At 39.1% G+C, this 236,335-nt stretch overlaps 2 protein-coding genes and 3 long non-coding RNA genes across 17 annotated transcripts; 2 read left to right on the top strand and 3 right to left on the bottom strand.

Annotated features, from left to right (window-relative positions):
• Positions 1 to 9,777: 9,777 nt before the first annotated feature.
• Positions 9,778 to 118,606, bottom strand: ACSL6 (acyl-CoA synthetase long chain family member 6). 8 transcript variants are annotated; one of them, XM_034404429.3, is made up of 21 exons: positions 115,556 to 118,606; positions 49,601 to 49,821; positions 42,841 to 42,955; positions 41,637 to 41,701; positions 40,655 to 40,756; positions 40,467 to 40,566; positions 38,587 to 38,765; positions 38,003 to 38,035; positions 35,891 to 35,942; positions 33,894 to 33,967; positions 31,085 to 31,162; positions 29,580 to 29,714; positions 24,770 to 24,904; positions 22,369 to 22,464; positions 21,391 to 21,463; positions 20,775 to 20,863; positions 18,743 to 18,859; positions 17,879 to 18,022; positions 17,266 to 17,367; positions 11,144 to 11,215; positions 9,778 to 10,536 (listed from the first exon to the last, which is right to left on the bottom strand). In XM_034404429.3, exons 2-21 carry the CDS (start codon positions 49,793 to 49,795, stop codon positions 10,396 to 10,398), a joined length of 2,097 nt encoding a protein of 698 aa, XP_034260320.1. In that variant the 5' UTR covers positions 49,796 to 49,821; positions 115,556 to 118,606; the 3' UTR covers positions 9,778 to 10,395. The 8 variants fall into 8 exon arrangements, with proteins under 8 accessions (XP_034260320.1, XP_087739781.1, XP_034260289.1 ...); XM_087883655.1 differs by lacking the exon at positions 31,085 to 31,162 and adding an exon at positions 30,946 to 31,023; XM_034404398.3 differs by lacking the exon at positions 115,556 to 118,606 and adding an exon at positions 115,184 to 115,400.
• Positions 115,607 to 119,088, top strand: LOC148115467 (uncharacterized). The gene is made up of 2 exons (XR_015731661.1): positions 115,607 to 115,820; positions 118,726 to 119,088. It is a non-coding gene; the product is annotated as an uncharacterized LOC148115467 (long non-coding RNA).
• Positions 119,089 to 122,324: 3,236 nt separating this feature from the next.
• On the top strand, positions 122,325 to 156,115 carry LOC148115466 (uncharacterized). The gene is made up of 4 exons (XR_015731659.1): positions 122,325 to 122,350; positions 153,154 to 153,186; positions 154,160 to 154,189; positions 155,961 to 156,115. It is a non-coding gene; the product is annotated as an uncharacterized LOC148115466 (long non-coding RNA).
• On the bottom strand, positions 122,471 to 126,060 carry LOC117660581 (uncharacterized). The gene is made up of 2 exons (XR_004589712.3): positions 125,699 to 126,060; positions 122,471 to 122,724 (listed from the first exon to the last, which is right to left on the bottom strand). It is a non-coding gene; the product is annotated as an uncharacterized LOC117660581 (long non-coding RNA).
• A 26,309-nt stretch (positions 156,116 to 182,424) lies between the features above and the next one.
• Positions 182,425 to 236,025, bottom strand: P4HA2 (prolyl 4-hydroxylase subunit alpha 2). Of its 6 annotated transcripts, none has more exons than XM_087883650.1 (17): positions 235,918 to 236,025; positions 235,281 to 235,327; positions 220,003 to 220,029; positions 217,844 to 217,934; positions 211,170 to 211,266; positions 209,676 to 209,827; positions 205,240 to 205,377; positions 203,140 to 203,379; positions 200,373 to 200,575; positions 198,603 to 198,779; positions 194,895 to 194,965; positions 194,327 to 194,426; positions 192,685 to 192,738; positions 188,501 to 188,560; positions 185,544 to 185,612; positions 184,061 to 184,157; positions 182,425 to 182,824 (listed from the first exon to the last, which is right to left on the bottom strand). In XM_087883650.1, exons 4-17 carry the CDS (start codon positions 217,914 to 217,916, stop codon positions 182,754 to 182,756), a joined length of 1,602 nt encoding a protein of 533 aa, XP_087739776.1. In that variant the 5' UTR covers positions 217,917 to 217,934; positions 220,003 to 220,029; positions 235,281 to 235,327; positions 235,918 to 236,025; the 3' UTR covers positions 182,425 to 182,753. The 6 variants fall into 6 exon arrangements, with proteins under 6 accessions (XP_087739776.1, XP_034260369.1, XP_034260390.1 ...); XM_034404478.3 differs by lacking the exon at positions 188,501 to 188,560 and adding an exon at positions 188,369 to 188,434; XM_034404499.3 differs by lacking the exon at positions 220,003 to 220,029.
• Between the last annotated feature and the right edge of the window lie 310 nt (positions 236,026 to 236,335).

Here is a 236,335-nt window from a genome sequence, read left to right as displayed (position 1 = left end):
GGCTTTTATCCAATCACCGCTCAGGAACGAATCCAATGATCCTATCGGAGTCCTCAACGCACTCCCTTCTTTCCCCTCATTTGTTCTGCTCGTGAACCGCCGTGGCTGGACATCTAAATGAGAAGAATCTGCAGAATGGTTTCGATCGAATCAGAAGCCCGGCTGCCGATATTTGATTGGCTTTACACGTGCCTGCTTTTCTCGTGCTTCTCGCTTCTTAATGTGGTACTTTCCAGATGCGTTCGGTGGCAGATACCATTATCCTTCCAAAGGGGGATTGATTTCTGCGAATTAAGAGGAGTGTTAAAGAGAGTTTGAAGAGTGTATTTCCGCCAACTCCTGCCGTATAATATGGCTTGTTGCATTATTATCATCTCTTTACTTGTGTGTGCACAACCTAACGTAGAATTTTCGGGCTTTTTAAATACAGAAGACTCTGTATATCTTTGTACTCCCACTGTCACTCAAGGAGATGCCTTTGTCGGATTGACAAGACACATTGTGTTTTAATTGTATGTATGCAGCAGACAAAAGCCAGAATCTTGTTAAAAAGATTTGGTTTATATATATGATATAAGATTGAGATATGGTATGTAATATATGTGATATTATATGATAATATGATATGACATTATTATAGGTTTCCCCTGCCCAGTTGTGTCCAACTCTAGGGGGCAGTGGTCATCTCCATTTCTGAGCCGAGAGCCAAGCATTATCCAAAGTCATTTCCATGATCAGGTGGCTGGCATGACTATATGCCAAGGTGCACGAAATGCTGTTAGCTTCCCACCAAAATAATACCAATTTATCTATTTGCATTTTGTTTCAAACTACTAGGTCAGCAGAAGCTGGGGCAGGAACTGGAACTCACCTGGTCATGCAGTATCCTAGATCTCAAACTGCCAACCTTCCGGTCAACAATCCCAGTGTCTTAATTAGGCCGCTGGACCGTATTATACTATATTATGTGTTATGTTATATATCATATATCATGTCATAGCACATCGTATGTTATAATGACTTTTGGGGATAAAAAGAGGGGATTCTGGGCTACACCAGTTCTTGAGTCAGTCTGTGTCAGGAATGGCAATTTTCATTCCTTAAGCTAATGCCTGGCCAGTTTTGCAATTAGGATTTGAGGTAGTGAAGGTCTGAGGGGCAACACATGAATATGGGAGCTGTTGAAAAATGCACCATGTAGAACAGGGTTGTCAAACTCCCAGCCCGCAGGCCAGATGCGTCATGTGCTGGCCACGCCCACACCAGGTTTAGCAAAGGAGAAAAAAGTTCTGATATGTCATGTGACGCCACTGTGACGACGTGAGTTTGACATACCTGATGTAGGGGATAAGCCAATTAGGAAAAGATTTTAAAACTAGAATCTGTTCTGTAAAGCATTTATTGATACAAAATATAAAAACAAATGAAATACTTTAGAATTTATTGAAAAAAATGTACAAAAAAATCCAAGGCTTATTTTATCAATGGGTGGCACATTTTTGTGGTTAAAAATTTGAGGGTTGGCTTTTTCATGGATGGGCTTATTTGCAAATATATACGGTTATGTCAATAAAGGCTTTAAACTCAGAGAGTTCCCATAGAACCCAAGTTCATACTATAAGAACAGAAATAAATTAAAAATGCAGGTGTGGGTTTTTTGTTGTTTTTTTTTTTGCTATTAAAACTTGAAGATCTGAGGTCTGACAGATCATATGGCTCCATAGCCTTTGCATTATTATTCCTTACAGTATTTCTCCTTACGTGCAATCAGAAGGTAACATTCTCTGTCATCTGAATACAGTATTGTCAGACACTAAGGGAAAACATAAGCAGAACAGTTCTTTCAACTTGTTATTTTAAAGACATCTGAAAAAAAGCTATACATTTTTATAATACCGTCTTTTTGGTTGGTAATACTGTCAAACTATTGGAGGAGCTCAAAAATTGTCTTCATTTTCAATATTGGAATATGAGTTCACCGAATTCATTTCCAACGTGTATTTGTGGATATTTTTTTTCAAAAGGAAAGTCCACACATTTTAAAATAGGCATTCATTTCTGTACAATTCATTATTGAGTCCATAGACAGATTATTGGAATAAAACAGAATTTTAAAAAATATTTTATTTATCAGTCAAGAGGAATATTAACAAATTTGATAAACTTGACATTTTTTTTACAAAATAAAAGTCTGCATCTTCCCCTTTGCATTTTAAGTGTATAGTACATGCGGATATCCCAAAATTGAAACAAAAAATGATTAATTACAGATATTTTAATTGATCATTGATATTTTTAATCTTCACTTTTTGTTGAAAATAGAATAAATAATATATAAGTAAATGGTTGATTTACTTGCAGTTTATTTCAATGCAGATATGTTGTTCTGTTGCATGATAGAAAAGTATGGTCAGGTGCTGTTATCTCACAGAAAAAAAAAATAACTGGAAAACAACCTATGAATTATTTTTCTTCCTGGTTTTCTTGCTTACAACCAGGGTGTATAACTCAGTGCAGAAGAGCGCAGGACGTTGTACTGGTTAGTGTTTCTTAGGAAGAGGTCATTTTGGTAGATTCGGATCCTCATGCAAGATTAAAAGTTGCACATGCTGAAATATCTCTTTTCTAAACATGTTTAGGCAGCATTAATTTTGTTCTCTTAAAACTGGACATGCTAAAGCTGCTATTTGTTTAATGTCTTATTTTCGCATTTTAATGATGTAACAGCTGTATCTATTCAGAAGTAAATTATAATGCGTTCAGTAGGACATACGCCCTGGTAAAACAGGATAGAATTTCTACTTGAGTATAATGCAACAAAAACACATTAATATTTTTATGATGCCCTGAATAATAGTTGCATTATTTGGTTTCAGGATGTTGAGACTAATCCCAAATCCAGAAAATGGAATCCAACTGAGCTTCCTTTGGACAGATTGGAAGAGCTGCTGCACCACCCATAATACAAAGATGCTATCATGGAAGGACAGAAGATTAGCCCTGAAAACCCTAATGGTGGAAATGTTCAAGAACATGACATGTTTACAGGTAGCAATTTTGCTAGTAGAGACCATAATGGAGAATTCTGGAAGTAATGTTGAAGCCACTAGATCCCAAATCCCTTCGATTGGTTTCCTAACTGATTTATTCAGGGATAGAATTTTTCTTTAATTATTAATTGCTTCTACAAAATCAGAACTACTTTTGCAACTGTTTTGAAGTTGCTATTAACTATTTTTAAATTGCATTTTATGTTTGCCTTCAAAAGAACAGCAAAATGTAGCAATTTATTTAGGGGGAAAATACTTAAGCAAAATTCTTCAATAGTAACAGCAGGAATGAATACCTTGGTTTAGGTTAGAAGGGTGAATGGAATTTTTTTCATCATCCTTGATGTGGAAATGAGCATAAATCAAGATACATGCTCATGCAGTATTAAGTATATTAAGTATTAAGTAAGTATGCTTACTTAAGGAATGAAGTCTCCTTTCCTCTTGATAGAAACTACTTTTAATCTATTCAGCTTTACTATTTTGCTTAACCTGTCTAGCAAATTAGGAAAAATAGAATGAATATGCTCAACCCTCTCACTCTTGTAGAAATAATCATTATGAAGGAATTCCTTTCCTTCAGTATTGACTTGAGTATTATTCATTGATATATATTTTTATTTTGGATATTTGGGGCATTTGCTTACTTGTTTGTTTTTAATAGGAATTGTTATAATCATCTAGAAGCTATACTTTACAACTTTTTCTAGTGTGGATTGATATAACTCTAAATGCAGCCTCATCTCCTTTAGATATGTTAGGAATTCAACACCTAGAATTCTCCAGCTAACATACAGCTGGAGATTTCTGGGAACCATAGTGCCACCACATCTGCAGAAGATTAAGTTTGGGGAATGACAGTGTTGTTTCATCTGATTTCCTGTGGCACATGAAGTACTTAGCAGGGCGGAGTGAAAATTAGATTGATTTAACTTTTTAAAACTAGGCTTTACAGCATGTTTGCTTGCTCGAGTACTGAACACAACCAAAATGACAAAAAGTTTGCTTCCTTATACCTTTATTACCAGTAACTTTGAAGGTAATTTTTTTTTTAAAAGTAGTGTTGCTTTCTACTGAGGAACATTCCCAATGAATGAAAGGATATTTTGGTTTATAAAAGGGCATCAAGCAAAGTATGATGTTTCTACTAGTTAGCTGTTCCAGATCCACATTGTGGAAAGTTCAAATTAAAGGATGACACATGGAATGAAGTTAGAACATGCAGCACACTGGCATACTGTCATTTAGAGACATGTAGACTTAAGGCAAATTCTACCAAGCAACAACAGTTCTACCTTTAGTGCAAGTTCAATTAAAACTGTGAGAGGAATGTAAAGAAAGCAAACTAATGTGCAACTACAGTATGAGCCATCTGTATATTTTCCATGAGACATCAGCACATCTGTTAAATTCCTCGATTTCATGCAAAAATAGTATATTCTTCTAAAATTTACATTCATTTCATATAAGTTTATTTACATATAGATCGCTAGTTTGTGCTTTCCACACATAGAAAACCAAAGATTATTTTTTCAAGTTGATTTGATTCATTCCAAGAAAACTGAAGCTATTTCCTGATATATGCACTAATAATTTAATTTTTTTTTAAAGGGATTTTGTTATCCTTACCGGCAATATGCCATAAAAACCTTTGTAAAGGATTTTCTGCTTCTCTTTCATATAAAATAAATTCATGTTTCAGTTCAAATTTTTTTATTTTCCCCAAAATATTATATGGCCCGAGTGAAGCTTTAAATTTTAATGGTATAATCTCATTGATATTTTGGAGAAAGGCTGTTTTAGCAGTATACTGTATATTTATAATGAAAAATTATGCAACATTTTTTTAACTGGAATGGCCCATTTTTCTTACAAGAGATCAGTCTCATCTCTTATTCATTCCTGCATGTTCTTCACTCAACAGGATTGCAAATTGATGACATCACAAAGCAAATACACTAATACAAAGTTTCTAGTACATGGGTGTCAAACTCGCGGTGTCACGTTCCCATCACATGTTTTGCAATGTTTTTTTTCCTTTTGTGGAGCTGGGGTGGGTGTGCCCTGTGCATCCAGCCCGACACCTCTGTTCTAGTATGTCACTCAAACATCCACTAGACATAATTTACTTATGCAACTGCAAGTTATTAAGCAATGAACATCCACTAAGATTCATTGAAGGGAAAATGGCTGCTTTTATGATGACCAGGATTTCATAATCACTATGAACCCAATTTTACTTTACTGGTATGTAAATTTAGACTGATGAACCAGTCCCTTTGTCCTTAGTATTGCTTCTAGTGATATATTGTACAGCATATTGATAGCATTTTAGGCTCAAATTATTAATGTTGGCGCCAGCATTCTAATCTGGAATAATTAGAACTTTTCTAAGAGATTCAACAGGAGTTGTAATGTTACACTAGTCGTACATGCTTAATAAAACTGGTTGATAACAAATAGTGCAATTCAAATAAATCTGGTATTTAACAGAATGCAAATGTATTCCTTTGAATACCAATGGCTCAAGCTACATATGGCTATTTAATTAGATATTTTTATTAGGGCCCTTAGATATTTTTTCTATATTTTCATTTTTTAAAATTGAGCCAGGTGAGCAGACAAAATCACTTAGGAATCTCCAATGCACCTGCTGTCCACCTGAAATAAGTTCAACAGCAGGGAGAAAGGTTTTATATGAGATCAGCTATGTGCAACCAAATGTAACAGTGGTGAATAAAGACATTGATAAGCAGCATTCAGCCTCCACAGGGGGCAACATCTAGTCAACCTTAGCTGGCCTCAAACAAGTTAGAATTGAACCTAGTTAATACATGCGTGGGCAAACACCAACAAGTTTCAGGACTCTAGGCTAGCCTGGGAAGTTTAAAAAAAAACAATCCTTCAGTGGAATTTCAAATCATTTTGAAGCCTGAGTGGCGTAGGAGGCTAATGCCGCCTACTAAGGCAGCATTTAACATCCAGCTGCCTGCAATTACTGCAAGTTCAATTCTCACCAGGCTCAAGGTCGACTCAGCCTTCCATCCTTTCTAAGGTGGGTAAAATGAGGACCCGGTTTGTGGGGGCAATAAGCTGACTTTGTATAAAATATACAAAAGTATGAAGGCTATTGCTTAACGCATTGTAAGCTGCCCTGAGTCTCCGGAGAAGGGCGGCATATAAAAATGAATAAAAATAAATAAAATAAAAAAATTTGTTGTTGCCAGGATGGCCCTTAGTCACCAAGGATTGAGCTCCACTTCAAAACAAGCAGCACTTATGCCAATCACAGGTGTACACTGCATCTAAATTCAATATTTTCTAAATCTTAAGGATAAACCAGCATTGTCGATTACTGTACAGAATGGACAACTTGTGGGTTGCATACCCTTAGCACTTCCAGATCGTGCTTTAGAGCTTGTGTTTAGTTTGTAAACTTCATCTAATGCACCTATTTTGCACACTAGCCCCTACCTCAAAACAGCCTTGCTTCTCAATTACTTTCATGTTACTGTCATTTCTAGCAGATCCTGACCAGAAAAGAAATATTGAAAATTCAGCCCCCAGCTGCAAAAAGCCCTTCATGCTGTACTAATAGTCTGTAGTAATAACTCCCTAAACTGCAATGTTCTAATTTGCCTAAATTTATTTAGTGACTAGGAATAGGCTTTGATTCAAAATGGATTTTTATCTTTTGATCCTTCACTTAACATAGAACTATGAGAATATCCTGCTGGTTCAGACCAAGACCCATCTTAGTCCAGCATGTGATACTTCTAAGGTACTTTGAGCAGAAGATAAATCTCTCTCCTGCTTTTGTTCCCCCTTGAAGACATGCTGCCCTGAGATCAGAGGGAACATTTGAGCCTTCAAAATTGATTGCACTTGATAGATTTGTCCTCCAGGAATATATCCAACCCTTCTTTAAAATCATTAATCCAATTTAGTCTGTTTCTTGCAGTAATAAATGCCTTAGGTGAATTATTTGCTTAGATGAAGAATTGGTTTCTAAATCTGTTTTATCTGTTCTAAATCTTCCAATCAACTTCAAAGGATGACTTAGTTTTCGTGATTTGACAAAAGAGAGAAAACAATTCTGTCTGCCATGAATGATTTTGTACACCTCAATCATTCTTCCTAAACTAAAATTTTCCAATGTTCTAATATTCGCTTGTAAGAAAAGTGTTTGAGCCCCTGATAATTTTGGTTGTCTTCTGCACTTTTTTCCAGCAGATGTTGATCACATTTTGAAAAAATCAAATGAGCAGAACCACTCTGTCCAATCCAGAGCCAATGGGCCACATGCGGCCCTAATAATGCAGCCTTTTAAATTTATTACATGATTTATATACATAAACTATACTATATATTTTATATGTGGCCCAAAATGATTCCTTTTCACTCAATGAGGCCAAGCAGACCAAAAGGTTGGATATCCATAATCTACAGTATTTCAGATGCAGAGATAACCATAGCATTTGTGAAAAGGTATTACAGTATGCATTATTGCCAGATTTATTTTCAATCCCTCTGTTAACGATCCCTAGCATGGAATGTGTTTTTTTCTCAGCTGAGAAATTGTGATTTGACATCTTTATGAAGCTATCCATTAGGCCCAAGTTCTTTTTCTTGATTAGTTACAGACAACTCAGCCCTTTTTAAAAAACATATGTTCCTTAAAGGTGATCCTGAGTGCAACAGAATACAGTTTAATCACTAGATTGTTAAGAGGTTCTAAGATTGTCTTCTTTAAAACGGTTCCAGTAACTGTTGGGGGGAGGAGAGTATATACAACTGAAATAAATGTATTACTTTGCATAAAAAAGCATAATCAAGCAAACAATTTCCTCTTGATAAGAAGAATTTAAGATGTTGCTTAATTTATTCTTTAAATCAAAATTTTATTTAGATAGATTATACCCAACATATTCCTAGCTACTGTTTTAAATAACGGTAAACCTTTAATAAATATATAAGATTGTACTTATAATTCTAAGTAAAACATGTCATGTCAGACATTTCTGGCAATGCTGAATTTATGTAATCAAAATAATATAAAGCTTAGTCCGTATGCCAGTTTTCTCAAAATATTAGTTTTTGGAAATTTAACATTAAAATAATTATCTCCAGGCATCATAGCAATCTAGTTAAAAAGGGTACAGATATATTTCTATGTCTTCCTGCAATTAATATACAAAAAATTAAGAGTCTCCTTTATCTATTATAAAATTACAGCTTAGGTTTGGATCTAAATTATTGGAACTACTAGCCACTTTTCAGTGTAAATTGAAGAAACTATACCAGCCTGTTTTAAACTCCACTGTATGCTAAACTCCAGCTCTCATAATCCCCAATTGATATGGCTATGACACCTACTTGGGGAATTTGTACAAACCATATTAATCTTCACAGTCTGTATTGATCAGTTTAGAGGACACAGCTGAACAACAAATTCTTAAGTGCGAAGTAAAATCTTTTAGTTAGGCTATGAAGAGAAAGGGAAGGGATTGGAAAAGACACACAAAGGGTACTTTTTGCAACAAGACTACTGCAACAAATGAGCAGATTTCTTTTAAAGAGTATCTTAAGTTAATATAGAACAGATATGAATAAATGTCCTGCCTACGTTTTCCATTTATTCATTGTGTCCCATTAAAAAAAAAAATCAACTGAATTTTAGTATGAATATTCCAGCAAAATTTAACTCAATTTCAACCATTACTTTAGCACTTTGAATTTAGAATAAACCATAAAAAAGAATAAAAAATGAGACTTGCTTTTAAAATCGATTATACTAACAATTCTACAGTGACACGTCTTATTTAGTATGTTTGTAAATGATTCTGCTTTTAAGTCTGTAGAATCAAACCCAATAGTATTAAGTTTTCAATTTCCACAGAAGAACTAATGTCTGATGCATATGGATCAAGCAACCTTTTCTTGTTAAGTTTCCCCAGAACAGTTAATTTCTTCACTGAAGCTCTGATATTGATTTAAGTGAATTGTTCACGGGCTGAACACAGAAAGGAAGTCTCAAATACAGGACTAAAAGTTTTCTAGTTTTTGTATTGTACATTCAGCCAAAGATGGAAGTGGATAATCTACTTTAAAATACCTTAAATCTGTTACTCGAGACCCACCAATTGACTTAGCAACCCCACATCCTCTTTATATCATTTAAAATTATTTCTGCAGAACTCTTGAAAAAGCTTGTCAATGGCTAGAATCCTGAGGCTTTCTGTATTTGCTAAATATTAGGTCCCCAATAATCTCAGCAATCTTTACATAAGTGAGACTGCTCAAGATGCTGTTGTGTAATTTAAAGCAATGTAAAGGGAAAATAGGCACTCAGTCCCCCCATTCTTCTGTTAAATATTTGGGGAAAACATATGTAGAGTAGAAGGCATAAACAAAAGTTATACAGCAGGTTCACAAAAACTAGATTTCCTTTTATAAATTTCAGTTGGGTAGCTGCCAAAATAGAAAGCAATCAACATCTTTCAAAAGTGTGTCCAGTAAACAAGTCTTGCCCATTTTGGAAAGTGTGAGACCCTTTAGTGACAATCACGAGTTACTATTCATCTAGCATGTGGCACTAGGTTCAGCATATTTAATACATATGAAATACAAGTTATTCCTGTGTGTGAATTGATTACCCCCAACAAATTCAACTTTTGTATGCAGAGCATAACAGTTGCCATTTAAAGAACAATTACACAATTCCAGCTTTCAGTTCTGTATCAGGTTAATAGATTTATTGTGGCTTTGAGCATCAAAGAATATTTGAGGTAGACTACTAGCCTTTGTCAGATATCTCCCTGGAATTTTAAGAGCTCAGTTGCAATGAGGAATTCTTGGTTACATATGCACTCAGTGGTACTTGGGAGGATAAACTCTTAAAAGAAGATGCGTGCATGATGTATACCTGTGAATCAGAGCAAGAACCTCCTGCTTCTAAAGAGTTCTTAGTAGTACCCATCCAGAGAGACATCTGGAAATCCTAAAGATCGCACGGCTGAATCCAGATTTAGAGGAGCGTCACACAAAAAGCAGATTTCTTTCCTGTTTGCTAAGGAAGTTTTGCACGCATTAATAAAGAAAGGCCTGTCAAATACTTTCAAGGAGTGGAACTTTAAAAAGTTTAATGGTTGTCCAGTATGGGCTATGCAATCTTCTAGGACCTAGAACTAGATGGCAAAGTATTACTCAGTGACTGTGTCTTCAGACAGCAGAAGGCTCATGTGGAAAGTCAGATGCTTATTCATGTCAACTGCATCCTTCCCATTTTCAAAATTATCCTAATATTGCTACAGAGTACATTATTCTGAAGAACCTTCCTGTGCTGTCAGATGGAGATACTTGAATAAAGGTCTTCTATTTGTTTCTTGAAGTATTCTCTCAGCTCTGGTCGCCTGGCTTTTAATGTAGGTGTCAACAAACCATTTTGTACTGTGAACATTTCAGGGTGGATGGAAACTGCTTTAACCTGTAATTTTAAAAAATTAAATAAAATTATATAGGTATAAAAGGATCAAAAGGAAAAACAAAACTAAACCCTTATCTGAAAACTCCTCTTGGTTGCTTCCTGAAATTTGCCAATAAATTGTGGAATTTATCAGGCAAAACAAACATAACTTACAACCTTTCTAACAAAAATTATATGCATTGAGTCCAATTGATGAAATATGAATATGCTTTGTTTTATTCTGGTTTTGTATGAAGCAAGCCCTTTTAACCTGCAGTTCATGCTTTATTTCTATTGTATAATCACTGACAGATGTTTGTGGTTGACCATTATTTTGTTAAAAGAAAGGTGAGTCCAACTGTTACTTTCATTTTGGGTGAGGTATACATTCATTTTAGCTTATTTTGATATGTGATATCTATTACAAAAGATTTTTTGAAAGTGACTCTTACACAAATTTAAATAAAGAAATTTTAATAAAAATAGAAATGTCAGTGAATATATGGCTGAACCACAAAGTACAGTGACTCATGTAAGGGTTTATATAAGGCCTGCTAAAATCCCCTCCTATTCATCTCAAAAAGGAGTTCATCTCATTTTAGTCATCAATGTTTTTTTCAGTATTTACCTGTTCAAATGAATGAAGTCCACTTTCTTTTCCTAATTGCACCATATCTTCCATTATAGCGTCTTTCAGTTCCTAAATAACAACATAAGACACCTATTTATAGCCATGAAGCTCAATTTAGCAACAAGAGAATATTAATATTCAAATAATTTCCTCCTTTTTATGTGTTTGTTTGTTGGACAAGTAGCAGTAAAGGAGGCATGGAATGGCACAATGAAAGAGGTATGTAACACTTTAAATCCCACCTATTCTGCACACCGGTTCTCCAAATTCTTAATTCTGGCTGCATTCAGTCATCATTTGCTGAGGCCTTTAAGTGATTTAATTGAAGGTTGTATCTCCTTGCCCAATAAAAAGAAATGTCCCAAAACCTGGTAGAAAGCCCTGTATACAATGTCCAAAAAGACGCCTTCATTTTTATTTTTCAAGCATGCATGTACATGCCTGCATATCACACGAACTATTATTTGGGCAACAGAACTGAATTTCTCAAGCGTTTATGCTGGATTTAGCATTAAGGCTTGAAAGAATTCATGGGCCAACGCACACATGATGGGTTACCCCCACTGGAAGGAAAACAGTAATTCAAATGCTATAATTTGCCAAGGTTATGTCAGTTTAAATGTATAATGCAATTCCTCCACTAGGCATTTAGTAAAGGCAAGATCCCTAACCGACCTAAGTTTTAAGTATTGTTTTCTTTTTAAAAAAGAGCTATGGAACATGATTTGTTATATGATAACTGCTGGAAGACTATTATATGTGCATAAATGGAAATATTCTGAAATACCCACAATGGAGGGATAGTTGGTAAAGATGATGGAACTAGCAGAGATGGCAAGAATGATTTGTCTGATTAGGGAAAGGACAGTGACCTCATTTATTACTGACTGGAAACCCCTTATGGAATTTTTGCTGCAGAAATTAAAAAAAAAAGAACTTTCGATTTCTGGGTTTGACTGTTAGAAAGGCTAGATTATGGAAAGAAGGAAATTATGATGTAATCTTAAAACAGTAAAATATACAGTAAAGGCATTTATAACTACTATTAAATTGGAAATTCCTTTTTTTCTTTTTTCTTTCTTATGTATTCATTTTTTAATTTCTTTTATTCCTTCTCTAAAAGTTACATTATTTTCATTATTAAAAATTAACAAATTTAATAAAAAATAATTTTTAAAAAGCTGCCTGTAATCCATACTTCCTGAGCATTCTTAACTATGCATCGCTTTCTCATTTATCCCATCCCAAATTCAAATGATCAGTCAGAAATGTTTGAATTTTTCTAACTTTCTCCAAGTTTTTTTTGTTTTTGTTTTTTTGTTAGCCCTAACACTGTATGATACTGGCTTCATCAGACTTTTGCCATTTTGTGCCTGGCATTTAAGAATGGAAGAAGTTGCCTTATACTGAATTTGACTTCTGATCTGTGTCTACACTAACAGATGGAGTAGAGTGGGATGGGGTGGAATAGAATAGAATCTTTAATGCAGGGGTTCGGACCGTCTCGGACGAGTAGGTAGTGATGGCGGCGGGCAGTTCGGAGAACCGGTAGCAAAAATCCCTGCCAGCGCCCCCCATGCCCAGCTGAGCCGCGCGATCATCAGAGGCTTTTTTTCTTTTAAATGCCTCTGACAAACCAAGCTCTGAAGATCCAAGCTCTGATGATCCCAGCTGAGTTGCCTGATCGGCAGAGGGTTTTTTAAAAACCCTCTGACGATCAGGCAACTCAGCTGGGATCGTCAGAGCCTTTTGAAAGCATTTTTTAACATGGTTTTACATGTAAAAAATGGTTTTAAAAGTAAAAAAAACAAATTGGCCACGCCCACCGTCACATTACACCCCTCCCACCAAGCCACGCCCACAGAACCGGTAGTAACAAATTTTAGATTTCACCACTGCTTTAATGATTTAGTCATCTGACCATATGAAAAGTATAAAACCAATATAAATACAGATACAAAGATAACAACAATCTATTTACAATAATTTGTCACCCCTACATTTAACCCCAATCTGTCTTAAATAGTCTGTCCTCTCTGAAATAGCCTTTGATATAGAGTCCTTGGACAGCAAAGGTGACCAACAACCAAGTTGTAGAGCACGTAACACCAGGCATGTCACTAGAAGGAAAAAAAAAATCATGAAACTCTGTTTCAGTTATTCTAGCTATGCAAGGGAATTCACAGGAGAAAGCAATTACAGTAGTGGCCAAAATTGTGGAAACCTTTTGGGAAAAGTATTTTTGAGGTTTGATGGCTAATAACACTATTTTTTTTGGTAGTAGTACCATAAAATTATATATCAATGGAAAGATAATTTAATCAAGAATGTAATGCTTTTCAACCTTTCAGAGATAAAAGTGGCTTTTTTCGTGGAATTCTAGATTTTAGGCCAAATTTCTGTAGTCTGCACCAAACAGTCCTTGCACTCAACTTCACATTACCTTGCGTCATTTCATCTTGTATACACCCAGATGATTTTCTTCTGTCACATAGGCACAGTCTCTTAATTCTTCTATTATCACTTGCTGTTGTGTACCTTTTCCTGCCTTTATCAGTGTCATTTTGTAGTGACTGAGTCTCCTTATACCTCTTCAAAAACTTAGAAATGCCACCTTTGGTTAAGTTTCCACCAATTTTTCTTCTAATTTCTTTATAACTGTAGCCTTGTTCACTTAATAATACTATTTTACATCGCTTTCTGGGCAACCAGTCAACTCTTTGCACCATTACTTTAATTTTATTACGTTTACAAGCTCACTAAATGAAAGAATACAAAGAAACCCCAACCAACTTGATAGAGATCACATAACACACTGACAAATGTCCTCCTCTCAGCTTCAGTACATGACATCAATAACTGAATCCTACTGTGATCTGATTGGCTTATTGCCAAAACAAGATGACACCTGATTGATTCTTTAAACACTCATGCTCATTGGCTACAATCAGATGAAGGAAAGCTACCTGATATCAACCTAAGCAAGTTGTGCTTCCTTTTTCTGGTTAGTTGGCTATAACTTCTCATAGAATACAGATAACTGAACAAACTTTATTGCATTACATTCTTGATTAAATTATCTTTCCATTGATATAATTTTATGGTACTATTCCAAAAAAAAAAAAAAAGTGGTCTTATTAGCCATCAAACCTCAAAAATACACTTTTCCTAAAAGGTTTCCACAATTTTGGCCACTACTGTATGTTGGGAACAGTTAGGAAACCAGGCCAAAGAACACACTGGCTGGACACAGGGGTGAAATGTAAAATTTGTTACTACTGGTTTTGTGGGCGTGGCTTGGTGGTGGTGAGGGTAATGTGACTGGGTGGGTGTAGCCAACTTTTTTTTAAAAAAAACTTTTCAAAGCATTTTTTCTAATGCTTTGAAAAGCTTCTGCCGATCAGGCAACTTAGCTGGGATCGTCAGAGACTTTTCAAAGCATTTTTTTTACCACCTCTTCAGCCAAGAGGTTGCAGAAAAAAATGCTTTGAAAAGCCTCTGACGATCCCAGCTGAGCTGCACAATCATCAGAGGCTTTTTTTTTTTACTTTTAAAAGCATTTTTTTGTTGGAAGAGGTTGTAGAGAAAATGCTTTGAAAAGTAAAAAAAAAAAAAAAGCCTCTGATGAGCGTACGGCTCAGCTGGGCATTGGGGGGGGGCGCCGCAGGGATTTTTGCTACCGGTTCTCTGAACCACCCGCCGCCATCACTACCGGATCAGGTGATCCGGTCTGAACCAGGAGCATTTCACCCCTGGCTGGACACCATCAAAGCTGACACCAGCCAGGGTATAGAGAAACTCAAGAAGCAGTGCAAAATCGGAAGATGTAGAGAGACCTGACCCACAGAATCGCCAAGAATCAGACACAATTGAATGATAACAACATTATCATCATCATGAAGAGTGCAGTCTTACTAGTGATGCAGGTTCATTTCCTGCAAAGAATAAGACAGTTTCTCCTGAGTGTTCCAATTATACACTGCTCAAAAAAAATAAAGGGAACACAAGCAGAAGACATCCAAGATCTGAACGAATGAAATAGCCTTATTAAATACTTTGTTCGTTACATACTGTAGTTTTGGGTTCCCTTTAGGTGTTTGAGCAGTGTATAAACTACAGTATGTAACGAACAAAGTATTTAATAAGGCTATTTCATTCATTCAGATCTCGGATGTCTTCTGCTTGTGTTTCCTTTATTTTTTTGAGCAGTATATTTTTAGTTTTTAAATAATCTAAATAAATTCTCCTTTCTGCAGAATATAGTTTGCAATCAAAGAGGATATGTGCAATGTCTTCATAGCAGGAGTACCATAGATCAGTAGTCACCAACTGGTGGTCCGTAGACCACTGGTGGTCCATGAGAAAATTTTGGTGGTCGGCAGAAAAATTATTTGCATGTTTTTATATTGCACTAAATCAGGGGTCCTCAAACTATGGCCCCTGGGCCGGATACATGCAATGAACATTTGTGTTTCTGCAGAGAGTCTCCCCCTTCGGGATCTTTTTGTGCAGGTTGGAGTGGGGCAGAAATTCCGACTTGGGGTCTGCTTCAGCCTCCTAGTGCGGGGCTTTGGGCAAAGGCTGGAGGGAAGTTGTGCTGGTGGCGAAGAGCCGGAGGGCCTTGTTCCAGTGGGACTGCATCATGGTTTGGAACTGATTGACCATCTCAGCCCGCTGAGCCTCCAGTCGCAGGTACCTGGCCTTGCACTCCTGCAGGTCTTCCCTCTGCTTGGAAAGCCTATGCTCGTAGTCCTCAGTGAGGTGCTTCTGCTGAGCCTCCTTCTCGGTCAGATCCAATTTGAACTAAGCCAGCTGTTTTGCCAACTCTATCTCGTGATGGCTGCTTAGCTCCAACAACTGCTTCCTGTTGGGGCCCTAAGGAGCCCGGGCGGGGAGGCGAGGAGTAACTGGCAGGGGAGGGGTGAGTAGAGGCCGATGAGGCACTCCCCGATGTGAGTAACATCGAGTTGGCCACACCACCCAGTCACATGACCAACTAGCCACAGCCACCCAGCCGGTCATTAGGCAGATCATATTAGTGGTCCGTGGTATTTAAAATTATGAATTTAGTGGTCCCTGAGGTCTGAAAGATTGGGGACCCCCGCCATAGATACTAATCTTTCTTCAAAGGAATTTGATGAAACCATCTACATTTTTTAAAAAAAAATTGATTTATATGCCGCCCTTCTCCGGAGACTCAGGGCGGCTTACAATGCGTTAAGCAATAGCCTTCATACTTTTGTATATTTATACAAAGTCAGCTTATTGCCCCAACAAACTGGGTCCTCAATTTACCTACCTTAGAAAGGATGGAAGGCTGAGTCAACCTTGAGCCTGGTGAGATTCGAATTTACAGTAATTGCAGACAGCTGGTGTTAATCACAGTGCTATCAGTCTGCTGAGCCACCAGCAGTTTACCACAGAATTCTAATTCTAGAATCCAGAGCAGACTTGGTTACACTTCAGGTCCCTTGAATTAAGCCATGGGATCTAACCAGGTCCAAGAAACATACCTTCTCTTATTACAGCACCTGCAGAATGATACCTACTCATTAATCCAGTAGCTCCCATCCTAATGAAGTTTCCATGCTCCTTCCTGATATAATTGTTCTCCCAGGCTTTGGGAATAGAGCTCTGTTGTTTGTTTTTAATGTGGGATATTGACTGAAAGTTTCAGATTCTACCTCTACTGATTTTTGGTTTTGATAGTTATCTATTGTCATTCTGGAGTTAGGTGGCCTCCTAAATAAATGAATTGTTTATATGAAATATTTTAAGTTGTACCACTATTATGACATCAGACATTAACTCATAGAGCATGAATGGTGTTCCAAACATTTGACATGTACAATTGCATACATATGGCCCTTCTTACATCATGTTCTGCATAATGTACCCATTCAGAGTAATCTCCTTCCCATTCTTAGGAAGTTGTTACAAGCTATCATGTTGTACCCTTCATTTTAACAAAAGCTGTCTCCCGCAGAATTCTTTATAGTAGCCTGAGAAATTCTGATCCAACTAAAATTTTCATCTGTGCCTCTTACTTGCATAATCTTGCTAAAGGAGCATTGTACTTGTGTATTTGGACTAGAAAGCATAGGCAGAAGAGCACGTACCTCATTGCTGCAAAGTTCTGTAAAAGTTCCATGAAAGCCTCTTTTCTTGGCCCAACCTGGCATGACTTCAGCATCTGGTACAACTATCCCCACCAGAAAGGCCTGCAAGGTAAAATTGGAAGCCATATTTGTGACTCAGGTTTTCAGCTTAGTCCCATGGTCCCCAAATGGTTAAACCAGCCATTATTGAATGAAAGCAGATGTATTAAATGAAAACAGATGTTTCATGCTCAAAACAACTGAAATGGGTCATTTCAAATTTGAAAATGTTTGCACACCTCCACTTGCTACTTATTCTGAAATGCCTCTTGCATCAGCAAAATAGCAGTTTCTAATAACTGAACTTATTCCAGAAGACTTGTGGCACCATCAGGCAATATCCATTCTCCACATTATACTAGGCATAAAGTAATGTACCTATATTTCATATATGTGAAAAGAAAACAAATAATTATCTTGAGACAACTATGCCACACTTGTAATACGGAAGTAGTGTACCACAGAAGAAAAGAGCTATCTACTTTGCTTAACTTTACAGGAAGTCACAAAAGAGATTTCAAATTATAAAACAGGAAGAGAAACTTGACTAAAATACAGAAGTGCCAACAGTTACCTGTAAACTATCTCCATGCACATATATTTGGGAGACAGGTTCACTACGAATGTAGATATTTTCTATTTTTTCTGGTGCAATGTATTCTCCCTGAGCCAATTTAAATATATGTTTTTTTCGATCGATGATTTTTAGTGTCCCATTCTGTGAGTAAACAAAAAAAACCAATTACATTGATCTAAGAAAAATTATTAGGCAATAGTTTTCAATTTATTTTACATTTTGGGAATGGTAAGAGGAGTTAAAATTATCTCCACAGTTTAGGAAAACTGGCAGCATACAGTACAACCCTATACTTCCTTAACAGAAAGAAAATCTGCTATTATGAATGAGGCTTTCCATCTAGTAAATGGTTTTGGGATCACAATCTTAACACTGTATTCAATTACATGAATAGTCTGTCTTTTCTCTGAAGACCCCTCAATAAAAGAGTCAATGTGTTGTAGTGGCTCAGTTTGCAGGAGGACTGGGGAGATTTAGGTTCTAATCCATCCTCAGCCATAGAGATTTGGTCATTTGTGGTCAATCTGTCTCACTCAACCTACTTCATAAGATTGGAATTGGGGAGACAATGAAGGGTACTTCCCACCCTCTGACTGAGTTCATGGAGAAATGACCATAAAGCTAACAAATAACAACAACCTGAACCACCAAAAGGGTGAACAAATTAAACTCAAATCTCCCTGGAGAAACCCTCATAACTTCCTTACTACATTACAGTATGTCGTCATCTATATATACATAAATACTGGTGCCCAACTTATTTATCCCTTCATTATTTCCAAAAATGGCCCAAATCAATGAAGATGTTGCTTTTCAACTTTATTCTTAATGCAGTAATGAAGTTAGCAGTTCAGTACATACAGACAGCCATTTTCCAATGTCCCCTGTATGAAGCCAGCCATCCTTGTCCAAGGCTTCAGCTGTTTTCTCTTTATCTTTTAAGTAGCCCTTGAAAACATTGGGACCTTTGACACAGATCTGAAAGAGATCAACATGCTCTTAACAGTAAGAGTAGTAAAGAGTTTACTGTTTACAAAACAGCTGCTAGATGTGAAGCAAACATTTTTGTAATGAGAACTAATTAGGTTATGTGCTGTTAGGGCAAGAGACTAATATGGCAATCTCCCATAAAGAAGCATTTACAGACTGTAAAGGGACTTCAAACATTAATTTGGGCTGATATCCCCAACTGCTTCAGCAAGCCAGTGCTGCCAGCCTTATTCACCATTGCCTGTAAGCTGCCAAAAGTTGTTTGAATTTTGCAGAGTAGAGTATTATAAATAAAATTTTGATAGAAATCAAACAAGTACTAATCAATATGGCATACAAGTTTAATAAATAATAATAATAATCCCAAAATAGCTGGAGCACCACTTGAATACTGCTGGCATTGACAAAATCACCGCTCAATTACAAAAGACAGCTTTACTCGGAACAGCTTACATCCTGTGATGATGCCTTTAATATCATCAACTTTCACATCTGCCTATCCTAGATCCTTAAGGACTCAATAAGTGAATAAAAATGCCAAATCCAGATTAACATCTGGCTGACTGTGCGACGAACCGTAATAAATAATGATCTAACCCTGATAAGAGGTGAACAACTGTTCTCTGCTCTACTATCACTATTATGCAGATGGATTACAATTAGCATTGGTTAACAATGGTAATTGGGACTGGAATTTCCATCACTAAACAATGAGGTCATAACGTGCAATGCCATGTGACTGCATCACTTAGCAATGGCAATCCCAGAAGTTCCCACTGCCATCATTAAGCAAGGACCTCCTGGCAACTTCCTGCTTACTTCCAAAAAGCAATCTCAATGGGGAAGCTGGCAGGAAATTGCAAGTCCCAGGGAGCTTGGTGGGCAGGTAATTGGCCACCATAGCCCAGTGTGAGTGCAACCAGGCCAGGGAGGTTTGGGGGTTCCATATTCACTCCCAGAAAGTCTTCTTTTGACATTACTTTCAGAGAACCAGTTCTGGAGCAGCAAAAGCAAAAGGGATTGCTGTATTTCTTAAATTGCCCCAAGAACCACTGGGGGGTCCTCCAAAACCTTCTCAGAAGTCTGCAAAATCAAAAATATTTGCCAGGTACTGAAGATATTTTGCAATCATGTAAAACAAGGTCACTCTTATTATTATTATATTTTATTTGTTAAAGGGATTTATTTGTGAATAAAATATAATACAGTATATTAATATCTAATGGATTTAATACTGTTTTTTGAAACAATTCAACAAACATTCTACAAATTCATCAATTAAAAATTTTAATATGGCAAATATTAATAAATATAACTCATACAAACAAGATCTTTTGGGGATCCTTCATAATTTTTAAAGGTAGAAAGAATGCAGTGCAGTGGTAGGTTGCCCCCAGGTCGTAGTAAAACTGGTGGGAGGTTCCGCCCACCAACCCTGACGTCATCAAAACGCTTCTGTGGTTGCCTTGCTGCAAACCAGTAGTAAAAGTAAGTAGAACCCATCCCTGGTGCAGTGAGAAAAGAAATTAAGAAACACTGCACTACACTAAGAAAGCTTGCAAGGACTGACTTTCATTAATGCAGGAAGATATAATAGGCCACCCTATAACCTACAGTGCTTTAATATTGCAGAGAGCAATCCATGTTCCTTCCCATATTGGTTAGGAACATTCTTGTTACTATCAAGTGGACCATCAAAACCTTTTAAAAAGAAAGTTAAGAACGTGACTTGACCATTTGCTTTACATCTAGCAAATTCCTTTTCAATCTAGTTTAATGGAACATCTTGAAATGCTGTATTTTGGTTCCTATTCTACAGCTCTTATTTATGATAAATGGTGCATTTAAATCTGCAGCTAAGAAACAGAAATGAAGAAGTACCAATACTGTACACACACATTACCTCTCCCTCTCCTTTGGAAGAAAAGTAATTCAGTTCTTCAACATCCACCAGTTTAATTAAATTACAAGGCAGAGGTGCTCCAACATGGCCTGAAAATCAAATGAAGAAATATGTGGTTTTCTTAAAAAAGTAAAAACCACAGCAGATCATTATCACATAGTTATCTGCATATTAATGAAATAGTGGAAGTCAGGTATGTGTAATTGAGTGAAAAAAATTAATTACAAAATCACAGTATCTCACAGTGAGATTGGTAGAGGAAGCAGCCTATTCACCCACGGTTTGTCTTTCCCTGAAGAGGGCGGAAAAACAGTACAGAAATAGACCTGCAATTTATCACAGATATTGAAGCTAGAATCCCAATAAGCTACATGATTACAGAGATTTACATAAGAGCATTTTGCTTAGCATTACTTACACTTTCCACCGGAGGTAAATTATTGATTGGTTTTAAAAAGAACTTGCCTGTTTGGCAGAGGACATTAAATGAGTCAGAAGCAGCCTAAATAGATAATTGTCCTGCAGGCCAGCATGTTTTAGGATTCTGGTCTTGGTGCTTTCAACCTTACATGACCACATTCACCTGTCTTTTATGAAGCTCCTGCCTCGTTGTTACCTGATGTCCAATCTCCCGGAGTGGTGAAGGTACACCCAGCTGTACACTCTGTTTGACCATAGCCTTCATAAACCTGTCAAAGAAACATTGTTTAAACTAGACACTAATGTTAGCATTTTATTTAAAAACTGGGAAAAGTAAAGTTCTCTGCTGTGCTCAGAAGGGAAAATTCTATCATTCAGAGTCACTGACACTGCCCCTGTATGAGCCAAACTTTTTGTTCTTGAAATAAAGAAATTATAAATGTTAATGTTCTTTCTTCTTATAAACTAAGAAAGTGGAGTGGAAAAGGTTTTTGGATTTTGTTGCTAGGCCAGGAAAAAAAATTAAGTGGCTGAGAGCTGAATTATTGATAGCCACCAATAATAACATTTCTGAGGGCTAATGCTGTAAGCTCTGCCTGGACTAAGGAAGAAGTATCATTTATTCCTGCAAAGAAAGGAAGAGGGCATTGTCAGTCTGGGTCCAAGGTGTCCTTGAACCCCTGAGAGTTTGAATATGTGTCTACTTAAATAAAGGAAAGTGACTGTATCAAAATCCTGGGAAAAAAGCTTGGCTTGTAAACCATCTGGAAACACAGATTTATTTATCAAACTTGCATGCTGCCCATCTTGCCCAAAGTGGTTTACAGATACTGAATAAAATGCAGTATAAAACATTAAAGGTCTTAAATTTAAATTAAAAATAATTTCAGGATGGTAGCTAATCAGCAGAACTGGAAGGCAGAAGAATGGCAACTGCCATAATAATTTAGCCTCATCCTGTAATGATCCAAACTAATAATTTGGCGAAAGTTGAGAGAGAGAAAAAATCAAATCTGGCCTTTCCTACGATTCTTATAAAACATAAACATTCTTATAAAAGATTGATCTTGTTAGAATAGTGACAATTTCTATTATGAATGTATCTGATCCCCACCTGATCCTTAGGTAGAATTACAGAAAAGGTACATCTAAATAATCCTCTAGCAATTCCTACCTGACATCCTAATGCCGCTCGAAGGAAACCCAGAACTGTAGGTGAAGCAGGAGCAGCTCCAGTAACAATCATCCTAACACAACCACCGAGGTTTGCCTGTTAGATAAACACAATTCTGAAATACAACATAGTATCATCTTATCATTTATTACTTTGAGAAAATAGCAACATTCTCCGTATAAGCAACCTTACTCCCCACAAAGCTAATTCCATCTTTACTATTCTTTCAGACTTTCCAAAAGACTTTTACAGGAAGCATTGATAAATATGCGACTCCAGAAACTCTGGCACCAAGAATGGTGGGAGAGTTGATTTTAGGTTTTCTGTTTTGCTAGGCTTCTCTGAATCTGAGTGCTGGATCATGGTGTATACACGGCTCAGAGCCACATTTAACTGGAGTGGTATATAAGCCCTGCTAATAAAATAATTAAAAGAAAAGTGTCTGCAGGACTGTCCACAATGTGCAAGGACAAAGGTCAAAGGTCTGTCCAAGACATAAGTGGGACTGCTCGTTGCTGCTTGCAAGATAAATTTTGCTACAGTTCTGAATGCCTGGATACAAGTAATCCTCAAGTTAGGATGGTAATGGAGCCTGCCCAGCACAATTGTAACTCGTGATGGTCATAAAGCAAGTTGGCCATGTGACCAACCCGATTTTACAACCTATTTTGCAGAAGTTTTTAAGTGAATCATCACAATCGTTAAGTGAATCTGCAATTGTTATGCCACTGCCACAGTCATTAAGCTAATCAACGGGTATGAGCCATGGTGGCGCAGTGGTTAGAATGCAGTACTGCAGGCTACTTCTGCTGACTGGTGATTGCCAGCAGTTTGGCAGTCTGAATCTCACCAGGCTCAAGGTTGACTCATCCTTCCCTCCTTCTGAGGTTGGTAAAATGAGGACCAGATTGTTGGGGGTCAATAAGCTGACTCTGTAAACTGCTTAGGGAGAACTGTAAAGCACTGTGAAACAGTATATAAGTCTAAGTGCTATTGCTATTGCTAGCTATGGATGCAGTTTTGCCAAAAAAATGGAAGTAAATGCCAATTTTCAGCAAAGACATCATAAAGCATGGTTACACAACCACAGACACTGCAAACAACCGTAAATGCAGCCCAATTGCCCAGCGCCCAAAGTGCAGTCATGTGCCTATAGGGAAGGAACCATCAGGACTTTGAATGCAGATCCCAAGTACCCCCCATCAGAACATCAGAAAGTTGAGGACTACCCGTATTGCTAATATATTATTGGTTCCCACAATACATTTCCTTTCAGTTATATTGGAAAGAGCTCAGTTCCCAAAGAAAACAAGAAGTAGGGAAAGCAGTTACTATATATTGTTTAGATTAGCGGGGTATGGTTGAAATCATGAAGGGACCCATTTTTTAATGAGATTCAAAGACGATTTAAATATGTGTACTGTATTTCAGGACTTAATGTACTTTCCAATCTTCATTCTCCAGTACTGTTATTAACATCCCCTAATCTGCCGAAAAGGATCAATAATAACTCAAATCTTGCCGCACACAATTCAAATAAATAAAAAGAAACAAAGAGAAAAGTAAAGTAGCTAAGCAATCCACCAGGATAAATATTTGGGGAATGGGAAAAGAAGGGCAATTTTTTTAAAAATGGAAAATCTCCTTCCTCCCATAGCAAATTCCTGCACGTTTCTACTTTAGTTCTGATTTAAGGAAGATTTATTATGCTTAAATGGCCTCAGATTTACATAGCTGTCTATATAAATCCCATTGTTTTAGCATATGACAATAAAATCAATACAATTAAAATCAACATACTCAACATGAATCTTAATACAGAGAGTGAGTCTTGCCACTTTCCTAAATACTGGGGAAATGAGGGCTAAATCCACTTTCCTTGGGGGAATATTCCAGAATTTGAGGTCTATATAGGACCTCAAAGCCCTTTTCTGCGCTCACAGCTATTTTGGGGCAGCTGAGGCGTCTTCTAAAGCACCTCTAGTACTGATCTCAATAATTGAACAGGTTTAAAAATACAAACAAATATTCCCTTTTCTTTTCTGGTTTGAAATATTTAGGCCTTGCTTACAAAGAGAAGACTTATTTAACTTGAATGGTTACTTCTGTGAAATTAGTTATGTTGACTAACTCTCCAATACCCTCATTACAAGGTGCTTCCATAGAGTATGGGTGCCCCTCTCCCCCAGAGGCAACACTGTTCAACAAGTTTGCACCAAAGGAAAAAAATAACTTGATTATAACCAAGCTATCTTCCCATTTTTATCACATCTGAATTCAGTATATGAATTCATCCCTACATTTAAGCTAGCCTTTTTAAATGCCTTGAGACACATTCAGGGTAAATTGCATCCCTATTGTGAGTGACTCTCACAAGATCTAGTTTTTAATAAAGCCTTACCTGTATTTTGTTAAAGAATAATATATCCCACACACTGTTATTTCTAACGATTCCACTTTGAACTTCTGCTTTTTTACGATTAGCAGCAAATTCAAGAAGCCAGCGTTTCACAGGAGTGTCTGCTTGACTAAAAATCTACAAAGAGGTGTAAAAGAACAAGGAGAAAGGCAAGGAAATGTTACTTTCACAGAAAAAAAAATTGTCAAGAAGCAAATGTATTACTTGTATAAGCAGACATGACTCTACAAATGTCTTCTTTTCCCCTTTGATTCAATTGTATCCAATTCTCCCCCCCCCCAAAAAAAAAAACCTGTATCCAATTCTCAGGAACTTTGTGGACAAATGCACACAGTTTTCGTGGCAATTTTTTTAAAGAAGTGGTTGTCATTGCCCCCTTTCTAGGGCTGAGAGAAAGTGACTGGCCCAAAGTGACTCAGCTGGCAGGACTAGAACTCATGGCATCTCCTGATGCCTTAATCACTAGACTATACTGACTCTCACAATTGTCATTAGTCATATACAATTTCTGGACTCAATAGTAGCTGTGCCATAAAGCTATTAGGAAAAGGCTAATCTATTATTGTTTGAATTATGCTCTATTTATCTTCATTCTACAAGGAAATTAAATAACTAAAATTTAAATGGAAGTTAAGATATTAATGTTTAGTTATACATAATTATCTGGGAAATTATAGCAACAGAATAAAAAAGCATCTGGTAACTGCAGAGAAATTTTCACCTCTTAAAAGCCAATTGTGGCTGATCTTTATTTTTATTTCTGTCATAAGGCAGCAATTATGCCAACTCTTCAGGATAAATCATTAAAATCGTATTTTATATACAGTTTCACAAACAAAAAGAGTAAAGAACTGAAGTCAACTTCATTTATGTTGCATTAATCATTCCCACAAAACTACCGTATTTTTCGGACTATAAGATGCAGCAGAGTATAAGATGCACCTAGATTTCAAAGAAGAAAACAAGAAAAAAATAGTTTTTGGCCTCCGCGGGTCCAGTTTTTGCCCTCTCCAGTCCCCAGGAGCACTCTGCAGGCCTCCCAAACCCTCTGCGTGTCCCATTTTTGCAAGAAATGGGCCTGTTTTTGTGAAAAGTGGCCCCATTTTTGGTCTCCCGAACCCCACACGCATCCTGTTTTTGCCCTCCCAAGCCCCCAGCAGCACTCTGCAGGCTTCCCAAACCTTCTGTGCACCCCTTTTTTTAGAAAAAACAGGACGCGGGGGGGGGGAAGGTTTCAGGAGGCCAAAAAACAGGGCCATATTCGGTCTATAAGACGCATCGACATTTCCACCCACTTTTTTGGGGGGGTGCGTCTTAATAGTCCAAAAAATACGGTATATACTGCCTGTCAAATGCATAAGTATTTGTATACAGGTAGTCCTCAATTTATGACCACAATTGAGCCCAAAATTCATATTTCTAAGTGTGACATTTATTAAGTGAGTTTTGCCTCATTTCATGACCTTTTTTGCCACAGTTGTTAAATAAATCAGTGCAATTCTTAAATTGTTAAGTGATTCTGGCTTCCCCATTGACTTTGCTTGTCAGAAGGTCGCAAAAGGGGATCACATGACTCTGGGACACTGTAACCATCATAAATGTGAGTCAGTTGTCAAGCGTCCAAATGTAAATCATGTGTCCATGGGGATGCCGCAACAATCATAAGTATGAAAACGGTCATAAGTAACTTTTTTCAGTGCCGTTGTAACTTCAAACAGTCACTAAATGAACTGTTGTAAATTGAGGACTACCTGTATATAAATATACTGCAATAACAAGTACATTAAAATGCAGGCTAAAATAATATTGAACAATAGCCTAAGCTGCAATGGAGTATATGTTTTATTTCAAAGAGAAGATAGTCAAAAAATTGCCGTAAGAGAACCCACTATCTTCCTGGGTGTTATCAAAGAAACATCCATCAGACATAGCATTTGATAAAGATGGTGATGATGTTATTACTATCCAATGATACTTGCAAAATCTGGGCAGGGGTAGATAAAAAATATTTTCTCAATTATCCTAAGTACCTTGCTGCTTAAAACCTTAAGTGGTACACCAAAGGGTTGACAAATGCGGTATTCTGCTGTCCCAATACAAGACCCACCCCTTTTGGTCCTTTGTCATGATGTCCCATAGATGCCTGTATGGATTGAGCTAGCAACACAATGCTGCTTTTGTCATTCTGATGAAAGCAGAAAGTTTCCTTAGACATCCATTGGAACAGGAGTGAAATTCAGCCGGTTCTATACAGCTCAGGCCAACCGGTAGTAGCGGCTGCGGGAGGCTCCACCCACCCATGTGGATGTCATGACGTCGCTATTTTGCGATGATTTAAAGCCTCTGCGCATGCGCAGAAATCCTTGTGCATGAGTGGACACCACGTGACAAAAAAAAACAAAAACAGTACGGCATCACTAATAAAACACACCCAAACATTGCTGGTGACTCCACCATCACAGATTTCAGTGTTATTCCCCATCCCCTTATAAGGATGCAGGTGGGCACAGTCCAGTCAGCCTATAGTGCTAGCCAGAAGACTGCCAGCATGCTCCTATAGAGGCACAAGTAGAGAGAGAGAGCTCTTCCTGAGCTACTAATTGTGCTCTACATACATATTTAATATTTTATATTGCAGATAACATTTAGACAAGCGTGTGTGGGAGGGAAGAATACACTTTTTGTAAAATAGAAAAACTCGAGCCTCTGGGTCTCAAGCTTAGCTCAAACCCTGGGCAATAGAGGCCACAGAAATCAAACCTGATCTCTTGGAAGTCCTGTAAGCAACAGTAAATCTCAGGTAAGAAGAAACAGAGACATCCAGATTCAACCCTCATATTATTTTATCTAATCTATCTAATCTATCTTTCTATCTATCTATCTATCTATCTATCTATCTATCTATCTATCTATCTATCATCTATCTATTTATCTATCATCTATCTATCTATCTAATTTCTGAACGTCCCATCTCCTCAAAGAGGGATTCTGGGTGGTATACAATAAAACATCAAAATATAAATATAAAAATTAAAAGGGTTAAGTTTCAAAATTTTACAATTAAAATGATATTTAAAAATTGACAGAGGCAAGAATAACTAAACCTTGTTAAAATTAGTTCACATAGGCAAAGGGAGGGGTCTCATGGCACCAATCAACCCCATGACTGCATGTTCACATTCTCCTTTCCATTCTATGCATCGAATTCATTATTAACAGGAATCTATAGAAATTGAAAATCTCACTTAACATAATAGCCAGGCTGGACACAGTTTGACTTCTGTATAGGAGCATTAAAAAAAAAAAAACGATTTGGCAGACTCTTGCATCAGTGGTGGGATCCTACTGGTTTAACAACCAGTTCGCTGAGCGTGTGCGCTAGGTGCGCGCTGCGTGCACATGCACAGTTTGCAGAAAATTGAACTTCCACGTTGCCGAGAGCAAGGAAAACAGCTGAGGAGCGGCAATCCACTCTGCCACACCAATCAGCTGGCCTTTGGAAGCAGAAATATAGGTGAGTATAACGCAGGGGTGGGTGAGCGAGGGAGCCCACTTCAAAGAAAGAGAGAACCGGTTCGCTCACAGCTGAGAGTCGGAGCTAATGGTTCACCCGAACCTGTCCGAACCGGTAGAATCCCACCACTGTCTTGCATATGTACACACATGTCCATTTGAAGATATGATGTGATGGCCACAAAATTGAGCCATTGCACAGGTTTTTTTGGCACTTTATCTATTGTCTTTAATTCTATGGCACTGTGTGGTGGTTAATGTTTTACCGGTTATTTTCCAACTACACATCATATTATTTACCCTTATTTTCTGTCTTCCAGTTCTACCATCAGCATAGTGACTGATTACACCAGTACTGATCAAGAAGAATGGAGAGAACAAGATATGACAACGTTTTGGGGATTTCTCCTTCTTCTTTGCAAGCAAAGACAATTTGCAAAATGTGAGCGATCAGAATTTAGCAAGAAATTGTTCCTCATTTCAGCAAAATCTGCTGTCATTAAGATAGGTAAACAGGTTTGTGAGAATGGAGGTGATGGAGAACATGAGAATGCAATATAGAGAAAGAACATAAATTTGACACTTGCTAGAAATTATAAGGCTAAAAAAATAGCTGAAAATAAAACACATTTTACTGAATAGGATTCTTTTTACATAGGAAAAGAAGAACCAACTTTATTTCACTTGCTATCAGACAGAAGAGCACCTCATACTACACACCTATTCCAATATTATAATAATTAGACTGTTTCTTATGTATTTTAAAAAGACACAGGAGTAGTTTTGGAACAAAACTGTAGCAGTCCTTTAGACTATAGTATCCATATACCAGATACATTAGTCCAGCCTTCTCAATTAACAGAGTGATTCAAGTGGACAAATTCTTATATGAATTAATTTCATTCTAGTAATTGTTCTTCCTAAAATTCTTTTTATTATAATTATTCTGATGGTTCTTTCTCTTACGTGATAGATTTTTCCAGAGGCCAAACTCATTCTTAAACAAAATCAATTTTCAAACAGCAGATAAAATACTTTGCGTTTCTTTTGTTCATAAAAATACCATCCAACTTAACAAGCAGTTGGGTAGTTAAATACATTTAAATGGAAAGTACTATTCCACTGCAAATTTCTGGTACAACATTCTGAGTAAGTAAGCTGGCTTACATAAAGGTTAAATATGCAGCAGACAAAGAATTTAAGGAAAGAAAGAAGCATCCAGCCCTAACATATTAGATAAGATCATTTCCCCCCTTTAATTTGCCAACACAAATGGTACCTTATCATACATTCTGTTGAGTAGCCTTGGTACAACAGGAAAGATGGTGGGACGCAGAGCTTTCATGTCATCAGATAGCAAGCGAATATCCCCTTGGAAGAAGCCAATTCGTCCCCCATGACAATACACTACAGACTATAACGAAGGAAAAAGAAACAAATTAATTCCTGTTTTACCCAATAGGCTCCAAATAAAACCCATGTAGTACTCCGCAGGCATATTTCTTATAGGTGATACTGCAAAGTTACTATTAAATAACTCCTGATAAGAAGATCCTATCCAATAGTCTTGGCCATGTCATGTGCATAACAGAACAAGTGTCTTGTGTTCTACCATTAGGGGGAGATGATTCTATCAAAGAATCCAAATCTGCTTCCTTGCAATACTGATTTACTCAGAAAGCCAGCAGTGATGGGTGATAACTACCCACTCTATATTTTAAGTTCTCTCGGCAAAGAAATTCCATTAAAAATTTCAGCACTAATTGTAGGGCAAACAACCAGCTGTGAAGTTTAGGAAAGACAATCTTTGGAAGAGAGGTAGTTCATTACAAGTTGTAAGTTGTAGGTTTGAACAATCAACTTTAAAAGAACTGAGAATTAAAAGTGTGCTTTTCCAAGTGAAGCAATAAAATATATTTTAAAACAATAAACCTTCTGGACTAACTGAAATTTTAGGTTTAAAGCAGTCACTGGCAGGACTTGCATGTAATTTTTAACCATAGATAAACTATGCAAGAACCTAGTTTCTGTTTAATATTCTTCCAAGATTCAAGGGGGAAAAAATAGAAGTTCACCTCCTGTTTTAGATTAATAGCAATAGCATTTAGACTTATATACCACTTCACAGTGCTTTACAGCTGTCTCTAAGCAGTTTACAGAGTCAGCATATTGCCTTCAACAATCTGGGTCTTCATTTTACCAACCTCGGAAAGATGGAAGGCTGAGTCAACCTTGAGCCGGTCGGGAAATTAAGTCTAATTCAGCATGTTTCTGAATCTTAAATTAAGGATAATTGTCACTATAATTAGTGGAAAGAGCTTCAAGCCACAGTTTGTGGAGATGGTTTGTTTTCATGAGTTGAATAGGATAGGGCATGGGTGAAGCCAGACATAGGCGAGTCATTCTTATAATGCTATACTACGATTCAGTGCAGTGTTTTTCAATCTTGGCAATTTTAAAATGTGTGGATTTCAACTCCCAGAATTCCTTAGCCAGCATGCTTGTTGAAGTCCAAACACCTTAAAATTGCCAGGTTTGAAAAACACTGACCTAGTAGCACATCTGGGCCATCCCATTGCCTAGTCATCCCTTTTTTATTATTCAGCAGGAGAAAATGTTGGCTTCCACTGACACTGAGGCCTTACCTGTACCATTCGCTCAAACATGTGTGCTAAAGGCAAATAGGAAATGTGTACATCCTCATATGTAGGAGACCACTGACTCTGGAAAAAAAAACACAACAGGGAGCCCCACAAGGCCTGGTCAGTCTAGACAGTTTCTTACCTGTATCACTCTCTCAAACATGTGAGCCAAAGGTAGGAACGAGATGAGTACATCGTCCTGTCTCGGAAAGATCACTTTCTGCAGATGAAGGGCATGGGAGACAGAAAGGAAAGAAACACTGACAGGAAGACACAACAAGAAAGTCATAAAACAATAAAAAGAAAAATGGCACCAAGAGGAGCAAAAGGGGGGTAGAGATTATTACGTGAGAAAAGAGAACAGTGTTTGAAATAATGCGTTAGGCCACGACACCAATGGAGCTATGTTAGCAGGAGTGGTGAGTAACACAAGGGTGTAATGCAGAGAGCTCTCTCCACTGTACAGGGCACCAAAGGTGTCCGTTCCTAATCACAACACCAAAATGACAACACATGCATCATGTTATCTATGACTGACGCAAATTCTGCCCTTTCATATTTGCATCATGACAAGTACACAATTGTGCAATTATGGAAGGAATGGAGTTTGCATCATGGCACATATTTTATCTTTAACACACATCCCTCACCCCGATCTTCTCCAGACACCTGGGCAGGTGTGTTCTGAGACCTGAGCTATGATCATGCCCTCTATTCAAGCATCTCTGATGCCAACTCAAAATGCCCGCTCCCAAGAACACTTCAGATACTTTTGCTCCTTGGAGTTTTCCCCAGAGAAGTGCCTGTTTTTAACAATTTAACAATTTTCAATAAAATTGACCAATTACTAAGCCACAAGTTCAAGTGTCGACATACACATGGGTTAGGAACATACCGTATTTTTCAGAGTATAAGACAAAAATATAGAAGAAAGTAATAAGATGTCAAATAAAACAACCCCCGATGGGATGATTAGTAGTTGACCGGTGTGTATGTATGTATGTATGTACTGTATTTTTCGGAGTATAAGACGCACCTTTTCCCCCCCAAAAGGGGATGAAAATTTAGATGCGTCTTATACACCAAATGTAGCCCCGCCCACCCACTGGCCCCCACCTTTTGGCCTCTGCCTCACAGCAGTTACCTCCTTGCAAGCAAACAGCAAGAAAAAACAGCTCCTTTCAGCTTTAGCACAGACTAATTAGCACAAGCTGATTGGATTGGCCTCCCAATTCTCAGATGATTTGCTCTCAGCTGTTTTGTGCAGGGCTCTGCTGCTTGCTGCAAAGAGGTAAATTGCTCGAACAGATTTTTTTCCCTTGTGCTAATCAAGCTATGCTGAAAACGAAAATGAAAGTAAAGCAGGCTGTTTGCTGTTTGCTGCAAGAAGGCAAAATTGCTCAGAGGCAGAGGCAGATTTCTTTTTCTTCTTTTTCTCACCAAAAAAGGTAGGTGCGTCTTATACTCCGAAAAATACGGTATTCTAGACCAAGTCAAACCATTTAGCTAGCAGACACTCTATTTATAATGGAAGGACAGGATATTCATTTATTTATAGAAACATCCATCTATTTATTTACTGAAACATTATTATTACGATAATAAGATCCCTTTTTCAGCATAAGCCACCCAGAGTCGCTCTAGTAGGGAGTGGGCGGCATATAAATAATAAATATAACAAAATAAAATAATAAAATAAAACAAAATAGCTAGCATTTGGACAATTACAAAATCAGACTGCACGACTTATCCTTATCCTCCAGTAGAAGGAAATCTGTGGTCTATAATAACTGTTTGATCCTCAGGATCAGCTATAATCTACAAGTGACAGATCAGTCACATATCGGGATAGGGCTGAAAAGGGTTCCTATGAAATCCTGAATAATTGGAGCTAAGAAATGGTTTCATTCTGGTTTAGGGCACTATGTGAATCCATCCCAAATAGGTTAGTAGTATGTCTCAACAAGCCACTGCAGCTTGTTTAATAAAACACAGTTAATCTGATTGAACCCAATTAGCATAAGGCAATGTCTGAGTCATAAATAGAATATAGCATGTGATGCTTTTATGAGGATGAGATATAACACAAAATTCATAGCCAAGTAAATTCTGTTTATCAGTCAGCCATTAAAGGGATGGGAATCCTTCCAGGTTTTTTTTTAATATCATGTTATAAAATTAACCTTGCAATCTTGCTTTTTGGATGCCTGTTCATGCTTCCGTGCTTTAAATTACATGGATTCTTTATTAACCATTTCTGTTTGCTGCTCTGCTCACAAAATATTTTAGATAGAAGGGACTCCCTTTACATTTCTATTTTTTTCTTTAAAATGTCTAATTTTTTTAAAATACATTTTTCTATTGCCGAAAATCAATTTATGTATACTGCGGATTGAGGTGCTCATAGTGATCATTGTAGAAAGGCCATTATCAGCTGGTAGCTGAAAGAGCTGGCACAAGAGAAAGTAACATCTAAATTTCTCTGACCCATTTTAAAAATTGAAGATTTACAGTATACCTGTTCTTGAAGTGGACAGCAACAATATTTAATGATTATGGTTCTAAATTCATTTTCTTTTCCCCAAACTACTTTCTGCACTTGATCCAAATTTAGTCATGTTTCAAAAAGACCACTCAAAGTAACTTAAGTTTTAAGGCAATGTTAACTATAGTTAGACTGATTTCGGGGGTTTGTGCCTGAACCATGCCCAAGTCTCAAGTTGGAATGATCCTTTCTTGCTAGGAAAAAAAATATCTTAAATTCAAAAATCATCATTGGATTTCTTCCTACTATTAAGCATTAATTCAGTACTTAAACCAATGGCATTGGAAATTACAGTCATGACTCCCAAGCAGTCTCCTAAGACAGTTTCCTATTTTGTAGGTGTTTCTATTTCCAAAATTATATAGTTCATTTTCTTGTCAGGTTTTAAAGTAATTAGAGTATTCACCTCTGTCACTTTCAAAAAACCTGAAAAATCAGCCACCACATTTCCATGAGTCAGCATAGCACCTTTTGGGTTACCTGGAAAATGGAAGAAGAAGCATCTTATCAAATAAATATTCACATTTAGCAGCTAGGAAATATGGGCAAAGAAGTCAGCACCACAGAGAATTCTTTCAAAATCTGTTTCTTATTTGCTAATATGAACTGATCTTTGACAGGATGTGCATTGTCAGCCTTTAAATGCCTGCTTAGCACTTACAATTTAAGAAGTTTTCACTGCTGTAGTATCAGTGAAGGCAAAATGGGTCAATCAAATAAGTCACTTCATATATACCCAAAAGGCACTTTCAGGGATCCTGCCAGATATTTCCTATAAACAATTATTGTTCTGATGTTGAAACTTGGTTCCCATAAGCTTTCCCTTCACTGAACTGTGAAATCTCATCATCTACATTAGGAATGAACAACTCCCATCTCTGCCCCTCATTTAAGGACAACATTTTCACCATGATAATCCTTTGGAAAACACGCCCAATTTGGTAGAAGGTACTAAACAAGGAGCCCCAGCAGGTCCACCCATCATTTCTCTGATTCTTGTTTTCTTTTCTTCTTTTTGCTGATTCCCTTTTCCTTCAGTATGAGGCTAGCACAAACTTTTAAAATGAAGCTGAGGATGCTCTACTATAACCACTCATATTTTAAGCATAACATATCTGAAGTCACCTTGTTTGTTTCAGAGCTATCTTTGAAAACAATCAGCTTCTACCAGGGTTCAAATGTTGATTTGTTTTAGAGCTTTGTACAGAATCTGGAACTTAATACAGTCTTTCCACACCACTGTCAGGTCATCTCCTACAATCACAGCCAATTCTCCTAGTGCTATCTGATGGACAGCAACCAAGATGTTTTCCTTCAAATATTTATAGGCTTGAAAGTATTAAGGAATGCATTAAATAAATGTAGTATTTGAGAGTAGGTAGAGATGGCAAGATTATTACTCCCAACCAAGGACATTTCTTCAAAAGGAGAGGTAATGAAATGTGCTTTGAAAATCCAAATATATGACATTCGCTTGTTCCTATTTTATTTTCTAAAGATCTTTTCTTGCTGCATTTAACTTAAGATAAATTTGAACTCATAAGGTCAAGTTCCAAAACACTAAGTGAAGATAATGTATTTATGTATTTAAAAATAGATAATGTTTCCAAATGTATACCTCATATATAGAGCAGATGGATTTAGAAAAGAAATAATGAAAATATCTGAATTAAGTACCGTAGTGTGAGAAAAAAAACATGTATAAGCATGATTTTTCATTTGCCAAATTAAATAAATCAAATCAAATCACAGATCAGAACTAGCATTATCAAGATCCAAGCTAACGTTTTAATATTTTGGGAAATACATTTTTGCAGTGAAGGAAATAACCCCTTCATTCCTCATGTATTTAACTGTCCATGGGATATTTAGATACCTTACTACTTTCAAACTAGTTGGAAATTGCAATTGCTATACATATAGCTCCAAGTCAAAAATAATGAAGTAAAATAAAAGTAAAATAAATAAAAGATCAACAGGGGAAATATTTAGTAAAATCGCTTTAGGCAGAGTTCAAAGATCTTTGAATACAAGATTTAAATTCTAACATCCACTGGAACTGAAGTTAAATTCACAATGAGCCAAGTGAGTCATTCCATCCTTTTTTTTTTAATAATTTTTTTTATTTTTAAAACAAAAACATAAATCTTGAATTTAACCAGTTATTTACCAGTATAAATGTTTTAATTTTTCAAAATATATCTGATCAGTCAGGGTGATAAGTATCTTGTATTTATATATACCATTATGCTTTTGCACCCTCCCATATTATAAAATATGTAAAAGTAATCAAAATTAAAATGTACACATTTCTATTTACAAACATTTTAAAAGGGTCTAAAGAGTTAAACTATAACCTATATTTATGTTAAATTTCATCAGCATTAAAGTAATAAATTTTACCTGTGGTACCACTAGTAAAGCAGACAATTGATAGATCTTCTGGGTGAGGAGGCTAAAAAAAATATCACAAGAATAAGAAATACAATTTCTTGCATCAGATTTATCAGTTTCAAAAACAGAGAAATAATATCATTTTTAATGAAATCATTTCCATAGGGTGTTGCTCGCTTTTTCTCCCCCCCCCCCGCACAAAATCTGGTTCAAAATAAAGATAGAGCTTACTTAACAACTGCCGTATTTAGTGAACATTCAAACTACAGTGGTACCTCAGAATGCATCATTAATTGGTTCCAGGAGGCGCAATGAGTATCAAAAATAATAAGTACCAAACAATTTTTTGCCATAAGGAATAATGTAGTGAGTCACAAGGCAGCCAACGACAAGTTCTAGATTGTGTCTTGAGTACTAAACAAACAATGAGTATCAGGACAAAATTTTTGCGTCAAAATGCATTGAGTACCAAATCTGATGAATGTGAAAGCAACTGAGTACCAAGGTACCACTATAAATGATGGCACAGAGAAAGTAAATTTTTAACTGATCCCTACACTTACAACTGTTGCAGGGTTTCCACAGTCATGTGATTGAGATTTAAGCACTTCACAATGAGATTGTAAATTTATCACGATCATGTGATGTCTTGCTTACAACCATGTCACTTAGCAATAGAGTTACCAGCCCCAACAGGGATTTATGCATATACTTTTTTGAGAATAGACCATTATGTTAAAGTCTTATACTACAATTGTATGCACCTTTATTTGGGGCTGAGCTGGACAGAACCTAAAGAACCCTCTGGCATCCCTGTTTGTAAGACAGCATAGACAGGGAGTCAGCCTTTATCCAGAGACTGATAGCTATGCTGTGGCTGTCATCCTGTCTTCATCTGCTGTGTGTGTGTGTGTGTGTGTGTGTGTGTGTGTGTGTGTGTGTAGATAGATAGAGAGAGAGAGAGAGAGAGAGAGAGAGAGAGAGAGAGATAGATAGATAGATAGATAGATAGATAGATAGATAGATGGATGGATGGATGGATGGGCGGGGCTAGAGTAACTCTGTATGTACTCTAGAGGGTGAAGCTCCCATCTCAGCATTGGATTTGAAGGTGAGGGAAATTTCTGAATAGGGCTAATAAGATATCAGAGACCCAATACCTTCAGAATCCATTTTGGATTTTTTTGGGTTTTTCTTGCTTTTAATTCTCAGCTTAAATTTTGTTCAGGAAAATATTCAGAGGGACAGTTCTTGGAATCACCAAACTGAATAACTTCTATTCACAAGAATGGAAGTCATTCATCTTGCAGACGTCTCTTACTCTTCTGTCCTTATCTGAAGATTACATAAATATTCAGCCACTTACATGCCAAATTCTGATGATGTAATATCAGGTTTTTTGGGAGGAGGAGGAGAAGAGTATTAAGTATGAGAGTAAGAGAAATTCACCTCCCTGATGTTCCCAATCCCACATTGATTGATTGGTTGATTGGTTGATTGATTGATTGATTTCAAAAATGTGTACTGCCAAATATCCAGTTATGTACAAAGTATCCAACAATGACTTTTTGGAGTGTTTTTCTCAGAATCCTCATATTGGTTATAAAGACACACAAACATAAACTGTTAAGAGTCACACAAAAGCAGAACCTTTTTCTGCACAGAAAATTTTGTCACAGGACATTCACACTATGGGAAGCAAGAAACCCAGCTTCTGCTCAGTAAGATTTTTCCATGGCAGTAGAAAATAGCATCAAATCATTATTTTTTTTTTTATTTTAATCCTAAACATGCCAAATATCTCACATGAAGATTTAGGAATTCTCTGTATAAAAGCATTCATGTACTGGGCAAATCTGGTGTCTCTTTTCTGAACGAACAGTCAACATTTTTAAATGCTATGTTTCCCTGTATCCCTGAAGTGCTATTTATAAGCAGCTTATTGAAAAATTCACAAAAACATCTGTACCACTAAATTTTCCACTAAAAGAAATGGAATGTGAACAAACAAACCCATACAATCTTGTGTTATTTTTATTCTTTCCTTGAACGCTTAATGGTGTATTTAGCCCTTCGTTTATGAGAAAATAATAAAGATAGAAAAAGATGGATTTTACTCACTACAGGAGCATGCCAGCATTCCCGACCACAGTTCTGAAGAATACAAGAACATAACATAATTCATATCTGTGATAATCTGTGAGCAGTTCTCTGGCCTGACTTGTTTCCTATTGCTGTTTACTTCTTTAAACTTAAATCTGTGCTGGGATATATTGACAAGACTGGACTAATAAAGCAGTTTTACGCTGTCAAATTTAGATTTTTTTTAACATTATTAATTAAATTGGGAATTACTTTAGTGTAATGGTTAAGACATCAGGCTAGAAACCAGGAGACTGTGAGTTCTAGTCTTGCCCTAAGTGACCTTGGGCCTTTCCCTCTCATTCAGCTCTAGGAATCACTCAAAGGCAAACCACTTCTAAAAAGCTTTGATAAGAAAATTGCAGGGACTTCCCCATACAGTTACCAAGACATTTTAAAAAATCAAATTGTGGTACTTATTAACTTTGTCTTGTCTTCGCTTTTTTAAAATAGTCTTTCTTCAGCATATTAAAAAGTACCATTTATTCTCACCCCTTAAAATAGTTTTTCATTTCACAAAAGTATAAGATAAGATCAAATAAAACACTGGAAAAGAACCGCACCTCTACTTCCAGCATAGCCTGGATTTGAACTCCACATCTTTTTCCTCTTTCTTGAAGATCCTTTTCAAAGGGGTCCATCAAGATAATTGATTTCAAGCCCGTTGTTTGTTTTCTTTCTACATGTTCTAGCAGGACTCTGGCTTTTTCAGGTTTATCACAAACTACTATAGAAATATCAGCTAATAAATTAAATCAAATGATACAGGTAATTATATTAAAATATAAACACATTTTTATTTACAAATCACAAGCCACCTAAATTGTGTGACATTTATTCAAAGAAGAATATATATCAATTCCTGAAAATTACAACCCTCTAATTGCCAACCCTCCTGAGGAGGAAAGCTATGGCAAATCTAGATAGCATACTAAAAAGCAGAGACATCACCCTGCCAACAAAAGTGCGTATAGTCAAGGCTATGGTTTTCCCAGTTGCAATGTATGGCTGTGAAAGTTGGACCATGAGGACGGCTGAGTGCCAAAGAATTGAGGCCTTTGAACTATGGTGCTGGAGAAGACTCCTGCGAGTCCCTTGGATTGCAAGGCGATCAAACTGGTCAGTCCTAGAAGAGATCAACCCTGACTGCTCTTTAGAAGGCCAGGTCCTGAAGATGAAACTCAAATACTTTGGCCACCTAATGAGAAGGAAGGGCTCAATGGAGAAGAGCCTAATGCTGGGAAAGATTGAGGGCAAAAGAAGAAAGAGATGACAGAGAATGAGGTGGTTGGATGGAGACACTGAAGCAGTAGGCGTGAACTTAAATGGACTCCAGAGGATGGTAGAGGACAGGAAGGCCTGGAGGAACGTTATCCATAGGGTTGCGATGGGTCGGACACGACTTCACAACTAACAACAACAATTGCCAACCACTGCAAATGTATTCTTATTTCCATTGTGTATAGAGGGGTACAGAATTTTTAAATTCTGAATCAATACCTTCCCAATTTCCCAGCCCTAGTTCTTTCCCCCTCTTGTCTGGATTACTCTAGCTTTAAAATAGTAAAATTTAGAAGAGACTTAGACTGAGGAATTGACTAATTCCTGAATCTATAAACTGTAATCAAAATGAGCTGCAAAAATCATACTAAATTAAAACCAATTCAAAACTGTTCCGTTCTAAAATACTGGTTCATAGCTTAAATAATTTTTACCCAAATTATTGGGGGCAGCTGATGCTGTAAACCGTTTAGAAAGGGCTGTAAAGCACCGTAAAGCAGTATATAAGTCTAAGTGCTAGTGCTGTATTTTAAAGTCAGAAAAGAAATATTTCTGGTATCACATTAGTTGTGTGAATTGTTACAGGAATTACATTTTAATTTAACCCTGTAAAACATAAGATATTTATCCCTAGATTGTCAATCAGACTTTCTCAACTTCTAAACTTCAAAAGCTGCAGAAAAGGCTCAAAACAGAATTTGTAAACAGTTAATTCCCGTAGTGGAAATCTCATCTGGATTTTAAGATCTAAATTTGATACTTGAACCTTAATTCTCTGCTACAATTCTAATTACATAGGCTTTTTTCTTTAATTTAAAAACAAAATATTTTGAATAAAATGTTATTTCTTTAGATTTTGGAATGAGGACCTTTTCAGTGAAGAAACAGAGAAAGAAAGCTACATGGTTTTCTAGAATCCATGAGATCCATGTGATCCTGCAGCTATTAAGTGCAGAGATGTAGTAAAATGGCAAATTGTAAAAATCCAATAAATTAAATTTTATTCCTGTACGATCTTCTTAACTCTTCTTCTAATATTTCATTGTGGAATCAAATTTAAAGGGACTTTTGCTACTGAAATACATATTTTGAACAACCAGACTCATGCTTAAGAAACCAAAAAGTATTTGAAGAATTTTTAAAACAAATCTATTCTCTTTACCTGTATTAATAATATAACGAATGGATCCAGGGCCTAATGTATCATACAGGGGAACCACAACCATGGAATAGGTATAGCAAGCCAGCTCAGAAATGATCCACTGGAAGAAGATGATAAAATATATCAACAGGAAGAAATGTGAATACAACTAGAGTCTGGAAATAAGATTCCGTTTCTTGAACTCTCACCTCTGGACGGTTTTGGGCAAAGACACCAATAAATTGGTTTGGTGATGATTTGCATCCCTTTTGGAGTAATCCTGATCCCAATGCTTCTGCTCTTTCAGAAACCTGAAAGTGGAGATAAAGCACATTAAATTGCCAGGTGGAATTCAGTGAGACATTTCCACAAGCTATTTTTTCCACTCCCTTTCAACTTAATGCAAAATTGAGAATTGTATTATCAATTAATTTAGTTGTTGTCTAATCTCAAAGCAGTCCCAGCTTTACTTCTTGTTTAAGAGAGCCCCTGCCCCACTGATTTCCAATTACTTCATTTCTAGGTGTTTCAGAAATGGATTATACAACAGCACAGGTCGTCCTCAACTTACAATCGCAATGGAGCCCAACATTTCTGTTGTTAAGGGAATTTTGCCCCATTTTACAATCTTTTTTGCCACAGTTGTTAAGTGAATCACTGCAGTTGTTAAATTACGGTAGTAACATGGTTGGTAAATGACTCTGGCTTCCTCATTGACTTTGCTTGTCAGAAGGTCGTAAAAGGTGATCACATAACCCCGGGACATTGCAACCATAATGAATACAAGTCAGTTGCTAAGTGTCTGAATTTTGATCATGTGACCATGGAGATGGTACAATGGTTGTGTGAAAAACAGTCATAAATCCCTTTTTTCAGTGCCATTGTAACTTCAAAAGTCGATTAAATGTCACTACTGCAGGCACAGTCCACTCAAAAAAGTGCTTCTTACAAACTAAACAATAGATGAGGATTACTATATACCCTATACAGTATATTTTGAGTAACTTGGGAATGGGGAAGGCACATCAGCAGCCCCTATAATATTCTGTTCTGTTAATGTGTTAGTGTAATCATCTCTAATCAGGTAATTCTCTTCCTTAGCTATCCAGATCAGGATGCAGTAGAAATAATATTTCACATTACATTCCATATTTGTTCAATTAAGAAAAAAAGTAATGATATCCATCTTACCTCTTTATAGGATAACCATTGATAAGGCTGATTAGGTTTCCTAAATCCTAAGCAGGGGCCATTTTCTAGAGAAAAAAAAATGACATCAGGAGTAGTTAAGTGTGATAAGCCATTTTCAAAGCTGCTTCATAATGCATTTCCTGTTGGCCTATGTATATCTCAGCAGGACAGCATATTTAAAAATAAACCAATGCTGTGTCAGCCATCCAAGAATTTGTATCAAGGATCATCAAACACAAAGCACAGTTATCTTGACAAATGGGATTTCATATTTTTACAATTCCAGCAATGACAATTTTATTTTTGATGTAAGACCCTGACGCAACATGAAGGACACCTACTTTCTTAACATTTAGCTTTTTTCTATATTACAATGAGTTAATCAAAATTGGCTTCCATTCTAAATAGTATCCCATTGGTTTGATATGTCCCATAACATAATCAATATTCATGAAAGCCATGGTAGAACTGCTTTATGTCAAAAGGAGTGGTAAGGACTTTTACTAGTTATAAATTTTATTAAAAGGCACAAGCTTTTTTCAGTGATATCTCATTCATCAGATGTGTGAAATTAGTTGGAAAAGGTGCTGTCAGACTCCATGGAATCACACAGCTCTCTTCCTACAAAAGTTAAGGTGTAACTGCTATTTATTAATTTGATTTACAGATGATGGGTATGTAAGCTGTTCAGAGTCAGCAGTTTTTAATATTGACAGTCGCCTATTAAGAATAAATAATAAATATTTTCCTGCACTTGTGGGCTTTCTATCTGAACATATATTGCCCAAATAGTATATTAAAAATTCTGTAAATTAGCTAAAGTAACCACTCAATTATGAAATATTCCAAGAAAACTTTTGTGGCCCTACAACTGAAAACATAAAGTGACCTGTTTCCTAATTATGATTTAAACTGTGTATTCAATATTTATGCTATTACAGCAGTAAAATATTACGTGTATTGAAGGTCCTATTAGTCCTTCTAAACTAAGGTTAGTCCCTGTAACTGTCCCCATTGTAAGTTCAGGCACACTCAACAACAAAGTTTAACTGCCCCAAAGACTGAAGTATCATCTAAATATAGTTACTTTATCCAAGCATCTACATCTGTCCTCCGTAGTAGCTGTAGTTTCATAAAGAATTGTAACAATATTATTGCTTAAAATAAAATCAGTATGATCAAATATTTTCTTTCAAAAACTTACCAGATATATTAAAACCCCTTCTAAAAACTTCATACATGGTCCTTGCATCATCATAGTAATGAGTTAGCAAATGGGTCTTGTCACCAATTACAGATCTCCGTGCACCATTCCAGCCCTACAATGAAATATAGATAAAATTCATATCAAGAATCTATAAATGTGAAATAATACAGGTAGTCCTTGACTTACAACAGTTCATTTAGTGACCGTTCGAAGTTACAACAGCACTGAAAAGGGTGACTTATGACCATTCGTCACACTTATGACCGTTATAGCATTCCCATTGTCACATGATTTACATTCAAATGCTTGACAACTGGTTCATATTTATGACGGTTGCAGTGTCCTGAGGTTACATGATCCCCTTTTGCAACCTAATGACAAGCAAAGTCAATGAGGAAGCCAGATTCACTTAACAACCATGTTACTAATTTAACAACTGCAGTTATTCACTTAAGAAATGTGGCAAGAAAAATCATAAAATGGAGCAAAACTTCTTAACCAATTTCTCACTTGGCAACATAAATTTGGGGCTAAATTGTGGTCATAAGTCAAGGACGATCTGCATACAATACAAGTGTATTATATCTGTAGCTAGATCCTGATTCCAGTTTCCGGAAGTTTACAGAAGCCATTAAAATTGCACTTTGAAATAACAGAACCTTGCTTAATATTTTTTAGTCCTCGGACAAAATGAAATGAAGTAATTAGTAATTCTGAGCTTAAATGTTGCTCCTGGTGTCAAAACGTAGGCTGCAAGCAACTCAATGTAAGGTACTTTACAATATTATTCTGTAAAATCTGAGTGAGGAGACTATGTAACACATCAATAATATTTTATTAATTATTAGGTTCAGTGTCAGAATATATGTACAATTCCTTTGTTTTAAATGCTGGAAATGCACTGCTAAAATACTTATGACAAGCAGATCTGTAAATATTTTTCCTTACTGTGCCTCAGGCAAACCCCCAAAGTACTGTAGGAAGTTGGCACTCACCCCTCTCCTAGAAAAATAAAATATTTTAGGAAATATTAAAAAGGCAGAATATTATATTTCCCTGGATGAGAAATGGAGAAACATGTTTCAAAGACAAAGCAGCTTCCTGCATCCCCACCACCACCTTTGTCAATGGGCCAGAGGCAGGAAATCATTCCCCCCACCTTTGTCAATGGGCCATTAAGGCCTCAGCCAAGCTCATTCACCCACCCAACCACTTTTGTCAATGGACTCTCATCTGTAACACAATAGGACCCATCTAGCAACAGAAACTCACCACCTGGCAAGGTTCAAGCTTGAGAGACAACCTACAAAGTTAGCTAAGACTCCCGCCCCCTGGGGAGTCTGAAACCAATCAGAATATATTTCTTATACAGGATCAGGAAACCCTGGGTGGGGCACAACAGAGGGCATAAAACCAAGGCACTCTCAGCATCTTGGCTCTTTTTCTCCTTTTCTTCTTCACCCAACATCTTGAAGCATGTGATCGCCTTTTCTGCTCAGGAACTTAAGCCATGTGATTCCTGTCCACCATTAAAACATCTTTCCAAGCAGTCTCCATGTTTCCAGTGTCTTTTTCCCCACTTGGAACTGAACCCAGATGGACATTTATTCCAACAGTACAAAGATAAACTGAATTCACCATCCATCTGTGAATGGGCACATATGTATGAATTGGAATATATCTGTGTTTATCCACACTCACATCCACACCAGGGAAATGCTCCCCCCAAATGTTGGTTGACACTGTAGGCTTATCTTTAATTTATAAAATATGAAGACCATTAAATTTATCCATGATAATAGAATATTTTTTTAAAAAAAAATCATTCTGTTTGAATATTCAATTTTACATAGAAGATTGTATAGCTCAGGAGAGAAAAAAGTAACCAAGCTGAAGCATAGACCAATCTCAGTTTTGATGCCCAAAAGATTCTGTCTCTCAAAAGAATCCCTCCTTGAACATTCCATGTCTACAGCCTGGGCTTTAAAGAATAAGCATTGTGGCATGGAGAGTCACAAGAATTGTTCAGCCAAGGAATTCCTCAATCTATCAATAACTGAAGGCCAGATAAACTTAAATTTTCAAAAGGTGGAATTCTAATACTATTAAGAAACTTAAATTCAAATATGACTTAATAAATATAATACGGTTGCAAGTATTGAATGTGCAAAAAATTAGTAAGGAATGCAAAACAATTTCAGTGGAGTATCCAGAATTTGAATAGTGCTTCTAAAAATGAATGTTATCCCTTCAGATACTTTTCATTTAAAAAACTGTACAATATTCCTGCAAGAAACAATTGCAGATATGAAATATACCGGAAATGAAAAAATTCAGTATCAAATAATTTGAAACTTTAAACTTAAAACAAATTCAAATATGACTACAAAAGAAGAAAATGTCCAGAAAAGTTGTTATAGATAAAACCTCTGTGATCTAGCATTTTGTTTTTAAAATGGCCAATCAACTTAGGTGTTAAAGGGTGTACAAAATGTGAAGCCTTTCAAACTGGAAATGCCTTTTTTGAATTTGAATCAGTTGATTTGTGTTGAAAACATTGCCAGGCTTAAAACACTTCTAGAAGGCCATTTTGAATGCAAATGAACATTTAGAACTCAAAATAATTCCTTCAAAATGACTGAATTTGGGTAATTTCAAATTTAAACTATTCAAATTTGAAATATTTTGCACTTCACTAATATAGGCACTAAAATAAAAAAGACGCCTTTATAAGTTATAATTAAAACATATAAGGATATATCCTATAGTGCAATGCCGTAGTTAAGAACTGAGGACAGAAAAACCTGGGTTCAAACTGCCACTCAAACACAAAAACCTCTAGGTCAGTGGTTCTCAACCTTCCTAATGCCGCGACCCTTTAATACAGTTCCTCATGTTGTGGTGACCCCCAACCAGGGGTGGGTTCTAAATTTCTTTTACTACCGGTTCTGTGGGCGTGGCTTATTTTGTGGGCGTGGCTTGGAGGTCATGTGACCGGGTGGGCATGGCTAGCTTGTCATGTGACTGGGTGGCCATGGCTATGTGTATAGGGACTACTCAGAGGGCTGAAAAAACGTCATTTCTGACAGGTCCTCGCACTTTTGACTGGTCCTCACACTTATGACCATCCTCACATTTATGCCTGTGCAGCATTCTTAACAACCATGTCACTCATTTCACAACTGCTTCTCTTCAACATGGTATAAGATAGGGCAAAAAACGTAAAATGTGAGGACAGTCGTAAATTCGAGGACTGGTCAAAAGTGCGAGGACCAGTCAAAAATAACTTTTTCAGCCCTTTGAGTAGTCCCTGTGCACAAAAGGACTACCCAGAGGGCTGAAAAATGTGATTTCTGACAGGTCCTCGCACTTTTGACCGGTCTTCGCAGTTATGACTGGTCATCATTTATGCCCATTGTACCATTCTTAACAACCGTGTCACTCATTTCACAACTGCTTCTCTTCACCATGGTGACAAGATAGGGCAAAAACATAAATTGTGAGGACAGTCGTAAGTTCGAGGACTGGTCAAAAGTGCGAGTACCAGTCAAAAATAACTTTTTCAGCCCTCTGAGTAGTCCATATGCATAAAAGGATACAGCAATAGAGAGGGATGAAGGAACGGAAGGGAAATTAGAATAGGAGTGAAGGTAAGAGAGGGAGGAAGAGAGGAGGAGAAGGAGAAAGAGGAAGTAGGGAGAAGAAGAAGGGGGGGAAGAGAAAGTAAGTAAGAAAGAAAAGACAGAGGTGGTAGGTTTGAGGAGAAAGATTGCTGTACAATAAAAAAGATGAAAGGGAAGAAAGCCAACCCCAAACAAATATAAAGATATTAAGATAAAGAATGAATTGTTAAACTTTAAAGAATAAAAGAGAACAAATAGGAATAAATAGCAATAATTAGAAACACACATACAAACATACAACATATTTTCTTTGAACAAAGTATTTGGCCGGTCCACAAATTTAAACAGTTGTAGGAGGTTAGCAGCCACCCCTTTCCTAGAAGAATGAAATATTTTGGGAAATATTAAAAAGGCAGAATATTATATTTCCCTGGATGAGAAATGGAGAAGCATATTTTACAGACAAAGCAGCTCCCACCTTCCTGCCCCCCACCCTTTGTTAATGGGCCAGAGGCAGAAAGTCAATCCTTTGTCAAAGGACATTTGCAACACAATAGCAACAGAAACTAACACAATGGGCCCCATCAAGCCATGTGATCCTGTCCATTATTAAAACATCTTTCCAAACAGTCTCCATGTTTCCAGTGTCTTTTTCCCCACTTGGAGCAGAACCCAGAAGGATATTTCTTCCAACACAGTGTTTAGTCATTTCAATTAAATTTACAATTTCTATATTTCCTTTTTACCATATTTATTCCTCAACTATTTTTTAAAAAAACCAATATTACCCTTCATCCTCATCTCTTAATCAAATTCAATTTTTCCCTTCTATTTTATTTTATACCCCTTCCCATTGTCATCTATTTTTATATCCATCCTCACATTGGTTAATTATGTAATACAGTTGTTTAATACAAATTCAACATTTTAATATAAATCAATTAGTTATAAAGCTATCTTTTTTGTATATTTATCAATATGAACATGAATATTCCAATTATTTCCATGCAATCCAATTTCTTACAAATCAATTAATTATATTTACCAATAATAATAAACCAAATAATTTCCCCCATATATTCCTCCAAACCACAACTTAACCATTTCTGCTTTCAACACAATATACAATTAATAGTATCTCAATTATTACAATTCCCTAGTTAAATAGAGCTTTTTTTCTTTTGTGTTTTAAAATCTTGAACCTCCTCTTGCCCTAAATTTCCCATTGTTTGCAGTTTTGTACCTACCTTTTTTGGTGAGGAAAAAGAAAAAGAAACCTCTCTGCCTCATTTTGTCACGTTGCAGCTAAGACCCTGCTTTCGCTTTCTCTTTTCAGTATAGCTAGGGGGAAAAAAATCTGCTCCAGGAATTTACCTCTTTGCAGCTAGCTCTTTGAAGCCCCTCGGCAAGAATTTAAAGTTTTTTTTCCCTCTAGCCACCAGCTGGGACTCCAGAGGCAGCAATAGATTGGGAGTGGGCGGGGTAAGCGAATGGCGACCGGGCGATCCAGCAGAGGCAGAGGGTGAGTGAAGGTGGGGGGGACGAGAGAGGGTTTTGGCGACCCCTGGGAAATGGCCGTTCGACACCCAAAGGGGTCGCGACCCCCAGGTTGAGAACCGCTGCTCTAGGTGAATGTAGCCAGTTACTCTCGGCCCAATCAATCTCTCAGTGTAGGAATAAAATGAGGAGAGATATAATAAGCTCCAGGAATTTAAGATAAACTTCCATGAATTCCTGGAGGAAAGGCAGAAAGCAAATAAATATTAATTTGATTGCTGAGATGAAATATTATTAAATTGGTTGTTATTGTTTTAAATCTATATATGGTTTTGTTCTTTTTGCTAATTGTCCTTTCTAGTTGAGCCATCTCCATCTTATTGAATGCTTAATGTTTTTCCTCAAGAAAAATGCCAGATATATCCTGGATTAAACACCCAATTAATACAGCAATAGCTCAACAACATACAAACTACAATTACTTCATTACTTCACAAGGAAGGAACATCTCAAAATAACATTTTTAAATAACCAAGTTAACCTTCCCAAGCACAATCAAATAATGTATGTGTACCATTTCCATAGGAAATGAAATACCTGAATGAAATGAGGCAATAACGAAGATTCTCAGATACTATAAAAGGAATCTCAATAGCTTAATTAGTTTGTTTTGTCTGTGCTTTTACAAATATGTCTCCAAGGATTACACAGCATATTTCAAACAAATAAATAACAAAAAAACAACAACAAAAAATCTTAAGAGAATTGATTGCATCATCCATGTTATTCAGGAAACCTACCCAGTAAAAATGTCATTAATAAGTGCCATTTTTTTCAAAGAATATCTTCTTCAAAGGTTTTTTTCTTCCTGAATCAGATTTCAATTCACCATATTTTGCTATAATTAACTGGATTATTAACCAACACCAAGCTAAAATATGCTGAATAATAAATGCTGAAATATTATTTGGATTACCATATTCACTAATATGATTTCTTCTAATAAACAGATAATAAACATAACTTTAATTCATAGTTTCACAGAGTTAACCTCACTCTTCTCCTGACAAGTTTTTCTCCTGAAAATCTTGCTAAGACAATGTTTGACTAAAGAATCAAGTCATCTATTAAACAGACAAAAACATCATCACACAAAGAATACATCCTATAAAATGCATACTACGAATCACTTGCAGACTCTTTTCATGTACCCAAACATGAACTTTTGTAGAACAGCATGTCTTTCGCAATTAAGGTCCAGAAAAGCCTTTCTGGGTCAGCCATTGTACTAATTATTAGATGGACAGGCCAGAATATTTACAAATCTATTTATGGATCAGTGGTGGGTTGCTCCCGGTTTGGACCGGTTCACAAGAACCGGTACTAAAACTGGCGGGAGGCCCCGCCCACTGCCCTGGATGTCATCATCAGCAATCTGCACATGCGCAGAAGCAAGGCGCGTGCGCAAGCAAAGCGAGCGCGATCCCGTTGCGAACCGGTGATAAAGGTAAGTAGAACCCACCCCTATTATGGATATTGTCAAAAGATCAATGCAATAATGGAACAGCATCTGTTAATAAAAACACTGCTGAGAAAAGGCACGTTATAAAATGTAATTCTATCAAGATAATCCTCACCTCAATTTCTTCTGATTGCATTAGGAGATCACATGGTGGTTTCACCGCTTTGGGACGATTGACAAACCAATATGCAATGATAGCTGCAAAGGCACCAATGCCCACCAAAGTAGAAGCTGGCAGGCTTCGGAAAAACTGGCTGAAGTCTTCAAATTCTGGAAGGCGTAAATTCCTTAGAATCTCTTGTGCTTGCATCTTTTCAAAGACTGAAATGGCCACCTCTGCAGAATCCAGAGAAGAAATAATGAAATTAAGTTGACAAGGTGTAACAGTTGCAGAGCAGAGAAAGAATGCTCCATAAGGTTGAAGGCCAAAATTCAATTTATAATCTCAGGACAATAAATCACAGTGCAATTGTTAAAATGTTCCCAGACTTAAATTAGTTAAACAGAAGCCGACGGGCTGACTTAAACATTACTTTTAAAATGGATTGATTACGTTCCATCAACTTGGTGTCGACTCTTAGTGATTACATAGATTTTCTACAGAAACTTTCAAAAGGGATACAACTTTCTATTCTGACATCTATTCCGACAAGACAAAAAGCAATTGATGGAAACTGACCAAGGAGAGAAGAAACCTAGAACTAAGGAGAAATTTCCTGACAGTGAGAACAATCAACTATTAGTGGAACAGCTTGCCTCCAAAAGTTGTGAGTGTTCTGTGATCTGATTGGTTCTTTCAAACACTTCCTATGAGGTTTGAAGCCACTGTAAAGTGAGAGTCTTGTTTGTTTGTTTATTAATTTATTTATTTATTGCACATGTACACTACTAAATCTGGAGCAAGCTGTGTTGATATACATAAATATAAAACAAATATATAATTACAACTGCCAATTAATAAAAGCAATGAAGTAACAATCACATGCACTAGAATAATCAATCATGGCAATACAGCACTGTACTTCAAAAGCCCCGTCGAACAGTCCTATCTTGGCAGCTCTAAAAGAATGGGAAAATATTGTCTGAAGATTCCCACAGTTCTCATTTCCCGTATGTGGGGAACACCAAGCATCCCTAACAAAAATGTGCAGATAGAATGGGTTAGTTCTACCCTAAGGAAATGTTCTGAGCAAACCAGGGAACTAAGAAACCCCTGGGACACAATGACCACAATAAGGGTCACAAGGTTGAAGTGGTCCTTACACACTACCACACAGGCTTCTGCCATTTGAAACAATTGTATTTTTTCTGTTTTATAAAGCACATTGCAGCAGTCTAGTCAATGAACCTCTGATTACCAGAATATATTCTGCTTCACACTATTTCCAAGAAAAGAAAGAAATAGGACATTTGCCACTTAATTGCCAGTCTTTTTTTTATTTATGTCCAAATTTAAAATATTGTACAAAATTGGGGGAAAAGAAAAAGGAAGAAAAAACAAACAAACATCAAACACTGACAATATAAAAACCATGTGTACAAAATATAACAAATGACAAATAAATTATTAGCACTAAGGTTAAATATAAATTGTCCACCCTGGTTGAATGCCAAAAAATATGTCTGATATATCTGGTACATTCTCCCCCCCTTATATAACAGGTCTACAAGTAATTAGAAACTTTCTCATTTATGTTTAATAAAAATACCATACTATGTTTCATTAAAAAAATCACCTATGTGGAAATCCATTTGTCTAACAATCCGATAACCCCATTATCTGTTCACTGTATATAAAACGGTCAACAAGTAACCCCAAGAATAAAACTAATCTTTGAAGTCCTCTGTTTAGCATCAATTATTATATTTAATGTGCAGAAAGTCCACAAACCACTTCCAATCTCTTATAAATTTTCTAATCCATCTCTGTCAGTGCTGTTAATTTCACCATCTCTGCCAGTTCAGTAAATTTTAAAGTTCATTCTTCAATAGTCAGCGTCTCTTTTTCTTTCCAATACCTAGCGTACAACTGCCAGTCTTTCTGACTAAAATAATGTATATACTAGCTCTAGATTATTGTGTATGTGTAGTAACACCCCTCCTGTGACAACAAACTCTTACTAAGAGAAGATGCTGTCAAAACAAATTCATTTATTTGATGCCATGGTCTATGTAATGTGATGTTTTTCATTTTGAATATTAAATCCTGGTAAAAATACTGCAAAACGATGACAAAATGTGACAGTTTTCCTAGACTGCGTAGAAAGTACTATAAGACACATCGGACTATAAAACACACCTTAATTTTTGGGGAGGAAAACAAGAAAAAAAAAGAATTCTGCCTTTGCTTATCAGCATCAGGATCAGCGGCATTCTCACTTCCACTCAGATTTTGATAACGAGTAGCACAGCTCTTTTTATCTGTTTAAAACAAACCCTATCACTCTACACGCATTTAACTGGAGTGGGTGGCGTGGGGGATGATTTTCATGGGGGCAGAAGAAGCACCAAAGGCTCCACTCTCAAGACGCCCCCATCTTCCTACCTATAGCCATGGGCTTTGAAAGCCTGTCTTTCTCGCAGCAAGGCCCCGTAGAGACAGAGCACTTCAGTCCTCCTGCACGCTGCCATCTCGTAAACAGGGTGCCGGGCTTCCTGGAAAGCCTCCTGCGTCTTTGCTGCCTTGGTCGAAGCCTGATTCCGCAAGCGGCCCGGGGAAGCACGGAGATCGGGACTCCGTTGGTGAAGTGGACGCTGCACAGGGGGTGTAAGGCAAGGTGCTGCCACCCAAAAACACTGTTGCTGCTATCTCCGCTGCCTGGAGATCTCTGCTTCAAAAATGGGGCATGTGGTGGCAAAAAAAGAGCATCGCGTTTTCGGGCGGTTCCAGGCAGCGGAGATCGCACAACAGTGTTTTCGGATGGCAGCACCTTGCCTTACACTTCCTGCGCAGCGCCCAGCAAGCCACCAGTTCCTTGAAGATGAAAGCCCACTCAGCACACCTGCAGGTGGTCTGCATGGACCACCCTCACCCTCTGCCGCACAGCAGCCAGGGGGCAGAAATCTCAGGAGATTAAGGAGACATCTGCTGCTGTAGAGAGTGAGGATCTCCAGTCCTCACACAAGTTGTGAAGGCAGCCGTCAGAACTGCTGGAGCCACTTCCAGGCAGACCCTGGAAGGACTCAGAGCTCTTGGTGGCTAAAGGGGAAGAAAACTCTGGGCAAGTTGAGAAGACACACACTCCTGTTGCTGGAAGAAGGGGAGAAGGGCTGCTTTTCCTGCAGTCCCCCCCCCCATCCTTGCACTTTCCCTTGCACCTGCACTCTTCCCTCCTCAGCCACCTTCTCCTCCCAAACGGTCTTCGTGCCCAGAGGGGCTCCATCCGCAGTCGTGATTGGTTCCCTCCCTTGCTCTCTTAAACTGAACTGCACTGAGTAGCTGGGGGGGAGGCGGCATGAAGGAGAAATGTCTCAGTTCCCCACAGCCGCTTGGCCTTTTGATCATCCAAAACAGATCAGCTTCGCTTTCTGCCAGGAGAAGGCAGCTGAGGAGGGAGGAGGGAAGGCAGAGGGAAGGCGCAAGGATGGTGGGGGAAGGTTCGTTCCTCAGGCTGAGCCCCGACCCTCCCCCCAGAGCATGTGAGGGGTCCCTTCAGGGAAAGTGAGTAGCCCTGAGGATTGCAGGAATAAGTTTTCCGGAAAAGAACTTCTCAGTAATCGATGCCCTCTTTCCCAGCCGAATCTCTGAGGCACCTTTCGCTTGCAGGAGGAAGAGGGTGGCGGATGTTGTGACCCAGGCCCATGTAGGTAGTATTAGAAGCAAACAGTTCCAAAACAAACAGACTTTATTAGAACAACTGAGAATTAACTCATTCTCAGCGTAGTCTAAACTAAATCAAAACAAATTCTTCTTAACACAAATTCTTCAGTGTAATCACCAACCTTGGTATAATTAGGCAAACTGCCAAAGGCTTCTTTTGGCAAAAGTCCAGAAGCAGAAGACGCTGACCAGAGATAAGTGCAGCAAGACAAGAACAAGTCTATCAACATTGTTTTCCAACAAAGAGCCCAAGAGCCGTTGCTGATCTTTTAAGCCTTATGGGAGCGGCCAATAATCTCTCAGCCTACTCCCGAGTCGTCCTCTTTGCTGTAGCTGCTCTTACCTTCTGGCAGCACTTCTCATATGTGCACTAGGAACAGGCTCCTCCTGTTCCTCTGCCTATCTACTGTCAGCCTCTGGAGGCTTCGGAGTCCGCACATCACTCCCCAATGGCCCTGGCCCCATCAATGCCTCCGATGCAGAGCCCTAATCTGGGCCTTCCTCAGCCTCCAGGACTGGCCTGTTCTACCTCAGCCTCATCGCTGTCTGACTCTGCTGCCAGCTCCTCAGGCTGCTGGTGGACCACAGCAGCGTAAAGCAGCGCCACCTTAAACCAAAGCCTCTAAGTAACTGGGAAAGAAAGCCACGCTTCCTACAAAATAGAAAGGTAATATAGGCTGAAGAAGGAAGTCTTTCCTTCCAAAGAAGGAAAAAGAGCAATGCCTCCATGCATTGTGTTTTCGGGCGTTTTCCTCCCCGATGCAATTTGCAGAGCCGCACACCCTCATGAAAACATGAGGGCGGCAATTTTCAGCCAGTTCCAAAGAACACCCTATCTCCCAACGCTGCCAATCTCCCAGTGTACGGAGATGGAAAACGCGGTGCTTGTTTTTGGCAATCCCCGTCACTTGGAACGGCGGTTTTCGGCCGGTTCCATTCCGCTTGTGGAATCAGGCTCCAACCGAGAAAGCAAAGGCACAGGGGCTTTCTGGGAAGCCCGGCACCATGTTTACGAGATGGCAGTGCCCAGGAGGACTGAAGTGCTGTATCTCTATGGGGCCTTGCTGTGAGAAAGCCAGGCTTTCAATACCTATGGCTATAGGAAAGAAGACAGGGGCGTCTCGGGAATGGAGCCTTCAGTGCCAAGTCCCTCTTCTGCCCCCATGAAAATCATCTCCCACGCCACTCACTCCAGTTAAATGCGCATAGGGTGATAGGGTTTGTTTTAAATGGATAAAAATGTGCTACTCGTTATCAAAATCCAAGTAGAAGTGAGGATCCCCACTACCTGAAACCGCCTGAAAATGTTTGAAGGGTGGGGGCCGATGGGTGGGCGGGGCTACATTCGGAGTATAAGACGCACCCAGATTTTCACCCTCTTTTTTGGGGGAAAAAGGTGCGTTTCATAGTACGAAAAATAGGATATGTAGAGCTTCAATGTGAGAATAACTATAGAACTTTGTACAGAGGATAGTTAATAAATGTTCATTTTGTTTTTGAAATGATTCCTTGAAAAAAGGAAGCAACAAAGGTTGTCAAGTAATTTGGTCAAATTCTTTATTATATACTTCTGTGATGTCCTTATTTTTAAAATCTTTAGATTAGGAAACACAGTGTACACATTTTTGTTAAATCTAAAATTAATTGAACTTTCTGCTCCTGTGCTTCTTTTGAGTTGAATAGAGAAAGAGAAAAAAAATTAACAAGGCATAACAAACCATGAACATATTGTAATGGGTACTACTGATCCTGTCTGTCTTTATGACAGACAGAAGAAGAACCTATTCAACATAGGTCCTAATATGCTGATGGGGCAGATTGAACCTCACAGATGTGTGTCATCATTGAATTCTTTCCATCATGCTAAGCTCCACTTTCCTACATGCTACGCTCCACTTTCCTATTACTGCATTTGAATCATTTTCTTGCAATTAGCAAACATCAACACTATTTATCAGCAGTTCATAGGTTCTGTTAAACGTGCCTTTTGGGTTGCAGTCTTCTCCACATTGAAGCCTAACACGAATCCTTAAATAGCTTGGAGATATTAGCCTATCTGTTTGAAGGAGCAGTTTCTCCATATGTTACAAGCCTGGACCTCCAAAGATTTATTGCAGGTACTACCTGGGAAGATAAGCTGTTGGAACTGAGTAGGGCAAGAGCTTTCTGCAGGATGCACCAAATATTTGGAGTCTTCCCTCTCATTTCTATACTCAAGCCTTTCTTTCCTAATAGTTTATTTTCAACTGAGAAATCATATAATGAAATATATAGGGGCATTGCTCTCATTTATGGAATTTATATTGTACTTTGATGTTTTAATTATATTATTATAGTTGGATTTCATCAATTAGAATTTTTACTTATAATAATTAATGGCTGACATACTGGAAGCAGTGAATAATAAAGATGATATCTACCTGTTAATTAATGAGGTAACAGCAGAGAAATAAATGTTATTTATGCTAATACCATAACAAGCGTAGGACAAATATGGCTTCTCTCAAAACATACTACAACAAACTTACTATTCCTCTATACATAAGTGAAAATTAAAAAGATATACAACAGTGGTGTCAAACTCGATTTCATTGAGGGCCGCATCAGGGTTGTGTTTTACCTTAGGGGCCAGAGTGGGCATGGCCAGCTTGACATCACTCGTGTCAGGGGCGTCTGTAGTGACCTGAGCGCTCTGGCAGCAAAAACGGGCTCCCGAGCTCCGTTTTCAGCTGTGACGACATCCTGCCATCCTCTGCCAGTCAAAACGGAGCTCGGGGGGTGTGGCAACCTCCCCAAGGTCCATTTTTGCTGACAGGAGGCAGGAGGCTGTTACAGCTGAAAATGGAGCCTGGGAGGGCTGCACACAGCCCTCCCAAGCTCCATTTTCACTAGCAGAGGCACTGCAGGCCAGTCCTTTGCTGTTTCTAGGGCAGCCCAGTGGGCCAGATCTAAGTATCCCACAGGCCAGATCCAGTCTCCGGGCCTTGAGTTTGACACCGCTGGATATATAACAACCAAAGTACAGATGAAATCATTTCTCTGGCCTAAACCATAGCCCTAGGGTTTAAATTATGATACAATTAAAAAATATTTCAGAAATGAATGGTAAATTTGGTAAACCTAACCTTTGATGGTTATCATAGATAAATTAAGAAGCAGAAAGGAGTTCCAATGACAGTAGTTGTCATGTTTCAGAAGTTTCACTTATGACCATCACATCAATAAATCACTATTTAATCCCAGTTTCTCAGTTTTATTTCTTTACAAGTTAAGTTCCACCAAATGTATGGGGGGGGGGAGATGCTTTTTCTTTGCTTATATTGGACTAATGATTCTAAATAAAATTTCTTGGTTATCCTTCATTTCTTTTATTAACCGAGGTAAGTAAGTTATTATAATTCTTATCCTTTTTTATTTAATTCTCCTTAAGGAATGTGGGTCACTTTGTTAAGAATGAATTGCATTTATAGCAGGTGATCAAATGTCATGTGGTACCTTTTTTGTTAAAATGGCCTAAGAAGTAATTGTTATTATTCATATAATAATACACCAGCAGAGGGACTACAATATAAAGGACAGATCTCATTACATGTCTAAAAGTGGCCACTAAGCACATATAAGTATGCCTGATGGATGAGATAGTAAAATATCAATAAACTTTCTTGCTGGAGAGCAATTTTAGGGATTGTCCCAGAGAAGGAAGGCCCTGCATTATGACACAACCAAAAGCTCTTCATCTAAAAGTGGAACAACAAGGTAGATCTCTCCCCAACCAAATCTAAAAACATGATATGAATCAAGACCTTTGATGGGGAACAGGTATTCCCATATCTGAGGATGGAATGGGACAACTCGACGCAGCCAGTTCGCTGCCACCAGCTCACCACCACCAAGTCACCTCTGCCAACTGACCACTGCCAAGTGGTTGCAGGACAACTCAACACAGCCAATTCACCACAGGGACAACACACACTGTGGGTGGCTGGAGGGAGAGCTGGGTGAGTGAGCGAGCAGGTAGGCAGAATGCAGAGCAGCAGCTGGGGGCTTCCCATTTTCACATCCCCTGCTGCTGCCACTGCCACGCCAAGCTCTGGGCCATTCAGAGTTCAGGCAGGTTGGTGTGACAGTGTTTGCGCCATTTAGTGGCAGTGGCAGTGGGCAGGTTGGGACAGTGGGGAGGTGGTGGCAGCTGGGCGCATCCCATTTTCACACTCGGTGGCAGAGGCAGAGGATATGAAAATGAGACGCGTCAGCCGCCTCCTTGCCACCCATTCCACCCACTGCGGAATGGCCTGAACTCCGAACAGCATAGACCTCGGCAGGCCAGCAGCAGCAGCAGTGGGGGATGTGAAAATGAGAAGCCTTGGCCTCTGCGGTTACCATCACCGCTCTGCATTCTGCCCACCCCGGTTTACCTGCCCGCCTGGTTCTCTTTGGCCACCCACGACAAGTTGTCCCCAAGGCAAATTGGCCGTGTTGAGTTGTCCTGTGGCAACTTGGTGGCAGTGAGTTAGTAGAAGCAACTTGGTAATGGCGAGCTGGCAGCAGTGAGCTGGCCACGCCGAGTTGTCCTAGACCCATCTGAGGAATATTAATAAGGGACACCTAGTCCAGGGGATTTTTACTACACACAATTCAAAGGTGTCAAACTGCAAATATTAATAATGAATTAGCTATCATGAAAGATCTCCTTAGCAAAGAATTAAATGCAGTCTCCAGTGTCTTTCACCATACTGAACTTTAAAAGCAAGCATCCAAGGATTTTTCCTGTCATTCTGCACAGTTTGGCAGATAATAGATCTAAAAACTCTCTATTCTGTTGTGCAACCAGCAGACTAGGTCCTTTAACTACGGAGACATACCTGGGTATCACTTTCCTGAGTAGCAGAAAAGGTATAGATGAACAAATATCTCTTGGGAGTAAGGCTAAATTAAATCTTATATGGATGGCTAATGATTTGATGGTGTCCCACTTTTCTTTGACAAAAACAGTGAATCTTGAGAATCATGGAAAAGCAGGTGAATGTAAAGATTTAACCTTTCCCCCCAATGAAATTCAATCACTCAGCTTGTACATAACAATGTTTCTCTTTGTTTCTTTGGGGTCACACAAAACTATTTTGTTTCTTTCAGCCAAATTACAAACCACTAATAAAAGAACAAAGCTTTTCTCTAACAAATTATACGCTAGAGATCACAAGAGTAAAAATGCACAGCCAGCACCAAAACCTATTTCAAGGAAGAAAATAAATCTTGCTTGGATTTACAAAGAATAAAATACATGCATAATGTTTGTGGTTCCAAGAGTGCACCTTTTTGAAATTCCCAGTTTTCATTTTCTCACCCCATCATTAAGGCCAACAATATTCAAATGTTACAGCAAGGGGTGAATAGAAGATTGTTCAAAGTAGTAATTTTATTTCTTAATATTTCAGCTCTAATCTTGCTTCAGTAGCCAATACAATAAAAGTGAAGGTTTACATACACTGAGAATAGCATTGCTACTTGGTAAGTATAGGCAATCAAGGAGTGGTGAAGAAGCAACTTTTCTGCTTCTTTATAAACAACAACAACAAAAAATCATCACAACTGTTTGCAGAAAATCCAAAATAATTTTCCAAAATAGAAAAATAAAGAAGTTGCACAGCATTAATATGCACTTACCTTGCTTAACTGTAAAACAGCAGTCATGTACAATTGCTTGAAAGGAAGACAAATCCAGTCCTGGCAGTTTTATAATATAACACTTTATAATATATCACTTTTGGCAGCAAAGGTCAACAATCCTCACTATCTCTTTGCTAATATACTTAACCTACCTAAGAAGCCTACATTAAGAAAGGTCCTGGTGGAGCTGCATCTTTTTTACAGTGTCATTGTGGACTTTAATCCAGAAGTCAACATTACTATCGGACCAAGGACTTGTCATAACTTTCCACACTGTCCTCTTAACTGCCCTTCAAGCTCTACTGTTTCTTTTGGGGGACCTGGTTTCACATGACCACTTCACAGTTTTTTCAATCTTGGTACATCTTGGCTATCCAGAACTTCTCTCTTTCTTAGTTTTCTGTTCCCCTGTCGTTGCTGTAACTGCTTTGGCCGGCTAACACAAGGACTTTTTCAATTACTTCAAGATTCAGATTTCTTTTGCAGCCTATCAGTCTTCTACTGCTACAAGCAGCTATTCATATTCTGGCAGCATTGACTGTGCCTCCCTTCTATATTCAAAACTCCCCTTTGGCCAAGCAAAGTGGAAGCTTGCTAAGTAACACCCTGTTACTATGGCAGCAACCCTTTGTGTTCAGAAGCACCCACAGAGTTGTTTTTGAGAAAGACTGTGTAGGATACATCCTGTAATCACACTTGCAAGATATCTCATACAACAAGGATAGTAAGATGCTTGCTTGAGAGGTTTTGTGATGTGATCAAACTTTTAATCACCCCCCTCTGCATCTGTAAATTGAATTTTTTATAGTTTACACCTGCTGTTTGAGTAGGGGAAAATACAAATCTAATGTAGCTGCACTTGGATCCAATCTCCATTTACTCACTTCTCACAGGGCAATTTCAAAAGTGACTTCATTTTATATGAAGCCAATACAACTTGCAATTTACCGAATGTAAATATAGTCCTCTAGTCTTATTGTGTGGCTTGATTGGCAATCTTTCTGTTTTCCAATTCCAGATACTAGTAAACTGTAGTTAGTCACCCAACTTTCCAGATATGTTCAAATATAGTCTGTGCTTTTTAACATGTGAGGCATGGTCCAATATGTTTAGAAGATTCCTAGCTAAAAAAGACTACTCTAGATTTATCAACAAAGTACAATTATGGAAATCATTTCAAAGCTACCATCAATAATTTTATTTTAATGACAGCAAGAAAAACAAGGCAAGTTTCACAGTAATGTTTATGACTCACCCAAACAAATAACTAAACTTTGTTATCTAAATAACAAGAGCAAAACTTTGCAATAATCCTTGTACCAGAGTTTCTGTAAAGCAACTATTTTTTATGTGCATGCAATCTAGAATTTATCATATAAATGGTTAAGCACTTGATTTTATGCCAGAGCAAGGACTTTACTGTGAGGATCCAAAATGTTGTGACTGCATAATTAACCCTAGAATTTCTATCTATTATGTTGGTTTGGTGGAAACCATCATACAGTAATGGTTTGGAAAAAAATTAACTAAAGGCAAAAGTCTTTGATTAGACCAAAATTCACAGTGCAAAAGTATTATGTTCTATAGGTTTATTTTCATTTATTATTACATAGGCATTGGAAGTTTATTAAATCTGCCATCCAGTACTGCTGACGGCAAGGCATTAATATGGGCTCCTGAAAATGTCTATTGATACATAAGAGTATCAATTATTGTACTTGTGTATCAATATACAATAAGTATTGTGTGGTGAAATCAGAATAACTTTGGTATGATTTCGAGAAAGACTGATATGAACTTTTAAAAATCTCCTGTTATAGTAAATAGCAGCACTTACATGACCTTACATAATCCCCAAAAGGGTCACAGCCAGGGGTGGGTTCTAAATTTTTTTTACTACCGGTTCTGTGGGCATGGCTTATTTTATGGGCGTGGCTTGGAGGTCATGTGACTGGGTGGGCGTGGCTAGCTGGTCATGTGACCCGGTGGCCATGGCTGTGTATAGGGACTACTCAGAGGGCTGTAAAAAGTCATTTCTGACAGGTCCTTGCACTTTTGACTAGTCCTCACTTTTATGACCATACTCACATTTATGCCAGTGCAGCATTCTTAACAACCATGTCACTCATTTCACAACTGCTTCTCTTCACCATGGTGACAAGATAGGGCAAAAAACGTAAAATGTGAGGACAGTCGTAAGTTTGAGGACTGGTCAAAAGTGCAAGGACCAGTCAAAAATAACTTTTTCAGCCCTCTGAGTAATCCATATGCACAAAAGGATACAGCAATAGAGAGGGATGAAGGAAGGAGAAGAGAGGGGAGGAAGAGAAGGGAGGAAGAAAGGGAAGGGAAATTAGAGTAGGAGTGAGGGTAAGAGAGGGAGGAAGAGAGGAGGAGAAGGAGAAAGGAAGAGGAAGTAGGGAGGAGAAGAAGAGGGGGGGAAGAGAAAGTAAGAAGGAAAGAAAAGAGAGAGGTGGTAGGTTTGAGGAGAAAGATTGCTGTACAATAAAAAAGATGAAAGGGAAGGAAACCAACCCCAAACAAATATAAAGATATTAAGATAAAGAATGAATTGTTAAACTTTAAAGAATTAAAGAGAACAAATATGAATAAATAGCAATAATTAGAAACACACATACAAACATACAATGTATTTTCTTTGAACAGAGTATTTGGCCGGTTCACAAATTTAAACAGTGTTTAGTCATTTCAATTAAATTTACAATTTCTATATTTCCTTTTTGCCATATTTATTCCTCATCTATTTTTGTAAAAAACCAATATTACCCTTCATCCTCATCTCTAATCTTAATCAAATTCAATTTTTCCCTTCTATTCTATATTATACCCCTTCCCATTGTCATCTATTTTTATATCCATCCTCACATTGGTTAATTATGTAATATTAGTTGTTTAATACAAATTCAACATTTTAATATAAATCAATTAGTTATATAACTATCTTTTTTGTATATTAATCAATATGAACATGAATATTCCAATTATTTCCATGCAATCCAATTTCTTACAAATCAATTATATTTACCAATAATAATAAACCAAATAATTTCCCCCATATATTCCTCCAAACCACAACTTAACCATTTCTGCTTTCAACACAATATACAATTAATAGTATCTCAATTATGACAATTCCCTAGTTAAATAGAGCTTTTTTTCTTTTGTGTTTTAAAATCTTGAACTCTCTTCTTTTGCCCTAAATTTCCCATTGTTTGCACCTACCTTTTTTGGTGAGCAAAAAGAAAAAGAAATCTCTCCCTGCCTCATTTTGTCACGTTGCAGCAGAGCCTGCTTTACTTTGAGTTTCGTTTTTTCCCTAGCATAGCTACTCATTTGTTTTCTTTTAACACTGATCAGCTGTAGGGCAGCCCTTTGAAGCCCCGCAGCAAGAGTTTAAACAGTTTTTTCCCCTCTAGCCATCAACTGGGACTCAGGAGGCAGCAATAGATTGGGAGTGGGGCCAAATAAAGAGTAAGAATAACGCGGGGTGTGTGTGTGGAGGGGTGGGGGGAGAACCGGTTCGGTGATGTCATATCGTCACCGCTACCGGCTCGCGGGAACCGGTGCGAACCAGGAGCAACCCATCATTGGTCACAGCTAGTTAGTGCTTGGGTGGGAAAGAACCAGGGATATGGGAAAGTCTAGAAAATTAAGGGGAAAAAATGTACCAGAAGAAGGTAAAGACAATCCACCTCTGTACGCTGCTAGGAAAACTACACATTCATGTCACCATCAGAGTCAAATTTTATTCAAAGGAGTATTTATAATTCAGTTCCTTGATAGAGGTCGCAAAGCATCAATATGTTTCATGGATTGACATCACTAGACAAATTCATAGAGCTGATAAAATAAACTTATAGTAGGCAATCTTGACAGTAAAAACAGACCTACAAAAAGAGTGCCTGAAGCAGGTTTCTCTATTCATGGGCAATATTTTAAGTAACTTGCTAGATAAAGCAGCTGGTTTAGGGAACAGATGCAGCAGCTAAACTGTCCAGAAATATACTAATTAGTGCTGCTATTAAAGAACAAGTGTCATGTCCTGCAGCATCTACCAGGTATCAGCTAAAGATAACAGAGTGTTTTTAAAGGCAGCCCAAATACAGATAGTCCTTGACTTACAACAAGTCATTTAGTCACCATTTGAAGTTACAACGGCACTGAAAAAAGTTATTTATGACTGTTTTTCACACTTGCAGTCATTGCAGCAATCCCCATGGTCACATGATAAAAATTTGGATGCTCGGCAATGGGTTCATATTTATGACGGTTGCAGTGTCCCAGGGTCATGTGATCCCCTTTTGTGACCTTCTGATAAGCAATGTCAATGGGGAAGACAGGTTCACTTAACAACCATGTTACTAACTTAATAACTGCAGTGATTCACTTAACAACTTTGGCAAGAAAGGTTGTAAAATAGGGCAAAATTCCATTAACAACTGTCTCACTTAGCAACATAAATTTTGGGTTCAATTGTGGTTGTAATTTGATAATTACCTATAAATTATCATAGCCAAAATTAAAGATGATTATTACATGTGTAAGTATTGATGTACATGGTAGATATGTTACTAATGAGACACAGTGGTAAATTAGCTTTTGGTACCAAACGAGTTGAGTTCAAAGTCTTTCAGAAGGAATATACTCATAGTCAAACTATGGAATCAGTCCATTCAGAATAATTCAATTCCAGCCCTCAAATACCTCCATTTGCCTGAATTAAAGTTTCTTTTTGTTCATCTTCATACATCACTTTAAAAAAGATTGTTTACACTTGCCTTGAGCATCCTGTTTTATTCTAGAGTATAACCAATTAATAATGTGGGTGGAAGGCAACATTCAACAGAAAAAAATTTAAGATACCTGAAGCAATAACTCAATATCAAGATTCGAGAGATAACACAATGATATAAGCATGGTCAGGTAAATAAGAACCTGAACAATATTTTATTTAGAGACCTAGTTCTTGAACAAGCCATATGACTTCAATTTCTGAACCCTACATGGCTTTAGATGCCTCATTCAATAAAACTACAAAATACATTAACAAGAGAGCTCCATATCCTGAGGGTCTTTCTAGAATATCTTCTGCAAACCACTCTGTTAGTGCTTGCGGAACAGGATAAGGGATTGTTTGTTAACCTTAGGTTTTTGTAATGTCTCTCAAGTCTCCTAGCTTAGAGGCTTTGACTATTACTTGGAAGAGGAGTCAACCTAGAAGGATTTTGCGCTCAGATTTACAAAAAGGGAGAAAAAGACTGATTCATTGCTCACCTAAAAAAGTAGGAAACCTACTTTTAATTGCAAGATTAGTTCATTGCCACCGTATTTCTAAATGCTTTCATGGAAGAGGGGAAAAAAACCATTGACATGTAATGCTCCTAAACACTGAGAAAACAAACTAGCTTCCATTTATCCTAGTTAAAAATGCAACTGGATTAAATAATTCAGTTTTTTTTTTTCAAAAGAGGCTTAAACTACTTTAGTTCGTATGGCTTCCTTCCCTCTGTGTCATTATGCAACAAAAAGGAAATGAAAATACCTGAACAAATGATGTCTAAGAGAATAACTGAGCAAACTAATATATTCTTTACCAGAGACATATTAATCCATAGTGTAACAAAGAATCCAGAATAATACTAAACTAAATTGTGCTTAACATTAGGTAATCCTAGAAGATCTTATCAAGCTCAGGCTCTGTTAATAATTTGTAGGATAAATTTAAATCAGAGCACATATGAACTTGCATACATAATAAATCACTGTAAAAACTAAATTAGTCTAAAAACAAATACATTACATATTATTACAGTATTGTTCTCTCTCTCTCTCTCTCTCTCTCTCTCACACACACACACCTCTCTATCAATGCAAACTTTAAAAGCATGTTTTTTTAAAAAAAATTCCATCATTATTTTTATCTCTTCATTCAGTGATGCAGATATTTGGCTAGATACCTATAAAAGTTAACTTTGGTTTATATCCCAGAATGGATGGAAAGTGACTATGTCTTTATTTTCCTAGGTTAAGCAGGGATCTAACACTTACAAAATTCAAACAAACAAATTATTTTTCACAATTAAGAAGCAGAGGACCACAGCAAAGTCTAGAAAGAAAGGACAGAAAGCTACCCTTCACTAATTAGGAGGTTAGCAGGCTAACTTTCAGCCTTCTTCCATTTTAAAGGCTCATCACATGGAGCATATTTATTGAACCTTCTAATATTCCCAGTAAAACAAGCCTTCAATATTAATGCTCAAAGATAAATAGTGTAAAAGTCCCAAACCTTACATGCAAGCCTATGTGTCATACATTCAAGAACAATTTTTTTCACAACCTTCACATTATGCTTTGGGGAAATTCTCTTCCACTGTGCCCAATGAAATATTTGTAACAGTTGGAAATAAATCTATATATAATAGAGTATCCTAATTACCCCCAAGTGATTGAGTGGTTTCAGAGATGGAGTAATTAACTTGAATAAATGATGCCTGTTAAATATTAAAATATTAAATAGGCATCTACCTTAATATTTAGACATCACTGTATGATTAAGAGTTACTTGGGCAATTTGGATGTGTGTTGTACCTTTGCTTTCTACAAGTATAAATTATTTCTTTCAGCATATTAACAGAAAACCAGAGTGCATAGAGCTGTTCTCAGAACTTTCTACCTATATTAGTAAGTTTACCATGGGACTGTTCAATGCTCCAGATTCTATGGCAAAAGGAGTTTTGGGACAAGGATGCAAACATAGCACCTTTTTCCAAGCCTTTAATGCAGCTGCATTGTTTTCTGACAGCACATAACAGCAGCGGAGATAATCCCAAGAAGGATGCAGTCCAGATGCTGTTCTTATTCCTTCACAACCCATAGTATCTTTTTTATAATTGCTATGCAGCTCTGATAAATAAGACAATTGTAATATGTCACAGGGCCAGTCAGCCTGAATTAACATATAGAAGTTCAAAATACAGCTGAAATGCACAATTTGCGGCATTTATGTTCCTGAAATGCCCACATTAAATGACTATGCTGATGAATTTGTACCGCATATTGCCACATAACAGCTGCTTTCAAGTTCTTTCTATAGTTCCTTCTGGCTCGAATAATATCTTAAAAAATATTTAGTAGGAAATGGGGGTTGCCATTTTAAGAAAATTTAACAATAGGAAAGTCCCACCTGAAATCAAGCATGTTCAATATAACAGGGGTCCTCAAACTTTTTGAACAGGGGGCCGATTCCTCAGTCCCTCAGACTGTTGGGGGCTGGACTGGCTGGTTGTGCGTGGCTAGGTGGTCATGTGCCTGGGTGTGTGTGACCAATTTAGCAGTCCATTTTGCCTTTGTCCTTGCTGTACTTGCTCAACCCAAGGAATCAATTTACTTAAGACAAAAAGGCAAAGGCAAAAAGAGTGCAAACTTTCTTGCCACTTGGCTAACTTCATTACAACAGCAGCTTCAGGCTCCTTAAAATAGGCCATTAAAAAAAGAATAAAACAAACAGGATTTCCTTCAAAATAACTCCTGATCATATGTTTCAGATGACCTGTGAGCGCCTGCCAGCAGGGGAGGCAGCCAGGGAAGGGATAGGAGGCCAGCCTCCTTTTTTGAATTATTTGGGATTACAGGGCTAAAAGTCTTTTAAGCCTGGAGGAGAATTCACAAACTGATTTGATTTTTCCCACACTTGTGCATGTGTATACATACACATGAATATCTACCATTCAGCAACCAATTTGGTGGATGCATTTTATATATGGCAAGAATCAAAGAAGTGGGTGAATTCTCCTTCAGGCATTATACTGAAGTTGCATTTGAATTAGTGTTAGCCAACTTCAGCTGATTTTGAAAAAGCTAGGAGACATGGAAACATGTCCCCCACCCATCCACTTTTAAAGCGCTACTTTATAAGCAGCCCCTCCCCTACTCACCCACCGGCCCTGTATCATATGGCTTGAAAAACACCCTGAAAGGCTGTTTTTAAAGCGTTTTAAAGACTTTTAAAGCACTACTTTACAAGCTGAAAGCTGCTTTTCAAGCCAGCAGCAACCCCTCCCCTACTCACCCCCCCCACCCTGGATTATGTGGCTGCTCTGCCGGTAGCAGAGCTGCTTTGCAAGCTGGCAGCATCCCCTCCCCTACTCACCCAATGGCCCTGGATACGTGGCTGTGAAAAACACCCTGAAAGGCTGGTTTAAAAGCGTTTTTAAAGACTTTTAAAGCACTACTTTACAACTGGCAGCTGCTTTTCAAGCCAGCAGCAACCCCTCCCCTACTCATCCCCCACCCCCGGCCCTGGATCACATGACTGCACTGGCGAGATCACCCCTCAGTCAGCCAGCCCTCCTCCCGGATCCTTCGGCCTTACCTTGGGCAGCAGCATGTGATCAGCAGTGCAGCTCAACCGGTAAAATAACTAACCAGAAGTACAGCTGGAGTGGATGCTCGCTGGAAGATAAGGCCGACGGTGAGGGGCGGGGTGAGGGGTGGGACTGAATCCCACCACTCCATGGGCTGGATACTTTGCATTGGCGGGCCGTATTCGGCCCGCGGGCCGTAGTTTGAGGATGCCTAAATATAACAACAGTATTCTGTCTCTCATAGGGAATCACATGAATTCTGGACAAGTGCCACAAATGTGGACTGAAGGGGGATAATTCTCTTTCACTATTGCTGGAAGATAAAATAAGATGTCTGAGACTCTGAAAATAGTAAACAGCTTTCATTTCAACCTCCATGAAGCTCTCCAGACTCCTCATCAAAGTGCATACATCAATGCCTATTACATCATCTCACTTGACGATGCAAGTTATTACCAAATGGGTATTTGACCTGGGCAGACCACAACATTCAGTAGAAGCAGGTGTTCTTTAAACAAATCATAGTTATAAGAGCCATGGCTTAGCATGCTATGTAATTCAATCAGTATGTCCGCAAACATTTGCATATTCTGTTCACAATAGTTCCACCAACTTGAGTGAAAGCATTTTAGATTGCTGCTTTGGATGACAACCAATGACTATAAAAAAACTATTGATTTTTATGAAAATAGAAATACCATATTTCAATCTCACACACACACAGAAAAAGACCTATGCTTACTAATATATTTTGAGTTCTGTTGCGTGTTCCACAAAATTTCTTGGAGAAATGAAATGTGCAACAGCCTCCCAGCACCGTCATGCCCAATCAGATTACTGCAGAAGGTTGATATTTGGGAAGACCATTCCCTGTTCTTTTCAAAAGCTATCAGCAAAGGAGATGATGAATGGGACATTGCTTTTTTGTATTTACTTTTTATTACTTTTAAAATAATAACAGAAAAAGAGAAGAAAAACAAAAGGAAAAAATGTTGTAACAAGTGTTTAAAAATAAGTGAAAAATACAACAGAAAAAGATTTTTTAAATAAAAATGCAGAATACGGTTGTTACAACAGTAAACAGTTCTATCTGCAATTATCTAATGCAAACATGTTTGAAATACATATATATTTCTAATACATGTATATAATCATCATGTTTTAACCTACTGTATTTTGTATGAGTTCCATATTTTATAATAAATCATACAAAGTCTATGTCTATAATAGATGATGAATGGTAATCTGCTCATAAAAAGCAATTTCTTCAATCCATTAAATAAATACGACTACATTTATCTTTCCAAAGCTGCAATATCAGTCTTTTAGCTACAGTATAGTAAGGGCACAGAGAATACATTTAAGTTGTCCAATTGTCAAATTCCATGAATCTAGGTATGTAATTTAAGAGTATATTTTCTCTAAAAAAATTAGCTTTTGTCACGCAGTCACATTTATATAGTCCAGTACTGTCTTCAAAAAGTTAGAAAGTTCAGAACATTCTATAAACAAGTGTTTTAAAGAAGCATTACACTTATTACATTTCCATCAAAATGCTGTAATGGAATCCAATAAATTCTAAATATTATTTTTGTTGTGTAAATCATAATTTAAAGTCCATTGACACACTTTCTATAGCTATTAAGACACTCATTCATTGGCTAGGCAATACAGGAACCTTTAATTCTTTATTCCACCCATCTCTTAACATTCACATACCAAATTGATTCATTGATAACATATATCAATAACAATTAATAATATTTTTTAGTTTTAAAAGATTTTAGTTTTTTTATTTTATTTTAGTTATTTATTATCTTGGTATTATTTTAGTTATCTTGGTATTTCAGAAGCTGAAAATGCTACTCATCCAAACAATGTTAACAATATATAAATATTGCCACTGAGTTACATCTAATAGATGATATTTCTCTTCTGGCACAGCCTATGTTAAAAAATCATCTTCATCTCTATCAATTAGTCAAAAGTCAAAAGTGTGACTTTCATCCAGTTTTTCCATATCACCACTTTTTTCTCAATTTTTAATTATGGGTTTCCCCAAAGTCAGTTTAGAATAAATCTAATAAATGGAGGATGCACTCTTCTCCCCCTGCCAGTCTTTTGGGCATGACTGGGGTCAAACCCAGTTCATCTCTCTGCCTACTCCATTCCCTCCTATGCCCATCCCTCAGATCCAAACCCTCCCTGCCCCCAAACAAAGCCTTCTGTGATCCTTAAACCAAAGAATAGAAGCCTCCTCACCAGCTCATAGTCCAGGCCAGTGGAATTTTCCTCCCAGGGAAATTGCATACTAGAAAAATTCCAAGGTCCATCCTCAATCAGCCTCATGACCTCAATGTTACTTCCCCTTTACCAATGGACTTCTCCAGCTCTGCTGCCCCTCCAAAAACGACTGCTTTGCCTAACAATAGAAATAACCCAGATACACAGAAAAGGACTGGCCTACCTTCCCCAAAACTGGCCAGTAAATCAGATCCCTAGGATTTCCCACCTTGTAGCTTTCAACGTCTATAAAAATTTTGCTTTTTCCATTTTTCGGGGTCTCTCTTTCTTGTAAAGCAGGCGCCCAACGATTGTTGCAATAATGCTTGGTCTCAGTGTTGTGCTCCTTCTTCAAACTGAATCCGTGATAAGTTATGTCCTCAAATTTGCATCATTTTACTGTCACCTCATAGATTTTATGAGAGTAAAGAATCTGAATTTGTAGGCAGCATGTAAGCAGGAAGAAAGAACCTGTCTCAAATTCCCATTTCTGACTTGATGGTTTAGGGTGTTGCATATAACATCAAGTCAAACTTCACTTGGTTGCAAAAATGTAAAAAAGACTATCCCACTCTACTAAGTCAGTTGGTTAATCTGTCTTTGATTAGATTGCAGTTTAGGAAACAATGTGTTTATTGCTCTCCAAATATCTAAGTATAAGGGGTCAGGGCCAGAAGGCTTCAGTTTGCTTAAATGTTCTACTACAACAGGATCTTTAAAAGCTGCAGACTGATACTGATCGGCTGAGTTAAAAGAAAAAAAAAGTCCAATTATTAAGGTATTTGGTTACCAGTATCACCAGTGACACCATTCTAGTTACACTGATGCCTTCAATGCTGCTAAAAATATTTAATCTTGTGCATAGACATAAAACACAGAAGGAAATAGGTCAAGAAAGCCATGCTACTCAGCTAGGGGAGAAAAAAACAACCAACAGCAACAGATGTTATAGAAAAAAAAAGGCACTGTTGCTGTTTATTCTAGTGTACCACTAATAAAACTAATACTATTTTTTTCTGTACTACTGTAACAATTTCAATAATTTCGGTCAGCATTATTCCTTTAATTTATGACATGCATGCAGTTCTCCCAGCATGAGGCTAGCAAATGGCTGGTAAATTATTGTGAAATTCTGGGTTCTTTTCCATGCATTTCCTTTGTCAGAAATAGGTGAAATGCATCGAGAATTCACTTCTATCCAATTAATTAATTCAGGTCATTTATTTGAAAGTACTTACTGCTAATGCTTGCTAATCTTAGGATCATGTATCAAGTCTATTTTCTTGCTTACAAAGAAACAGTAAAAAGCAGGTAGAAGTCACACTGTTCAATACAATAAAGTTTTCAGCCTGACCTACCTAAATAAGACCCAACAGAAGGATTCCTACTGACCCACCTATTTATTTCAATATATGTATCTGGTACAGTAGCTAAATTTTCTCCCAAAACAATCTTTTCAACTGTTTTCTTTCTTTCTTCTTGTACCAGCTACTACTCTTCGGGTTTAACAACATTTCTGTGAGCAAACGTTTATGCTCCAAGAGAAAAGAGAGGGAAATGCTATGGAAAAGCTGAAATGAGGATTTTCAACTGTGCTAAACAACAATTGTAACAGTAATGCTCAAGATCACCTTGCTCTGTCTTTGTCTATCTACATGAAGAAACCAAAACACACTCACTCACTTGGTCCAAAGAGAATTTGTAAGGTTCTCCCACTGAAACACATCATTTGACTCTGAGCCACCTCTTTTTCCCCATTCTCCCAGGTGAACAACAGCAGCAGCGGAGAAGAAACTGTTCTGAGACTTTCTCTGGCATTGCAATATCATTCCATTCTAGCTGTGTTCAGAGGAATGACAGGAACTCCACCCCTAAAGGCAGACAAGATCACCCCCCCTCCCCTTACAGCCAGTTCACCCTCACAACTGATAGCCTGAAATCTGTTGCTGATTCCACTGAGCCGTACTGGAAGACCTTTTTTTCAATTTGCTCCCACATACAAATACCGCCAAAAGCTAAGTCTGCAGCACACAGAATAAAATAGCCCTCTTCTTGTTGGCTCCAGGTGACCATATGTTGAATTTTAGCCTCCTTAAGAAATGTAAGGCAGATAGTCCTCAACTTATGATTACAACTGAGCCCAAAATTTATGTTGCAAAGTGAGAAATTTGTTAAGTGAGTTTTGCCCCATTTTATGACCTTTCTTGCCACATTTGTTAAGTGAATCATTGCAGTTATTAAATTAGTAACACAGAAGTTAAATGAATCTGGCTTCCCCATTGACTTTGCTTAGTCAGAAGGTTACAAAAGGGGATCACATGACCCCGGGACACTGCAACCGTCATAAATGTGAGTCAATTGTCAAGCATCCAAATGTAAATCACAACATCACTGGGATGCTGCAATAGTCAAAAGTGTGAAAAGCGGTCATAACTCACTTTTTCAGTGCCGTTGTAATTTCAAACGGTCACTAAGTGAACTGTTGTATGTTGAGGACTACCAAATTCTGATAAAGAAGTGTTATAAGGAACAAAAGTAGACCTTCACTTACAATCACTTATCTTTAGTGACTGTTCAATGTTACAAAATAACTGAAAAAATGACTTATGACCATTTTTCACACTTACAACTTTTGCAGCATCCTCATAGCCGTGTGGTCAAAATTCAGATGCTCTGTTTCACTTAACAATAGAAATTTTGGGCTCAATTGTTGTCATAAGTCAAGTATTACCTGTATAGAAACTACAATGCACCTTTATGGGGAATGCAAATCAGATTTTTGCTCTTTATTAAATGATTGAAAAATGATAAAAGTATGAATGGAAGTCATTGCATGCTAACTGATCAAAAAAAGCACATGGTAGCGTACATAGGTAGCTACTCCACCCAGAGTCACTTTGTTTTGTAAGGTGGGCTGCAGTGGTGGGTTTTTCCCGGTTCTGTCCGGTTCTTTACAACCGGTAGTAAAAGCGGCAGGAGGCTCCGCCCCCCGCCATAATTGACGATCTGCGCATGTGCATACGTGCTCCCGTTGCGAACCGGTAATAAAGGTAAGTAGAACCCACCCCTGGTGGGCTGCTGTATAAATTAGAGAAAAATAGATTTGAATGAAATGTTTTATGTAAATATGGAGTTGAAACTTGGTTGCTGAACTCGGCAATAGTGGCATATGATGAAAGCACTCTAAAGCAATTTTAAAACAAGAGTCTCTCATTAAAAACATCCTCACATGCAGAGTTATAGTTATGTAGCTACTCTTTGTATTTTCAGGATATTCTGTGGATTTTATTCAGTTTAATATTCAGTGCACATTCCTTTTCCTTTTTTCTAGAACAGGGCTGAAAGAAATTCTTACGAACAGAGCTAAGAAAGCTCCAGCCAGCCAACTGGATGTCTTAAGAGGTGTGACCTGAATGATGAAAGCCAATCAAAGTACTATTTTTCCTGCAGAACTCTTAAAAGAATCTGCCAATCTGCAACAAGTGCCTTTTGTGTTTTCAGAGATGGGATAAGGAGCCAACATTTTGCCTGTGAGTCAGACTTATGCCTCACAGACAGAATGGGGAGAAGGGCTAAGGCTGTTTATTTGGAAATGGAAAAAAAGATTTATAAATGCTTCATTATAATAAGGTCCACAATATCTATCTGACAGGCTTTTCTTCAGCTGTACTTTGGCTCTGCTGAACAGCAAATCTGAACCAGCTTCCTGAATATCTATAGGCAGGGAGCCATCCTGATTTTGGAAGCAAACTGGTCCAGAAAGGGAGTCACAACAGAAAAGTCTCAGTATTGCCCTCCCCATTCCTACTTAAATATTTCTCCTAGGGTAAGGTTCTATCCACTTAGCTTGCCTTTTCCAGACAGATTTTAGCTGGAATAGATCTCTTACAGCCAACATCCTTGTTCCTTCTTCAAACGTTTGCAAGTTTAGACAACTATACATGAATACTTTGTACTCCAAACTGAGTACTTTCTCTCTCAGAAATCTAAAATGTCTAATTTGTTAAACTGGGCGCCTGTTAAAGACCCCTTTGCAGAAGAAATTTAAACATTGTAGAAGCCTAATTCTCTGCTGAACCAATTCTTTCTTGAATAAATCTGGAACTGAATGTCTGGAGTTCAGGAAGCTGAATCTTTTACAATACGTAGCTTTTGCTTCCAATCCTTGCCCCAAATCCCCACTGGTGAATGATTATGATTCTCTTTCTATAAAAATGCTCGTCAAAAAGGAAGGAAAGACCAAGTTGATTAAAGCAGGAAAACTTATTCTGATAAAATTTTAATTCAGTCTAATCATATTAACAACTTATTAATAGAAAAATGACTAAACAGGATGGTTTGAATTGCAGAAGGCAATTAGCAAAACAAAAAGGAAAAACATTCTTTCAATATTTTAGAGATATTTTTGGCAAATTTTATGAACTCTGAGAGAGAAGGAAAGCCTTTATCTCTCATGGGTCTAGCACTGAAACAATATAATGAGGCAAAGATCTGAACATTTCTTCCTACTCTGCCCCATTTGAAATGTCCTCACCTTTCTTTTGCCAGCATTAACTTAGGTGTCAGTGTTCCCATACTGTATTAAAGTCTAAACCATAATTGACCAACTATAGCTCAAGGTTTGCATAGCATGCTAAGTCAAAATCAAATAAACCAAATTAATATCAGTCATAATGTCCAGTTATGTCAGAGCAGAGAAGGTAACCTCTGAGGTGCCACACTTGTGCTTTCTAGAATATCCGACTTTCTCACAAGTGTTCAGAGTAGGCTTGCTTGACTCCAGTCTGAAATATATCCAGATAGTTAAATAGTACAATAATAATCCTTTGAATGTGAAGAAGGTTTTTTTTAGGAGGAACTACACAATTACCTCTCGGGATCCATTCCTAGTAAATCTCACAGTTTTTGCTACCTTTCCTTCCTGCATAAATTCTGCTATTTTACCTGTCAGCATTTTACCACAGAACAGCTGAGGAGTGGTTCTCTAATAAAACATCTTCCAAGTGGGCATTGTGAAGGACTCTTCACACTTTGGAAACAACATGACAAAAGTTTTCTATCAGTGAACAAATACAAGGCCTTAGAAATAGTATTTTTCTAAATGATCCCATTAGCCCTGGACATGAACCTTCCCATGCATACTTGTTCTTTTAATTCCTAAAAGGGATGACAAATTTTAATTATTTAAAATTTAATTATTTTTAATTTCTTATCATCTAGGTGAAAGATGCCCTTTAATGATGAAGTGACCATGGGTTTCTCTCTTTTCCTTTCAATCCTCCAGGAGTCAAATATTATGATTAATATTTGATTTATACCCTATTTTTCTATTCAGGAAAATACATTTTCAAACGAAATTTCAAAGCATGATCAACAGCTTAATTAAAAAGAGGAAAAGTGACCGGATCATCATTAGAAAGCTCTCAGAAGTCAGAGACTTTTCTTCCAGTTGAAAGCAGACTCCTAGAGGGAAGGACTTTCCCAGAATGAAGAAAACAGATAGGTGTCCTCGCAGTAGGCTTATTTTGTCTATTTTTATAGAATATACTTCAATCTGCAAGCTTCTTTAATATTAATTTACTTGGACAATTCATGAGATATTGGACACTTGGGGATAAAAATTTAATGGCCAGCTTTCTAGGACATTTGGTTTCTTTTTACATTATAATGTATATTTTTTCTCCAAACTCTAGAAACACAGGAACCAATGAAGCAGGGGTGAATTGCTCCCGGTTCGGACCGGATCACCTGATCTGGTAGCGATGGCGGCGGGTGGTTCGGAGAACCGGTAGCAAAAATCCCTGCCCCCCCCATCCCGAGCTGAGCCGCATGATCATCAGAGGCTGGTTTTTTTTACCTTTAAAAACATTTTTTCTACAACCTCTTCGGCTGAAGAGGTTGTAGGGAAAAAAAATGCCTTTAAAAGCCTCTGGCAATCCCAGCTGAGTTGCCTGGATGTCAGAGGCTACTAAAAGCACTTTTTTCTGCAACCTCTTCGACCAAAGAGGTTGTAGGGAAAAAAATGCCTTTAAAAGCCTCTGGCAATCCCAGCTGAGTTGCCTGATCGTCAGAGGCTTCTAAAAGCATTTTTTTCTGCAACCTCTTCGGCCGAAGAGGTTGCAGAAAAAATGCTTTTAAAAGTAAAAGTTAAAAAAAAAAAGTTGGCCATGCCCACCCAGTCACATTACCCCCACCACCACCAAGCCACACCCACAGAACTGGCTATAATAAAAGTACAGGTAGTCCTCAACTTACAATCATTCATTTAGCAACTGTTCAAAGATACAAAGGCATAGAAAAAAATGATTTATAATGGATTCTTGCACTTAGAACAGACGTTGCTTACCTGAACGTCCCTTTTATGCTCGCTGCGAAGACATTCCTATGTCTGGGTTATCCTCACTCTGATTCGTTCGACTGAGTGCCAATCATTCCCTCTGAAGCTGGTCACGCCATCCCTTCTGGCTTTTCAGCAGTCTTTTTCGCGAAGGTGACTATCACGGACAAGAGTGGACATAAACAGTTCGAATCCTGTAAGGGCACCAGCTGCAGAGGGAAACAAGAAAGGAAACAACCCTACCAAGGCCAGGACAAGGTGAGATCACAGGCGGGACGGAATGTCTTCGCAGCGAGCATAAAAGGGACGTTCAGGTAAGCAACGTCCGTTTTCCTGACTCGCTGCTCAGACATTCGTACGTCTGGGATATACCCAAGCTTAAGTCCGCTGGGCGGGGATCGAAGCCCCTTCCTGGCCGTGGGGAGAAATTACTGATTGTAAGACCTATCTGCCGAAGGCGGCATCAGCAGAAGCATAAACGTTCAAACGGTAATGCCTACCAAAAGAGGAAATCGAGGACCAGGTGGCCGCACGATAAATGTCATCGATGGACACCTGAGTGGCCCAGGCCGCCGAAGTAGCGGCACTGCGTGTGGAATGAGGCAAGATTCGACCTGGAACAGGGCCACCCCATAATTCGTAAGCTTTAGAAATACAGGCTTTAAGCCACCTGCCCACAATTGCAGAAGAGATCTTCTGTCCTAGAGAGGAAGGCAGGAAGGACACTAACAATGCGTCAGTCTTCCGAAAGGAAGCAGTTCAACTAATATAGCGCTTCAAGGCCCTACACACGTCCAACGTGTGCCAACATTTTTCTGAAGAGTGACGGGGATCCGGGCAGAAATTAGGAAGCACAATATCCTGCGCTCGATGGAAATGAGTATTAATTTTGGGAATAAATGCTGGGTCCAATCGGAGAACCACAAGGTCCTGATAAAACACACAAAGGTCACTCCTAATAGAAAGGGCCACAATCTTGGAGACTCGCCGAGCAGATGTTATCACCAACAAGGCCATCTTCAAGGTGAGGTAACGTAGACTGACGGTACGGAGAGGTTCAAACAGAGCCGATATCAATGCTTGTAGGGTCAGGTCCCATGTGGGATACCGGTGTATCGCCGGAGGTCGGAAGTTCGACGCACCTTGCAGAAAGGATTTGATTTGAGGATCATGAGACAAGGACTGCTGGTTGTCTCCAGTGAGAACTGTAGCTAAAGCGGCTACCTGTCATCTGAGTGTTGATGGAGCTAGACCATCAGCGAAGCCAGAATGAAGAAATTGCAGGACCTCCGGGACTGTGGCCGAAGTTGGATCTACATGATGAAGAGCACACCACCTGGCAAAGGCCTTCCAAGATGCATTGTATATGCGTACAGTCGATGGCCATCTGGCCGCTTGGATGATAGAGATAACTTAACTTGACAGATGACTTTTAGTCAGTCGTACCCTTTCAAGCACCAGACGGTCAATCGGAGCCATTCCGGCTCTGGATGCTGCACGGCGCCTTGAGTCAGAGAAATCTGGTTGGGCGGAATTCGCTACGGTTCCACGATGGACAGGGACAGGAGATCGGCGAACCATGCCCGCCAAGGCCAATGCGGTGCCACGAGAAGGAGATCCCTGATTACTTTCTGGATCACCTTGGGAATGACCGGGATCGGGGGAAAGGCGTAGAGGAGCCCTCGAGGCCACAGAGATTGAAGAGCGTCGTGTCCTTCTGCACCCGGTGTTGGAAAGCAGGAAAAAAACCACAGCAGCTGTGTGTTGCGTGGAGTTGCAAAAAGATCCAGCACCAGACTCCCGAACCAACAAGACAGATCTTGAAACAGACGAGGAGCCAATCTCCATTCCGAGTGATCCAACTGGTCCTGGCTGAGCCAATCCGCCTCGCGGTTGATCTTGCCTGAAATATGCTCCGCCTTCAATGAGAGAATGTGACACTCGGCCCACAACATCAACCTTTCCATCTCCTCCATCAGTGACAAGGAACACGTGCCCCCTTGACGGTTGATGTGGGCCTTCGTTGCCGTGTTGTCGGTTAATATCAGAATGTGTTTGTATAGCACTTGGTGATGGAAATGTGCCAGCGCCAGACGCACGGCCCGTAACTCCAACCAGTTGATGCTGTGGAGTTTTTCCGCGGGAGACCAGGTGCCCTGTGCTAGTTGAGATTGTAGATGGGCCCCCCAGCCGTGCAGACTGGCATCCATGGTCCGGTTCCAGGAAGAGAGAGCCCTGACGGAGAGCTGGAGGGAGCCACCAACGGAGAGAAAGACGTACTCGTGCAGGTACTTTGACCTTGGAGAGAGACTCCCCTCGCCCTTGTCATTGGAACGGGAGAAGGAACCACTGAAGATGACGTAAGTGGCAACGCGCCCACGGAACTATTGCAATGCACGAGATGAGCTTCCCCAGAAGTTGAGAAAGCAGGATCAAGGGCGATTTGTTGTGCGTCAACACCTGAGTCACCAGGTCCCGAATGCTGGACTGACGATCAGGAGACAGGTAGACCAGGCCTTGAGCAGAGTCTATTACCACCCCGAGATGTAAAATTCTCGTTGTGGGACATAGGTGGCTCTTGTTGAGATTCAGGGTGAAGCCATGGTGTTGCAGAGTCTGAATCACAAGTTGTCTGTCCACGTCTGCCTGAGAGGGCAAGGACGAAAGAATCAAAATATCGCCTAGATAGCAAACCAGACGAATTGGCACCTCCTGAAGCGACACCGCTAGAGCCGCTAAGATCTTTGTGAAGGTCCGCGGCACCGACGAGAGCCCAAACGGCATCACTTTGTACTGGAAGTGATTGTTGGCAAAAGCGAATCGCAGGAACTGCCTGTGTGCCGGATGTATGGGCACATGAAGGTAAGCTTCTTTCAAATCGATCGACTGCATGAAGTCTCCTTGATGGATGCATCCCAGCAGGGACTTGAGGGAATGCCTCTTGAAGCAGCGGTATAATACATGACTGTTCAGCCGCTTCAAGTTCAGAATTCCTCTCCAACTCCCAGAACTCTTAGGGACGAGAAATAAGGTTGGATAAAACCCGGTCCGTGCCTGACCTTCCTGGACCGGTTCTATGGCCTCTATTTGAAGTAGATATTGTATTTCTAGGGTCAAGAGCTGGCGCTTGGCTGGCTGAGAAGGCCAGGGGCACTGGAGAAAGTGGTTCGGGGGGGTGGAGGTGAACTCTAAGAGCAGGCCACCGGTAACTGTGCGAAGGATCCATGCATCCGAGGTGGTAGTCTCCCACTGGTGGTAGAAAGCTTGCAGTTTGCCTCCAATGGGAGTCTGGAGCCGCGAGTCACTTGCCTCGACAGGAATAGCAGGCGGAAGAGCCTCTGAACGGACAGCGGAAACTGGATTGACATCTGCCATGGTCCCAAAAGGAAGCCCGGTCAGAAGCAGGTTCATAGGAGAACGGTGGGGGGCGATGATATGAGGAACCGCTGGTTCCTTGGTCATGACGAAAGGATTGCCTCAGGTAAGGAGAGTATCGTCTATCTGGACGTCGAAATGCAGAAGGTAAGACCTTTTTCTTATCTCTGTTTTCCACTAGTAAAGAGTCCAAAGAGGCCCCAAAGAGGGAGGAACCCTTTTAGGATGCTGCAGTAAGACACCATTTCGATTTCACGTTGGCCCTTCAGTTACATAGCCAAAGGAGGCAATGAGAGGAAACCATGGACGCCAACACACGAGATGCAAACTTGGCCGCATCTAATGAAGCGTCCGCCGAGTATTCGGCCGCCGCCACAAGCTTAGCCACGTCCTGTTGTAAGTGTGCGTCCTCTGGAGGCAATCTGTCAGGTAACTGACGGAGCCAGACCAGTGACGCTCTATTGAAAAAAGAGGCCGAGGTCGCCGCCCGAATGGACCAGGCAGTAGCCTGGTGGGTCTTTTGAAAGACCATCTCCGCTCTCTTGTCTTCGAATTTTAAACCATCACCAACCTCTCCAACAAGAACAGAAGACGAGGTAAGTCCGGCCACAGGTTCGTCCACAATTGGCAGCTGAAGCAAGGCGTCAAGCTCCGGAGCCGAACATTACAGCTTTCTATCAAAGGAATTTGGACCACTGAGAGAAGCAGGATGCTCCCACGGTTTCTGTATGACCTGTGAGAAGAGATCTGGGCAAGGTACAAATTCACACTCAGGTTTAGGCAACAGAAACAAATTGTCACTAAGGTTCGACTGAGATTGAGACGTAGAGGGCTGTTCTGGCCCTTTCCCCATATTGGTAGCAGCTTTCGCCTTTTGTAAAAGCGATTTGAACAAGGAAGGTTTAAACAAGCCTGGAAAGGCTGGTTTTTCCGGTATTTCCTCCTCATCCCGACAACTCGAAATCCTCCAGAAAGTCCACTTCACGGACCGGCTCAGCCATATGTCCATAGATAGAAGAGGAGGCCTGCAAAGGGGCAGTCTGCATCTGGTAAGGCACAGTGGCGCTGCAATCAGGACGAAGCATATAGCCAGTCTGTTGTAACCCCACCTGAAAAATACGCATAATAGCTTGTGACACCAAAGAGTTAAAGTCCAGGGCCTGAGGAGAAGCATGGCTTTCTTCGGGTCGGAGCTGAGGAGTGAAAGTGGCTTCAGGAGCCGAGCGAGACACCTGAGAAACGTGATTGGCAGCTCCTGAGGAGCTAGGCCTTGGGGCCTCTAGGTTAACATGGGCAGTACCGTGGGATACTGATGTCAAATCACAGTGGTAACAAGCGCTCTGGTCAACAGCTTGAGATGAAACCGACGTGAGGTGCACCTGGTGGTCAGAAATCACCTCAGGAACATCAGAAGAGAGAGCCAGCTGCACTTTGCTTTGCGCCTTGGAAAACTGATGTTCCAATGCATTGTGCTGCCTCCGAGCATCTTTATCTGTGGCTGACAGAGTCTTTGTGGCTCTAGAAGCCTTAGACTTTTTTCCTTTGGACAGTTTGGGAGGGGGAGCAGTAGTGGGGAAGGAGCCTGCTCCAGGTCAGATGACAGCTCGATATCAGACATTTTTTTTTAAAGGCAGATGCAACAGAAATATGTGGAATTAACCAGGAAATTATATACAAGAGGAGGGTAATACAAATGTATATACAGCTATATGTCTAGAAAGGTGTTTATATATATAAACACCTGTCAAATCAATCCAAACGAAGGCCGCCTGAAGCAAGTCTCCCACAGAATAAAGGCCAATATACTTTCCTCTTTCCTGAAGACCAGCACGATGACCAGCACAAATCTGGAAGGCAGGGCCAAGTGGACAGCGTCCAACGCCTGCAGACTCTTCTACGCCCTAGAGAACCAAGGCTCAGGGCGTAAATTGCAAACCGCGCCAATTCACAAGAAAATGGCGGGCGGCTAATAGCGGCAAAATGGCGGCTGAGGAACCTCTGCAGAAACAACAGCAACAGACCTCCATGACAAATCAGGCGCTGGATGCAGGGCCGAAAGATGAGAGGCGGGATACCGCGGCCTTCGCGAGGCGCATCCCTGTAAGAAGAGTATGCCAGCCGGCAGGGACTCCAATGCCGCTAATAGTTCGATGAGGAGAGCCAGCAAATTAGCCAATGGCGCGGCCGAAAACAGCGGAGGCGGGATACCGCAGCCTCTGCAAGGCGCTTCCCTGAAACAAGAGTATGCCAGCCGGCAGGAACTCTAATGCCGCTGGTAGGCTGGTACTGGCTGCGGGGCGAGCGAGAATGTAGACAGCCGAAACTGCACTCGTGACCAAAGACAAAATGGCAGCAACAAGGCAGCAAGGCAGCTGCCGCAATAAGCGGCAAAGAAAATTAGCGCGGAGCAGCGTCCAGAGCCCCGGAACACCTACTCACATCTCAAGCTGCTGGGAGATGAAATCCCACATCACGCAGTCCCACAGTCCAAAAATAATGAGCTGAAATTGCACAATGACAGAAAAAATTACTGAAGAAAGGCACTAGAGTCTGAAACCCTCAACTGAGTGAAAAAGATTGCTGAAAAGCCGGAAGGGATGGCGTGACCAGCTTCAGAGGGAATGATTGGCACTCAGTCGAACGAATCAGAGTGAGGATAACCCAGACGTAGGAATGTCTGAGCAGCGAGTCAGGAAAATAGTCAGGGCATCCCCACAGTCACAAGATCAAAATTTGGGCATTAGGCAACTGGCATATATCTATGAGTACTGCAGCATCCCAGAGTCATGTGACTGCTAAATCAATTTGTGTGGTTTTACCATGGATAAACCTAATAATACATTAACTACATTAAATATGAAACAAAATCATCACAAGGTAATATCTGTGACCCAAACAATGTCAGTCTTTTACATAGTCCTGAAAAATGGCTAAGGGTTTAATAAAAAGAAAACAACATATGATTGGGAAGAATTCGGAAAAAAATTATGAATCAGCTCAAGTCTTTACAAAAAATAAATCCAAACATCTGCAATGTATTTCAAAGACAATAAGAAACAGCTGTAAAGAGACCAAAATGCTGTTGGCTGCAAGATTCTTGCACGCAAAGCAAAAACACATTTTATGCTTTGATGCTGACATGGAGGTGCAGAGCCATTCTTGTTAATTTGTCTGCCACTTTTTCAAATCAACATATAAACATCAATTGTTTATATTTCATAAAATCTGGTTCTTCTCTGCAGCACAAATGCTTGAACTTAAATCGAACAGAACTTTAAGAGATACTTTCATTTATTACATAGATACATGTGTGTGTGTGTTGCATGGCTATGCTGGCTGGAGAATTCTGGGAGTTGAAGTCCACAAGTCTTAAAGCTGCCAAGTTTGAAGACCTCTGATCTAGTGGCACTTAGAGCCAAATTTGAAAAGTTTACATTTCTTCTATGCTACTATTCTGAAGAGCCCACAATGGAGTTCACTCACTAAACGCAGTATAATTCATTAGAATGGTTCTGCTATCACCTTTGCCTTTGCTAGTTCCTTTACAACCCTGAAATGAAATGCATTTGGCCAGGAAGATTGGAATTCATTTAAATTACCCTATCCTTGTCTCTATTAAGATACAGTTCGGTTCTTTCCCAGTGATGTGACCTTGGGCTAGTCACTCTTTCTCAGCTCAACTCACCTCAGAAAGTTGTTGTGGTGGGGAAAATAGGAAGAGGAAGATGTGTTGCCATCTTGTGTTATTTATAAAAATAATAAAGGCAGGAAATAAATAAATACACAAAATAAAGAAATAACCACAATCAGCTGGAAGCTCATTCTTATTCCAAGAGAAGACAGATGCAAATAGGTGTTAAGCAGTGGTGGGTTGCCCCCGGTTCGCACTGGTTCTATAGAACCGGTAGTAAAACCGGCGGGAGGCTCCACCCACCAACCCCGACGTCATCAAAATGCTTCTGCGCATGCTACCGGTCCGCACCCCATTGCAAACCGGTAGTAAAGGTAAGTAGAACCCACCCCTGGTATTAAGTATTTCTGACTTCACACCATCCCATATTAGGACTTAACCACTTTCTTTTCACAATGGACCTTTGATTTTCTTTTTACTCCTACTGGTAACCTATCCAAAGAACTCTTTCCTGTCATTTTGTTTTCCTTTGGTATTTCTCGCAAGCCTCATTCTGAGTTTCCGCTTTTGTGACAAAGTTCCTACAGTTTTCTGCCGAACCTTCTGTGGTGATGTACCTCTCCTTCCATTTCCTCTCTTCAGTATTTTAGAAAGCTGTATATGTTTCCATCCTTATTCTGCTTCTTAAGACTTTTCTCTTTAACTGTTTGAAGCCACGGTATCGGACATATCTTTCTTCTAAGTTTATCATCATGCTCTTCTGATTCAAGTATGCAGCTCTAGTTCTTTTCAGTCTCTTCTGCAATAAATATCACCAATCCAACAATAACATGATCACTTTGCCAGCCGCCTTCATTTCTTTTCAGTTCCTCCCAATTGCTGAAAATTAGATCTAAGATCCCTTGTTCTTTCTTCCAAATGAAGCTGTCAGCAAGACAGGACAAGAATTGTTGGACCTCTGATGTTTGACAGACTTAGATTCCCAGCAGATATCAAGTGAATTGAAATCCTCCATTACTACTCTTGCATGCCTCTCTGCATGACTACCCTTCACCTGCTTGGTAGTCCATAATGCATTCCCATGTCAGTATCATGTCAGTATCCCACTTATGACTGTATGACTGTAACCTTGTTGCTGGTATCCTTAAGATTTATAGTGACTGTTTCCCTATGACTATCATTAAGTGTTGTACCTTATGATTCTTGACGAATGTATCTTTTCTTTTATGTACTCTGAGAGTGTATGCACCAAGACAAATTCCTTGTGTGTCCAATCACACTTGGCCAATAAAGAATTCTCTTCTCTTCTCTTCTCTTCTCTTCTCCTCTTCTCTTCTTCTCTTCACTTCCTGAATTTCTGGACAAATATATATTTTATTCTTATAGTACAAGACCCTTTCTGTTGGATCTACTGGATGGACCAATGCTCAACTGAGGCTAAGACACTGTCCTAAATCAAATGATGCTTCTGTTATCAGACAGGAGCAATGGACATTTCTTTTTTGAGGGGGAGGGGGAGCCTATTTAGCCAAAAAAGGGATCCTGAGAAGGAGCAAGTCAGTTCCCTAGATCTAATAATTGAGTCAGACTGGAAACATCTGGAACAGGGTGAATATACAGGGTTTCTGGATATCCAGATCAGTCTGCAAAGTGGATTAGCTAGGATACATATATTCATAATCCCCACCTCACCTGACTGTCACAGAACTTGCTTTTAAAATAAAATATAGGGATGTAGGGTTTTGCCAAAAGGGGAGAACTTTTTGACACAAAATTGTGCATAGCTTCCTTTTCCATTATTCAACTCTTTTACAAAGCAAGGTTGCCTTAACTATGTAAACTGGTCCATCATGTATTCAACGCAGCAGGATATTACAGTCACATTTAGTCAGATGAAATTGTTTTGCTTAAGAAGCAAAACCTTTCAGTTGGTAAAATGCTCATTGTTCCTGAAAATGAAGGCTGAGCCCTTTGTGCTCATCTATTCACACAGAAAGCAGCCACCTGCTGAGTTACCATCTCGAGAAATTCAATCCTTCAATAACAGCAGATGTTAAAGAAGTGCTGCTTTAAAGGTTTGAAGTTTACGTGCAAAACAAGGGCAGCATGCACGCACACAAATGGATACCCTTTGGAGTAGCTGATTTCCAACTAAAGTTGAACATCTAATGAATTTTAAGCTACTTGACCTATGCCCAAATTTGCATACTTAATTACAAATGGAAAGTACTCTGCATAAAAGGAAATGTCTCCAGTGCAGATTTTAGAGCAGAATTCTAACATCTTGAATAGGTTCTTCAACTGAGCCCTACTCAAATTTTGTACCTTAAGCCCTTACTTAAGGCACAAAACAGAAAAATTATCTAGGGTTTCTCTATTATAAAAAAAAAAAAATACCTGCAGGCAGGCCAGTGGCTTAGTTCTGTCTTATTTATTTATTCCAGTGATTAAGATTAAAGTCATGTCTTGACTTTTACAAACTGGATGAGGAATCCAGCCGCTTGTGAAATTGCATCATGCAGGCTGAGATGTTTTTCCTATTTGCAAAATACTTGCTGCCACTTTCAATATCCTTTGTTCTTCACTGGATCACAAATGACCACGTAGTAGTAAGGAAAATCAGCTGATAGTTTGTATTTGGGGTGAAAAGGCATTTAAGAAAAAAAAAAATACTGTTAACTAAAATATTTTAATATATCTTCTGTCCTAGAACTAGGTTGTAGTATATATTTTAGAGATATAGCCTAGTATATCTGCTAGCAAAAGTGTCTTGAGGCTGAAACGCCTACCTCTTTCATTTGCACACAGTTGTCTTGAATACAATATTCAGGTGTCTCTATTTAATGTGTACCATATGCTATCTTCCTTGGTTTTCATTGGGTTTTTTCCCCACAACAGAGATGCTTCAGAAGGTGCATATTTGGGCATCTCTGCTTTGGTTTACTGGGAAAAAATGAAACAATTGCACATGAACAGATAAATGAAAACTGGGAACTATTCCTGAAACAATTCCAGAGAGCTAGTACATGCTTGTTTTAACCTTTAGAAAATAGATGTTCCTAGGACTCCTGAAGTGCCTATTCATTGCAATGATTTTTCACACACACACACACCTCTTTTCTGGTGCCTTTGAGTCAGTCTTCACTGCTGGCGACTGCCTGGACAAATCTCTCTAGTTTTCTTGGCACAATTTTAAAAGTGGTTTGACACTGACTTCTTCCTAGGGCTGAGACAAATTGACTGGCTTGTGCTTAAGGCAGGACTAGAACTCACAACTTCCTAGTTTCCAGCTCTTGATGTCTTAACCACAACACCAAACTGGCTCTCCTTTTATAAGCTTATCTTGGGAGCTGCCAAGGGTTGGCTGAAACATGGCAGCTATACAAATGGTACAAACAAATAAATAAACTTCCACTCTCCATCCTTGTTTCCCAAAAGAAATAGCTTGGGATAAATATGGTGATCTGGATCACTCATTGCATTACGGCAGGGCTGCCAAACTCCTGGACCACGGGCCGGATGTGTCACGCACTGGCCACGCCCATGCCGTTTAGCGAAGGGGGAAAAAAGCCCCAATACATCACATGACATTGCCGTGACGATGTGAATTTGAAACCCCTGCACTACGGTAAAGTTTGTTTAACTGAATGCAACATGGCTAACTAACTTCACATTTTCCACAATGCCTTAGACCTTAAAAATAGTAATGGCTGGGTTTACCTAACATTGTACTAGTGGTGGGTTGCCCCTGGTTCACACCTGTTCTATAGAACTGGTAGTAAAACCGGTGGGAGGCTCCATCCACCGAACCCGATGTCATCAAAATGCTTGTGCATTTTGTGCATGCACAGAAGAGTGTGCACATGCGGCCCCATTGTGAACCAGTAGTAAAGGTAAGTAGAACCCACCCCTGCGTTGTACCCAGGGCCGGATTTAGATGAAAAGAGGCCCTAGGCTATTCCACTTATGAGGCCCTTTCACCTATAGTGAAAGTGTAATTTTAATTTTGCTAACAATTTGAATGTAGGCCCCTCTTGATCTTGAGGCCCCCTCTTGATCTTGAGGCCCTAGGCTGAAGCCTAGTTAGCCTATAGGAAAATCCGGCCCTGGTTGTACCCTAAAATCAAAGAAGTTGTATTATGCGCTGTCAATTTAGAGAGCAACTAAGCCCCGTTTCTGTACATTTAACAGAAGGTTCATCTGTATATCCTTTCAAATAAGAAACCTAAACCTAATGTACTTCTCTCTGTGACACATTTGATATCAGAGAAGCTTTAGAAGGAAAGCGAATAGCTCTGTTTGACCATGTGACATTGGATATTTCACCATCTTCACTTTAAAAGCACTTGGTGTGACAGTGTGCCCTATTAAGCCCAGATTCATAGATTTCTGCTTATGGGTTTATAACCTACAGTTCCAGTAGAATATAGACAAATCCACAAATCAGTATCATCTAGCTGATAAGCAACCATCTTTGTTTGATTCAAACTTAGAGTTACCATATTTGTCTGCAAATCTCCAATTGGCTGCAAAGTGTCAGCAAAGAGATGCAGGAAACCCATCTTTATGCTGTCAGTCAATGGCCATGTGAATTTTGCAGTCCTAACTGCAACATATCCCTTCCCTTCAAAACACTCTAAATAGCATGATAGAGTAGAGCAGAGCAGAGCAGAGCAGAGCAGAGTAGAGTAGAGTAGACCACAGTCAAAATGGGCCCCTCTGTCTGCCCATGTAACATCTTTGTTGCACAAACTGCACTGGCTTCCAGTTTCTTTCCAGGAACAATTCAAGGTGCTGCTTATGATCTTTAAAGTCCTACATGGCACATACCTTTCCTTAAGAACATTTACCCATTCTACCAGGTCAGATGGGATGGACACACTCCCCTAAACATTGCCTGATGGGAGCTAGGAAGCTTGCCTCTTCCATGGCAGCCCCTGCCCTATGGAATACTCTGCAGACCTCTATCTTCCAAGCCTTCCATAAAGCTTTAAAATCCTGGCTTTTCCCCCAAACGCTGGGATAAGATTGGATAACTGCACATTAGACAGTTGACCAGGTCTTCGTTGCTTTCAATATTTTCATCTGTTTAGTTTTATAGCTATGTTTTTAATATGCTCTTTTAACTTTTGATTGGGAGATGCCCAGAGTTGGCTACAAATGGATTGGGATATAAATGTTCTAAATAAAAAATAAAATAAAATAAATAAAAATAAAATAAAATAAAATCCCAGAACAACATATGCAAAGTACCAAATATATGGGGAAAGGATATGGGAAAGCTATCTAAAATGGAAATAAATTAATATCTGGATTTTGTTTTTTATAAATGTGACCCAATCTTTTTGTTGTTGTTGTTGTTGTTTCACAATAAGCCTCAGGAAAATTCTTAATGCTCCATAATTCACCTGGGCGCAAGACTTAATCTGCATTCCCATGTTCAGTTTAAATCTATAATCGACAGATACCATTCATGTTGTTAATTACCTGTTTACAAGTTTACTAGGAATGTATGTCCTGTGCCTCAGGAAGAAGTTTGGATAATTCAAAAGTGAACTTAGTTTTGTATATAATTTGATTTGATGCTAATACATTATTACCTAATTTTTTTTTTTATTTGATTTATATGCCGCCCTTCTCCGGAGACTCAGGGTGGCTTACAATGCGTTAAGCAATAGTTATAGCATTGAACGTTTTAAAGACTTTAATCATAGCTCTAATAGCATTTCTCTGCTTCTTTATGAATCTACTCTTTTTGGTAATTGTTTTATTTTGTAATTAATTGTATGTTTAATCTTTACAATCAAAACAAAGATAAATAGTTGTTGCTTTACAAGAGGTCTTGGAAACTTGAATATTTCCCTAAATTGTGTAATTTGGTCTAATAAAGGCATTATCCTAGTATGAATTTTAGGTATTTCCCCCCTTGCAGCCCACATATCTAATTTTGCCTTTGTGTGAAAGCCTCTTATCTTTCCAGCATAATTTCTTTTTAAAGAGATGAACGGGACATTCAATTTTTATAAGCATTTCCAACTTTTCCATTCATAATTTTCAATGTAAAAACAATTCGAAAAGTGTTCCCTTCATCTAGAACTAGCTTTGTTTGCCTGCACTGAGGTCATCCCACAGACAAATATTCAATACTGATATAGGAGAATATTTGTAGCTCAGGGTTGAAATGAGCTAACACTGATGTTGTTACCTAGTTTGGGTAATCAAATGTTTGCAAGAAAACAACAACCAAGCTCAGAGAGGACCCTCACAAATATTCAATAAATAGTGAAAAACAATGGGATATTTTAAAGATTGATTAAGTAAAATTGGGTAATTTTTGGAAAATGTGTGAAGAAACTCTATACAGCCAACTTTTGCAATTAAAAGAATATAGTGTTCTTCCCTGAATCAGACACAACAACTCTGTGTTATAAATCGGAAGAATAGCTAATTTAAAAAGTTACTGGACAATCTGTTCTTCCAAGAGAGGAAAAAAATCATTACAAAAATCTCCCATCTGTCAGGTTGAAATCTAGAACATCTTAGTCTATCCAGCTATGGCATCTTTAAATCTTTCTACCTGGGATCTCTTCCTTCAGACCAACTCTAACAAAATAAAACTGATCTAGGTAGTCCTTGACTTACAACCATTTGCTTAATGACTGTTCAAAGTTACAGAGGCATTGAAAACAGTGGCTTATCACCATTTTTCACACTTGCAACTGTTACAGCATCCCCATGGTCACATGATCAGAACTCAGATGCTTGGCAACTGGCTCATATATTTATGATGGCTGCAGCGTCCCTGGGTCATGTGATCACCTTTTGTAATTTTCTGACAAGCAAAATCAATGGAGAAACCAGATTCATTTAACAAGTCATATTACTAACTTAAAAACTGCAGTGATTTACTTAACAACATTGGCAAGAAAAGTAGTACAATGGGCCAAACTCACTTAACAACTGAAATTTTGGGCTCTATTGTGGTCATAAGTCAAGAACTACCTATAGACATTTGGCTCTTACTTCCCGAAGCTAGAGAACAGAATATAATAAACCTTGTGCCAGTCTTGAAACACAAGAGGCAATTTTACATGATGGAGATTTTAATTAAAAAAAAATTAAAACAATGAAGCCAAATCACTAAATATAAAATAGAATTTACTAGCAAAAGACAAACTAAAGGAAGACAAGAAAAAAGACAGAAAGCCAATGGAAGTCATTATCACACAGAAAATTCCAAATATAGTTAATGTAATCAACCAAATATGAATTCGTTAGTAGGGCTCTCTATGTTTCAAAAAATTATTTGGAACAAATGCTTCGGATTAGTACAAGTACAGCATCTAGTTTTTTAGAAGTAGAGGTTTTAAGAGTCTACTAGACAAAGTTAATTTAGCTGTTAAAACAGCTGAACCTTTTCAAGTTTATATAAAAATCAAGGGGGGAGGAGTTTAGTGGAAAGCTATTTTAATAAGAAGCAGGAAGGTATTATGTTCACCCAAGACCTAAAGTACTTCCAGTTACTTTTTTAAACCTGCACCCTGATAATTTAGTAGCCATTTTAAGATCTAACACATGTTGGATTTTTGGAAGAATGGTTATAGACTGATCATTTTCGCTTCTGAGCACTACCTTATTTTATAGAATGTTTAGAAGAGATGGAGTGGCTTTGCCCAAGCAAGCCCAATGCTCCAGCAAATCAGAAAGTAAAGCCATCTTCCCTAGTGTTTTGGTGGGATCATAAAGCTGCAACCCTTGTTTTATCAGCTGTGCCACTGTGTACGTGGAATTACAGAGAATTGGAAAAATAAATTTTATTTATTGAAGCCTCTCAACAGGGGATAACTTATCAGAAGCAATATCAAAACAGAGATGTATCACACTCCAAATGCAATGACTCTACTTGTTTATGATTTTAGAAGCTTCTAGCTATTTAAGACCGGTAATAAAAGAAAAATCCCTCTCTAGATGAGCTTAACATCCATGTTGTTTTCTTTTCAACAAAACTGAAGTGATTTCCTATTACTTTTTTGCTTTTCCCATTCTAGGTTTGCTCCTGGGAATTTCTGGTGGTATCCTAACATATTCAAATACTAACCAAATCCAATTCTATTTAGCTTTCTCAAAAATCACTCAAAATCATCGGGTGCTGTGGCTTACTGTATATGTAGTCCTTGACTTATGACCATTTGTTTAAAAACGGTTAAAAGTGACTTATGCCTGGTCCTTGCACATATGACTGTCGCAACATCCTCATGATCAAATGATGGCGATCAAGGCACTTGGTAACCAGCTTTCATTTACAATGGTTGTAGAGTCCTGAAGTCGTGGGATTCCAACAGAGAATGTTATAAACCATTATCAGGATGTCTCATTTAATGACATAGTGATTGATTTAACAACTATGACAAAATACCGTAGGTTATAAAACTGAGTGAAGTGATGTGATGCCTCACTTAATCACCGCACCATAAATTTTCTTATCCTAAATGTGGTTGTAAATTCAGGACTATCTCTACAAATATTTAATAAAGGTTAGTGACCATTATTAACTCTGAATGAATTATATAAATCAGGCATCTTCAAATTAACATCCTCCAGATTTTCTTTTAATTTTTTTTTTTTTTACCCTTCTTCTTATTACTTATAAGTAACTCAAGGCAGTGAACATATATAATTCTTCCTCCTCCTATTTTCAGCACCATAATGCTGGCTTTCATTTCCTATATTGCCTCCATCAACAAGTTTAAAGAAGGTTGATTTACAATCATTTTGTTTTGATAAAGCAGTTGTGACTCTTCTGATTGCTATGGAACATTTGGGACCAAGCAATAACCAGAGCAAAATCTTAAGTGTTTACAGCATTTTAGTTCATGCAAATCTAAAGTGAATTAACAAACCAAAAATCTACTTCCCACCCTCCCATGAACTTTTTTCCTCAAACTATTTTATTCAGAGAGAGTAGGAATTTTCCATTGCGCTGCTCCTCCAATCCATGGATGGGTAGTGTCTCCTAGTTGCTGGGCAGAAAACTGAGTGCTAATTACTTCCCTTTGCTAGGCCACGCCCACCTCGACCAATCAGCTTCAGTCTTTCTCACTCAGTTGCTGTGAGAAGTTGGCTATTTGAGTGCTCTATCTTAAAACGAATTTAGACTTCCCTTCTTGTTTTATTATTTTGATTTCTTATTTTTGTTCCTTTAAAACTGCTTGAGGAGCTGCAACGTGGGAGAATTGTTTGACTGCTGCGTGCCTTAGGCGTGCTTGGGGCTCCAAGCCGCCTGGCCTATCTCCCCTCCGATCGGGCTGCAGCAAACCGGATTCCGACCCGGCTGGGCGGATCCGTGTACAATTTGCCACTGGCGACGTGCTTGCCTAGCGGGGAGCCGTTAGTGCGGCCGTCGCCCCAGCTCTGACAATCGAGCGGCTCCGGAGTGCCTGCCCTGTCATCGGGCGGCCTCCGACGATTCCCGGCCAGCTGGTGAGTGCAGAGAGCGCGCGGGCGCTGTAGGAGGCAAGCGCCGGCCGAAGGACAGCTGCGGAGCCGGTTCCAGCAGCTTTAAAGCGCCATCAACCAGAGCGCTGTGCCTTGACTTGGGGACGGTCTCTCCCTGCACCAGACCCAACGTTTCAGAGGTATTTCGCTTCAGTGATGGCCGCCATTTTTTTTCGGGCCGTTGCCGGCGTGGCGGCCGCCATTTTGTTTCAAGGCGGACGCCATTTTGGGGGACAAATAAAATAAAATAAAATAAAAATTAAATAAAATACTAAGAGGCGGATCAAGCGGACAGTGGACTGCTAGGATCGGGGTGGCATTGGGGCCTTGTTGGCCTACCCCTTAATGACTTGTGCTCTGCTTAGTGGCCAAGAATTACCATCCTTGTCCCTCCTTAGCCTGGCTGGGTTGGCTGATTTGCATTGGGGCTTGAGCTCAGCGGTTTCTGAGCCTATTTAACCCCTGCATGACTGAGTCTTCACTGTGGGCATTTTTCCTTGACAGGAGCCTCGGTGCTGATCTCTCGTGGTCTTGGCCTGCTTCTGCTGCTACTTGCCCGGGCTTCCGTTTTCGCTATGGCAGACATTGCCTTGTCGTCGGACTCGGAGGGCGCATGTGATTACCCAGCCACCCAACACAAGTCTGGCAATAAAAAAGGCAAAGTCCAAGTCTCGAAGGTCAAAATTGACCTCAAAATCGTCCACTACAAATAAGGCAGAACAGAGGCACCATGAAGCCTTAGAGAAACAATTTGAGAGGGCCCGACAGCTACAGGCGAACCTAGCCAGACAGGGTTCTGCTTCTGAGGACTGGGCTGATCCTTCTGGAAATGTGCAGGCCGGATCCTCCTCTGCTACATCAATTGGACTCACTGCTTCCAACTTACAACGTTCCAAAGAAGTATCGATGTCATTACCTGATGTTTCTCGACAGTCTGAAGCTTCATTGGGCCGTAGGCGTCTGCCGGAGGCTACATTTACACCTACTGCGGCGGGGCTCCGCCCAGAGGTCCCTGACACACCTGTGAATTTTCAATCTATGTTGTCAGATGCACTGGCCAAGATTTTAGCAGCTGGCATACAGCAAGAGGTGGCCCGACCAATTAATACCAGTCTGCCTTCTTCTGCTTCTTCCTCTTCGGCTCCGGCCCCTGTCAGCGACGCCGTCCCCAGTACCAGCAGACACCGCCCTGTCCAATCTTCTTCTGAAGAGTCGGAAGAAGGGGAAATCTGCCCGGAGGATGTTGAATTCTCAGAGGATGAGGATCTTCCCCCAGAGAAACCCTCTTTCACAAATCTGTTTCGGCCTTCTGTCTTCAAATCCTTACTACACAAAGCCAAGATGGCTACCAAATTTGGTATCGCAGAAGGAATAGCTGAGAAGCCTTCTGACTCTCAACACCCGCACGATACCCTATTTCAAGTCTCAAAACAAGACCAAGACGTGATTCCCTGTCCGCCCTTATTTTCCAATGTCATTAAATCGGCATTTGGCCAACCAGGTTCCCTGACAGCGCCGAGTGGACTGGACAAGCGTCTTTATTCTGCCGAGTCGCAGTTGGAGGAGCTCCTGGCCGTACCTTCAGTTGACAACCCGGTCGCTGCCTTGTCCACTTCCTCCTTATTGACTTCGGACGTGGTGGACGGCCTTAAAGCAGAGGACCGCAAAATGGAAATGGGGTTCCGTAAAGCGCATCAAGCCGTTGCTTGGGCTATCAGGGCGGCCACTGCTACCTCGTTTTTCAATAGGGCTTCCCTGATCTGGCTCCGCCAGCTTCAGGAGAGATTGCCCCCCACCGATACCAGACTGCACCAGGACATTAATAAACTTGTGGCGGCAACAGAATACTCCGCAGATGCCTCTCTAACGGCGACAAAATTTGCTTCGCGGGCTATGGCAGCGACGGTGACCAACAGACGTCTCTTCTGGCTTCGCAATTGGCGTGCAGACAACAAAGCCAAATGGAAATTAGCATCAGCTCCATTTACTGCCCCGTCGCTTTTCGGCCCTTGTCTAGAGCCGATCTTGATAGAAGATAAAGACAAACGCAAGGTATTGCCGTCTTCCTTTCGGCGGGCTGAACGTAGATATACACCTACGACGCGGCTCCAACACTTGGGTGCAGTAATCGATTCCCAACTGGGCCAGGTGTTTCTGTCTCCAGATCGCATTCACGACATCAGAACTATGGTGAGGCGGGTCCAATCCCAGAGGAAAGTGTCCCTGCTCCTGTTGAACCAATTGTTGGGGAAATTAGTATCCTGCATCCACGTCGTTCCGTGGGCACGCAGACATTCACGACCTCTTCAGTGGCTGTTACTCCCCTTCCAGAGGGCGCACCGCATCACGTCTGCTCGCCAGATTCTCTTGTCCCCACAAGCTCGCCTGTCGCTCACGTGGTGGAGGTCCCCTGCTCTTCAGAGGGGATGTGTCTTTCTCGAACCGGACCGTGTGATCCTGATTACCGATGCCAGCCTGTCGGGCTGGGGGGCTCATCTGCGGGACACAGTGATTCAAGGTCAGTGGTCTCCAGCGGAACAGGCGAACAGCATCAATTGGCTGGAGTTGAGGGCTGTTCGTCTAGCCTTACGCCATTTCGTGCACGCCTTGGAGGGACAACACGTGTTAGTCCGGATGGACAATGTCACCACCAAGGCGCACATAAATCGGGAGGGGGGCACACGCTCCAGGTCCCTGATGATGGAGTCGGAGAGTTTGTTGGCGTGGGCAGAGCTACACACTGCATCGCTAGTGGCGGACCACATATCGGGGCACGACAACATCATGGCGGACTGGCTCAGCAGGGAGCACATAGACCCAGCAGAGTGGTCCCTCAATCCGGCCCTCTTCGGGCAGATTGTACGTCACTTCGGTCGTCCCCAAGCAGACCTCTTCGCCACTCCCCAAAACGCCCAGCTGCCGAGGTTCTACACCCGTTATCCGACCAGCGGAGCAGAAGGCTACGACGCCCTACACTGCCAGTGGCCTTCCGGGCTTCTCTACGCCTTCCCACCTCTACCGCTGATTCCAAAGCTGATTCGGAAGATGCTATTGGAGAAAGCCGAATTGCTTCTGATTGCTCCACAGTGGCCCCGCAGACCCTGGTATGCGGATCTGGTGGGCCTGTCGGCAGCTCCTCCGTGGTCATTACCTCTGCAGGAGAGGATGCTCAGCCAGGGGGCCATCTTCCACCCCGACCCAGGGTGGCTCCGATTGGCCGCCTGGCGCTTGAGCGGCTCCAACTACAAAAAGACAGATTATCTTCGGACGTCATTAAGGTGATTCAAGCAGCTAGGCGACCTTCCACCACTAGGATTTATGAATCCTCTTGGCGTTCATTTTCTTCCTGGTGTGTTTCCCATCATGTGGACCCAACTTCTGCAGATGTTCCGGATGTCCTGGACTTTTTGCATGAAGGTTTAGCCAAAGGTCTGGCTCCTGCCACACTTCGTCGTCAGGTGGCGGCCTTATCCACGGTCATTTGTTGCGAGAGACACCGATCTCTGTCACACAATCCCAGGATTAGGAGTTTTCTCCACGGCGCCACCAACATTTCGCCACCTGTGGTACACAGATACCCGTCCTGGGATCTTCCGTTGGTGCTTCAAGCGCTTACCTCCTCACCATTTGAACCTTTGGCCTCAGTGTCTCTAAAATTTCTGACACTTAAGGTCACCTTCCTTTTAGCCATTACATCGGCTAGGCGTGTGTCCGAACTCACTGCTCTGTCGGTGCACAAGGACCTTTGCATTTTTCACAGCGACAGGGTGGTCCTGCGCTTGAAATTCACAATTCCACCGCGCCCAGGAGTTGGTTTTACCTAACTTTTGTCCGCATCCTCGCCACCAGACTGAAGCCTTATGGCATACCTTGGACGTTAGACGAGCTCTCAGGCGTTATATCAAACGAACGGAGTCCTTTCGTCAGACTGAGTCTTTGCTTGTATCTTTCACTCCTTCATCGATGGGGAGGAAGGTTTCGTCTACTACAATTGCCCGGTGGATAAAGGCTTGCATTACCACGGCCTACGATGTGAGAGCGCGTCCTCGTCCAACGAGAATTTGCGCACATTCAACTCGCAGTGCCGCTGCGTCGGCAGCTTGGTCGACGAATGCATCAGTGGCTGAGATCTGTAGAGCTGCCTCTTGGGCTTCTGACTCCTCCTTCATCCGGCATTATAAAATTGATCAATATGCCTCGTCGGATGCCTCGTTTGGGCGTAGAGTCTTGCAGCAAGTGGCCACGCCCCGGAATGAGGACTCCAGTCAGCCTCCCGCCCTGGGCATTTGAACTTGGGTACATCCCATCCATGGATTGGAGGAGCAGCGCAATGGAAAACGGACGTTGTGGTCCTGAACGTCCATTTTCGGGGCGCTGCGACTCCAATCCATACCCTCCCATTCGGCTTCCTGTTGTGTTATATGTTGGTTTTGGTTGAGTTTTATAGTTGGCCTTAGTTACTGCGCCTTCGTGAGGAAAGACTGAAGCTGATTGGTCGAGGTGGGCGTGGCCTAGCAAAGGGAAGTAATTAGCACTCAGTTTTCTGCCCAGCAACTAGGAGACACTACCCATCCATGGATTGGAGTCGCAGCGCCCCGAAAATGGACGTTCAGGACCACAACGTCCGTTTTAGTGGTACCTCAGCACTCTAATCTGTGGCAAAGCTAACAATTATTAAAACTCAGCTAAGTTTCCAAACACCTATTTCTTCAACCTCAGTGGCTGAGAACTTTGCCTTTTCATATAAGTTTGAGCAAATAGGGAGAACAGAGAATATGCAAATGACTTCTCTCAAAGAAATACAAGCCTGAATTGGTGGTGGCGGATCAGTGAATCACACCATCCTCAGCAGCCAGTGAACTGAAAGGATTAAAAAAAAATATTCAGATAGTTGTTGAAAAATCCTGCCAGAATAAAGCTGTGGTCAATGCACAAAAAATCCATTCAGAACAAAATAAAATTAGGACTTAAGCCTTACACCCAAGTACAGTGAAGAGGTTATTTTAGTTCATTCAATCAGGAGGCTTCTGGTTTTGAGTAGTGGCTCTGTGTGTATGTGTGTTGTGTATGTGTGAACTCAACTTGTTTAAAAATCTTCAGCATATGCTCTTTTTTTCAACAAGCAGAAAAAGGTCAATTGTTTAATACATTTCAGTACTTATATAAAGATGCAAAAGAGATTTTACGCTTATCCCCAAAATGTGTAAACTGCTGTAAACTGGCATACAAAAACCTGGAAAGCCGCTGCCAAGCAGTGCTGGGTGTGACTCCCCCCCCCCAACTCTCCAAAAGCATTCAGCCAACCGTAAATTTTAAATTTCATAGGAGGAGGAAATTATTAAGCAGATAAGAGGGGGATAAATCAAGTCAATGCTAATGAACTGAATTTATATCAAATTAAAATGTCATGTTTGACCAAGTTTTGCCCCCATCTTTGACTGGCTCTGCCTATTTTCATAGAGGTCTATTTATACTCTTTCTGAGAGCCACTAAGAAAAGAATCTGTAGCCCTCTGCCCAAGAAAAAGTTATACACTTTGAATACTGAGCTGTCGTACCTTCCAACCCATGTGAAAATCAACATGGAATCTTTCTGTACTTGAATATGAATTGTTTGACTAGAATAGTTGATTCTCTGTACATGACCGTTCAGCTTGCAACTCTATTCTCAAATCAAAACTGAAGATTCAGTTTAAGAAGATGCCACTTCTTCAACTAGACAAGGCTATGTAACCAAATGTCTTGCTCCTGAACAAAAAAATTAAGGGGAAGAAGTATTTCTCATCATTTTTATACTGTCCCCAAATCATCATTACTTTTTCAAGGGACAAGTAAAATTATGCATGTTCTAGCACAGTGAATATGAACATATTTTGTTATTAGAAACCTGAGTTATATCATTTCTAATTTATATAATAGAAAAGCTCTTGGTCCTGCATATTAGAAGATGGGCATAAAGTTTCCTGTCATGAAATAAAAAAGAAAGATGGAAAGTAAGAAGAAAAGATGTATGAGCTATCTCGTGTATTTATTGGGAGAAGCAATCAGCACAAATTCAAAAGAGGTATAGCAGAACCAGATGCAGACTATAAAGGAGAGATGTACACTTCTTTTATAATTCAGTTCCTGTAGTAGTGAATTTTATTGTTAATTTTTTCCAGGTGTTTATGGACGTTGCATTCATCATTGAGCCAGATGTCTACCAAGCACTTAAGTATAATCAACTTTATTCTTCCCACCCTATAAAATTAATTTAATAGGTTTCTCGTTTTATTTATTTATCAATTTTATATAGGGCCAATATCACCAAAAGCGACACACATACAAGCTGTAAAAAGTAAAGAGTAAACAATGAAGATATAAAACAAAGAAAAAAAGGCATAGGAGAAAATATTTATTAACAGCAATAATGGAGCCATTTCAGGTTCTCAGTGGTCCTCTGGGATCCCCAGGCCTGATGACAAATCCAGGTGCTGAGGGACTTCCAGAAGATCTGACCTGACTTCGGGGGGGGGGGGGAGAATGTTCCATAAGGTAGGTGCCGTGCCAGAGAAGGCTGCCTCCTGGGACCTGCCAAATGTAGTTCCCTAAAAAGACTTTGATTAGCAGCATGCCTGTTCTGCTAGATCTGAAGGGACCAGCAGATATAATGGGAAGAGATGTGATCCCTCAAACAGTAACAGAGTTGGAAGGGACCTTAGAGGTCATCTAGTTCAAAATCCTGCTCATGCAGGAGACCTATAGTAGGGATTCGAACCGCTGACCTTTCTGATTGACAAGCTCAGCGTCTAACCTTGAAATGGACCAAGAAGCACACTGACAATCGATGTGGTTCACAGAGCAAAGATGTAGAACCGTGTTTCCCCGAAAATAAGACAGGGTCTTCTTATTTTCTTTTGAACCCCGAAATAAGGGCTTGACCTTATTATCGAGGGGGGTCTTATTATTTCAGGAGTGCAAGAGGCCTGGGCGGCCTCCGCACTCACAGCCGGGAATCCAGCAGAGAGAGGCTCCCTTTGTGCGCCACCGCCATCAAGTCCCTCCCCTCCCGCGGGGTGTGTGTGTAGAACGTGAGCTGCCCGAAGACGCCAAGCTGCGCGAGTGCCTGTCCCCACCCTCGCTCGTACGCCTCCCAGGCCTCACCATGTCTATGTGGTTGAAGCTGGTGAGCACCAGGTCCTTGAGCTCATAGCCAATGTTGCCGGCACCTACGTGGAAGCCACAGCCTGGGCCAGCCCTCCCTGCAGCTCCAGTTCCAGCCATCACCATAGAGTGGGAAGCACACTCCCAGAGCGGCCGCTGCCCTGGCTGGGGTTTGGAAGCCGCAGAGGCAGAGTTTGGGGGAGAGAAAGACTTCTGCTGTTTCTGCTTTTGGCTGCATGCAAGGAAAGCAGCAGACACAGCAGAAGTCTTTCTTTCTCTCCCCCAAACTCTGCCTCTGCAGCTTCCAAACCCCAGCCAGGGCAGCGGCCGCTTTGGGAGTGTGCTTCCCACTCTATGGTGACTGTGGCCTGAGGCCTCCCCTTCCCCCCTGCTCGTCTCAGCTACGATTGCCCGAGCGCTGACTGACCGGAGCGCCCACCAGCGAGGCTGCAGGTCCAGTTTACTCTTTCCAGGTGCCCGGCAGTGAAATGTTGGGCAGCCATGCCAAGGGCAGCACCGACAGACATAGCTCGACTGGCCCAGCTATGGCCAACACTCCTTGTCTGCGGCTGAGCTTGGCTACAGGTGGCTGCCCTGCAAAGGAAGCCCCGGGGCGGTTATGCTTGCACTGGGGCTGCTGTGGCGGGCACTCGTTAGCGCAGGCTATATGGACACGGCACCGGGGCATGGGGGAGAGAGCGGGTGGGCCACAACCCTGGCACAGGAGCAGGCATTTGAAGTCTATTGTCGGTGCCGTGGACAGCAAAAGGAGCGGGGAGCGCAGGAGTTTGCAGGGATGTGGCTGCCTTTGGGAGGGTTGGGGGGTGAGTGATTTGTGTGTTTGTGTGTGTGTGTGAGAGAGAGAGATAGGGCAGGCTTATTTTCGGGGGAGGGTGTATATTTCATGGGTGAAATGCTCCCGGTTTGGACAGGCTTGGGCGAATAGGTAGCGGAGATTGAGGCTAGTTTGCTGAACCAGGAGCAATGGCTGGCTATGCCCCCGAACCAGTCCAGGGCCAGCAGTCCTGCCATGCTTGCCTGTCTTCCACGCTGCCTTCCCAGTGTCCTGGTGTCCAGCTTGCGAAGGCAGGCAAGCGGAAGCCCACGTGGAAGGCAGGCAAGATGGCAGGGCTGCGGGGAAAGAGCTAGCAGCTTACTCACCCTCCCACCCCACTCAAGCAGTGGCTTCCCTGCTCAGCCCCAACAAGCTATGCATCCATAGCAATGGGGTGGTTTTGTTCGCCGCGGTGGTATTTCGGAGGGCAGGTGGACATATTCATTATAGTTGTCAGCTGCAGACATCTGCCTGCCCTCCTGAAGCACCACTGCGGCGAACAAAAGAACCCCATTGCGCCGCACCTCATCCTGCAGTCAAACACGCCCAGCCGTCCGTGCCCCTTCCTCAAACGTTCTCCTCGCTCCCCCCACCCACTCAAGCAGCGGCAGGCTCTGCGGAACAACAGGACCTCACATTTTTCCCGCAGCACGGTGTACGCTTGCTACCTCTGCTTGTCTGCTTGCAAGCGATGATCTTCTCTGCTTTTCTCAGGATGCTGGTGCAGGCACCATGGATGCATAGCTTGTTGGGGCTGAGCATGGAAGCCGCTGCTTGAGTGGGGTGGGGGTGAGGAGAACAGCGAGACTCAGGGAGTAGGTCAGGTGGATCTGGCTGACTCAGGGCTGCTCAAAAGCTACCCACGCCGCTGCCAGAAGTTTGGGTGCCTCGGCTTCAGATCGCTCCTCCCTCCCTCCCTCACACACACACAAAAACAGAGGTTGGAGAGCTGTCTTGCTCGCTCGCTCTCCAAGCACCCTATGCACAGCCTGTTTGAGGAAAGGGCAGAGACGGCTGGGCGCATTTGGCTGCAGGAGGCGGCCCAGGTGGAAGGCGGCTTTTTCAGCAGCATCCCCCTCCCCTCTTTGGATCGTCCTGCAAGGGGGAGGTTCTGCCTTTGCAGAAACGGGATGGGCGGTTTGTAGGGAGGATTGGCAGGGGGGATGCACGGCCCTCCAGGATGAAGAGCAGGGCAAGAGAAGGCTCCGAGGTTCACCTGGGCAGTCAAGCTAGTGGGAAACTCAAAGCGTTGGGGGCTTCAGAAAGGCAGAATGTGCTTTTGTGCAGCTCCTGGCTTCTGTGACATTCTGTGAAAGACAGAATGTGCTTCTGTGTCAGAATGTGGAGGTCGTGGCTCTAACAGTGAGTGACGTGAGTGACATCAAACTGGCCATGCCCACCCAGTCACATGCCTACCAAGCCACGCCCACCAAGCCATGTCCACGAACTGGTAGCAAAAGAATTTAGATTTCACCCTGGTATATTTAGGCCCACCCCAAAAATCTTATTTTCGGGACATGTCTTATTTTCGGGGAAACACAGTATATGTTGTTCTAAGGACACAAAACTGCCAGCTACATTCTGTACCAGCTGAAGCTTTTGAATACTCTTCAAGGGCAGTCCCATGTAGAGTCCATTACAGTAATCCCAGTGGGAAGAGATAGGGCATGAATGACTGTGAGTAGAGCCCCCCAATCCAGGAATGAGCACAATTGTGCAAAGGCCTTCCTAACCATCACTGCCACCTGCTCTTCAAGAAGGACTTATGAGTTCAGGAGGATCCTCATATTTAACATTGGATCTATATGGAGCAATGCAACCACAGATGGCATAGTCCAAGATTCAGCAGGCCCAAAACGCAAAGTCATTCAGTCTTGCTAGGGTTCACTGAAATGTCTTGTTCCCTGTCCAGCCCCTTACAAACTCTATGCATCAGGTTAAGATGTTCATGGCATTACTTAATTTGCCAGGGTAGAGATATAAAATTGGGTCCCACCCCATTGAGATGGATGAGCTCCCCTAGCCACCTTGTGTAGAAGTTGGCTAGGAGTAGAGAGAGCACCAAACCCTGCAGCCCACATAATAGGGGATGAGGACAGGATCTCTCCCCAATTACAAATTGCTATTTGCCATTGCCTTCTTCATTAATTTCTTTTTCTTTTAACTTCTAAATCTAGCCTGCATGCCTAATAATTCCTGATGGTCTCCTATCCAAGTCCTCTCTACATCTCGCCCTACTCAGCTTTCAAAGTTCAGCCAAGGTCAGCAAGATAGTGCCACGTGCTGTAAGCCAGAGTTTTGTTTATTTGGCTTTTAATGCCATTTCTTCAGCACTTCACCACAGCCTTCCTACAAACATTCAATAATTACTGGACTAAATTAGGAAAGTCTGCACTCTTATCAACTTTTTTCATGGTGAACTAATAATAGCTCCAATATTATTATTCCTCTTGCTGTGTAACTGAGTTCCTCTGTTTTTGGCATCAGTTCAAGCAGCACTATTAAATGGATAGTCACTTAATTCACTTCTACCATCTGTCTCCAACTCTCTATTTTTATTATTCAAGTCCTGCTGCAGCAAATGATACACAATCTCAAGGAAGAAAGGACAAACATACAGTTCAGCAAGCATATCCAAATAAATGAATCCCTTTCCTAAAACCCGGCAAACAAAGCAAATGTCTAGAGGGTCAGAAGAAAAGTGCAAAGCAGATTCCAGAACTTGCAGTTTCTCTAAAAGTGACATTCCCAACTATATTCTGGAGAAAGTATATTCTGAGTTCTTCAGAAACTAAACAGGAATGCAAAGAGAAAATCAGTAGCAGTTTTCAAACAGCTCTGAAAGCTGTTTGTCTATCAAGTCAATCTCCTGCAACTTTGCTGGACAGCAAAATACAGCTGGATCCCTTCACCAAGTCAAGGTGCAGAATAGTCTTAACGGAACTCTTGTTATTATAAAGAACATTTTATTTCAGCTCAAGGAATATAAATTCAGTTATACTCTTACCCTACCCTTTTCCTAATTCACAGAAAATCTCTTAAATTCATTCATACTACAAACTAACATACTTCCCATGGGTATATGCAGGATCTATAGCTGCATGCTACATTTATAACTATTGTTTTCTTATGCTACAAATTCCAGCTTTTTGGAGATCTGAAAACAGATTCTACAGCTGAGCTTTATTCCCTATAAATGCAACTGTTTTGGTTGGTTCCCCCTAATCTTTGTCATAAAAACAATTAGAATCCTTCCCTCATGAAACAGATGCTTCCCATTACACCTTCTAAGAAGAGCATTTGTCTAGCTCTTGCCTATTCTTCCTTTCAGTCCAATAGATGCACCCAAAGGTCACCCAGGCAGAAGTCCAGAGCCTTAAGATGGAAGTGCCTTAGAATTAAATTTATGTAGAGGCATGAATGAGATAAACATTCAAGCAATTAGGATTGTCTGGTGCAGAATAGATAAGAAAAGAGCCCCTTTCAACATGGACCCAAGATTTTTTCAGCTTTCCAGCCTTTGTCTGTCACTGCAAGCATTTCATTTAATCTAATTTGGGCCATGTCAGCAGCCAACAATCTGTAGCCTTCTTGGTATTGCTGAACTACAAGTCCCATCATCCCTCACAATTAGTTCTGCCTCCTGTGGATGTTGGGGAGTTTTCAAATCAGCAGGGCTTTGGGGATGTGATTTGTTTGCCCTTATTGTTTTGTTCTTTTTTATTACAGATTGTTGGTGGATGTTTTACTATAATTATTTTCTTACCATGGATATTTTATTGCATTTTATCTTGTGACCCAGAATGATTTGGCATACAGTCAGAATAACTAAGCATACAAAATTGTGCCAGGAGAGTCCAACCTTCTCTAATACAGGCAGTCCTCGACTTACAACCATTCAGTTAGTGACCATTCAAACATCACCACCAGATGCATTTGTAGCTGGCTGACAAACTGTACTCAACGAGTAGTCCTTAATATTATTACATCCACATAGAGAAAAGTAAGCAGTGGGATACCACAAGGCTCCATCTTAGGCCCAGTACTCTTCAGTATCTTCATAAATGACTTAGATGAAGGAATAGAAGGGGAACTCATCAAATTTGCAGATGATACAAGCTGGCAGGAATAGCCAACACCCCTGAAGACAAGCTCAGGATCCAAAAAGATCTTGACAAACTTGAACAATGGGCTCTATCCAACAAAATAAATTTTAATGTGGAGAAAAGCAAAGTTTTACATTTAGGCAGGAAAAATCAAAAGTATAAGTACAAATTAGGCAAGACCTGGCTCAAAAACAGTAACTGTGAAAGGGACCTTGGAGTCCTAGTGGATGATCACTTGAATATGAGCCAGCAGTGTGCAGCAGCAGCCAAAAAAACTAATACCGTCTTGGGTTGTATAAACAGAGACATAGAATCAAGATCACATGAAATATTAGTACCGCTTTATAAAACCCTAGTAAGACCACACCTGGAATACTGCAACCAATTTTGGTCACCATACTACAAAAAAGATGTTGAGACTTTGGAAAAAGTTCAGAGAAGAGCAGCTAACATGATCAAAGGCCTGGAGACTAAAACATATGAAAAATGGCTGAAGGGTTTGGGTTTGGGTAGTCTAAAGAAAAAAAGAATTAGGGGTGACATGATAGCAATATTCCAGTATTTGAGGGGCTGCCACAAAGAAGAGGCGGTCAAATTATTCTCCAAGGCACCAAAGGACAGAACAAGAAACAACAACTGGAAACTAATCAAAGAGAGAAGCAACCTGGAATTAAGGAGAAACATGCTAACAGTGAGGACAATTAACCAGTGGAACAGCTTGCCTTCAGAAATCATGGGTGCTTCATTACTGGAGGTTTTTAAGAAGAGACTAGATAGTCAGTTATCTGAAATAATATAGGTTCTCCTGCTTAAGCAGGGGCTGGACTAGAAGACCTCCAAGGTCCCTTCCAGCTCTATTCTATTCCAAATTCTATTTTCCAAAGCACCAGAAGGCAAGACAGAAATGATGGATGGAAACAAATCAAGGAAAGAAGCAACCTAGATCCAACTGAGAAATTTCTTGACAGTGAGAACAATAAACCAGTAGAACAGCTTGCCTTCAGAAGTTGTGGGTGCTCCATTACTGGAGGCTTTTAAGAAGAGACTTGTCACTTGTCTGGAATAGTATAGGGTCTCCTGCTTGAGAAGGGGGTTGGACTAGAAGACCTCCAAAGTCCCTTCCAACTCTATTATTCTGTTATTCTGTTAAAGTTACAATGGCACTAAAAAAAGTTATTTATGATGGTTTTTCACACTTATGACCACTGCAGCATCCCCATAGCCGCATGATCAAAATTTGGAAACTTGGCAACTGGCATGTATTTATGATGGTTGCAGTGTCCTGGAGTCATGTGATCACCATCTGTAACCATTCCAGATGGCTTCCAACAAGCAAAGTCAATGGGGAAAGCCATATTAATGACTGCATGATTCACTTAACAACTGTGGCAAAAATGGTAATAAAATGGGACAAAACTCACTTAACAACTGCCTTGTTTAGCAATGGAAATTTTTGGCTCAATTGTGGTTTTATGTCAAGGACTACCTTATTATTCTTCACTCCCTGCAACATTATGCTAAATTAAATATTCCGTAAAACTCTTAAATTTGTACTCTGTTTAGTACCATTTTGGTTAATCTGAGTAAAATATTTTGGGGGTATTTTTATTTCCTGCTAGAACAGTGCAGCTAGAATAGCATTTATTTTCAACGCACACCTGTGTATTGCTTAAACACGCAGATGCTTGCAAATTTCTCCCCTGCGCCTCATTTTGAATGCTGTAGTTCTGAAATGAAACAGAACACACTCCAAGAATGGGAACCAGAGAGACCAGCAATGCTAGCTACAAAAAGCAGAGACTATTAAAAGCAGAGACTATTAAGATTTTCTTATCAATGCGAAGAAATCACTCTGAAAAAAGTTCAGATTCAGGTTAGCCTCAGGGTGGTATCATAATTCAGATTTCTAAAATTCACCTGAACAATTAAATGATCACCTGTCTAAACTAGGTAACTGTTCATTCTTCTCTTTTCTCTGAAGGTATGATAGCTTGAGCTCAGATTAACTTAATTCATCTTAATTGCTTAATTCAGTAAAACTAAGAAGCTTTAGGCAAAAAAAAAAATGCTTTGGGCACCAAGGTCTTAACAAGCAAAATGATTTTTAACATGTTACAACGGCGAATTAATAAGTCACCTGTAATCTCTCCCCTATGAAATGATCATCATCCTGATAACCCCCACTCCCACACAACTTTTTCCCAATGCCTCATTTTTCACTACTATAATTTCTTTTTCAATACTATAAATATCGGTCTTTTTTTAAAAAAAAAAAATCCAAATCCATAGCTCCCAGATAACATTATTTTTAGACAGACTTCTAAGTTGTGTTGATCTAATTGAAAGGGGGAATGCGTGCGGTTGCGTATGAATTTGTAGGTGATAGAGATAAAGAATATAAATATATGCATGAAGAAAAGTGTTATCTTACTGATGGCAAAGATAAAACTGAAATTAAAATTACAACCTTTTTCTTTCTCTACTATTGTTATTGTTAATATATTCATTGCTCGGGAAACTCAGCACTGATCTAGAATAGATACTGAGAAATTAAATAGCTCTATTTATCATGGGATAAATTTATTGGGATAAATTTACCAAAAATTATGCGATAGTATTTGCTAAACCTTGTAGTTGTAGTAAAGTGAACCAAGAGTTTTATAGTAATAGATTAACATGGTACTTCCTTTGTCAATGAACATTGGAATGCAATCTTACTAAATCTATCCATCGAAGGCACCTATTTTTAATTAATGTTCCCTATTATTTGTTTCTTTTCCTGTAAACTAGCATTTAGAGAATGTGATGGAGGGTCGGTGCTTCCAACACAAATGTAGTAGTAGTCACAATTGTCATCTGCTCTTCCAGCAGAAATCTCAAGTCTAGGAGAACCCCAGGGTTGTGTACTACATCTGTCTGGGGCAGGGGTGGGTTCTAAATTTTTTTACTACCGGTTCTGTGGGCGTGGCTTATTTTGTGGGCATGGCTTGATGGTTATGTGACAATTCTTTAGGATTTAGCAGAGGTACTGGTCTACATGATGGCCCTGGCCAGGGGGGCTTTTTATCAGGTTCGCTTGATTCGCCAGTTGCAGCCCTTTCTGGACCGGGACACCTTGCGCACGGTCACTCACGCCCTTGTCACCTCCCAGCTGGACTACTGTAATGCTCTCTACATGGGGCTCCCCTTGAAGAGCACTCGGAGGCTCCAACTGGTCCAGAATGCAGCCGCACAGGTGGTTATGGGCGCAACCCGTTGTGCCCACGTGACACCCCTCCTGAGCAAGCTGCACTGGCTCCCAGTGGTCTTCCGGGTGCAATTCAAGGTGCTGGTCACCACTCCATGGCATAGGACCCATTCGAGACCGACTTCTGCCACCAATAGCCTCCCACTGGCTAGTCCGCTCCCACAGAGAGGGTCTCCTCAGGGTGCCATCGGCCAAGTTATGTCGGCTGGCAACACCCAGGGGGAGGGCCTTCTCTGTGGGAGCCCCTGCCCTGTGGAATGAACTTCCCCCAGAAATGCGTAAGATCTCCGACCTCTGTGTATTTCGCTGTGCCCTCAAGACCCTGCTGTTCCGCCAGGCTGGGCTATCAATGTAATGATTTTAAATTGGGTGTTTTAAATTTTTGGGGTTTTAAATCTGAGCCGAAATTATTTAATAATTTTAATTATTTTTAATTGATGTCTGTCTTTGTGCTTTTAATAGGCTGTACACCACCCTGAGTCCTTTGGGAGAAGGGCGGTATAGAAATTTATTTATTTATTTATTTATTTACAGGCTTTTAACTGCTTGCAGAGTTGTACCGGTCTACCCATTTATTTTTGCAGGCACTGGTCTACTCATGTATTTTTGCAGGCACTGGTCTACCCATTTATTTTTGCAGACACTGGTCTACTACCACACTGCCTTTTAACACTGATCAACTGTAGGGTGGCCCTTTAAAGCCCCGAGGCAAGAGTTTAAACAGTTTTTTTTTCTTTCTAGCTGATCAACTGAGACTCAGGAGGCAGCAATCGTCACCGCTACCGGCTCAGCAGAACCGGGTTGAACCGGGAGGAACCCACCACTGGTCTGGGGTAATGCAACCCCTCCAGATCTAAAATGATAAAACAACTGGATCCTGGGGTCCCTGTACCCACAGCCACTCTGCCTGACCAGGATTCATCTGAAACCTATTGCCTCCCATCCAGACCTCCTACAGCCTCCAGGCGCTGAGAAAGGGTAGCCACAGCATCTCTTGGATCACCAAGGATGGACGGGGATGAAAGCAGTGTAACATTTGCATCCTAATAATATGTCATCTCATGGTGTCAGATGAGTAGCTTAGGATATAAACAAACTAATGCAAGGTGAGGCAGTAGATTCTACATACTTCAAAAAGCTACAGCTTGGTAAACAAGGAGTCAGGTAATGAGAACCCTCTACACCCTAACAATTTCCTTAGCTGTAACTGATATAAAGCCATTTCTGCATGCAAATAGGAAGCAAATGCATCCTTAGAGCCACCTAAGATTGTTAACAGCAACTTATTTTTTGGGGGGGGGGGATCCATATTATATAGGGTAACATTGGGTTGGAAATTATTCATGTATGTTGCATACAGAAAATAAGGGGCTAATTTGCTTCTTAGAAAGCTGGAAACATGGTATCCATGGAAAAGCCAATCTGTTTTGATTTTTTTCTAAGATATAAAAGAGATAAACAATTTTAAAAGCTGAACATTAGAAGGAACATTTTAATTAGAGTATATAAACCTGATTAAAATCTATGGAGTGATACAAAATATTATGACATTGGAAATACTGAAATATATTTTTGAAAAATGGAATCAGAATATCAACAATGTTAATAATAAAATCGTAGGGAAGAAATGGCAAAAGAGCTGCAAGTTTTATCTGAAAAGACAGAGTTGACCCTGAAAGTGGATCTATAAATGACATGCAACAAGAATGACATGGAAAAAGATGCTTCATTGGACATAGAAATTGAGTTATGCTTTAAAAATCAAAAAGGAATTACAAATAATAAACCAAGAGAGTGGCTAATTCTCTTCTATTGGATTTACAAAAGAAGTTAGTTAAAGCTTGGATAAATCCTGTGAGAATGGGTAAAAAAGAAATGAAATTAAGTTCTATGACATTACTTTAATGAATATAAATTAAGATTGTTAAAAGTAAAGGGACGGAATATAAAGTTTGTTTATTTGAACAAGGCTAAAATGGATATGTTGTTATTTCTGGCAATCCTTAATGGATTTTCATTGAAGTCCATTAAGAATTGCCAGAATCCATGACTGAAATGACAATACTTTATGGATTTCTTTACAGATAAAAGATGGGACATGTGATAAAAAGATCATTAGTTGTAAATTAAGAGGAGGTAAAATATTGCTAAAATGGTTTATACTTGTGATGAAGGTTGGAAGTAACTCCTTTCTATATTTCTTTTTTCTTTACTATATCCTTCCTTCCTTCCCTCCCTTGCCTTGTTTCTTTTTCTTTGAACTGTACTTAATACTTTTTTTCTACTTTTCTTTTAGTTGGTATTAGTTTTTACTATTGCAATTATTATCTTTAATAAAATTGTTTTTAGAACAGGAAATTAAATCTTCAATTATCCAAAATGAAAAGATAAAGTCATTTTTAGTCAAGCTTGATTTCTGGTTATTGTACCATGCAGGCTTCCTCACCTGTGGTTGAAGTGGTTTGCTACTGTCTCCAGTAAGTGTTTTCTACCTCTGAGTCTATCCAATATACAAGTATTAAGCAGAGCTGATCCTGCTTAGCTTTTATCAAGGTCAGCCAAGGTCAGCTAGGTGATGCCATGTGGCATTATTTTGCTATCTTACTTCTATCACTTATTATAAGACAAAAACAGTTTTACCTTTACCTTTTTATATTTATTCTGCAAACAGAACATCTTCATGTCAAAGACAGTATGATAATAGTAAGAAACAAGACTTGGGTTGTAAATACTTAAGACATCTGATCGAAAATAAAGGCTGTATTTTTAATTTGATTTGAAATATTCTTTCCATTTTGAAAGAATCAACAGAACTGTTAAGACTCTGAAGTAGAGAATTCCAATTTGTACTTTATCAGTCTGCTCTGTGGTCTTGTTCATCTGCAAGATGCTTAAGAAACAATCTACTGAAATAAGATAATTCTATAATTCTCCTAAATAGCTCAAGACGTTTTCTTGCTATTGACCATGGAATTCTTTTTGAGGTTGCCTCTCAATCTTTTGAAAAATAAATATGCAGGAATATGCAGATAGAAAAAATTCTTGTGTGAACAGTTCTATGTGATTTTTTAATGTTTGACATTTGTCTCATACCTTTCAAAACATCTGCCTAGAATCATCAGGAAAGATCTTATATAGTATGGGATTTGGTCTCAATATTATGGAGATGATGCATGAACTTGGTTAGACGTCAAAAATTTGGGAGCATCTAGATTGGTGGTTCTTACAAAGGGGGTAATTTGGGCATATCCTGGCAGTAATGGAGCAATTTGCAACTGTTTGTTTGTGAGTAAAGAATCTAGTTTGGAATCGCTGCTGCTGAGATGCTACTATAAAGCAACAAAGTCTGAGATTTTGGGAGGGTGAGCACAATGACATTATTTGACATCAGGTAAATTGGGATAAACAGTTTAAGAACCATTGGTCTAGATGCAGATGAAGAGCAAATAAAGATGCAGAAGGGTGAGGCTATGAGAAAAATGGTCTATTTCCATTAATGTACCTTTGAAACTTGGGGATACGAGTCTGGTAGAATTCCTAGACTGATGTAACCTGTCATAACTTATGTAAGTGTGATTGAGTATATTTCAATATATTTGTAGTTTCCCCATTAGGTTAGTGCAGATGGCATAGTGCTATCCTGGTAATCCATAAACTCAATTACTCCTATTATGTCTACTGAAAAGTATCAAATGTATTAATATACCAAAAGTGGCAGTAAAGTTGAAATGTAATAACATATAAGAGTCCAGGACAAATAATATAAGCAGTCCTATATGTTTATTAAAAAATATAGCCCATTGAGCTTAATGGGATTTACCATGGGATTGCTGTCGGAGCCAAACTCTGTCTAATTTTGTCTAATATATGCTAAAAAAACACCACAAAAACCATGTTTAAAATTCTTTTTCACTAAAATGATTAAAACAGCCAGCTTGGTCTAGTGATGAAGTGCTAGTATAGAAACCTGGAGACAGGAGTTCTAATCTCACTTTAGGAATGAAAGCTAGCTGGGTGACTTTGGCCCAGTCATTCTCTTTCAACTTAACCCAACTCACAGGGCTGCTGTTGTGAGGAAAATAGGAGGAGGAAGGAAGTACGTTTTCTGCCTTGAGTTACTTATAAAATTAAAATAAGGTGAATAAGAATCTTATAAGTAAAATAAATATATAAAGAGAAGAAAAAAATCATGATTCTTTACCACAAAACAATTTTTGCCAACTTTGTTACAGTTATAGGCAAAATTAAAAATAATGAGAAACATGGGGTGGTACAGCACACTAGATGTTATGATGGTATTGTTTTAGGTCAGAAGTTCCCAAACTTATCATGGCATCCTAAGTGTGTCCACAATTTTTTTTCACAACAGCCCCAGACCAAAACTATGAACTACCTCAAGCTGATAGTTTGCAATCCTTTAATGTTCCGAGTTTTAATAGCACAGTTTGAACACCACAATTTCAGGTGTTTCTCTGTCCCTTTCCAACTTGCTGTACCTCCAAGTAACTGTTAAAACACTGACACAACATTAGGGCATTGAAAGAGTAGGTCTACTTTTTTAAAATATGAAGCTACTTTGCACTGATTGTGGTTAACCAGTTCGGTGAATCAAATCCAAATATAGTCCCTGGAAAGAAATAAGGGAGAAAGTTATCTTTCTGAGAAAATATTACCCTGGCACCACTATCTTATTCCTAATTTTCTACTGAATTTTATTGTTTTGTGTTTGTTTTATGTGGCAAGTGAGCATGATTTAATTTGACTTAATCAATTTTGGTCTAATGAACTGAGCAGCTCTTTTATTCCCCCTACTTTTATGGATGGAGCTTATATATACAGGAGTATCATAGCTTCACATTTTAGCACATACACCGAAACATACATCTATGTGAGAAAAGTATTTTGAATTTCCAAAACAAAAACGGTTTATAGTATATTATTATTTTATAGCAATCTACACATAGTGACCTGAGGCAAGTTATTCAAGGCTTCCGCAATTTGTAAGCCACAACTTGCATGAGCTACCAGATGCACTGAGTGGCTTGCCTTTGCTTCCTTAAGGACATTTCTAAGGTTTTTAGACCTGCAAAAACAGGGTGGATGAAAGCAGCTTGCTGACAGACTGCTGTCTCTGGCTGCAGAACCAGGTTGGGTGGGGCAGAGGGGAATCCAAGCAGTAACACAGTGCGCAAAAAGAAAAGCCAAGTTCTGCTTTCCGAGATTCCACAGTCACAACAACAAATGTTCTGGTACTCATTCAATTCATGCATTAGTATCTTTAGTTTGTATTTTCTTAAATAATAACCCTAACACTGTTTAAAAACTCACACAAACAAGATAAATCTATATTTTACAACTATTTAAATAATGCATAAACATGAGCAGCAACTGATAAAATCCTTCCAAAATCTGAGGCTCCATTAAACAATTAAAGTCACCACAATGGGTAAATAGGTATGTTAAACAAAGCACACCCAAGACATCCTCTATGCTTCATTATAAGATATAACAATTTGTTTCCATCCCTGCAAAATACAGAAAGTGGACTAGGCAGCTCCAGAAGTTACTGTGTCATAGGATGACTGAGCAAACTGAGTTTATTTTAGGAGAATTGGATGGTCTTCTGGATGAGCACCGCGCATGCCTAAAACCAGAAGATATTAGGGCACTGACATCAGTTTAGCACAGAGCCAACTGTATAAACAAATATTCAACCAATGTGCCCCTCATTTTCCCCATCTCAAATATAACAATTTGATCTGAATTAACTTGCCTTAAGTCATAGTCCCACCATGAGTTCCCAATTAAACGAGTTAATTTCGAAGAATTTTTATTCTGAAACACCAATATTCTTTAGAAGTATTTTCCTTCCCAGAAGCATTCACTTTTACTCAGTATCGCTATTCGCAGTCAAATTACCTTTCCTAAAGTGACCTGCCTTGCGTTATTGACTTGAGGTTCCACTCGGGTCCTTCAGTTACAGCTGATGTGACCAGAAATGGGAAGTTAAGTGAAAGACTTCTGCAGAAACTACGGTGGTGGCAGCTGTAAGGGACAAAGTCTTTCTGAGGCTGGAGAGATAGTTGTTAAAATAGAGGCTTGAGTTGTCAGGACCAGTTGTAAAAGCTCTTCCCACCAGCATGCTGCTGGAATGCATCAAACAAAAATACACACTATCTATGCCTACACTTTCAAATACTAGGAGAATCATAGCTATCCGCCAAAACGACGGGCATGACTCTGTAGAAATAAATCATGGTTTATCCCCCTATTTTTTATTTTTTATTTTGTTTCTATCCGGGAATACATATTGATTTGATGATCAATTGTACAATGCATCCCACTCCAAACAAGCTGCACGGCAAGAATTTATCCTCACAACTAGGAAACCGTTAAACTGGGCGAGAACAGGCGCCCCCAAAATTACAAAACGGTCTTGTAACCCTCAGAGGCCACTTATCGAGTCCTTATGAATAATGCTTCTCAAAACAGTTTCAGTCGTAAACAAGTAGATGTCTTGCAAACGTCCAGGAATATAAAAACGCGCGCATAAAATGTCACTGATGTAAAAAACGTGCGGATCGCTTGCAAATTACAATCGACCGGAGTTAACACATTGAGGCCGGCCTCCCTTTCACTGCCCTAACCTCCAAAAGTCGCGCTTCGAATCGTTTTGCGACCACGCTACTTAGAAGCGAATTCGGCAAGCCGCGAAAAGGACCGCCGCTCCCCCGGATCCAGGGGTAGTAATCCTTTCGCTTTGATCCCATCCTACTTTAAATCGCTTGAGCGTCATTCCTACGTGCAATGCCGCCGTAAAAAGCGGATTCCCAGAGCGCATGCGCCCATCCATCCGCATCTCGCCCTACTTTTAACACCGGAGTGGGAGACCTGCACAAAAACTCAGGCGTGTTGACAGGTTTCCCCCCTAAATCGCTACCGTGGGAAAACGGTGTCATTTACTTACACCTTTCGGTCCATCCCCCGGCTCAGCATTTTATCCAGACCCCAGGACTGTAAAAAGTGTCCATCCCAACAGCGCACCCGTCATTTTCCAACACACACCCAACACCCCCCCCCCACCCGTCGCCTTTTGTCCTGCTTCTTCGGGAACCGCAGCTAAACCACCTCTGCTAAGCTCGTTCCTACGAGAAGAGGACGAAGAGGTGACCCCTAGAAGCAGCGAGACGTACAACAGCTGCAGCCGGGAGAAGGATGGCAGGGAGGGGGGGGGGAGGAGTTTGTACCGTGACCAACCGGCAAAGATATCTCACCTCATTTTCTTACAATTTGGGGGAGTGGGAAAAGCCCCCTTTTTATAGTCCCCCTCGGGACTGCAGCATAGGCGTCGCGGGCGAAGGGGCTGAGAGACTTACCCAAGAAAAGCCAGATGGAGCCTCCAGAGACAAGCAAAAGGGTCAGCATGTCTACCGGAGCGGGCTGCAGCATGGGCGGCCTGAGGCGCGAAGGCAGCGTTAGGAGGTGGGGAGGGGGGAGGATGGGAGGGAAGGGAGAGAAACTGCAGCAAACTCGCTGCAGTGACAGCGGCGGCGCTCGCCCGGCTGCCAGGCGCAAGCCCGCCTGCCGCTGCGTTCCCGCGGCGGCGAAGGTTGTTGTTGTTGTTTTTTTTTTTAAATAGCCCCGCCCCTCGCGCCCGGCTCTCGCGCCCGGCCTCTGGAGAGAAGGCGACGTGCCCCTCGACGCCACAAAGGTGTCGCGCGCCTGGCCAACCCACGCAGCCCACCTACCTGCCGATCTCCTGGCGCGGCGTAGCAACCCCCTCCTTGCGAGCCCGCCTCGACCCTAGCCGGCGGAGAAGGCGTGGCCCAGCCCCCGGGTACCGGCCGCGGGCTGAAAAAAAGCCCGTGGTCGAGCAGAAAGACCCCGTCCGGCGCTCAGCGAAGGTCGGAGGTGTCCTCCGGTATGCATCGGATTGCAGCGTCCCGCCCGGAAAACCTTTGTTCAGCCCCGTTATTCAGCCAATCCGGCTCCGTGGTTGATTTGACAAGCGAGGTTCGTGTATTGCTATAGTCATAGTCCCGCTCTACCTCTTGTGTATACTGAAGCAACTGGACGATTTTTGAAATAGTGGGGGGGGAGGGGGGACATAGTGTAAATTGGCAGTTCACCTCTAGGAGCTTTTATAAAAAAAAAAAAATTAAGTATCATGAAATTCTTAGATCATTGATGGCATCTCCTTTGTGAAATGATTGGATTGAATAACAGAGATGGAAGGGACCTTGGAGGTCTTCTAGTCCAACCCCCTGCTCAAGCAGGAATCCCTATATACATTCCAGGCAAGGGGCTGTCCAGGCTATTCTTAAAAGCCTCCCGTGATGGAGCATCCACAATTTCTGAAGGTTAATTATTCTCATTATTAGGAAATTTCTCCTTAGTTCTAGGTTGCTTCTCCTCTTGGATTAGTTTCCATCCATTGTTTTTTGTCTTCCGTTCTGGTGCTTTGGAAAATAGTACCAACTGTCTTCTTTGTGGCAGCCCCACAAATATTGAAACACTACTATCATGTCATCCCTACTCCTTCTTTTCCCTAGACTAGACAAACCCAGTTCCTGCAACTGTTCTTCATATGTTTTAGTCTCCAGCCCACTAATCGTCTTTGTTGTTGTTGTTGTTTTCTGCACTCTTTCTAGACCAGGGGTGTCAAACTCATGTTGTTACGGCTACTTCACATGACATATCAGGACTTTTTTCCCCTTCACTAAACTGGACGTGGCCAGCGTGTGACACATCTGGCCCACGGGCCAGGAGTTTGACAGCCCTGTTCTAGAGTCTCTACATCTTTTTTATAATATGAATTGAACAAGAGCAGACCACCTACCTCTTTTCATCTGATTACTCTCAGTTTCTATATTATTTTTTTCTACCTTAAAGTCAGTTTTGACTTCTGGTGATGCTTGGACAAGTCACTGCTGTTTTTTTGGCAATGTTTTTTGAAAGTGGTTTGGTTCCTAGGGCTGAAACAGACTAACTGGCCCAAGGTTACCCAGCTGCCTTTGTACCTAAGGCAGGACTGCAATTCAGAGTCACTCAATTTCTAGCCTGGTTCCTCTATCTGTACACTACCCATTGGCTATCATTCCTAAAAGAGGGTGGAGGACACGGGTAAGTGTAAAGCAGGTTTCCAGTCCAGATGTTTGTACTTTAAAAACTGTGCAGTAATCAAAAGTTCCCTATGCATAACAGAGAAATTATGAGATTATTATCAAAACAGGGATATGCATATTACAGAGCCTTGACTTCCATTACCCCCCAGCCAGGTTGCCAATACAGGTAGTCCTCAACTTACAACAGTTACAGTGACAATGAAAACACTGACTTATAACCATTTTTCACACTTAAGGCTGTTGCACCATCCCCATTGTCACATGATCAAAATTCAGGTGCTTGGCAACTGACTCTTACTTATGACTGTTGCAATGTCCTGGGATCATGTGATCATCCTTTGTGACCTGACAAGCAAAGTCAATGGGGAAGCAGATTCACTTAACAACCATGTTACTAATTGCAGTCACTTAACAAAATTGGCAAGAAAGGTTATAAAATGGGACAAAATTCAATTAGCAACTGTCTCACTTAGCAACAGAAATTTTGGGCTCCATTGTGATCATATGTTGAGGACTACCTACTGTCATTTTTCATCAAGCACTTTCTATACCAGAGATGCTCAATGTCAGCAACTTTAAGACATGTGAACTTCAACTGCTGCCTCAAGGTTCACAGTCTCAAACTGATCCCAGATAAAGATGAAGCCTCTATCATCTCTGCTGGATTTGCCCAGCAGCATCCATCTTTGAGGGAATGTGATTGATTACATCCTCCAAATATTTAGAGAATTCATTGCAATGGCCCAGCTGACAAACCTCTGGCTCAGTTTCTCTAACATCGGTATTCAGATATGTTGTGATAGGATAGGTAACTTGGGATAAAGCTATGCAGCAGGGTAGCCAGCAGCAATATCCCTAACTTGTTCCTCAAGCCCTAACTGCACAAAGAGTGTCTCATATCCATTTATATATTTCCCACAGAGTGACTCCATAAACAATTGTCACTCCAACTTCCATACCCCTTGGTATTTTGACTGCTGCAATGTCTTTTATTTATCTTTCTTCAATCTGTATTATTTTTACAAACAATTCCAAGACAATCAACATACCTAATACTTTTTCCCTTTTCTGTTTTCTCTACACAGCAACCCTGTGAGATGGGTTGGGCTGAGAAAGAATGACTGGCCCAAAGTCACCCAGCTGGCCTTCAAGCTTAAGGCATAACTAGAACTCACTAGTCTCCTGGTTTTTAGCCTGGTGCCTTAGCCACTAGACCAAACCGGCTCCAATATCCAAGATCAAATCATAGATAATAATATTATAGGCAGATCTGCCACTTAATAGCACAAACCAGATCCCAAGGTACCCATAGCTCCCCTACCGGGCTTCTGAGATGAGGTGGGAGAGGGGAAGAGATTGGTCAAAGGTTCTCTGGTCTTCACTCTTATTCCTGCTGTATTTCTAATGTCTTGTTATTAAGTAAGTTTTAAGTAAGAAGTAAGTAACTTCTTGAGCTGTTCCATCAGTCATGGGACAATGGGCATGCCAGTTCCTCCAAGGTATACTCTCACCCACTGTACAGCCACCATTCAAACAATGTGGCTGTTCACTTTTGAATAGGTCACTAAAAGTTCAGTCTCAAATGAGCTGTGTGTACCAATCTTCACATTACTCCATTTACTGAAAGAAGAAGAGAATCTTCATGTTAGCCAGCATGTACTAGCCTCTAAGTAGAAACCCTTAGGCTCCACCCATGGTGGCAGAGGGCAGTTTAGAATGTTTGAATTTTTTTAAAAAGTAGAATGGCTGTTGTAGTTAATATTATTAATGTTCCATTCTTGACCTACTTTCAGAACTGCTTGCCTATGAATAAATACAAAAAGTCCCTGTCCTCAGGCCTACAGTCTATCAAAAAATATGTAGAACAAAAAGGTGATGAGAAGAGAACAGAGTACCCCTACTCAAATAATCAGAGCAACATCGAGGGAAGATGTCCATTCCTGCTTCTTTGCCTCTTTCTCATGAAGCAATTATTTCTGATTATGCTTTACGTACTAACACTGAGCTGGAAGACAGAACCAACAACCACAGTGTTATTGTTTTATTAAAACCCACCTTTTTCATGTTGGGATACCTTCCTCCCCTTTCCCCCACTCCCCATTTATTCTTGAAAGTTCTTTCTTGATTGATTAAATTCAGCTTTAATTGAATGTCAATTCTAAATTATGGAATAGTGATTGGATAATATGATAATAAGAATCAGTTATTTAGTCTTGTACTAAGATGGGGAAATCTCTTTTTCAAATCTAGCATCAGCCAATTCCTAGATTGATTTTGACAAGTCAGCATCTCTTAGCCTAATATACCTCACAGTGGGGTGTTGTTGTTTTTTTGTGGAGAAAGAATAGGAGAAGGAGTGCTGTGTATAAGCTACCTAGAACATGCAAGAGGAAAGGCAGGATATAAATTAAGCAACCGATCAAGCAAATTAACTATAAAGGTTTACAAAATCCAGATTGAAAATCCTCATTCATCCATGAAACACAGCGTGTGATTCCATCCCATTCACCTCTCTTCCAAGATTGTTATAGGGATAAAATTGGAAAATACAAGTTAAATTGTGTATAACTTCTTGAGTTTATTAAACTTTATTGAGTTTATTAAAAGTTATATGAAATGAAAATATATAAAGATAATGATTACAGTAAAAACATAAGAAAAACATGGTAAAAGCATATTTTTCTCACCTATGAAAATATAGTCTAACCCTAACCCTATGGGGATCCTTTCTGTTTCCCAGTCCTGTTTAGTGAAAAACAATACATCCGCAAATAGCAAGAAAGGTTCATCCAAAAGAAAGGTTCAAAGGTGTTGTTAGTGTTGCGAATGGAAAAGAAAAATGCTCACAGCCTCCAGGGATGGGAAGCAGCATTATTATTTGAACCAGGGAAGCAAACAATTTTTTTGCTCTTAAGGTTAAGTAGATCTTACACACAGAAGGTGCTGGAATCATAATTTAGAGATGTGACAGGTAAGAAATGTCATGCTTAATTGCTTCTCAATCCTGGGGGCGACCGGGGGGGGGGAGAGTAACTCTACATTTAGAAAATCTTGTTTGAGAAGAGTCTGTCCTGTACTGTGAAGTAAAATGTAAACTGTTAACATGTTTCTCAAAATTCATGTCAAATTTTACTATGAATTCAAATCATAAAGTCACAATATTTTCTTCAAGGGAGCTAAATCTATTTTACTTATCATTTGATCACCCTTTCGTGGTAGTGTGAAGAAAGCAGAGGAAAAGTAGGATATATAATATACTGTTGAAAACTAGATACGATTCTATTTGTTCCTCTGCTTTACAAAGGGAAAAGGAGAAGGAAGATGATGTAATCTTTGTATGTTATGATGAAATAATTCCAACCCATACTGTATCTCTTATCTAGAGAAAAGTTAGTCTTATTTCTGGATCAGGAAACCCTGTTCATGTTTATTCATCTGGGATTGCCCCTGAAGACCAGCCAGAAGCTATATTGGTTCAGAATGCAACAACGTGGATAGTAATAGGTGCGCCTTAATATTTCCATTCATACCACTACTCTGTGAGCTGCATTGGCCCCCAATAGGACTCTGTATTCAATTCATGGACTTGGTTATCACCAATATGACACATACCAGATTACAGTATTTGTATAACTGCCTATTTCCTGTTATTCTGCTCATCCTATAAAGGAATGCTCTAATGGGTTCTAGGAGATGTGTGAAGTTCTCTGTTGCTGTGCTTGTCATTTGGAATGAGTACTCCTGAAGAATCAGATGCCATTTTATAGAACAGTGAAAATCTAGATTTTCTTTTGTGTATTTGCCAGCTCAATACATCAAGCTCATGGATCAAGATGGTAGATAAAATTATGCTACTATGAGAATAGTTGTAGCATTCAGCCTCTGCTATGTGTTGATCGTGTTTTGTTACATTGGTTTTGAATTATATTTATTTTTATTTGTTTTTAATTAGTGTACTCTGTCCAAAATCACAGATTATGAGTGGGTCAGCCTTATAAATCATTTGAATAAAATATTCAAAAAATAAAATGACCACACTGTTTGGGGGAAATTATGTTATATTTTGCTTGAAAACATCACCTGATTCTGTGATGATGGATGGATGGATGAATGGATGGATGGGTGGGTGGGTGGGTGGCAGTGGTGGGTTGCCCCCAGTTTGGACCGGTTCACAAGAACTGGTAGTAAAACTGGTGGGAGGCCCCACCCACTGCCCTGGATGTCATCATCAGTGATCTGCGCATGCGCAGAAGCTTCCTGTTGCAAACGTGTGTTCCCATTGCAACCGGTAGTAAAGGTAAGTAGAAGCCACCCCTGATGGGTGGGTGGATGGATGGATGGATGGATGGATGGATAGATAGATAGATAGATAGATAGATAGATAGATAGATAGATAGATAGATAATGTTAAAGAAAACTAGAATCAAAGAAGGAACATATCTAACTTCTAAAATTTGTTATTTCATGTTCAACAGCAGCAAATGCATACTATATTGAAGAATTGGGAATTCGACTGCTCTTGAAGCTCTGTCCTTGGTGCTGGAAGAGAATTGATGATCTTAATTATATTTGTGAATGCTAAACTATAAAAAGATATAGGGTTTATACATTGTTTTAATGGGTTAAAAATGATTTCAATCTCATATGCCAATGAATAACATGTATCCTCATTCAGTATTTGGATGCTAAACACAGGAGCATTCAAGGATACGTCCCACATTCTTCCCACCCAGCACTGATAGAAAGCAAGAATCTTGCAGGGTTATGACTCACGTAAAAGCCAGCTTTATTATTGATAGGGCACAGCACTGCAATGCTTATATAGCAAGTATTCCAGGTTTTGAATGCCTGAACCTGCCCTTTGTATGCTTCTGTATTATCAAATTCATATATGAAAATAGACATTATTGGAGGCGAAATCAGGAAGGCATTGAACTGTTAGAAGAACATACATCATCACCATTACTTTCCTCTTCTCTTACCACTGTTACGGCTGTTTGAACCATTCAGAGGGCAGCTCCCAAAACAATTGCAGCTCTCCTCCCACCAACATCTCAATGGTTCAGTAGGTCCCTATGAGGGCCTTTCTCACATCACTTTTCCTGGAATTGTTCTTTTCTGGAATTTTTCTGAACTGAGGTGGCCTTATAATCAACAGCGCCAAGCCTTCTGAGGACACAGGGCCTTGACTCTTCAAAAGTAGGTTCATGGGGGCTTTGGTTACTTCACAAATTACCTCTCCAATTGGATTCACACCAGTGGTGAAATTCAGCCGGCTCTATCCAGATCACGCGATCCGGTAGCGCCGGTGGCAGGAGGCTCCATCCACCCGCCCAGACGTCATCACATCCCATTTTTTACCCTCTGCGCATGCGCAGAGGAGGCGCGTGCACTCACATTTACGAACCAGTAGTTAAGGTAAGTAAATACCACCCCTGATTCACACCTTTGGGAATTATCCAATGAAGAAAAGGGGGTCTGGTTGCCAGAATGAATGGTGAATCCTTTATAAAAATGAAAACTGGTTTCCAAAAGAAAGATGGATTACCATTTTAATGCTTTATTCTCTTGTGGATTATCCTTTGGAGTCCATAGACCAAGGCTAGGGCAGGATCCTAACCAAAATCCAACAGGGATAGAGGTGGGTCAATGATGGATAGATGAGCCTGTTTTCCCTCAGTTACATCCTTTCTCCTGTGTTTTTTTCTTTTCTCTGATGTTCAGTATTCTCACTTCATTTCTCCTGTCTCTTCCCTCAGCAATTAGGTTTTGTGGAAGGAACATTCCCAAATCTGCAAATAATAACAAAATCACAGTATAACACTTGGGGGTAGGAAGAAAGATAACTTTTAATGAATGATGTACTTTCTTACTATATTTTAAGGTTCAAATCATTTATTCAGAGCTGGTTTATCAATAGCAAACAGGCCTAGAAGAATTGACCCAGTCTCTATATACAGTAATTATATAAGGCTAACCATCATCATCATCTTATGATGTTTTCAAAAAAACAACTTTAAATAAAACTATTGCATTAAAACCAAGCATCCTTAAAATAAATAATGGATGAAAAGAAGCTTCATTAAAAACCACCAAAGCAATCAATCAGATATTCTAAAATTGCAAAGCTTTTGACTTTGGTCGAAAGTTGGCAGCCACTGTTGGGAGATGGCAGTCATATAAATTATTTAAATAAATGAGGCAGAGTCTGCAAGTATACATTCTTTTTCAAGGCCTAAAAATAAATAACCATTTAGTCAAATAACTGACCAATTAGTCAGTTATATGTCAAATTTCTAGTCCACCCAAATCCAAAATGACTCCGGGCAGTTTCACAAGATTAACAAAATCAAGAAAAAGGCAGCATTATGTAAGAAAACGACGCACTCACTTCAAGGGATTATTGAAAAATCATTCTCCTATATCAGTGATGGTTCACCTTTTTGGCACCAAGTGGCAAAACTGCTGTGCGCGCGTGCGCCGGAGCACCAGAACCCGGAAGAGAACATCTGGCCGGTGCACATGTCTGCAACGGCCTGCTGCTCTTCCGGGTTCCATCGCACACATGTGGCTGACCAGCTGGCCTGGTGCACATGTGCACTGGCCAGCTGTTCTCTTCCAGGTCCTGGCGCACATGTGCAGCAGCCAGCTGGTGTTTGCACGAAGACCACCTGGCCGGAACGCATGCCCGGGCCAGAACCTGGAAGAGCAGCTGGCCATTGCACATGCACACCGGACTAGCTGGCCGGCCGCATGTGCACGACAGAACCCGGTGCACACATGTGCCAGATGTGTGTGATGGAATCCAGTGCACGCATGTGCACCAGCCAACTGGTCTTTGCGCGAAGACCAGCTGGGCGGCACGCATGCACAGGCCGGAACCCGGAAGAGAGCAGCTAGCCAGTGTGCATGCATGCTGGATCAGTTGGCCGGCTTGCATGCACACGCAAAAACCCAGAAGAGCAGCTGGTGATGGCACGCGTGCCCACAGAGAGGGCGCTGTGTGCCACCTCTGGCACATGTGCCATAGGTTCACCATCATGGTCCTATATCATTCACAAGCTAAAGGAGACTGACCAAACTCTAAACCCCTGAGGAAAAACCTAGGTTTTGAGACTAACTTGAAGGCAAAATGGAATCCTTACAAATCTCCAGGGAAATCTTGAAAGGTAATTTTACAGTGAGATATGAGCTAAATGGCTAACGTGAGCTTAAATATCTTAAATGTTTTCACAGAATCATGTCCAGGTAATATAACGTTGTATATGAATTCAATTTGAAGTCTTCCCCGGTACTTTAATCGCTGCACATTATGATAGTCACAAAGAATAATCCTAATAAACTTCTTTATTTATATTTCATATTTTTATCTGCTCATCTCCCTCAGATGCAAAGATGCTATAAATGTAATAGCTTTAAAATATTGATGATATCGGATTAATATAAATTATTGTTATCCCTATTTTCTTTTTATTGCGAATGTATTAAGGACACGATATCATTGTGTCTATTCTAAGTGATCAAGTATGTGGGGCGGATTCTTTGTTTTTTCTGCAGCGGGAAGTATGAATTCACATTTTTTTCAATATTTTTATATTTCTTGATAATTTTCAGTCCTTAATATATCCTAATGAACTAAGTTTTTTTGTTAGTTCACTAACTTTAGTTAAATTAGTTAAACTCTTAATTTCTTTAGAAATAACCATATTTTGACACATTTTCCATATTTTAAAACAGACTAGTTATTTCCATTCCAGAAAAGCACCCACTTTCTGCTGCTTCTTTTAGCAACTGGAACAATAATTTTAAGTGAATTTGAAAGAACAAACATTAGACAGGATTGTATTTGCAATAAATTTTGCCCAATGGCTCCTGCTCAAAAGATGTCAAATCCATTTAGCCTAAACTTTACTCTAAGAAAGCCAGCTTCTTATAAAGTATTCAAATTTGCATGGCTTGGATTCAGTCTTCACCAGTTTGCATAATTTCTGAGCTGAGTATTTGGCTGGAAAGTTTCTTTAGTTCCTTTTCTAGTAGTGCTTGGTGGCTAACACTTCTGTTTGCACTGGTATCATTTCACTGAAGTGGAAAACTAAAGAGCATAGCTTTTCACTGGAGGATTCCATTCTTCTCAGAAGAAAGCAACGGATGTAAAACTAATGTCAGAGCTTCCATACTTGGACTGCAAAAACAGAAGCACTAAACAGGCAACCAGATATAGAAGGCATTAATGCTCTACTGCCATCCAGTGGCTATCCAAAGTTGTGCAAGCTTGGTGGTCCTAGTTATAATCTTGATCTGACTGATGAGATAGAGATCTAAGTTATCAAATTCTGGCAAGCATATGGCTATCAATTTCCATTGACATCTTCGTATTCTGATGGTACATACATTTGATGAATAGATGAAGACATGCATACGTAGCTGTAATTCCACTATTATAGTGACATTTCACAGAAGAATTCTGTCTAACTTTTATCATGCCTGGTTCTGTTCCATTTGTGGAGAGTGACACTTGCTGTTTAAAATCAGCACTGCAACTGTGGGAGTCGGAATAAGACCTGAATTAATGCTGTGAAATGTTCTGGGGGTTAAGCATGTAACAGTCCGAATGACATGGGACAAATTACAGTAAGTATGGTTTTATAGCAACACCTGCCCTTTAGTGGAAATTAGGATGAGATTTTAAGAACAAATAATAATGTTCTTCTGCAGGCAAGATGCATGTGCTTATTGTCTGTCTGAGAATTTGAAAATGACACTCACTTAAATGACTGGCTATTTGTTCCATTTTTTAAAAAAAAATGCTCAAGGTGGAGAACTTCCTGGTTCAAAGGTTGGTAGCTTCATCTTTAGTAGCACACATGGAATTCTTTCCTCTAACAATTTGTTGCCATTCATCTCCCATCTTTAGTGGCCACTCAGCAATCCCAAAGGTGGCTGAGTGAATATCATTTCCTAAAAAGAAAGAAAGAAAAATATCCAAAGTGGCCCAGCTAGAGTGCATTCATTCAGTTATGTGTTTATTTATTACAAGTTCTTTTCTCCTGCTTCAACTGCTCAACTCTAAGCAGCATACAAACTAAAAATACAAGTCAACAATGGAACAACAGTGTTCGTATTAATGTTAATGGCAACAATCATGGTAATGCTACCATTGATTTCAGATAATATCCATTTCTGTTCAGTTTCACTAAGCTTTGTGGGGAAATTTTTTTTAATAACTTCCAGAATATGTGGAGTGAAGATGTGGAGCAGGTGTTTAAAAATTCCATAGGAGGAAGAACCAACCGTCAACATAATAGGATCAAGGCAGTGGTGAAATCTAAAATTTGTTACTACCAGTTCTGGGGGCGTGGCTTGGTGGTGAGGTAATGTGACTGGATGGGCGTGGCCAATTTTTTTTTTTAGTTTTAAAACCATTTTTTCTACAACCTCTTCGGTGAAGAGGTTATAAAAAAATGCTTTCAAAAGGCTCTGACAATCCCAGCTGAGTTGCCTAATCAGCAGAGGCTTTTTTTCTTTTAAAAGCCTCTGCCAATCAGGCAACCCAGCTTGGATCGTCAGAGGCATTTAAAAGAAAAAAAGCCTCTGCCGATCAGGCAACTCAGCTTGGATCGTCAGAGGCATTTAAAAGAAAAAAAGCCTCTGCCGATCAGGCAACTCAGCTTGGATCGTCAGAGGCATTTAAAAGAAAAAAAGCCTCTGCCGATCAGGCAACTCAGCTGGGATCATCAGAGGCTTTTAAAAGCATTTGATGATCCCAGCTGAGCCGCGCGATCATCAGAGGCTTTTTTTTTTTACTTTAAAAAGCATTTTTTCGGCCGAAGAGGTTGTAGAAAAAATGCTTTTAAAAATAAAAAAAAAAGCCTCTGCTGATTGTGCGGCTCAGCTGGGCATGGGGGTGGGGTGGCTAGGGATTTTTGCTACCGGTTCTCTGAACCACCCACCTCCATCGCTACCAGATCAGGCGATCCGGTCCAAACCGGGAGCATTTCACCCCTGGATCAAGGTTTTTTCCTCTTCTACAGTATTCTGCTGTGGGAGACACAAAATGGGTAAAAAGTTTGCAGACTAAAATGGGAAAGCCATCTACAATAGGGTTTTCCAAACTGCATTCCATGGACCACTAGGATTTTACTTACTTCTACCACTTTATTTCCAATGTTTTTCCATTCCTGTGGGGTTCCTTTCCAGGACTTGCTTAGTCATCATGTATTATCCTCATGAGGTAGACCAGACAAGAAACACGGCCAGATGAGCCAATTCTATTTGTTTATAAGATTACTTTTTTTTAAAAAAAAAAAGATGTATATGCCGCCCTTCTCCGGAGACTCAGGGCGGCTTACAATGCGTTAAGCAATAGCCTTCATACTTTTGTATATTTATACAAAGTCAGCTTAACTAAACATTTAACTAAATCCTCTTTTAACTGAGCCCTCCTCAGGTCCCTTTACAATCCGAGGGTCTCTTCTGAGTCTTGTACCCCTTCCATATTCCTGCTTCAGGCTGTTGCCTTTTATCAGGCCATTCCCCTGGCCTTGTTTCTTTGCCCTCTCTGCAAAGGACATTCTCACATAGCATTACATCATGGAACTATTGTTGATCTTCCCGTCCCTCACTTCTGAAGTCTGTGACTGTAATTTGTATTCCCCTAAATTTCATTGGGGAAATTTTTGTTCTGGCTGAGAATTGAATTTGAAGTAGAGTATCTTTGATGGTAGATAATAAGTGCAAGGCAGTCACTTTTCTTCCCACTCTACATTGTGTCTTACATGAGTCATTTTTTTCTTGCTTAAACTTGGCCCATCCTGTCCCAACTTGGCTAACCCAAACTAGCCCAAACTGTTTTAGTTCCCAGCATATTTTATTTATTTGCTTAAGTTCTTATTCAATCTTTATTTGGTTTCATTGTTTGATATAATAACTGAATATGTTTTTGCATGGATTTCTGGGATGAAAAAAAATGGTGCAGCTGCTGAGAATGCAACCCAGATGATTTTAATACTTCCCTTCCATATGATATTTTTCACATTAAAAGTAATTGACACCAATGATTATTAAAAACAAACAAAGAAGTATGGGAATCTGTTTTTTTCCCAATAAAGAAAATGACAGAAAGTGGCCTTTCTTTTTCTTAAACTGAAGAATAACTTAAGAAAATATTATTAAACTCATCTTCCTCTTCAAACAGTGGGTGTCACACAATTTATCTGGATTGAATATGACCCTATCAGAGAATCTCTGAGCAGGCAGCATATGAATTACTGTAAAAAAAAAAGTGGTGGTGGGGAGGAATGGTGTAACTTTCTCCCAGTAGTCAGCACTGCAGTCCCAATCCAATTTAAAGGCCTTGTTTCCCACAACGCAAGTATGAGACCCAGGAAGGAGGTAATCTAATTAAAAGAATTATTTTGTCATTTTTCATATCCCTAGGCTATGATGTCATCCACAGTGAGTGGGAATAGGCTACTGCTAATAAGCACCTTGATTACACTATAATGGTCATGAATTATCAAAATCAATTTTTATTTTGGACACTGCCCATATAAAAAATAAATCTGCTGAAGAATAACGATATAACCTGTGAACTGACATTAGTGACTCTTCTGATGAATCCCACTCTGTTGAATGTGATATCCCTGCAGATTTTGCAACTTTCAAATATGGCTGTTGGTCAAATGAAAATAACATAAAAGACATCAAGCTGTCCTTGATATTTTGTTAGAAATTAATTAAATACCGTATTTTCCGGCGTATAAGACGACTTTTTAACACATGAAAATCTTCTCAAAAGTCGGGGGTCGTCTTATACGCCGGGTGTAGTTCTGCTGTAACCAGGCAGACCAGCCCGAAAGGCTCTGACGAGCCTTAAATGGCTCTGGCGATCCCAGCTCTGGCGATCCCAGCTGAGTTCCCTGCAACTCAGCTGGGATCGCCAGAAACCACGTAAAAGGGAAAAAGTTTTTTACCTTTTACTCTGACGATCCCAGCTCTGACGATCCCAGCTGAGTTCCCTGCAACTCAGCTGGGATCGCCAGAAACCATGTAAAAGGGAAAAAGTTTTTTCCCTTTTACTCTGAGGATCCCAGCTCTGACGATCCCAGCTGAGTTCCCTGCAACTCAGCTGGGATCGCCAGAACCATGGCTCTGACGGTCCCAGTTCTGACGGTGGATCCCATCCCAGCTGAGTTCCCTGCAACTCAGCTGGGATGGCCAGAGCCATGTAAAAGGGAAAAAGTTTTCCCCCTCCAGCTTGCTTACCTCAGCTGCTAATCGCAATGCTTGCCTTGCTTTGCTTGCTTGAATCTATTCAGGCAAGCAAGCAACTCCCTGCCTGCAATCAAGCAAGGAGTTAGTTGTGGACTTCAACTCCCAGAATTCCTCAGCCAGCAAAGCAAAGCTGGCTGAGGAATTCTGGGAGTTGAAGTCTACAAGTCTTAAAGTTGCCAAGGTTGGAGACCCCTGTTCTATTGGGTAAGTTTTTTTCCCCTTTGGGAGCTTTAAAAAAAATAGTCAATTGGGGTTTTTTTAGTTGTTCTTTTTTAGACCTAGCCATTTAGGAAGCCGTTTAGGAAGTTTTAAATTTAGCTTTCATATAAAAATAAAAATAAAATAAAATAAAATAATATTTGTGCAGCTTTCTGAGATTTAGTGTGTTTCTGTAGTGTTTCACTCCAACTACACAAACACACAAAATCTCACAAAGCTGTATGTGGAATTTTGTGTGTGTAAAGTGTGAAAGTTGGTTTTTTGGACTTTTTGTGGCTGTGTGAGGTTCCTGCTTGTTGCAGGGGCCATTTTGGGTCTAGCACAGCTGCTTTTACATTGTGGGTGAGCCAGTTGTGTTGTGTTGTGTGTGTTTAGAGTGTGAAAGTTTTTTGGGGGGGCTTTTTGTGGCTGTGTGAGGTTCCTGCTTGTTACACGGTCCATTTTGGGTCTAGCACAGCTGCTTTTACATTGTAGGTGAGCCAGTTGATGTTTTTTAATTTTTATTTGGTGTGCATTGGAAGAGGGGCAGTCTTATATGGCAAGTATAGCCCAAACCCTATATTTTAACAGGAAAAGTTGGGGGTCGTCTTATATGCCCAGTCGTCTTATACGCCGGAAAATACGGTACTCTAAATGAATAACTTTGTCATAGTTGCCATAAGTAGAATATGGGCTGTCGCTTTCAAGGCTCTTAGGGCAAGGGTCCCCAATGCCCGGGCCGTGGCCCACTATTGGGCCATGGTCGGTTTGGAAGTGGGCCACATGAGCAGCGGACCGACATGTGCACGCACACTCAGCTTGACTCACAAGTGATGGACCAGCACACATGCACAGCTTGACTTGCACAAGAGGCGGCCTGGTGTGCACACACATGCAATGGCCAACCGCTTGCATGAATAGTTCCCCTCTTCCCCCCCGCTGGGCTGCCAAGCCATAAAGGTTGGGGACTGCTGCCTTAGGGGATGTTAGCTACTAAGCCCATATTAATTAAATTCAGTTGTTTTCTCCGAGCAATGGGGGAATATATTTACTATTTAATTCTCATTTTACTTTAGAAAATAACATTTTGATTCTGCAGGTCAAAGTGGGTCATATGATTTTAATATTCTTTATTTCATAAATGAAAAACACATTCTATCACTGTTAACTTGCTATTTGTCCCCCACTCTCTACTCCAAGTGGAGATTAAACATGAAATATTATTGAATTGTTGAAGAACTCCACTTGGTGAGATGGGTGGCATATAAATTAAATAAATATCTGTTTAGATTTCTGCCCTACTTTAATGCATGTCAGGTGAAAGTTAATGGACATGGCAAATATGGTTAAAATGAATAACAATATGCCTTTTATGTTTGTAATATATTATAGGAGTTTGTTTTATTAATTATGAATTTAATTAATTTTGTCCGCATTTTATTTTTTAACATTAGCTGCCATAAGTGCAATTGTTCTTTTTGATGGAAAAGCAGTCATATTAATACATATTAATAGCATACATATTAATTGAACAACAATCAACAAAGAATTAATAATTTACTTGTTTAAAAACTTATATGGCTGCCTATCTCGTATAATGACCTTAGGCAGCTCAAACAACTGATTAAAAACAAGAGGAAATATAAGTTTTAAATTATATAAATGAGTACATTAACATTGATGGCAGCATGACAATGATGGGAAGAAAAGAGGAGAGGAAGGTTAAAGTATAAAAAGCAAAGAACAGGAGGATGTGTTTGCAAGGATAGAAAGGTATAGGAAATTACAGTGAATGCACTGCTGTAAACTAAGGTTAGTTAGGTTTAAAACAGCTTCACTTTTGAAAAAAGCCACACAAGGCATGCAGTCATTGAAAACCTCCAGGGGATGTGAGTCATGGATGATCCAGGGCAAATATGATCCAGGGCGTGGCCCTGGCTCCCCATTAACAGTATAGTTTCAAGAACAAGTTTTGCGGTGGGCATGTAGGTCAGATGTTATCAGAGAAGCTGTCCTTGCTGAGCTTTGAGTATAGAGCTTTCCTGTGCATTTTTCTTTATGAGAAGGTGATATTAACCTGCTTATCCCTCTGTTGATCCCTCTGTAAAAATACTGAAGTTTGCAGATGATACAACAGTGATTGGTCTCATTCAAGACAACGATGAATCTGCATACAGACAGGAGGTTGAACAACTAGTCTTGTGGTGCAACCAGAACAATATTGAACTAAATGTACTCAAAACCGTAGAAATGGTGGTGGATTTTAGAAGAAAACCTCCTATACTACCACCTCTTACAATACTAGACAACACAGTATCAACAGTAGAGTCCTTCAAGTTTCTAGGTTCTATCATATCTCAAGACTTAAAATGGACACCTAACATCAAAAAAGTCATCAAAAAAGCACAACAAAGAATGTTCTTTCTGTGCCAACTCAGAAAGCTCAAACTGCCCAAAAAGCTGCTGATTCAGTTCTATAGAGGAATTATTGAATCTGTCATCTGTACCTCTATAACTGTCTGGTTTGGCTCTGCAACCAAACAAGAACAGACACAGATTTCAACGGATAATCAGAACTGCAGAAAAAACAATTGCTACCAACCTGCTTCCATTGAGGATCTGTATACTTCACAAGTCAAAAGGGCTGTGAAAATATCTACAGACCCCTCACACCCTGGACATAAATTGTTTCAACTTCTATCCTCAAAACAATGCTACAGGACACTGCACACCAGAACAACTAGACACAAGGATAGTTTTTCCCTGAATGCCATCACTCTCCTTAACACCTAATTCCCACAACACTGTCAAATAATTTACTAAGACTGTATTAATACTATTCTTCTCTTCCTTACTAGCATCTCTCTCTTCCCACTTATTACTATAACCATGTTTCTTGTATCTTTCAATTTATATTGTTTTTATTTGTTTCCTAGTACAATTTGTTAGTTTATTAGTAACCTTGACTATCACTAAGTGTTGTATCTTTTTATTCTCGATGAATGTATTTTTTTTGAGTATTTTCTGTTTTATTGCCCTCTCTTTTTTTTTTAATTTTATTAACATAAACAAACGTAAAACACAAATACATGTAAACACTTATACATTAACAAAGAGTCAATCGACTAACTTCTAGAAAACCTTCGCATCGGTGATTACTGTCCATTTAACCAATTTTCCTTAATCATACTATTTACAAATTTACTTGCTTATACCTTAATATCTTCATTGAAGTTCAGCAGTATCTTTCTACAAACATATTAACCATTTATTTATACAATCCTACGGCTCATCTCATGTATCTATTTCTACAATTCTTGAGTTATGTTCTCCTAATGTCCTATGTTGTTGGCCCTATCCTTCTTTCTAACCATGTGTACCATTTTTGCCAAACTAAATAAAAGTCAGTGTTCTCTTTATCTTGGAGCTCTTTTGTGAGCCTATCCTCGATGAATGTATTTTATTCTCCTTATGTACACTGAGAGCATATACACCAAAGACAAATTCCTTGTGTGTCCAATCACACTTGGCCAATAAAAATTCTATCTAAAGAATAAATAATTATATCTTATGTGAGGGCAATTCAGGTGAACTTTCCCCCTTTGAGCAGAAGAGGGATAGTCTACTTCTAGGACACTGAACTTTCAGGCCAGAGGGCCCTTGGTGAAAAAAACCATCGCACCAGAAATACATCTTTTATTCCCTAATGGATGGAAAATGATAAGAAAAGTGGTGGAAGTGCTAGGAAAAGGTGGGAAAGATACAAATGGAGGCTGCCTTCCAGACCGTGCATAAGATTCTGCAAACAAAGTGAGGCAGGTGCATCGGTAGAACCCTGCATGGAAATAATGAAGAGTTTTAATGTTGCAGTTTTAATCTCACCATTTGTATCTCCTTATTGCATGCGACTGTTCTCCTCTGCAATCCCACCCATTGCCTTAGGAATATAATACAGGGGTATAAATAAATCCAGAAATGGAGTGACTGATTAATTCATTGAATCAGGGATCCTGAACTACCATTCTGATCTAAAACATTTCCTGGCCAAAAAACATTTCCTTTCCAGAGGGCTTGATGGCCTTGCTTTTAGGAAGTCATCTAATGAAAATGAGTATGGTACTAATTGCTAATGATAGACCACAGAACAGGAATTCAGCCACAGGAAACAAAGTCTGTGGGAAGCCTCTTTTCCAACTTTGTTCCGTATCTATTTTGGAAGCTGAATTATAGGCTGAGAACATTTCAGAGAACAAGAGAGACCCAGGCAACTTCCATTTTTTAAATGTTCGGTTTTCATGAAAAACAATTTAAAATATAACGGCGTAATTAAAAACGTATTTTCAATATGACTGTTTCAAAAACAGCTGCCCTTTCACCTGACATCCCCTCTCCAATAGGCACCAGCAGGACATAATAATATGCAAGTAGTCCTCGACTTATGACCACAATTGAGCCCAAAATTTATGTTGCTAAGTGAGTTAGTTAAGTGAATTTTGCCCTACTTTACGATCTTTCTTGCCACAGTTGTTAAGTGAATCAGTTGTTAACTTAGCAATTGTTAACTTAGCAACACAGTTGTTAATTGAATCTGGCTCCTCCAGTGATTTTGCTTGTCAGAAGGTTGCAAAAGATGATCACATGACCCTGGACACTGCAACCGTCATAAATATGAGTCAATTGCCAAGTGTCTGAATTTTGATCCTGTGACTGTGAGACTGCTGCAACTGTTATAAGCATGAAAAATGGTCATAAGTCTTTTTTTTTCCAGTTCTGTTGTAACTTTGAATGATCACTAAACAAATGGTTGTAACTCAAGGACTACCTGTATTCACAAAATTGGAAATGTAGTACTTTCTTGTCCTCCAGTGTGATATATGTCACCATGTGCCAACAACAACTCACTATAGACAACTATTATATCTCAGCAGAATAAGTGGTCATCTGAAATGGAAGAGGAGATATTACATACTATATAATCAATTCTGGAATACTTTATCTTGACCTGAAAGTGGCTGTTTCGGAGAAGAGAAATGAAAAGCTCATTAGACAGGCAGCCTCTCATGGAGGAAACAGACCAAGATTTCTTTTACATGGCATATCTTAACCTCTTCATCAATTCAAGAATATCTGTGTCACACCTGGTTGGTTTAGTTTGGTTTATGGTTACTCTGGATAAATAATTCTTCATTTTGCCTTTTACCTTTCTGCCCCCCACCTATGTTTTATAACATAAGTATAATTTAGGGTTGGAAGCTAGCTTTGGGATAGCATTCCAATGAACTATTGCTGCCTTTTAGATTTCTAGGAACTGTTGATGTTTTAAGATTTTCTTCATATTAAATTATCTGTCTCCTTTCAGATTCAGTAATAGCACAAAGAGTTCTCTCTATTTCTGGGGGCATGAAAGGGGCTAAGAACACACCCAGTTAACTTTTTGAGACCACTGAAACACAGTCCCTATATCTGCATAACATAATTATTCATGGTTAATGTAACTATGATTTACCCAATTAGTTTTCTGGATTGAAATGAAAAACGATACACTGAATTACATGAGTTGGGTTCACACTAGTTGTGGGACTAAAAAAAAAATGGTTGGCTAAATCTGTGATTCAGTGAATTGTGCAAACGCAGGGCCTTCTACAAAGATTTTGTAAGATTTTTATTTCTGTAGACAGGAAGTGGTTCTCACCATGACCTTGGGAGCCATACATTAATATCTATCATCCCCATACAAAAACATGCAGCAGGTTCAGGTTGGTTTATGGCCCACCATACCAACCCTTTCTTGAATAAACAAATGATGAATTATGACATTAAATGCCATCTGTTTTTGCCCAATATTCAAAGGACTAGTTCACAGGCCTATATTTTATAGGTACTTCCAGGTTAAGCTCCAGCAGGATTAGTTTTTTTGTTCCATCACTCTGCTGAACACTTAATTCCCACAGCACTGTCTCATTTCTCATCTTTTCTCATCTTCTCATCTTTCCTACTATCTTCTCCTATTGATTTCTTATGATTTTTCAATTGTTGTTTGTAATTTATGATTAATGATTGTAATTATGATTATGATCTATGACCCATTACTTGCTGTTTAAATGTACACTGTGAGCTTATGCATCAGAGACAAATTGCATGTGTGTCTGATCACACTTGGCCAATAAAGAATATTCCGTTCCATTCCGTTCCGTTCCGTTCCGTTCCGTTCCATTCCATTCCATTCCATTCTATCCTATCCTATTCTATTCTATTCTTATTAAGGCTTTTTCTAAGATGAACTACATATATACTGTCAGGTTCCGAATCAGGATAGGAAAGGAAACACCAGACAACAGGGTGGAGGTTGTTGTAAAGTTTACCTTCCACGATCCGGCACGCTCCAACAATCACCCAGTGCAGTTCCAGTGAAATATTGTCAGTTCTAACCATCCCGTGCTCCCATCACCGTTTTAAACCCAGTGCGCCCCACCCTGCTACTCGACCCCCTAACTCCACCCCAACACCTGTCGCCGATTGGAGGGGTCCAGCTGCATCCCTGGGCTAGTAATTAGCTGTAATTAGTCTGGGGCCGTCGGGGCTGTTGTGCTGGGAACAGCTTCGGTAAGCCCCAATTAATGCTGGCTATTGTAGCCGGTGTGGCATTTGCGCAGGTGTGGTCCCATCCGCCTCTCAGCTGAGAGGCAGTAGCGCTTCTGGCGGTGCTGAAAGAAACAGAGGCCCCGAGAACAGTGGGCAGAAGAGGGTCCGACCAGCTGTCGTCAGGAGGAAGCAGGCAACGTTAAGGCAAGATTTTCCAGGCTGGAATGTGGGGTGGCATAATCTGTTTGTCTCCGTCCTCGCCAGAATGGCAGCCCAGGCGAAGTGGGGCTGACATGCAGCCCCCCTACCATGCGGCTGTCTGGAAGACAAAAGTTACTTTGTGTGAGACAATGAACAGGCTAAAAGGGGAACAGCCCTTTCAGAAACTCACAGCATGAAATAGTAAAGGATTTACTATGTCAGGATTTTAAATCTTAAGATGTGTATGGACTACTGGCTTTTCCAACATTCGAGTGATAATGCTATCAACCCTTCCTAGAGTCAAAAGAAAACTATAATGGCATAGGGTACAATTAAATAAATTAGCAAATAATGAATTATCTGTTATGCAATACATACCTAATCATTATCATTTCTTGGAATCTCACTCAATTTTTTTAAGTGCAGTCCCATAGCAAAACACAAAACATCTGTACTTCAAAGAGCTGAAATAAATGCCTTTCTTGAATTATTTCAGGCTATTGATTTCATCATCTGTTAATCTTTCTCTCTCTCTCGTATTCATTGGCTTTTCTCATTGGATTGGGGCCCATATGGGATATTTCATGCTGGAGTTGGCTAGTGAACATAGAAGAAGATCCCAGCTCCATCCCACTCCTGTACTGGTTCCTAATTTACCTTTTGGGGGGTTAATTTTAATGTTTAATTTTATTAATATTTTAATGCTTTTGTATTCTTGTTTTTATGATGTGGTAAGCCACCCAAAGTCACTTGATACTGAGATGGGTGGCATATAAATTTAATAAATCAATACATTTCATTCTAATGTGGTCATTTAATACCCATTTTATCAATAGAGGCTTTATCAGATAGTGTTAGAAACTTAATCTTTTTGAAACTAATCAAGAGAAAAGGCAATTTGATCATTCTAAACTAACAACCTTATTTGATTAGTCATCTAGATGGGAAACTACCAGTTATAAGTTAGACTGACAAGTTGGAAAATGTCCTCAAAGGTGATGAGCTCAACTCAAAGTAGGATTTACCTCTTCATTTCCTATGAATCCTGGAGTTTATTGGTTGCTTGAGCAAAGCAAAGCAGAGAGATTTCTGGATCAGCCTAGTTGTCCTTGGTAAAAATGTACACCATAAAAATATGTTTTTTGCTGATTATCCATTTCTATATTATATGGGAGTAATCATCATCATAACCAGGGGAAAGGTGGCTGAAGTTTTTAATAACAGAGTAACAGAATAACAGAGTTGGAAGAGACCTTGGGGGTTTTACAGTCCAACCCCTGATCAAGCCAGAAACTCTTTATCATTTCAGACAAATGGTTGTCCAATCTCTTCTTAAAATGGTTAATACTACTTAAAAAGGTTACAATCCAATTATTCTCTTATCTGGAAAGAAGATTCACTGAATTACTGGAATCAGATATGAATAAGATGAATAGAATAGAATAGAATAGAATAGAATAGAATAGAATAGAATAGAATAGAATAGAATAGAATAGAATAGAATAAAATTCTTTATTGGCCAAGTGTGACTGGACGCACAAGGAATTTGTCTTCGGTGCATATGCTCTCAGTGTACATAAAAGATAAGATACATTCATCAAGAATCGTAAGGTACAATTCTTAATGATAGTCATAGGGTACAGATAAGCAATCAAATCATACTAGGAAACAATATCAATATAAATTGTAAGGATACAAGCAACAAAATACAGTCATGAAGTCATAAGTAGGAGGAGGTGAGTAATAGGAACGATGAGAAGACTAATAGTAATAATAATGCAGCCTTAGTGAATAGTTTGACAGTGTTGAGGGAATTATTTGTTTAACAGAGTGATGGTGTTCGGGGAAAAATCAAAAGATCAAATAAGGTTACAAATAGTGTTCTATTCAAACAGTGTTCTATAGACGTATAGTTTTGTTCATAAACATTGAGAAAATTTCACACCTGTGTTTTTTGGGTGTGGGTTTATTGTTGAACAGCTTTTGTCAGTTTTATCCTGAACTGAGGGAAAGTCACTGCTGAGTAGGCCCTCGGCAAACATTCTTGGGTTCTGCTCAAGAGGCATGCAAGAAAAGAATGTATACAAGTGACATCTGTCTTTGTTTTGGAAATCCCCTTTCCCCAGGACTACTGAAAACAAGACTTGCTCCCTAATAAGCTGATACCAACTGTTTACTAAACTTCGGCACCTTTCACTGAATGTCTGTCACTTTGATAAGTAGGAGTTGAGTTTCAACCGAAGATCCAGGTCCCTTCTTTTTCAGATGTTTGAGTGCCAAGCTTTTTATATTTTGAAAAGTTACTACAGAACTAGGGCTAGAAACAAAAAGAACATGTATTGGCCTATTGGATTTTTGTAACCTAGATTCTGAGAGATTCGGGAGAGGTTAGAGTTCAGGTTGCAGCACGCCTAGAGGGGAATCAACCCTTTCTTCCCCAGTTAATCCTGAGGAAAATCCCACCTTTGAAGTTGATTATTTGCAGTTGGAGGAAGTGTCACAATTGGTGCCATTAGGGGACTTTCCACACAAAGCTTTTGTATTTAAAAACTAGCAAATAAGAGAAAAAAACAAAAAAAACTCTTCACACCATTCTGTGCACATTAAATTCTAAGGTGTATATCATGTAACACTGTTGTGATATAGAAGGAACATTTAATCATATGTGATGGCCATGTAAATCACTCAATTAATGATTAATTATTTAATTTTCCTTTCAAAAATTAAAAATAAAACTTGAATTGAAATGTCCGTTTTTTTCAATTATGAATCTTTCCAGAAGAAATAAATTAAAAATACTATCTGCTAAAATATATGCTGATAATTGGGAGGACATGTTTGACCCAATACTGGAAAAGTTCTATTTTACTAAGAATAACAAATTGGGATACCAAACCTGGGGACTATGCAATGGCAAAATTAACAATATGGATTCAAAATAGGAGTTTGAATAAAATTAAGGAAGAATGACTTCTGTATATATTACATGTCACACAATAGGGGAAACTCAAATGCTTAAGAATACAATTTGAAGAGAAATATTTGATGTAAAGATAATAACCAGAAGCAATTTTAATGTTTGTAAGTAATTTGATGTAATCACCACTCAAATACAATGGGAAGGAATTTAGTACTTAATATGGTTTTTACTATTGCAGATCAAATTTTAAGAGGGGAGCATCTGACAGTAGATTCAGAGGTAACCACAGAATCTAAATGCATGCACTGGAAGGAAATTTACAGATCATTTAATCCAGGAATCTTGTGTAAGAATCCACTAAATTATCATAATTTCCTGGCTATTCATCCCTGTTTGAAAACCACCAGCAAAGGGGATCTATTACAGTTTCAAGCAGTCTATTCTTCTACTTAACAGCTCTCACTACAAGGAAAGTCTTCCTAATGTTCAGTCTGAACCTCCTTTCTTTAACTATCGTTTGTTGGTGCATGTCCTAGAGTCCAGTTCAATAGAGATCAGATCTCCGTCCTCTTTGTGTTGGTTTTCTGAATTAAATATGGCACATAAACATCCCATTTGTAGGGAAGGAGGCACACCCGTGTCAGTGAAGCAAAGGAAGCAAACGATAATTTCCTTTCATAATTTTTCAAGGTGCACTTTATTTTTATGATGGTTATATCCTGTCTTTCCCACAGTGAATAACTTGTTTAGAAATAATATAAACAAAATAATGTGAAGAAAATGCTCCTGTTGGAACTCCATGCTCAAACCTGTCTTCAGAGCCATCTCCTCTTCAGTGACCATGTCAGATCAATAGATAAATAGCTCAACTTTGAAACAATTACAGAAATAACTTTTTTTAACTTGGTTGAGAAATGTTCCCAAAATAACAACTACAATAATATAATACAACATCAACAACAATAATAATAATGAAACTCTTGGTTTCTGGTGTGCATAGTTGTTTTCAGATCATCTTCGAACATAATACAGTTTCCACCATAGTAAGAAAACATGGGCTATGTGGGAAGAAATACATTTTCTTCTGAGGGAATGAACGAACTAGAAGAAGCCAATCTGGATACTTCAAGATATTTAAGTCCCTACTGAGATGCTTGTAATTTTCTTGTAATAAACCATAACAGGGTCTCAGGATTGGACTGTAGAAACCAAGATTTTGTGAAGTTCAGCAGGCATCCCTTTTCAGTTGAACCTAGGTAAGGTCAGAGGCTTGCAAGAAATTGCTTCAGAGCAGAGAAATCCTGTAAAGAGCACCTCATGATGCCAATAGACTGACCAGACAACCAATAGAACTACTTCTCAAATCCCTTGGAGGCTCCTTCAAGCATCCTCTGAAATTCTTCAGATCCATCAGACAAATGAGAAAGACCATTCTAATAAATATCCAAGCCCTACCGAGCTCTTGGGTAGCAATTGCTTTAACAGGATTAGGAAGTGATCTGACCATGACATTAGGTGAGAAGTAATGCCCTACATGTCCAGATCACCTAAAACTGCTCCAAGGCATAGGCAAGGGCAAATATGCATGTGTTGAGCAAAGATTACCATTGCCACTGTGGAGAGCGAATACTGTCAGGGCATGGAGGCTGAAGTTTCTTCACACTGTAAGGTGAGGGAATTCAATCCCAACCCAGAAACTCACTTAGAGAACCCAGAAAGCAATTCAGCTGGGTAGCAGGGTAGCCAGTACAGGAACATTCCATTCCTATTGGTCTATTTTAAACAGAGCTTCATACCTCAAATCCCACTCCCACTTCCTGACTCTGATAGACCTCCCAAAGGACAATATCACTGCCCTTATCTAGACAGTTTTCACTAATATATGTCAGGTTGTTACAACCAAGTCTTGGGTGAAGGTGATCTAATTCCAGATAGGCTTGGCATTTATCAGCAGAAACTTGAGACCAAGATTACCAGCTGCCTCTAAAGCAAAGGATACAGCCTCTCAATACTAGTCACTGGGAAGCCACAGAACAAATTATCTTGTGCCATAAGAACAAGAAATATTGGTTGGCATTTTCTATTTTTAAAAAAATCTTTTTTATCACCCCAATATTGGATATCTATAAATTTGGAGCATTCACTGATTGCCTTGTCCAGGTTTCTAGACATTGTAGCAGATTGAAAGCCTTAATATGGAAATAATAATAATAATAATAATAATAATAATAATAATAATAATAATAATAATAATAATAATATTTATATACCGCCCTTCTCCCGAAGGACTCGGGGCAGTGTACAGCCAGAATTAAAACATAAATATACAATATCATAGTTAAAATTAATTAAAATCATTAAATAGTTTTGGCCGAATTTTAAAACCCAAAATTAAAACCCAATTTAAAATCATTCAGTTAGACAGCCCCGCCTGTCGGAATAGTAGGATCTTGAGGTCACAGCGAAAGACCCGGAGGTCAGAGATGTTACGAATATCCAGGAGCAATTCATTCCAAAGGGCAGGAGCTCCGACAGAGAAGGCTCTCCTCCTGGGTGTCGCCAGCCGACATAACTTGGCCGACGGCACCCTGAGGAGTCCCTCTCTGCGGGAGCGAACTGGTCGGTGGGAGGCTGTTGGTGGCAGAAGGCGGTCCCGAAAGAGATTTATACTTGAATATATATTTATCCTGCCCAATTGTGATGCTTTTGATTTCCTCATTATATTGGAATTTAGCATTTCATGACAAAGCACAGCTTTTTCCATTATTTTCATTATTATTGAGTATATTAAAAATTCTATTGTATTCTATTGCTTTTATCAGTTGGTCATATTAATAAATAAACATAAATATGCAAGTAAAGGGAACCCTGAATATTAAAAGCCATATAAACAATATATGCTGGTTCCATGGTACGACACTATAAACAATTATTTATTTAACCATGGCTGGATGAATAATAGAATTATTTATTGGCCAAGTGTGATAGGACACACAAGGAATTTGTCTCTGGTGCATAAGCTCTTAACATACATACAAGCAACAAGTGATAGATCATGATCATAATCATAAAATAAGATCATCATAAATCATAAGCTACAATACTCAGTGATAGTCATAAATTGACTGGGTTCACACAACATACCAAACGAAGTATGTTTTGGCTTAATGTGTTGCCTTGACCCCTGTTCTTGGAGCACATCTCATGGTCAAATAATAGTGGTGGCCTTAGGAAGTTACCTTCCTTATCTTCCTTGATTTCAGAGTCTCTCATTCTGTAGGCCATTCCAAAAAGCAGGTCTCACGACCCCCCCACCCCCACCCCCTGTGAAAGATTTGCAAAGGATTCAGTGGTAAATTAGGAAAAGAAAAAAGAGCTAAGCTATTTTTCTCAAATACTCTTCTGCCAATGTCTAAAATATGTCATCCAGAATCAGATTAATGAAACATCACGTTGTGGAACACATCAGAACAGCAATCTTGCCATTTCTGGCAGTAAATACAATCCAGAAAGAACTGGTTGTGATTTCTTATATTGCTTGAATGAAAAAAGAAGGCCAGGAGTCATATAGTTCAGAAGATTATTTATATTTGGTTTTTTAAAAAACTTTTTGATGCTAGTTTTTTAAATCACCTTTTTTTTCAGCTGAAATGGAAGCAAGTTTGTAACAAAGATAGATTTATCACTGCAAAAAACAGAGGGGATGAAATGATTACTCATATTCAAAATCTGACTAATTCTTCCATTCCATTACTCCTCAGCTTTGAAAGAAGGCTATAGCAGGCTATAGCAGGCAATAAAAGTGATTTGGGTAAATTTAATCACATGGAGGTCTAATCTATGAGATCGTTTCATTATTTGGATGGGAGAGGAATGCAGAACACATCAATGGAAAACAATCAGCATTGGTACAAATATCTATGCATACCAAAATTAACTTTGAAGAAACTAAGGGAGTATGCATTGGATCATTTCTCATTTGTATCTTCAAGAAAAGAGCCTGTTTGGTCTCAGCAATGCAAAACAAAAGCCCTGTTTTATATAAATTTCCTCCTCCCAATGAGCTATGTGAAATTCTCTTACCTCAAAAAATTACAAGGAATGTGCAGAGGGTACCTGAAAATGGGATATTTGGAAGGGCTACAAGCAGGGGTGGGTTTTACTTACCTTTACTACCGGTTCGCAACAGGATCGCGCTTGTGTGCTTGCTTTGCTCGCGCATGCGCAGAAGCTTCTGCAGATACGCAGATCACTTCTGATGATGTCAGGGTCAGTGAACAGACCTTGCGCCGGTTTTACTACCGGTTCTATAGAACCGGTCTGAATTGGGGGCAACCCATCACTGGCTACAAGGCAAAAAAAGGATAAAAACAGGCTTCCAACTGGAGGGGAAAAAAAGGATGAATTAAGAGATGACTAAGCAAAAAGATGGCCAAGCTAAGAAAGAGAAGATAGGAAGGAGTAACATAGCAAACATTATTTTATGTATTTATTATAATACTAGCTGTACCTGGTCACGCGTTGCTGTGGTCCAGTCTGGTGCTTCTGCTGGGCTAAAAGAGCGAGGCTGAAGTTCCAAACTCTCCACGAACATTTGGTGGGCGTGGCCAACTTGACGTTGCTCACTTTCATCAGTCACATGACAGCCCCCGAGCCACGCCTACCCAGCTGGTGATTAGGGCAGAGAACCGGTTGCTAAAAAACAATGGGAACCACAAAATCGTCCGTCTCTGTCTCCCCCTTTCTCTTTGTATCTCTCTATGTCTCTCTCTCTCTCTCCCTGTCTGTATCTCTCTATGTCTCTCTCTCTCCCCCGTATCTCTCTATGTGTCTCTCTCTCCCTCTCTCTATATCTCTATGTCTCTCTCTCCCCCTTCTCTCTGTATCTCTCTCTGTCTCTCTGTCTCTTCCCCGTAGCTCTCTATGTCTCTGTCTCTCCCCCCCTCTGTATCTCTCTATGTGTCTCTCTCTCCCCCTCTCTCTATATCTCTCTATGTCTCTCTCTCTCCCCCCTCTGTATCTCTCTATGTCTCCCTCTCTCCCCCTCTGTATCTCTGTATGTGTCTCTCTCTCCCCCAGTCTCTCAGTATTTCTCTATGTTTCTCTCTCTATGTCTCTCTCTCTCTCTCTCTCTGTTTATCTCTGTCTCTGGCCCAGCCTCTTCTGCATCCCCCGCCATCGTCCTTATCTTTTCAGGCCAGGCCTTCACAGCTCTCTGCACCACAGCAGAAACTCACCCCCCTCCGTCCTCCCTACACAGATGTTCTCTGGGGGCTCAATGGGGAGATGCATAGCAGGGAAGGGAAGGGAGGGGGTGTGGCGGGGGTTCAAGGCTGGTTTGGGGCTTCCCGCTCAAAGGAAGAAGGCAGCAAAGCCAGGAGCCACGCACACCCCACTGGACGCCTGCTGCACAATTCTCCTCCCCCACCTGCCAAGGGCAGGGGAATGATTAAATCCCCCGCTCTTCCAGGCAAAACGAAGGAGGACCGGCCATCCTCCCTCCTGCCCATTTCTGCCCCCCAAAGCCTCCCCGGAGCCCCTTTTCTGCAAGAGGCCAAAATTTTCCTGTAGACTCCATGAACTGCCAGAGTGCCCACCTGGGAATCAAAGGTGACCCTGAGACTCCAGTTGCCTCCATCTCCCACTCACCGACTGGATTTGCATAGCGCCAGTTAGCGGCTGGTCTTTCTGACCTCGGGGCCCGTGGTAGCGCTGGGCCAGGCATGATTTGGGCCAGGCGAGGGACAGAGGGTTCCCACTCGGTGGACCCAGGCAGCCTCGTTGCCAAGTGTTCTTTGGAGGGAGCCCCGAGAGCGGCTGGCAAGGGGGATGGGCAGCAGCGGCGGGCGAGGCTAGTTCGCGGGGTGACCAGGGGAGGGGAAGGTCAGAGACAGGCTCAGGCAGGCCCTAGAAGCGCTGGTTGCACCGGCTTCCTGGTGGGGAGCAGGATATGGCCCTCGGGTGTCTCTGCCTTCCAAATGAGCAGTTTCTTGGAAGCAATATGGAGAGTCTAAATATAAGGAGCAGAAATCTGTTGAGTGTAATCAGGGCTAGGAGGCTGCCATGTTGGTTTTACGTCCAGCAGATGGTGCTGTTTTTCAATGTTTTTCAATGTTTGTCAATGTCTTTCAATGTTTTCCAATGTTTTTCATATTTTTACCTCACAGTGTGACATATATATATATAATATAGGTATATAAAAACATGCCCGTAGTCGAATGCAACGTTGTGTCAAAATTTGAAAGCAATCAGTGAAGAACTTTCGGAGATGTGCGGTTATGTACAAACGGACATTTACATTTTTATTTATATAGATTATGGTGTGGTATGGTATGGTATGGTATCATATATCATGTACATTGTATCATGTAACATCATATTCAGTGTGTATCTATGTTTTTATGTCTGTCTCTCTGTGTGGTGTTTCCTTGTCAGGCGAAAGAAAGACTAAGGGGTTTATGGGTTAGAACAGTTCAATTCAATTTAGACTAGGAAAGGTTCCACTACAGGATATTCTTCTGATTTTGTTCTTCCTTTAAATGGCCCCAATAATGGCTATGTTGGGGGAACTCTGGGGCCTTTATAGGGACCTGTGTGGGTTTTGAGGCAGCTTGCATGCAGTCAGGAAGTTGAAGACATTACATCCCTCATTACCTTATTAACATGAGCCTTGGTGGCGCAGTAGTTAGAATGCAGTACTGCAGGCTACTTCTGCTGACTGCCGGCTGCCTGCAAGTTGGTAGTTCAAATCTCACCAGGCTCAAGGCTGACTCAGCCTTCCATCATTCCGAGGTGGGTAAAATGAGGACCCAGGGGCAATATGGGGGCAATATGCTGACTCTGTAAAATGCTTAGAGAGGGCTGTAATGCACTGTAAAGTGGTATTTAAGTCTAAGTGCTACTGCTATTATTGCACTCCTTGTACCAATTATTTAGGTATAATTATAATTGAACTACCTATTACAGTCTCCAATTGGATGTTCTCTGTTCTACATGAAAAATCAGGAGGAAATGGTTTATTTCTGGTAGACTTTGCAAATCTGCTCAAGCCAAGTGACAGTATTCAATAGTCTTAGGGCTGGCTATTCATATTTCAAAAACAATTTCATCCTAAGGGCCACAATTATTGACAAGCAAACCTGTACAGGTGAATAAAAGAAAGAATGAATATACATGCCAACACCCACTGAGAACTTTCTGGCTCTAAATCTGCACTGTTTCATCTAACATCCCCCTCTCATAGGGAATTCTTGTTTCCAATTTGCTTTTTTTTAAAAAAGAAAAAATCTGCAATATACTTTTCCATGGCAATATATTTCATGCATCACTTGCATGTTCACTCTTTCTATGAATGTCTTCAGATTCTCAATTTCATCAACCACATCCTGCATAGATGAGAGATGATAACGATGATAATCTAGATTTTTGTAAGCACAAAAGTGTCACTTTTCAACCGAGTTCTTTCTTCTGTCTTATAGAAGAACACAATCACTTAGTAAAGAGAATAACCTCTGATTTTTCAATCATACTCCAGAATATTTTCTCTACATTTTAATTCCTTTTCCCATCATCAGTTTGCTTTTTAAGACATGTGGCTAATAAAAACAGAATTGCTAAGACCAGTTACTGACTTCTCATATCTCTGGTATAAGAAATGCAGTTTGTTTCTAAGTAAGAAATGCATTGGTTTCTAGTTTGTTTCTAAGTGAAGTTTAAGATATTGGCAATCATTCAGTTTGGAACATGGATATTACTGAGACTTCCTGTCTCATTCTAAATTTGTCTGCCCGAGGGGTTTTAATGTCTTATAGGAAAGACCTTGGGAGATTTGGTGACACAACACTTCCAAGAGCTCAATCAAATAAGAGGCACCATTGCCTGCAGCTGGATAGTGGGCAGGTCAAAGGTTCAGAAAGTAGCCTCCTTAGATTCTTGGGCTGTAAAGAAGAAGTGGGCAGAACTGTACTTTCAGATTTTCAAGATTCTGTCAAGGTAGCTTTACAATAAAGAGAAATTAGCTCATCTGGTTATGATTCCTATCTGGTTTACCGTGTGAGGCTGACAAAATGCAACAAGAAAGTCCCTGCTGAAGGTCATCTCTTATCAGGATATTCTTCAAGGAGTATGAAAGTGACCCTTCTTTGTGAACTCATTTTTCCAGAAGTGAGAGCTTCGAGGCTTTCCAATATAGGGGGAAGTACTGGGTGTCTTTGTGGGGTTTTTTTTTTTTTAATATGACAATTATTTTTTCTTTTCGGAAAGACTGACTTTTGGTCACATGATTCTACAACAGTATTTGCATTTCTGGCTAAGTGCTCTTGGGTCCTGGAATCTTTACACTACCTACTAAAAAGCTTATGACTGCCTGATTGTTTGAAACTTTCAATTGGTGAAGCAGTGCATCGTAAGATAATTTTTGAATCAATGTACCTCAAATGGGCTAATTTACAGAATGCATCCAAAATCTGGGATCCGGGAGATCTTGAAATCTGTCCACTTCAATGCTGCCACACAGCTGCATTACTGCAGTCATGGGACCATCATTTACAAGACTCCCTGCCATCTTTCTACAAAGAGAGTCAAGGGGGAAGTTGGGAGTCACTCTTGCTTCCCTGCTTTTTTTGCCCACTGGTGATCTTTCTGTTTCTTTGCTTAAGTACCATAAGAAAATATCTCTGAAATGATGACTCAATGGATGTAGGATCTGGATACTAAAACTTCCTGACTTCAACTTAATGCTCAGGTTCTTCTTATGGCCTTGCAGCCCTAGGAAAAACCAGCAACCAGTCAGTTGACTGATCTGCCTCTATAATCTATAATCTATAATCTTCTGATCAGTCAGAAGAACTGACTGCCTCTATAATCTCAAAACATGTCAACCAGAAGCATCAGATGGGCAGAAGCTATTTAAGGGAAAAGGTTGACTATTTAATTAACTTATTATTAGCATAAATATATTTCTAATCTGGTTCTTTTTTTACATTCTGGATCTCTGGGGATGCTATGATTAAGAGGATATCCATCTTTTACCCAGATGGGAAAAAGGACACAGGATGATTTCCTTAGAATTACAACATTTCCTTAGATCTAGATCCAGTTTGCTTATGCTTCTGTAAAGTCCCTAGACCCTCAAAAAAACTATATTAAAAAAAGAATTAATTGCTTAGGATTGACGCAAACATGAGATATGATGGAATCTGTTCTTTCACTGTTCTCCCATAATTTAGCAGTACCATTAAAGCAAAGGAAGCCTGTATAAAAATGAATACTTTATTTAGTCTTTGTTTGACATATTATCTAAAAATGAAGACAAGAAGACAAATGATCTCTTCAACTTTCTGGGAAGAAATTATCAAAGGTGAAATGCACATGTGTCTACTTTAAGAAAGTCAGGAACTGCAGTTCTCATATTCATTTCAATTAATGCAGACACAATACAAATACAAATAATACTTTGCTTTTTATATGAAATTGTGTTATATCGATAACCCAATGTATAAAGCAGGGGATGTCAAAGTCAAGGCCTGGAGGCTGGATCTGGCCCACGGGGTGTTTAGATCTGGCCCGCAGTGCTGCCCTGGAAACAGCAAAGGACCGGCCCGTGGTGCCTCTGCCAGCAAAAACGGAGTGGCCCTCCAAAGCTCTGTTTTCACTGGCAGAAGGTTGCAGGAGGCCGTTTCAGCCAAAAGTGGAGCTCAGGAGCCTGTTTTCGCTGGCAGAATGCTTGGGCCACCACAGGTGCCCCCAATACGAGTAACGTCAAGCTGGCCATACCCACCCTGGCCACACCCATCTCAGCCCCCCAAGGTCAAACACAACCCTGATGTGGCCCTCAATGAAATCAAGCTTGACACCCCTGGTATAAAGTATTCCTTAGCTTAAGATATTGCTTAGGTTTTGCAAAAAATAATCTCCTTTTATTATTATCCAGCTGACATTGTGATGAGGATCTTCCATCTTGTCCCCAGTTGAGATACTGACTGGTTTTGGCTTAGGTTCCATGAAATGAATCTGAACTAAAATCACTGAGATGGCTCCCTGCTTTATATTATCAGGCACGTTGCTGCTCTCTTAATTCTTTTTTCATTCTTTACAAGTGGTACATAAGTCCTAAGGGACTTAGCTGTGTGTCCTGCTTTCTGTTGTCTAAGAGCTAACTAGGGACAGTCCTCTAATTAAGGTATCCTCGGTTTGAACTGTAGCTGAAGGGCAATACTGTATGCTACTGCTCTTCAGTGCCATCAGTGCAATCTTTGTCCAAGGTTCCATCCAATACTAGTGATACCATTGGCAGCAAATCCCATAGCATTGGTGAGGTGACCAATTAAAATAACTAGAGTAATTTTACTCACAGCACTATTCCCATATTCATTGGCATAACAGGGATTTTACTACATCCTATAGCCTTGGATTCTGAAGTTTTACATATATTAAACAGTGGCAGTTATGTTACTGATATGTCTTAGTTGGCTATTCTTAGTTTGGTTTTTATCTGAGCAAAATTAAGCCCCAAACTTGGGCTTCTTAGATCATGGGTGGGCAACTGTGTCCCTTTTATGACCTGTGGACTTTGACTCCCAGAATTCCAGAGAGAGAGAGGGAGGGAGGGAGAGAAAGTGAAAGAGAAAGAGTGATAGTCTTGACTAGAAGAATAAGGCATTGTGTGACCGGTAACTTTGGAACTACTGTCAGAGATTGTTGAGACAGGACCATGTTGAGGAGTCTTACAATATGAGTTTCAGAACTACATCCAAGCTGCAGAGACACTGAACTCACAATAGATGACACAGAGTCTAGGAGGATAACTGCAAAACTCAAAAAAGCCCAGCTGCAGAAGTGCAGAATTCACAAGGACAGCAATTAAAATGTTTAGTCCATACTTCTCACTCCTTTCCCAGATGACAGCCTCTAATAAGCATATTCCCTAGTTGTCCCTTCTCATTAGATTGGCAATCTAAAACTTCTCTCCCATCTAATGAGTACAATGGTGAAATCCAAATTTTTTTACTACCAGTTCTGTGGGCATAGCTTGGTGGGCATGATGTGGCTTGGTGGGCATGGCAGGGGAAGGATACTACAAAATCTCCATTCCCACTCCACTCCAGGAGAAGGATACTGCAAAATCCCAATTTCTTCCCCATTCCTGGGGGGAGGATATTGCAAAATCTCCATTCCCACCCCACTCTGGGGCCAGCCAGAGGTGGTATTTGCCAGTTCTCTGAACTACTCAAAATTTCTGCTACCGGTTCTCCGAATGGTTCAAAATTTCCACTACCGGTTCTCCAGAACCTGTCAGAACCTGCTGGATTTCACCCCTGCATTAGTACCAGTCCCTCTTTGCAACATATTGAGCCAGGAGAACTGAGTAAGCCCTCCCCCCATGCCCATCTGAGCCGTGCAATCATCAGAGGCTTTTTTTTTTAATTTTTAAAAACATTTTTTCTACAACCTCTTTGGCCGAAAAAATGCTTTTAAAAGTAAAAAAAAAAAAGCCTCTGATGATCGTGCAGCTCAGCTGGGATCGTCAAAGGCTTTTAAAAGTATTTTTGTACAACCTCTTCAGAGGTTGTAGAAAAAATGGTTTTAAAAGCCTCTGACGATCCCAGCTGAGTTGCCTGATCGGCAGAGGCTTTTAAAAGAAAAAAAGCCTCTGCCAATCAGGCAACTCAGCTGGGATCGTCAGAGCCTTTTGAAAGCATTTTTTTACAACCTCTTTGCTAAAGAGGTTGTAGAAAAAATGGTTTTAAAAGTTAAAAAAAAAAAAATTGGCCACGCCCACCAAGTCACATTATCCCACGCCCACAGAACCGGTAGTAACAAATTTTAGATTTCACCACTGGTGAGAAGGTTCTGCACATTTTAATTAACAAATAGATATGGTGCAATATCTGCTGTTGTTTATAAAATGATCATAAGACACATAACTCACAGCTGTAACTGATGTATGTATTTGTGTATATGGGGAGCTGAATAACATTGCAGCTGTAGACTGCCATTTTTGTCCTCTAGATTTCTGTTTGAGAACCTGTACAGGTATGAAGAATGATTCTTTTATTCCTGCTAAACAAGTTAGATCTCTAGATATTTTGAAAGTATTTTACCTGTTTCTAGTTCCCAATCTACCTTTTACTCACAGCTCAAATCTTCTGCCTCTGCAATGAATTCGTTTTCAGGAAGGGTTGCCTGTTACCTGTTTTATCTATTATTGGCCAAAGCCAAGGTGTAAATGATATTTTACACTTAATTAATTTAAGTCAAAATTATACTAGATTGAAGATGAAAAATAACCTTTAAAAATTGTGACGTTATAATACCTATGTGGCAGTGGTGAAATCCATTTTTTTTACTACAGGTTCTGGAGGCATGGCTTGGTGGGTGTGGTGTGGCTTGGTGGGCATGGCAAGGGAAGGATACTGCAAAATCTACATTCCCACCCCACTCCAGGGGAAGGATACTGCAAAATCCCCATTCTCTCCCCACTCCTGGGGAAGGATATTGCAAAATCTCCATTCCCACCCCACTCTGGGCCCAGCCATAGATGGTATTTGCCAGTTCTCTGAACTGCTCAAAATTTCTGCTACCGGTTCTCCAGAACCTGTCAGAACCTGCTGGATTTCACCGCTGCTATGTGGGCAACCCGAAACTTAGAAGTTGACTCCTCTCTTTGTTAAGAGCAGTAAGGAAATAACAATCCTGAGATAGTTTGTTGAGAAGAACAAAGATCACCCTTATGGCTCCCCTCGTTTTCCATTGCAATTAATATAAAAAGCAATCTATAGCAGCACATCAGTTGTGGTTGACCAGCTAGATACAAAAGCAAAGATACCGCCATCCTGCTGAGAACTGTGGAAAATCTAGATAAGGATGCGGATGTGTTTGTGTATCTTGTCTTCCACCCCAGTAGCCCTAAGGAATGAGTGAGTTGGAACCCCTAAGAAGTGGGTGAGTTGGAAAAACTGGCTGCTAACTCATAATGCCCCCTTCCCATTCTAGCCCTGTCTAAATATGTAGTCTCAAAGTTTTTACAGGAATCAAAACTCTCCCATTGCCTTCAATTTGCTTACAAAAATTCACTTTGGTGATTTCGCTGATGGAAGTCTCACCTGTCTTGCAAAACTTAGGTTGCAATCCTATACAGAAATGATTTTATCATATTTTATCCATTCATATATTAAATTATTGAATTTTATTCCAATCTCATTTTAAATTGTATTTTATTTCAATTCCATTTTAAATTGTTTTTATCAGATTTTAATAATAATTTGTGTTTGGAACTCTGCACTTTGACCCATGGCCCATGGGCTAATCAATAAAATTAAAATAAACTGTACAGAAACCATAATGGACTCCTCTGGACTGGAATTGGGTAACATTGTCAACTACAAGTGGCAGATGACCTATTCCTTGAGGCTTTATTGATAAAATTTCAGTAATCTTTTATCCAAACTGAACTGTTTCAGTCTTTTGAGAGTACCTTCTAGGGCAAAATGTCCATCTGGACCTGGATAGCTAAGGAGATCCCACTCAGCCCACCTAGTTATTTTAACACAATCAAACAGGTATTTCTCGCTTTCTGGATTGTGCCCATGTTGGCATATATTTTCTTTTAAAGTGATAATAGTCATCGTATCAAACTAGGTATACCTCAGGGTGAGATAAGCGATTTGGAGATTCCATTATTCAAGGTAGTTTCCTACTCCCTCCACTCTGATGTATGATATTAATCATTTCCTTTAGCATCATGTGTCTGTGTACATGTATATATATATCAAGATCAAAGATTGCCAGAATCAGTACAAGAGAGCTTTCTGCTAATATCATAATGTTGTCTCACTGCTTGATTTTCCTCTGCATTGGAGTGTTTGTCAGTTGCATGCCTACACCCCTACCCATCTTTTTGGAAACCATAAAACTTTTAGACAAAATAATGAAAGAGGTATGCTATAAGTATTAAATGAAGCTGACTATTTTTGTCTAAACGTTGATATATGTATTGCATTTTTAAAATGTCTATATCAATTGTCTAACTTTATTGTGTCCTTTGCAGGGTAATACATTGAGATCCAAGAATGAAAGCATGGTAAGATGATTAAGTTTCACTTTCTCAAGTTACATCCTCCTGAGCATTCAGTGGAAGTTGTTTTTTGATTTTGAATTATATTTTATAACTTTGAATAAATGTATACAAAGTTTGACTGTCAGTTTTTTATCTTTTTTGAATCAATGCAGTATTGATTGGGAGAATATATATAAAGATTCTGGAAAATCAAATACATTATTCTCTTTAATGAACTGAAGTTCTGTCTAATCAATAATTAGTAATTATTGATTAGACAGACTGGATAGTTTATTTATTTATTTATTTATTTATTTATTAGTTCGATTTATATGCCGCCCTTCTCCGGAGACTCAGGGCGGCTTACAATGCATTAAGCAATAGCCTCCATACTTTTGTATATACCTGCTTAGTAGGGCTTTTTGGGCCCCCCTGAGCAGTGTTCTATTTTATACAAAATCAGCTTATTGCCCCCACAAACCGGGTCCTCATTTTACCTACCTCGAAAGGATGGAAGGCTGAGTCAACCTTGAGCCTGGTGAGAATTGAACTCGCAGTAATTGCAGGCAGCTGGCAGCTAAGTGCTACTTTAACAGCAGTTTAGTCTGCTGCACCACCAAGGCTCTTTCATGTTCTACATGAAAAGACAATAACTGAATACTGTTACATTCTGACATAAAAGGGTAGGCTTTGAGGAATTGAGAAGAACATTTAGGGAAATGAAGCTGACTGCAATTCTTTCTCTCTCTCTCTTCTTTCCTTCCTTCCTTCCTTCCTTCCTTCCTTCCTTCCTTCCTTCCTTCCTTCCTTCCTTCCTTCCTTCCTTCCTTCCTTTCTTTCTTTCTTCCCTGGAATATAATTTTATTATGTACATTTAAGAAGAGATAATTGTCAAAGATAATATTACATATCTTGCAGGCTATATATAATTTTTATCCTTGGATCCCTTATTCTTTTTGTATTATCTAACCTTGTTTTGTCTTTTGTTCATTTGTAGCAAACAGTGGAAATCCCAATTACAATAGAGGTAAGAAATAAAACAATCTATTCATGTCTCCCCCACTCCAAAAAGTTAGACCATGTCAGGTTTGAAGCTGTTATGAGATTTATTTTTAGTGATTGGTGAGAAAAATACTGTAGAAAACAGTTGGTATAGTGTTAAGGTATAACTAAAATAAGTGATGCCACCTTGAAAATATTGTGCTTTTATTTAAAATGTAAGATATATTCCTGGCAAAGTTAGTTCCTCAGTTTAAAAACACTTTTGAGGCCACAATATCAAACTCATTATATTCATCCTAAAAAGTTTAACCTGAAGTGTTGCAAATGATTTAGGGATGTGATATAATATCATGGATGGGAGGACCACGCTCATGGTTTCCACAACTTTTTGGGGGAAAGATAGTTTGCTATTTTCATGGCATCTATGAGGAAAGCAGTCAAGATGGTGGCTGAGAATCCATGACTGAAGCTCTACCCAGGATCTATGTAAAGAAGGAAAAAAAGGGTGAGCCTGTGATTGCAAGATTAGGGGTGCCATCTTGAATTACGGCAAGGAAGCTCCTGACTATTTACAGAGCACAATATTCTTAAGGATGAGCTGATCCAAGCATGCCAAATTGGTGCTGTAGAGATAGAGCCAGCTTATGATTAAGTAGTCCAAAGTAAACTAAGTGCATTGTGTTGTCTTTTGCCCACCCATTCATAATTTCTGAATGTTATTATTGCCCTCTGAAAGGCAGAAAAGAACAATTTTAAACACGCTCTCATTAGAATGCATTCTTCATCCAAACTACAATTCACTTTCACTTTAAACGTCACTTCAAAGACTTACACTTAAGAGAAGTGTACACTAAAGAGAATGTGTTTAACTGAGATGTGAGTGACTATAGTGGCGAACCATTCACCACTTCCTAAGCTTTGTACTTGACAGCTTTACCAGACTTGTGGGATGAAGAATATTCAAATTCTAAGACAGGGACCTTTTTTCCAACCTGATATCTGCATTCCCATCTTGCTTAATTTTGGGATCCACACCCCACAGTTATTTGCATAAAATAGGTGGAAAGGGTCAAGGCTGAATTCATGAACGTAGTGATATATCCATACATGCAATATTTTTTCAATCATTAATTTGCGTGCACACAGCATAATGCCTTCAATATATACTTAATGTATGCATATTCATAGTAGAAATTCAAACCTCTATCAGCATAACACCAACCACATCCTTTAAATGTATATCGACAGGGCTCATGCCTCATGACAAGCCATTGGCTGGTTTTATACAGCACACTAAATCATGAGATCATATAATACGCTAAGCCACCTTTAAGCAGTAAAGCCATGTAAAGCGACGTAAAGCAACATGCTGTACAAGACCGAGAGATGGGGGAGAATATTGATTATTTAGAGAGAACTATCCAAGAGGCAATCCAAGAAATGGGTCAAACAATATAGAGCCAGGGTTATTTGTTATTTGTATTTGGCAACACACACATGTACATACACAGGCACAAGGAAACAGCTCATGGCCTTGAAACAGAGATGAGTGCCACCCTCTAGAGTCAGCAATGACTACTGGAGTGAAATCCGCAGGGATGCCTTTCTTTTCCTTTCCTTATTCGTAAGGCGTAATTTTCTAGGCAATGCAAGAATACTGGGTGGCGCCATGTCTTAAATACTACAAATACATTTTTTTGTACCATGTTATTATAGCTTTTAATCTCCATAGTTCACAGTGCTATAAATTTACAGATGTGTTTTAACCTTGTTAAAAAAATATGCTGTCATTGCAGAAAGAGTGTGCATCATATAATTTGGACAAATACATCGAGGCCCTGCATTTATTGGAGACCGAAGACTCTGAAAGTTTGACCAATGCATATGCCACCATGCGCAATATTCTTAAGGAGTTTGCTAAAAGCAAGGCTATCACCAAAATCTTAAAACCAGAAAATGTAAGTAGAGATGCTTTAGTCTGTTTCTTGAATAATAACATAAACACTCTTAAATATCCTTGCATGACTGTCACTGCTGTCAGCTTAAATCCTCTGGGGCAAAGGGCTGTAAACTCAATTGCATCAAATGTGATTTTTTTTTTTTTTTTGCTGTGGCAAAGCAGGTGTTTGAACAGCCACAATCTGTTCTGTGTCCTAAATATGGCAAGTGAGTCAGTGCTGACTAACTGTGCTCTATTTATAAGGGAGCCTCTTTGACATACCATTGTTATTCTCTCTCTGACATCACTTTTAGCAATAACCAGTCTTACCTGCAGTTAATGTAGCAATGGAGACATGGAGCCTTTCCAGAAATTGTCAGGAATTCCTGAAAACACTACCAACTCACAATTCACATGCTGTTCTGCAGGGAATAGGAAGAGCATTCATGGGAGTAACTGAGCAGTGCTTCAGTACTCTTTGCATGGAAATCATGCTTTTAATACCACTGCTGGACCAGGACACATTACTAAAACTGCAGATGGATTCTCTTTTTTGATCATTTTAGGATTTAGATTCTAATTTTAGGAAACATTTTATCATGGAAATAGATAACAGGAAAGCTTGATAAAAAAAATAGGCCCTGCTTTCTTAAATGTTAAAAAAAGAGGCTGTAATAATATTCTATTTATCTATCTATCTATCTATCTATCTATCTATCTATCTATCTATCTATCTATCTATCTATCTATCATCTCTAGCATCTACATATTTGACAGCTGCCACAAGATCTCAGGGAAATTGTTCCAAATAACTGCTACACTCATATTCCTGGACATTTCAAAATGTCTTTAAGGAGTAGAATCTAAAAATTTATAAAGCCCTAAAATTTATTTTTTATGAAAGTGAAAATGATGGTGGAGGCTATTTGGTTTGACATGCAGTTAGTTTGTATGTCAAGTATGCTCATACAAACTAGGTTTCCATACGCTAAATCATGGTTGCTTAACTACAGTTGACTATTTTGTACAATACATCAAGCCATAAATCATAATCTTCATCAAAGATCAGAATATCCAAGTTCACACATTACATTGTACTAGTACAATGAGACAAACCAAACCAAACCAATCGTTTTCTTTGGTTCAGTCCAATAGAGTGAATCCAGGTTCACTGTGAGAATCCCACATTTTTGTGTTTAAAAGCAAATCATGCAAGATACACAGCAGTTCCATAGCTAATAATTACAAAAGAAAATTACGGACTGTGATGTGACTCATAATGATTGACAAGCACTTTGCAAGATGCATTCCCAACCTCTTTTTTCATAAGCTTTCGCTTAAATATCTTACACCCCATCACCCTCAAAACTCCACAGCGAAGATAAGAACGCTGTTGTATTCTTGCTTCTGGAAGGAAGGAAACAGGAGACTGAAAATCATATGGTTTTTTTAACCCAACTTTCTTTTTTTATTAAAGGAAAATGAGAATTGTGAAACATCAACTATAAGCATCAATAAATTCCTGGGGGAGCTTCTTGCCTTCCTGACTGAACTGAATCATCTTTTGAAAAGCAACAAAGGGACAAACTAACCTAGATCATCCAGATCTCCACTTCCAATCTCTTTCTGGATTATTGTGAAGATAGCCAAGGTGTTTGTGAACTTTCAGCGTAAAATATCTCAAAAAAGGAGGGAGGGGAATCACATTCTTTGTAAATTACAACATGAAGTGGGTTTAAAGAATACATATAGGCAAAATTATGGAAACACATAGTGCACTTAGAAATAAGTCCTATGCAGTTCCCTGAAATTTACTCCCAATTTAGTGCTTGGAGGATTGAAGGATTGAAAGCTTAGTTAGTACTGAATACTACTTAGGACATACTACTGACTAAAGAGGAATTAACTACATGTTTTTCAAATATGTGCACAAATGAATATTTATCTATTTATTTATTTAAAGTAATATTTAATTATAATATATACATTATATTTATTTCTGCTGTGGAAATCCCTTGTTTTGCTAATCTTAATGTTTATCTGGTTATTATTTTGAATAATAACATAAGTTTGAAAATTAACACTCGGCATAAAATCAGATGCTTGCAATATCTACACCGTAACTATGGAGAAACTTTGTATTGGAGAGTCTCTGATATCATTTCTTCCAGTACTTTCTTTGCTTTAGGAATCTTTTTTTTAAAAAAATTCTGCTTGTTATCTGCCATCCAAAGGAAGGAATTAGCCATATTTGTTAGGGACTTCGGAATTCAAATCCAATATATTTAGAGAGAATCAGATTGGAGAAGATAAACTAAAGTAAGAAGTAAAAGAATGAACAATGAAAACGGGGAGGGACAATTTGTGTGGAATAGCATCGACTCATGTAGACATCTGCGATCCTACATGTTTGGGATACCTATCTAATATTTCACTTTCAAAATGAAAATTTTGAAGGAAAGTTAAGGAAACGTGAAGAAAGATGGAAATTATGAGATGTTCTTTCTCCTGAAAGACAGTTGTCACCACATCTCATTAAGGAAATAAAAGGCAGCTGCCCCAGTTGCCAGCACTTTGGACAACGGAGTCCCATAGCATCACTGAATTGTAATAAAAATATTATTGTATTGGTGGAGAAGAGACAAGAAATATGAATTAGGCAAATTTATTTATCTACTGAGCTATTTTTTATTTGTAGGGGTTTTTTTGTAGGGGGAGTAAAAACAGCTTTTTAAAAAAAATTATATTTCAACTGTTGCCTCAGGTTGAGGATTTTTAAAAACTGAACTTTAAAAAAATTAATTGATATGTGATATTATTTATATTATGCATTTATATACTTATTTATATTATGATGTAAACAGCAGTTTAAACAACAAATAAAGTATGCTGGAAAGTTTTGTATGTAACTAATGGAATGCAACTGGATTTGAATAAATTATTTTGTACACAAATGAAGCTTTATGTTTGGTTGGGAGACTTTGTTTTATAATACACACAAACACTGACATTTACTCTTTTCCCTATTTTGTTCCTTGAACCATTTTTGTACACTATGTATCTTAGGACAGTGAAGAATAGTTTGAATTCAGGCTATCTTGTAATGCAATAACCAGGATTAGATGAATGCAGATCTCCTTCCAATTATTATGATTTTGTGGCAAAGGAACTCTGCGCCCCAGGTGCTCTATAATTTGGTCATTGCTCACCTGAAAAGACAGGTACAGACATTTTAATGGATACAGCAGAGCTAGAAAACCTGGATCAGTTCTCTTTACTTTTAGGAACCAGTTTTATGTGTAATGCTATTAGTAAGCAAAAGAATCTTCAATAGACAGTTGAATGTACCAGGCAACAGAGTACAAAAGAAAACGTTACTGGAATCAAGCTCTGCTTAGAAGAAGGAGGAGGAGAAGGAGAAGGAGAAGGAGAAGGAGAAGGAGAAGGAGAAGGAGTAGGAGAAGGAGTAGTAGTAGTAGTAGTAGTAGTAGTAGTAGTAGTAGTAGAAGAAGAACAGGAGGAGGAGGAGGAGGAGGAGGAGAAGGAGGCGGAAGAGGAGGAGGAGGAGCACGATCCTGTTGCGAAGTAGAACCTACCCCTGTCCTACATGTATTAACTGCAACCAGAATTGTATTTGCACAACAATGGAAAAGTGAAGCGATCCCTACAAATGAAAATGTGATTAAAAATATTAGAATGTGCAGAAATGAATAGATTAACACTTGCAATTAAGGAAAAGGAACAAACTGAATATTTAATGATATGGGATTTATTTTATCAATGCTTAGATAACAAAAACAGAAGTTAGAAACATGGAAATATAAGAAAAAGATTAATGAAATAAGGGAGATTTGTTAAAATAGAGAAGTAAATATGATGATGATGATTGTTATTATTATAGAATTAATATCAATGTAATGAATATTGTTGTAAACATTATGATTACTATCTTTCAAACTATTTATACCCAGACAACACACTGTTTAATTGAAAATGAAACTTTGATATGTTAAAAAATAAAAAACTTTATGCAAAAAAAAAAAAAAAAGAGCAACTCTGGATCCAGGCATCTGATTTTACAATTTAAACTGCTTTGGGAAACAGACAAGCTGACAGACAGATAGAAATTTTATTTTTATAGTGGAGCCAGTGGTGGGTGGCCCCCAGTTCGCACCGGTGCTATAGAACCAGTAGTAAAACCAGTGGGAGGCTCCGCCCACTGACCCTGACGTCATCAAAACACTTCTGGGCATGCGCGGAAGCTTCTGCGCTTGTGCAGAAGAGCGCGCACGCGAGCAAAGCAAGTGCGTGCGAGCTGCCCCGTTGCGAACCGGTAGTAAAGGTAAGGAGAACCCACTCCTGAGTGGAGCATTTCCTCTAGTACACCCCCCCACTTCAGTTTAAAACTGGAAGACTTGCAAGCCTCCCACAGAGGGGGCTCGCAACTTGGGCGTCCTCCTGGACACACGGCTGTCTTTAGAAGAGCATATGACGGCCGTGGCCAGGGGAGCTTTTTATCAGGTTCGCCTGATATGCCAGTTGCGCCCCTTTCTGAGTCGGGATTCCTTATGCACAGTCACTCATGCTCTCGTCACTTCTCGCCTGGACTATGCTAACGCTCTCTACATGGGGCTCCCCTTGAGGAGCACCCGGAGGCTCCAACTGGTCCAGAATGCAGCCGCGCGGGTGATCACAGGAGTGACATGGTGCTCCCATATAACACCTCTCCTGCACAAGTTGCACTGGCTCCCGGTGGTCTTCCGGGTGTGCTTCAAAGTGTTGGTTCTCACCTTTAAAGTGCTCCATGGCTTAGGGCCAGGGTATTTACGAGACCGCCTGCTGCTACCGATAACCTCCCACCGGCCAATACGCTCTCACAGAGAGGGCCTCCTCAGGGTGCTATCGGTCAAGCAATGTCGGCTGGCGGCCCCCAGAGGGAGGGCCTTCTCTGTGGAAGCACCCGCCCTCTGGAACGAGCTACCTCCCGGAATACGGCTGATTCCGGATCTCCGCACTTTCCGTAAGGCCCTGAAGACATTTTTATTTCAGCAAGTCGGCCTGGCCTGAATAGGTTTTAGGGGTTTTTTAATTGTATTGCTAGGGGTTTTAAATTGGGGCGGCCATTTAATTTAATTTATTTTTAATTATTTTAACTTTTATATTGCATGTTATTTTAATTCTCGGCTGTTCACCGCCCTGAGTCCCTTTGGGGAGAAGGGCGGGATATAAATTTAATAAATAAATAAATAAATAAATAAATAAATAAATAAATAAATAAATAAATAAATAAATAAATAAATATATAAATAAATAAATAAATAAATAAATAAATAAATAAATAAATAAATATCCTCACTGAGGTTTTTTGGGGCAGAATGGTGTGGGAGAAAGCATGCACAAGGTAAGCATGAAGTCTAATTTATGCATATGGAAAAAGAGCAATGTAGCAAAATCTTTTATTATACATATTTATTATACATATTTCCTAGTGGTGTACTGGAAAATATGGCATGTTACAGTCCTTAAAGACCCACTTAACACATGCAACCATCTGTGTGGGTGCTGAAACTACAGTACTTGCAATGAAACCTCAGGTTTCTTCATTTAATAAAATGTTTGCGCGAAGCAGCTCAACCTCCTGCAGCACAATGAACTCTTTATTTTAGGGGAAGACGGGTGTGGCAATCTGAGGGCTGGAATGACCTGCACAGCCCAGCCCAGTCTGTGAAAAGCCTTCCTTTTAGATTAAAGTCCACCAAGGATGTCCCTGAAAACAAAGTTGTGTTTGGATCCATGCAAGAATTAAAGAGTTCTTTATTAAGAATTTTGCAAGGCAAATTATTTTAAAGGTGGTGCCTTCAATCTGAGATGGGCACATCCTTCCTCGTTTTCAGAACATTTTCAGAAGCAGAGCAATAGTATATTTATTTATTCATTTTATCTTGACTTTTATTATTTTTACAAACTCAAGGCGGCGAACATACCTAATACTTCTTCCTCTTCCTATTTTCCACACAACAACAACCCTGTGGGGGTTGGGCTGAGAGACAGTAACTGGCCCCAAATCACCCAGTTGGCTTTCATGCCTAAGGTGGAACTCATAGTCTCCTGCTTTCTAGCTGGTGCCTTAAACTACTAAACTAAACCGGCTCTGAATACAGTATCAACAATATAGTCTTAAGGGAAACTCATAAAATGTTTTTTGAAAACACTACTGTAGCATTTTCATGTATGAAGCTGCATTATACAGAGCATTGATAGGCTTCACATAACACCATTATCTATGGTTTACTTAATCATCGATATTTTACTCATGGCTTATTCATATATCTGAATTTTCTAGCCTTACACAGCATCCCGAACCACAAATAAACCACATGGTGGTTTATCAGTGGTTGGAAATTAATTTGCAGTTCTGTGAATCTTGCAAAGTGTCAGCACTGATGTTGCTGAGTATGGCCAGGACACTAAGCTTAAAAGTAGTTGATCTGGTTGAGGCTTAGCCATTGTGGATTGTTGAATAAAGCATGGTTGAACAAGCATGGCTTACCCCAACACGTAAACCCATTTCAGGTGGGATTTTTATTTATCGTCCTAGCAAGTTATTTCCAGTCTTACCTGGCAGTGATGGGTTTATTTGAACCCAGGGCAGTAATGCGTTTGTTTGTTTGTTTGTTTGAGTCCTGTTGAGCTCCTGTTCCTTTCTACTATTCACTTGGATTGTCACTGCAAAAAAAAAACACTTAGCTATGCAACGCTCTTGGAGTGCTTCGTAGTTCATGAACAATCTTTCCCTTCCACAATGTGCAAAAACATCTATCAGGAAACAAGCTATTTTAGAAGAGGTATTTTTTCAGTGTGGTTTCTATGCAGCTATTTTGTTTCATACCAGTGGTTTGATTTTATCTCTTTCTAAACATAGGAACGTAGAAGCAAAAAAGGAAAAAGCTTGTGCAGAAGCTTTTTAGCTGTTAGCAACTCTACACCTACTTGGACATAAGCTCCCGCCCCCACTCCCACCCCAAAAAAGTCAGGAGGGAAAATTTCAGAGGAGCTTAACTTTTAAATTCTTATGAATCAATTTGTGCTACTGATGTTTTACTATGACGGTCAGCAATGCAAAAGTCTTTATTATTATTTTCAAAACACACAAGTTTACCATTCTTTTTTTGGTGGATAGAGTTGCCATGACTATGCATTGCAGATCTCTTAATTCTGTCCCAACCCTTAGTGAATGAGTCACTATAATCAGATCCATCTGGTCCAAAAAGGATCACAACTGGCAAATTAGTCAAATCTAGTAAAAAAAACTGTTCCAATTGTAGGAAGAATTATCCTTCTGGGTTCAGCTCCAAGTGGTGAAAAAGACACTGGAAACATGGAGACTGCTTGGAAAGATGGTTTAATGGTGGACAGGATCACATGGTTTGAGTTCCTGAACAGAAAAGGGCGAGATGCTGCGAATCCCTGGGTTTTATGTCCTCTCTGCTTTGAACTTCCTGGGGCCCAGAAAGAGTATCCTGATTGGTTGTCAGACTCCCAGGGGGTGGGGGTCTTAGCTAGCCTTGCTGGCTGATATAATATTCCCAGGTACCATGTGGTGAGTTTCTGTTGCTAGATGGGTCCTATTGTGTTAGTTTCTGTTGCTAGATGGGTCCTATTGTGTTGCAGATGATGGTCCATTGGCAAAGATGGGAGAGAATTGAGTTTCTGTCTCTGGCCCATTGACAAAGGGTGGGGGGGCAAGAAGGTGGGAGCTGCTTCATCTTTAAAACATGGTTCTCCATTTCTCATCCAGGGAAACATAATATTCTGCCTTTCTAATATTTCCTAAAATATTTCATTCTTCTAGGAAAGGGGTGGGTGCTAACTTCCTACACCACCATGACCTCCACCTGCAGCAGGGCCTATGAGTCCATGTAGATGACCAAGGAGATGATTCTGGAGATATGCCTTTCTGTTCCCAAAGTAACAAGGAATGAAACCTGTCTTAAGACCACAACAGAGAGAAAATATTGGAAGTGGGTCTGACAAAAACCTCCCTATATTCATAGGCGGAAGGTAAATACAAGTAAGTACAGCACAAGCAGACTTGCAAAAGTCTGTTATTGATCTCTGTCTCTATCTCTAGTCTATGTTTCACATATACAGAGTCAGCCAGATGTTCAGACTAGATTTCTGTACCTATCAAGTCCTTCTCAAGGACCTGGGAAAGTCAGATGCTGATGTTTGACAGTGTTACAGGTATTGTCGCAGGATGTAAACTGTTTCAAGTAAAGCTGCCTTTATTATTGTAAACTTTCCAGAGTCATGTTTTTGTAAAATAGCTAATTAAATACTCTCAATAAAAATAGTTTAGTTTCTGTGGAGTTGATTTCCTGATTAAATCTACTTAGAGGTGCTGATGGTCCAAAATGACTTCCCAGTTATATACCTGCTCCTTCAAGTGAATGCTATGTCACCTAGACCTAAATATGGAGCTATTATGGAACCAGATGTCTGGTCTTGCTGAGATTCATTCTAAGCCTGTTCTGTTCATCGCAATCCTCACAGTTTCCAAGCCCTCAAAACTCCACCATATCCCTAGGTATGGCTTACACACATATAGCATACTATGGATGGCCCTACATATGTTGATGTATGTAGATAACCGAGATCAGCAATCTTTTCAGACACCACATAGCATGAAACCACATGGCATCACATGTGATCTTTTATACAGTTTGTTAAATGATGCAAATCAAGATATTTTAAGGCTCTAAGATTTGTATTTACAAGTCGAGGTAGTCCTCGACTTACGACCACAATTGAGCCCAAAATTTATGTGGCTAAGTGACAAATTTGATAACTGAGTTTTGACCCATTTTACAGCTTTTCTTGCCACATTTGTTAAATGAGTCATTGCAGTTGTTAAATGAATAACACAGTTGTTAAATGAACCTGGTTTCTCCATTGACGTTACTTGTCAGAAGGTTGCAAAAGGGTTGCATGACCCTGGGTCACTGACAACCGTCATAAATGTGAGTCAGTTGCCAAGGATCCAAATTTTGATCACATGACCATGGGGATGCTGCAATGGTCATAAGTGTATAAAATGGTCATAAGCCACTTTTTTCAGTGCCGTTGTAACTTTGAACTTTCACTAAATGAACTGTTGTAATTTGAGGACTACCTGCATCTATCTGCAGACATAATTAGGGAATATTATAAATGATCTAGTGCCCACAAACATTGCATTTCCATCCTTTGGTATGTAACCCTGCACCGTCACTTACTGACAATGTGTATGCAACTTTAAATACATGACCTTTGGTTATGAATAAAGGAAGAAAAGGGGAGAGTGAAATAGATTTCCTGATAATGCAAAATACTTTTTACACATAGTCACACATTTCCATGGTTTGCAGAGATGAGTACCATGCTGATGTGTAACTGCTATCTTAGAAAATTCATTTCGCAAAATGAAATTTCCGTCCATCAAAAATTCCCAAGCTCAACATCCAAATCTTCAACAAAACTTTCTCTTACTTATGACAAATATTCTGTGGTTAACAATTTTATTTCTCTAAACCCACAAAACGTTCCTTGTTTCCTTTCATGCATCGCTTAATAACTAATTTTAACTTCTTGCTCACTTATTACCCCAAAGCTATTGTTGCTGTGGTAGCTGGAATTACAATTAACACTTACTTGCAAGGGATCTTAGTAACACTTGGTCACTTCAAATTCGGAAGGCACAGGATTGCAGCAGAATGTTTTGATCTTGATAATCGTAAAATAGCCTTGGAAGGCCCCATTCAGACCACCTAGACTTTGCTGAGTGCTGGAATCCAAATTTTAAATCATTGCCAACAGAGATCTTAATTTGTATCTACTTTAACAGATCCAGCAGGCAATGCAACATCTCAGGATTATTACGGTATTCCACTGGCAAACATTTTGTTGGGATTTGCCTTCTTCTTAACTTACATTATATGAAATAAATGATAGGAACATATAAATCTACAGAATCAATGTAGATGCCCGTCCTTGATATGACCATGGGTATGGCTTAAATGCACTCATGCCTCAGCATATACGGAAAGAAAAAACAAACAAACGTACCTGGCAATCATTTTTGAGATGACAAGACGAAGGCAGCTTCTTTAATGACTTCTTCTTTTGATAAATTAAACACGCTTTCTGGTATGACTGGGTTTAACTACTATGTTAACCTGCAAAGCATTAATCTTTTAGCAAAATCAAACTACCTGATGGTCAAAAACAGGTGACAAAAAAGTAAAAACTAATCACTAAGTAAAAACATGTTGGCTACAAATTGGAGATAAAACTGTGACCTGAAAAGGAAGTAACAGGAAAGAGAAAGATGTCAGTAGCAGTCATTATTACTTTTTGTTATTTCCTGCCCCCCTATTCTTAACAAATGAAGTGTGACCAAAGCGCCTGGGCCCATCAAACCAAAGGACATCCTGTGAATTCTATTACTTTGCAAATTCCTTTACTCCATAAGTACATGCAATAGTATGGCAAGAATTAATTTCTAAATGATATTGCCACATTTTTAACATGGGGGTGGGGTGGGGGCGGGAATACTGGGGTCCTGGCCTCAGGAATTACTCTTAGGTATGCAGTTCCAATTTCGACAGCATTTACAGACAACAATGCAGTTTGAAAAACTAGTTAACTGTCCTAGCTGGAAATTCTGGAAGTTGTAACTCCGTACAGGTGTAAAGTAATAGGTTAATAGAAAGTTAATAGAAAGATATACGTATTGTATATCTCAACATTTGCAAAGCAATGGCAGTATAATGTTGATAATAGAAATTGATGCACAGGATGAGGAGGTTGACAAATATTATAGCCAAGCTCAGTTTGAAACTGACAGAACGTGCAAGCAAGATCTGTACTTGTGGGTTGGAGACTGGAATGCCAAAGAATAAAGGAGTAAGGACAAAAAAGGAGTTGGGCTGTGCAGGCCAGGAAACAGAATTGAACCATTCTACCACAGTGCCTATATGCATGGACATCAGCAGATTGTAGGAAGTCCAGTGGTGGGATTCAGTCAATTCGCACCACTTTGGGAGAACCAATTGTTAACTTTCTGAGCAGTTTGGCAAACTGGTTGTTGGAAGAAATTATTAGGGCAGAGAACCGGTTGTTAAATTACTTGAATCCCACCACTGAGGAAGCCCCTCCTCCCCAGATCAAAATATTCTTTATTCTTAATATTAAGAGTGGCAGAATATTATATTTTCCCAAAGGAGAAATGGAGAAGCATGTTTTTAAAGGCAGAAAGCAGCCCCAGTCTTTCTTAATAGCATCAAGCAGAAGTCTGAAATCTTTAGAGATGGATATTTTGTGCCCATTAAGAAATCCAGGCCAGCCTATTCATAAACAAAATGCCTTCAGCCCAGCTGCCCCAGAAGGGATGAAAAGTAGACAAAGACTCCTAAAATCTTCATTCCCTGCCCAAATTCTAGGGACAGGACATGACCTCTAGGCAATGGTGAAATCTAAAATTTGTTACTACCGGTTCTGTGAGCGTGGCTTAGTGGGGGGAGTAATGTGACTGGGTGGGCTTGGCCAATTTTTTTTTTAACTTTTAAAACATTTTTTTCTACAACCTCTTCGGCGAAGAGGTTGTAAAAAAATGCTTTCAAAAGGCTCTGACGATCCCAGCTGAGTTGCCTGATCGTCAGAGGGCTTTAACCCTCTGCCAATCAGGCAACTCAACTGGGATCGTCAGAGCTTGGATCGTCAGAGGCATTTAAAAGAAAAAAAAATTCTTTTAAATGGCTCTGACGATCCAAGCTGAGTTGCCTTGACCCTCTGCCGATCAAGGCAACTCAGCTTGGATCGTCAGAGCCATTTAAAAGAAAAAAAGCCTCTGATGATTGTGTGGCTGAGCTGGGCGGGGGGGGGGCAGGGATTTTTGCTACCGGTTCTCTGAACCACCTGCCTCCATCGCTACCAGATTGGGCGATCCGGTGCGAACCGGGAGCATTTCATCCTGCCTCTAGGACATAATAGGATTAACCCACCACCATTAGAACAGCAAAAGGCACCAAGCTCACTACATTGCACAACCTCCTGGAGCAGGGGTGAAATTCAGCCGGCTCTATACTGCTCAGGCGAACCAGTAGCAGCGGCTGTGGGAGGCTCCACCCACCCACGCGGACATCATGATGTTGTTGTTTTGTGACGATTTAAGCCTCTGTGTGCACATTTGTGAACCGATAGGGAAGGTAAGTGAATTTCACCCCTGCCCTGGAGAATCTCAATCACCAAGCCCTATAAAGATCCATCTGTTCACCCAGCCAAGGGGTCAGCAACCCCAGAAACATTTGCTGTTGTCACTGAAGTTTCTGGAAACCAAATAAACCTTCTTTCCTTGCAACTAGTCAGCCTCCATTTTTATTTCTGATGCCTTTTTCCCGGCTTGGAACTGGACTGGATTTTTCTTCCTACAAGATGGAGTACAACATATATATATCAAATTGACTATATTATTGAGAGAAGGAGATGGAAAAGCTCGGTTTTAATAGCAAGGCCATTTTGCAAGAGGGTAAAAAAAAACCTCAGGAAACATATTCCTTTCATTCTGGAAAATATTAAAGAATCTAGCCACATACTGGCAATAAGAGCTTACTTCTATTCCCAAACAACAGGATGCAACTACCTTGTGGCAAGAGATATATCCCTAATAGAAGAGAATATATATGTAACTCAGAATTGAACCTTGATGGTCTTTGAGATTGATTGATTGTTTGTTTGTTTGCAGATATGTTTCATTATCCAAATAGGTAACATCATCAGTGCATTTCAGAGGCCACCAAGATATATCTCCACAGATATATCTCTAGCACGTCATGCTGCACCTCAATACAAGTATAACCAGCCATAGCATGCTCCTCTCAGCGCACATACACACACAAACACACACACACACACACACACACCTGTTAGGGGGCTTCGGATCATGTTCTTCACAAGGACCTTTTTAGAGTCCTGAATTTAAAAGGAGATCATTTTAGTTTTACATTTTCACATTACAGAAAAAGCCGCATTAAAAAATAGAATGTTTATTTTACTTATTATTTTACAAGATCTCATCTCTATGGAACACGGCTACAGACACGTTACTTACTGGCCTGCTTTCCTGGACATGACCTTAGTTTATGATTCCAGAAATATGGAAGACTCTTGGAACTGAAATCTCTGAATTTACATTATTGGAGCTATATGGCTCTATTCACAGCAGTACATCTGAGGTAAAATATAAAAGGGGGAAAAAAATCAAAAGAGGATGTCTAAAGAACTTAGTATTTTCCCCCTGATGATGACTACAACTCTCATTAACCAACCAATATTGTTCATGTTGGCTAGGGATGATGGGTATTTGACATATTAGATAGTTCTAGCTTAGAGGAGGCTGAAAAAATAGCACTTGGAAGAAAAAGATAACATCTCTTTTGTCAAGATCAATTCCATGGTTGTAATATTACATTGGTTTAATTTAATTTAATTTAATTTAATTTAATTTAATTTAATTTAATTTAATTTAATTTAATTTAATTTAATTTAATTTAATTTAATTTAATTTAATTTAATTTAATTTAATTTAATTTAATTTAATTTAATTAATTCAATTTATATGCCACCCCTCTCCGAAGACTCAGGGCAGTTCACAATACATTTTAAAAAATCATTATAAAAAACATTTAAAAATTAAAAACATTAAAAATATTAAAAACTCATTCACGCCATTCATGGCGGTTCTCACCAGATCACAAGAGCGAGATCAACAGCCCCAGACCTGCCGGAAAAGCCAGCTCTTCATCGCTTTTCGGAAGGCCAATAGGGTGGGGATGGTCCAGACCTCAGGAGGTAACTGGTTCCAGAGAGCTGGGGCAGCCACAGAGAAGGCCCTCCCCTGTGGAATTGCTATGACTTTGCTCTGAAATATTCAATACTAGCAATAGCATTGCTCCCCCCTCCCCCCTTTCTCTCTTGCTTCAAGAAAAGGCAACCAAACCATTCAAGAAGTATCTTTTTTATTGTGAAACTAAAATTACTGGGATTCCTTAGAAAAAGAGCCACCCGGCAGTTAAGAGGCTTGAATGAAAAGTAATGCCTCCAATGTTACAAATTACCAATATATGCAGAGCGTTTTGCTTTCTTCCTTCTCCTGCCGCGAAATGAAAGCAAATGGTGGTGGAGTTGCTTCGGGCGGGCAGACATCTGCACTCTGCAGCCAGGCGGGATGGGAGTGTGGCGGCAATGGCCCCTTCCACATGCAGCGCATGGAGGTGATGAAGGTGGGCAAGGCGGCCCCAGCGTGCCTGTTGCTGCAGAGGTGCAGTGATCACTCAGCCAGGGAGGCCTTGGCTGGGGCTGCATCCGCCTGCGCCACTGCCCAGGCCGAAGGGAAAGTGCCGCGGGCTCCATGTGGCGAGGCCGGGCCTGGCCCACTTCCTGTGCGGGGGGCTGCCACCCCACTGGCAGCTTCCTCCCCTCTCAAATGCACCATGGCTGAGCCTCCTTCCCTCGGAGCACCGGACTCTGCAGGCAGAGTTCCCAAAGAAGCGCCGGCAGACAGGTGGCTGGGTGAGAATCCAGTGGGCTGCTATGAAGCCCAAGCCCCGTGGAGCCAGCATGGGAGGCATGGGTGGAAGGCTACCTTTTCTGCAGCATCCCCCTCCCCTGTTTAGATTGCCCTACATGGGGGGGCTCTGCCTTTGTAGAAACGGGGCAGGCGGTTTATCTAGAGGATTGGTGAGGGGGATGCATGGCCCTCCGGAATGGAGAGTGGGGCAAGAGAAGGCTCCGATGTTCGCTTAGGTGGCGGAGGGAAACTCAAAGCCTTGGGGGCTTCAGAAGGGCAGAATGTCCTTCAAAATGTGTAGCTCCTGGCTCTAACAGTGAGTGATGTCAAGTTGGCCACACCACCAGGTCACATGACCATCAAGCCACGCCCACCAAGCCATGCCCACAGAACCGGTAGCAAACATTTTTACATTTCACCCCTGCATGATACCAACTTTCAGCTTGGATGAAAGATTAACACAGTTTCTTCAACCTACTGTTACGTGGATGCATAGGGCCTACCAATTAAGAATTTCCAGCTAACCGGACGTTTGAGAGTTGGACATAGCTAAAGAGCATGTGATAAGAGAAGAATCAGCCATCCAGACTTGTGACTGAGCAGTAATTACTGCTGGAATCTGGTTCAGAGGAGGAGGAGGCTTTCAAACCTGGACCATCTGATGGGGAGGACACAGTCCTCTCCAAACGAGTGGAGAGTCCAGAGGCTGAGGATGTGGCAGTCACAGGGCTATCTGACAGGGGGGGCGGGGTGGTGGCAACCTGACAGAAAGTCACCTGCAGGAGCAGAGCAGTTGCAGAGAGTCAGCAGAGATGATAGGCTCCAGACCATCTCTGATGAGGAACAGCTCCCTCCCTTCTGTACCCAATCCACAGATGAGGAGAGCAAAGCAGAGAGAGGCACAGAGTAGTTCCACAGATGAGGAGAGCAGAGCAGAGCAGAGAGAGGCACAGAGGAGGTCGGCGAGGCTCTTGCATGGAGAAGCAGCCTGCCTCTCCTCACAAGGAACAGTTGGGGCAGTGGTGGGTTCTACTTACCTTTACTACCGGTTCGCAATGGGATCAGGCGCGCTCACTTCACTCGTGCACGCACCTTGCTTCTGCACATGCGCCTTGTTTCTGCACATGGGCAGAAGCTTCTGCACATGCGCAGATGTCAGGGTCAGTGGGTGGAGCCTCCCACCAGTTTTGCTACCGGTTCTATAGAACCGGTCCAAACTGGGGGCAACCCACCATTGAGTTGGGGAAGGGTGATTTAACTAGATGCTGGGGGAAGGTGTGTTTGTTGAGAACACCTGCTCATTTTGATGTGCTCTGGATCCTGTTCCTTGAACTTTGGACTATGTTTTTGGACTCTGAATCTTGGACTCTTTTGGACTTGGCTTTTAGATTTCGCACTCTTAGATTGTGATTTGGTTGCTGAAACTTTGGACTTGTTGGTATTGTTACTTCCCTCTTGCCTCACAGGTCAGCTGGACTTAGTTTGTGAATTCAGACTGTGGGAAAACTGAAGGCTGGGACGGAGCTTCAGTGGCACCATTGAGGGGGGGTTGTTTGTCATTGCAATAAGTGAGCAATAAACAGACCTTTGTCTTGCCAATGTGACTTGGGTCAGAATACGACTAATGAGGGTCCTGAAATGGAGCTTCAGGTTTCAGAGGCAAAACTATAAACCAACAGTTTAATGCACCTTCAGCCCTGAGACATTTTCCCATTTTACTTTTAAAGATGCAGCTCTGTGAGGAACAAACAAAAAGCATTATTCAGGTGAAGACAGCAAAGACTACACCCTTTTGGTGTAGTGGTGCAAGTGCTGACTTAGACACCAGGAGATTGTGAGTTCTAGTCTCGCCTTAGGCACAAAAAAACAGCTGGGTGACTTTGAGCCAGTCATTCTTTCTCAGGTCAACCCACCTCACAGGGTTCTTGTTATGAGGAAAATAGGAGGAGGAAAGAGTATCAGATATGTTTGTTTGTTTATTTATTTATTAGTTCAATTTATATGCCGCCTTTCTTCGGAGACTCAGGGCGGCTTACATGTTCGCCACCTTGAGATATTTATAAAAATAATAAAGGCGGGATATAAATAAATAAAATAAATTTATTTCATAGACACAGGGAACTCTATTAAAACTAAGGTGACCAGACATCCCGCTTTTGGCGGGACAGTCCCGCTTTTGAACAATTTGTCCCGCGTCCCGCGGCATTTTAAAAAAGTCCCGATTTTTGGAAAGAATGCATGACAAGCTAGGGAATGGCACAATGGTGGGTTGCTCCCAGCTGCCTCCTGAGTCCCAGCTGATGGCTAGAGGGGAAAAAACTGTTTAAACTCTTGCCAGGGAGCTTCAAAGGGCCGCCCTACAGCTGATCAGTGTTAAAAGAAAAAAAATGAGTAGACCGATGCCTGCAAAAATAGAAAAAACAGCCCCTTAAAGCTTCAGCATAGGTTAATTAGCACAAGTTGATTAAATCGGCTTCCCGACTCTCAGCTGATTTGCTCTCAGCTGTTTTGCTCAGGGCTCTGTAGTTGCTAGCTGCGGAGTGCTGGAGATTTTTCCCCCCTAACTATGCTGAAAAAGCAAAACTGAAAGTAAAGCAGAGTCTTTGCTGCAACGTGGCAAAATGAGGTAGAGAGAGATTTCTTTTTCTTTTTCCTCACCAAAAAAGGTAGGTTCAAAACTGCAAACAATAGGAAATTTAGGGCAAAAGAGGAGAGTTCAAGATTTTAAAACACATTTAAACATATTTAACTAGGGAATTGTAATAATTGAGATACTATTAATTGTATATTGTGTGGAAAGCAGAAATGGTTAAGTTGTGGTTTGGAGGAATATATGGGGGAAATTATTTGGTTTATTATTATTGGTAAATATAATTAATTGATTTGTAAGAAATTGGATTGCATGGAAATAATTGGAATATTCATGTTCATATTGATTAATATACAAAAAAGAGTTATATAACTAATTGATTTATATTAAAATGTTGAATTTGTATTAAACAACTGTATTACATAATTACATAATTAACCAATGTGAGGATCGATATAAAAATAAATGACAATAGGAAGGGGTATAATATAGAATAGAAGGGAAAAATTGAATTTGATTAAGATTAGAGATGAGGATGAAGGGTAATATTGGTTTTTTAAAAAAAGAGATGAGGAATAAATATGGCAAAAAGGAAATATAGAAATTGTAAATTTAATTGAAATGACTAAACACTGTTTAAATTTGTGAACCAGTCAAATGTTCTGTTTCAAAGAAAATACATTGTATGTTTGTATGTGTGTTTCTAATTATTGCTATTTATTCATATTTGTTCTCTTTTATTCTTTAAAGTTTAACAATTCATTCTTTATCTTAATATCTTTATATTTGTTTGGGGTTGGCTTTCTTCCCTTTCATCTTTTTTTTTGTACAGCAATCTTTCTCCTCAAACCTACCACCTCTCTCTTTTCTTCCCTTCTTACTTTCTCTTCCCCCCTTTCTTCTCCTCCCTACTTCCTCTTCCTTTCTCCTTCTCCTCCTCTCTTCCTCCCTCTCTTACCCTCACTCCTCTAATTTCCCTTCCCTTCCTTCATCCCTCTCTATTGCTGTATCCTTTTATGCATATGGACTACTCAGAGGGCTGACCTCCAAGCCACGCCCACAAAATGGTGGGTGTCCCGCTTTACCAATGTTAAAATCTGGTCACCTTAATTAAAACACATCTTTTCTCAGGTGCAAACCATACAATGATGTCTTAATCATTTCCACAGTCCAACAATTCTGTTGTTTTTAGGATGGCAATCACAGCAATCTCCTGCCTATTACTGTAAGCAGTGCATTTTCTTGATCACCGAGATTAAATGTTCCATTTCTACATGTTAGAAGTTCGGTTACTTTTCAGTTCATATACTCTAATCTGATTCACACTACTTGTTTAGGAAGGAATGAGTCAACAGTTTTCTTTCACAGGCCCTTACTGAGATCAAACATCAACTGAAAATGCTGGGAACCAAAATTGCCTGCAAAGAAAATCCCCTTTGCTTGATATTAGGAGGCAAAGACCACAGATATTAAACCACGCTCCCCCTCTATAAAAGGTAATGGTAAAAGTTCCCCTCGCACATATGTGCTAGTCGTTCCCGACTCTAGGGGGCAATGCTCATCTCTGTTTCAAAGCCAGAGCCAGTGCTGTCTGAAGACGTCTCTGTGGTCATGTGGCTGGCATGACTAAATGCCAAAGGCACCCGGAATGCTGTTACCTTCCCACCAAAGGTGGCCCCTATTTTTCTACTTGCATTTTTTACGTGCTTTCGAACTGCTAGGTTAGCAGAAGCTGGGACAAGTAACGGGAGCTCACCCCATTACGCGGCACTAGGGATTTGACCCATTCAACTGCCAACCTTTCGATCGGCAAGCTCAGTGTCTTAGCCACTGAAAAAAAACCTTTAGAAATTTTATGAAGTGTAATTTAGGTCTCCTATTGTTTATTCTGCAAATAAGAAAGAGATCCCATAAAATGCTTTCAGGATTCTGTCAGACTCTGAACTTGACAGGGGCTATACAATTTCTTCATAGACAAATTGAGAGAATGGTTACACAAGTATTTTGGACAATGGACAAAATAAATGTTTAAACAGTATTTTTAAGGAAGGGAAAGAAGATAATAACTCTCCACTAGTATTTGTCTGACAAAATTCTTTTTTTTAAAAAAAAAATTTTATTGAATAAATAAATATATTACAATTCAACCTTTTCGGTTTGGCAACGTGTAGTCATACTATATGCTTATAAATATGGTAGCTAATAGGTTATATAGATAATTTACATTTAGAATCATAAGATATTTATGAAATTAATGTATTATAAGTCATAATATAATAGTACATAAGTTAAGTTAATAGTTGAATGTTGTCCCCCTTAGTAATTAACTTTTGCATTTATTTCCCAACCTATACCACAAATCCCATACCGTATAAAACTCTGAATCTTCCTTCTCATTCAGTACATATGTTAATCTACACATTTCTGCGCATTCCAATATTTTGTTAACTATATTCTCCTCAGTTGGACATCTGTTCTCCTTCCAATGTTGTGCATAAGAGATTCTCGCAGCTGTAACGATGTGGATAATTAGATATTTCTTCTTCTTCCCATATGCTCGTTTCAGAACTTCCAGGAGGTAAATTTCTGGTATAAGGGCAATCTCCTCCTCTATTATTTCTTGGATCCATTTTTGTATCAATTTCCAGAATTTCTTCGCTTCAGGACACGTCCACCACATATGGTAGAAAGTACCTTGCCAATGACCGCATTTCCAACACTTAGGGTTTGCGTTTGGGTATATCTTTGCAATCCTAGATGGTGCTAGATGCCACCTATACAGCATTTTATACTGATTCTCCTTGTAAGTTACCGCTCTTGTCAGCTTCAAATTATTGTTCCACACTTCTTCCCAATCATCTAGATTTATTTTTGATCCGATGTTTCTCCCCCAAGCAATCACCTGGTCCTTGAGTATTTCCCCTTCTCTATCATATTCAAGCAGGTATGAATATAATCTGGCTAATAATTTGTTCTCACCACCCATCCATATCATATCAAAGCTATTTGTTCCCACTTCTATACCATCTTCCTGCTTGTCTTTCCTATATCGGGATTGAATTTGTAAGTGGGGCCACCAATCAATGTGAATCCCTTGCTCCTTTAAGGTCTCATTTGTTTTAAGATTGCCGCTATTGTCTAGAATATCTTGATAAGTGTACATTTTTTCCTTGCTTAGCGTGTTTGGATGAATCATTGCCTCCATTATGGAGGTCCATTTTGGGATTTTTGTGTAATGTATACGCCTAATTTATTTCCATGTCTTCATTAACATGTCTCTAATTTTATGTCGGTGGAAATATACCCCTGCCCCTTTTCCTTTATCCCAAAGATAGGTGTGCCAGCCTTTTTGCAAATCGTGCCCTTCCAATTGTAAGATTCTTTTATTTCCTAATGTGGCCCAATCTCGTAGCCACACTAGGTTAGCGGCTTTATGGTATATCTCCCACACTGGGAGCCCGAATCCACCTCTATTCCTTTTTTCCTGCAATGTTCGGAATGCAATCCTTGACTTTTTCCCTCCCCAAATAAATTTCCTGACTATCTTGTTTATTCTACAAAATATTTTTTCCCTACATTGACTGGCGTAGTTTGGAATAAATATATCAGTTTGGGGAGGATACTCATTTTGACGGTGGCTATCCTACCCAACAGTGAGATTTGTAACTTCCCCCATCGTTCCAAGTCTTGTTTAATTTTTGCCAATAGTGGTATATAATTGTCCTCTTTCAGGGTTGAGCATCTAGCCGTAATCCAAATCCCTAAATACTTTATCTTTTTAACTATTTGGATGCCCAAATTTTCTTCTAAGATTTTCTGATCTCCTACTGTGATATTTTTAGTTAACATTTTGGTTTTTGTCTTATTTAATTTAAATCCGGATAACCTCCCATACTCATCTATCTCTTCTAATACTCTTTTCCCGGTTGTTAGTGGCTCTTCCATGATCACTACCACATCATCGGCAAATGCTTGAATTTTGAAGTTTTCTTTCCTTATTTCCAATCCTTTGATCTCATTATTCTGCCTAATTTTCCTTAACAACACCTCCAAAGCCAGTATGAATAAGAGTGGTGAGAGCGGGCAACCCTGTCTTACTCCTTTGCCGATCTGGAGTGTTTTAGTCATATCTCCATTAAGTATAATATTTGCTCTCTGCTTATCATAAATTGTGTTTATCACATTCTCAAAGTGCTCCCCAAAATTCATCCTTTTGATTTGCTGGGTCATGAATCTCCAATTTAAATTGTCGAAGGCCTTCTGAGCATCAAGGAAGGCCAATGCCACTTGCTTCTCTGAGTGTGCCTCATAATACTCCAAAACGTCTATCACCACCCTCGTATTACTTCTAATCTGTCGTCCCGGGAGGAATCCATTTTGATCGGGATGGATCCAATTACTCAATATTGCCTTCATCCTACCTGCAAGTATACCCATGAATATTTTATAATCTGTGTTAAGTAAGGAAATCGGTCTATAGTTTTTTATTTGTTTCGAGTCAGTGCCTTCTTTTTCTACCAATGTGATGAACGCCTCCCTCCACGAGTCTGGAATCATAGAGCTTCACAGGGCCTCATTACATATTACCAATAGTTTCGGTACAAGTATTTCTTCCAGTTCTTGGTTTTTGTATAATTCTCCTGGAAGACCGTCAGGGCCAGGTGATTTATTGTTTTTTAATTTTGATATTACGCCCTTTAATTCCTCCATTGTGATCTCTCTATTGAGCATTTCTCTTTCTTCCTCCTTTATCTGTGGGAGGTTCTGGTTTGCCAGATATTGCTTGATATTATCCATTGAGGTTTCCTCCTCTCTATACAGGGTCTCATATTTTCTGGCAAATTCGAGTTTCTCCTCCTCTTTATCTAACATCTTTCCTTCCGAATCCTCCAAACAATCTATAATCCCCTTTTCCTTCATCACAAAATATATCATTGCTTTGTTAAGTGAAGGAAAGTAAGTATAAATGATTGCTTTGCATTTTTTCTGTCTACTAATTTCTGTCATTTCTGTATTTTATAGGTCTATTATATCTCAACTGCAACAGTTAGATGACCCGTTGGATGCAATAAAGAATCAGAGTTTTCTTTTTTCTGCTATATTGTGGCTGTCCATATTTTTTGTAACCTAGTTATTGCAGCACTTAGTGTTGTAGATAAAAGACCATAAAAAGAATAACTTTATTTTTCATGTATATTTGTTTGTAATATAAATGGGAAAGGATTCTGAATAGTGTAACGGGAACCAGATGTCTGCTTAGTCTCAACTGTTCAAAAGCTTTATGCTATATTGGTCCACATTTTAATTTCAATATACAACTGGTCAGAATCCCTTTGGCAATTACTCAAGAGAAAAATAGAAGCAAAGTTTTTTTGTGTTTCAAATCTTAACCCAGGGGAATAAGGCATTGCTGTTTCAGGCACAAGAAGGCAGTGGGATTTCAGATTTTGCATTCTGAGCAGAAGACTGCTTGTTCAGGTGGATACACAAAGCTGCCATACATTGAATCAGAGTAGTGAGCCAGGTAGCCTGGTTGTTATGGGCTTTTAATACTCTTTGTTGTTTCTTTTCACAATTTTCTTCCATCCATCCATCCATCCATCCATCCATCCATCCCTAATCAGAGTAGATATTATGTAGTAATTGTGGCTGAATGTTGGAGGATAGAATCATATTTTCTATAGGGCCTCCTGTCCCATTACCAAAGATTCAGTCTCTCTCACTGGAGATGGATAATATTTAATCTACTGTTTCAAATAGCAAAAAGTATTGGATTGATCCTTTTATCTATAGGTGTTCACAAACCTAGCTTATTTTTGCTTTTATTACAGAATGTACCAATAATTATATCCTCCTCCCAGATTTTTATCAGAGTGCTGGACCTAAGCCCTTTATGATGGTGTTGCTAACAAGTAATTTAGTATGAGTTTGTCAAGCATGAGAATTCGTCTTGTCTAAAATTTTTTGGAAACTCTTATTAAGTATTGGGCATGAAAGATTTCCATTTTATAGTTCAACATGAAAAAACTTTGTTTAAAGACAAAAGGAGGGAGGTGGTGGCCTCTAACTCACTCCAAAATGTAGATCTAAATTTCTCTAAGTAGGATAGCCTGGTCTTTATAGAATCCAAGAGTTGAGCAAAAATGTTGAGTGCACATCACTGTTTAGAGTCCAAAACAAATTTGCACATGTTTTTATCATTTATTTTGAGAATGTGTCTAATTTTCTGATTTAAAATTGGCCCTCATGTGTACCAATGCAATAAATGATTCTCTAAATATGTAATAGTATTAACCCCCACCCCCCGAAAACATCAACTGACCATAAAAAATTGGATTTGCCGGGGATTTTTTTAAACGTATTGAGAATAAGGAAAATTTTTCAACAAGGCAGATTTAATCATCTTGTGAAACAACAGCAATCTCTTCACAAGCCAAGACTTTCTGGGAAGGAAATACCAAAATGCAGTTTGATGTCTATCTGTCCTACTTTCTAATAGTCTACTTACTGTCAATGTTAAAAAATTGAGACTGGATGTGATAGTCTTCATGAAGACTCTGGATACAGGTTCATAGTGAGTCCAGCACCTCTGCCCTAAACTTTGCTTTTCTCTTCCAAGTTCTGTGTCAGATCCTTATCTTTTTTTATGGTCTAAAAAAGCAAATTACCTAAAATCAAAATAATATCTGAAGCAAGGCAACACATGCACTCTCTCTCTCTCATATCTTCTTGCAACATTATTTTTATCTAGTAATCAGCCCACTTATGCTAAAGGATGTGAAAAACAATCTGAATAACAGCTCTAGTTACAGATATTAACAGATCTGCCCTCAACCAAGAGCTTTATGAATCAGCCACATCAAAACAAACGTTTTGAAGTGGGATACAAGAACACAATGATCAAACAAGCTAAAGCATACAGTATAAGCTTACTATGTTGTCATTCTGGGTTTTTTTTTGTTTGTTTTTGTTTAAGGCAGAATCTCTATTGTAGCACAAGGGTTTACGATGCCCTTGGAAGCAACTCTGAGAGAGGTTGTTCTCTCTCTTGGCCTTCCTGGATTTCACCAAACAGCTGGTATTAGAATGGTTGAGAAAGGCGTCGGGACTCTCTTTCAAGTGCCTTTGTGCTCTCACAGTGGCTCCCAAGTGTTACCCACGAAGATATGGCCAAGATGGAGGCTTTCTTGTCTAGCACCAATTTTCCCTTTTTCAAGGGTGACTTCGTGCTGTGTCCTGGCACTGAGCTGGCATCTCTAGCATTGCATCTCCTATACTTCATGTAGGAGCACGACATCCCCCAGGGCTGTTGCAAGAGCCATTGCTAAGAGCACAAAGTTGGCAAAGGAGTCCTGTCTTGAAAGTTTAGCTTGCACATATGCAGATGGAAGATTGATAACTGCCTTGTCCAGTTTATGCAGTCTGACAATTTTATTCACGGGAAAGGGAGGGGTGATCAAATAAATGCATTTATTATTTTAGCTGTCATGACTCAAGGACATTTGAGGACCTCATTGAGTCATTTTTTCTAGAGATCCAATGATCTGCAGATTTTATCACGTAGCCGCACTATTTGAATTCATAATCATTTAGCAGATGATTAACTCAGAGCCTCCTCCCATTGTATGTATGTTATGAATAGGGTTACTGAGTGTTTCCCCAGCTAGAGATGAAAGGAAAAGAGCCAGTGCTTCTCAGGGATGGACCTAACCCTTAGAATAGTCTTTCTCTGCAGATCTGCCACTCTGAAGGTTACATTGGCTGGAACAGATGGGAGCTGCATGTCCAAGATCATATGGACAGTCATATTGCTTATCAAGAAATTCTTATCTTATTTAGAGAAGACATTCTACATTAAGTCAAAAAGTTATGTTTGCCATAGTTAAAAATGTAGTAATATACAGTACATACAGTATACATAAAGTCTCAACTTTCTCCAACAGAAAGTTTTACAAACTTTTGTATTCTCTTTTCTCATGTGCTCCAAGTATTTTCTAAGAATTAAGCAGTACAGCATAGTGGAATCGCCAGCTGATCATTATTTTTTGCAATAATTCGAATCCTTGTACACTTTAGATGTTCTAATTTTCCCCATGAGGGCATTTTCAAAAGTCCGTAACTTGAACATGTAGTCTGGATCCAAAGCAACTTTTATGGTTTTTGTGTTTGCCTTCCGCTTCACGCCCATTGCACTCAGAGCAAAGACATTGTTTCATATGCTTTTGCATTTTTTTTAAAAAAAAACTATAACACAATGGAATTCTGTAGGCAGCCAGATACCACAAACTTGGTTGACTAATGCCACACTTTTTGAGAGAATGAGAGTTCTTAACACAAAATTCATTTCCTATTAAATAGGAAATGTAGACCTTCAGTCTGCATGACTGAAGAAAAGGATGGTTGCGTTAGTGATTCGTGACCATATAAGCATCTTTTTCCATTCACTGGGGTATTTTTTTTTATACTTGGGAAGATAACGGAAGTGATACCATCATGACATCAGGCAAGTGAGTGGGATCAGTGTAGTTCTGGATGTTTAAAGTGTCTGTGTTTTGGTTCTGTTTTGCACTTAGCAGGGGACAGATTGAAAATCACCTGGTGATTCATGGACCGCAAGTGGCTTTTCTACCTTCCTCAGAAGGAAACCTCTGCCCTAAATACCTGGCCTGAAACTCCTCCCTTTCCCAGCCTTTCCTTCAGAGAGAACAGTGTTTTAGCTGGGAATAGGAACCTGCTTGTTTCTCTGCTTGTTGCCTGGTTGTATTTTCCCCCCACTATGAAATATAGTTCACATGAATTTTTATGTCTACCTTTAGTTTAGTCACAGAGGAAAAAACCAACAAATACATATACATATTTGCGATATTCGATATATTTCCCAAAGCATGATTTGAAGCCTGCTGACATGTTGCTGTGCACATTCATCTGAAGCCACGATTTTCAGGTTCTTCACCTACATGAGATTTCTTCTTCCCAATTCTGCAGCAAATGATATCTGTAGCTATTATGAAGCCTAAGTCACCTTTGGCTTCCTCTTCCCCGCTGAAGAGCTAGTGACGTGGGAATGATCAAATGAAAAAAAATCTCAACACTTGTCACAGATTAAGCACACATGACACACGTGGCTTCTTTTTAAAAAGGTTTAATGGAAGTTGTACTTCCTAGAAAATACAGTAACATTTTCAAAATATACATTTTGAAAAAAATGTTCTATGACCAATGTGTAATGTATCACGTTGCTGGATGTTGCAGAAACTGAAAGGAGAAGAGAAATGACAGTGTCCACATATAAGCACATAGCACCAACTATCCAAAGAGCTGTCTTGTTTTCCTGTAAGATGCTGCCGTTCTTCAATAAATAATGCTCTCATTTTCATAGTAGAAGTCATTTCTTAGAAATGAACTGAACAACACAGAAGGCTGACAGCAGAGGAAGAAAATATGGTTGGGATGGTTCAGTCCACTTCTGTTGTACCACATGGTCTTAAAAATTCATTTCCTCTCTCATGAAACCATTTGTTTGATACTGTTAAAAAAAATGATAAATGCAATCAATATAGTAATAAAAGCAGAACTACCTGTAACTTTCCTGCATCACATTTTAGAGAATAGAATTTTATTTGACGACATACAATTCACATATAACATTGATAATAGTATTTCAGTCTGCTCTAAATCTAGTTTTTGAATGAAGATGCATATAATTGGATATCTAATTTTTGGCCATTATATTCATATGAACTTGTGGGTGTGAAGCCTTGGAAGATAGCTTTATATACCACCTATCTACCTCTTCATGTTGAATCCTTGAGGAGTTGTGCACAAGTGATTTGTAGCAAAGAGCTTTATTTGACTTATCTTGTCCATTTTCTCCAGCTCCCAAAATGCAGAAGGAAAAATGATTTCTTTTAGTCCCACTCAATTTATGAATGGTAAGGAAGGTTTCCAAAGGAGTGTCAATGGGCTACATGTGGCTAAAGAACAGTTTTCACCGACTTTGATAACTACAGATGTGTGAATTTCCAGAATTCTCAGCGATTGCACATCTGGAGAACACTCAACTTGAGGAAAACTCCCCTACAGCTGATGCAAATGAGAGTGTTTAATATCTAATATAACATCCCATGAGCAGAAAGGGAGATGGATCATGATGCTCCTATAAAACTTGTGTTTTAGAATCACCCTTAGTTCATTCTGGCATGATTATATACAAACCTTCCTGGCATCCCTCTCCCCTCGCCACCATTACTTTACGATGATTGCTCCCTGATAGGCACTTTATGGCCCTACGGCATGCATAAAGGTTTTCTTCCTGACAATGGTTGCACTGAATACAATATGCCCACTGAGAGCCAATGCCATCTGAGAAACGTCAATGATGGTGGGAATTAACAGGAGTGCTCATATGGGGAGTATTCCTTGTTAAATGATATCTGACTGATGCTAAAGACAACTACATGGAACTCTGAATGTTCAAATGTTCTGCTGCTTAAAATTTCATTGAAATGCTACGTTCTTCCTAGCTAGTACTCACATCTTGTCAGTATTATAGCAGATAGCATTTTCTATTTTTCTTATCCTATAAGTGAACATCAAAGTTGTAGACATAAGCTAATAGCAAAGGAATCTTAATGTGGGAGTACATTGTCCAAGAATGTGTCATAGCAAGACAAAAATCCTATACCAAAAATAATCCAGTGTTCCTTAGCTGTTTGACAAACCTTAAATCTTGCTTCCCAAAACAGATATCATTTTTACTTACCCCATTTACAGCCTACTAACACTGGGCATGCTGCATGCCTCGTTCGATAATCACCTTCTCCACTTCGGAAGAGGTTATACCAGAAAACTGCAGTCCCCTGAAAACAACAACAAACTTTACTCCTTTAAATAAATTCAGTGTTGAGTGCATTTTCATCTAATTTAAGACTGCTATAAGAATAGAGAGTCCATAGGATATATTGAGACCTAGTTGTTATCTTTAATATGTTGGAATTTATCTACAATATTTCCCATTTCCACTTTTAATGTCTTTGAATGTAGGAGGAAAGTGGAAAAAAAGGAAATGTGTGCTTTCAAGATAGCCTTAACTCCTGGTGACTGTCTAGAGAAGTCTCTGCAGTTGTCTTGACATCCTTTTCAGAAGTGGTTTGCCATTATATCCCTCCCAGGGCTAAGAGAGTGACTGATCCAAAAGCACCTAGACCAAAGTCTAAGGGGGTGTTACAACTAACATGATACTAATTCATGCTCTCTAGAAATGAAGAAATACATAACCAACCATAAGAAAAATATTATTTGACACAGATTTTGCAGATTCTTTTATTAATTAGAAACAAAATTGCAGTTAATTTGTAAATACATTTTAAAGCTGCAAAAATATACGGTAGGAATAATGCAAATTACTGTTCATGTATTAAATCTATTAACTACAAATTAATAACCAAATTATTGGTTATTCTAAATTATTTTAGCAACAGAGTTAAGACAAAAAGCTCTCCGTTTCAAAAATTATGCCAAAACTTGATGCTGACAATTGCAAAATTAAAAACAGGCTTTCTTTGGAGAAAGATTAATTAGGCCTTTAAACCAACATAATATTAATACCCATATGAACTGGGACTTGGGAAACAGTACTGTTCTTCACTGAAGAGAAATGCATTTATAGCAAACACAAGTATTTCTTGGATGCAGGTTACATTTATTTCAGTGTGACAGAGATGGATCCCCTTAATTTTTTAATGAAAAATATGCCAAATTGGCTGGATTCACTTATTGCATTAAGCTGTGGAATATTATGGAAGACCCATTGCAAATATTAATTAATTTGATTCGTAAACTTCTAATCTGCTTGAGGACTGAGGGGTTAGAGTTGGCATACAGCAAAGAGAAGAAATCCTATTTTGTTATTAGAAAGTAAAATTATATGGAGCCCTTTAATTAAACAAAAGGATATAATGCTCCTTAAATACATGTTGTAAAACTCTTTCCGGAAAAGACAGATTTAAAATTCTGTTCAATACAGAGGAAGCCTGTCTGAGTAAGGATCAGCCTAAAATTTAATGACTGATGCTGTCCCACTGGAATGTTCTCACTTATGGAAAGCAACCACAATTTTCCCATTTCAACAATCTTGTCATCCTGAATGACTAACTAAGTAGAAATTCTGTAGATCAATAGACTCCAAACTTAATTATCACCTTTCTAGTGGGAAAGCATTTGTTACAGAAAAGCACAATTGTTACCTTTTTGGGCCAAATTGCAGCTCCAAAATCTGGGAAAACTGTTGCACCTCCTGCTTCAACATCACTCATCTGAGAAAGAAAATGGGACATCCGTAAGATCTTCCACTGAGTCCACATCAACTCTTTTTTTCCCCTTATCCAGCAACAGTTTGCATCCTTTTGCAGGATGAAGGCCACATCCTAAGTGGATGGAGCCAGGATAAAACCGAAATTTGATTTAATTTACACCCAAATGTAAATTGTACAGATAATATGATTACTGTACTCCTCATATATTTCATAATAAATTTCCCCTTCTGTCACATTAGAAATGTATGCAGCAACCTCTCGAGAGGTTCTGGAGCCACATTCAAAGTTTTGAAGGCGCATCCATGACATCTTTTAACAGGGAGAGAGAAAAAGCCCATGGACGCAGATTTTTAGGAATAAAAAACCCAACATAAGCATTAAAAATAGTTATTTTAAAAAATATAATAGAGAAATAAACTTACTTTTATTTGGTATAAAAACAGTTACTGTGTTTGATCACAATTGGGACTAATAGCACAAACCTATCTGTTCTTAATACAGGTAGAACTCAAGTTATAAATGTAATGGAACCTGCCAATTACATTCGTAACTTGAGGATACGTTGGAGTGAATCACATAAAATGAATGTGATCACTCCCTGCTTTCACCCACGCGTTCACTAATCAAATGTGCAGGTCGTTAAGTGCACATGAGGTATCTCAGGGCGGGGAAGGCCATGGGGGGTGGGTGGGCTAGTAATGGAACAGGCCACCTGCTTCAGACCACTCAAGGCCTGCCTGGAGCCACTGAGATATTACATGCTCCCTCCCCTGGGGTCCCCACAATTGCTCCTCCCCATCTTGCTGCTGTCACTTACCTTGTGAAGATCTATAAACTGTCCCCTCTCTAGCCTCTCTGCCTTGGTTTCTTTGCCAGATTGCAGTCTCAGCCCAAAAAACATTTGCAAGCCGACAAGACTTTGGGGCAACAAAATCGGGTTGCTTCAAGCCTCCCATCAATTTACAAATGCTTTTTGCACCATTCCAGACAGAGGGAAGGCCTCTCTGTTTGCAAAGCCTTTTGCTGCAGATCTCGTGCAAGCCTTGATTCGCAGAGAAAAGAGGCCTAAAGTACTGCAGTATGAGATCATGCGAAATCAGTAGCGTGAGACCTTGCGCTATTGATCTTGCATGATCTAGGACTACTTTAGGCCTCTGTTCTCTTGTGAATGCACCAAAGCAGGTGAAGGAACCGACGACTCGCTAGATTGTCACAAGGTGAGTTTCCACAAGCCCAGTGCCTGTGGAGATCCGGCGGCGGGGGGGAATAGGCAGGGGCAAATATTGCAGTACCTCTGCCATCATTTGTTGCAGTGGTGCTGCAACATTCGTAACTTCAGGATTGTGTTTTAAGTATTTGGGAGGGTGTTGTTGTAACTTCGAACGGTTGCTAAGTGAACTGTCGTAACTAGAGGATTACCTGTATATGGCTTGAAGACTGCAGCCTTCATCTCTTCCTGATTTTGGAGAGATTACATTACTAATCAGAGAATAAAGACTACGGTCTTCTGGTCAATGCATTTGCTTAGTAAATTGAAAAATTGCCTTAGCTCTAACAATACTGCTTAATTCTGTGCTTCTCTGAGCAATCTATTTATGAATTTGAAACACTGCAATGAAACTAACACAGCTTTATTTTGGTTTAGCCACAGATGCCACAGAACTCAAGCATTTGTATCTTACATAGTGCCTTTACTTTAAACTAAGATGAGGAGTTACTATTTTTGTGTAATAGTTCTGAATCTAAATTGTGTAGAGTAGCAACTTCCTCCTCAACTTGTAGATCTACATAATGTAACTAACTCTGTTTCTAGCACTAGTATTAACCTCAAAGTGATACAGGCAGCTGCAGCAGAAACAGAAGGGCAATCATATCCCATTCTGTAAATTTTGTTCAACTGATGGAACATATATTTGGATTCCAACTACCATGTTTTAATTTAGGGACAATAAGGCACCTCTAAAGAGATGCAATCATCATAGAGGACGTGGAATTTAACAAATTTTAGGAAGAAACTGAAACACTGAGATGGTAACTGAACGTGAAATACCCTAATCTTTCTGGTTCCAAGCTACTTTGGAGATTCTACTGAATTGCCTTATCATTGTTATCTTTAAGCACATGTATCTTCCAGTTAAAACGGCAAAATATGACTAGAGCTGGAGGTTGGCAACAGCAAGCAGAAAGATATCAGCAATTCTTTCTCTGGATCAATGATTTTAGAAGTCTAAGTCTGAATGAATGCCCACTAGGTTTAATGAATGCTCCATAATTGCTAGACTGCAGATTAAAAGTGATATTCTAATGAACTAGTAACAGTAATAATAACTGCACTGCAGGCACATATCTGGAATAAATTAATGACTTTTATTAGTCGTTTTCTAGGAAATTTCTTTAAAAACTGAGATCCTGATTGAAATAACTGCAATATTTAACATTTTCAAGTCATGGGAAGTAAAATGAGAACAAATTCTGTGGCTGCACAAATAAAAATGATCGAATGGGTTCCCAAATCAGTTCTCACAAAAGCTCCACTGTTAAAAATGTATTTTAGTCACTAATTTCCTTTGCACAATTAAGCCAAACTTCATAGTATACATGAAGAAGAAGGTGGAAAACTAAATCTCCACAAATACTATGACTTCATTTAACACTGGGTCAACAATCTCTAAAAAAAATCATGCAACTAATTCCATTTAAGATGGTAGCATGAAAAAAACAAGTCTTACTCTACTTTTCCAAGACTTTATACTTACATAGTTCAAAAAAGTGGCCAAACGGTTCCCAGTCCCTAAATGCTTGAAAACATCAGGTTCCTCTTTCTACAAAATTAAATAAAAGTAAACTGCAAATTTCAAGCACGGGGACAAGAATACAAAGATACTTACATAGTTAAGAAATGTTGCTAGCCTATTTCCTTCCGTTTTGAGTGTGAAGTCAAAGGGTCGCTGAAACAAACAACAACTTTAACCCAACTTCCAAATTGATTGCAGGTTTGTTGCTTTGGAAACAGGATGTGGAGGTTGCCTACAAATCTTAATAGAAGGAAGGCGCACCCAATTGTTCCAGGGACTTTTTCTCAGGTGTATATGACCAGGGTTGCAGGTTTAAGTCAAAGTCTCAGATGCAATAGCATATTAATTCAACATATTCAAAAAACATGTATGCAAACGAACAGTTGTTTTAGTCCACACTCTGTGCTAGACCATAGTTTATTTACAATAGTGGCGAATATCTGTTGCTCGGGTATAGGATGAGACGTGAAGGTTTGTTCTCTGATTTATTAGTCATTTTCTAAGAAATTTCCTAAAAATCTGAGATCCTGATAGAAAAAGCTGCAATATTTAACACTTTCACATCATGGTTGCCCACAAGCTCGGAGAACGAACCTTCACCCTCATAGTTTATTAAACCATGGCTTTCTGAATAAGTCACAACTGAGATTATATGCTGAGACTGTAGTGTATGTCAAAGTTACAAACCACCATGGGTGGCTTCACACAATATGCTTAGCCAAAAATAAACAAAACACATTTTGGTTTAGCACAATGAGTTCTCTGTGAACCCTCTGTGAATGACAAGAGTTGTAATACATCAGATATGCTAGTAGGTTCTTTTTTTCCACTATTGGATTAGTATATTTGGTAAACCTGTGGCTGAATGATCATTCTGTGCACTATAAAAAGTGAAAAGTAAAGGGCACTTTTCAGCTAATAGAAATCAAAAGTGCCATTTCCCATTCATGACCAGCAGCCAAGAACGGAAAAAGTCTGACAGGAACATGCTGTGTTACTAAATCCCAACTAGCCATAGAGCAACTCTCCTTATCTTTGTACTTGGGGGGGAGGGGGACAGATATAAGAGCAATGAACATTTTTCTCTTAAAAGCAAGGTTCTTTCAGGCCTTTATTGATATTATGCTACAATGGATGACAAAAGTGGCAATGCTTTCAGCTAAGCGAATGCTGTTTTTTCTGGGACTACAACGAGGAATTGTTCCTGAAAAATACAGTTAGGATCAATAAATGTGTGATATCATGGCACATTAATGCCACAGGAATCCCCAAACTTTCTGATCTGGTTATTACACCTGAAACTTTGAGATCATGTTACAATAGTAGGACGGAGGGGAGCTAATAGGATAGATTTTTTAAAAAACCATTTAAATTTATAAATATAACATGTTAAAAACAGCATAACAGCTCTTTAAAAAATGAAAACTGGTCTTCAGAATGATTTGATCAGTACCAAAATAATTTTTTATAAGCGTAGGAGAATCTATGATCAAATAAGCAAAGCTATGACTGCCTGTGAATGGCAGGTTAGTGTGTAATAAATCTGCCCGCATCCACAGTTTAATTGTGGATGAGAGAACAACCTGGCATGCATAATCTGGGTGGGGCTAGAGGAGGAGATCCTTCTCTTGGAAATATGACCATCTGGGTTTCAGGTTTGGCACCAGCCACAATCCCAGGGAAAGAGATATATGGGATAGCTCTGGTCATCTGCAACTCATTGAGGGCTCTTAGAAGTTCTGCCTAGTAGATATGTTGATGTGAGATTCTCTGGTTTAAGCTCAGTTTTCAGGAACAAAGTTGCATTGATTGCCAGTTGGCTACCAACTGCAATTCAAGCTGCTGTTTATTATCTATAAAGCTCTATATGGGCTTAGATACCTGTGAGACAATTTATCTCCAATTGTTTCTGTTCAGCCAATGCATTCCAACGGAGTGGTGTGCTTCAGGTCCTCTCCATTAAATGTTACCATCTTGTAAGACTGAGCAAGTATGCTCTCTCTATTGTGGGTTCCTCTGGAACAGCATCTCCTCTGATATAAGGATGGCACCCTGTCTCCTGGGATTCTGGAAAGCTTTGAAAACTTGCCTCTAGTTCCGGGCCTGAAGCTGATGTCTGTCATTGTTTAATGAACCCAGTTTTCTTTTCTGGATTTTGTTAAGAGTATTTTAGTCTGAGCTGCCAGTTGACTTAATGTTTCTCGTTATTTTTATGTTTTTTAGTTTTGTATGCTGCCCAGAGTTGACCAGAATAGGACAGCTAATCAATTTCAACCAGTCAATCAATAAACAGTTATACAACTGCTTTGGAAACTTGAATTATCATAAAACAACAGCAAACGGATTCAAGTTATAACCTGTGCTATATACAGAGCCTGGAGGACCAGTCCAAATCCCTAAGAAATCCAGCTGCTAACTTTCCTCAAATTTGGCTGCTGACAACTAAATTCCAAGCATGACATATCATCCAAGAATGAATATCTTGTTGATTGTTTCATTGCCTCCCTTACACAGATCAGTTTTAGCGAAGAAGCTTTAAGTATCCACTGATTTGATATAACAGATTTGTCCTGACACAGATGCAATCAGATAATAGCTTGTTTTATCATGTCTTTATATAGTAAGACATGATCCCAAGGCCCTAATATACACAAAGGGAAGGAAGGGAAGAAAAACAAAGTCAAAAAATAGTGCTACTCTAAGAAGTTAAAAGTATTGTGAGACTATTTTTTTAATTAAGTTGTTTCCATAATAATAGTTTGTGGAATGCAGCAAAAATAATCTTGACTTTAGCAAAGCATTTCACCAAAATATTTAAAGATATCCTGATTGATAAGCTAATTAAATGTTTATTAAGTAGATAATTCAGATGGCTTGAAAATCATACTCAGTATTCATCAACAATTTATCATAAATTGGAAAGAGATATCAAGAAAGGTGCCATAAAATGAATCAGTTGGAGACTCACTTCAATTCTGTGTATCTAGAACCTACACACACGCCTCTTTGGATGTTCAGAGATGGGCATAGTTTGCAGGGAATGCTAAATTGTAATTGTTGACCATGTAAAAATTGGAACCACCTCAACAATCTTCAACCTCTATTACAGAACCACTGAGAAATAACATGACTATGATTTCAAAGATACCTCTCAGTTGGAACCTGAACAATATATTAGATGGACAGATGGTTACCTCTTAATTAACTTCTTCTAGAGACAGCTGAAATAGAAATGTGATCTAATCTTACCAAGTGTTTCCTATCCCCATTTGACTTTATTGGCTAACATGTAGATGGTTGAAAATATACCATTGGAAGAAAAGCCACAGCATTGTTTCTTGATATTATTATTCTCCAAATCATGAGGGAGTTTTTCCAGGAAAAGATGGGCTTGTATCTTAAAGTTCTCTGCCTAAACCTCAGACACAGTACAGCTGCCTACTAATCACATCCTTAACACAATTATCTTCTTTAAAAATAACGATTGTCATTTTATGTTCATATAAATTTGAGAAAACTAGAAAAATTGCCTGCCATGAGACAGATAACGTACATTTGCCAGGAAAGGGGTGGGGGTGGGCATATCTTTTGGGGGGAGGGATGGTGGAGTTCTTTGACATTACACCCAATCTTGGACTAATCACTTACCATTTGTCTTATAATCGAAAGTACTTTATGGAAGGAAATCCTAATTTTTCTAATTGAGAGAAAGTAATGTAGAAAAAATACAGAAGTGCACACAGTGCTTTCCTTGCTCTCCATTTGTTTCTTCCAAATATAAATGCTTAAATGCAATCCAAGACTAACAAACATCATTTCATACTTTGTAAGAAAAAAATGTCTCCATGAATATAATACTAGTACTTGTTCATAGTCACCCTGTGAGCCAAATACAAGATGACATGGATTCCCTAAAATCTTTTTCTTTACTAAAACCAGCAGCTTTAGAGGGAGGTTGAATAAATCAGTTATGACAGTGGAAACGGAAGATTAACCCCACACCCAATGTCCTGTTTCAATGAACTTTTTTTTCTTGCTAATACTTTTCTGGGAAATGGAGCAATTTAACTCAGGGTGCTAGTAAGGGACAAATACAGTTTCTTTAACTCAATACTCTAATCAGGAACCATATCAATCCCACTCTGTTCTTGCTTGTATAAAGAAAAAAAAAATCTGTTGAAACTAAATAGGCGTTACCCTTATCTCTAGTTTAGCCCGTAAGGTATCAGATATCATTAGCAATAATTGGGAAAAGTACCTAAAGTATGAAATCTTACCCTCGAGAAGTCAAAATGTGGCTCATATTGTCCTCCCATGCCATAATTAGCAACCTAAAATGTACAAAAGGATAATACATTAGCAAAATTAAAGCAAAACCTTCTAAGCAAAATAAAATATGGTAAACTTCCAAAACGCATTTTGCTTTTAAACATCAATATAATGTTACATGCTGAATGTGTATCAGTACACTGCACGTTTCTCTGAACTGGTGAGATGTGGGCAACACTAATTTGCAAGGAAGATTATAGCTTAGAGATCTTATCTTGATAAAATAGTGTGAATGTGAAGTCAGATTGGCTTTGTTGCATTAGTCGCATACTGGTCAAATTTCCTAAAACTGTTCTTACCCAGGGCAAGGAATTCTCCATGTGGTATATGTATATATGTATGTATGCAATACAATATTAATATGTTTGGTGCTTTAATTATCACACTGAGGATTGCTTTTATCAATTTACAATTGAACATAGATAAATTGAGGAAAACAAAATAGTTTTGAGAAGGCAGGGAATTGTCCACAAGGAATGAGACATGAGATAGAAAAAGTAACAAAGTTCTCTATAGAAAAACTGGCTTTTTTATTCTTGAATTGTTTCAATTTTTTTCTTAAGCTGTGTTAAAAATAATAATTGGAGGAGAGCTGATCACCATCTTTTTTGCAATAGAAATTCTAGTTGTGCAGAAATCTAAAATCTCAGATCTTTGTCAAGCTCTGTCAGTCAAAAACTGCATTAATTCTTAATTTAATTCCTTAGACTAGGTGTTCACCTGGAAACCAGGAGAACGAGACATCTAGGCCTCTCTAAGGCACGAAAGGCAGCTGGGTGGCTTTGGGCTAGTCACTCTTGGTTCAACCACTTCACAGGGTTGCTGTGGCAATGAAAATAGGAGGCAAGAATATTAGGAATGATCACCACCTTCAGTTGACCATATTTTAAAAAAGGTGGAATAAAAATCCAATAATAATAATATTAATATGTAACCACAACAGGTGCAAAACTGCAACTGACATAAGTGGAGCAACAAAGTGCTTTGAGGGCAAAACCCGTGAAACTGGTGAACAAGAGAGTGAGCAAGTGGGCAAAACCGAGTGGCACAACCAACAAGACATTTTCCCAGGGCAACAAGACTCTCACTGAGAGCAAGCAATAATATACAGAAATGATGATTATGACATCCTAGGTTCCTGGGAATAAATCAATGAGAATGGAGATCAACACCAGCTAAGGAATCGGCAGCTGAGATTTCACTGTCATGTATAATAAATACTGAAGGGAACCTATTGGGATTTGAAAGTGTAGTAGACCTTTTTTTGCTGTTCTAATTTTTAAAAAGCAGCTCTACTGGATTTTTAAAATGGGGCAATGATGGGCAGAGATGCTGCACATATAGTTGAAGCTTCCTTTTAAATGTTATTGGCAGCCATTACTGTTTGTAGAATTTTCAATTATAAAAATCTATATCAAAATTTGAAGATGATATCTCTCTTTTTGCAGGATGGGTAGGATGTGGGGTGGGGGGGCCTGTTTTTTGTTTCAAAATATTCAGGGCATTACACATTCAACACATTTCATACCATCCTGCTTCAAGACAGAAGGCAGAGGCTTGCATAAAGGAGGTAAATGGTAACATGCTTACCTGCAACAATTCAGCTGTTTTGGTAGTTAATCCTGTAATCAGCTCCATTCGATGATTTACTTTGGCAACAACTAGATCGTCCTCTTCCTCCAGCCAGGAACTTGCAGAAAAAAGAGATTGTGTACAGGAATTTACAAGTCTCAACTCATGAAATTTAAAGGCAGGCATTCAGACTTACTTCCTTTCATATCTTCACCCAACTTTGCAGATGAGTCAACATTTACAGCACTTCTTCAAAAATCAATGTTTAATTTTTAATCATTAAGCAATAGTTTACATAATAACATATAGCAACTTGAAATTGTAGGTTTTATAATTTTTTTTGTAAACAATGATACATAATAATACTGTATATAAAATCTATATCATAGTAGAAAATAGTAAGAACAGCAAAAATACTAAACATTTCAATAGTTCTTCGTTCTACATAAGTACGCAATTAAAGGGTTTTACATAATTATTGGTCAAGTTTTGAACGATGTGCATTTCAAGGTTTTAATTTATTATCAATATGTTTTAAAATTATTTTACAAAAAAAGAGGATGAAATTCATTCTTACACAATTTACCTTTTGGAAACCCGGTAGTTGGCTACTGTAAGCACACCTGTTTTAGGGTCCCGGACTGTAGCTCTTGCCAACTGTATCAAAAGATATGCAAGATTTAGTAACTTCAATAATATATTAAAAAACCATGCCAACTTGCATTTTTATTCCCAAGCATTCCATAAGATTCTTGTAAGAAATATTTTGTGCAGTATTGCAGCTGAAGTTTATTTTATATTCTGGTATTACATTAGTGGTAAATAAATTCATCACTTTAAATATTGTTTTGACTCTTCGGGGTTTAGAAATGGGAAAAGCTGGCTTTTCCTTGGCACACAGCTCAAGCTCATACCAGAGGATTGTTTTGGTAGGTCGAGGAGGGGTTATAGACGTTACTCACTTATATCAGTCCTTGGTCAATGACTGCTTGTTTAGCAACCATTCAAAATTAATATGCCGCTGAACAAGGAAATTTACAATTGATCCTTGTAGATGTGGTCATCAGTGTCCACACAGTCACATGATTGCCATTTTCCACCTTCCTGCTGGCTTCCCATATTATTATTTTATAATAATAATTATACGTTGGTGGTCCCAATTAGCGTTATTAAGTGAGAATTTGTAATTCTGTAAAGTGCTGGTATATGCTATAGGATTCCTATCTGTTCTTCCTGCTAGAGTTAAGTACACTTAACCCTATATGGGTTAGTAATAACAGTGAAAGTAATGCAAAAGCACTGTTCCAACACTGGAAAGCAGGCCATAAAGTATGGAATTCAGAAGATTTTAGGGAGAAATGGGCAAAGCCCAGTACAACAAGCTGCTCTATATAAAGAGCCAACAACACTCACTTCTTGTGTCAGCACTGATAATGATACCTAACCTTGTAATGAAACATCTGCAGGAGGAAAACCAAACTCAGACAATATCAACAAAGCTGTGTCGAACTTTGATGATGACATCTTTCATTAGCTGGTACCTACTGTATTTTTCGCACTATAAGACACACCTGACTATAAGACGCACCTAGGTTTACAGGAGGAAGACAAGAAAAAAAATATGAATATGGAGCGCCGTCTCACTGTGAATATGAAGCGCCAAATATGGAGCAGCAGTGTAGTGAGGGCAGGAGGCGGAGCCTGAGAGGACCACAGATAGGTGTCCTCTCATGTGCCAGCTCTGCCTATTGACTCCTGCACTGCGGAAAAGAGACAGAAGAGGCGGGAAATGACAAAGACAGGTCTGTGACACAATATTTGCTCCATAAGATGTACAGACATTTCCACCCACTTTTTTTTGGGGGGGGGAAGTGTGTCTTATGGAGCGAAAAATACAGTAATCAAGGCAAACAAAGAACTATTACAGAATTTGTAAGAGAAATGGTATTATATTATGAGACAGGCTTGAATTTATCCTTAACAAAAGTAAGAATCCCCTTGGTGATTCTCAGGGGTCCTCTTGGCATCTCCTCCCTCCCTAAGTGGCTTATTGCTGACAAATCTCTTGAACGTGTAGATGCCAAGAAACTGGCACTATGAAATAGCATCTCTGAGCACAAAAATGATACCGATACACTGGAAGAAAAGAACCCACTGAGAGCTTGTCCCTTGCCAGAACTCCCTAACGTTTCTAATATATTCATACAACAGACTGCATCATAAAGAAGTGATTAATTTTTACTTAAGATCCTTGAGAAACAGCAGCATATAATGAGCAGAAAGTTAAGAGTCTTGAAGTCTTAACATCTTACCGCCTGAGGCTAGCCCAGAGACAGATTACTAAAGGAAATGGGAATGATTAGGAAAGACTTTGCTAAGAGTTTAGTTTGGTTGAACCAATCAGGTCCACATGACCACAAGTATGCCTGTAATCATGGCAGTGTAACTGCACCTTAATTGTGACACAAATATTTATTTAAAACAATGCCACTTCACTAATATGAGTTCTATGTATTCTAATAGACAACACTTATTCTCTTTGTCAGCATGTTTCTTCTCATGCTTAATTCATTTTTTCCATATTATTTCTTTGGTCTCTTAATATCCCTATTAATTATCATGTCTTGACATGTAGCTTTTGGCACAATGAAATGCCAGATTTTTGACTCATGTGCTATTCTGTTGTAATAAGCTCTTGCTCCAGAAATCAGGATCAGAAACTCATTTTAAACTATTGCTTGAAGTGATGTAATTCTGAATTTCTAATATATGTAATAATGTGGCTACATTTGTCATTGTCTTTAAAAAAAAGCAAGAAATTAAAATGAAATATTCACATTAAAGAACAGCAAGTTATCGCCCCTCTTTTCAGTTTGGAATTGGAACCACAAAAATTAATATTGCTGAAGCTAAGGTTAAAAAAGAATGAATTATTCATGTAAGTTACAATTTCTGTTTTGTTCCTTCTTGTTTTTGTTCAAATCCTGGGCATAAATTTTACCTTAATACCACCACCAAGAACTGATCTGAAAAACTCTTAGATCTGATAGGCAACTCAGGGTTAAATATATGTTGTCTACAACAGTAATAAATTCTTATTTCAAACTTTTTAACATCACAATATGGATGAATATATCTTTTGATTGCTAATCAATTGCTATATTACCCAACTTTAGCCTATCCTGGAACCTAGTGTGTATTTGAATCAGTGATTAAAAATGGGTAGCAACTGATACCTCCCATAAAACTATGCATCTGTATTTCAAAGGGAAATACAGCCGATGCAATACTGCTAAATTATGAATTTATCTGATTATTTTCATGTATAAATACAATAAAACAGCTTCATTTAATGTTAGTCCAAGATTGTAATTAGCAAAACATTAGAGCAACTTTTATTTATCTATCAGATCAACATCTAAAGAATCTGCCCTTCAAATAAGCAGATATTCATATAAAGCTTTGTTCTTTTTAGACATCCTGCACTGAAATGAAATAATCATGCTTTCAGTTCAGTCCAAGAACTAGAGAAAGTAATGATAAATCATCAGAAAAATTTCTTCATTGTAGAGATGAAAGTCATGAAGAATATTAAATGTGGTGAAATAATGGATGAACAAGAATTATGACTTCAGAAACATTTAAAATAAATCCATGTTCTTAAAAAATCCTTACTCAACTGCTACATTTCTTAACCTCATTCATTAATTAACATAATTACTTTTTTACAATTTCTGATCATTAACTTACTCTAATTATTAATTAGAGGAGGTAAAGGAAATAATTACCAAAGTACAAGTAATAGGAAGCTTTCTACTATTTAAAACACATGAAAAATCATAGCCTACTAGAAAAACCCAAGTTCCTAGGCTCAGTTCCTGCTATATTTTCTAAAATAGTTTTTAGATAAGATGAAATACTCTGATCAGTATAATCAAGGTAAATCAGCTTTCTCCAGATGTGCTCATTACATGTTCCATCATTCCCAGTCAGCATGGGTAGAGATTGGGCAAGTGAGCCACCATTCTTCTTCAACAACCACAGTAAATATACTGGTTTAGAATTAAAAATAAACCTTGGACAGATATTCTGCTTTCTTCTTTTCCAGGAGTGTTAAAAGCTTTCATTTCCTGCAATTTATCTTCGTGTTAAATCGGACAAACCATTACGTATGTATTGTTATATGTATGGAAACAGCCAATCCCAGTTCATTCAATTTCACTTTTTTATTCGCTTATATTAATTAACTGAAATGCTGATATAATTTCAGCCACTGAATAAAATGAACTCTTACTTTTGGTTTAGCCAACTCTTTAATCTTCTCTATTTCTTCATCAGATAGGACTTCATGATATCTGACAATATGTGGGCTGTCCCATTCATCTTCTTCTTTAAAAGGTGCTATAATTAAACAAGGATTTTGATTTCCATTGTGGTATCTGCAAAACAACCTCTTCTGTCTTCGAGGCGTCTAGGAATATATCCAGATAAATACAGTAGTTTAGATTTTGAATTATTGGTCATCACAATACAAAAAAGATGCCGAGAAAGAGTGCAGAGAAGAACAACGAAACATGATAAAGGGCAGAGAGGCTAAATTCTATAAAGAACGGCTAAAGGAACTAGGTATGTTTAGCTTAACAAACAGAAGACTGAGTGGAGACAGAGACACAACAGCAGTCTTCCAATACCTGAAGGGCTCCCACAGGAAAGAGGGCATCAATTTAGAAGCTCATCAGAGGAAGATCCAATCTGGAATGGAGGAATTTTCTGACAGTGAGAACTATTAAGCAGTGGAAGAGCTTGCCTTCCAGAGTTCTGGATCTTCCATCACTGGAGTTTTTCAAGTAAAGATTGGACAACCATTTGTCTGAGAATTGAGGGGGCTGGATTAGAAGACCTCCAAGGTCCTGACAGTTTCCTGACAGAACGATTAATTTTCTGACAGTGAGAACAATTAGTGGAACAATTTGCCTCCAGAAGTTGTGGGGGCTCCAACACTGGAAGTTTTAAAGAAGAGATTGGGCAACCATTTGTCTGAAATGGTATAGCGTTTCCTGCCTGAGCAGGGAGTTGAACTAGAAGGCCTCCGAGGTCCCTTCCAATTCTGTTATTTTGTTATTCTGCCCCTTACAACCCTATGATTCAGTAAGCAAGGATAAGTTGAAATATGACATATTGTCATAATTTTAAGCATTTTCTGAGCTCATTGTTACCCAGCAAAATAAGCTTGAACATTACAGATGAGCAAGTACATGCAATTCAAAGGAAGAACTATTCATTATTCATCTGAAGTGGCAACTGTTTTTCAAATTCTGAAATGGTATTTTTGTTCTCATTGTTTTGTAATGGAGGGTATAGGTTCTTGGTGTAAAAATTAAGTTATCTTGCCACGTGAAGTTACTTATCGACTTTTTCTCTCTTTTAGCAAGTTAAAAGCAAAGATGAACTTACTTGTAAAATGTGGTCTTAAAGGAAATACTAACAATATGAGAATTTAGCCACGGTGGTGCAGTGGTTAGAGTGCAGTACTGCAGGCTACTTCTGCTGACTGCCGGCTGACTGCAGTTTGACAGTTCAAATCTCACCAGGCTCAAGGTTGACTCAGCCTTCCATCCTTCCGAGGTGGGTAAAATGAGGACCCAGATTGTTGGGGGCAATATGCTGACTCTGTAAACCGCTTAGAGAGGGCTGTAAAGCACTGTGAAGTGGTATATAAGTCTAAGTGGTATATGAACCTGAGTGGTGTAGGAGGCTAATGCCTCCTACTAAGGCAGCATTTAACATCCAGCTGCCTGCAATTACTGCGAGTTCAATTCTCACCAGGCTCAAGGTCGACTCAGCCTTCCATCTTTTCTAAGGTGGGTAAAATGAGGACCCGGTTTGTGGGGGCAATAAGCTGACTTTGTATAAAATATACAAAAGTATGAAGGCTATTGCTTAACGCATTGTAAGCCGCCCTGAGTCTCCGGAGAAGGGCGGCATATAAAAATAAATAAAAAAATAAAAAAAAATAAGTGCTATTGCTATTTAAGCTAGTAATCTTTGGCACTTTTTTACTTACCAGTTTCACACCTTCCCCTCTGCAAAGGGCTTCATAGGTCTCACGCTCTGGCAGGTAGTCCTGAGGCCTTTCATAAATGCCATGGTATGTTTTGGGCTCACTGGGGTTCACTGACGATTTATTGATTTGGGTTCTTTCTTTTTCGCTCTCCAGCAGCTTCTCAAAGTACTGCATATTGCTGCCGGCTCTCTCATGACCTGGGTCTTGGTTGGAAAGAATCATAAGAGAATCAACAGAAGATTTTGAAGTCTTCAGCAGGCCACCCCGTTACATTATTCAGGTCAGAAGCCAACCTCCCCAATTTCCAATTAGGCTCTCTGTGAATTAAAGATAGGATCTTTATTGGGCTTGAAATGTGCAAAGGCAATAAAGGAAGAGTGTGATGTATTGTCTCAAAAATGACATACCATGTTTACCAACAAATGGCTTTTCTCTACATTAAAAAGAGCACAATTACAGGGTTTTTTTTAAAAAAAAAAAGCTTGTCCATTTTTTATTGAAATTGTCCAGCAGTCTAGCCTAGCCAATAGGAGAACAAGCAATTTTGGGTGAATAAGCAATGGTTCATAGTGGAAAGGCCTGAAAACTAAAGACTCTGGATATTTTTTGGGTGGGGGGGGGACTGAATTGGGTCAGCAATTAAGAGGGAATAGTCTTACATCAACATTCAGCTCTTTCCGATACAATTTTAACATAATATCATTCTTATACAGATTAACATCAAACTTGAGAGATACACCCCAACCTGAGGCTCCTGATGACTTCACAACTATGTTCATACTCTGTTACAGTATGGAAGGGTTTGATGTTGTTTCTTTCAGAAAATATTCAAACTTTCCAGTCCAATCTACAGGTAGTTCTCACTTAACAACCGGTCACTTCATGTCTGCTCCAAGTTACAACAGACCTTCGAAAAGTTACTTATGACCTGGTTCTGGAGTTCTGACAGCTGAACACATCCACTCTTGTGGCCACATAATTGCTTTTCAGGCACTGTGCAACTTGGCTCATCTTTACAGGCTTTCGTGCAGTTATGACTGATTTAAAAGGGTTGTTTTCTGACCTTTTCAGCTGGTTTCCAGACCAAAAAAACACCATCCATAGGAATACATGGATTCACCTTATGATCACCACAAAAAAAGATGTAAAATTGAGTCTGGTCGCCTGGGTACCTCGATTTACAATTGTCATGACTTATGACAGAAATTCTGGGTTTCATTACAGTTGTAAGTCAAAGACTACTTATACAGTTCTGATATTCCCAAATTGTCTCCCTATCAAGTGCTAATCATACTCAATCCTACTTATTTGATTGACTGATTGATTGATTGAATTTATATGCTGTCTACTTCACTGTATAGGTGACGTTGAGTGGCTTAATCACTTAGTTTTTGATTTCAGACAAGGTCATTAAGATTAGCACCAATGAAGTTTGAAGGGATGAATTACATTAATTATTTTAATTGCTGAAAATCTAATACGTTCAGGGTATTTTTGTTACCATGTGCATCTCTGTGTGTGTATTGAATGTAAGTATGCAGAAATGTTGGAATAAAACGTCAAACACCAAAAAAAACCAAAAAACTATTGTATAGTAACTTGAAACCTTTGATTTTATTTAATACAAGACTACACCTGGGGAATTACTGTCAAACTTCTTATTGCAACAAAAGGAATGAGGGCACGAAATTGGGAAAAAAAGTCAACATTCTACAGCAAGGTAATGATTTTGGCAAAAAGAAAATGGATAAACAATCTAATAGAAAAGAGAGCACTGAACAGCGCTTATATATTTAAAATATATTCGGAGGAATAAGAAGGAAAATTACCCATTAAAAATAAAAAAACATTCAAGATTCCACTGTAGCTTTCAAGACAATCCTGACAGAAATAGATTGGATTGTCATTTTGCCTTAGATAAACTTCACTATAATCCAAGCAAATAACAGCACTGAGTAGTAGCAGATGTCCACGGTTTCTGGAAGTTATTATCAAATCATTTTTATAGTTAAGACAGAGGGAAACAGAGCAAATAATCTCACTGAAGAAAAATTAATGAGATGGTATGGTCTGCTGAGAATTTGGAAATCTGGATTAAAAGATCTAAAAGTCAGCATTAGTTTCACTTTGTCTCAGCAGAATTCAGGATAATTTAGCACTGTCTTCTTTCAAAAGTACAGGAGAAGCAGTGTAGGGATCCTATGCTGTCAAGTAACAGGGATTCTTATTTCCAAACTGTGGTGATCACAGAATTTAAAAATAAATGAATAAATAAAATAAATCCCCACTTTTATACTTTTAGGGCACCAATGGAAATACTTCATCTGGAACCTTTCTAGACAGGCCAGAGAGGCTTCCCAGATCAAAAATTCCATAAGCCTCTGAGGAAAAATACATCACTTGGGATGTGCAGCTATTTGGATCAGAGGCAAAAAAAGTACTTTGCAGGAAATGGGGACATATCTGCTGGATTTGTTGGTGCTTCCTTAAAGAAGCATGGAGCCATGTGCTCTCAAGAAAACAAATGTTTGATTTAAAGATCAATAAGGGGGCATAGACTCAGTAATACAATCTTCTCCCACCCTCTGGGCATCTCCTTACTTCAAGCACTTATCTTCCAGGACCACATAGTTGGTTTATGGGACTAGGAAAAGGTAAGGCTTCTTTTAGGAGATGCCAACAAAGGTAGCAGGCTGCCCACATTCCTTTTAAAGCATCTTTTCTTTTCTGCTATGGATTGGCGTAAATTCTTATTGCTGTTTCTTACCTAGGATGACCAACCGTCTTGTAAGCTCTATTGCTCTGTGTAAATCCCCGAGCTGAAAAACAGCATAGCTGAGGTAATCCAAGATGTCAGCTTTACTGATGGTTGTCTGTTCACCATTATCATGCTGTTTTAGAGCTTGCTGCATCCACAGCACGGTGTGATAATAATCCCCATCATTGTAAGCTGTTTTCCCCATACCAAAACAGTCATCCACTGTCAAGGTAGACCTGTACTTTGTGCCTGAAACGAGTAAAGCACACATTAAGTACATCTGCCTAAGCTTTTTGTCTGATAGAGTTCTACACAATGAAGGCGTGTGAGGCAAAAAATTGATTCGATATTATTAATGCCTTTGTTTTTAGATGAATGCTGTTCTTGTGGACATGGTTAAAAAAAGTCCCAGAGATACACAGAAAAAGGATAAATTTTTCTAATTCTCTCCTGCCTATTCACAAATCTTCCAAACCAGATACAAATAATCAGTCCACCTGCTGCTTTGAAAATTACATTCCTGGGTACCACCCCGTCAAGAATTGGGTTGTTGATGTTCCTTCATCTTCTTGCTTTCCTGTCTTTAATCTAGAATCCTACCAGGTATCAGGAGATTCAGGATCAGATGACAGACTTAATTCAGTACATGACCTTTGAGTTCATTCCCTCTTCTCTCACCAGGAATTTTTAAATTGCTAAGGGAAAAATACAACCAAACCCAAACCTACATTGAGAGTGGGAATAGCCCTGTTTTTCCCTCAGTGTGGAAAGATGCCAATTTTTTCTTAAAATTTAAAAATAGCTTGAGAACAAAAAGCGGAAAACCTCAGTCCTAATTGCTCATTGGTATTGGTATGAATAGTGGAATTGGAAGCTGAAGGGAATTGAGAGATTAAGTCCCACTCTCTTTTCCTGAGCCTCAAGGAAAGCCATATCTATATTTTTTGGTTAAATGGAAGGAGAGCTGGAATCAAAGAACAAGTATTCTAAAGTATTTCTTTCCAAGTCTACAATCTCCCTTGTCACACCTCCCCAATACCCTTTAAAATCCAGGATGAGGTGGGGAGTTGCCTTTTCAAAATGTAAAACTGTCAACTGTCTCAGACACTTTCACTCAAACTTGCTGTCTTCCCCATCCAGTGGAAAAGTTTTCTGTGGTTAAAAGGAACACAGAATTAAGCAGATGCATAGTATAGCCGGGCTTCTGTGGAGCCTCAATTTTGACACAAAAACCATTGAGAACAGTCTAGTTGTATTCTATTACCCAACATCCCTGCTCAATTGTGTATTTGATTTATCCCAACAGAGTCATCCAGATTCTGGGACAATAGAATATATTGAAGTATACCTTTAACTCCAGATGTTCATCATGTCTAGTTGCCAAATGAACTGATCCATGTGAAAAACTGGAACGAATCCCAGGTTAACATGAGTCAAGAGCCAAATACTGGGTTTTATTAATGGTTTATTCTACTGAAGTTTGTTATTCAAATGTTTTTAATGGAGACCAATTTCCGAGGATTTTATTAGTAAATGTGACTGAATTAACCAAATATTACACAAAAATATTTATAGTCACAAGAAGCCTGTTAAGTTACTTAGCTTGTTATTAAAAAATATTTGTGAGGCCCAAAGATCACATAAGTAATCTGTGAAACTAAGAAAACTAAATAATTTGATAATTTTTGTTTTGCCTGAAATATATAGTGACCTTAAACTACTTTATAGACCAACACACTGATCTCAAGCAGAATCATTCTGACAGTGCTTTGCATTAGTATAGAATTCAACCAAAAGAATGGAGACTGACTGTGTTTGTTTAAAATATAACTCAATCTAGACAACAGCACTACATTTCAAAGCTATTTCTACACCCTTACAATAATGCTCGGCATGCTTCTCTGAAATCTAGTGAACCATTGCTAACCATAATTTTGGAAATAACAAAACGAAAACTGGCACAGAGCCACATAGACACAGGATAAGGCACAGCATACAAATGTATGGTTTCGTAACTTATTCACTGGTTTTTTTATATATATTCAGCAAGGAACCCAATTCAAAGAACAATATGCTTCATAGAAACATCATGTAGATTTCAATCATCACCTGGAAATTCTCCTTTTGATATTGTTTCAGAATCCAGTTTGTATGTGTCCTGCAAACGCATTAATGCCTTGGCAGCTCCAGTCTCATCTTCTTCATCTGGGAAAAACTGACGCTGAACCGTCAGATTTGTAATAAAGCCTTTATTTGAACAAGACAGAAAGGGTTAACCCGGGTGTCTCAGAAGACTATAATCAATAGCAGACTGATTTTCAATGAAAAACATCTCTCCTGTTCCAGAGAATATGGCATATTGCATCCAAGAGTTGAAATTGAAACAGAAATAAACAATGTTCTCATCAGACTCTCTCAAATTGCAAAGAATATATTGCTATTTACTATTTGGCATGAAGATAAAATCTCATAAACGAAAGGCAAAAAAAAAATTGGATGAAATGGATCTGATCCAAGCTAGCAAATGAAATGTAAGCAGTGAGAAAATAAGGGCTCTCACTCTTATTGGTATGTTGAGTCCCTTTTATAGGGACTGAGTCTAAAGAAGAAGCAACGTTGATTGGTCATCATATTTTGGTCATCATGTCTACACTGAAGTAATTTAATTGTCAAAAAACCAGACTGATGAGTTGCACTGAACTTCATATTTGGACATTCCCTCTCACCACCACCCTCCAATTTCATAAGTGTTCCTGCAATGCTCCAATCCATTCCTTCTCTTTCTGCTTTGAAGAAACCACCTTCCCTTTATAACTGAGCAGCCTATAGTTAGCTTCTTAAAAACAATTGGAAATCTACTTTAAATCATCATTTCTAATTCTGGTTTCAATATACGCTGTAATTTGAGTAACCCGTTGTCTGCTCTTTGGGATACAGAAAAGAAAGACTGGAGAAGGGAGAAAAAAGCATGAAATCGAGGCTTAGTTCTGGTGGCCAACTCACAGCTTTATTGCTATACCTCAACAAGGGCAATGATGCAATGAATTTACCATGGGTTCTTCAATGTATAAATTCTACTGAAGCGATCTGATAGTTTGAGAAAATTATTGAATCTATCTTAAATATGTATTTAACCAGGCATTTCTACAAAGATTGTTTGAACTGCAAATGACACTTTAAAAAAAAAAATCCCAAAAGATCTGCAAAAATTAAACCATGGCCATTCTGCCTGTAACAAACCAAAGTGCACTCAAATGTATTGTATTTAGTAGATCGTACCATATTTATTAATATGTACAGCATTCATGACACTATAAAAGAACAATTTAGCTATGTTGCATATGGTTATCAGAACAAGAGTCTTCAAAAGCCAGTAAGCACAATTTAACAAAAACACCAGAAATAGCTCATTGAAATCAGAACACTTAAATAACAAAGTGGAGAATGGGTCTCACCAATGAGGAATTCTGACATTCTTCATGTGCAAGGTAATTATGCAGATCTACCAATAAAATAATAGAACTACAGGGGATGCTACAAAGAGTATTTTAACAGAGTAACTAAATGTTCTTGGGATTTAAAATGATTTGATTAAAAAAGGCCATATTGCATGGTTTTTAGCTGTTTTAGCTGAAGTTCAGAAATAAATGGCCAGGAAGAAATTTATGGTACGCTTCCCCCCCCTCTTTTTTTTAAATAAATAAATAGTTCTAAGTTTTGTCCTTTCCAACATCCTGATAATTGTGATCCAACAAACGATGCATTCATACATATAGCTTTTAATCACTAAAAAAACCTCTAATCTAACCCACCCTACATCCAACAGTAAGAGTGATGTGGTTCCACTTCCAGTACTCACTCACATATGGCCAACATATTATAAGTAATGCAGACACAAAGTATAAACAGAAATATGATTATGTTCCCTAAACCCTTTTATAGTATGTATACCCATCCTTTGCCAGTGAAGAGGAGGTCCTCTTTTTTTGCCCTCGCAAAGCTTCAAGAGATAAGGTCTTGTGATGTACTGTTAAAACATGAGCTGCACGCCTTGGCTGAAACAGCATACTTCACATCCTCTATGCTTTTAGCATAAAGCATAAGCACAGTGTTGCCCTAAACCATATGTGGTTGATTTCTGAGAAAACAACGTTTCTTCTTTAATACTAGTAGAGCATTCAGAACAACCTTTTCCTGTCAAAAATAGTTTTGCAAAAAAGGAGGAGAAATAGTTGTAAAGGCTAACATCTAGACTTACATCTAGAAAACATTTTCAAAGAAAGCTAATGAAATAAATATAATTGCCTGTAAGGCTGCATTTTAAAACAAGATTACAAATCATTATTCCACAGAGATAAAAAATTCTTTAATTCTTGTTCAGATAGCCAAATTTAAGCATATGATTTAATGTGGTCAATAACTAAAAACTTCAAAGGCTATTGGTTCTAAAAAAGGAAAAGTGATTTATGCAGTTTATCACATCTGAATAGCAGCCTCCATACTGCAATACCAGATGTGGAAGGAAAAAGAAATTTCATTTTAGTAAAAATCCTATGTTTGGCATCACAACAGTAGAGAGGAAGAAACATTATAGTTTTACTTGCTTATTGACAGAAATCTTATTTAATCTAACATATTTATGATTTTTTCTGATTTTCTAGAGAAGTGATTCCTATTTCCTTAGTTCTGGCTGGTTTGCAAATTATGAGTTCTAAGGATAACTCAAAGTGGATACCACTTCCAAATAAAGCAATATATTTTTGCCGCCTAATGACATATTTAGGGAGAAAATAGGTCTTTCTTTACTGTTGTCCATTTATTTCTAAAATATGTCTGGAGTACATTGCTCTCATCCAAACTTTAAGAAGCCAAAGACAATTCAGTTTTTAAGAGAAAGCTTTTATTTTTCAAGTAGCACAAGAAATTCAGAAATAGGAAATGAGGTCTCCGGCTCTTAGACCCTGCCTGAGAACTGGCATGATGCAGTGGTTAAACTACTGGATTAAGTGAGCGGAGACAAGTTCAAGTCTTCCCAAGGACAGAAGTCCTCTCTGTGACCTTGTGACAGCCCCCCTCTCTTAGCCTAAGGCTCTGTGATAAGCTGGCTGGACCCCCCTCCCATTGCCTTGTGCACTGAAAAGGTTTCCTGGAAGTATAGTGGAAAACAAGCAGATAGAGCAACTGAATGCTAAGGATGAATGATAAGAACAACCACCACCCTTAGAACCTGCAAGGTAAAATAGCAAATCTGGATGCAGGAAATCCTTACTGCCATTCCCTATTCTTCCATTACGAAGTTTCCTTGCAAATCTTATTGGGGTGAAAAGAGATTCTGGTCTGCAGACAGATTTGAAGATGTGGAGCGGGTTGATGCATATACATAAAATCTTTTTGTTTACATATTACACTGCAGTGAGCATACCACTGCCTGTTAATTAATTGTGCCTCCAGAGTACATCCCCAAGTCCTTTTCAGCTCCCACAGTACATGCAGGAAACTACAGTGCTGCTTATCTCTTTATCTTAAATACCCAACCTTCAAAAGTCAAGGGGGAAAAAAAAGAACACTCTCCCCACCGCTTTCTCTGATGACATCATTATATCCCTGTCATGATCTTTAGTAGGCCAAGGAAAAAGAAGTGCAGCTCCAATCACAAAAATACGACTCACTCCTTTAATAAAGCTGAGACGTAACTCGCTGTTCTCTAATCCACATTTCTCAGTCGCACCAACCACTCAGCGCTGACTAAAACATTTCCGATAGGTTAATTATAGGTTGTATGCAAATATAAATTTTAGAGTTGAGATGAGTCAAGATTCTTTCCTGTAGAAAAGCAGCTTCAGGAATGAACCAACTTAACCCTTTTCTTTGCTTCAAATAACAATGATTCAAAAGCACACTGAAATAATTGTAACCTAATTTGAAGAAACGATTCTGATGGGAGGAATCATATTGGAGCAAAGGGGAAAAGTTAGGCAGGGAACTTTTTTCCTCTCTTTCCTTTTCTATAGAAAGAAAAAAAAGCAGCATGGAGACTTGAATACTACCTGTTTTTGAAAAGAGGAGTTAAATGTGCTAAAGTCATAGGAGATACGACATAGCAGAAGAAGAAGCACCAGTCCATTTAACCAATATCTTTGTGCAGTCACAACTACTGAGAACAGGTCACACTGTTTCTTTCACATTTTCTAATATTTAGGCACAAATTCCTTCTGTGATTTATACCATCAGTGTGGTATACACAGCCTACAGTTATATCCTATCAATGGGATTTTGCAAACACTTTCCTGAAGATATTTGGCACTTTACTGCACAATTCAGGGAAGTGCAAAAACCAAGAGATAATTGCATCCCATATTCGCACATTAGTTCAGGGAGTGCGTGAATTAGCTAGATGATTATGATTATGGACAAAGAGAGAATGACCTCGCCGATTAAAAAATTACAGATAGAGTAATATTACTGACGAAGGAAACTGGTTGATAAAATCTCCAGAACAATCCATATGGATTATATTACATTTGTGATTCTCCAAAGACTCTCACCTTTGGTCATGTCCTCGAGAACCAGATTCTCCAGCTCCAGCCATTCTTTGTTGAGGCGCTTTACTAATTTATAAGCATTGACAGGATGAGCAAGATAACCTTCTGGATCAGAGGAGGATTTGACTGTTAAGGATTCCATTGTCTCAGCCCAGCTGGGAAATAAAAGCATATACATATATTGACTATCATTTCAGCTTATTAGCCCTGAATAGATAAGAATATGACAACCCCTCCTCTTTTATTTTATTCTCAACCTCTCCTCTTAGAATCATCTACGTCCTTTAATCTTGGGTTGTGGAAATGAAGTAAATATTGCCATTATTTCCTACCATTTTGAATTCTATTACTTATACAATACCTTTAAATTGCAAAGATTTATATGACCAATTCCTTTTAAAAATGTTTTATTATTTCTTTGTTTCAGGCTGATATTTAAATCATTAAGATGGGTAAAGGAACAATTAATAAAGTTGTATACTAAAGCATCATCTATATCAAGGAAAATTATAAATTTACTAGAAAATTATTAAGATACCAAGGTAAATCCAAGCAAGCATTTTAAAGATAAGAAATGTCTCAGCAGGTGGCAGCATCTAACCTATCCTGGCTGTTCTCAGAAGCTAAACAGGATTGGCCTTGGTTAGTATTTGAAGGGGAAACTGAAATGGGCAACAAAGCTCTGTATCATGGCCAACAGAACTACATGAACACAGTTAGCAAGAAGTGAGTTCAGTTTTAAAATGTCTTTCCAGCTACGTAATAATAACAGAAATAGAGCCCCATCAGAACCAAACCTGGATTAGGCAATTAAAAACAAGTGTGCAGGAAGAAATAAAACGTTTATACATGAAAGGATTCAGAAACTTAATTCTGAGAATGCACATAAATTCCAGACTCAGCCTAAGCTCAGACTCAAACTCTTCCCAGGTTCTCTTTATATGTTCACCTACTAAAAGACAGTCTCTGTTTCTGACTGTACATTCATGTTACCCTACTGTAAACATGAAATTACCAAGGTTTGGGGTTACATGATACAAAAGAATTTAATCCAATAACTATCCTAAGAGCTACTTTTCACATTGGGTTGCATTCAAATTTGTCAGTCCACTGACATTTTTTTTGGGGGGGGGGGCGGGGGAGGTGGTAAATTCTTGCTTTTCTAATGTAGAATATTATATTATATTATGCTAAGGTATGGTCAACTTTTGGTGATTGCGGCTACATTCTACATAGAATGTAGAATGAGGGTAATTTCTACTGAAATATTATATCACTTACAGCAAATACCTTACTGAATTTAATGGGATTTACTTTTAGGTAAAATTGCAAATATTTTCAGCCTTCTCTCTCTGCTCAAATGTAAAAAAATAACAGTGTAACAATGTCCAACTGCTAAGAAAAGTAAAATATATTAAAATAAATATACCTACCTACCTACCTATTTACCTACCTACACACATACTTACATAGTACATACATAGTCTCTTCCGTTACCTTTTTATTTTAGAAAGTTTGGTTTCTTCCTCTTGAATATATGCTTTTAATGACTGTACCAGATCTTTTTCCGCATGAATTAAGTCTGTCATTTGGCCTTAAAAGGAAGAAAGTCAAACATTGTTACTTCAAATGGATGATATCAGAGCATTATGAATAGGACAGAGACACAAAAGCTAACGGACGTGGCCAGGCTGAACACTGAATTCAGCTTGCATCACAGAAATTGCCAGAAGAGAAACCTGAGGAGATATGGATTCAGGTTGAATTAACTGATCCAGAACTGAGCTAGTCCAGATCATGAGCCTAGCAATACACAACAAATTTAAGAAAAGGAGAGCAGAGTAAGACTATCCATTTAGTTGAAAGAAAGAGGTGTAAGGAAATATTCAACTGAGACAAGAGCTATAGAAGCGAAACTACAGCTTGACTGGTCCTTGTGGCAATGAACCTCTCCACCACTACCATCTTGCCTGCAATTCTGTTTGTATGCTTATCCTTGGTTCATCCAACTGAACTTTGCTCTTCAAACTGAACAGTCCAGGATAATTTCTGAATGGGTGTTTTGTCTTTCTCTGAACTATTTGAAAATAAAGCTTCATTCTCTAAACAGAAAGTCTACCATTTGAATCATGGTGATGTTACAAAAGTTAAGGGTTGCACTTGAGATTGCATCAGGAACTAGCCATATGTGTAACTGGCAGCACAGAACACAAATAGATGCAACAAGTTAAGATATATAGGCTGATCCAGTTTAATGTATAGAAACTATCATAAAGTCCACAGAAGAATTAATTTAAACCTAGAAAATTAAATCTGTCAATATTATTACTGGAGCTGCTTTTCTATAATTTCCGTATACAGGAATATAATATTAGTTTCAGTTCTTTACTAGGATCCTCTGTGACAATATTTCTGAAAAAAAATAGGGCAAATTAATAGGCTTATTCTCTGGACTTGACAGTATACAAAATGATGGATACTGACTTTCCAGAAGCATCATATTCATTGGATAGTTCAAGAAAACGTATTTACTTTATTGCCCTTAACATGATCCCATACAGTGAAAAGAAATATTATCTTTTGTCTCCTTTCATATCCAGTATGTATTTCCAAATATTTGGAAGAAATCAATTTTTCATGAGCTCAACTCAGATGAATTCTTTCTTAAAGGAAAATATCACCATGGTTAAGCTACTAATAATACATGGACTTCCAAATAACTGACTGCTAATGAAATTGCTCCCATTTTATTTTTAAAAGTATGTGCATATTCAACTGTTAATTACATCTCATTATTGAGAACTGAATTCAAGAAATAATTACAAGGTCATTTTGCCACCCTCCTTGCCTGGATTCTCTTTCACACACACCGTTTTTTGTCAACCTGTCATTCTTCAGATAGATAGGAATGCAACTCAAACAAATCTAAGAGGTCTGGCACTACCTTGGCGAAGCCATGATGTATTGTCTAAAGTATAATTATTGAAATATTTCATTCCTGTAAATCTTCTGTTTAGATTCTTTTCTTTTGTAAAGACTTTTGTCCATTGGCCTGTTTTAAAACAATGATACTTTCTCACTCTATTTAAAACTTTGCTTCCTTTTACTTAAACAAGATCAGCTTCAGTTCCAGCTTTCTAATTTTTGCTGGAAAAAAATAGTTGATATTTGCTGGTTTGCCAAACCTTGTTCAGAAAGCAGCCAAGTTCTCTGTAATGGCAAAAAGTCTTATGTAACCAATACTTCTTAGTTTTATATCACTTATTTATGAAACGAAAATAATTGGCAGTATATAAAAATAATACACAGGATTTACAGGAAAAAAACCATCTTCTGATGTATTGTTCCTAGTAGATGTTAACTCGTGATAAAAGTTTATTCAAACTTTCTATGTAACGTTCTATTGGAGTCTTCCAACTTAGCTTCAGATTTAATTGCCAGATTAAATTTATTGTTGAAATTTCAAAAAATGTTCTTTTGGGAAGAGATTTGGAAAAACAATTCTTTACTTTTTTTTTTTATTATTGCAAAAGTTTTACAATTACATTTTCTCCCCATTTCCCCCCCCCAGCCCTCCCTAATCTCCCTAACCACCCTAACCCTCCCTAACCCTCCCCATCCCCCCCTAACCTACCCCTCCCCGCCCGGACTTCCACAGAATATAATCCAATCAAAATCCCCTTTTTATAAAACTTGAACCCCTCCATCCCCAATATAATTTTTCATCTTCACAAAAATCAAATCTTTCTATCTTTATATAACATTTTCAGTTAAAAGCTATCTGATACTTCCTAGTTTGATATTTGTTCTGCACATAGTCTATCCACTTTTTCCACTCCCATTCATAAGTCTCTTGTGAGTGATCTTTTAGATATGCTGAAATCTTCGCCATCTCTTCTTTACTTTTTAATGCTTCAATCATATTTACTTCTTTTTCACTAGAAATAATTTTTTTCTAGGCCAAAATAGTTTTTAAAGCCATTTATTAAAATCATAACCATTTTTAAGCAGTTTACTCATTGGATATGGAGAAAATATAATTGAATCAGATAAGGTATTTAAATTATATTGTAATAGAAAACTGAACTGTACTTATCTGGTATTAATCAGTTTCAATACAGATCGGGAAGTATATGCATAGATTATTATTATGGTTGGTCATGTAGTCAGCCAGATGTTTAGACTGGATATGGCATTTTTATCCAACCTACTGTATCAAGTTCTTCCCAAGGCCCTGGGATAGATAGATGCTGTTGTTTGAGGGTGTTAAAAGTATCGTTGCAGGATGTAAGCTGTTCCAGAAAAGCTGCCTTTTGCAATTGATTGAAGATGATTCTGTTAATGCCAATGGTGTTCAAGTGGTGCTCCAGATGTCTTGATATTGCATCCAAGATGCCTATTACTAGCTTTGTTTCCTTTTGCCACAGTTATTCTACTTCTTCTTGCCGGCATCTCTGTGGCAAACACAAGTAACAGTGGATGGATTGCATCAAGGAAGACCTGAAACGCATGGGTGTCACCCCTGAAGATGCCCTGGATGCCAAATGGAGACAGCTTTGCCAACAAGCGGACCCTGCCATAGTGCGGGAATAACACTAGAAAGAAGGTGGTGATTCTACTTCTTGCAGCAGCTATTATTATTACTAGTATGGATTGGACAAATGTGCCAGTCTCACCATCTATAGGGGGGGAAATGAAAACTGAAAGAATCAAGATGTCCTACGGAAATAACATTAAGAGTCTAGATAAATAAGAATATACAAATATCTGGGCATTCTTCAAGTGGATTGAGGAAAAATTCAGAAAAAAATATAAAATAGCAGGACTTGCAGATCAAAGTTGAACACTTATAGAAAAAAAAACCCTGATGTTATACCAGTGTGATGTCTCCTGTGGACGATGGCTCCTCCACATCTTCCTGAGGCCTTGAGGGAGAATGATATCATTCCTGGCACGTCTGGTATTGCTGACCCTGAACTGCCGGCAGAACATGCCTCGGCTGGGGAGAACTTGCAGACCAATGAGGAAGAGGGGGAGGAGTTACCGGCCTTGGTAGATGCTAGGGTATGCAGGGCAGAGGTGGAGATCTGCCAGATTGATGGGGAAAAGCCCCGCCTCTCTTAATGGGCTGCACTGGGAGAGGCTTTTTAGCAAGGCAGGCGTTGCTGGAAGCAATGTGTGGGTCGGGGCCAGATGGTTGTTTATTTCCGGGACTCTGCAGCTCATGGATTTAGTTCAGTTGCGGAGAACGTTTATGTTCGTGTTTGGAGCAACTGGTTATCTATCTGGTGGACTAATTGGCCATTGCCTGGAAGGTTAATCTGGAGTTTGTTTGTGGCTGGCTTCGTTGAAAACAACCCCCTGAACTCCTAGCTTGGACTATTCCGTGACTTCTTGCAAACCCTCAAACTCGGACCACCTGACTTGTTGACAAACCACAGTGGAGGCCCCTAACCTTGGAGGGGATTTTGGCTGTTTGTTTTTGGAACCTACCCAGGCAAAACCTTTATTTTCAAGACTGTTTCTGGTTTGGCTGCATGTTTGTTTTGCTTTTGGTTATCTACTTGGGTCGCGAGCCAATTACTGTGCTAAGCTTGCAGCTGGGGGTTAGCTGAAAACCTGAAATGGAACTGTTGGGTGAACAGACTGAATAAAGCTCTCTACACCAACCCTGACATGTGAGTGAGTGGGGGCAGCACAACCAATCATGTTTGGAGCCTTTGGAGCAATATTAAAAGCAGGGGTCTCCAACACCCCAGGGCCATGCAAGCATGTGAAACTTCATTAGCATGTGAAACTTCATTTGCACATATGTGGAATTAAGATTATATGCACGAAACCATCCCCTCCTTCCCCGCCACTGCCGGTTGTGGACCCAGAAAGGTGGGGAATGCTGATCTAAAGGACTTTCTGGATATCTGGAAATACTGAATTTATCAGACCTGAATACCCTAAACACAAAAAACCATCCTGTTTGGAACTGCCTATATTGTTAGATACTACCCTAATAATTCTGAGGGCCTTGATTAAGACATGATTTATTGAAGTTTTCACCAGTAACAGATTGTGAATCTAACTCACATAATTGCTATTCTAAAATGTATTTAACCAAGGTTAGTATATAATGTAGAATGTTTAATTAAAAAAGATCACATGGTCAGACTGAGAGCCTGAGGGAAACTGCCATGGAAATGTATAAACTCACGTGAAGGAAATGCCTTCCAGTTTAAGTTCTTATTACAGTCATGCAAAAGAATGGGTTATTTCCCCCTTAAATATGTTCTGAGGATTATTAAGCCCATAAAATTATACTGATGTGGCCAAATTCTATGGAAGGATATCTGTCATCCTTTCCATTTTGTACAAAGAACTCTCGTCTTTCATCAAGCGCTACATGCTGAGTTGCAGTTCTTGGAAAGGAATACTGTAAAACAGATGCCAATAGTTAGATTTCAGACAGAATCCAATTTAGGGATGCAGATGTCCATTGGATAGTGATATGCTCTATTCCTCCTCCCTCCTGCAATGCTCCTGCTCCTACCAATGTTCTTCGCAAAGTTCTTCAACACTCCAAAGCAGGTTGATGTTGACTGCAAAGAACTACGGAGGAAAACCATCCTTTTGATTTCACTAGTGGGATGTATTTCATGAGCAAGAATCCAAATGATAAATTTATTTAACTTGCTTTGAATTTCCTATGGGAATATAATTTTCTATACCACTTTCAGTTACAACTTATTTGTTCTGTAGGAAAATACATGAGCTTGTCAGAGATTCATACTCTCCAGTCAATAATGTGCAGGCAGAAGAATTAGAAATGAAGTTCAAGCCATTGAACATCAAGCCATAATATCATTTCAATTTTAATGCAAAAATAAACAAAACGCAAGCATTCATGACTTGGAAAAAGTTTAATCATTTTAAAATTTAAACATGTACTAGACATCCAAAATATAGTTAAAACAAAATTCTGAAAAACAATATGGTTATATAGAAGAAATTACATTTTTTCTCTTGTCTGTTGTAAAGCATGTAAAACATGTCATCTGGAATTTTTCCAATCCCTTTACCAGGCCTGGCCATCTGTATTTTCTTGTGTTTAATTAAATTAATGTGTTTCATCTTTATGCTTCAATTTTCCATTTGCATTGTGCCCAGGTATGTGTTTGTATAGGTATGTACTAGGAAGTATGGTATGGGCTCCATTTATTCCACGCTGGGTCATGTGACCATGAGAGGGAAGGGAGAGAGCTTAGAACAGAGCAGGCAGCAATATTTTGAGCCATTGCCCAAGTGTCACTCCCATTGAGCTGCATTGGGGAATTATTTGTTTCCCTTGGAATTTATTTTGCTATAGCCCCAGCCAGATTTTCAAATTCAGTTTTCCTTCTGATGACTTCTCTGCCATTATCATTTTGGTCCTGTTCAGTTATCTTGATGTTCCAGGATCCTTAATACAAGTTATATCCAATGTAATGTAATGTAATGTAATGTAATGTAATGTAATGTAATTGTAACCTAACCTAACCTAACCTAATCAGCTACTCATCTCACATATGTGACTCTGGGTGGTTCACACAATTAAAATAGAAAAAACAGAAAGAGTAAAAAAAACAATAAAAACTAAACAGGTGAATGCAATCAGAATCTTACATATAGTACAGCTATTTCACAGGCTCTACATTTCTATTGGGATCTCCAGGCCCAATGGCAAAACCAAGTTTTTGAGACCCTCTGGAATCCAATAAGGTCAGGGTCGATCTCACCTCAAAGAGAATGATGTTCCAAATGGCAGATGCTACTGCAGAAAAAAGTCTTCTCTTGAGTCTGTCAGATAAAACTCCTTAGTAGACAAGGCCTGTAATATGCCTCTTGTGCCTCACCTGATGGGACAGGTGGATGTAATGGGGAGAAGTGGTCCCTCAAATAACTTGGCTCCATAAGCAGTACCCTGAATTAAACCAGGAAGCAAAATGGCAACTAATGCAGCCTACAGAGGAGAGGTGTAAAATGTGCTATTTCTAGGGACATACACACAACTGCCCATGTGGCCCAATTGGGTTTGAAAGAATGAAAACAACTAGAGGGTGGAATATATTCTCATTCATAAAAAGACATGGTTATAAAAATAATTTTCATGATTTTACTATTTTGTTTAAAATTATCCATACCTATAGAAGTGAAAAATTCTCCTTTTATGCATCCCAGGCAGATAAACAGTAATAGCATAATCCACTGTGCCATCTTCAATAAAAGGAGTATCTGCAGGAAACATAAATATAAAGAGAAAAACAAACTTGAGAACGTTTAAAAGAACCAACATCCATAATAGTATTGCTCAATATTATCAGACTGGAAAAATCTGGAATCAAAACTACTGTGCACAATACATCTGCAGTACAGCATTACATCGGAATGCATCATATGCTATGAATAATTATTGTTTTACAGCAACTCTAAATAAACATTATACTGGATTCCATTCATGGTAATTATGGATTGCTTTAGTTCTCATCTTAAAATATTTCAGTAATACTGGCATATATTTTCATATGCTACAGCTGTTCAAATTTTTTTTGACCATAGATACGCCAAGCAAATGGGAGGAGCAAGACTAGAGGCCCATTTTCCCAATTGCCACAGAACCATTTAAATCTTCCTATTGCATGTTCATAAACAAGTCTGCTACTGAGAATGAAAGGTATGATCGTAAAATTGTTCAACTGTTTATAATAAAACTGTTCCTTATGTTTGTGCAACAGCTTGTCTGCACTCTATGCATTCAATTCCAATGTGATGCTATTATTATTTCAGCTTGCAAACACCAACAGTGCAATTCTATACATGTACATCAATAAAGACCACAGAATGGGAAGAACAGAACAGAGCTTCTTCTCATATATGCATCAAATTGAAATTTAACTGTCTTAAAAAGATTTTCTGATGCCTCATTTCCAGCTACATCTTTAATATGCAATCAATCAGTCTAGGCAGACTGACTAAGAATGAGACACAGAGAAACAAAGCCTAGTCTACGGACTGGAGGCTGGGTGAAAAAAAAATATTTATTTATTTAGACAAAGCAATTTGTTTATGTTTAGACATACTTTGCTCTGTTCTTCTTCTAAGACTTTATTTTTTCTAAAACTAGCTAATAACACCACTTTTTTCAGAGTAGTACCAATGGAAAGATAATTTAATCAAGAATGTAATGCAATAACTTTTATGAAGGATTTGCTATTAGAATAGCAGTTATAGTATAAAGAAGAAAAGTAAAACACGTAGAAAAAACGAGATATACAAAAATTATCACCATAGAAAAAACAAGATATAAAAAAATTATCACGTCAGTTAATACTTAGTTGGGTAACCTTTAGCATTAATTACGGCCTTACAACGTCTTCCCATGGAGTGAACCAAGTCTTTTAGTTCTGCAGCTGTTACAATGTGAAACCAAGATTGAATGATTGCTTCTATTAACTGGGTTTTATTGCTGGGTCGCTTCTGACTAACAAGTTTCTTTAGTTGGCTCCATAGATTTTCAATTGGGTTAAGGCCTGGGCTATTCCCAGGCCATTCCAGCAGTGGAATATGATTATCTTGAAACTCCCCAAAAAAAGTGGTGTTATTAGCCATCAAACCTCAAAAATACACTTTTCCCAAAAGGTTTCCACAATTTTGGCCACTATTGTAGCATATTTCTTTTCCTAGTTTGGAGATCCATAGGCCTTCTTTTCTATCATTCTCAAATATTTTTGGTAATAAATTAAAAGGTCTAAATTTTTGTCTAAATTAATGGTCTCAAAGTGTGGTCTAGGGACCACTGAGAATCCCTGGGAGCCTCTCAAGGAATCTATGAAATAAATTTCATCAGTTTTAATTTCTAATACAGTAAATATTGATAGATATAATCCATGTAAATCAAAGCTATTTGAGATCAATCATTTTTAAGAATGTAAAAATGTTTGGGAATGACTGGTTTAAATGAGCTGGCTTTATTTGCTCAGTCCTTGTACTCTGAGCTCCTTTAGTGAGAAAAAGGACTAATAAAACAAATAATCCATCCTCTAAAGTAATTCACAAGTAACTTGAGAACCTTCTATAAGCTAGTGGCAAGTGCCATGAATGGGGCCTGCCAAGATTAAAACCACAGCAAACGATAAAACAGAACAATGGAGCAAGCCAAAAGAACTCCAGGGGTGTGTATATTTGGACAGATTAAGCCATGACAGTCCCTCTGAAGTGCTTGTTCTTGTTTCCTGGAGACATCTACATGCAGCTTGGCTAAGTGATTATGAAGAAAATTTCCATTTAAAAGATCAACCCTCACCTCATCATATCCCTTCTTTCAGGATATCTGCCAAGGCAAAGAACATTGTTTACTTCATCCAGCAGTATTATTTTATTTTTTATTTTTTTGCCACTTTTGCCTTGGCTATAAGAAAAAAAAACTTAGTAAGCACAGAAGATAGCTTTGATGTGGAAAGAGAAGACACTTGGGCTATGAAATGTTTAATTGGCTTGTTTATTCTACAACAAAACAAAATGACAAGTGTTTACAGCTTCTTGCATTTTAAAGCTTACTTGCAACAAATCTGAGCAGAGAAAAGGAGAAACAGCATTTCTACTCACTCCACTGCCTTCTTCCTATAAAGGCCAAACCGCTGAAATGGGATCATACTCAGTCTAGCAGGGCATGCAGGATCTTTACATAAGGTCCAGCTGTGGAAAATGAGGGTACTATAACAGCTAGTGTTCAGGGACAGAAGGGATTTCCCCCTTCAGACTTTCTGACTTAACACAAAGACCGTGATAATTTTGGATACATCATCCCATCCCCTAAAATGTCTCTTTGAGGTGCAGAATAGAAGAGAGTTCACCTGGTGTTCTCTTTTCCATTTGTTATGCCAGTATTAAACACATGAGACGGTTAAAGCTGGAATCACCAAAGGCCACTCATTCTGTGGGACTAATTAGGGATAGTATTGTTTTCAAGGGCTATGGAAAGTTCTGCATCCTTTTGATATAATGTAAATTCTTGCCTATTGTTTATGCCTCTCTCTAACTCTCCAAGATACACAGACACACACTTTAGCCTGCCTCTTATCCTTTTTTTCCCCTCTAGTCAACTGTTTTTAGAATTGCTGATATTTAATAAATAAACATCAGGCTATATTTTGGTAGCTGCACTGAATGACAAATATGCTCTTTCTGATTTAGATATAGGGATTCACTGGAATGTGCTGGGTACAAACTAAACTGGAAATTACCTCTAGTAATCTACCAATAATAATAACATCAATCAAACGACAGAAAAATGCTAAGTTTCACTTTCATTGATCATTTATACATAACAATAAAAATGCAGCATGCATTTTTATCTAATCAGTTTTTATCTAAGCCGCATGAATGAAGTTTGATCAACAGGCCTGGAACAAAATGAAAACCATATCTATAGATACTTTCATATCTAGCAGGATTTAAAAAGAAATTTGCTAAGTGAGTAAATGCCTCATTTTCTGTGAGTGGCTATAAATCTCACCTATTTAATCAGTCAGGAAGTTAAAAAATGTCCAGCAGCGAAAAATCCCTCATATCTCTCCAAGTTCAAGGCACTGTTTAGCATGTGAAATATTATACACAGGTTGACCAGATAATTGAAATAAACATCATATTCTAAAAAGCTGCCTTGATCCCATTTGATGTTTTACGTCTATTATTATACTTTTAATAGTTTAAAGACACCTATTTTTTTCAGTTTCACAGAAATGCAAGGGAATCATACATCAGAGGAAGGCTTAGCCATTTCCCAAAGACCAATGACCAAAGGAAACCATGCGGTATACACTAAAGACACAATTCCTCTTCACCCTGCAGCACATTTTAGTCAACCTCTAGAAATATGTTATCTACCACAAACCAATACTGTCTTGCTTGTTCACTCAGCATTGTTCACAAATTAGCCCTTCACATAACACTATCCAATCCTGAGTAAGAGTATTTTTGTATGTTTTGTATTTTTGAACATATGTCACATGTTCTGACAATTACACAAGAAAATTATGCTAATGACTTTATTGTGAGATATGAGTTATTTACAGCTCCCCTGCCTTATATTCCATCCCCATCCCCAGCAAAACTGCTTTAAATTCAACAGAAGAGACGAAAAAGAATAATAGTAAAAAAACATTGAATATTTACATGTTAGGGCTAAAAACTGTTACCTCCTGAACAGCTACTGATTTATTCACCAAACTTATATGCAACCGCTTGGGGAAGCGAGTCTAGGCAGTTTACAAACATTGCAAAGGGTACCTCCTGAAAACTTCTGATTTCTCATAGTTTATGATACGATGGCTGTTTTCTGCTGAGTAAGCAGAGGCTACTGCTGAATCTGTATACAGAATATAAGGTAGATAGTAGGGCTGGCTAAAGCTTTAAATTTGCTCTAAAAGAGTGGGTGGGAGCACAAATGGGGCACCTGTCCACAACTCATTAAAGCAGAGACATATTTTCCCACATGACTAATTCTGCAATCATAGAGGCAAGTTACTGTAATGAATAGCACACATGCTGTGTTTGTATTCCCATATGTTCTGAAATAGCCTTTTCATGTCAAATGCAAAGTCCCGTAATAGCTAGCTTCCAATTATGAGTGCATATGAAGTTTGGTGATGGAGTTCAGGCAGAGTTTAAGGAGGAAGTTTCTAGTACATGTTCACTCTAACTAGGCAGTATGTAGCTGGCTAATGTGAGAACTAACCAGGAAGCCCAAAGAAATAGAAAACTTTCAACATTAAGAAATATAAATAAAGCTAAATTTACTGGAATCCCCATTTCTGGTCTACAATATTTTTAGCATATTTATATTTTTGCCAAAAGAAACCCAATATAGATTTGAAATAAATGCAATTGTGTAATAGTGCTTGAAGAAAAAGTCAAAGAGCCAGAACAAGTCATCATACTATAACTCAGAAAAGAGAGTGAAGATGTATAAGACCAAACAAATTAAGCCTTTAGTTGGAGTTGATAGAGGAAAACAACTCTCCATTAGCCAGCAAAGGAATAAATTTAGTGGGGTTGAATATGCAGCATTTTTTTGGAATTCCCAATGTAAGTGCTGTCCACATATACATGTGTGCAGTCCCACAAAAAGCCTTAGAAGTATGCAAACCAAATTTTCAGAAAATAAAATTGTTTTAATACCAATGAGCCTTGTGGTACATTCTTTGAATGTTTCACAGAACCCTAGTCTGATCATGTCTGATGCCCCGTGCAAAGTACTGATTCAGAGTAAGCATCTGAAAGAGAATCTTGGTTTGAGGATTGTGCATCAGAAAAATAGGGTTTTAACTTTCAGATGGATTTTAGATAGACTATGGAATCTAAGCTAAAGAAAGTACTAACAGCATCATATACATTTCTTCCCATTATTGCTAATTTATTCTGAATGCATTCTTTGCAGTTAATATTCTGATCTAAAACAATGACAGTCCCTGCCAAATTAATCAATTTCAGTTAACCAATGGCTTTTGTAGCCTGTTTTATTTCTTAAAGTCTGCTTTGGAGCAGGCTAGGAAAACCTCTGAAACAATAGAGGAAACACTGAAATTCCCACCATGCACACAAATTACCTCCTTTTTCTGCAGGGATATCCCCGAGTTTGATATTAGTGCTGTCCTTTGATTTGAAGAAATCTAGTTAGGATAAGGTTAAGGTAAAGGTTCCCATCGCACATATGTGCTAGTCGTTCCCGACTCTAGGGGGTGGTGTTCATCTCTGTTTCAAAGCCGAAGAGCCAGCACTATCCGAAGACGTCTCTGTGATCATGTGGCCGGCATGACTAAACGCCAAAGGCGCACGGAACGCTGTTACCTTCCCACCAAAGGTGGTCCCTATTTTTCTACTTGCATTTTTTAGGTGCTTTCGAGCTGCTAGGTTGGCAGAAGCTGGGACAAGTAATGGGAGCTCACCCCGTTACACGGCACTAGGGATTCGAACCGCTGAACTGCCAACCTTTCAATCAACAAGCTCAGTGTCTTAGCCACTGAGCCACCGCATCCCTCTAGTTAGGATACAAACCATTATTTACATTCTATTTATCGATTGACTGTACAAATTTATACCCTGCCCTTTTCACTATCTAAATGACTGAGTAGTTTACAATAAAGAGGGCATAAAATATTTTCAGAAACAAAGTTAAAAAAAAACAGAGCACTCAAGCTACCAACCATGTCCAGGAAGGTATATCACTATTGGATGCCACATTAGTTAATAGAACCCGGCCTTAACACTCTCCTTGAAGGCCAGAATAGTGGGGACCGGCTTCACCTTAGAAGGCAAGATGTTCCATGGGATGGGGGCAATGAGAGAGAAGCTCTCCTCCTAGACCCCTCCAGTCAAAATTCTTTAGCCAACAGGGTCCGTAACATGACCTTTCTGCCTAACTGGATAGTACAGGTGAATATAATAAGGATGTGACAGCTCTTTAGGTAACCTAAGCCTATGCCATGAAGGACTTCCAAGATCATAAGCAACATTTTGAATGGACCTGGAAGCAAACCAGCACCCAAGGCAGCTCATGCAGCAAAGGTATTACATGTATGTATCCCTAGGACTGAATGGACAACTACATTTTGTGCTTCTGGATATTTTTCAAGGCTATCTCCATGTAGAGAGCATTGCAATAGTTCATATCTGAGATGACCGGGGCATATGTGACTGAAAGAAGGGCTTCCCAAACCAGGAAAGGGCACTACTAGTACAAGTTGAGCATAGGTCCTCCTAGTCACGACTGTCACCTGCTCCTCAAGCAGGAGGTGTGAGTCTACCCTCAGCCCTCCACCCTCAGACACTACAGCTTACCAGTAAGTTAAAGTGGAAGCAAATGCATTCCCTCTTTCTCAAGCTAGTTGCACAGATGGAAAATAGATGGCTTCTAGAAGCTGTTGAAGAATGATTCAGCATTAGTCATACCAATTACAAATACTGAGAGTTGGAGATATACAGAAGCATATCGGTTCCTCATTTCTGATACAACACTTCATTAATTTTAGCCCAAATGAAAAATTGTGTCTCCAAGTTCATATTGACAAAGGGTAAAAGTCAGAATCACAACTCTATGCCTGCCACATGTAAAGAAATAATTTAACATTTTGAACATTCTGATTGTATGTTGCACAGAAGGAACTTATACACTATTAGCTAGAAACTAATGCCATTTCTTGATGGCAGTTTCTCAAAAGGAGTTTAAGAAGCCGTACAGTTTCTCAAATCTTAGCTATGGAAACATAAACATCCTGAAAGTTCATATGTTCTCCATATGTCTCTGTTTATTCAAGTTCACCTGTGACCTGAGATTTAAGGACAAAGTGCACATGAAAACACTGAAACTCTAGAATACTTAACAGTTTAATCCACAAATATGCAATTTTTTTCCTGATTGAGGGGAAATGCTCTATATTTTAAAATTTTAGCTGCAGACCATACTCCAGAAAATAGAGCCAAAGCAAAAAAAAAAAAGTTCTGATTTGGTGTAATTAAAATTACTGGCGAAAATATAGTTAATGTACTTCATCCTAATGTTTTTAAAACTTTTCTCTTTCTGACATATTAAAAAATTATCACTTTTACCACTGAATCCATCCCAAACACATTACGGACACCACTTGCAACTCTAATCCAATTGGGTGTCCCAATTCAATTCCCCTCCCAAAAGGAAAAGAAACTGGCAATCTTTGTCTATTAAATGCCATTATATAAGTCTAGCACGATTTGAAGTATCTACTTCATCTTAGGCATAAGGAACGAACTGAGTTGGAGCTAAATGAATCAGACTTTACAATTAGAAGTGAAAAGACTTCTGCTTATTTCAAATTCAGAATGACCATGAAGTTGAAAAGAACATGAGCCTTGACTTTAACAAATAATATAAAAAGCAGTCTTAAAATAATATATGGATAGATTTCCTGGGACTTGCCTTTGTTATTCTCTAATAAGAAGCAGGTGAGTGATAGTACTGAAGCCTGAACTCTATAATTCACTCACACAATCAATGTTAAACTTATCATGTTCAATGGTGGCAGAACACTTCATATATTACATTTAGGAGCTAAGATGAAATTACTTTTGACTATGGGATATTAAAGCATGTTGGAGTGGGAATTTAAGAAACCCATACGACACCATGGTTAACACTGTGGTGATGGGTAATACCTAGCAATTAAGGATGGGGATGTGTTTAGGGAAGTATTCATTGCAATTCTATTCTCCAAAGCACCTGAGAGCAGGACAAGAAGCAATGGATGGAAACTAATCAAGGAGAGAAGCAATCTAGGGCTAAGAAGAAATTTCCTGGCAAAATAGGGAATAGGTGGTTAAATAGGGGAGAAAGTGGTAAAAGAGAGCATAAATGAAAAGCAAGAAAATAATATTGAAGGAAAAGGAATTGAATGCAAAAAGCAGTTAGATGATTTCACTGGGATTTACAGTGGCAAAAAAAGAGTGGATGGGGGGAACATCCCCCCAAAAAGAATCAATCAAAGGATAAAGAGGGAAATAGTGGAAAGAGATTAGGAGAAAGCTTGGGGAGAACTATATCTAAAAGTGAGAAAAAGGATTCAGAAGAAAAGATATAATAAATATAAAAAGAAAAAGAAGAAAAAGAAGAAGTTAAGAGAATGGGATAAAAGGAGAAAATTTTCAAGAAGTGGAATTTTGGAGAGACTAAGAGAAAATGGTTAAAGAAGGGAAGATTTGTGGAAAGGAGGAAGGGAAATAAGGCAAACATTAGTAGATTTAAGGGAACAGTATTAATATTATTAATTGTGGATGGTCAACTAAGTTAAAGTGTTTTTATATAAGATTTGAATATGATGATGTATATTGCCTATAGTAAAACAAAATAGCAGATGAAATGTGAAATGGCAATTTGGTTTAATTTTGAAGACAATTTAAACTAAGAGACAAAGTTGAAATGTTAAAATGGGATGGGGATTTTGAGAAATATATTCAGTAATGGAGAAATAAGATAATTAATTGATGTTACTGTAAGAGATTAGGAATTAAGGGCGGATAGTGATATTGTTTATGTATTAAGAAGAAATTAAGATAAGATAAAGAACTATGGAAAAAGAATATTATGGCTGAAATTGGAAACATGTAAAATGGACCTGAAAAAAAAAAAAAGAACCATATGGCAGAAGCTGAAATAACAAGATATGGTGAAAAATGATTAATTTTTTATAAAGGATTATATAAAAGAGATGAGTATGGAAAAAATGGGAAGATTGGAATAGATTATAAAGATTAATATGTATAAGATGTGACCCAGTCAACACTCTGTTCATAAATATGTATGATGAAAGAAAAATTCTAATAAAACTTGTTTACAAAAAATAATAAATAAATAAATTTCCTGACAGTTAGAACAATTAATCAGTGGAACAACTTGCCTCCAGAAGTTGTGAATGCTCCAACACTGGAAGTTTTTAAGAAGAGATTGAACAACCATTTGTCTGAAATGGTATAGGGCAGTGATGGCGAACCTTTTCGGCACCGAGTGCCCAAACTGGAACCCGCGCATGGGCGACGGAGCGATGGAAATCCGAAGACCAGCTGGCTGGTGCGCATGCACACGCCAGCCAACTGGTCTTTGGGATTCTGGCAATGCACACCCTGGAAGCCAGAAGAGCAGCTGGCAATGGCGCGCATGCCCACAGAGAGGGCTCTGTGTGCCACCTCTGGCACACGTGCCATAGGTTCGCCATCACGGGTATAGGGTTTTCTGCCTGAGCAGGCGGTTGGACTAGAAGACTTCCAAGGTACCTTACAACTATTCTATTCCTATTCCTATGCTATTCACAGTAATTTTTCTGTAAATTGTTTCATTGTCAAACAAATCCAGGCAAATTGTTTCCGCAGGTTACTATTGGTGAAACCTGTGCTTAAATGGAAGGAATACAGAATAATATTGAAATAATAAAAAATTCATTCAAACGCTTCCCTGACCACTTCCATTGCCCTTCTAAAGGAGAAGAGTGCTGCCACACCTTCAGATGCTGTTCTTTAGCAGTCAAGAATGGCACGCTCATTCTCTCCTCCTCTCAGTGATAATGCCTGAAGAAAGTTACTATTTTAAAAGCCGCACACAATATTCACTTACACATGGATTCAGAAAAATCTTGATTGGGTGAAAAGATCCTTTACAAGGAGTAGCAATATTTTTCCTTATAATTTACCTTATTGCATCAATGTCCAAATAACATTCCAAACCTTTAAAAGAGTAATTACAGTATGATCAAAATCTTGCTTTTGCATAACCACTACTGTGTTGTCAATAGAGAAAGAAAATACCCAGATAGAGGGAGCACAGCTGGATAGCAGCAGAAAAATATGTGTTTCTCTTGTGTTTTCCATCAAATGAAAAAAAAAAACAGGGTAAGAATTCTACATAAAACTCAGAGTATAGATGTAAAATTGCCAAGGATTCTGGAACAACAGAAAAAACATTTTCTTCTGTTTCTTTTTTCTAGAGAAAGAAAGAAAATGGGCAGCAGGAGAGACAATAACATTTAAGCATTTAATTTATAACACCATTGACAGATATGCTTTGTTATGAATTTACTTTAAATATTTTTGAAATAGTGATTCATGCTGTAGAACTTTTGTTGTGCCTGTTATGTTATTTTTGCCTGCTTATTTAGAAACAAGCAGGTAAAAAGAAATAGCAATAAAAATGTGCCATCACCATTGTACCAAGATTGCCCCCGGTTCGGAGCAGGAAGGAATATATAGTATATTTGGCCACATGAAGTAAATAAAGCAACATAATACATTTTTAATTCTGATATTTCTATTTAAAATCTAATCTAAAACACAATGTTTTCTACTGCATTTAAATATACAACTATGCATAACCAGTAAAAGCATCCCTGTTAAATGATTACCGTATTTTCCGGCGTATAAGACAACTTTTTAACACATGAAAATCTTCTCAAAAGTCGGGGGTCATCTTATACGCCGGGTGTCGTTCTCCTGTAACCAGGCAGACCAGCCCAAAAGGTTCTGACGAGCTTTAAATGACTCTGGCGATCCAAGCTCTGACAATCTGCTAATCAGGCAACTCCGCTGGGATTGCCAGAGCCATGGAGAAGGAAAAAACTTTTCCCCCTCCAGCTTGCTTACCTTAGCTGCTTACCTTGCTTCACTTTGCCTTGCTTCGCTTGCCTGAATCCATTCCATCAGCAAGCCTCTCCCTGCCTGCAATCAAGCAGGCAGGGAGTTGTGGACTTCAACTCCCAGAATTCCACAGCCAGCAAAACAAAGCTGGCTGAGGAATTCTGGGAGTTGAAGTCTACAAGTCTTAAAGTTGCCAAGGTTGGAGACCTGGGTAAGTTTTTTTCCCCTTTGGGATCTTTAAAAAAAAATAGTTAATTGGGGGTTTTTTTAGTTGTTCTTTTTTAGACCTAGCCATTTAAAGTTTAGGAAGTTTTAAATTTAGCTTTCATATAAAAATAAAAATAAAATAATATTTGTGCAGCTTTCTGAGATTTAGTGTGTTTTTGAAGTGTTTCACTCTAACTACACAAACACACAAAATCTCACAAAGCTGTATGTGGAATTTTGGGTGTGTAAAGTGTAAAAGTTGGGTTTTTGGGCTTTTTGTGGCTGTGTGAGGTTCCTGCTTGTTGCAGGGGCCATTTTGGGTCTAGCACAGCTGCTTTTACATTGCAGGTGAGCCAGCTGTGTTGTGTTGTGTGTATAAAGTGTGAAAGTTGTTTTTTTGGGCTTTTTGTGGCTGTGTGAGGTTCCTGCTTGTTGCAGGGGTCATTTTGGGTCTAGCACAGCTGCTTTTACATTGTGGGTGAGCCAGTTGTGTTGTGTGTGTGTAAAGTGTGAGAGTTGTTTTTTTTTTTGAGCTTTTTGTGGCTGTGTGAGGTTCCTGCTTGTTGCAGGGGCCATTTTGGGTCTAGCACAGCTGCTTTTACATTGTGGGTGAGCCAGTTGTGTTGTGTTGTGTTCTGTGTGTGTAAAGTGTGAAAGTTGTTTTTTGGGGGCTTTTTGTGGCTGTGTGAGGTTCCTGCTTGTTTCAGGGGCCATTTTGGGTCTAGCACAGCTGCTTTTACATTGTGGGTGAGCCAGTTGATGTTTTTTAATTTTTATTTGGTGTACGTTGGAAGAGGGGTAGTCTTATACGGCGAGTATAGCCCAAACCCTATATTTTAACAGGAAAATTCGGGGGTCGTCTTATACGCCCAGTCGTCTTATACGCCAGAAAATATGGTAAATGCCAGACCCAAAATCACAGGTGACACAGAATACTGGTGTCAGCATTCTGATGCTGCCATAAAAAGGCGAGGCTTGACTTTTCACCTACTTATTTCTTTGTAGATAATATCCCCTAGGAGATGAGATGGTGGGGGGAACATTCCTATGGGGTGAAGTCAGAAGCTGAGGAGACTGACTTGGAAGAGGGCCAATGAGAAGATGAGAATTGGGGAACGGAAAGGAAAGGGTTTGGAGGTCAGAGGGTTAGTATCGGCTACGACTAAGTCGGGGCCAGGTCTGTCATACTCAATAAATGGAATACTTCAGCAAAGATTAATTGTTTGGGAGTGCAATTTATTTGAGATGACATCGAAACATGACAACTGGTTTCAAGGGTATAGTCAATATTGATTCCGTGAAGAAGTGCCTGCTACATAAACAACAATTTCAAGTTACATGAGTTTAGAAGCCTTGCTCTAAGCTTCCACACTTTTTTAAAAATGGAAGCAGCAAGTAGAAACAACTTCATTCAGAAACTACACTGTGGCTCATGAATTCTTTATTTTATTCTTTCATTTATACCTGCCTTTTGCTTCTATAAAGTCCCAAACCATAAAATAAAAAATGCGGATGCTCTGAGTTTGTGCAGCTCCAGTGGAAAATAATCTGATTGCTTAGAAGAAAACTCTGCTGAATTCAGTTAAGATTTACTCCTATATAAATTACACATAGAATTGCAAACTAAAAGAAATTTCAATGGAATGTGCAGTTTAAAAGATACTGTTAATGCCTTATGAGTAATTAAAGTGAGAAGAGATAACACTAAGGATAATTGATATTGCATGAGAATGCTGTAAACTAAAGAAAACAAAAGCAACAATAAATGTATTCTGAAAATCTAAAACATTTCAAAATTAATCTTTGGGAGTCTCAAAGAACAAATTGATTCTTTTTAACTAACTTTGGGCCACATTTGAATGTATTGCTCAGCACTGAATATTACAGTATGTCACAGAAGTGAGTACACCCTCTCACATTTTGTAAATATTTAAGTATATCTTTTCATGTGACAACACTAAAGAAATGACACTTGGCTACAATGTAAAGTATTGAGTATACAGCTTGTATAACTGTAAATGTGCTGTGTCCTCAAAATAACGCAGCACACAGCCATTAATGTCTAAACAGTTGCACAAAGAAATTAACGAAGTTTGCTAAAACTGAAACTGCAGTTTCTAATAAAGATGCAATCATAAAGTTATAGGATCAGAGACTGTATCTTGTTAAAGAGAAGGGTCCTCTTGGTGCAATTTTAGATGCACAACTGGCAAGCAAAAAATAAATCAGCTTAAAAACCAATAGCAACTAACAATGTGAGACCATACCTCCCTCTCTCTACCTCCCTCCCTCCCACCCACCCACCCTCCCTCTCTCCTCTCCATCTCTTTCTCTCTCCTCCATCCATCCATCATCAGAAGGCACTGGCCTTTCCCAAAGTCTTTAGAATTTACAAGCTGTTTAGCAGCATACCCACAATTCTTACTAAAACCAAATATCTGTGCTAATCTCTTAAAGCCAACAGCTTTACTAAACGTTTCTCTTTCCCCAAGATTACTGTCTTCCAGCTGGCGTCTTGCTCCAGAATTGAACATTGCATCTCTAAAACACTACACTCATCCTTTCCGCATGCCTGCATCACCACCTCCCATGCCAAAAGTTTAATGCACATCTGCAAACAATTAAACAACTAAATGTTAAACAAACATTTAATCCTTTTGTGCTTTTTAAAATAAAAATATTAGGGTATGTGGTGTCTCAAATGCTTTTTCAAATACCACGGAACCATATACCAATCATCTTATGAGTTAAACTTAATAAAGTTAGTAACCTTGTAACTTCTTGGCCCTGAAACTTTAAAAATACTAACACTGGATTAGTTCTGGAAGACATTTTAAAGCAGCAATAAGTTTTTGTTCTGATGACTTTAAATTTGGTTGTTCTATCTTTCTCCTTTCCCCAAAGAAAAACTCAAAGACAAATATATGAAGAAATCTGGTTGATTCAAACTGCAAGTATGAAAAGGAAGCTAGTCATGTTCTCCATCTAGAGCTAGCCAAAATTTTGGAGAAGTAGATATGTAATTGCACTTGTTGGTCACAGTCCAGTGCAAGATTCTATCAGATATGTCTATAAATTACTTTGGAATATTAAAAGATTTTCAAGAAAATCATATTGAAAATCGTTCTGTAAAATCTCAGCTGTAAAAACTTTGGAAAGACGTCTTAGCTGAAATAAGTCTGGTTTTAATCTTTTCCTGAACATGGAACCCTCTAGGTTACTAATAGTAAACAAGCTAAAATAGAGGAGACTGATAGAATGACTCAAAAAAAGAATACTTTCCATTTGAATTTCTGTGCATTAATATCAAATACAAAAATGGCATTCTTGTCATGCAAAGAAGAATGCAATAATTACTTAGGATATTAAGCAGTCTTGAAATGATAATCAAAATTCGCTTCAGCTTCCAACATTATACTAAGCATAAATGGTTTCAAATCCTAGTGCCTAAACTCACATTAAGCCAAAACATTTAAAAAATATGCCACTCTTACAACTTTCTGATACTTTAAATCCAATTTTAACCAAAAACCGCAAGGCGGCAGAAATATTTATTCTGTATGTTTATAATACCAATTAGGCCAGGATTATGCATTCTGCATCTGAACTGCAAAAATATATGGTTAACAGGAAAAATAACAGGAAAGGCATGAAAAACTACAGTTGGATTTTTGCAGTAGACATATAGTATATTCAGTTAGAAGTAACAGATTTGATGAATTGGGGTATAAAAGGGAAACAAATTGAAATCAGAAGTAGTAAACAAAATAAAGAGGAAGAAATATGCTTTGGATATTTGTATATTTGCTTACTCATTAGAATCTTACAATAGAATAGAGCTGGAAGGGACTTTGGAGGTCTTCTAGTCCAGCACTCTGCTCAAGCAGAAGACTCCATACCATTTCAGAAAACTGACTGTCCAGTCTCTTCTTAAAAACCTCCAGTGAAGAAGTACCCACAAGTTCTGAAGGCAGGCTGTTCCACTGGTTAATTGTTCTCACTGTTAGGAAGTTTCTCCTTAATTCTAGGTTGCTTTTCTCCTTGATTAGTTTACAGTTAGTTTAGTTAAAGCAGAACCTCTATGTCAAAGTTTGAATCTGTCTATAATGTAAACTTACATTATACTTCAACAAATTATTGTTAATCTATCAAATCATATTTTACTAAACAAATTTCATTTTAAAAAGGTTCTAGTTCTGCTTTAGGGATAAAGTCAGCTGGGTAATTTTGGCTAGTCAATCTCTCTCAGCCGTGGGAAGGAGGCAATAACAAATTTTGAAAAACTATACCAAGAAAATTGCAGTAACTACTCCATGCAGTCACCAGGAATCAACACTGAATTAAAGGCATATGCACGTACACACAAACTCTTTGAATTTCACCCATTGACGGAAGTTCCATAAACAAGTAATGTTTACAAAAAGTTTTTCTTAATAAATAATGTTTGTTTGTTTTGGAGCTGACACTGTTGATTTTTAATCCTGACTTCATGTTTTTGGAATGTAGGAAAGGCAAAAGATAAATCTGACAGTGAAATATGCCATCTGGATGATATTCTAATTCACGGACTTCAAAAAGATGGTCATAAAAGGGACACAGAATGTGGTATCTTGTAGCACAGCGAAAGTCTCTTCCCCAAATATCATTAAAGCCATTATCTTGTATGCAGCTCTCCATACCCAACAATTAGATCCTAGAAATGTATTGACTAGCTTAGTCTCAGCTCAGTACTGACGTGCAATACCAGATTGTAAATTGTTTCTATGGAGTTATATAACGTAATGAAGTCCTAAAATGGAACTCAAACCTCCACGTTCATAAACCAAAACTCTGCTGCACAGAGCAATTGTTAAACCACGGTGATTTATCCATGGGTCACTGAATAAACCATAGCTGGCTGCACACACATTAAGCCAGAATCATATCTACTTGGGAAATCCTAATGCAACAAGACACCCTCTCTGAAGCACTTCAGAACTGGAAAGTGGAAAGCGGAAAAAGACACACACCTCACTGTGATTGTCAGAATTTCTGGCTTTCCCCCTCTAACTTCACTTTTGACATTATCCTGCAACAGGGGTGGGCAACTGTGGCCCTTTTGCAACCTGTGGACTTCAACTCCCAGAATTCCTGAGACAGCTTGGCTGTCTCAGGAATTCTGGGAATTGAAGTCCACAGGTTGTAAAAGGGCCACAGTTGCCGACCCCTGCCCTACAAGAACTCCAGAGACATAATGTATATATTTAGAATAACCTTCACCTCTGCTCAGATTAAACATAATGAGTAAATTAAAGCCACGGAAGGAAAAAGCCTTTGTATCGCTACCGCACCAGGGTTTCTCTCTAGTGCCCTACTTTATCGGAGGAATTGACAGAGGAAAAACCACCATTGCCCTGAAAGTCCCAAAGGTGCTTTCTTTTTTTCAAGAGGCAACTGGACTTTCTGGTTTTTCTTTGAAGACGTTTCGCTTCTCAGCCAAGAAGCTTCTTCAGCTCTGAGCTTTCAAAGAAAAAAACCAGAAAGTCCAGTTGCCTCTTGAAAAAAAAGAGGGACAACCATGACCTGGATGACTGAGAATCTCCATAGGACATTGCCTTGAATTCCTTTCTCTTTCCCAAGGCACAGCTGATAAATCCACTTTACTGTTTGCTTAGATTAGGAATTGCTCGCTGCAAGGGCAAGACCATTTGGCTGCCTGCCTGCCTGCCTTCTGGAACATCCTTCACAAATTGGGAGATTAGATAGGACCCACTTCTTTTCTCTCTCCTTCCTAGATTACCATGTTGCTTGGCCTCCAATGTCAACTTGGCTCCTGAAACTTGGCTCTCCGCCTCTCCCCCTCATCCCCACCTTCTGCGATGTAGCAAATCGAAAACCTCAGCCTACGTGCGGATACACACGACTATCCTCGGGCAAAAAAGCCTTCTGAAGCGCAGCTTGGGTCAGGGCGGGTTGTGGTCGTTTTTCCCACTCAGGAAAGCGGAGAGGAAGAGAAGCGACCACCTTCCCTTGGGCCAAGGCTCTTGAGGGCGGCAGGACTTAAGCCTGTCCCCGCGCGGTTAAAAAGGCTTTCCCAAACTTTGGACTTCGCCTCACAAGTCCAACAACATTCCCCGGCCGGGGCTTTTCCAGAAATATCTTTCTTGCCGCCGACGCCTTCTTCTTCCTCCCTCCCTCCCTCCCTCCCCGACATCGCCCCCGGGCAGCGTTTCCAAGCGTTACCTGGAGAAACCACCGTGGCTCGCCTCGTCCGTTCTCCGGCCTTTTACCTGAAAATTAAGTTAAGCAGGAGTTTTTTTAAAAAAAATATTATTATTATTATGGCGCGGAAACATTGCAAGGCTGCAGCCGGGTTCGGCGGATGAAGTCATTTTTCCCAACCCCGCCGTTTCTCCGCTGCTCCTAACCAAGCTACATTAAAAGCGTCGCCGGCAGGTCGGGGGGTTTCGCCGGCGCGCGGTTCCTATAGCTTTGCCATGCAGGGGTTTGCAAGAGCCATGCAGGGGATGGCTTTGGAGGCATCCTCTAGACACGCTCGCCTTGGGCGCAAGTGCCGCCGCTTCGCTCAGGGGTAGAGACAGAGAGAGAGACGGGAGGGAGGGGGTGTTTTACCGCTCGGCGGGCACGTATAGGATCGCGCGGCGAGCGCCTCGCAAGGGCAAAGGAGTGGGGGGGGAGGGTGAGGAAGAGGGCGCATGTCAGCGGGAGACGGGTCAGTTAGGAGCCGGGAGAGCTTGTGGGCAAGCAGCAAAGCAGAAGGAGAGCTGGGGAAGCGTGGGAGCAGCAACAGCTCCGGGGATGGCGGAGGCTAAGGCGCAAAACAAACGCTGAGTCTGGCGATGCGACGGTCGCAACGTACAAGGAATCCCACAGGTTGAACCCTGAGCCCGGGGAGAAGAAGCGGCGTCCGCGCCTAAGAACAAGCAACGCGACTCTCCGCGCTTTCTAGAACAGACCCTGCCACTTCTGGTCCCGCCCTCCCTTTGCTGATGCACTTGGCGTTCTGCGCTCCTATTGAGCGGTTGCCACGTCGGAAACCCCGCCTTCTCCCCCCCTCCCCCCACCACCCGCGCTTCTGGCACAAAACCTAGGAAAGGCTCAGGCGATACCGTAATGCTTCCAAGAATTGCACCTTCAACTTTCGAAACAGCTGAGCCGGCTGGGAATATAGTTCCACCATCTCGCCTCGTCTTGCAACTGTTTTATCTACTAATGGACACGTTTACTTTACAACGTGATGGTTCGATGTACCTAAGAACAGAGGTGGAATTCAGATT

The sequence above is a fragment of the Pantherophis guttatus genome, chromosome 2 (assembly GCF_059756535.1).
Source record: "Pantherophis guttatus breed Tessera chromosome 2, ASM5975653v1, whole genome shotgun sequence".
In the NCBI taxonomy this organism is placed as follows: Eukaryota; Metazoa; Chordata; class Lepidosauria; order Squamata; family Colubridae; genus Pantherophis; species Pantherophis guttatus.
This window is presented reverse-complemented; position numbering and strand designations above follow the sequence as displayed.

Coding starts and splice junctions, on each gene's coding strand:
- ACSL6 (XM_034404398.3), bottom strand. CDS start 115,256: ATGCTGCAGCCCGCTCCGGTAGACATGCTGACCCTTTTGCTTGTCTCT. Junction 40,567..40,654: donor TTGCCCAAAACCGTCCAGAG/GTGAGAGTTCAA, acceptor ATCTTCTTCCAG/TGGATCATTTCTGAGCTGGC. Junction 38,766..40,466: donor TCGTTATATTATTAATACAG/GTAAAGAGAATA, acceptor TTAATTTATTAG/CTGATATTTCTATAGTAGTT.
- P4HA2 (XM_034404478.3), bottom strand. CDS start 217,916: ATGGCACAGTGGATTATGCTATTACTGTTTATCTGCCTGGGATGCATA. Junction 211,267..217,843: donor AGAATTTTTCACTTCTATAG/GTATGGATAATT, acceptor CTTCCTTTTAAG/GCCAAATGACAGACTTAATT. Junction 194,427..194,894: donor AACTACCGGGTTTCCAAAAG/GTAAATTGTGTA, acceptor TTTTTCTGCAAG/TTCCTGGCTGGAGGAAGAGG.